At 55.2% G+C, this 259,981-nt stretch overlaps 5 protein-coding genes and 1 long non-coding RNA gene across 10 annotated transcripts; 3 read left to right on the top strand and 3 right to left on the bottom strand.

Moving 5' to 3' along the window:
* The first annotated feature begins 42,787 nt into the window (after nt 1-42,787).
* SCUBE1 (signal peptide, CUB domain and EGF like domain containing 1) lies at nt 42,788-171,549 on the top strand. 2 transcript variants are annotated; one of them, XM_067698325.1, is made up of 23 exons: nt 42,788-42,933; nt 46,568-46,699; nt 64,870-64,998; nt 90,082-90,216; nt 112,607-112,732; nt 117,308-117,424; nt 120,044-120,133; nt 131,412-131,528; nt 138,018-138,140; nt 140,604-140,720; nt 142,224-142,346; nt 152,070-152,189; nt 152,550-152,654; nt 153,643-153,759; nt 154,546-154,683; nt 155,401-155,604; nt 158,671-158,832; nt 160,139-160,306; nt 162,222-162,383; nt 163,962-164,159; nt 165,711-165,863; nt 166,248-166,327; nt 168,491-171,549. In XM_067698325.1, exons 1-23 carry the CDS (start codon nt 42,846-42,848, stop codon nt 168,641-168,643), a joined length of 3,057 nt encoding a protein of 1,018 aa, XP_067554426.1. In that variant the 5' UTR covers nt 42,788-42,845; the 3' UTR covers nt 168,644-171,549. The 2 variants fall into 2 exon arrangements, with proteins under 2 accessions (XP_067554426.1, XP_067554427.1); XM_067698326.1 differs by lacking the exon at nt 120,044-120,133.
* A 733-nt stretch (nt 171,550-172,282) lies between these two features.
* LOC137202573 (uncharacterized) lies at nt 172,283-175,516 on the bottom strand. The gene is made up of 3 exons (XR_010932692.1): nt 175,136-175,516; nt 174,681-174,853; nt 172,283-172,551 (listed from the first exon to the last, which is right to left on the bottom strand). It is a non-coding gene; the product is annotated as an uncharacterized lncRNA (long non-coding RNA).
* Nucleotides 175,517-185,839: 10,323 nt separating this feature from the next.
* Nucleotides 185,840-202,490, top strand: TTLL12 (tubulin tyrosine ligase like 12). 3 transcript variants are annotated; one of them, XM_067698323.1, is made up of 14 exons: nt 185,843-186,133; nt 190,011-190,183; nt 192,298-192,496; nt 193,340-193,499; nt 193,579-193,712; nt 194,705-194,781; nt 196,019-196,135; nt 196,221-196,415; nt 196,727-196,838; nt 197,561-197,712; nt 198,083-198,164; nt 199,757-199,825; nt 200,413-200,551; nt 201,032-202,490. In XM_067698323.1, the coding sequence occupies exons 1-14, from the start codon at nt 185,924-185,926 to the stop codon at nt 201,181-201,183; spliced, it is 1,971 nt and encodes a 656-aa protein (XP_067554424.1). In that variant the 5' UTR covers nt 185,843-185,923; the 3' UTR covers nt 201,184-202,490. The 3 variants fall into 3 exon arrangements, 2 of the variants coding, with proteins under 2 accessions (XP_067554424.1, XP_067554425.1); XM_067698324.1 differs by lacking the exon at nt 185,843-186,133 and adding an exon at nt 186,456-186,943; XR_010932691.1 differs by lacking the exons at nt 200,413-200,551; nt 201,032-202,490 and adding an exon at nt 199,143-199,287 and having other exon boundaries at nt 185,840-186,133; nt 199,757-199,823.
* A 3,539-nt stretch (nt 202,491-206,029) lies between these two features.
* TSPO (translocator protein) lies at nt 206,030-217,646 on the bottom strand. The gene is made up of 4 exons (XM_067698322.1): nt 217,506-217,646; nt 209,100-209,310; nt 206,940-207,078; nt 206,030-206,464 (listed from the first exon to the last, which is right to left on the bottom strand). The coding sequence occupies exons 2-4, from the start codon at nt 209,279-209,281 to the stop codon at nt 206,276-206,278; spliced, it is 510 nt and encodes a 169-aa protein (XP_067554423.1). The 5' UTR covers nt 209,282-209,310; nt 217,506-217,646; the 3' UTR covers nt 206,030-206,275.
* A 7,092-nt stretch (nt 217,647-224,738) lies between these two features.
* On the top strand, nt 224,739-233,569 carry MCAT (malonyl-CoA-acyl carrier protein transacylase). 2 transcript variants are annotated; one of them, XM_067698319.1, is made up of 4 exons: nt 224,739-225,200; nt 226,388-226,475; nt 229,041-229,258; nt 232,254-233,569. In XM_067698319.1, exons 1-4 carry the CDS (start codon nt 224,781-224,783, stop codon nt 232,671-232,673), a joined length of 1,146 nt encoding a protein of 381 aa, XP_067554420.1. In that variant the 5' UTR covers nt 224,739-224,780; the 3' UTR covers nt 232,674-233,569. The 2 variants fall into 2 exon arrangements, with proteins under 2 accessions (XP_067554420.1, XP_067554421.1); XM_067698320.1 differs by lacking the exon at nt 229,041-229,258 and having other exon boundaries at nt 232,254-232,455.
* Nucleotides 233,570-237,481: 3,912 nt separating this feature from the next.
* On the bottom strand, nt 237,482-253,506 carry BIK (BCL2 interacting killer). Its single transcript, XM_067698321.1, has 5 exons — nt 253,428-253,506; nt 240,758-240,907; nt 239,415-239,522; nt 238,583-238,682; nt 237,482-237,976 (listed from the first exon to the last, which is right to left on the bottom strand). The coding sequence occupies exons 2-5, from the start codon at nt 240,898-240,900 to the stop codon at nt 237,896-237,898; spliced, it is 432 nt and encodes a 143-aa protein (XP_067554422.1). The 5' UTR covers nt 240,901-240,907; nt 253,428-253,506; the 3' UTR covers nt 237,482-237,895.
* Between the last annotated feature and the right edge of the window lie 6,475 nt (nt 253,507-259,981).

Raw genomic sequence — 259,981 nt, 5'->3', positions numbered from 1 at the left:
TGTTAACTTAGTTTCTTGGCCAGGCTTCTATCCAGTGAGGTTAACCTGTTTCTAGCTTATTATTATTATTATTATTTTGCAGTACGCGGGCCTCTCACTGCTGTGACCTCTCCCGTTGCGGAGCACAGGCTCCGGACGCGCAGGCTCAGCGGCCATGGCTCACGGGCCCAGCCGCTCCGCGGCACGTGGGATCTTCCCGGACCGGGGCACGAACCCGCGTCCCCTGCATCGGCAGGCGGACTCCCAACCACTGCGCCACCAGGGAAGCCCCTAGTTTATTATTTTTACTTTCATTTTATGGAACTCGTTTTCATTGGGATCAATGTTTTCCCATGTGACGTTTGCACTGACAATTTCATCTTCCCAACAGCTTTTCAGCCGTGTCACACTTTGTCCCTCATAGCTTGTGCCACTGTGGGTTTTCCTTTGTGGTAATTTTTTTTCCACCAAGTTCAATGTTTCAGAGACGCATGTTGCACGTTCTGAAATTGGTTGAGGTTTGATTCTTCCATCAATCCCTAAATCAATAAGTTTTTCTGTGTCGGGGTTTGAGTTGGGGTTGTTTATTCTTCCAGTGAGATTTCTCCTGCACTGGGTAGAGGGCTTGGGGTTTGTGTTGACTCCTGGCAGCAAAAAGCTTTAGAGATGGGTGCACATGGTAGGGTTGACACACCCTGAGGGGCAAAGTGCCCTGTGCCTGAAGGTGGCCCTGGTCCTTGACAGCAGAATCGGGATGGGGAAAACTTCCATGGGAAACGACAGCCCGATTCAGACAGGACTACTAATCCAGACCCTTTAGAAATGAAGGTTCAGGTCACTCCACCGCCCGCAGGGCACCACAACCAGCTGACATGCTGGTCCTCTCTGCCTCAGGTCCCAGATTATCGCTGTGGCAGGCAGTTTCTCCAAAGGCCCCCACGATCCCCCTGAGTGCGGGTGGGACCTGGGACTTGATTCTAACCCATGGACTATGGCAAAGGTGATGGATGTCACTTCTACGATGAGGTTACACAAGCCCAAGATTATGAGTCTGGTCTTGCTAGCAGACCCCCACCCCTGCTGGTTCTGATGCCGTTGCTGTCATGTTGTGAGAAGCCCACGTGGCAAGGAACTGAGGGTGGCCTCCAGCAAGGAACTGTGTGGAACCAACTACCAAGTGTGCTTGGGAGTAAATCCTTCCCCGGCTGAACCTTCAGGTGCTGGACCGACAGCTTGATTGTAGCCTTGTAAGAGTCTCTGAAGCTGGGAGGACCCAGCTAAGCTCTACCCAGACTCCTGACCCACAGAAACAAAGAAATAATCAATATGTTTGCTTTAAGCCACGAAGTATTGTAAAGGTTTATTACAGACAATTAATATATCAGGCAAACATAATAATGATAAGAAGTAGTAATAATAGTAAGATATATTTATTTTACTGAGCACCTACTATGTGCCAGGCACCATTTTAAGTGTTTCCCATGCATTGTCTTATTTATTCCTCACATTCACCATAACCATTTTATAGTTACCATTCACAGATGAAAAAACAGAGAGGTTAACATGATAGAGCAAGGCCCAAATCCCAGAGCCTGGCTGTGTGCTAAGGTGAGTAGCCCAGGGGCAACCACCTGGGTCCCTTTTTCCTCCCAGATCCATCCCTTGTCCACACCCTTTTCCTCCTTGGATACAGACACCCTTTATCTTGTCACAAACATGATCATATGGACACAAATGCACCTATGATATCATTCTGCAGACATATTTCCCAGAAACATAATATCAATTTTACCTGAACTTTTAATAAGCATTTAATTCCTTCAACTGTCTGGTGGTCCATTTGCAGGGGAAACTGAGCTACCTGGCTTCCTGAAGATTCTTCAGGAGACTCTCACTTCACCGCCGTACAGGAAATAGATTCAATTAGAAAAATCTATTGCTAATTTGAAAGCTCTGATTCTATAATTTCCTACAGGGAAGACATGTAAATTGCGTGTTACTTAACACCCTTTCATGGCAGGTGAGTTCCATGGGGGGCAATTATAATCCGCTCTCCACTCCTCTTACAGATTCCTGACAAGGGGGGGGAAGAGGGAGGAGGGAAAAGGAGGAGGAGGGAGAACAGAAAATATTTTGAAGGCTGGTCTCTAACGGGCTTTAGGAACTGCTAAGCTGGAAGGGCCTGGGTGAGGCCAGCTGGTTTGGTGCCCACCTGATCACCCATCCCTGGGTCAGAGTCCCCAGGTCCTCTGGCCTTTCCTTAACTATCTGGACCTGGAAGATCACTGGGGTCGGGGTGGGAGCAGGGTGGGGGAGTGCAGCCAGGACACTCAGCTCTACACTCCAGTTTCTGTCACCAGCTGTGTGGCATGCAGCTGTCCCTTTACCCCCCGGCCCTGGTCTCCACCTGTGCAACGGGGAAAGTTAATACTCCCCAAGCTGAGCTGTCGGGAACCCCAAACCCAATATCGAGTGTGAAATTAAAAGGGGGGCTTTGCAAACTACAATGCACTGTCCTTCGTGAAGGGTGCTAATATTGGGAGTCAGACCTTGAAGCACCCACTCAGGGTCTGATTTCCATCCTCTTCCCCACCTCCACGAACCGCCAAGAAGGTCTTTCTATAGTTGGACCCAAATCTTTCTGGCTAAGGGGTTTTTCAAGATAAGCCTGTCTCTTTCCGTACAGTGTGTATCTGGCATCCCCCTTCCACCCACACACTCTCTCTCTCTCTCTCTCTCTCTCTCTCTCACACACACACACACACACACACACACACACACAAGTGTGGGTAGAGGTCTCTGGAAGAATCTTCAGGAAGCCAAGACCACAGAGGGCCTCTAGGCTGGAGAGCTGGGTGTGGAGTGCGGGATGGAAGGACCTAATTTTTACTCCCTCCCTCCCTCCCTTCCTCCCCCCCCCTTCCTCCCCTCCCCCCTCCCCTCCTTCCTTCAATTCTTTTTATATTCACCCATTACCTACTCAAACACGTGATTTTATACATTTAAACATTTATTCATTTTAAACAAACGAGACCTGGGGCCCAGGGCTCCTCCTTTCTCCCCTTCCCCCCCTCCCCGCCCCGCCCCGCCCCGCCCCGGCCGGAGCCCTCCTTTCTGACCCTCTGACCCGCCTCAATCCATCCTTCAGGTCACAACATTTGAGCACCTTCCCCAGACAGACGCCGGGCTGGGCGCCGAGGAAGGGTCGCTTCTACCTGGAGTCGCCCCCTGGGCTGGGCCTTGAAGAATGCACAAAAGTCCTCTGCTCCCCGCAAGGAGCTGTGAGCAGACCCACCCCGAAAACCAATACCCTGCCACGGGGCGCCCTAACAACCCGCCGCAAGCAGCCAGACTTCCACGGGCCTGCGGGCGGGGGCGGGCGCCACCTGCTGGGCACAGGTGAGAAGTGCGCCCGGTGCCCGCTTTTGGCCTTGGTCCCAGAATGAGGCGGTTGTCAGCGCCGGGCAGGTTTGTCCTGGGCTCCCCTTGCGGGGGAGGTGGGACGCTGCATCTTCCTCCCCACAAGTTTCTCCAAACAGCTGCTCCGTGTGGTTTTCGTAGATGGGAAGTTTTTTACACGTCAGAGGTGTGTCAGACACTATAAATCTTCATTAACTCCCCAAATGTGTACCAAGGGCCAGCCCCTGTGATCGGCACCGGTGACGTAGTGACCTGTGGGCTCTGAGGGCAGGAGGCCGAGATTAAACAATTCGTTACTCAGGAGCCATTTAATTACAAGCATAATCATGTTCAGTGGGGAAGGAGAGAGTGCAACATTGCTTCAGCTGCCCTCCAGGAGTTCTGCAACGTAGGAAGGATGTGACCAATATTTTACAAATGAGGCTCAGAGAGGTGGAGGGGCTCCCCCAACGTCACACAGCAGGAGGAGATGGAGCTCAGATAGGGAGCTAGGTCTGCCAGGCCCCAGGAGGTGGGAGGCTGCTGGGTCCCTGCAGATCCACTGCCGAGCTGCAGGAACAACCCCCAACTCCCTCCCTTACAAGGTCCCAGGGAGCAGCTATTTCTCCAAAGGCCAGTTTCGGCGGGCTTCCGCCATTGCTAGGAATCAGACCAGACCCCCTACAAGAGCCGCCCTTCTCCATCTAACGGGATCAGCAGACAGAACACCAAATCATCAAACGTCATCTGCCAGAGACCGTCTTCCCCACCCTTACCAAACCCCTTCTCCCTGAATGAGCCCACCATCCTTCAGGAGAGAAGAGGCCCTGCAGTAAGACGTGCCGGTCCCTGGGGCACCTGGGAATTACTGTCTCCTCCCGGCCTCAGTTTCCCTCCAGTCTAGGTTGATCTGAAGTATTAGAATCCTCTTCACCCACCTCCCTCATTAGCGCGTGCAGAGATGCACAGACCCTTCAGCGGTGCTGGGCGTCCTCAGTTTCCCCAAGGTGACCTGTCTTTGGGACACTAAAACCAAGATTGTTTGGAGACTGTGAAGGCAAGCAGGACTCCCTGGCCACGTGGCAGCTCAGGGATCTGCAGCCAGGACAGGCCCACTTCCCTTGGGGACACCAATGCAACACAATGGCAGCTGAGGGGCTCCGTGGACCGGACCCTGGGGGGGGGGTCCCCTCCGTCTCCAAGTTTTGGCCCCTCCCTGTATCTGCAGCGGCTCCTGGAGCCGGTATCCTAAGGCCCCTTGTGGGTAAATCGTGCACTTTTATAAACGTGGTGGAAGAGGGGCTGGAACCCAGCTCTCGTTCTGGCACCGCTGTTTTAGGAGTCACTGGGGCGGTTACCTACCCCATCCATGGTGTCCCATCTCATCATCGGTCAGTGAGGATGCTGACAGGCCCTGTCTCCTAGACGGTGGAAGGATCAGTGCAGATGACCCTCTACACAGAGGGCAGAGCACGGGGGCGCCATTGGCACACAAGAAGAGTTGACCTGATGGTGAGTGTTGCCTAGGCCTCCCTGAATGTGGAGTGAAGAACGCTGGCTGTGCACACACCAATCCCCTCACCAGTACTTGGCCCGCTTACACCCATTATGTCACTTTACCCTCAGAAAACCCCTGCCCCCAATGCCATTTTTCAACTGAGGAAACGGAGGCCCAAAGAGGGCTATTCCCAGCGTCACGCTGTGCTGGGGCCGCACTGCATACAGCACCAGGCAGGTCTGGAACCAAACCCTGGTCTCCGGGGAATGTCAGCCTTAACTCCTCAGGGGAGCAGCCTGGACCCTGGACCCTGGACCCTGGACCCTGGTCCTTGTAGAAAATCACAGACCCCTTTCTCCCCATCACAGCCGGCACCTCCCCATTTTAGCCACAGGGGGGCAGCAGCGACCCAGCCATCTCAGGGCTGCGCAGTGGGGCTGCTCTCCCATCCTTGCTGGCCCAGGACCCGTGGCCAGTGGGAAGGGGCCCCCAGGAATTGTGGCACGGCCAAGCACAGAGAGAGAAGTATACAGTTCTGTTCACTCTACAAAGTTTTTCAAACACTCATAATTAGTTGTCAGCATTTAGAAATCAGATTTCATACCCAAATCCAGAGTTTTAGGCTTTCTTGAAAACCAGAGAATCAGGCAGCCAGAACTGGTGCCCACAAGTTCCTGCTGGACTGGATGGCTTCATCCCCTTCAACACCACTGTCCCCTCCGCCATCACATTTTTGCGGCCCTTGGGCCTCAGAAGACATCTGCATTTGAGACCAGGAGGGCTCCCTGGCAGCCGTGCCCTGCGAGGCGGGGTTTCTCAACCGTCACACCATTGGCATTTCGCATCAGATAATTCTTCGTTGTCTCGGGGCTGCCCTGCACATGGAAGGATGTCAGCAGCACCCCCAGGTTACGACGACCAAAAACATCTCCAGACATCGCCAGATGTCCCCTATGCTACTGCTGTGAGCTATCATGAGTTGCCTACACACACATACAATCAATGAACACTCCCGGAGCCCCTCTGGGCAGGCCCCAGAGCTGCAGGGCTATCCCAGGCATTGAGCTGGACCAACACCTTTCCATCCTCCTAAAGCTGGGGCCTTGGGGGTGGGAGAGACATACACACAGAAATTGCAGCAGAGTGTGACTAATGGTGGCATAGAGGGGCACTCGGCTTGGGGTGGGGGGCACTGAGCAAACCCCTGACCTGAGCAGGAGGCCAGAGCACCATTGTTCCATGATCCAGGCAGAGGTACCAGCTTAGAGCACAGGAGAGAAGCAACAGGGACGTGCCCATAGTTCAGCATAGCTAGGGATGTGCATGGGCTAGAGTGACCCTGATAGTTCTGGGGGGCAGCCTCCCTGACCCAGAACCTTCTCCTGACACACACACACACACACACACACACACACACACACACACTCACACATACACACACTCACATACACACACACATACACACATACATACACACACATACACACATACACACACATACACACACACCATCACTGCAGGTGACCCCCTCAGCTCCAGCTCACTGACGGCCTAGCACCTTGCCCCAAACCCCTCATATGCCCTGAGCTCCAGGCCAGTCTGGGTCCTGTCCCCCCATAAGGGGACACCATAAATCTGATGGAGGAGCTGGCCTCCCATGGTTCTAGCCCTTCCCTTGTGTCCTAGCCCCCAGGGGAATGCTGCAGAGGTGCAGGGCTGGATCCTATAGCAACAGCTTCCAACAAGCTACCAAATCCCAGCCCCTGGGGCCTAAGACTGGCCTTTGGGAGCCCAGCTAGGGTCTTCCAGGCTACAGACTCCACATTCCCTAGTGAAAGAGGGAGAGGGGGCAAGGAGTTCTGGGAGGTCCCTTTGCTGGGCCCAGACTGGGGAAACTCAGTGGCCTGGCCATCACGTCCAAGGCCAAGCCGGGAGGTCAAGACCTGGACCCGATCATGGCTGAGGTGTCAGGTAAGGGGACGGACGGATGGATGGTCAGACCACATGCTCCCCCACGGCCCAGGGCTAGAAGGGGAGGTCCACTCGGCCCCAGAGAAATGAGACATAGGCTGTGGATGAGAGCACGGAAGCTCAGAGAAGCCAAGCAATGCAGACGAGGGCACACAGCAAAGAAAATGTTGGTCCCGAGCCAGAACTCCGGTGGGCCCGGCAATGCCAGCTCTAGCCTTCACCATGAGCCCATTTTTTTTATTGGGCCATTTACGTTTTCTTATTGGTTCTCAGGTATTCCGGATGTATTCTGCATAATAGCCCTTTGTTCGTTATATATGTTGCAAACATCTTCTACTACATTTCTTTTCAATCTATAGTCTTTTGATTTTTAAAAACTTTTCATTTTAATGTAGTCAAACATATAAACTTTACTTTTCGACTCAAAATCATAAAGACAACCTCTCTTATTTATTGTCTTCTTACGTAAGCTATCTATTATATGTTAGTGTTAACACGTCAGACCTGATGTGGTGTGAGACAGGGACCCAATTTCACTTCTGTCTCCTATGGATACCCAATTGCCCAGTGCCATTTCTCGATGTTCTGAAATACCAGCTTTGCCATAAATCAGGTTTCCACATATGCATGGCTTTGTTTCTGGCTACGTTAGTTACGTTGATCTGTTTGTCTATGTAACAGCACCTTACCTCTCAATTTTTATGTTATATTATGATATCTGATAGAGCCGGTCTTTCCCTTGTTCATCTTCAGGAAAGTCTTGGCTACCCCTAGACATTTTTGCTTCTACATTTTAAAAACAGCTTTTCAAAAAGGCAAAAATGTTCTTGGCGTTTTGACTGAAATTGCATTGAACGTGCATATGGTAATTTGGGGAGGATTGAGTCTAAAATATTGAGTCTTCTTATCCATGAACATGACATATCTCTGCATTTATTTAGATTTTCTTTAAAATCTTACCATATAGTTTATAATTTTCTCTGTAAGGTGTTATCACATCCTTTGCTAGATTAATTCCTAGGTAGTTTATTACTATTTTTTTTTTACTATTGCTAAATGGCATCTTTTTCTTTTTCAAAATTTTAAAAATTTTTATACAATTTTTAAAGGTTACTTTCCATTTACAGTTATTACAAAATATTGGTTATATTCCTTGAGCTTATTCTTACACCCAATAGTTTATACCTCCCACTATCCCACCCCTGTATTCCCCCCAATGGGTAAGCACTCGTTCGTTCTCTATATCTACAAGTCTGCTTCTTTTTTGTTATATTCACTAGTTTGGTTGGTTGGGTTTTTTTAGATTCCACATGTAAGTGATATACAGTATTTGTGTTTCTCTGACTTATTTCACTTAGCATAATGCCCTCCAAGTTCCATCCATGTTGCTGCAAATGGCAAAATTCATTCTTTTTTATGGCTGAGTAGTATTCCACCATATGTGGTATATATACCACATCTTCTTTATCCATTCATCTGTCGATGGACACTTACGTTGCTTCCATACCTTGGCTATTGTAAATACTGCTGCTATGAATGTTGTGGTGCATGTATCTTTTCAAGTTAGTGTTTTGGGGTTTTTTTCAGATATATACCCAGGAGTGGAATTGCTGGGTCATATGGTAGTTCTATTTTTATTTGGGATTGGGGAGGGTAAGACTCCATAGTGTTTTGCACAGTGGCTCACGAATTTACATTCCCACCAACAGTCCACAAGGGTTCCCTTTTCTCTGCATCCTCGAATGGCAACTTTTTTAGATTGCTTTTTCTAACTGATGGTTGATGGTGTATAAAAATACAGTTGGCTTTTTTGTGTTCTTATACACTGAACAAAATTTCTAGACACTTAATTCTAATAATTTATTGGTAGATTCTTTTGAATTTTCTGAGTAGATGATCATATTACCTATTTCTAGTATTAGTTTCATTTCTTCTTTTCAATCTTTATGCCTTTTATTTATTCTTCTTATATTACAACCCTGGCTACAAGCTAACTTCATGTTGAAAAGAATTAGCATCACTGATTTGTTTCTGGTCTTAAAGGTAATACTTCCATTATTTCATTATTATGTATCATGTCATTTACATCCATTTCCCTTTATCAAGTTAAGGACATTCCTTTCAATTCCTGGTTTGGAAAGAATTTTTATAATGAATGAATGTTAAGTCTTACTGAATAATTTTTTTATCTAATGAAATAATCATATATTTTTCCTTTAAACTGTTAATGTGATGAATTATGTTCATTACTTTCCTAACAATAAGCCAACCTTACCTTCATAAGATAAACACAACTTAAACATGATGTCCTATATTTTTCAATTATTATTGCTGAATTCACTATGCTAACATTTTAAAAGAATTTTTGGATCTATGTTCATGAGTGAAATGAACTTGAGAAGTTTTTTAGTGTACTGCCTTTATCTGATTATCAATCTTAGCTAAACCGATACAGTAAGTTGAAGAGTGTGGACTGTGTTTCTCCACTCCAGAGGAGAAATTTGGGTAAAGCTTGAAGTGGTCTGTTCTTTGACTGCTCAACAGAATTCACCTATAAAGCCACCAGGAGCTGGTGTTTTCTGTATAGGAAGGTTTTAAACTACTAATTTAATTTATTTAATAATTATGGAAACATTCAGGTTTTCTATTACTTCTTGAGTCAATTTTGATAAGTTGTATTTTTCTAGGAATTTGTCAATATCATTTGCAACTTCAAATAAATAAGGTCATTTATAATATTTTTATAGTATCCATTTAGTCTGTGCTTTGTCTATAATCACTCCTTTTCTTTCATTCTTAATACTGACTATGTGTGCTTTTTCTTTTAATTAATCTTGTAAGAGATTTGTGTAACATTTTTATTCTTTTCAAAGAATCATCTTTTGTCCTCAGTCATCTTCCTCTCTGTTTGTTTTCTATTTCATTAATTTCTGTGCTTATAATCATTTGATTTCTTCTACTACCTTTGGGTTTATTCTACTGTTCTTATTCTAACTCTTTAAGTTAGATACTTAGCTTATTAGTTTTGACCATTTCTTATTTGCCAATACAAGCACATAAGGTTATAAACTCTTCTGCAAATACCGCTTTGGTGGCATCTCACAAGTCTTGATGCAAATATTGTTATTGGTCAGTACTAAGTATTTTCTAATTTTGGTTATGACTTCTTTCTTGGCCTGTGAGTCATTTAGGTATCTGTTTTCAAGTTTCCAAAAGTATGAGCTTTTTTTCGTTATCTTTTTGGTTATCAACATCTAACTTATTTGGATTATGATCAGAGAATAGAGTCTGTGTACACATTGTGCCAGATGCGGTGATTACCGCTCAGGACCCCTGCAGGAATGAAGAACTTACTCCGCCAGCTGCTAAGGGAGCTACCCAGACGTTGGCCCTCAGCTGTCAGCCTTTGGAGAGCGGTTGCATGGGCTAAAGAAATCGCCCTGCCCAACTGAGGTCATGCCTCCTTCAGGGGGCAGCCTGCATCTAATCAATGTGGGCGAATAAAGGCCTGGGCCCTTCCCCCAACCCAAGAACTCAGAAGGACCATCCGAGCTCCAGAGCTCTCCAGGGAGTTGGTTAAGGCTTCCGTTGATACTGCACTGTGGCTAAACGCCTCCTCCTGTACAAGTCTGCTTCTTCCCCTCCTTCCCACGGATGCCGATCCCAAGAGTGCTCCCCAATAAATTTCCTGCACCCTAATCTCCTTCTCAGAGTCAAGTTCCCAGGAGATTCAAACTGCCTCCCTAATCTTTGAAATTTGTTGAGGTTAGCTTTACAGTCTAGCATCTTCTCTAAACTTCCTGTGCATCCTTGAAAACAATGCGACTGGGGTACCATAGTCTACATATGTCGATTATATTGAACTTGTAACTGTGCTCCTCAAATGTCCTGTATCTTCACTGAGATGACCTAAAAAATACCCCATCATGAGGTGGATATGTCTCTACTCCTGTCCTTCCCATGTTCGTTTATATTTTTGCAGCTATGATATCAGTTATGTATAAATTGAGAACTGTTGAACTTCCCGGCAAATTGAACTTTCCATCATTTACTGACCACCTTATCTCTAAAAATGCTTTTCTCCACAAAACTCTATTTCTATCTTATGAATACAGCCACAGCAGCTTTCTTTGTGTTAGTATTTGCCTAGTATATTTTTGCTACACTTGGACTTTCAACAATTCTGGGTCCTTATGTTTGAGGTTTATCTCCTGTTAGAGAACATAATCTGGATGTTTTTAGAATCCAGTCTGAAAATCTTCTTTTAACTGAAGAGTTTGGTCCTTTTACATGTATTACTGATAGTTTATATTCTAGATGAAAGTCTATAGTCTTCCAATGTATTTTCTATTCATTCCAGATTTTCCTGCCCCCAACCTCTTCTTTACCTTCCTTTCAATCATTTGAGACTTTTATCATCTTTTTCTTATCTGAATTTTTCCAATTGTTTGGAAATTGTACATGCTATTACTATTTATTCGTACTCACCCTAGCCCTTCTAACACTGGGCACATAACTAATAACGTCTAAACTTAATCAATATATTTGCCCTCTTCTCAAGTACTTGAAGGAATTTGAAAACTTTAATTTTGACCATCCCCTGCAAAATTATATGGTGTTGTTCAGTATCTTAGTAGCAGCCTGTATTTCTCCTACCATAAATGAGACATTATTGTTGTGGAGTCATACAGTTCTTTTTGTTTGTTTGTTTGTTTCCAAATATTTGCCCATATCTTTGCCCATTTTTCCTCCTTATGTATCTGGCCTTTCCTCTGGAATAATTTTTATTCTGCCTGAAGTACATTACATTTAGAATTTTCTTTAGTGAGGCCTTTCAGTAGTAGGATCACACTGCTTTTACTTGTCTGCATATGTCTTAATTTCTCCCTTACTCTTTTTTTTTTTTTTTTTTTTTTTTGTGGTACGCGGGCCTCTCACTGTTGTGGCCTCTCCCATTGCAGAGCACAGGCTCCGGACTCGCAAGCTCAGCGGCCGTGGCTCACAGGCCCAGCTGCTCCGCAGCATGTGGGATCTTCCGGACTGGGGCACAAACCCGTGTCCCCTGCATCAGCAGGAGGACTCTCAACCACTGGGCCACCAGGGAAGCCCTCTCCCTTACTCTTAAAGGATAGTATAGAGCTCTAAGCTGACGGGGTTTTTCTCAGCACATAGAAGATATAATCCCACCATCTCCTGGCTTCCATTGAAGACAGTGAGAAGTCAGCTGTCACTCCAACAACAGACCCTTTGGTGATCATCTTTTTTTCTCTGGTGCTCTTAGTCTCTTCTCTCTGATGTTCCACAGTCTTACTATCATGTGTCTAGACAGGAATTTCTTTTTATTTACCTTACTTGGGATTCACTAGGCTTCCTGAATCTGAAGTTTTGTATCTATAACAATTTTACCAAATTACCAGGCATATGTCCTCATATATTGCCTGTCCCTCCATCCTATCATCTCCTTCTAGAACTCTGAATAGATGTACCCTAGGCCTTGTCACTCTATTCTTCTGGATAATTCCTGTGACTGATGGGTTTACTAATCCTGTCTTTGGCTGTAGCTAATCTGTCGTTCAACCTGTCTGTTGAGTTTCAAATTATAAGTCTTATATTTCTCATTCCCGTCAGTTTTCTTGGGTTCATTTTTGAATCTGGTTGCTCATGACAGTCTCTTATTCTCTGCTCATGCTGTCAAATTTCTCTTTTATTTCTTTAGAAACACAAAAATAGCTGTTTAAACTTGTTTTAGTCTGCATAGGATAATTTCAAATCTCAAGTCTTAAAGGATCTGTTTCTACTACTTCTTGTTCCTGCTGGTTGTCTTTTTCTCCTTGTGAAGTTTATTATTTTTCACTGTGAGCTGCTCCCTTTCTCTGGAACTGTATTTGTGGACATTCTAGAAGGCTGACACTTATTAGTTGAATTCTTCAAAGGAGGTGTAGAGTTTGCTTCTGCCAGTTGACTGGGGACACAACCAAGCAGGGGCCATTTTAAATTCTCCAGTTGAGTTTGTTTGAACCACACAAGCAGTGTGAATTCAAACTGAAAAGCATGTGAGGACCAGCTTGTGGTTGCAAATTCTCAAGTGAGATTTTTTTTTTCCTCTCAACCCAATGTCAAGGTCAGAACAGGCAGGTTTCCTTTCTGTTCTCTTCTGCAGGATGAGATTTACTTTTCATTCTTTCCTTACCCTCTGGACATAGCCCTTTGGACTCTAACTTTGAAGGGAGTCTCCCATGAAATCCTCCCCTTGAGTGGTGTCCCGTGTTTATCTCCTGTTCCTTGCATCCATCTCACACAACTACAGAAACAGAAGGTCAAAGGCTCCCACCTCCACTTCATTTCAGACATCCATCATTTCCCTACTTTCCTGCCAACTCAGCAATGTGTCAGAAATAAGTTAAAAAAATATTTTATCCAGCCTGTTAATTATAACCAGGGGAGCTGTTAAAGGGATCTAATCTGGCTGAGTGCCAGGAACAGAAGTTCTCTCTGAGAACTTTCCAGAACTTGCTTTGGCCTTAAGCCTGTTTGCCACTGTTAACACACACTACCTCATCCCGTGATTACCCGTAGGCTTGTTTTTGTGGTTGTGGTTTTGGTTGTGTTGTTTTCCCCTCGAGACCATGGGCTCCTCAAGGACCAGGAGGAAGGGGAGTCCAGTGTTCTCACTGGATGAAATAACAAAGGCACCAGAGAAACGTGTGCTGGAAGTTGAATGAATGAATGAACAAACCAGTCCTCATTACGACGCCCACCCTGCTTCATCTGCACCATCTATTAATTTCAAGTCCAACCAGCGCCTTGACTTACACTTTCTCTTAGGTGTCGGGAGAAAGGATGGTAATTGTGCAAGACATTTGCACGTCACTCACTGTTCATCACAGCTGCACCCTGGTGCTTAGAACCGCACTTCAACCAGGATATGGTCACAGAAAGCTTCAAAACTAACCAATTAAAAAAAAAAAAGGTTTCGTGCCACAAAATGAAAATACTTCTTGCCAGCTGGAATCAAACCAACCAAATGTGGGACCTGTGGGTTTCAGTAACCCTAACCAGAAGGCCCAACCCATGGGCATCAGAGCCTGGCAGGGAATAAGCTGGCCTGTCTGACAGCATGGATGTCTCAGCCCTCGTCTTTCTTAAAATGGAACTAATCCTGATACCTAAATATACATGGGTCTTTCAAAACCTTGCTGCTTCTCCCACCTACCTTCACACTTCTGACTCAAGGGGGAAAAATAACCCACCAGCAATTCATCTTCTTCAAAGGCTGCCACAAGCTTATATTTTTTCTCTTTTCACAGCTGAGTTATTTCTGATCTCGGTCCTGGCAAAAAGCAACATAGAGCAACCGTGGCTGGGAGACTTCTGGAAGCTGTGCCAAGCCAAACAGTGTCTCAGAGTACACATCGGACCCGCCAGCCTCGCCAAAGTGTATTTTAACTTGACGGAAAAACACCTTGAAATGCTCGCGATGTAAAACCGGTGAAAATGAGGGTCAGAAAGGAGACGCTCCCAAGTTGTAATGTGAGGCGGTCTCTCGGCCCCTGAACACGTGGCCTCGGGGCTTGCGAAGAATCATGAAAACACGAGCGCTAGGGAGGCCCCAGAGGCTCCAGGGACAGCAAAGTTCAGAGGTAAAAGGCAGGCTTGTGAGTCGGACAAAACCAGGTTTGCGGGCTTCCCGACCTCTCCTCAGCTTCGTGACCCTGAGCTAGTCACTTCCCCAGTCTCCATTTTCTGAACCTAAGAGAGAGGTGATGCTAATATACCTACCTCATAAGGTTGTCGTGACAGTCAAATAAAAGTATATACGTAATTATATATAATCACAGTGGTTATCGAGTTCAGAGCAGACTGAGTGTTCGTCGTACGACAGATGCTGCATTTTTACTGTGTATCGACACTTGTGAGATGGTGATCATGATGGTGGGGGACAAGAAATTGAACTGAGAGGGAAACAGACACGTTCAAAGTTATTTTTAGAAGCAGGGGCAGGGACTTCCCTGGTGGCACAGTAGATAAGACTCTGCCCTTCCTAATTTCTTTTTTTTTTTTTTTTTTTTTTTTGCCGTATGCGGGCCTCTCACTGTTGTGGGCTCTCCCGTTGCGGAGCATAGACTCCGGACACGCAGGCTCAGCAGCCATGGCTCACGGGCCCAGCCGCTCCGCGGCATGTGGGATCTTCCCAGACCTGGGCACGAACCCGTGTCCCCTGCATCGGCAGGCGGACTCTCAACCACTGCGCCACCAGGGAAGCCCCAAGACTCTGCCCTTCCATTGCAGGGGGCAAGGGTTTGATCCCTGGTTGGGGAAATAAGATCCCCACATGCCATGAGGCCAAAAAATTAATTAATTTAAAAAAAACTGTATGGGCAGAAGCAGAATGACAGCCCAGGAGAGCTAAGGAACTCTCATACCTCCATTTACACCTTTGTTCTTTTGCTCTACTTTCTAGAATATTTCTTCAAACTTATAAGATTGGAAGGGTTCAAATTTATAAAATTTACAGATTTCCAATCCTGCATTTTTTTCACATTGCCCATTTCTAATATTGTGGTCATACTTTTCCTAATACTTACTATTAGGTAAATATCTAACCTGGTCTCATGCTCACTAAGTGCCCTCATATATACCTTCTGGTTTCTGTTTTAGATCGACTTTGTGAGGTAATGTAGGTATACCCATTGCGCAGATGAAGAAACTGAGGCACAGAGAAACAAAATGACTTGTCCAATGCCAGGAAGTCCGTAGGGATTTGAAGTCAAACCTCCCGGCTTGAGATCTGCCTCCCTTGTGGGAAAGCAACCCCGCTTTTCTCTTCTAAATAATCAAGTTCACATTTGCTGAGGTCTGCTCCTGTGCTCACTCAGGGGACTCAGCAAGGAATTGGACACACTCCTTTTCTTGAGGAAGCTCACAGGCTAATGGGCCAGAGAGACACTAAGGAAATAAACAGGGGGCTTCCAATAGAGATGACAGATTCAACAGCTGCATCAAATTTTTCCCTCTTCATACCTTATTAAAAATATAGCAAAGGGATTTTCAAAAGCCAGAAACCAAAGAGAATGGAAAGGATGGGGGAGGAGACAGCAACAACTACATTCAGGTGAGGAAGCTGAATGCTAAGCTGGTCGTGAGGCACGTTAAGACCAACTGGACTTCATGATGAATCCCCAGAGGGCTTGGGGCCCGGGCAGTGCCAGGAAGTGAGTGGGGCTCAGCTAAAATGAGGAAGAGGACGCTTCGGTCATCTGTTCAAGGAATAGTTAATAAAACAGAGTCTTCTCCTCAATTCCAGGCCACCAAGGACAAGCCTCCACAACCACTCCTTGGCAGAAGCCTGGGCTTTACACGCTTGTTATGGGGGTGGGGCTGGGGGGGGCGTAGGACAGAGGCCCTCTGGACAGGTATATACAGGATTTGGAGAATCCTCTCAATTTCCCACCCATGTCCTAGAGCACTAGCAGCCTGGCCCTCACTCTCCAAGCAAGAGATTGGGAGAGACTTCTCTGGGGAATTTGACCAGACCAAGAGGAAACGTCTTTAGATACAGGTACTAACATTTCCCAAACTGAATATCCCAGACACATGACTCAGAGAAGCTCACATCACCAGATCCCACCCACACACTCAGGAAGACCAGCCAGCTCCTAGTCCCACAGGCAGACAACCAAAGACAATCAGACGCGGAAGGAGAGCAAGGCACATGAGCAGTGAAGACAGACAACAAACAGAGAAAAGCAACTTGGAAGAAATAGAGACTATTTGAGGGGAGAAAAACTTGGATAAAAAAGCTACCAGTGACATTCTTTGAGAAAGAAGAGAAGAACATATGGTATCCATGAAACAAGAACAGGACACTACCAAAAAAGGAACATTCAGAGAATTTAAAAAGAGCTCTTGGACAGTGTCTTCAGCAACTGGTGGTGGGAAAGCTGCAGAGCCACATGTGAATCACTGCAGTTAGAACACACCCTCACACCACACACAGAAGTAAACTCAAAATGGCTTAAAGACTTAAATATAAGACGTGACACCATAAAACTCCTAGAAGAGAACATACGCAAAACATTCTCTGACATAAATCATACCAATGGTTTCTTAGGTCAGTCTCCCAAGGCAATAGAAATAAAAGCAAGAATAAACAAATGGGCCCTAATCAAACTTACAAGCTTTTGCACAGCAAAGGAAACCATAAACAAAATGAAAAGACAACTGGAATTGGAGAGAAAATATTTGCATACAATGTGGCTGACAAGGGATTAATTTCCAAAATATTCAAACAGCTCATTCAACTCAATATCAAAAAAACAAACAACCCAATCAAAAAATGGATGGGCAGAAGACCTAAATAGACATTTCTCCAAAGAATACATACAGATGGCCAATAGGCACATAAAAAGATGTTCAACACTGCTAATTATTAGAAAAATGCAAATCAGACCCACAACGAGGTATCACCTCACACTGGCCAGAATGGCCATCATTAAAAAGTCTACAAATAAAAATGCTGGAGGCAGGCTTCCCTGGTGGCGCAGTGGTTGAGAGGCCGCCTGCCGATGCCGGGGACACGGGTTCTTGCCCCGGTCCAGGAGGATCCCACATGCCGCGGAGCGGCTGGGCCTGTGAGCCATGGTTGCTGAGCGTGCGCGTCTGGAACCTGTGCTCCGCAACGGGAGAGGCCACCACAGTGAGAGGCCCGCATACCGCAAAAAAAAAAAAAAAAATGCTGGAGAGGGTGTGGAGAAAAGGGAACCCTCCTACACTGTTGGTGGGAATGTAAATTGGTGCAGCCACTATGGAAAACAGCATGGAGGGTCCTCAAAAAACTAAAACTAGAGTTGCCATGTGATCCAGCAATCCCACTCCTGGGCATATATCTGGAGAAAACTGTAATTCGAAAAGATACATGCACCCAATATTCATAGCAGCACTATTTACAATAACCAAGACATGGAAGCAACCTAACTGTCCATCGACAGGTGAATGGATAAAGAAGATGTGGTGTATGTATACAATGAAATACTACTCAGCCATAAAAAAGAACGGAATAATGCCATTTGCAGCAACATGGATGGACCTAGAGATTATCATACTAAGTGAAGTAAGTCAGAAAGAGAAAGACAAATACCATATGATATCACTTATATGTGGAATCTAAAATATGACACAAATGAACTTGTTGATGAAACAGAAACAGACTCACGTACATAGAAAACAAACTTATGGTTACCAAAGGGGAGAGGGAGTGGGGGGCGGATAAATTAGGAGTTTGGGATTAGCAGATCTAAACTACTGTACATAAAATAGATAAACAACAAGGTCCTATTGTATGGCACAGGGAACTACATTCAATATCCTGTAATAAACCATAAAGGAAAAGAATATGGAAAAGAATATGTATTCTACATATATGTATAACTGAATCACTTTGCTGTACACTGGAAACTAATACAACATTGTAAATCAACGATACTTCAATTTAAAAAAAGAACTCTTGAAAATTAAAATATAGCAGAGATTTAAACACTCAAGGAGAAGAGGTGGATTATAAATTTGAAGGAATATTCTAGAAAGTAGAGCAAAAGAACAAATATGCAGCCAGTATAGGAGGTGTGATGGTTCATTTCATGTGTCAACTTGAGTGGATCACAGGGTGCCCAATATTTGGCTAAACATTATTTCTGTGTCTGTGAGGGTGTTTCCAAGAAGAGATTAGTATTTGAATCTGTAGACTGAGTAAAGCACGTTGCTCTTCCCAATGGGGGTGGGTCTCATCTAATCCTCTGAGGGCCTGAATAGAACAAAAAGGTGGAGGAAGGGAGAATTTGCTCTCTCTGCCTAACTGCTGGAGCTGAGTTATCAATCTTCTCCCATCCTTGGACTGGAACTTACACTGTCAGCCTCTGGCGCTACATCACTGGCTTTCCTGGGTCTCCAACTTGCAGACAGTAGATTGTGCAACTTAGCCTCTATAATTTCATGAGTATAAATAGATAGATGGATAGATAGACAGACAGATATAGAACCAACAAGATGTACAGATATAGATATAGATGTAGAACCAATAGGATATAGAGAAAGAGATAAAATAAAGATAGATCCCCTTGGTTCTCTTTCTCTGGAGAACCCTGACTAACACAGGAGGAAAAACAGTGCAGGAGTCCAAGAAGAATGACATCCAATTAACAGAAGTTCCAGAAACAGACCAGAGAAAATGGTGGGAAGGAACTCATCAACATTTCGGAGAATTTTTTTAAACAAAAGGGTCTAGATGTATAGATTACAAGGACCCACTAAGTAACCCCCTGGGCAAAGCATGAAAAGAGACTCATACCAGGGCACATCGTCATGAAACTTGAGATGCCTGGACAAACAGAAGATCCCACAAGCATACAAGGTAAGGAAGAGGGTCACACATGAGGGTCCAAGATAGCTTTAGACTTCTCGACAACACCAGCAGCTAGCAGGCACAGGAGCAATGCCTGTGAGATGCAGAAGGAGAAGTATTCCTGGTGGTCCAGTGGTAAAGAATCCGCCTTCCAATGCAAGGGACGCAGGTTCGATCCCTTGTCGTGGAACTAAGATCCCACATGCCACAGGGCAACTAAGCCTGCGCTCCACAACTGCTGAGCTCGTGCGCCTCAATGGGAGAGCCGGCATGCCACAAACTACAGGGCCCATGCGCTCTGGAGCCCGCGCGCCACAACTAGGTAGAAAAAACCCACATGAGACAACTAGAGAGAAGCCTGCACAGTGCAGTGAAGAGCCCGCATGCCTCAACAAAGATCTCACGTGCCGCAACTAAGACCCACGCAGCCAAAAAAGAAAACGAAAAAGAAAGAAGCATTCCCAAGCTAGATTTCTTTACCCAGACAAGCTATCAATCCAACGTGAGGATAAAGTGAAACTATTTGTAGACATGCAAAGTCTTGAAACATTTACAGTCCATCCTCATTTTTCACGGACCCCTTGTTTGCAAATTCAGCTACTCACTAAAATGTATCTGCAACCTCAGCATCGATACTTGTGGTGCATTTATGGTCATTCACAGACATGCACAGAGTAGCAAAAAAATTGGGGCTCTGACTCAGCACTCACACTGTAAACGTGTCCTTTTTGCAATCTATTTAGCGCCACATTTCTCACTTTTTGTGCTTTCTGCTGGTGGTTTCGCTGTTTAAAGTGGTTCCAAGCAGAGTGCGTAAGGGTTGTCTAGTGTTCCGAAGTGCAAGAAAACTGGGAGGTGCCCTGATGGAGAAAATCCGTGTGTCAGATGAGCTTCGTTCAGGCATGCGTCACAGGGCTGCTGGCCGTGAGTTCAACGTTAGTGAATGAGCAACACATTAAATATGGTGTCTTTAAACAGAAAATACAGATAAAGCACCCAGAAAGCAAGGTTAGGGGTTGATCAGTTGATGAAAATGCTGTGGGAGTTCCCTGGTGGTCTAGTGGTTAGGATTCCAGGCTTTCACTGCCACGGCCTGAGTTCAATCGCTGGTCGAGGAGCTGAGATCCCGCAAATTGCGTGGGATGCTGGGACCACAGACTCGCAGGAACCTAACCTCGTATTTCCCCTGGGAGCAATAGCTCAGTATTGTCTAGTTCAGTGTTTGCAGTGACTTCATAGAATGTAACTCCCTCGAATAATGAGAACGGACTGTACTTTCCTTATACTCTTTCCCAGGACATTACTTGTCAAGATACTTCACCAGAATATGGGGGTAAATCAAGAAAGAGGAAAGGGACTTCCCTGGTGGTCCAGTGGTTAAGACTCCATGCTGCCACTGCAGGGGGCACAGGTTCGATCCCTGGTTGGAGAACTAAGATCCCATATGCCATGCAGTGAGGCCAAATAGATAAATTGTTTAAAAAAAAAAAGAGGAAAATATAGGATACAGGAAACTGGAAGAGGCAAGGTGAATCCCCAGGACCGCAGCCTGGCCCCAGCCTGGGGAGCTACAGCTCACCAAGCCCAGGCTCCAGGAGTGGAGAAGGCCTGGTGCATCCAACAGTCCTGTGAGGCAAGTTCCGGACTGAATTAGCAACAGCTGCATAGAAAACTAAGCAAAGGAGGGCTTCCCTGGTGACGCAGTGGTTGAGACTCTGCCTGCCAATGCAGGGGACACGGGTTCGAGCCCTGGTCTGGGAAGATCGCACGTGCCGTGGAGCAACTGGGCCCGTGAGCCACAACTACTGAGCCTGCGCGTCTGGAGCCTGTGCTCCGCAACAAGAGAGGCCGCGATAGTGAGAGGCCCGCGCACCGCGATGAAGAGTGGCCCCCGCTTGCCGCAACTAGAGAAAGCCCTCGCACAGAAACGAGGACCCCACACAGCTAAAAATTAATTAATTTTTTAAAACAACTAAGCGAAGGAGAAACAACACAATTATTAGCTGGGATGGGGTAGCACTGAGCCTCAAAGGTTGTCACAGGTATGGCCTTTGCTTCGTCTTAACACTTGTGAGCATGGGCTCTGTTGAGCCCTGTTTGAAGCAAGCATTTTACATGAATGAACTCAGTTTTTTAATTTTTTTTTTATTTTTATACAAGTTTTAAAGGTTACACTCCATTTACAGTTATTACAAAATATTTGCTATATTCCTTATGTTGTACAGTACATTCCTGTAACCTCTCTTACACCCAATAGTTTGTACCTCCCACTCTCCACCCCATGTTGCCCCTCCCCCCCACACTGGTAACCACTAGCTTGTTCTCTATATCTGTGAGTCTGCTTCTTTGTTTTTTCGGTTTTTTTGCGGTACGCAGGCCTCTCACTGTTGTGGCCTCTCCCGTTGCGGAGCACAGACTCCGGACGCACAGGCTCAGCGGCCACGGCTCACAGGCCCAGCCGCTCCACGGCATGTGGGATCCTCCCGGACCGGGGCATGAACCCACGTCCCCTGCATCGGCAGGCGGACTCTCAACCACTGCGCCACCAGGGAAGCCTTGCTTCTTTGTCATACTCATCAGTTTGCTGTATTTTTTAGATTCCACATATAAGTGATATACAGTATTTGTTTTTCCCTGCCTGACTTATTTCACTTAGCATAATACCCTCCAAGTCCTTCCATGTTGCTGCAAAACGCAAAATTGTGTTCTTTTTCATGGCTGCATAATATTTCACTGTGTGTGTGTGAGTGTGTGTGTGTGTACACACACCACATCTTCTTTATCCACTCACCTGTTGATGGACACTTAGGGTGCTTCCATATCTTGGCAATTGTAAATGATGCTGCTGTGAACACTGGGGTGCGTGTATCTTCTCAAATTCGTGTTTTTGGTATTTTCGGATATATACCCTGCAGTGCAATTGCTGGGTCGTATGGTAGTTCTATTTTTAGTTTTTTGAGAAACCTCCGTATTGTTTTCCACAGTGGCTGCACCAATTTACATTCCCACCAACACTGTACGAAGTTTCCCTTTTCTCCACCGCCTCGCCAACATGTGTTATTTGTGTTCTATTTGATGATGGCTGTTCTGACAGGTGTGAGGTGACATCTCACTGTGGTTTTGATTTGCTTTTCCCTAATAATTAGTGATGTTGAGCCTCTTTTCATGTGCCTGTTGGCCACCTGCATCTCCTCTTTGGAAAATTGTCTATTCCGTTCTTCTGCCCACTTTTTAATTGGGTGAACTAACTCATTTAAAGCTGCAGCCCAGCAAGGCCTGGTGGATGGCTATCAACCAGGAGGCTGGGTAACTTGTCTAGGATCACACAGCTAGTAAGTGGTGGAAGGAAGATTGGAACCCGGGCGGGCGGCTCCAGAGGCCATGCCCTTAATTACTGAAAACAAAGGTGGCCAGCGTTCTAAGACTATACGCAGAGGTCTGAGGACATGGGAAGGTGTGTGTAGCGGGGGTGAGGTGGGGAACGGCGAACTCCTCGCCTTCCAGAATAAGTCAGCCGATAAAGCTGAAACTACAGAAATCAAGATGCAGTTCCAAAGGCAGGGCGGTAAAAACCAAAATCATTAGTTAAAGGAGGTGAAAGAGTTGCCTCTGGGAAGGGTCTATGGGAAAGAGTGGGGGACAGCGGCAGGAAACTGCTGTTTTTCTTAACAAACCTTGTAGAACTGTTTGCCCGTATAAGTCTGATAAAAATAAAAGCTAAAAATAAAGGAAAGAAATAAACAACATCCCCCTGATCCTAGACAGAGCCTGCCAGCCAGTGCTGCCAGGGCAGGGCCTGGGCAGGGAGTCTTGTTTCCCCTGTGACTCTGCCTTTGACCTGGTAGACACCCCCCGACCCTCTACAATCACCACGGCCATTTCCACCGGGTGAGTTATGGCCCCGGATTGGTTGAAGGTTCCTGCTGAGACCCCATCTGCATCAGCCCTCCAGCTCATTCAGGGGCTGCTGGTATTGACATCTCATCTCAGAACCACGCTTCCTGAAAGAAGCCGGGCTGCCAAGGGCTGTCACCACACACACTAATGACACAGACACAGGCTGACACACGGGCTCTCCAGAGACACTCCCAGCACCTGAGGTCACAGGGACAAAGTAGAATCCATCCGGGAGGTTGCCTCAGGCACGCGGAAAACCTCTATTGCATCTCATGCCCCCAGCCCAGCCCAGATGGGGCTCCCTGCCCCTTTCTCCTGATGCTCCAACACTGACTCATAGCTGTGGGTGGCAGCTTTACTGAAGATTCCCAGCTGGCAGCCCCCTGATCAATGAGGGTGAGTATTAGACGCCTGCTGCATACACATCCCCACCTCTTCTTCTAAGTGTCAAACTCAACAGCCAAAGGTGCTGCTGGCCACACAATTCCCTTCCTCCAGGGAATTCCAGACCCTAAAGGAACACTTTTGTTCCCTCGGGGCTGTGACAACCATGTTTCTGCTAATCTGTCCCTTAGCCCCAAGGGGACACTCAGTTAATGGAATTAATGCTTCTAGCCTCTTTCACAGGGCTCTTATGAGGGCCAAATGAATCACGCAGGCTGGGGTATTTGGGGAAACAGAAGGGTGAGAAATCCAAAAAATATTTTGAGAAACATAAGCAATCAGCCCTCTAGGATGTTAAAATAGATGATTACGCCCTGGATTAAATAGCAGAGCAGGCACGGATGAAACGGAATGGCGGGAGAGAAGCTTTCTCATGTAAGAGAATTTAAGATATGATAAAGTTGTCTTGAGCAGACAAAGAACAATGGAAGCGGTAGCACCTAAAAAAATCAGTTTCGATGTATTCTTCCCATCTTTCACGGATGCTGGCAACAAAAATGGCTTATAAAGCAAAGCAAATCTTAGGAAGACTGGCCAAAAATATAAATGAATATTGACCAGATCTCTGGAGGAATGGGATGTTTCCAAGCTTTTAAAATTTGGGGGTATTTTTTTACAAGGAGAGGGGAAAGGATTGGACTATATAAAGACAAAAAAATCTTCTGTATCACAGAAAAAGTTAGCAGGGAGAAAAATGAACCAACAACGGGTTAATAACAGTAATCTGTTGAGGGGGAAAGAACTATACCCACTGGTAAGGAAGGCCTTAAACCAACGGGGTTTTTATTTTCTTTTATTTTTTGGGAACTTGACAGAATGATACCAAATTTCATCTGGAAAAATAAACACGTGAGACCAGCCAGGGAAATTCTAAGGAAAAACAAAACTAATGAAGGAGAGCTGGCTTTACCAGATGTTAAAACGTATTATGAAAGTACAATAATTTTTTAAGTTTAGTACTAGAAAAGAAGTCGACACTCAATCCAACCCAGAGTACAGAAATCTGTGGGAATTCAGCACATGGAAAAAAAGGAGGCATTTCATATCAGAGGGAAGAGACCTATTAATCAAAGCAGGGCATTGAGATAACTGGGTAGTCACCCATCTGGAAAAAATAAAATTGAATCCCTACCTCACCCCTTATACCAAAATAAATTCCAGATGGATCCAAGATTTAAACAAAAAATATTGAACCATAAAAATTCTAAAAGAAAACATAAGTGAAGTTATTTATAATCTTGGAAAGGAAAGCTCTTTCTAAGCAGGATACCCAGAAGCCATAAGAAAATTCATTTGAGGAAATAAATGAGTGAGAAATCCAAAGAGATGAGGAATAATCCCTCTTTGATATTAGAATCCATGATTAATGGAGAGCAGAGAAACACTCTTTCCTATATAAAATAACTCAAACCATAATGGCAGTGTCTTCTCCAACGAATGAATGTTGAATAAATGTGAGACCACGTGAGGAAAAATACAAGCTTAAATCCATTTCCATATACTGAAGAATAAATTATTTATAAAGCAAATCAAATCCTAGAAGGACTGGCCAAAAATATAAGTAATATTGACCAAGTCTCTGGAGGGATGAGAACCTTCCAGACTTTAAAATGATTGAGGAAATCAAAAAAGAAAGGAGAACTGATTCAACTGTTTTAAAAAATATATGTTCTGTACCCCCCAAAAATCAAAGTTTAAAAAATATGACTTACATACAATTTTTAAATGTCTAGGTGAAAAAACAGTATAAGCAAAGTCATGACAGAAACCAAACAGGCTCATACAAGTGAGAAAAAGACTTAAAACTATCAGAAAAACAGGCAAAAGCTGTATATGAAAAAGAAATTCACAGAAAAAAGAATTTAAAATGAACAATAACTGTATGAAAAATTTCAACCTCGCTCATAATTTAAGGAATGTAAGTAAAAGCAATAAAATACCCTTTTTTTACCTATCAAATCGGCCAAAATTTTAAAGTTTGAAAATACCTAAGTTTATAGAGAAATAGTCATTCTCAAACACTGTTAGTGGGAGTATAAAATGATCTACCCCATTCCTTTTCGTGGCTGTATAATACTGTGTGTGGATGTCGAAAAGTTTAGTTAACAAGTCACCATTTACAGACATTTAGAGTTGCTGGTTCTTTTTTCTTACGGTTTTAGGTATAAAAATCAGTACCGTGGTGAACATCTTTGTACATACACCTTTGCATACATATGTGAATATATTTGTAGGAGTAATTCTAGGCAATGAGATTGCTCATTGAATGGACCTTTGCATTAAAAGTTTTGAGAGATATGGCCAAACTCTTGGCCTTCCCACGAGGTTACAGCAATTTACACTCTGATCAATTTGTGTGTGTCCCTGTACCTTTTCCAGCAGCAAAATTATAACAGCAATATTGTTTTGTTAAGTATGTTTTTTAAAAAAAAAAAAAAAAAAGAAAGTGAGGAACAGGGCAGGAATGGACAGGAAATAACAAATTGTGGTACAAAAGTTTAAAATGTTTCTTAGTTCTGCCTTTGCCATTTACCTGACATATCCCTTCCCCACTCTGAGCTTCAGTTTCCCCATCTGCAAAATAAGAGGAATAAAATGGATTGAACCTGGGGCTTCCCTGGTGGCACAGTGGTTATGAATCCGCCTGCCAGTGCAGGGGACACGGGTTCAAGCCCTGGTCCGGGAAGATCCCACATGCCGCGGAGCAACTAAGCCCGTGCGCCACAACTACTGAGCCTGCGCTCTACAGCCCACGAGCCACAACTACTGAGCCCTTGTGCCACAACTACTGAAGCCCGCGGGCCTAGAGCCCGTGCTCCGCAACAAGAGAAGCCACCGCAATGAGAAGCCTGCGCACCACAAAAAAGAGTAGCCCCTGCTTGCCGCAGCTAGAGAAAGCCCGCACGCAGCAACAAAGACCCAACGCAGCCAAAAATAAATTAGTTAATAAATAAATATATTTTTTAAAAAATGAATTGACCCTTCTTCAACCTACTCACCTAATAACAAAGAGTGAATGGGTCTTACCTGTGAGTGTCGGGGTGGCAGCAGCAGGTGAGAGGCCATCCCTGCCCACCCTTCCCTCCCACACACCAGAGACACAGATATATCAGGGGCTCCAGCATGGCCCAGCCCAGGCAGACAAGACTGGGTCTCATTCCCCGACCGTGGCTGGGGAAGGTTGGGAAGCCAGCTTCTACTCTGTTGGAGCAGTCATTGTTTTTCTGTCAGGATGCAGAAAGCTGGACCTCAGGGCTGCCTCTCCTGGTGTCTTAGGTGTGGGCCATTGACTTGGTCACAGCCCTTGCTCAAAGACCAGCAGTTAGCTCCCCACTGCCTGCAGGAGTAAAGCTAAGCCTCTTACTGCGTCTGGCCTTGAGGCTTCAGATTCTGGCTCCACCTCCCTCTATGGTCTGGCCAGACACATGGTCTCCGATTCCCAAACTGAGCCCTGAATATACACCTTATGTGGGGACTTTCCCTCCTCCTGTGCTTTGTTCACCTGCAAAGTTCTCCCATGCATCTCTAACGACTTCCTTTGCACAATTGTTTTGCTCATAATCAGCAGTGTGTAATCCAAGGGCATCGGGTCCACAGGGAAATTCCACAAGCCTTTATCACAGCTTTCTGGCTTGATGAATCTCAGGAAAAAAAGCATGCATATTCCAAACAGTGCATAGTATAATTAAGATCAAGACTGGGGATGTTTAGATATACGGAAAAAAGACTGGGAGGAAACTACACCACAATGCTCTCATCTCCAGTACCTTCATCAGGGTAACACGGATGATGAAGGTGATGATGACAGCTTACACAGACTGGGTGCTCGCGCCACGCCAAGCAGCACCCTAAACCTTTAACAGGTCCTTCTTTATTCATTTTTATATTTTTCAAGGTCTCCACCATTGACATGTATGACTTTTATAGTCAGAAAAACAACTGCTGTTTCTTAGCTCATTAGAGTTAAGTCATAATAGATACAGAATTATTTTCATACAGTTGAATTATTCTCATCCATTCAGGACTCAGATGGATGAGGTCAGAACACCACCATCCCCTTCCCCATGGCCCCCTCCTCTGCTGCTCACTCCCCCCACCCCTGCAGTCTCCCAGGAAACTGGGCCCTCTAAGTGCCCATGGCCAGAGGCACCAAGCTAGAACCCGTTCCCAGGAGTCCCCTCCCCTGGCCTGTTCAAGTTTCCATGGCTACCTGGCGGCAGGTGGTGGTTAAGAGTCTAGACCCTGGAAATCAGACCAGCCCTGACCCTGCTCTATGCACCCCCCGCGTGAACTTGGCCGACTTGACTCCTTCCTCCGTGCCTGTGTCCCGGTTGTAAAGTGGCCATCACAGTAGTGCCACCTCCTTTGTGGACGAGAATGAAATGGGATGAGGGCAGAAGAGTGCCTAACCCAAGGTCTGGCGCACAGTAGGCGCTCACTACATAGGTGCTCTGGTCGTACTAATTATTACTATTTGTCACTAATTTGCTGGGGCTGCCCGAAGGCAGCAGACAGGCAGTCCCCTCAAATAAGTACTTATTTAGGAGCTCTCTGAACAGAGGCCTAGAAAACCATAATCTTGACGATAAATAGTCTCCACGAGCTGGGCAAAGTCTGACACCGCTGTGTGTGGCGTCGTGGCGGGGAGGATCCGGCGCAGAGAAGGGTTTAAGCCTCGGACAATGGGCGCCGTCTGAACTAACCAGGGCCGCTTCTTTGAGTCGTGAGAAGAGCTATTTTCTTGTTTAAAGCCTTAAAGAGCTATTAGGTTGGGCAAATCACTGGTAGAACAGCTGGAAACTTAAGTAGCAATTTAAACAGCCCATTGCCCTTCCAGCCGGGGGTGGAATGCGAGCCGCCGGCCGGCCAGTCTCCGGCCCTACATTGTCTGAACTAAGAGGATTGAGCCGGGACCTCTCCGCAGGCTCTGAATGCGGCCCTGAGCTTTATTTAGCAAATCCACAATTTCTACCCCACCCCCTCCTCTTCTTTTTTTTTTTTTTTTTTTTTTTAAGTGAGCAGACCGAACTCTAATTTTCCCTTTTCTCTCCCAAGCCCGTTGAATCGGCCCATTCTTTCATTATCTGGAACTAATGAAGGCCTTGCAGAGTCCCCGCCCGGGAATAGGCCTGTATGTAAAACATGTTTCATTGATCAACTTCAAAAAGTCTTCGGCGGGGTAGGGGGTGACGGGGGAGGGTCTCCCGGCCGCTTGGCAGGGGAGGGGGCGGCGCGGAAGCTGAGTGACAGCGCGGGAGGAGGGGCCGCGCAGAAAGTGTTTCTGTCCCCGTGATCCGTGTGTTTGTTTTGTGGCCGGCGATTCTGCCGGCGCCGGGGCGCCCGAAGCCCCACCGTTCACCCGCAGTGGACTTGGAAAGGAGGGCTGGGTTGCTTTAAATGTTTTATTTTATTTTTCTTAATCTCCCCACAAATAAAAATTGGGGCCAACCAAGCAGAGGTCTGGCCCTAGAGCAGTGCCCCCAGGGAAGTGTGGCCACTGGCTTTAAGCTTCCCTTAACATCCGTTCCAGCAACATCCCAAGGCCCTGAGAGCCGGTGGCGGGGTTGGGGGGACGGGACGTGGTGGGGGCTTAGCACCCAGACAGGATCAGGCGTGTCGGGCCCACCCGGGTGGGAGCGGACAGTCTGAGCAGGAAGGCACCACAGCCCAAGGACAGTTGAAGCCCTTCCTTCAACAGATATTTAGTGAGCACCTACTACGTGCCAGGCGCCTCTACTGATTGATTTTATTTTTAAGGGGTTTTTTTTTTTAATTGCAAAAGCAGTGAATGCCAATTGCAAAACAACTCCATGACACGTGACGGATACACAGGAAGAAGTAAAGGTTCCCAGTGGCACCTCCCAATCCCACTCCCTGGAGGAAACTGCTGTTCACATTTGGATGTCACTTTTTGAGACTTTAAAGGTACACACACAAACAGAAAGGGGTTTTTAGTTGCTGTGCTTTCGCAAACGCAGGATCACAGATCTTGTTTTCAAACTTGCTTTTGTCACAATGTAGCTGGAACGTTTTTTTCCGAGATGCTCTTGAATGGCTGCATATCACTATTCTGTTGTGTTTGTTCCATAATTTACTCCACCCTTCCCCTACTGAAAGGCATTTGGGTTGTTTTCAAGTTTTCCTTGTTACTAATGATTGTATCCTGAGCATCCTTGAATAGCTATCTCCATCCATGAGCAAATATTTCTGCAGAGCTTCCTGGATGGGCAATTGTTGATCAAAGGTAGTTTTGCATTTTAGTTTGTTTTTCCTTTTTATACAATACATGGAGTGATGTGCGTAATATGCACTAATCTTTATTCAGCTCAGTACATTTGACACAGGTATATATCTCTGTAGTCCCACCCAGACCAAAATATAGAACATTTCAGCACCCCCAGCATGCTCCCGTGTGTGCCCTCCCACTCAATCCCCCACCCTAGAGGTAAGGAAAGAGCATTCGAAATTTTGACGGCGAAGCCTTCCGTAAGCTCTGCTCCAACTTACCTCCCACCATAGTGTCCAAGGCTATCTCCCGACAGCCTCTCCAGCACGGGTGTTACTGATCTTTGTCTGTTTTTGCCAATCCCATTGACCTAGTTGGCCCCTTTGATAGGAGTGAAGCTACACTTTTTTTTTTTTTTTTTCCTGGAAATACTGTGTCCTTTAGGAGTTCCTCCTCTGTCAATTGCCTATTCACATCCTTTGCCCATTTACTCTAGTCCATTAAGAATTCATTCTCTTGGCCACAAGGAGCTTGGGATTGGTCTGAGCCCCTTCCCCTCCCTACACCCCGCTTCTGAACTCCTCACTTCACCTCTCCAAGCCTCGGTTTTGCCATCTGTAAAATGAGGATAGTCACGCCTTCCTGGCAAGGGTGTTTTGTGAATGAAGCAAGGTTGTGAACAGCTGGCTGGTTTTAAGAACTTAGTGAATGGTACCCACAGAAAGCGTGACCAACCCTAGTCCTCATTGCATTCTCCCAGCTCTTTCTCCGGTTTCAAAGGGGAGCCCCTGGAATTGGATTTCTGTTACCTAAGGCAAGGGAGGAGCAGGTATTAGAGGCTCTGGGGTCCACAGTGGTGAGGCCCCCAAGGTTTACTTGAAACCAGTTTTTCAAATCCTTGGAATCAGGAAGGGTCTAGGCTGTTTCTCAAAGAGTGTTGCAAAGAATCTTAACAGTTGCTGCATGACTAATATAAAGGAGGTGAGGGAATGTGATCAAATCAATGTGGGGCACACCGGGCCAAGCAAAGACATGGGACGGCTCTGCTGCAGGATCTCCCAGAGACTTCAATGTGCTAAGAGCTGGGACAACTCTCCAAGAGGATGGGGTGTATGTACAGTGAGGTAGTTCCCAAGTGGATTTGACCCTGGGCTCCCAGAGTAGCAGGCTTTTGCTCTCAGAGAAAGCCACCTGCAGGGAAGACTCTGGGTGGGGTGAAACAAATGCCGTAACCCTATTCACAGCGTCCCACCCAGGCCAGAGGGATCTTTCTAGAACACAAATCTGCCATGTCATTCCCTTGCCTTGAACCCTCCCGTGGTGCCCCACCGCCTCCAGGATAAACTCATAGCCTGGGCAACCTGACTGGCCTCCCTCTGCTCCACACCTTTGCCTCCAGGCCTACCAAACTTGTTGCAGTTTCCTCTGCTTCCCAGGATGTTTTGCCCCTGTTCCTCTATTTGGAAAGCTCTTTGTGTGCCAGCCACCTGTTGGACTCCTATTCATCCTACAAAAACCTACTTACCTCTTCTGTGAAATTTTACCCTCACACATGCCCTTGCCTCACCCAACCAGACCTGCTGAGTTGATGTCTACCCCCCTCTTATCTTAAAATAGCACCTTGTACAGATCTCAGATGTCTCTCTGAGAAGTAACTATCTACTCACTTCTATCCCCGACCGGACTCTAAGCTCCTGCTAGGTAGAAGCTGTGCCCAGAATAGCACTCTGCATATAGTGGGTGCCTTGTGAACGTTTGTTGGATGCCTGAGAGCATGTCGCTCTAACACAATGTCGCCCAAACAAAAGCAGTGGTTTGATGGTAATTACAGGACTTTCTTCTCACTGAGTTCTGTGGGATTGATTATTCAGGACCAGAATCCCAAAGAGGAAGTTAACGCCCAGTCATTGGTTTGGCAGGGAAAGCACTGCCCAAAATGCCACTGTCTCTTAAGCTCAGGTGAGGTGGCATCCTTCAGCAAGTCCTTCCTGGGTACACCATGATGGCAGAGAACAGCATCGCTTCCCCTAACCCCCATGCCCTTGGAGGGTGGCATTCTTCTTGCTCTTCTAGGCCTAGTGTCAATGTCACCTCCTCCAAGAAGCCCTCCTGGAGACACACAGGAGGTTCTCAGCATAGTTTTCCTTTATTCTTCCTTCTCTCCTAGAGCAGACATCTGCTGTGCCTGCAATCTGGCTAGGGCATCTCCTTTGGAAACTCCCCAACCTCTTGTAGCCTACAGTCTAGTGGGCTCATCAGAGCAGGCATCCAAACCACCCCAGCCAAGGTGGGCACACTACCCTAGCTTGACCCACTGGACTCACTCCTGGGAACTTGAACCTTGACTCAGGGACAGAGACTCATTGAAGCTGATTCATCCTGGACTTGGAGAGCATAGCCCCAGCTCCTGCTACCTGAATCCCGAAGCTGCCTTGGTCCTGTTTCTTCTGAGGCTACGTTTTAGGTTGTCCTTTCTTTTTTTCAGTAAGGTAGCCACCTCTTTCCAATAGAGCTTGTGTGGTTTAAGTTATCCAGAGCCCCCTTCTGTCCCAACCAACAAACTCTGAGCCATGCTCCTCATTCTGCCAAGCTAGCGCTCCCTACACTTTGCTCTATATATGTCTCTTGACTGTTACTTTACCCTAAAGTTTATATCAGGTTTTTTTTGTTTGTTTTTTGTTTTTGTGGTACGCGAGTCTCTCACTGCTGTGGCCTCTCCCGTTGTGGAGCACAGGCTCCGGACGCGCAGGCTCAGTGGCCATGGCTCACGGGCCCAGCCGCTCCGCGGCATGTGGGATCCTCCCGGACCAGGGCACAAACCCGTGTCCCCTGCATCGGCAGGCGGACTCTCAACCACTGCGTCACCAGGGAAGCCCAAGAGCTTCTTATTCTCATTTTACATACGGGGAAGCTGAAACTCAGAGAGACTGAGGAACTTCCCTGAGGACACACAGCTGGTTACATAGTTGTGTCCACTCAGGTCTAAAAGCAGTTTGTGTGGTCGGTTGCAGGAGACTTGCAGTACAGCAAAGAGGAACAAGGGTGGATATGAGAGGCAGGGCCCTCTGGCTGGAATCTTGGCTGCTTCCTGCGGAATTCATGTGCCAGGGTCTCCCTCTCCAGCCTGAGCTTGTCATGAGCAGGGGCCAGGTCTCTTCCTGTGTCCCTAGTGTCCAGCACCAGGAGTCATTGCTTAGTAAATTTTTTTCTTTCTTTCATTTTGTTTGTGTTTTTTTGTTGTTGTTTTGTTTGTGTGTTTGTTTGTTTTGGCCATGCCACGTGACTTGCGGGATCTTAGTTCCCTCACCAGGGATCGAACCCAGGCCCTCAACAGTGAAAGCGTGGAGTCCTAACCACTGGACCACCAGGGAATCCCCAGTAAATTTCTTTCTAAAGGAAATAACTCCTCCTTTGTCTCTTTTGGGCAATAGCACAGCAACTAAATAACTCTTTTCCTTTCTCTAACAATTTAGGTGGGACCAAGGCAAGTCTACAGCAGGGGGTACTTTCTTTTCTTGGACTCAGGTTCTCCACCTACAAAACAGAGGTTATGAGACATGTGACCTCAGCCTCTGAGGGTCAAACAAAATGATGGGTGTGAATGAGTCTGGGAAAGTCCTGCACAAATGCCCATTGTCAATACCGCCCTGCTTTGCCCAGGGATGCTAGCTATCAAAGAGCATTGCTGACCTTGGGGCAGAGCCAGAGAGCCCAAACTCCCTGGTCAAGCTCTTTCTCTCTTGGGCCAGTGTCCCTCACTCCCCCAACAGTCCTAGAAGATAAGGGTGTCAGGCAAGAAAACCACAATGGCTCATTGTGCGTGGGAGCTGCGTCCGTCTGCAGCCTGGTGTGGGTGGCTGTGAGGAGACCTTTATCATGGTGACACAAGCCCTTCCTCCTTTGTGTTGGGGACATTCTTGGAGTTGAACTAGACTAGGTCTAGGTCCAGAGAAGGGCTGGCATGTTCCACTGAAATGGCAAACTGGGTCAAGTCCCCAGAGGATGGGAAAGCCCTGGGTCTCTGGGCCAAGAGCCCTTGACTTCTTTCGGGATCCTGGGAGACCCTCTCTGGGATGTCGCTGACCAGCATCATCGCCTCCTGACTGTCTGTTATCTCTGCCACCAATTAGCCCATGAGAAAATGTGTGAGGGGATTCCAGGCAAATGTCTCCACTGCCATGCCTATTTTCAGTGCCTTCCCTGCCAGACCACTTGCTGGGCACTGAGAACAGAAGGGAGGGAAGAGAACAAGTGACCCCCTAACTCATTCACGGAGCCCCCGCTCTGTACCTAGTATTAAGGCTCCCGCCCTGTCTGCAGCCGTGAATCCCTTGTCTGGTTTCCTGATGGTTCTGCCTCCTTGGAGGACTGTGTTGGGCTTAGGTTTTAGAGATGCTTGCAGCTCAGGCAGGTGGCCTCCGTGGGCAGTGTCACTGGGAAGAATGCCAGGTAGTGACCCTAAAGGGCTGAGGAGATTGAGGAGGTGGAGAGGGGTCCACAGGTTCAAGAGATACTTAAGAGGTGAAGTTGATAGTACACGGTAACACCTTTCTGAGAAGCAATTTGGCAATGGGTATAAGAAGACAAAAACTGTTGGTTCCCTTCTACCCCGTTACTCCACCTCTGTGGATTTTTTGCAAAGCAATGATCAGAGAAGCAAGCAAAGGTTTAGGTACAAGGATGTTCCACTCAGTGCCGTTTATAACAGCAAAAAATTAGAATCAGCTTAGACTGGTTAAATAAATTATGTTGAAACTCTGCAATGGAATACTACATAGCTTATTAAAAAGTCAATCCTAAAAGAAGATGTAATTCTTATTAATTTGAATGAGATGAGAGAAGGCAGGTTGCAGAGCTGAATGTGTTGAATAAAACTTGAAAAGTATGCTGAACAAAATAAGTCAGACAAAAGAGTACGTCATTAGGCGTGATTCCATTCATATAAAGTTTTAGAATAGGAAAAATTAATCCATAGGCAGAGACATCAGATCAGTGATTGCCTGAGCTGGAGGGGGGTTTGGGGCAATTGATAAGAATGGCAAGTGGAAATTTGGGGAGTGCTGTAAATGTTCTCTACCTTGATTTGTGGTGGAAGTTACACAGTTGTGTGCATCTGTCAAAACTCATTCAATGGTGCAGCAACTGTGGAAAACAGTACGGCAGTTTCTCAAAAAATTAAACATAGAATTACAATATGATTCAGCAATTCCACTTATAGGTATACAGTCCAAAGAGCTGAAGTTAGGGACTCGAACCCATAATTCTATACTGATGTCACAGCAGCATTATTCACAATAGTCAAAAGTGGAAACCCAAATGTCCATCCACAGATGAATAGATAAACAAAATGTGATCTGTACATGGAATAGAATAGCATTCAGCCTTATATAGGAATAAAATTGTGATACATATTACAACAGGGGGTGAACTTTGAAAAAATTGTGCTAAGTGAAATAAGCTAGACACAAAAGGACCGATATTGTATAATCCCACTTATATGAGGTACCAAATCCATAGAGACAGAAAGTATGAATGGTGGTTCCCAGGGGCTGGGGAGAGGGGAGAATTGGGAGTTAAGAGTTCAATGGGTACAGAGTTACAGTTGGGGATGATGAAAGCATTCTGGAGATGGATGGTGGTGATAGATGTACAACAATGTGAATGGACTTAATGAATGTCACTGAACTGCACACTTGAAAATGGCTAAAATGGTAAATTTTATGTTATGTGTATTTTACCACTAACAAAACTTTTTTAAAAACTCAATGAACCATGCGCTTAAAATGGTGCATTTTGTTGTATGTAAAGTATGCCTCTATAAAAATAATTAAAGGAAAATTTAAAAACCAACATAGAGGTCAGAAAAATGTGCTGTACGTGTAACGTGATCTTAATTTTATAAATAAAATCTAAATCTTAAATTAAAATTAAAAAGATAAAATTCTGTGTGTATGCTCATAGAAAAAAGGCTGGAAGGAAATACAGCAGAAAGTTAATTGTCACCCTTTCAGGACTTGTTTTCTGTATTGAGCAGATATGACTTTTCAAATTGGAAAAGATGTTAATTTTTGTCTAAGGCGTTCTTGCACAAATCAGCCTTCGCAGGGCATGTGGTGAGGGCACACTCGGGCCTGCATTTGGGGCACACGCCCCGCATTCCTACCCGCCCCCCCACCTCCACGTGCCCATGATGCTTGTTAAGTCATCCTGGTGCAGGGGACTTGGAATAAGCTCCACTGTAGCTTAAAAAAAAAAAAGATTCTAAGAGCTTTTGGAGATCAGGTCCACTCCATGACTCTCTAAGACAGACTTCCAACCACTCTCCCACACCCCCGCTCCCATCTTGGCACCTTTGATATTCAGGTCCTGATACAGGTACCAGCTCTGGGAGATCCTGGCTGATCGCCCCCATCTGCACGGCCCCCGCACCTCTCCATCAGCTGATCCTACCGCCCTCTTCAGTTCTCTGCACTGCCTTTTTCACCACCTTAGGCTTTTCTTTCTTGTTTCTTATTGTCTGCGCCCTTGAATGGGCTGTGAGCTCCCCGAAGGCAGAGAATGTCTGGCCTACTCACTGCTGTATCCCCAACACCTAGAACAGAGTCTGGCATGAAGAAGTTGCTCAGTAAACATCCTCTGAATGAATGAACTGCCTGGCTGCTATGGGTGGCAATGCCCACTCTGTGCCCAGCACTATACACGTGTGATCTTATGAGATTCACATGCCTACTCTGTGAGGTAGGCATGCTTAGCTCAACTTTAAGGGTGAAGATACTGAGTCACAGAGAGGTGCAGTGTCTTGCCCAAGGCCACAGAGCAGGTAAGTAGCAGAGCATGGATTTACGTCCCGATTTGCCAAGCCTCTGTTCTGTCCCTCTACCCCATCGCTGAGCACCTAAAACTACAGGACAGAGGGAGGATCAGGGAAGCCTGGACAGGGAATCAAGAGCACACAGCTGCTCTCATCCTGATTCTGATTGGCTGGGTGACCAAGGGTAATACTTTCCATTCATTCATTCATTCATTCATTCATTCATTCCTGGCTCTGCTGTATGACCTTGGGCGAGTCACTTAACCGCTCTGTGTTACGTTCCACACCTGTAAATGAGGATAATAACACCTACCTCATGGGGTGGTTGTAAGATTTCATGAATTAATATATGTAGTGTTTAGAACAAGGCCTGGCACACCTATTTGTAAATGGTGTCATATCATGGAGACACCCCCCAACCCTGTGCTTTGATTCAGCAGGACGATTTTGTTTGGAAGAGACAGAAGCCAGCACAACTGTCTTAAGAGCAGAAGGGATCACGCAGCCAGCCTTGAACACTGTCAGGTGTCTCCTTTCCCTCCCCTCCTTTTCTCTTCCCTCTCTCTCTTCTCTTTCCTTCCCTATATCTTCCCTCTGCTTCTCTCTGACTGATCCATTCTCTCAGGCCAGCTGTCCACGCCATGATAGAACCACAGCGACAGGCAATTCTGACATCCGTCCTTACTGCCCCATGCCCACATAGGAAAGTAGACACACTCTACCAGCCCCACTTAGAGAATCCCAGGGAAGACATCTGATTGGCTAGGCTTAGTCACATGCCCTTGCCTGGACCAATTGGCCAGGGGCCATGAAATACAATGAATGGCCAAGCCAGCGCCACCTGTTCACCACTGAAGCCTTGGGTTGAGGTCTGGAAGGGAGACTCGGTGACCAGGAAGTCTAACTAACCTTCACACCGCAACATCTGACCTAAGTGAAAGACAGATCTACTAACCAAAAGATCTGCTAAGTTCCAGATTTCAAAGCTGAACCGGTGCCCCTGGTGGGGGGGATCACGCAGGATCAAGGGCCCCAGGTCACCCATTCTGGGCACCTGAGGATGGCAGTCCTGCTGGCTGGCCCAGCTTCCCCTCGGGGCAGAGGATGGAGGTGTCCAGGAGAAAGTGGGCAGCTGGATTCACTCCCCAAGGCCCTGAGCAAGAGGTGGGCTGTGAGGACAGAGCTCCTGAGCCTTGAGTGTGGTCTGCCAGGCACAGGGATGGGGAAGGGCATTGTGAGAGAAGGGAACGGAGTGAGCTGTGACTCAGAGGTGTGAGGCAGCATGGAGCAGAGGGGAAGCGTGGGGCTTTACCAGGCAGAGGGTGGACCCATCTCTCACAGTCCCGAGTGGACTTTGTCCTGTAGGCAGCAAGGACGGGAGAGGTCAGGTCTGTCTTTGAGCACCGACTCCAGCTACCCTGGTGGGTATGGGTTTGAGCCTCTGTGGAGTCATGTGGGTGAGAGCTGGTGTCATCTCAACCAAGTCAGCGGCCCAGGGAATGGAGAGGAGAGCTTATGTGGCATTGACACGGCTTGGTGGGTGGGGAGGGGAGGGGGCGAGATGCCAGCCCCAAGGCAGGGGGCCCTCAGAGGAGCAGGCTTGGGCAGAAGGAGCTGAGGGCCCAGCTGGTGAGTTTGAGGTGCCTGAGGGGCTCCGGTGGACGCGTCCATGGGGCAGCAGACCTGCGGGGCTGTGCTGAGGCTTCCGCCTCTGTGAAGCCGGGATGTCTCCAGGATTCACTTGCAGCTTTTGCTGTGGATGTGTCTATGGCCTTGCTGCTTGAGTCAGTTCCACACATACACCCCTGAGGGGATGGGTAGGGGTACGTGTGTGTGTCACGTCCTTCCCGCTTCCCACTTCTACACAGCCCCTCCCAGTATCCCAGAGTGAAGTATTGCCATGCTAGATGGGTTGGGGGGGGTGGACCTCTTAGAAAGATGGGGAGCATAAAACTGGGTAGTACCTCAAATCAACCATATGAATTGCGAACGGTTACAATTTGGCCACTATGTGAAGACCACTCTTCTCAATATCAAAACCAAAAAAGTAACACTTTGTGATTACAGGTAGGAGCACCCTAACTCCCTTCAAGTGGGTTTTATTAGCTGTAATGGCTTGGAGCATGTCTTTGGGAGTCGCACAGACCTGGGTTCGGATCCCACGTCTGCCACTGGCTGGCTCTGTGGTCCCAGCAAGTGGCTTGTGGGTCTCCGTTTTTTCAGGTGTAAGGTGGGGGCGGTAGCAGTTTCTACCTCTCAGGATAAATGATGTAACGCACAGGACGTCTGAGCACAGTGTCGGGTACACAGGGACACTCCATACGTGGTCCCTGTTGTTATAATTGGGGAAAGAGGCAGGCGGTAGGTCAGAATCCCTTGAGTGCTGAATCTCAGGAGGGTTGTTTCAGAGGAGTCTGGAACGTGAGCTGGAGATGTCTAGGGCTCCTGGGGACTGAGACCCTCATTTGACAAGTAGGGGCTTGAACCAAGGAACCTGACCTGTGGGGCCCATGGTCACCCAGCGATCACAAAAAAACAAACTAGCCTTGGAGGTCTTTGTGAGCAAACACGAAGCAGTATTATTACGAAGGTTCATTTTCAATAAGAGGATGACAGAAGCACCTAAAATCACCAAGATCAAGCCTTCACATCCCTGTAATGACATTTCATGCCTGCAGAGAACTTTATTTTCTCAAAGAAATTTCTGTTTTTAAAGAACAACTGTCTTTAATCAAGAGAATTCGTCCTGAAGAAATAAAAAAAAAGTAAGTTCTTCTTATGCTGAAGACTGGAAGACTGGATTCGGGGTGGCAGTGGCTGTGTGCCTGGAAGGAACAGAAGCGCTCCTTTCCTCCTCTCCCCTCTGCTGCTCCTCAGACCTCTGTGAGGTGTCAGCAGGGGGACCCAAAGGGCCCCAGAGGACAGTGGTCCTGCTGGCCAACTCAGAGGCACAGAGGATGGAGGTGCCCAGGAGAGAGTGGGCAGCTGGATTCATTCCCCAAGGTCGCATCAAATAGCCAAAGAATCTTTACCGCTCCCTGGAATAATACGAATTCTCAGTTAAGTGATGTCTGTCTTGCTTCTTTGTCCGTTCATTCATTTATTCAACAATCATTTCTTAGGCCCCAGCTGGGAGCTGTGACTCCAGACGTGGATCAGCTGTGAGCCCCACTTTCGGGAACCCCCAGTCTGGGAAGAAACGATGTGAAACCCAGGGTGAGCTGGACTCTGATGGGGAAGCCCCAGGGTCTGTCGGAGCCCGGGGGAGACCCTACACCCTGCCTGGAGGCAGGGGTGGGCAGAAGAGGAGGGGTGAGCCTCGTGAAGGAGGGAAGTAAGGGCGATCCTGGCAGAGGGAGGCACGTGGGCAAAGGCTTGGAGGTGTGAAAGCAAGGTGTCTGTGAGGCCATCTTTGCCAGTGGTTTGTCAAGGAGAGGACTGCCGGGGAGGGCAAAGGGTGTCCCACAAAATGTTCACAGGTTGTTTGGAAAGTGATGGGGAGCCATGGAATGTTCCCTCCCAAAGTGACTGTCTGATTCATGCCTGGGCCTCCACTCGCTTAGCTCAGTTTCCAGAGGCTGCGAGACATCCCTGGCTGGAGTCCAGACAAACGGGATCTCACCCCACCAGCCCATCCTGGCTGCACAGACACCACAGTCTCAGTGAGCAGCTGTCCTCCATGCCACCGTCACCCACGTGCAGCACTTAACAGTTTGCGAGGTGCTTGGAGGATATCCACTCCTAGGCCCCCACCTTCTCTCCCTCACACCTTGCACGTGGTTTTGTCCATTTCGGAAATCTCCTACTCATACTTGGTGCCCAATTCTAGGGTCATGTGCCCTGGGAGGCCTTCCTGACCACCCCTGGGGCAGAAGTGACCACCTCTTTCTCTGCCACTTCCTTCAGTGCATACCTGGGGGGCTTCTGAGTGTGTGTCTCCAGCCCCCTCCTCCTCTGCTCCCTGACTCCTAAGCCCAGACCATGATCTCCTCCTGGAAGGAACCACTTTTTCTCTGCACACCCTGAAGGGGCAGGCTAGGGACTGGACTTGGTGTGAGTGAGTGAGTACTGCCTCCGGGATCTGGGGGGTCACAGTCTAACAGGCCACCACCCTGCTTCCATTTCCTCCTTGATCTGGGGGGACAGAGCCTGGAAGAAGAATCCCCTGCTACTGTCAAGCTTGGGAGGCACCTGGCCAGGGGTGAGGGGCCCCCTGACGAACAAGCACATTAAAGGGCATTGTTTCTAGTTGGTTAGAGCCCCTGAAAGGACCTGCCCTCCTGCCCCAACTCACCTTTCTTGTCCTGTTACCTAACGCACAAGAACTTTCTCCCCCAGAAACCCGAAGCCACGCCACTGGGAGGAGGGCAAAATAAAGCAGGGTCTCCCACATTGAGCCACCAGCTGGAGCAACCACATGGAAGGAAGTGTCTGGCGTGATGGGGGGTAAGGCTGGCCTTCTCTGCACGTGGGGGACCCCTTGCCTCAGCCAGCAGGCCAGTGCCAAGCTGTTTGTGATATGAAGTCAGATTGGGAGCAAGGAGGCTGGACAGATTCAACTTTCCAGGGCTGCGGAGACTGCCTACAGAAGGTTGTGTGAGTGTGTGTGTGGTCACGTGTCTGTGTGTGAGAGGCTGCGTGCTTGAAGTGTGTGTGACGGTATGTGCCTGTGAGGATGTATATGAGTGTGTGTATGAGTGAGAGCATGTATGCCTGAGGGTGTGTGTTGGAGGGTGTATGTGAGTGTGTGTGTGTGTGTGTGTGTGTGTGTGTGTGTGTGTGTGTTGGGGGCAGGATGGGAGCTGGTGGGGAGAGGAAAGTTGGGTGTGGACTGGTGCAAGCAGAGTGGACAAAAAGAGGAAAGTCTTGTCTTTCAGGCAGGCCTGGAGAGCAGGAGAAGAAAAAAGGAGCTCTTATTGGTGGTTGTCAAGGAGATGGGCCTTGGGGTTTGCTGAACTTTCTTCCCTTAAAGCGTCATGCCTGGGGCTGAGAAGGGCCATTTATTTCCAGCCTCACCTCCCAGGCGGGGGTCTCAGGTCTGAGTCCCAAAGGAGTCAGGTGTAGACTCCAGGCCAGGCCAGAGCAATTCTTGGGTGGAAAGACCTGAGGCTTGCTCTGCCTGCCCCCAGCCCACCATCCCGTGGGCTCTGGCACTCGGAGGCCCTAGGCCTTGCATTCTGGGGCTGGGGCGTGGCGGGGGGGGGGGGCGGTGGTGGTGGGCATCAAACTTTGCTGGGTAAGAGGTCAGCCCCGAGATGGGCTGCGCTGGCCAGGACTGACCGCAAAGCAGACACGGAGTTTTCCTGGCGTCCCTCCAGACGTGGATCCTGCGGCACTCCTACGACAAGCACGTTTACAGGCCATTGTCCTTTGGGGAGCGGTAAATAGTTCATTTGTGGGTTTTTTGTTTGTTTTTTTAACATCTTTATTGGAATATAATTGCTTTACAATGTTTTGAACGTAAATTTTTAAACCGATCGTCAGGATTTTTTCCTGTCTGGCTTCTTCGCCGCTGCATTGCCAGAGACTGGCACACAGTAGGTGCTCAATAAACATTACCGAATGGACAAACGGGCAATTCTAATGTGAGCGATTTGCGTTTCTTTCACTACAAATGGATGCCGCTGGGCCTTTCTCGACCTCCGAGGGAGGGTTGGCAGGCCCCCTCCTCGTGTGTGTGTGTGTGTGTGTGTGTGTGTGTGTGTGTGTGTGTGTTAGCGCGCGCGCGCGCTGGTGGGTTGATGGGTACTGCCCCCAAAGGAGCGGCCACCCTCGACGACAGGGGCTGGGGGGCGCGGGTGGGGGGGCGGTGATCCAGGGACAGAGGGAGGGAGAAGCCTCAGAGGCAGCTCCAGCCTGGCCTAGACCGCGTACCCCACGGTCGAGCGATCCGGCCCCTACCCCCCACCTGCCGCCCGCCCCGAGGGGAGGGGGCGCCCCCAGATGCCCGGTCCGACCCCCCCCCGCCCCGCCCCGCCCCTCCCTTCCCCTCCCCCCGCTGGCTGGGGGCCTGCCCCCATTGGCCGGCGTCTCACGGAGCCCTGCCCCCGGCAGCAGCGGGCCAATGAGCGCGCGGCTGTCAGCTCGTCAGCCGCGCCGGCTCGGAGACTGTGAGCCCGAGCGTTGGCCGCGGAACCAGCAGCTACGAGCGCTCGCCGAGCGGCCGGTCGGCGGGGTCCTCGCGCCCCGCACGCCCGCACGCACGGCCCGGCCCGCAGTGAGCATGGGCGCGGCGGCCGTGCGCTGGCACTTGTGTGTGCTGCTCGTCCTGGGCGCGCGCGGGCGGCTGGCGGGGGGCAGCGGGCTCCCAGGTAAGCCCTGAGCCGGTGGGCGGCGGGCGCTCGGCGGCGGCGGCAGGGTCCCGGCCGGGCCCCCAGCCCCGCGCCGTCGGGAGGGCCACAGCCCGCGCGGCCCCGCGCCCCGCCCTGCCTTTTTGCAAAGTAACTTCTGCGGCCGGCGCGGGGCGCCCCTCCCCGCAGCCCGGGCGGAGCGAGGCTCCCGGAGCCCGGCGGGGCCGCAGCATGGGGCGGGGTGGGCTGAAGCCCCGTGGGTGGGGGGAGTGTGAGGGCGGGAGGAAGAAAGAAAGCACGACGGCCCGCCGAGGGCCCCCCTTCGTCCCCCGCTCCCCGCCTGAAGGCGGGAGGGAGTGGGGACCCCGGAGCCAGACGGGCTCTCCCCCAGGGGAGACGGGAGCGCGGGCGGCAGGAGGCCCAGAGGGGAGACCCGGAGGAGGTGAGCAAGGGGAAAAGGACGGACGCAGAGAGAAAGAGAAGGGGGAGGTGTTAGATGGAGAGACAGACGGACAGAAAAGGAGGCACACAAAAGGACACAGGAAAAAAAACCCAGAGAAAGACAGACTGGAAGAGTGGAGACCAGAAAGACCAAAGAGGGAAAGGAGGGAACCGAAGGAAGTAAGGAGGCAAATGAGTAGCAGGAAGGAAAAGGCTCAGAAGAGGGAGGTGTGAGGGCAGGACTAAGGGATGGGAAGGAAGAGAGAGGAGGAGAGGTGCAAGCGGAGAGGCACCGGAGAAAGAGGGGGGAGGACTGGGGGAGGGAGGAGGCAGCGAGACAGAGGGAAAGAGAGGAGGATGGAGATGGCTGGAAAGCCATGGACAGATGGACAGACAGGAGGGGGAGGGCTGAGGGAAGACACAGACGAAAGGAGATGCATGGGAACCAGAGGGAGGGGAGCCCAGACATCGGACACGGTGAGGGGGTCCAGGAGAGAGAGGCAGGAGACACAGGAGAAGGGAACCAGCATCGAGCATCAGGCATGGGACATGGTTAGGGCAGGCAGCAGAGGCGAGGTGGGAGCTCCCCACGGATTTCGCAGGGACCCCGGCACTCCACCCCTTCCCCTCCTGCTCCCTCGGGTGTCTGGAGGGGGCTGTCCCGCAGAGCTGAAGACACATCCTCTCCTCCCACATCTGCCCCTGTCCCATAGAGGAGCTTCCTTCCTTTCCCTCCTTGAAGGGAGGGGAGAGACCCTGCTGCGCTCTCCCTGGCTTCTCTGAGCTCCCCTGGCTGCTGCGTGGGGCTCCCTGAGGTCTGCGTTTGGTGGCAGGAGGTCTATTCCTGGGAGTTACACCCTGAGTGAGGATGCCGGGCCATTTAAACTATTCCACAATTGGAGCCGAGCTGTCTTTCCTGTGGCCCCAAGGGAAACTGGGCCCTACTGCCACACCCCCACGTGTCTGTGGGTGTCTCTCCTGGGCTTTGAGGTCCCTCAGCCCTGTTTGATTGTTCCTGTATGCGCCTGTCTCCCTCTGTCTTGGTCTCTCTGCTGTGTCTGTCTGCACTCCCCAGCCCCAGCCCCACCCCATGGAAGCCTTGTGCTATGAAACCACTAATGTCAAACAAGCACCTGTGATGGGAGGACTGGGCTGGGCTGTCCAGGCCAGGACTGTGGCCAGGGAACCTGCAAGAACCCATGGCCTGTGTTTCCTCTCCCTCTGTCCTCGAACTCGCGTGCCCTCTCCCCAGCACTCACTGAAAGACATGTTTAAAAGGTGTGTTGGAAGGTTGCCCCCACTGCCTCTTGGCTAACATCCATCCATGTCCATCCCACGAAGACACGTACCTACGTGTGAGACTGGGGGCACAAGGGGCTCCAGAGCCCCAGGCAGTTTACCTCCCTCATCACCGTGCACTGACCCTTGGGAAGTGGGAAGAGCTGTATCTGTGATCCATTGCCCCTGCTGGTCCTGTCTCAGAAGCGGCCCCAGTCCTCTCCCCCTAGAAGGGTGCCCATTGACCCCCTCTGGTCTCTGGCTTCCTGCCCTTGAGGCTGTGCCACCCCTCTCGGGGGTCCCTCTGGGGTCGCTTCTCCAGAGGGGGATGTTCTGCTGGCCCGATGTTCCTGCTGGCCCCTGGCCATGTGATGGCTGGCTCTGGTCTCCTACACAGACTGCCTCCTGGCCCCCGTTCCACCTTCCTCTGGGCAGCTGTAGAGGATGGGCTGCTCACCTGAGCAGATACGACCACCCTGAGAAGGGATGCCACATTGTGCGTGTGTGTGTGTGTGTGTGTGTGTGTGCGTGCGCGAGCATGCAGGGAGGTGATTCTGTTGTGTTTCTTTTTGATGCCTCTCTTCCTTTAGGGGCAGACTGGGGCCTTGGGGACTAGGGCACGGGGAAGAGTCCTGGGCGGGGGGCAGTGGTTCTCTCACAGAGGCCCCCATGCAGATTTAGAGCCCAGAGGCTATTCAGGGGAATAATTCAGAGTGGACAGTCTTGAGGGCCAGACAGGCTAGGGAGTGGCCAGAGGGGTGAAGAGAGGAGGACATTCCAGGACTTCCCCAGGCTTGCCCCTGGGGGACTGCCCTCAGGGTGGCTACTGAGAGTTCCTTGTGCTCCCCTCTGGGTCCTTCTGTCTGTCTGTCATCCATCTGTATTCTGTTCTTGACTGGCTGGAAGCAACACGGCATGTAGCAAAGCTCTGGACCTGCTTCCCTGAGGCGGAGTCCAGGCTCTGCTCCTAATGAGCTACCGACCTGCAACAGGCTTCTCTGGGCCTCAGTTTCCTCATTTATAACCCAAGGAATGAACCTAGGTTACAGCTACGGTTTTCTGGCTGTGTTGTTCCGTGCTCTGAGGGTCCTCTCCCTGTCTGAGCTGCGGGGCGGGGGGAGGTGTATACACAGATACACAGGATCTATTCTATGTTATTTGCCCAACAGCTGTTCCAACTGAAGGTGTATACGGGTTGTTGCGGGCAGGAGGTGGGGAGTGCCAGGAACCCTCACAACCTAACTTTAACTTGGGTTTGGAAGTTGGAATAAGAGAACCAGGACTGAACCTAGATTTCCAGGGTGGGGAGGCTGGGGAGACCGGAACCGTTCCTTGAGGCCCGTTAGCCCCGTCGAGGGTATGGGTCTGTGGAGGCAGGGTGAAGAATCCTTTATTTCCACAGCCTAGGGGCTGGGTGGGGCCCCCGTTCAGATCTCCTTCGCGGGCCTGCTGGCCTCTGCTTCGTGGCCTCTGCTCCGTGCGCCGTGCTAGCCTCCATTTCCCCATCTGTAACCCAAAGGGGATGGATTTAAATTCCTCCGAGGACGCTTCTGGCTCTAAATTCTAGAATAAGGAGAGTGGAGGAGGGATGGAGAGATGCTTTGTGAGGAGAGCAAGACATACAGAGGGGCTTCTCCTCGTTCTGTTCCTAAGCCTCCGTTTGCTCATCTTTTTAGTGGGAAGAATAGCTCTACTTCCTGGAATTGCTGTGACACTAAGTAAGAGCCGGCACTTTGGTGACGTTGTGCCTGGCACAGGGTAGCCACCCCAAGGTGCTACCCGTCACTGCCTGTCACACCAGGTGGCCACATGAAGGCTGTTACTGTTAATTACCCCGGTGATCAATGGAAGGGCGAGGGACAGAAGGAACTCCCTGCCCCGCGCTAGCTGCCCACTTCTTCAGGCCACACCTCACTCGTGGTTCCCCCTCCAACAGGGGCCGTCGACGTGGACGAATGCTCAGAGGGCACAGACGACTGCCACATCGATGCCATCTGCCAGAACACGCCCAAGTCCTACAAATGCCTCTGCAAGCCAGGCTACAAGGGGGAAGGCAGGCAGTGTGAAGGTGAGCCCAGCCCTCCAGCCAGACCCGTGGGCGCCACCGTCATTGCAGGCAGCCTCTGTCAGCCTTGGGAGGGAGGCTGCGGGCTTCCCCAGGAACCTGTGCTGCTTCCTTGGAGGAGATACTTGGAGTCGTGGGGTGCTTAACTCTCCCTGGGTTTGAAACTTTGGTTTTTGTTTTTTTTTTTTAAAGAAATTGAAATGGAGCACTGAGTGATATATTTGTCCATCTGTCCCTGACTGGATGTGTGTGGGGTAAAGGCCTGGGGTGACCCCACCAAGGTCCCTAGTTTCAAATCTGAAGCTACCCGTGTACCCTGTGTAGCTTCCCCAAGGGAGCTGCGCCGTAGCAGCCACAGCGTCTGTGGGGCTGGCTCAGGTCTTCTGTCTTGAGGATGAGAGCTTGGGCAGAGACTGGTGGCTGTGTGATGTCCGTCTGTCTGTCCAGCCTTCCTTCCCTGTACCTGGGGTGCTGGTTTGACCGTGTGGCCTTCGAAACCTCCTCCCTAGCAGGCTGAAGGTTGGAGGGAAGAGCAGCCTCAGCTGTCTTTGGAGCCAGGACTTTCCAAGCCGGACAGAACCTTTGGGAACATTTGTCCAGGAGGGTCTGTGCGGTCATTCTGCCTCCGAGGGTCCGGGGCAGGGCCCAGCATCAGGGGGCTGGAGACAGCTCTCTACATGACTGCTGTGCACCCCTGGGTGAGAATCAGGATTCAAATCTTCCCTGTCTGCCCCCACTTCACAGATGAGGAAAACTGAGGCTCAGATTGGAGAAGCCTCTCCCGCAGGGTGCCCATGTTTCACAGTGGCATGGCCAGTACTCGAACCCAGGTCTCTTAATTCCCACCCAAGGCTCTCTCGCATCTCCTTATCTTCTCTCTGAGCCCTGCCAGCTTCCTTTTTCAAAGTGTGAGATTCGTGTTAGGAAGGTGGCACCTGAGAACAAGGTGGGTGCCTCTTCCTTCTGCATATAGCTTTACAGGAGCTGGGTTTCGTAGGAGACGCGGCTCTGCCTCCTTGGGATGCTGACGTTGTTTATCCATCTCATTTGTTGGGCATCTGCTTAAGGCTGAGTGCTGGACAGATGACACTGTCCTGGATCGCGCCTGGTTTGGCCACATCCCTGGCCTTGCTTAGGGCCCAGAAGCCGGAGTGGGGAGCTGGCGCCTACCCACGGACCTCTGGAAAGAGGCCAGGCTGGAGGCAGGCAGATAGAGCAGGCTGGCTGCTGGCAGGACCCGGACGTTAGCTTGATGGTTCCAACTGACACATGTGAGGCTCTGTGCAACTGTTTTCTGACCTTCTGCTCTGCCCTCTGGCCAGGGAGGGCCCAGGGTGACCCCCATCTCTTCCGGTTTAAGCCCCTGACCCAGCCTGTTCCTTCTCCAGCCCAGCTCCTTAGGTCGCCTCCTGCTGTCCCCTGCCCAGGACGCCCATGCTTTGTGTCCTACCTGTTGCCCGGAAGTCCTGCAGAGTCCAGTTCCAGCTTTCCAGTCTGCTTGAGCCCAGGTTGGGGGTCACACTCACTGGCTCCGGGGGCCTGATGTCCTCAGTGTGAGGACAGAAGAGAGCGCGGCTTGTGACTGTGCTTCAGGAACTGCCAGGAGCCCTGTCTCTCCAGCCTGGCTCTGGCCGCTGCCTCACTTCCTGAAGCGCAGAAGGCCCTGTGCCCTGGCCACACGTATATGTACCAGGCCAGTCCGTGTTTCTGAGACCCAGCTCAGGTTTTCCCCCTTCTGGGAGCTCCTTTCCCTCCCTTTATGTCCTGGCTAATTCCTAATGAATCTTCAGGGCATCCTGAAGATTGAATGACACACTGTGTAGCATCCCAGGGCCCTGGCAGCCTCAGTGCCTGGCTCACAGTAGGTACTCAGTATACAGCACGTGCTCAGCATACAGGGGAAGGTACCATTACCTGCACTGTCATCATCGTCATCATCTCTTCTCACCGCCTCTCACAGCGGTTTTAGGCTCAGATGACATCACGTATGGTGAAGACCTTTGAAAATCGCCCACTGCTGTATACCTCAGAGGTGATAGCTATGGTGCAACCTGGTCCCTCCCCTAAAGGACCTTCAAGCCTAGTTGGGGTGCGTGAACTGAAATTATGTACCAGTGGAAATTCTTAAAGAACCGGTGAGGATTGCACGGGCGGTAATTCAGCAGCTGTTGGGCTGCCGTGTGGACAGCCCGGAGAGCAACCGTCAGGCGCCGAAGGAGGGGCCGCTTGGCCACTTGCTCCCGAAGCGCTCTGTGAATGAGCGCTGCTGTGCGTTCCGGGGACCTGAGTGGACACTGTCCCACTTGCACTGAGGTTTTCTCATCCTGGGGGACCCACCTACAGTCGTCGGTCAGAACCGGTGGAGCCTCTGGAGGGCTCACCCGTGGGCCATCAGACCCCCACTGGCTTCCCCAGGAGGACCTTGCAGAGATTTCTGGAGGCCGTGGAATCTGGAGGGACTTGCAGGCCCTGGGCAGTAGTTGCCTAAAGGGCCTTGGGGGTCATCCAGGTGTTCACTTCCTGGCTCACAGGTGGAGAAATGGAGGCCTGAGAAGGCAGGGGTCTTGTCTGAGTTGGGACTAGAGCCCAAGTTTGGTGGGCCCGTTTCTCCATGCTGCCATTTCTGCACACAGTTATTGCTATCTGGGGCTCTCTGTTCCGAGAAGAGGGAATGAACGGTCAGTATTCAGTTGAACATAGTGGTTAAAGCGTGGCCTTTGGAGCCAGACTGCTTGGGTTTAAATCCCGCCTGTGTAGCCTGGACAAGTTACTAGACCTTCTTTTGTTTACTTGTGAAATAGAGATAATAATAGTCCTACCTCATAAAGATGGTGTGAGGATTAAGTGAATTAATGTGTATAAAGCATGTGAACAGAGCCTGACACAGAGGACACGCCGCATAAGCATCATCACCTGTTACCGTGGTGATGATGGCGGTGATGGTGGTACTAACGGTGATGTTAACAGTGATGACGCTGATGATAGTGATATTGATGATGAAGATGAAGTTGTTGATGATATCGATGATCATAATGTTGTCCAGTATATGAAAGGGGTGAAGCCTTGTCTTTCCAACAACTCCCAGCTGGGAAATGGGGTGTTCTGGTTCATTGACTATTCGGATAAACCGTATGCATATATCCATATCCCCACAGAGACACACAGACGTGTGTGCCATTCACAGATGACCATTTACCAAGAATGTGCAGTAAAAGATACGAGTGACAGAAGGCTTTCCTTTGTTCTACTAACCCTACCCCAGGACTGGCAAATACTGTGCTGCCACCTTCTCCCCTAGCAGACATCAATAATCAATCACCAGACACTCCAGACAGCCATTTCTACTTTAGATGAAACCTACTTTCCCTCCCTGGGCCCCTTTATCTGCAGGTCCTGAGCTGGTGTGGGTTTTGCAGAGCGTGGGGTTGGAGTCTGGGGGGAAATGAGCTGCCTTGTCCTAGAGATCTGATAAAATTTGCTGTTTACCGTGGTACACACAGAGGACAGATTCTCAGCAAAGCAGGTCCAGAGAATGTGGCTGCCACAGCCTCCCTAGCTCTCCCCAGGATGAAATCAGCCTATGGCTCCACCATGTGGGACCGAGTGAGCCTTTCGTACCCTTCACTGTGTTGCCTTGAAACTCCCACTGCTTGAGGAAAACCCTTTAGGAAACCTGGCACCTGAAGCAGCCGGAACCCCCTTCCGGGGATGGTTTCTCACACGCCTTCAAGGCCATCTTGCCATGTGGCCAGTTCACGTGTGATGGTGATGATGGGGCTTCCACGTGTGCAGCCACTGTGTGTCCAGGGAGCAGCCTGGGGCCACATAGGGTCAGCTTAACGCTGGCAGGGGGCTTGCTGTAGCCAGAACGAGGTGCCTCAGACATTGCGAAAGACGCTGAGCAAAGCTGAGGATAAATCAGTGTTTTCTTGATGATCTGCATTTTGACAGGATCTGAAGTTGCTTGAGGTAAACTCATGGATGTGCAGAGCTGGAGTGAACTCTACCGGGCCTCCAGGGCAGCCCCCGGGTTTTACAGATGACCGCCCCATTTGTTGCCCTCCCCAGGCCCATACAGCCCTCGTTTAGCCCACGTCACACTACGTTGATGTTTCCCATGTGTGGGCTTCTCCAAGGCAGGGTCTGTCAGCTCTGACCCCTAGAACCCAGCACCAGGCCTGGCACAGGGCTTAGAAGGCCTCTGTTGGGTGAAAGGGTGGATGGATGAGTCCCAGCAGTCACCTCCTCCAGGAAGCCTTCCCTGATGCCCCAGACAGGTCAGCTGTCACCTGTGAGCATCCTTCCTTCAGAGCTCCTGTCACACTGGGTTGTGATGACCCATGTGACTTCACTCAGGGTTGGTGGGCAGTGAATGACCCTTATCAATCTCTGGGTTATCAGGAAAGGCCTCCCAGAGCCTCCCAAGCTTTGTGGGGCTTTTTGTTTTGTTTTTAATTAATTAATTAATTTTATTTTTGGCGGTGTTGTGTCTTCGTTGCTGCGCGCGGGCTTTCTCTAGTTGCAGCGACCCCGGGCTACTCTTTGTTGTGATACAGGGGCTTCTCACTGTGGTGGCTTCTCTTGTTGCGGAGCACGGGCTCTAGGCGCGCGGGCTTCAGTAGTTGTGGCACGAGGGCTCTGTAGTTGTGGCTTGTGGGCTCTAGAGCACAGGCTTAGTAGTTGTGGCGCACAGGCTTAGTTGCTCCATGGTATGTGGGATCTTCCCGGACCAGGGCTCAAACCCGTGTCCCCTTCATTGGCAGGCAGATTCTTAACCGCTGCGCCACCAGGGAAGTCCAAGCCTCCCAAACTTTGAAGGTTTTGTAGATGAGGAAGCTGAGGCCTGAGAGGGGAAAGGGTTAGTCCAAGGATATCTGGCGGGGACCAGTGGCAGAATTAGGTTGAGGAAATTGGGCCCAGGGAGGTCAGTCTCTAACCACGTCACCCAGCTGAGAGACGGCAGGGCCTGGATTCCAACCCAGGTCAGCGGTCTAGGCCCCCATAAGCCTGTTTGAATGCAGTGGAAGGAGTTCCCAGCAGTGTCCCAGCAGTGGTCTAGGCCCCCATAAGCCTGTTTGAATGCAGTGGAAGGAGTTCCTTAGCTATGGAGTGTTAGAGGGGGCTGGGGAGACCCTTTCACACCTCCCCTCACTGCCATCAGCTCATCTAAGCCAGGCCCTATGAGCCCTGATAGCTGGGAGATACCCCCTCAGCTAACCACTTCGAACTGCTGTCATTCTCTATCCTTTCCTCTCTAACCACACCCCAGCATCACTGTCTTTATTTAGCTCCTCAAACTTGCCAGCTCCTTCCTACCCCAGGCCCTTTGCACATTCTGTTTCCCCATCCCTCTTCATTTAGCTCAGCTGCTATATCCCCCCTCACCAGGCGCCTTGTGCATGGGCCTTTAGGGGGCCGCCAGGGCCAGCTCTGTGCTGGCCTCCTGGTCTGAATTAGTTGGTCCTGTGTGTACTCTTTCGGCCGAGGGGGCAGACCGGGGACAAGGAAGGGGCATTTCATCCCCTTTAAATGCTTCAACTCATTTAACCTTAATTGCTTTGTTTTCATAGACATTCGCTAAGGAAAAGGACCAAATTATAGCCTGAATTGGGTCTTACTAATCTTAATTAAAAGCTCTCATTTATAATCAGGACCAGACCCCAAACGTGGAGAAAACCATCCTCATATGGCTTGTTTAAATAACTGAGGCCCTCTTGATAATCACTGTTTAGTCTGAACCAGCAGTGCACATCACCCCTTCTATATCCACTTAATTTTTTAGACCATTTATTCAAGTGGTTTATTCCACTTGCATGTTCCAACTCGGGCCTTTTCCAAAATGTTATAATGAAAACTCTGGAGGGAAATAACTTTTTGTTTTGGCCACAGTATATCAAATATATTACTGTTTTCCCTTTTTTGTGAAAAGGAAAAAAATGACAACCTTATGGGCATCAGAGATCACAAAATTAGCATGTATGTAATGAATGTAAGTAGTCACTTCCTGAATTTTATGTCCCCAGGGTCTGCTTGTCAGTCACTGAAGTTAGGTAGATTACAGGGCATGCTATTAAGTGTTTTAACAAAACTCCTAATAACGCATACCGTGATCCATTTAGTTTAACATCAGAAAAAAAATCTTAAGACCAATTGGCCTTCTGAGGGAATAATGTCTATGACCTTATTCAGTCATTTTCATCATCATTATTACACACTTTATTGAGGCTCCAGATAAAATTCTGCTTTCTGGGAGTCCAGGAAAGGGCAGTAGGAGGTGGGCTGGGAGCGGAGAGGAGGGGAAATTCTTCTTCAAGTCTTAAAACGTGCAATTATGCATGCTAATGTGTGCCCTGCTGAAGATGAAAGCGCTCCAGTCCAGCAGACCAGCGGGCAGGAAGAAATTGGATGTGACTTAAAATTCCAAGTTGCTGTCAGCTAGCAATTAGGCAGCGCTGCTTACAACTGGTCCCAGATCTGCTGCAGAGTTTAGGCTTCTCGGAGTCCACGTCCATTTCTGGAAGGAAAAATTGAAAGCTCGAATCGTTGGCGTTTAAGCATTGGAGGTGATTGGCTCCCTCAGCCTCAGTTTGCCCGTGTGTAAAATGTGTCCACTGGACTAGATACAGTTTAGTGTCAAGAATGTTCACTGAGTACCTACTCTGTGCCAAGCCTGGTGCTGGGGCCAAGACGTTTTCCTGACCTCCCCGGTTAGGGGAGAGACAGATTGGGAAAGATGTGATCATAACAGCGTGTGGAGAGTACAGCAATGGAGATACAGACCAGACTCAGTGGGGGTGCGGACGAGAGAGGGCGCATATCTCTGCCTGGGGAGGGGGGAGTTTGAGAGGGCTCCCTGGAGAGGTGTCGTCTGGGCTAAGTTAGGAAAGCAGAGCGGGTCTCTGACGTTCCTCCCAGCTCTGCTGCTCCACGGGAGTGTCTGTAGCAAGGATGCAGAGGCCTGTTTTTGTCCTTGCCGACTCAGTGAGTCCAGCAAGTGACCTGACCTTCCTGAGACCTGGTTCCTTACCCATCAAACGGGAGCAACGGCACCTGCCTCCCAGAATGTGCGCTGCAGTGGGCTTGGGGGAGGGAAAGCCACCTCGCCATATGTGAGAGTGCGCTGAAGACAGCACCAGGGCCTGCACGTCGGGCTTTCTTTCTTCTCTAAATCCCCATTTCTCCTAGGGTTAGCGGACCTCTGCCCCCACCCCTCCCCTCGTCTCCAGGCTCCCCAGGCAGCAGGCCTCTTCGGCCCCTTCCTCCAGGCCCTCCAGCTTCCTCTTGGCCGCTCCTTGTTACAGTGGCTGGATTTGTTTTTCCATTGGAGGAATGCTAACCAGAGAAAACCATTATTTCTAAGAAAATAAACTACGGGCCTGTTGGCCTTTGAATGCTACTGAAGTGGATGGCAGCCTTCCCCAAAGGCCTTGAGACAAAGAGTGCCAGAGGGCTTGTGTGTGCCGGCAAGGTCAGGGGGTCTCGGAGGGTACTTGGAGGGGGTCCTTCAGATGCGCCAGGGCTGCAGCCCCTGGGAGGAGAGAGTGGAAAATCCCATCCGGCCAGCTTGGACTTCTGGCTGCTGCCGTGGCTCAGCCCCGCTCCCGCCGTGGGCTCCAAGATGCACCCTCTGTCCCGGAGCCACCCTGCCTCTGTCTGGGCCTCCTGCCCCTTGAGTCGAGGGGAGTAGAGCTGGGTGTAGGTCCGTGGAGGCCTGGGTGCCAACCTGTGTGACCTTGGGCAGGTCTGTGGACCTCTTGGGCCTTAGTGTGCTGACTGCAGAGTTCAGGGCTGGGGCCAGGATACCCCAGGCCCCTTTGGACCCCTGCAGCGGGCAGCTCTGTCTCCAGTGTGCTCCTTGCCATGGTGGCGCACAGTGCGGCCTAAGTCTGTAGGGGTTCCAGGTGGGCTCCAGCTGGACTGTGAACCGCCTGTCCCTTCCCACTGACAGCCCCAAAGGCAGGCCTGGCCCAGCCGGAGCGCTGGCGGCAAGGCTGTCCCCACGTGAGATGTTCGTCTGTCTCTGGGTCACCCTCCCCCTCTAGGCTGGCAGCTCCTCGTGGCCAGGGTCTGGGCTGAGGGCCAGGGGCCAGGACGGGGAAGGTGCTGGTATAGGAGGGAAGAAGTTGGGGAGGTGGCTTCATCCTCCACGAGGACCGTGGGCCCTGGCTCCCTGTTCACGGAGACGTGGGGAATTCTTCAGGTGATTGTGTCAAGGTTAGGACGGTGGAGTCTGGAACCAGCCTGCCTGGCTTCTTCCAGTTTTGGCTTTGCCACTTACTAGCTGGGCGGTCTTGCGCGAGTCACTTCAGCTCTATGAGCCTCAGTTTCTCTTTCTGTGATGAGAGAAGTTAAGCCCTTCCTACCTGGCCTATAGTAAGGGTTTAGCCACCTGCCATTAGAAGGTGGGGGTGGGGAGTTGTTCCCGATCTTATTGTCATTAGAGAGAAACTCCACTGGGGATTTGGAGAGAAAGAGAATGAAATCAAACTGCACCAGGGCAGCTCCGGCCCTTGCTGCTGGAGCACAGAGGGCGGCCTGTGAGGTTAGGGGAAGACGCCTGGGCTGGGAGTCTTGGTTCAAGTTGCTGTCGGCCTCGACCTGCTGATAGGTTAGCTCCGCAGCTTCCCTCTCTGGGCTCGGTTACCCCTTTATCAAATCCAGGGGCGCATCGGTGGAGCTCTAGGACCCCAGCTTCCCCATTCCAAGCGGCGGCTCAGGCTTTCAGGCAACTTCCAATGATCCTCTTGTTGAGTTCCAAGGGGGTTGGGCCCGTGGAACAGCCCCCCTGAGCCTGCAGTTTGCTCAGCGGGTGGGAGAATGACCATGCCTCTGACTGGTGGGAGAGTAGTGGGAGCCTCAGCTCTGGGCTAGCAGCCTCCTAGGGCCCCTCCTTACTTCCATCCTGAACACTTGGATAGGTGAGCTCTCTGCCAGCCAGGGTGCTTCGGCGCCCACCAGGCCCGATGTCGGAGCCCCCAGTGAAGGGTCCAGGGTGCTTTGGAGGGAGAGAAGGAGTAATTAACTGGTCCTTTGGGTTTGCTAGGCCAGTCCTGCCTGTTACTTGGGAACCACAAAGCCCACCTTGAGCCCGTGCTGGACAGGTGGCATTCGAGGTCAGTCCAAGGTGAGCATCTGCACCCCAGCAGATGCACCCCAGAGACTCGCCAGCACGGTGGATGCGAGTGCCGAGAGCATTAACTTAGAAAAACATACCATACAATGCACCCGCTTAAAGTATACGATTCAGGGCTTCCCTGGTGGCGCAGTGGTTAAAAATCTGCCTGCCAATGCAGGGGACACGGGTTTGAGCCCTGGTCCGGGAAGATCCCACATGCCGTGGAGCAACTAGGCCCGTGAGCCACAACTACTGAGCCTGCGCGTCTGGAGCCTGTGCTCCGCAACAAGAGAGGCCGCGATAGTGAGAGGCCCGCGCACCGCGATGAAGAGTGGCCCCCGCTTGCCACAACTAGAGAAAGCCCTCGCACAGAAACGAAGACCCAACACAGCCATAAATAAATAAATTAATTAATTAAAAATAAATAAATAAATAAAGTATACGATTCAGTATTTACAGAGCTGTGTATCCATCACCGAAATCAACTTTAGACCCTTTTCATTACAACAGAAAGAAGCCCTGTACCCCTTAGCCATCACTCCCCAGCCCCCCAGTCCCCGGAAACCACTAATCTGCTTTCTGTCTCAATAGTTGTGGCCTTTCTGGAGACTTCATGTAAATGGAATCCTACAAAACGTGGCCCTTTGTGACTGAGACGGCGTCCTCCGAAGTCAGGTAGCCTGGCTCACTTCCTGGCTCCACGTGTATTAGCTGTGTGACCTTGGGCAGGGCAGGTAACACCTACGAGCCTTGGTTTCCCTTGCTGTCAGAAAAAGATGTTGGTACCCACTTCTCAGGGTGCTCGTAGCAAAGGGCCTGCATACGGCCTCACACGTCCACGGAGGCTCCAGTCAAGAGGGCTACTCACTCGTTCAATGCCGAGCAGACCTTTGAGGAGACACCATGCTACTGCTGAACCTGCAGCTGAACAGGACACAGTTCCTTTCCCATGGAACTCACAGCCTCGAAGGACACATACATCGCAAGTGAGAGTAGCGATAGTGTCCATTCAAGGAGCTGTGGCGTCCAGAGGGTGGGGAAGAGCCCCGTCTGCCAGGGGATCTGCAAGAGCTTCAGGGAGGAGCTGATGCTGGGGCTCAGTCTGCAGAAGGGCGTAGGTGTCTGTGAAGAGGAAGGAGCTCCGGGCAGCACAAGCAGAAGCGTGGAGGAGGCCCGAAGCCGTCCGGGCCACTGGGAGAGGTCAGCCAGCAGCTCAGACCCCATGGTTACCTTGGATCATGGGTTGGCTGGGGGGAGGACCTTCCCACCCTCTGGCTGAGCCATGGTCATTGTGTGCAGTTAGGAATGAAAAAGTATATAGATTTGTGTTGGTTTTGCATGACCTTTGACCTTTCCCATAATTAACTGCTGGGCCCACTTCTGGCATTGTCTCAGCAGAAGGGAAACCTGATCGATGGATGCCAGGGGTCCACCGAGAGCGGGTCTCATTACTCAGTCATTACAAACCCAGAGCTTAACCCTGTGGCACCGGCAACGGGGGGGAGGCTTAATCCTTCCTGCTAGGCGGCTCTGCGAAACTACCTTCCCGCGAATGTAATTAGCCAACAAACTGGATTAAGATTTATTCACCAATGAGGACTCAACTTCCTAAGCCATACATCTCTCCCAGAATGGTTGCCTGATCTAAGGAGTGCGCGGTTTTTCCTAAAGCCCCCAGACAAAGGAGAAGACATGCAAACGCCCAGCCAGGGAAGAGTTCTTTGTTAGAGCGTTCGGTCTCCACTGTCTGCAAGGAATTTTGAGAAAAATGCCAATTTCAAGGGGAAACGCGAAGGTATTTTCGGTAGTGATCTCTGAGAGTGGAGAGTGAGATGCTTTCAAAAGCCTCATTTTGAGACCCTTCCCGGTCAGTCTGATTTTTAGGACTAAAATGCCCTAAGTAGTATTAAAATGAGAAGCATCTCCGACTCGTTGTGGTAGAATCTCTTATGGGCACTACAGAGTAGGTGTATATTTTATGGGGCAGCGAGAATCAGTTTTGAGTTAGATGAAGGAAACCGTACTCATCCCACTCGAGTCCTTACCAGCGTTGCTGGTACATAACCACAGCTGTGGGATCGTGTGTGCCTGCTGCCGTTTTACTGTAGGAAAAGTGGAACTGCGGGACCTTTTAGAATCCCATGAGCAGCACCCCGTGCTGTTTTTCTCTGCTCTATTGGATGTTGGAAGCTGTTTTCTGTTGGGAATTGAGTTCTCATTAAAAAAAAAAAAATCCAGGCTGGAGAAGGAGCAGGGATGTTTAAGGCGAGCCGTTGAGACTTCTCATCCTTAGCATTCAGGTCAGCTTTTTTGTCCTGCCCACTTTCTCTGGGATGAACCATCTCTGTCACTGCCCCTCAACCTCAAGAGCAGGTACAGACCTCGGAAATAAAAGCAATGATGCACGTGACACCTCCTCCCCACCTTTCTCCTTGATAACTTTTTGGAGCATGAAGCACTTTTTATAAGTATTCATCTCATGCAGCCCGAGGACGCGGCTCCAGCGGGAGTAGAGCCTGCGTCTGAACGCAGCCCCTGGCTGGAGGCCTGCAGACAAGGTCCTCAGCCATGCTGGGCCTCGTTTCTCGGCATCAGTAAAATGGAATCAGCAGTCACACCTGCTTTCCACACAGCTTCATCACTCCGATCTCTGCTGCTGTGGTCCTGTGGCCGTCTTCCCTCTGTATGTCTGTGTTTTCACATGGTTTTCTCCTTCCTGTCCTAACATCCTCTCTGTGCGTCTATATCCAAATTCCCTTCTTATAAGAACACCAGTCACTGGTTTAGGCCCACCCTACTCCACTGCAGCCTTACCTAAAATTTGCAAAGATCCTATTTCCAAATCAAGTCCCATTCACAAGTCCTGAGGGTTAGGACATCAACACTTCTTTTCGGGGGACACAGTCCAACTCACAACAGTCCTTTAAGAGTAAATATCTAGATCAGTCTCCCAAGGCAAAAGAAATAAAAGCAAAACTAAACAAATGAGACCTAATCCAACTTAAAAGCTCTTACACAGCAAAGGAAACCATAAACAAAACGAAAAGACAATGTATGGAATGGGAGAAAATATTTGCAAATGATGTGACCAACAAGGGCTTAATTTCCAAACTATACAAACAGCTCATACAACTCAGTATCAAAAAAACAAAACAAAACAAAAAACCAAAAAACCCAATCAAAAAATGGGCAGAAGATCTAAATAGACATTTCCCCAAAGAAGACATACAGATGGCCAACAGGCACAAGAAAAGATGCTCAACATCACTAATTATCAGAAATGCAAATCAAAACCACAATGAGGTAGCACCTCACACCAGTCAGAATGGCCATCATCAAAAAGTCTACAAGTAATAAACGCTGGAGAGGGTGTGGAGAAAGGGGACGCTCCTACACTGTTGGTAGGAATGTAAGTTGGTGCAGCCACTATGGAAAACAGTATGGAGGTTCCTTAAAAAACTAAAAATAGAGCTATTATATGATCTAGCAATCCCACTCCTGGGCATATATCCAGAAAAGATGAAAACTCTAATTCAAAAAGATACATGCACCCTAATGTTCATAGCAGCACTATGTACAATAGCCACGACATGGAGACAACTCAAGTACCCGCCAACAGACAGTTGGTTTAGAAGATGTGAGATACACACACACACACACACACACACACACACAATGGAATATTACTCAGCCATAAAAAGAATGAAATAATGCCATTTGCAGCAACATGGATGGACCTAGAGAATATCCTACTAAGTGAAGTGAGTCAGACAGAGAAAGACAAATATTATATGATATCACTTACATGTGGAATCTAAAAAATAATACAAATGGTTCTATACGCAGAGCAGAAGCAGACTCACATACATAGAAAACAAATTTATAGTTATCAAAGGGGAAAAGGAGTGTGGGAGGAATAAATTAGGAGTTTGGGATTAACAGACACAAACTACTAAGCATAGACTAGACAAGCAACAGGGATTTACCATATAGCACAGGGGGCTACATTCAATATCTTGTAATAACCTATAATGGAAAAGAATCTGAAAATATGTAACTGAGTCACTTGGCGGTACAGCAGAAACTAACACAATATTGTAAATCAACTATACTTCAAAGTTTAAGAAAAGAGTAAAGATCTAGAGAGCTTGGCTCTGCCCCCCTCCATTCCTTTACCCTCTCCGCTCTCCAACCGCCTGTTCCTCATTCTCTGACCTTAACAGTCCTTAAAACGTGGTCCAACATAGAGAACAGACTGGTGGCTGCCAGAGGGAGGGGTTTGGGGGAGGGATGGCGCGGGAGATAGGGGTTAGCAGATGTAAACTAGTGTATATGGGATGGATAAACAACAAGATCCTACTGTATAGCTCAGAGAACTATATTCAGTATCCTATCATAAACCATAATGGAAAAGACTATTTTAAAAAAGAATATATATATATAACTGAATCACTTTGTTGTACAGAAGACGTTAATACAACATTGTAAATCAACTATACTTCAATAAAAAAATTTTTTTTGAGGTGGTCTGAGACTGATGGGCATCTTGGAGGCCTGCAGGACCTCCTCTGGGGCTGATGGCTCTTTGATGAGTTTTTTACAATAATAAATCTACTAGCTTTGGCAGGGATTTATTTTTTGGTTGATTTGTTTATGTGTTTATCTCTTATTATTAAAGGAGGAGGCTCACACGATTTTAAAGAACAAAAATTCAAGGCACATACACAGAACATCAGGGAAGGTTTGGTTTGTGAGCAGACGTTCTCCATTCGGGACGGATGCTGTGTGGGTGGGTAAAGCAGGTTGGCCTCGGAAGCCTGTGAGAGCACTTCAGGCCTGGGGATTGGAGAGGAACCGATAATTCTAAGGGGTGCTCAGATCTGGGGGAATTCTCTGGGACTGGATTAAGGGAAGAAATGTGAGCAGCAAACGTTCCTGCACTCTTCAGCCCAGCAGCGCCCACCGTGGCCTACGTTATGGGGAGTCAGAGGAAGGAAAAGGCTAGAGTTGTTTTGTGGACTCTCCAGCAATCTCTTTATAACGTCTTTTGTGCATGGTGATCGAGTAGTTTATCATTTTGATAGTGAAAATGTTGCTGTTAAAAATTATACCCAGACAACAGCATAAACTGGAACTATGCCAGGCTAATATGGGTGTATGATTATCCTAATTGGGGAAAGACGATTTTCTCAGACCTTATCACCCTCAAAGCAGCTTGTTCAATGGAATTTTATGGATGTGGTGACTCTATAACTGATCGTGTTTCCTTCCTTGCCTTGGTTTCTAGGAAACTCAAAGTCCTATTTGAGGCCTTCCTTTTGTCATCGTGCTGGAATTACCAAGTGTATTTCTGCATACACTGCCCAGCTTTCCCTTATTCCGCAACCCTCATTTCTCTTTCTTCATCCTAACATCTGTTCTTTTTGAAAACCTTTTTGTGTGTATTTTGTAGGCTGTTTAGATGCAGGATGTTTGAAGTCACTGATGGATGGATGAATAGGTGTTTGGTTGGATGGATGGGTGAATGTTGAGCTGGATAGATGGATGAACAAGTAGGGGTGCGTGTGTGTGTGTGTGTGTGTGTGTGTGTGTGTGTGTGTTTGGATAGATGGGTGGGTGTTTGGATCAATGAATAGATGGATAGATGGTTAGACATTTAGATGGATAAGTATTTAGATAAATAGATGCTTAGGTGAATGGAAGGATGGGTGTCTGGCTGAATATTTAGACGGACGGATGCACGTTTGTACGGGTGGATGTTTGACTGGATAAGTAGATGGGGAATAGGTGATTGGATAAATGGAAGGGTGGTCAGCTGACTGGATGTTTAGATGGATAGATTTTAGCATGCATAGGCAGATGGAAGGATGGTTGGGGTGGGTGTCTGAATGAATAGCTTATTGGAGGGACTAGATGGATGGATAGTGGGGGGGTGGATGGATGTTTGGATGAGTGGATGCGTGACTGACTGGCTGGCTATTTGGGTCGATGGGTAGGTGCACACACGAGTGTGTGTGTGTATGGATGTGGCGCAGGTGGAAGGATGAGGTGTGAATGGATGTTTTGATGATTAGATTACACTTTCTTGGTACATAGGGTAAATGTGCCAAGAGTGAAATAACATATATAAAGTGCTTTGCCTGTCAGTGCCTGGCATGTCATGGGCATTCTAACTTACCAGAAAGGACATGGGCTTTGTAAACCGAAAGACACGTGTTTTGATCCTTGCCCTACCACTTACTATGTGACCTTGAGCAATTACCTCTCTGCCCTTTATTTTGCTTAACCATAAAATGGAGTTAAAATACCTACTCCAGAGGGTTGCTGTGAAAATTAAATAAGCTGGTATATGTTTCAGGAGTAGATACCTGCATCCTGAGGTACAGCATGAGAGAGAGAGAATTCTTCTGCCCAAGCATGGAATAAAAGTCCTTCCCCTCGGTCTGACTGATCCAGCCTGAGTCATGTGCCCACCCTGGGACCCATAGCAGTTGCTATGCCATCTACTCTCTGAGTTAGACTGATCAGGCTCCACCCCCACAGGTGGAATCAGGCCCTCTTCTTTTTTTTTATTTTTATTTTTGGCTGTGTTGGGTCTTCGTTGCTGTGCGCGGGCTTTCTCTAGTTGTGGTGAGCAGGGGCTACTCTTTGTTGCGGTGCGCAGGCTTCTCATTGCAGTGGCTTCTCTTGTTGGGAGCATGGGCTCTAGGCGCGCAGGCTTCAGTAGTTGTGGCACGTGGGCTCAGTAGTTGTGGCTTGCGGGCTCTAGAGCTCAGGCTCAGTAGTTGTGGTGCACGGGCTTAGTTGCTCCGCGGCATGTGGGATCTTCCCGGGCCAGGGCTCGAACCCCTGTCCCTTGCATTGGTAGGCAGATTCTTAACCACTGCGCCACCAGGGAAGCCGTCTTCTTTTGAGTCACCTGCTTGAATGAAGGAAAGGCGGGAGACAGCAGTTCGCGAGCTGCTGATTCGGATCAGATGAGAGATGACGCTCACGCGTACAGGCGGTGGAAACGGGCGACCAGTCAGCAGACTGTACCCACGTTAAGAGTGTAGAAAATTCACGTGTTGGTAGCTGATAGGTGTCAGCGGAGAGGTGGAAGGATAACAGGATTCACTGGGATGGGGAACCCCAGGGAAGTGCAGATGGATGAGTTAAAGTTGGGCCGTGTTGCCTTTGGCGTGAGTGTGGATGATCTAGGGGGAGAGGTGGTTGGATCGGTGTATCTGGGGCTCTAGCAAAAGGTCGGAGCTGCAGAGATTGGGAAGTAATCAATATCTGTCTTTATAAATCCATGTGCCCTTTCAAACACAGAATCTTACATCCTGCTTTAATGTTATTTAAAACGTCTAAGTGCATTAAGTATAATGGTTAAAAACAATTCAAATGACTTACAGAATTGAGCCAGCTTCCCAGCTGACACTGATGGCCTCTGCAGCAGGAAACCCCCTGTCTCTTGCACCTTTGGGGATCCAGGCAACCTTATTCTTCCCTCATCGTGGCAGGGTGGGTGGGCACCAGGAGGAGGCTGCGCAGCTCAGACCCTGTATTCTAGCATTTTCAGTGCTGCAGTTTCCAATGAAGTTATTCCCTCTGCTGGCAGTGTCCCAGACAGTGCTTGATCACCTCCAGAGTCAGGGAGCTCACTACCTCCTGAGACAGGCCCTGTCCTCCAGATGGACATACCTGCCCGTGAACATCAGTTGGCCCCCTTGGCTTTCCCCGGCTGTGAGTAGCTCTGCCCTCTGGACCGCTTGGAGAGAGCATGGAGCTGGATGTCTCCCTGTGGCAGCTCCTCAGGCATTTGCAGGAACGGCCAGGGTTGCTTTCAGTTCCCTCTCTTCAGGCTGGCCCCTTCCTGGCTTTCACAGCTGGAGCCGGGCCTCGAAAATCCCTCTTCGACCAGGTAGAGGAGAGACTGCTTCTTCCCACGTGGTAGCCTCTTGCAAAGCACTTCTAGTACTGCTGAGACGGGGCAGTACTGCTTCTGGTTTGGCTGTGGGAACACTTCCGGTTCCACTGGGGAACTTCTGGTTCCACTGTGGGACACTTCTGGCTGCCGCCTTTCCTGCTTCTCTGCAGAGCCTGTGGAGGTCTGGGTGGGTAGATTGAACACCCGCTCCCCTCTGCTGCCTTGGGGGGTTGCACTGGTCGAATCCCACTTACAGCCCTTCTAGGTGTGTGACCGTGGCAAGGGTGTGGCCTTCTTGTGCCTCGGCTTCTCCGATGCGCTTGTAAAATTGGAATAACAACGATGGTGCCTATGTTTCAGAGTTAGCATGGGGACTGGGTCCGTGATGGCGCGTGGTGTCGCCCCCCCGGGACTCGGGCATAGAAGCAGCTCATTGAATGTTAACTAGACTCGCTTCTGTTGCTCTCCAGGGTCTCTCCGATCTCTCTGGAACTTCAGAACTGATAGCTCTTTGACCCCTGATGGGAAATGTTGAGAAAGACTTAAAACAGGAAAAAGGGTGACCTTTACAAAGGCTATTGGCCACTGTTTATGAGGCAGAAGGCTTTGTTGTGACAAGGAAACTGGAGCAGTAGAAATTCAGACTTCAGACGCTGATCTGGAAGGAAACTCTGGGGGGAGTATGTGGACTTTTCTCTCATTCCAGAAGCTACATTTTTTGGTGGTGTGCAAAGCTCATTTATCCCATACCCCCTACCTCACAAGTAATGAGGTCTCCACCTCTGGGAAGCTTTCAGATATCCTGAAAAGAGGCAGTTTGGGGGGATTTTAGACAGGATCCCTGCGTGCTGTTAGTGTTGAGAGGGCTTCAAAGGGGGAAGATAGGGGTGGGAATCTCGCCTGCTTCTCTGTAGGGGGGATCTGAAAATCACCCCAAACATGCCTGGCACGTGGCCCTGCTCCCCAAGGCGGTGGCCAACCTCGTGGCATCTCTGTAACCTTTGGGCCCCCCGCCCCCAGCAAGGACTTTAGTGAACACCTGTTGAGTCATCCCCTAACCACTCAAGTCCCGGTGACTTCAGCAGTGGGGGGAGAGGGGACCCCCAGGCTCTTCCTCTGATACCTGTCGTGCACCTCATTTTGCAGACATCGACGAGTGTGAGAACGACTACTACAACGGGGGCTGTGTCCACGAGTGCATCAACATCCCGGGGAACTACAGGTGCACCTGCTTTGACGGCTTCATGCTGGCACACGACGGACACAACTGCCTGGGTGAGTGAAGCAGCTGTGCCCTGCCCGCGGGGCACACCCTGCCTGTTTCTCAGCTCCAGCTGGCAGTGCGGGGGGTCGTGGGAAGGACTGCCCTCTTTTGGTTCCTTGTCTTAGTCTGCTACGGCTGCCGTAACAAAAGAGCACAGCTTGAGGGGCTTCAACAACAAGAATTTATTTTCTCACAGTCCTGGAGGCTAGAAGTCCGAGGTCACGGTGTTGATGTGTCTCTTTCTATTCTGAGGCTTCTCTCCCTGGCTTGCAGCTGGCCCCCTTCTCGCTGGGTGTTCACATGGTCTTCTCTCTGCGTGCAGGTACCTGATGCCTGTCTCTCTCTCTCTGTCCTAATCTCCTCTTCCTATAAGGACAGCAGTCATATCGGAGTAGAAGCTATCCTCACGACTCATTTTCAACGTAATTACCTCTTTAAAGGTCCCGTCTTAAATACAGTCACATTCTGAGGTACTGGGGCTTAGACCTTCAACATACGAATTTGGGGGAAACCACAGTTCAGCCCATAACAAGGATTCTTACACACCTCCAGATTCTCCTGGTTCAAATACATATATTTTTAAAACAGTTGTGTAAAACTTATGAGTAACGCAAACTTTCTGGGTCAAATTGGGGAAACGTAGGAGCACAAGATAAAACTGGAAAGTATCTTGGTTACTCTGGTGTGTTTGCCTTCAGGCGTCTCTCTGCAGCCAGGTGTGGTTACACTGTAGTTGTGATCAGGTGCCTGGCCCCTGTTATCACCCTTTTCCTAGTTGCCTCATAGTTTGATAAGTGACTAACAACCCGGGGCTGCTGTAACAAAGTAACAGCTGAGTGGCTTAAGCTACAGAAATGTATCCTGTCACAGTTCTAGAGGCTAAAATCTGAAGTTGTGGCGTCAACAGCGTTGGTTCCTTCTGGGGGCTTTGAGGGAGGACCTGTTTCATGCCTCTCTCCTAGCTTCTGGTAGCCTCAGGCTTTCCTTTGCTCGTAGATCACATTCTCCCTCTGTTTTCACATTGTCTTTGCTCTCTGCATGCCTGTCTCTGGCCAAATGTCCCCTCTTTCTAAGGACACGGTCATATTGGATTAGGGTGTACCCTACTGACCTCGTCTTAACTTGGTCATCTGCCAGTCACCTGTCTCCGGAAGGGGTTACTTTCATCGGCACTGGGAGTCAGGACTTCGCCATCTTTGGAGGGATGTAATTCAACCCATAATAGAGGTGGTTTGCAGCCTGTGGCAGGAGGAACGTCTCCTGGTAGAAACCACGTGGTCCCAAAGCAGATGCCCCGGTCCCCCAAGCCCTCTTCTGCTACCGGCTGCTGAGTGACCTGGGGAACGGTGGCTGGAGCTTAGAGGGTAAGACCGTGGACTTGGCCGGAGTGTGGTGTGGCTGTGAACCCATTCTTAACATCTCTGAGCCTCAGTCACTTGTTGGTAAAGGGAGGGTGTGAAGAGCAGCTGTGTCACACGCTGCTGTGAGCAGAAATTGCGATCGTGCCCAGACGGCTGAGAAGTGTGCCTGTCCCAGGGCTCTCAGTCCTCAGAGTGGTTCCTGTCACCATGACTGCAACAGGGGTAACACGCTGTCTGCCTCACTAGGTTGTGTGTGAGGATAAAATGGTGCAGTGAAGTGGCTGGCACTTGGCGAGTATAAATTGTCAACAAACGAGCATTAGTATTACCGTAGGTGACTCAGCCACCCTTTTGTGGTTGGACGTTGAAATTCCTTGCTTGTTTTGTTTGTTTTTACCATCAGAATCCAGAGGTGATTCTGGGCATAAAACTTTTTTTCTTGTTTCCCCAACTGTTTCCTTAGCAAGTCTTCCTGGAACTACTGGGTCAAAAGGATTATTTGGACTTTTTTTTATGGCTTTCGATGCCGTGCTTCCTGGAAGGGCTCAGTAAACCTTCCATTGTGGCAGCTGGTTTTTTGGTGTATGGCATAGAAGCTGGACATCCCAAGTGCTCCGAAACTTCCAGAGTTAGTGGTGTATTCGTCTTCAGTTCCTCTGCCTGTTTCTGTTGAATGCATATTGGATCTCAGATGAGCTTGTTATGGGAAACAGATCCATAAACATGTAATTACACCCCCAAATAAGTGCCAAAACGGAGGTCTGGACTGTTAAAGCCCAGAGGGGTCTGCGAAGAGCTATCCCTGCATGGGGTTGGGGGGTGGCGGGGCCTGACTCCTCAGGGGGACTGCATCCAACAGGATCTCCAAAGGTAGGCGAGCAGTTTACTGGGTCAAGGGCAGAGCCTGCGTGGAGAGCTGTGGGTGGCCCCTTGAGGCTGGGCTGGGGGGGGGCGGGGTGGGCGGGGTGCTGGGAGGAAGAGCGGGAGGTGGGGCTGCCACGGCAGGCAGAGCCTTTGGTGAGATCGCGGAGAACCGAGGCTGCACAGCGTTCATTGTGCCGGACGCCAAGTTCAGTGCTGTTCAAGATTTCTCTCCTTTAATCCTCCCAAGAGCATAAGCATTTAACTTTCCTAGTTGCTCGCCCCTTTTTTCAGATGATAGAGCACATTTCAGAAACTGATTAGTCCGTGAAAGCAGAGCTGACGGTCTCTGTGGAGCAGCAGGCAGTATCCCCAGTGGTCAGGAAGACGGACCTTGGGAACTGCCAGTTCTGGGCTCAGATCCTGGTTCTGCCAGTTATCAGCTGCGTGACCTTTGGCCTGGAGGTGATACTCGCCTCCAGGCCTAGTTTCATCACCTGTAAGACAGAATTCGCAGTCCTCTGTCTGGCACGGCTCTTGCGAGGACTGAGTGGGATCGTGGATGTCAAGCATCTTGAAGGTGCCTGGCACCGAGCACACAGACGTGATGGGCACCAGGCTGGTCATCAGCTTGCGGACCAGATGTATTGCGGTGGGCTGGTCTGACGCCCCCGAGGCCTTGTGGGGGCCCGGCCTGCCGTCTGCAGCCCCCGGGCAGTCACCTGTTTGTAAACACCCTTGTTCTTTTTTTTTTTTTTTTTTTTTTCCGGTACGCGGGCCTCTCACTGTTGTGGCCTCTCCCGTTGCGGAGCACAGGCTCCGGACGCGCAGGCTCAGCGGCCATGGCTCACGGGCCCAGCCGCTCCGCGGCATGTGGGATCTTCCCGGACCGGGGCACAAACCCGCGTCCCCTGCATCGGCAGGCGGACGCTCAACCACTGCGCCACCAGGGAAGCCCATCACCCTTGTTCTTGGCTACGGCAGGTGTACCCAACGCCTCCAAACTAATGGAGTCTGTGCAGGTCTTTGTTTCAACAGGATTTTCACGGTGGATTCTTTTTACACTCATCAATTTAAGGAACTGGGTAAGACTCCACCCACCCCCGCCTCCGAGCACAGATTGCAACTTCCTACAGCTCTAACTCACACATACGGCAGCCGACAAAAGGCTCTCTCTGTTGCTCCTCTGCTTTTAGCTGGGGCAGACGCTTCCCGACAGACCTCCTTATGTTTGGGCTTTTTCCTTCTCAAGACAAAACTCCGGCTCTAGAGAAGACAGGCCTTGGCTCCCACTGGCTCCAGCCCCGCCTGACCGCGTAAGCTCTCAGAGCCGCAACTCCCTCACCCATAAAACGCTGAAAAAGTACCCAGCACAGTGTCAGGATCGTGGAGGCTTATAGACACTGGCTGAAACAAGTAACACTGTACGAGGAAGCTGGACTTGCAGTTGGAAGATGTGACCCACATTCTGTCACCACCACTCATGCGTTCTATGTTGGAGACCAGTTACTGACTCTCCTTGTGTCAGTGCCCCTAACTGCAGAGCGGGTCAGAAATGCCTGTCTTGGTGTCACTGTGACAATTAAATATGAAAGTAGACCTGGAGAGCTGAACGTACTGATGTGAAATTCTCCGCGGGTGCTGGGTGTTGCAGAGGTTTCAAGCCGGCAGCCCACAGCCCTCCTCCAGCCTGTAAACATGTTTGGTCTCTCCCCACCATGTTGATGATGTGACCGTGACGATGGTGGTGGTGATTGAATTATTTGTCAACATTTATAAATCAAGGGGGTGTCACATAAAAATCAATATTTCCAGCACCGTTCCTGCTTGGCCATAGTCACCCAGCCCGACTTTGTGGGACTTGGGCAGGGGTGCATATCCCATGTGGTCCAACGTGGAAGTCATCACGAAGCTTCAAACTAGAATATGTTCAATCTTTTCTACCTTGACAAGTGTTCCTAATGACTTGGAAGGCTAGACTGGAATTGAGAAATCTAGGACTCCTTGGAGTTTTGTGCCAGAAAGTGGTAGCATGGGCAGTGCCTGCTCTCCGCCCCTTCTTCTCACCCCTGGCTCCGTCCTAACCTGAATGTGTAAGCTCTGACCATTTGCCCCCAGACCACCTTCCCTTTGGCTTGGTCCTGTTATTTGTCCCTCTGAGAAGAGACAGACTTGGGCCATGTGGACAAGGAATTTTGGGGTCTCAAATAGGTGTTTGTGTTCCAGGTGCCATGACCCCCTGTGGACTCCTTACTGTATTGGAAGGGCTGCAGCCACAGGAGGGGCAGCACAGGGACCCTCAAGGCATTGAGCCAAGAGCAGGGGCACCTCTTGCCCACGTCTCAGTGTGGTACCAGCCGCAGCCGGCAGGAGCCGCACCATGGCTGCCCCCTTTGGAGGGTGTGTGTACGTTCCCGATTGCTGCACTCCCCGCCATTCCCTGTTGCTCACAACCTGTAGGTCATTTAACTGCCTGCTCTGTCTCAGTAGGACTTGTGTTCACGCTGCCTGATGAAGCTTCCAGCACAGGGCCTGCCCTCAGTGGGTGTTCGGTAGGGGTGAGAAGCGGACTGAGTGGTGGCAAGTTTCTGTGTTCTGCATTCTCGCTGCCTTGCGCGGTCCTGACCGTCTCTGGCCAGTCACTCTGAGCCCCACTCCACAACCCATCACCCGTCAGGGACAGTTAGGCCTGTTTGCGTCTCCCGTTGTTTTGTCTCCAAGTCTGGGTCAAAAGTCTCGTCCGGTTGTAACATTCCGCTCTCAACCACCACTGAATTCCTTCGGGATGGTGGCTGGAACCGAGCCTGGTCAGCACAGTCTGAAAAGCATTCTGAGCTAACTAGGAGAAATGAGGCTGATGGCTGAAGGGTTATTTTCTTGCCTGGGTTTTCACAGTCGAACCTTTTCTCTTTTTTTGAGCAAATGAGGTTATTTTCTTGTGGAGATGGCTTGCCTGGGACTGTGTCCTGGAGGATGGCCAAATCTGTCCTCTGGGGAGTAAAACCCTGTTTCTATTTGACATCTTTATTGAGGAATTTCTCAAATATAACAGAAAATGACACCAGAGGGAATTGAAACCATGATGAGATCCTTGCTCAACCCCAGATGACTGCTTTTAGCATTGTAATGACTTGAAATAGCAGTAGTTCTGTTTGAAAAATATTATTCCAAACTCCACGCAATTGGACATAAGAGCAATGTTTAGGCTAATAGAATAAAATTTTTTTCATCTTAAATTAAAACCAGCAGTGGGTAATTTTTTCCCGACTCCACAAAGCAAGGCTCCTTTCTCCCTAAAGCCATTAGTTCACTTAGCCAGATGTTTTCTGCGACCCCAGTCTTTATCTTGACTTACTGAAAAATACGGTTCTCAAGTTGCCCACAGTCTGAATTTCGGACTTGCTTCTCAGCACTTTTTCCCCTGATGAAGAGGAGTCATCTGGAGCCAGGTTCAACAGAACAGTTGTTTTGTTAACCGGATCGCTACGTTCCCGTTAACACTTAGGGAGCACCTACCGTACGCCCGGCCTTGTGCTAGGTAGTCAGCTTCTCTTAGGTGAGATGAGGAACTTCGGCCGCACCTCTGCCGTGCACCTGGAGTCGCCCAGGATGTCGTGCTCACGTGCCGTCGTTCAGTTCTCACAGCATCCACAGGCAGAAGCCATTAGTATCCCCTCTTTACAAATGAGGAAACTGAGGCTCAGAGAGGGAAAGTGACCTGTGTAGGGTCACACAGCCAGGAAGTGGTAGGGCTGGGACCAGAGCCCAGGTCTGTGCGTTTGCCAGTTCAAGCCTGTAAGCCGCTGCCCGCCCCTTGCCTCATGGCACCCGGAACAGAACCAGCTCCGGGAGGCTGGTCCGGATCAGGGAGGGGCTTCCTTCACTGGGGGTTAGATGTGCCCTGCTCTGAGTTTGAGAGTCGCTGAGAAACCCTGGCGTCTGCCAAGCCAGGCTGGTGGGCGGCGTGCTGGAGGGCGTGAGGGCGGCCCCTGCTCCAGAGGCTTCCCCCAGGTCTGCCCTGCCTCCCGGGCCGAGGCAGGATCCGCTCACCCCTGAGCTGCTTTGGGGCACTGTCTCACCCCGTGTGAACGCGCGGAGCCCTGTTGTTACTGAGCCCGCTCGTGTGGCTCCCATCACTTTCACGGGAGCACCCAGTTCTTCTGCCCGCCGGCTCACGAAGCCCTCAGGCCAGGGTGCTTGCTGCCAGCCTCCTCTCCTCACCTCTCATCCTTGCCCACCTGCACCCTCTGGCCCGGCCTTCCTTAAATCCACACGGTCCTCCTACCCTTCCCTGCTGTTCAGGGCTGCTCCCTGAGACCCCTCCCCCAGCATGACCTGCTGAGGTCCTACTTGTCATTCGAGACCCAACCTCCACCTCCCTTTGCTCCAGAGTCTTCTGTGACCACGTGGTACACACCTGCACTGTGGCTCTGCGCTGGGGTCCTCCCTTCTTCTCCTGCAGGCAGAAGCTGTCTTGTTTATCTCGTCTTCCTCCTCTGAACCTAGTGTGGTGTCTGGCATATCACAAGCACATAATAAACATTTGTAGAATGAATGAATGAATGAGTTTGAAGAGGGCCCTCAAGCTCAGCACACTTCTGTGCTGGGCACATAGCAGAGATCCAAGTGAATTAGATGGAGCATGTGTCACAGGACTCCCAGGTTCACGAGAAACACAGAAATGTTCACGCTTCTAATGACAGGTAGAAAGGGCTATATTCGCAGTGACACAAGCCTCCAACCTAGTATTCATCCATTTGTTTATTCAGAAACATTGTTCTGAGCACCTGCCGTGTGCCAGACCTGGTTTTAAGTGCTGAAGACACAGTGAGTGGCGACCAAAAGCACCCAAGCACCCGCCCTAGGGAGGGGGGAAGACAGTGCACAGGTAAACCCATAACTCAGTAGAGTAAGCTCAGTCAGGTCAACTCCAGTGAAAAACAATAAAATAAGGTGATAGAAAGTGATGGAGGCAGGATGACAGTGTTGGAGAGGGTGGCGTTCCTGTTACTGTTGCTGCATAAAAACCACCCCACACTTAGTGGCATAAAACACCCTTTGACTCTGCTTGCAGGTTCCGTGGGTCAGGAATTCAGACAGGACGCAGCAGGGACGGCTCTCTGAGCTGCACGGTGTCTGGGGCCTCAGCTGGGAAGACGTGAGGCCAGAGCTGACTTGATGGGGGCTGGACTCATCTGGGGCTTCTCTGCTGGCGTCTAACGGTCGATGTTGGTTGCCAGGCAGAACACTTACGGGCAGCCTCTTGCGGTCTTTCCACATGGGCTGGTGTGGGCTTCCTCACAGCATGGCCGCTGGGTCCCAAGAGAATAAGACACAAGTGCATGGAAGCTTTCCAGTCTAGTCTCAGAAGTCACTTTCACCCAGCTCTACCTGTCAAGGCAGTTACAAAGGTCCATCCACGTTCTTGGGGGGTGGGCACTTGGGGAAGGGGGCCTCAGAGAGGAGGAGGAAGCTGCCCTGTGACGATCTTGGGAAGACCTTCCCTCCAGGCAGAAGGGGAGGACAGAGGCGGCGGCCCGAGGTGGGGACAAGCTGCGTGAGTTTGGGCACAGGTCACTGTGCCTGGAGGATCTGGAGGGAGGGAGAGGGTCTGGAGACGAGGTCGGGAGCGGGCAGGGCCAGGTCATGTGCAGCCTTGTGGGCCCTAGAAGGGAGTTGGGATTTTATTCTAAATTAGTTGGGAAACCACGGGACATTTTAACCAGGGACTGACATTTTAATTAAGAGATTTGCTTTCTGACTGCTCAGTAGAGAATGTGTTACCTGGAGTAAGAGGCAGAGACCCCTGTGGCGATTTGGGTCAGAGATGTTGGTTGGCCAGGTGACAGTGGTGGCAGTAATGAGAAGTGGTTGAATTCATGTATGTTTTGAAAACAGGGCCAAAATGAATTGATGATGGACTAGATGTAAGAAGTGAGGGGAAAAGAGGAATCGAGACGGACTACTAGGTTTTGTTTGTTTGTTTTGTTTTATTTTGTTTTGTTTTTGTGGTACGCGGGCCTCTCACTGTTGTGGCCTCTCCCGTTGCGGAGCACAGGCTCCAGACGCGCAAGCTCAGTGGCCACGGCTCACGGGCCCAGCCGCTCCGCAGCATGTGGGATCTTCCTGGACCGGGACACGAACCCGTGTCCCCTGCATCGGCAGGCGGACTCCCAACCACTGCGCCACCAGGGAAGCCCTGGACTACTAGTTTTTTGCTCGGAGTTACTGTGTAGCTGTGCTGCTGCGGCTGAGACGGGGAAGACTGGGGGGTAGGACGGATTTTGGGATGGGGAGCGGGGTGGGCTAAGAGTCTGTTTGGCCAAGTTCAATTTGAGATAATCAGTAGTCATCTGAATGGACATGGTACACAAGTTCAGAGGTCTGTGGGGTAGTCAGGTCTGGGGTTCGGGGAGAACGTGAGAGCCTAGAGCTTCTAAACGGCGTCAAAATCCAGAGCTCTTAACGTTCATTCGTTTCATAAGATTCCACGAGCACCTGCCCGGTGCCACGTCCTGGGCTGGGAGCTCGCAGTTGGGAGATGGATGACGTAGTCCCGGCCCTCAGGAAGCATCGGGACTCGGCCTCCCCAGCTTTGAGTCCTGGATCTGTCACTTAACTGTGTGACCATGAGCAGGTAACGTCACGTCTCTGGGCCTCTGTATCCTCGTCTGTATGGCGTGGCTAACAGCAGCGCTTATTCGACGGGGGTGACGCAGAGACCAAATGAGATAAGCTTTGCAAGGTACATGCCTGGCACATGACGAGGGCTCAGCAGATGTGAATTACCTAAGTATCACTCATTCCTGGTGTGCAAAGTCAGAATACTTTTTAAAGAAAGTGGATGTCCTTTCTGAGCTGGTGAAGAGGCGGGGGGACGAGCCTCGTCCCCGAGCTGGGGGTGAAGCTCAGGGGACCGTTGGGGACTGTTCCTTGTGTTCCACACGGTGCTCACCACCCTCCCGGCTCAGAACCCTCTCCTTCCTCCTGCACTGGTTCCTGTGCACTCATCCATCGGCATGGGTCACGTGGCATCAGGGCTTCTGATCCCAGCTCTGCCACATACTCATTTTGTGACCTTGGACCCTTGCCCCCTCTTTCTCAGTCTCAGTTTTGTTTTCTACAAAATGAACATGATCCCTGCCTGGTAGGATCAGATGTGCAGGTGACACCACAGGGCACCAGGCAGAGGGAGAAGAGGAGGAGAGGATCCTGGGAGGCGGCAGCCGGGCCCAGGGGCCGGGCTGCACACGTGGGAGGGAAGCACCGCAGAGGCCCAGATGCTCCGCGTCGGCGCAGCGGTCACAGCTCTCCCTGCGCCGGGCTGGTCCCTGGCAGGATGAAAGGGCCGCGCTCCAGGCCTTTTGAAGGCGCCCTCTCTCATCCTGGAGGGCAGCTGGAGACAATGTGTTGCTGCCTTGAACCCCTAACGCAGGCTCGAGTTGCCTCTGTTTATTTGTCTTCATACTTCAACAGCTCAAATGCATTTCTTGCTGGGAAAAAAAAAATGCGGAACATTTTAATGTAAAACTAAACAGCTTCGGACAGTCCTATACTTACTCCATAAACGCCAGTATTTTTCAAGGTAAACTGGAGAGGTTTCTTCCTGTTCTATTTACGCCCTCCCCTCCCTGCTTTTCCCTAGTCTGGCCCACATTCAGGTGGTCTAAACACGCTTGGTTGGAGGGATTTGCTGTCCGAGGACAAGTTGGATTCAGACTTGCTTCTCCTCCCAGCTTTTTACAACTGTTGATCTGATGGAAATTCTTTGGCTTGAAGAAAAGAAACACACGGGACAACAGTGTGCATCTTGGTAAATGGGCTTCCTTCCTTCCCCAAATCACCACAGAACCAGGGAGATCCCGGAGCAGGGAGGGAGGTGGATGGATTGAGACCCAGGTTTTGTTTTGGGGGGTGGAGTGGCCTCCTCCAGCCTCATGCCTGCAGCCAGCTCGGGACCGGGGGCCGGGGGAAGGGGTGGGGCAGAGCAGCTTCTGTAAGAAGCAGGCGAGTGCTGGGGGGAAAGGGCAGTGGGCCAGGAATCAGGCTCTGCGGGCCATGGACTTGCTGGGGGACCTTGGGAAACTCCCTACCTCTCTGTGCCTCAGTTTCCCCATCATCTGTGAAATAGGGATGGGATTTGACCAATGGTTTTGAGATTTCATGGGGTTTTGTTTCCAGCAGCAGAACCATTTGTTTCAAGCAGAATCATACGGTGGTCACACTACTCTGCTGAAATGGGAGGCAGGACTGGCAGGGATGAGAGCCCTGCGCTCCATGGAGCCCCTCCCTACTTCTGCAAGGTCCCTGGGGCCAGGAGCACTGTTTGGAACCCCTGTTTGGCCTGGCTGCTGTGTCAGAGCCCTCCTCCCTCCAACATCTTGTGATTCGATGACTTGGTGGCCTGGAGTGTCCTCAGGGACAATGGCCAAGCTCCTCGCCCCTACCAGCTGCAGTCCCTGTCTACTTCTTTCTCAGAACTGTAATCTCCAGCATGGCAGACAGCTTGCGTTTCCCTAAATGGTACCCCGCTTTCCTGCTCTGGCGTATCCTTACACCTGCTCTTCCTTCTGCCCGAATCACCCCTCTCCGTGCTCTTCATTAGTGCTTTTTCTTTGGCTGACGCCTACTTGTCACAACTCAGCTCGGGCATCAGCCCCTCCAGAAAGCTTTCCCTGAGTTGCATACCCTTCCCCTGGGGGCCTACAGCCCCCTCAGGCTGCCTTCTGCCTCAGCACTGAGCTCCTAGCTTGTCCCTGGACACCAGGGGCGGGTCTCTGCTGCCCCGGGAGGTCCCGGAGAGCCCTGCTTCAGAGTGACTTAGCCCTGCGCTCCTGGGCCCAGTGCAGGCTGCTTGGTGTGATGGCAGGATGGGTGGTTGGCCGGTGAAGCGGGCAGAAGGTTGGCTTCTGACTCTCCAGGAGAGCGCGGTCTGACAGTGGGGCGTGCACAAGCCTGGCACGGGGGCAGAGCTTCAGTGCTCTCAGAACTTCTGAGCTCTGCGTGGCGGTAGCAGGGGCGGGCAGTGGGGGGCTCTTAGCAGCCCGCGTGACTGCAGCCCCCCGTGGCTGGCTGAGCTTAGGACTCCCCTGTCCCTGTCCTCACGTCCAGGCCCAGCTCCTTCTAGCCTCTGCTGTAGATGAGGGGAGAGCAGGGACTTGGAAGCAGACGCATCAGCCTTGGCTCCCAGCTCCCTTCCTAGCCGTGCTTCGGGGCCAGCACTTCACTGTTCTTACCCCAAAAAGAGGAGTGATGATGTTCCTGGGAGGGAGCTGTAGACATCAAGCAAGGTGGTCCGTGTGGCTGCGGGGAGGCACCCAGCGGGCGTCAGGAGCCTCCCCTTCCTGCTCTCCCTTTGGTTGCATGTTCAGGTCAGAGACCACATCACAATACGAGGCGGCCCTTCCCACTGGTAGGACTGTGTTGAAATGTGCCGTCAGTCGCCCTGTGGCAGCCTCACCTTTGAATAGATCTCAGTTTGGTGACCTGGGGAAGAAGTCCTGCTCTGTCCCAGGGCAGAGAATGCCAAGTCCATAAACAGCAAAGAAAAACACCCAGTTGCAGAGCACAGGCCAGGCGAGCAGACACGTTCCTTCATCTTTGTTTGCAGTTCATATGCCAAGGGCTGGGTCAGAACTCAGAGAAATAAACAGAAAATAAGTGTCTTGTGAAGGCTCTTTAAAAATACTTCACCACCAAAACATATGCCCCAAAGCAGCACTGAACCGTGTGCCTGAAAAGGGGCATTGTCGACGCATACGTGTGCCCCAGCGTGTGCAGTGCGGTCCTTCCTCTGCCAGTAACCTTGCTGACTTTGGAGCAGTCTGTGCCCTGGCTGGTGGTGGGGTCACCCCGGACGTTGGCCGGGCCTGGCTGCCTCTGCACAGATGCTGCAGCGACCGTCCTTCCCCACCGCCGACAGGCTGTTTATAGTGGCCATTCGCCACCCCCACGCCTCGCCTGCTCCAGCCCCCTCCCTGGATCTGCCTCATCCCAACCACATGCAGCTGGAAATAGACGGGCGGGCAGTGAGGGCTTGCACCCGGCTGGCACTCCTTGTTTGTTGGAAGTAGGTGGCCATGGTGGCAGCCTCCCAGCTGCTTGGTATGGGGTCTTTTTTTTGGTTTGGTTTGGTTTGGGGTTTTTTGTGTTTTTTTTTTTTTTGCAGTACGCAGGCCTCTCACTGTTGTGGCCTCTCCCGTTGTGGAGCACAGGCTCCGGACGCGCAGGCTCAGCGGCCATGGCTCACGGGCCCAGCCGCTCCGCGGCATGTGGGATCTTCCCGGACCGGGGCACGAACCCGTGTCCCCTGCATCAGCAGGCAGACTCCCAACCACTGCGCCACCAGGGAAGCCCGGTCTGGGGTCTTTAGTAACCCCTCAGGTGTTACCTTAATGGTGGGAGAGGATCCCACAGGCCGACTTGCCCTGCCCTGGCTTACGTGCTGGCCGCCAAGGGGTCAGATGCCAGTGAAGTCGTCTGGATGAGCCTTGGTGGAGGCCTCTCTGAGTGGGATCCTCCTGGGGCCCCTCTTGCCCTTGGAGGAGTCTGGGGTCCTCAGCCTGGCAGCTGGCTTCTCGGGCTCTGGGCTCCGCCTGCCACTCCAGCCTTGCCTTCTCTCCCTGTGAATACGAAGCCTGTCCCCCTGCGCTCTTGCTTCCTCCCACCTGGAGAACGTCTTCCCTTGCCTGTCCCGAGTGCTCTAGTCCATCCTTCTGCACCTCTTCCCCGGCCTTCCCGGCAGCCTGACTGGGTCCCACCCCCGCCCTTGGACCGACCAGAGTCACGGTGCTCGTCACGCAGAGTTGAAAAGGTCTGTTTGCTTATCCATCTTCCACAAGTGTAATAATCACACAGAAACACTCAGAGAAATCGATAGAAAAGACAGAAAATAATCCCCCCATTAGCTCGCCACCGCAACAGGTCAACAGCCTTCGTGTCCTCATGTTCTTGCCCGATACCATCTGTGTGTAGAGCTGACTATATGGTTATGATTGTGCATTGGTGTTTGTACGCCGCTTCCCCCCGCCCCAGAAGACTTTTTCCCTCTTGGTGTGTAATCACGTGGCTGGGGTGTGGGACTGGAGTCAAGAGTCCAGGATGTGGAGGGCCTGGCGGCCTGTAGGCGCTGAGTGAGCGCTGCTGGTGCTGTGGCCGTCCGGATGGGGGAAGGATCTGTAACCTCGGGGTCAGCAGCTGACCCCCTGAGTGCCCGTATCTGCCAGGTCAGGGGGTCCAGAGACGACTTAGCTGTGCCTGGCACTCTCAGGGAGGTCTAGGCTCTGTGCAGAAGTACTCCCAGAGCGGCATCCTTGTTGTGATGAACACTGCACCGAGTCCTGGGGGGAGGGGGGAGGGAGGGGGGCCATCTCACCCTGCCAGCAGTAAATGAAAGGTCACCAGGTGGGGGTGGAGGTGGGGTGAGGGCAGCAGGGAACAGCCGCCGCAAAGCCTAGAGGTGAAAATCCTCGGTCAGGTGGGAGAGTGGGCTCAGGCGTGGACAGTGGTGTGGGCGATGGAAAAGCCTCGGTCGGGTGGGAGAGTGGGCTCGGGCGTGGACAGTGGTGTGGGAGGTGGTGGCCTGTCAGCAGAGCCACGCGTGCCCATTGCTCTCTGAGCCTGAGATCTGGAGATTGAAACCTGCAGATGTAGGAGCGGCAGGGAATCACCTCTGGCTGCATCTTAGGCACGTCAGGTGCGAGCCTGGTTCCTAGCCCCTCCTTCGACAGCCACCAGGGCCCTACGTGCTACTCCAGCTTCACCAAACCCGTGCAGGCGCACACACACACACACACACACACACACACACACGGCAGGCATCCCACGCCCAGACACACCTCTCCCCGCGCTGGTCCTCGTGCAGTTTAGGGAGAGGCTCCCCTGCCTCTCAGCTTGGTTCCTGATCCCTGGTCTTACCTGGTCTTACCACTTCTCTCCCCCTGGTCGGGCGGCTCCCTGAGGGCAGGCCTTGGCCTCATGCCCACTGCCTATCCCCTGCCTTGTTGAGTGAGTGAATGAATGGATAGGCACACGTGGCTAATCCCAGTTCTCTCGGGGAAGACGTGGGCATTAGAGAGATGACTTCAGATGAGACGGCTGCTCGTGCAGATACACTCTAGGGCGGGGAAGTCAGCAAACCGTGTGCAGAGTCACAGGGGACTGACGGGGAACGATGAGAAGTAAAAAAGCTTGTGGCCTTTGCCCCGGAATACCACTTCTGGGAATCCATCTGGAGGAAAAATCCCGAAAATAAAAAGGGCTACGGCTACCCAGACATGTCCCTCGCAGGGGAGTTTACTAATGGGGTGGAAGAGAGACAGCACACCGAGGTGGGAGGGGGGTCCCTTACGGCCTGGACAGCGGCAGGTGAGAAGGGCGGCCAGGACTGAGCCCCAGCATGACAAGGGCACTAACTCAGCTTTCAGTGAAGAAGGGTGGGACGGTCACGTACAGAGTGATCTGTTAGCACTAGCAGAAACTCAGGACGTGAAAAAAGGCCGAAGTACAATATGTTCATGATTGGGGTTGTAGCTAGAGTGTAAATTTGTTGATCTTTTGTTTTCCGCTGTTTTTCAAAATTCCTTGTGAACTCAAATTTTGGAATAATAAAAGTCTTATTGGACAAGTGATAGGGACCCACGCTAAGTTCTCGAGGGCAGGAATGCTATGGAAAGGTCATGTCACAACCTGGGCTGGAAAGGGGCGGGGTAGGGTGGGGCCAGCCATGGGGAGGCACACGGTCCTTCCGGGGCTTCAGCCAGCCCGGTGCTGCCTTTTCCACGCAGCTCCCTGGTGCCCACGTCAGCCTCCACCTCTGCCCTCTTCCAGCCCCTCTGCCTGCTACTTTCTTGAACGTGTCAACTCTATTGGCATAAAATCATTTCGCAGTCTTGCTGTGGCTGCCTGACCTACCCAGTGCCTGACAATGAGGGACTGCTGAGCGTGGGAAGAGCAGGCCGCCTCGCAGACAGCCAGGTGAAGGAGCCATGGCAGGCTGGGGCGGGAGCCCTGCCACTCACGGAGAGCTCCCAGAGCCACCAGTGGAGGCCACTGGCGGGAAGGAGGACGGGAACGGGCCTCCAGGAAGCACCCACAGTAGCCCGGTAAGTGGAAAGGCCCGGATTTTATACTCAGCAGCTTTGGAAGGTGGAAGGAAATGCTGAGTTTCATTGGGAAGATGTGATGCTTGAAGGTATTCAGAATTCCAGGCAGAACCAGTGGTGAGAAATTTGTGCTGGTAGCAAGGCATTCGACCTGGCCAGAGTCAGGCGTGATGGACCAGCCAGAGGACCTGTGTCCATCGGGGCGGCACGGGGAGCTCCTGGGCCCATCTTGAGTCTGTGGCGTTTTTCCCAAGGCAATGGGAAAGACGTACCCTCTGCCTGCCCCATCCGCAGGCCCGCGGAGGTCATCACAGCCAGCTGGGCCTGTTTCATTTCTGAGGATGTTCTCTAAGAATCCTGGCAGAGCATTTCCCCTTCTTTTCTTAGAGCGTCTTGCTTTGGTTCCAGGGTTTGGTGGGTTGGTTGGCTTTTGTCCCCTTCCCTCTTTCCAGTCCTGCATTCTTATCCCCATCAAAAGAAATTTTTAAAAACTCCAGTGCCTCCCATAGGTGTCCAACCAGGATCGTGTTTACAGCTGTGCTGTCAGAGGCCCGAGGGCGGGCAGACAAAAGCGTCCTGTTCCCGTGCTGGCTCCGTCACCCACACGCTGGTGACAGACGGCAGGCCGCTCACTGCTTGGCGCTCCTGGTTATAACGCTGCTGCTACTGCCCCGGGCTGAGGCCGAATGGGACACTGTAATGAGAGTGCCTGCACAGCAGGGGCTCCAGGAACGGGGGTTCCCTTCCATCTGCTGCAGCCTCCTCTCCTGCCCATGCTAGAGAGATTAAAGGAGGAGCTGGTCTTGCCATAGACAAAGGGCAATGAAGAGGCATTCAGCAGGGCATTCCACTGCCTTCAAACCCCCGCCCCCTCCACCCGCCCCTGAAGCACTACCCGGTCAGAATGGCTTTTCTTCAGCTGAAGACTTTGGTCCTCATACTGGTGAAAGCGCCCACAAAGCAGGAAGACACTTTGGGCTGTGCTGACTTACCAGGAGCCCCACGTGGCTCCGTTCGTTCACTGAGCCCCAAAGCTCACGGGCTGGCAGTGTTTGAGGGCATCTGTTCCCGCTCCACCCTGATCCTGCCACGAGCTGCCCACAGGCGGGGCTGTGCCCACCGCCACGATGGGGCTCACTGCTGGGCGAGGCTGAGGCAGGCAGGCCCACGAGCACAGCTCTTCTCCTGCCAGCTCTCACTCTACGCCCCAAGGACCCACCAGCCGGCACTCAGTGCCATCAGTCATCTAGAGCTGCCTCACTGGGCAGCCCCTCCGGGGCCACACAGCCCATCCCTGTGGGACAGGCCTGCAGTCAGGGCCTCGGGGCCAGAGCTGCCTCTCCCAGCCAGTTCTCGGTCAGTCACTCGGTCCGCAAACACGGATCATGTGCCCCGTGCACTGTTTAAAACCCTGAGGTACAGCCACACTCAAGATGTACCTGTTCTCAAAGACTCTGTATTCCCCGGGGAGACAGAGAAACAATCACAAGGCAGACGCCGTACATGGACGTACCCGGTGACTAGCAGGTGTTCTGGCTGAAGCCGCTGTGGGTTGCGCTGCCATTTGCCGAGATGCAGAAGGCTGAGGGTGGGACCGGGCTGTGCTTTGTTCTGCTCTGTTTTCTGTTGTGGGAAGTGGAGTTAGGAGTTCGCCGTGGGCCGTGTTCGGTGTGTCCTGCCTGTTGGACAACCAAGTACAGGCGCTGATCTCTGAGTCTGGAGGATGGTGGAGCAGGCAGGCCTAGAGGTTTGGGCAGTGTTGGCACGTTAAGTGGCTGGAAAAGCCATGGGACAGGGTGACATCTTCCAGGAACGGAGCCCAAGAGGAGCCCAGGCCTTGTGGATGTGGCCCCCATAGGTGCACTGACCTCCTGGGGCCTGGGGCCACCCAAGGCTCCTTTAAAGGAGGGATTGTCCATGAAGTCGGAAAAAGCGATCCCACAAGGGTCTAGTATCGAGAATTATATATCTTATATAGAACTCTTACAACTCAACAGTGAAAAGGCAAACAACCCCGTTTAAAAGTGGGCAGAAGATTTGAATAGGCATCTCTCCACTGTTAAGCAGCTGGTAGGCGTGTTCCCCCAAGAAGGGCGACTCAGGCGGTGAGCAGGCCAGAACCTACGTCAGGAGGGAGAAACTCCAGGAGCTGAGGCTGCTCTGCTGGGAGGCCGGAAGGCCGAGGCAAGACTGACCTGCCGTCTAAATAAATCAATTCAAAAAAAAAAAAAAGACTGAGTGCTCCCTTCGGATGCGCTTTGTTGTCGGTTTTCCAACTTGGGGGGGACTTTGCCATCCCCCAGAGGGTATTCCCGCCTGTGACCCCTGGAGCACTCGTGCTGGCTTTGCTCAACAGTTGTTAACGTGTCGGTGGCCTGCGTGCGCCAGACACTGTGCTAAGTGCTTCACCTCCGTTATCTTCTTAATTCCCAAAACAACTCCAGTTACTGTTATCCCTGTTTTATAGGGAAGGAAACCAGGGCCCAGAATGGTTAAGCACCGTGCCGAAGGCCACACAGCAAGTTACTTACTGAATCTTGTACCCCAGCTGGTGTGACCTGGGGGCCAAGAGCCAGGACCCGCAGGTAGTGGTTGCACGGGGACACCATGTAGGTTATTATAAGGTGGAGCGGCCGTCAGCTGGAGTTAGGCAGCAAACTCCTGGTCCTTCGATGTTCGTTGCTGCTCAGCCGTCACTGGGAGACCACAGGCAGCAGCTGGGATTGAAGGTGAGGCCCAGATGAGGGATGCAGTGACCAGACCCCACAGGCCAGCACAGCAGTCTCAACAGAGCTCTGGCCCGCCCTGGGCTGGCTCCTTGCGTCTGGGTGTGAGCAATGGGCATGCTGGTCTGGAAAGCTGACCCCACCAGTCATGTGCCTCATCTCCCAGCGCTGAGCCGGGACAGGCCCAGCCCAAGGGGCTCGGCATCAGAGCAGGGCTACGGCAGGAGACCCTGTGTCTCCCACACACAGCCGACCTGCTGGGGGGCCAGGAGCCCCAGAGAAGGCCCCAGCGGATGCCCGGACCAGGAGGTAGGCGGGTCCCAGGAGACTCAAGTCACACCTCCTGCCTGCCGTGCCAGCACCTCTGACAGCTCGGGGAGCGCCCTGGATCTGGGAGAACCCAGGCCCCAAAGCTCTAAGACCCATGTGTATTTCACCCGAAATCTAATCCATCTGGTTCTCATTTATTTACACTTAACCCATCAAATGCAATTTTGCAAGAGCCGCTCGATGGCCAAGGGGACTTTCCGCCTAAGCCTCCCTTCTGAAAGGAGCCTCAGGAGGGGGAGGGCTGGGGCCTCAGCCCCCGGGGGCCAGGAGGGCGTTCTCAGGGTTGGAGGTTGAGTTCGGTTTCTGAGATGGGCCAGTGCCTCTGCCTCTGTTCCCGGACCCGTGCTGGGAGCTGGGGTGCTGGGGCCGGGCACAGGGCCTGACACACAGTAGGCTCTTGGCAGCCAGGAGAACATGGGTGGGGTTCAGGCAGAACACAGAGTCTCTGTTTCAAATTGTGAGGCGTTCGTGGGAAGCACAAAGCAACCAAAGCTGTATCCAGATGTAATTTTTAGTTGTTACAAATAGCTGCAAACCTGGATTCTGGGCCCAAAATAGGACAGACAGTCAGCTATTAATAAAAACAAACACCGGCACCTTGGGCCAAGAAGCAGACCTCCTGGGCAAACCACAGGCCTGCCTGCAGAGGCCTTTCAGAAGCAGGCCGACCCGCGGCCCGTCGGTGCCGGCTCTGGGATGCCTTCTTGCTGGAAAACAGCCTCGTCCGTCCCACACACGGGCCCATCCCAGATAGGACCCTTCAGCAGCTGGCGGGAGTGGAGGCGGCCTTCTCCCTGTGAGTGGTGGGCACTGAACAGAAGTGGGCAGAAACCACAGCTGAGGTCCGTCTCTCCCGACCCCGGTGCCCGGACCTATGCTCGTGCAGGGCAGAGTGAGGCAGGGGGCACCTGACCCCGGACCCCTTGTTTGGACTTGATCTTTGGTGCCGGGGTGCTGTGTCTTGTTCCGACTAGAGTCGTCACAGTGGGCCCTGGGATTGCGAGGGAGAGACGAGAGGCCGGGCGATCCAGGAGCGTGTGGACGCCTGTAGGGAGAGGCTGAGGCCCAAGGCAAGGCTGTGCCCTGGGAGTAGAGGCAGGACAGACGGGCAAGGCGGAGAGGGAGAGTCACCAGGCTTGGTGACTGCTTGGGTGTGGGGCAAGCCCCCGGAGGGAGGGGGCTTCTTGGGCCAGGGTGGCTGGGAGGGGGGCGGGCAGAGCCAGAACGAGGCCCCTCTTTGGCCCTCCTGGGCGCCCTTGTCCCCCTCCCTCCCTCCCTCCCACCTTCCGTGTCCTCACTGTGCACCCGGCGTGGGGCCTCGGGCTGGGGAGCAGCCTCCCAGGAGCCCAGGCCATATGTCTTCACCCCAGACCACATGGGACGATCTGTTGCAGAGGGTGTCCCCAGCGCCACCAGCTGGGGCCCCCAAGGCAGCGACTGGCTGCCGTTCAGCTTCCTCCCCCTGCCAGCACCCTGGCCTGCCACCAGCAGCCCGACCCAGAAGGGCGGGGGCTCCAGCAGTCCCGGACGCAGCTGAAGACAGGTCTGTGGGAGACGTGGAAGGGAGAACGTTCTCCTGGGGAGGCTGCAGGCCGGGACCTTCCCAGAGGGTGACCTGGCTGGACCAGGCAGCCCACGATGAGCTCTGTGCCAGACCCTCACAGCGCTGGAGCCTTTGGGGTCCTTTCTCCACACTCCGTCCATCTCTTCTGCTGCCCGTTCAAAGGGTTTCCCGAGAGGAGCCTCCTAGAGTCTGCCCCAGAACCCCCGGGGCCTCCTCTCTGCTTTGTAGCCAGGTCCCTGTGCCGAGGAGCTCCCTGCCTTTTGGGAACGTTCAGCTGTGGTCATAAATAATGACGAAGGACCACGAGCTGCCAGCAAGATTCAGAGGTGGAGCGCTCCCCCGTCCCGTCCCACCCAGAGCTCGCTCAGGGAGCGTGGATCGCGGATCAGAAACAGGCTCAGCCTCCACCCGAGGCCTTGGTGGTTGGTGACACTCTGTCTTCCCCAGGGACTGTCCCCTCTGCCAGCAGGACTGGTGGGAGGGGGCCAGGAGGACCCAGACAGGGCTGGCTTTGTGAGAGCCCTGGGGGAATCTTCTTGAGGAGGGATGTGCAGGCCACAAAGCTTCCAGAACTCCTCTCCTGCCCAAGTAGCTGCAGCCCTTCCCCACCTGTGCCCCGCTCTGCACCTTCCACGAGACTTTGCTTCCGCATCTCTCACTTCTTGTTCTCCAGCCTCGGCTCCCATCACTTCCTCCACAAAGCCTCCGCCTCCACGCTTGGGTCCCACACGCCGCCGGCGGCTCGCCGAGCAGGGGCTTAACCAGTGGTATCACTTCGGGGAGTGGAGCACGTAGCGGGTACTCAGTGTCTGCGGAGGGAATGAGCAAAAGTGCTTCCAGTGGATTTCAAAGGCGAGAAGAACTTCTGCCTGGACCAGGAGGGAGAGGGCGTCCCAGGGAGAGGTGCACATGTGCGCGTGAAGGCATGTGTGATTGACGGGGGGGTTTCAGAGAACAGCGGGTGTCGGTGGGGCGGGCGGAGAGGTGGGCAGGCTGTGGAGAGCCGTGAATGAGCCCCTCGGCCTGCCCAGAAGGAACCGCAACGGCGCCCTGCTCCAGGGGACTGGCCTTGTATGGTAGAGCTCCCTGTCACTGGTGTGTGCAGCACATGTGTGCCCTTCAGTCTATCCCGCTCACTCCTGAGCACCCACTCAGCCCGACCCTCTGCTGGGTGCAGGGATGTGCAGGAGACTCTGGGCTGACAACAGCCCAGAGCAGAGACAGCATGGCCAAGCCCAAGGTCCGGGGCAGAGGAGGAAGGTTGTGAACAAAGGTCTGCTTGGTCTGGGAGCCAGCGGTCAGCAAATTCTGCCCGGCACCAGGAAGACTTTGGAGAGGAGGGAGCTCTTGCCCTGGGTTTTAGAGACGTGAGCACGTGGGCCGGGGGACGATTGTAAGAACAGATGCCCAGGGAGCTTACACTCGCCTCAAAGCATCCTCACTCAGAGAAGCACGTCATGGAAGAGTAGAGTAAGGGCTTTGGGTCCAGTCTCGCTGGGCTTCCCATCCCCCTCCACCGGTTCTAGAGCACTGGGCAAGTCTCTTCCCCTCTCAGCTTCTCATGTGAGAATTGGCTTGATAAGAATAATGCCCCCTGTGTGGAGCTGTTGTGCAGACGTATTAAGACAGTGCCTGAGCTCCCCAGCCGGGCCCTGGCCAGCAGTGAGAGCTATTATTTATGATGACGAGGCTGCCAGCCCCACCAGTCAACGTGAATACTCATGTAGGAGGTGGGGGGCTCCCACATAGGGGCCCAGCAGAGCATGGAGCAGTCAGTTCCCCAGGAGAGAAGGAAGAGGACCGCGTGCATCTCAAGCACTCCAGGAGGGCTTCCTGGAGGACACAGTCTGGGTCCTTCCTGTGGACGAGACCTGGGCACCCTCCACGGGCCAAGAGGCCGGGGGCGGAACTCAGGTTGCCCGACTCCCAGATGTAGGCTGTCTCCTTGCCACGGGGCACCTCGTATACCAGAATGTGCCAAGTCCGTGGGGACCAAGGAGCAGTGTGCGCCGGGCTTGCCCCAGTCAGGAGGGCCAAGGAGCTAATTGTTTCCCACAGTGCCTGCCGGGCCTGCTCCGGGCCTCCAGGGGAACCCAGTCTGTCCTAGGCCGGCGGGCAGGCATCTCAAGGACCCAACTGCTTCCGTTGGTACCGTTCAGACCTCACCGTGGGTCCCATGTGGAGGGCTGGGGATGCAGGGGTGTGAGGGGTATGAGGCCAGTCCTCAGCCAGTCTCTAGAGAAGGTGGTGATGACTGCAGGCTACCCAAAGGAATTCTGAGACTGATTTCCTGCCCAGCTTGGGGGAGGCCTGTGTTTGGGCCACAGTGGAAAAAGGGTGCAGAGCGGGCGGCCCCCTCTTCCCTCCTGCTTAATCTTAGGGCTTTATCATTTGGGAGCGAGGGTGCGGGGTTGGGGGGGGGAGAATGTTTACATGGCTTCGCATTTGTTTCAAATTATTCGTCAGCGTTGGAGTCATTGTTCCCCGCTAGTGTAAACAGTGGCAAGGCCCAGCCACCCTGCCAGCTCGCTGAGGCTTTGTAGGTGTGTGACGTCAGTGCCCTTTGGTTCCTAGCTTCCAGTGAGGTGACGGGGTGGGCCAGGCCAGATGGGGGGAACCAGGGAGTTCACTGATGATGGGGTGGAAGTAGTGTTTCCACACTGTGAATTCAGTGTTTGAGGGCCTGTATCTGTGGCTTGTTTTACCAATTGAACCTTTGCGAGGGCTGGGGAAGCCGAGGTACAGAGCAAAGGATCTGAGAGCCATGGGAAGAACCTCAAAGAGCGTGACTCAGTCTGCACGTGTCCCAGGAGCGGCTCCCCGTGTTCAAATCTTATCCTTATGTGTGTGCCGGCACGTGGGCCTCGGAGCCCCTGGCGGGTGTTATTGGGACAGAAACGGGGCTGAGCCGGTGTGCTGGGACTCTCCTGAGTTACTCATGCAGGCTGGCCCCAGCTTCGTGTTTGCAGATACTTTCAAGGTGACACCCAGCTTGAGTTCGTTTCAAGAGCAGCCGGTTCTTCATCACCTTAGTCTGAACGCACTTGCTGGTGTGGCCAGCCTAGCAGGGGCTCCAAAGGCACGTGCTCAGGAGCTGGACAGCAGGTCTGAGTCCTGCCTCTGCTCCAGGCAGCTCTGTGGCTTTGCCCAGGTTACTTCAACTCTCAGATGTCTTCATCTGTAAAATGGAGTCGGTAACACGGCCTATCACTCAGTGTTGCCGCAAGGATTGGGCGTGTGGGTGGAGTGAGGCCCTGTGCCTGACACACGACGAGCACTCCAGGAAGGTTAGCTTTATGTTATTAATAGGATGAACAGGACACAGTGCCTGGCTCAGAGCTGTTCATGGTCTGGTGCAGGCGGGGGCAGACCCCCAGAGGCAGACGCTGCTGGGGTGTGGAGGGGAGATGCCCCCAGCAAAGGTGACCCTGGCACTGGGCCTTTAGGGAACCATCAGTAAGACTCGTTGAGTGTAGAAAGGTCTTCCGAAAAATCCCTCTCTATCCTTCCCAGCTTCCCCCGGAACCCCCTGTCAGTCTCCTCTCAGCAAGAGCCACCTTTACCGTTTTAGCTCTAATTGTTGGTGGCTTTTATAGTTCAGAGCTCTGCCTCCGTCCTGGCTGCCACAGGGCTGACATTTGAGCTTGCAGGAGAATAATGACCTGCCTCGCTGTCAGCCTCAAAGGCAGCAGTGTGGTCTCATGGGTGGGGAAGTGGTCTGTTGTCCCTGAGCCGAAGTAGGACCCAGCTGACATAGCGCCAGCACTGAGTCCTCCCCGGGTTCAGTGCAGGTCAGTCTGCCTGAGTCTACCTTTTCACATCCTTTTGGTGCCAGTACTTAAAGGTGGTTGTGTTAAAAAGAACTGTTTAGGGGGCTTCCCCGGTGGCGCAGTGGTTGAGAGTCCGCCTGCCGATGCAGGGGACACGGGTTCGTGCCCCGGTCCGGGAGGATCCCATGTGCCGCGGAGCGGCTGGGCCCGTGAGCCATGGCCGCTGAGCCTGCGCGTCCGGAGCCTGTGCTCCACAGCGGGAGAGGCCACAACGGTGAGAGGCCCGCGTACCGCCAAAAAAAAAAAAAAAAAGAACTGTTTAAAAAGTTCAGTGCCAAAGCTAGTGAGTGTGTGTGTGTGCACGCCCGTGTGTTGGGGGTCGTGGGATTGGCTCAAAGCAGCCAGTAGCTCACGTTGCCTTTGTGGTTTCATATATTTGCCTATTAAAATGACAATACAGACACGGCACATTAAGGTTTAAGAAGCCGTTCTTTCATTAAACAAGCTGACAGTGTAGGGGGTTATGACTTGAGTAATTGAAACATGCTGTTCTGTTCAAGACCAGAACTTCATAAAGACTCCTTTCAGCCAATAGCACCCTTTGTGCCAGCAGCCTCTGGTCAAAAATGAGTGTCGGCCCCGAGGTCTGTCTGTCCCGGAGAGTGGGAAAGACCGCTCAGCAGCTCTCCGTAGCAGTCTCGGCAGCCAGAGGTCAGGGCCTTTTAAAAACCTCCCCTTCTCGGGGCTTTTGAAATCAGTTTTCGAGGCAGAAAGCAGGCTGCCCTGGCCTCCAGCCTCTCCCTTGCTGCAAGGTCTGTCCTGCTGGTTGCAGATCTGAGGTGTGACTGAAGAAAGGGGACGGTGGGATTGGGTTCGTGAGGCTCTTCGAGCCGGGGGTAGATGGTGTTAGTTGCAGGTCTTCCTGGAGAGGGAGGGTTAGGTGACATCAGTGAGAGCCCAGGTTTGGGAGGCGGACCACCAGGCTTGATTCCTGCCTCCGTGGGACCTTGGATAAGTAACTTGGCCTCTCTGTACCTCAGTTTACTCATCTGTAAAATAGACCCAGACCTAGATCTGATGTATAGGGTTTCTGTGAAAATTAAAGGTGTTAATGCAGGTAAGACGCTTAGAGTAGCGCTGGCCACACAGGAAAGCCAGGGCCAGCTAGCATTGCAGCCTTTGTAAGTGTCTACCTCTGTGGAGTAACTCCATGAAGTACTGTTGGAGGGTACCACCGTGGCGTACCACCGAGCAGTACCTCTGTGGTATCGCTCTGCAGCCAGGAGAGCTGATGGCATCCGTGTCCTTCCAGGTGACCACGCCTCACTTGTAGCTCCAGGTGTGATCTCTCTTGTCCCCTTCTCTTCCTTTTCTCACAGATGTGGACGAGTGTCAGGACAACAACGGCGGCTGCCAGCAGATCTGTGTCAATGCCATGGGCAGCTACGAGTGTCAGTGCCACAGCGGCTTTTTCCTCAGCGACAACCAGCACACCTGTATCCACCGCTCCAATGGTGAGTACTGGCTCGCGCTGCCCCGTCACGCCCCCTCCCCTGTGGAAACAGGTGGCCTCTGGGAACCCCCTCTCCGCATCTTGATCCTGGGGGCCTCAGGGTCAAGGCAGGGAACTCTGGTGCGGGCCTGCATGGCTGTTGTGTGCTTCTGGTGTCGGTTCTGCAGGGACACCTCCCAGCTCCCGCCCTCTGCCCCTACAGCAGGGCTGTCGGTGTTTCTGGTGTTCTTATGTGGGGACGAGATGGGGCCGCAGATGGGCAGATGTGTCTGGAGAAGCTATTTTCCGTTCTGGGCTGGGGGCTGGATGTGGCTAGGAAGAGTGGGGCCCCATTCCCGACGGTCCCCTTTCCCTGAGGGGGGCTCGAGGTCTGACCGGGCCGAGGGCTCGTTTCTCAGTCTCTTGCGTGTTCACTGGGTCACCAGCCAGCAGAGGGCCTTTGGGGTCAGGAGCCGGCTGCTCTCTGTAGGCCGGGTGGGATGGCAGGCCAGCTCGGGGCAGTGCAGAGGGTCAGAGGAGGAAGACTCCAGCCAACTGGAGTGCCTGGGGAGCCTGGGGACAGCCCCAGGCTGGGACAGAGCCTGGCCTCCAGCTGAGCCCAGCAAATGAAGGCCCTTGGTGTCAGGGCAGTGGTGGTCAGTTTGGGCCCAAAGCAGCAGGGCTGTGAAATGGGACAGCTGGCCAGAAGCCAGGACCCACGTGGCTTCCAGGCAGAGGAAGCAGCATTCTGGAAGGCGTGGAGGCGCATCCTGGCTAAGATAATGGCAAGGCCCAGAATCTCCAGGCGGGCTGTGTGCTGCAGCAGAGCGGCTGCGCTCTCCTGTGGCCTGCTGTGCTGTACCTTCAAGAGAGTAGATGCGGAAGGAGGACCAGGCAGCCCCACGGTTCCAGCCTCAGCCCCTCGCCGTTCGCTGACCCTAGACAAGGAGGAGGTGCTGGAGGAGCCCTGTAGGGCCTCATCTCTGGTCTGTGGCACGGTTCACACTGAGAGGCAGGGAATAAAAAGGGCGGGCGCTGGGCTCCAGGTCCGACAGGGTGTGAATCCAGCTCCGCCACTCCCTAGCTGGGAGCCCTTCCTCAGGCGGCTCTGCAGCTCCGAACCTCAACTTCCTCATCTGCAAAATGGGGCCGTGGTGTTGACCCGGCAGGGTGTTTGGAGGCTAGGACCAGATCCTGGGAGTAAAGTGCTGGCGTGCGCTAAAGCTAACAGAGGCTGTGAGGTGACACTTGGGGGCCCTGGGCATGATCTTTATTTGAAAACAGTTCCTGAGATAGAAAAGCAAAAAAAACATTTAAGAAGTACAAATCCCAGGGTAATTAAGCAGAACTACCCTACTGGACTCCTTAGAATTCTTAGTGTTTGTTTAGGCAGTTTCCTCAAAGACAAGATGGCCCGATAATCCCCATCCCTGCCGGGTCCCCAGAAGGACGGAAAGGCCGAGCCCCGAGGTCCCTGGGCACCTGCTCCGGGCGCGTGGTCCAGACGTCCGCGGCACTGTAGAAGGCCCCCCAGCTGTGGGGCTGTGGGGTCGAGCTGCCCAACGCAAGGACCCTGGCTCCACACTGGGTTTTATAAAAAGCAGATTTATGAGGAAGAGTGTGAGTGTTGGGGGTGGGACAGGAGTCCTGCTCTCATCGGGGAGAGGGGTTTACCGGGCGGCGGCTGCTCTGAGCGAGCTGTAACGTCCCCGACGCCGGGACGGCCGGAGCCCCTGTCAGCCGGGCTGTGTGTGCCCTGCTCCCTTGAAGAGCAGCTTTCCCGTGGAGCTGTGCCCCCCCCCCCCCTTGAAAAGAGGGTGAACGGGAAGGGGGAAAGAGCGTGATGCAAGACAGTGGCCGGTGTGGAACCAGGTCCTGGTTTGGCCTGTGAGCATGGGTTGTTCTAAGGACGTTACAAAGCAAACCTCAGCATCAGCTGGCGGTGGGGGGCGCGATGATGTGGGGGACAGCGACAGTGGCTGCTGTGAGGTCACACGCTTACTCTGAGCCGGGCCCTCACAGCAGCCTGGCGAGGCCGGGGTGTTATGACCCTGCGACAGGTGAGGTCCCTGCCCTCACCTGTCAAGTTAGGGGACCTGCCGGAGGTCATACCTTAGGGACACGGCAGTCAGGATTCCAGCCCAGGTCGCTAGCTGTGACATGATGAGGCTGGTAAGGAGAGAAACCAGGGGGAGGAATAGTCAGAAATAGGCAGGCGCTGAAGGCCTCTTTGAGGAAGCCACGCGTGAGCTGAAATGGAACGAGGAGGGAGAGCAACTGTGAGGCCAGGTGGGGTGTGTGTAAAGGCCCCGAGGCGGGAATGGACCAGACTCCCGGGAAACGCAGAATGAAGGGCGGGATGGTGGGCACAGTGATCCCGGGATGAGGGGAGCTTGGCAGGGGCCAGACCATGAGGCTGGTGGAATGTGGGCGGGAGTTTGGATTTCATGCAGGGAGCAGCCATGGGAAGCTGGGTAAGCAGAGGCGGGGAAATGATGCTGGAGGGGAAGGGCGGGGGACGTCTAGGGAAACCAGATGCTTCAGGGGCTGGGCCTCAAACTAATCGTGCAGTGGAGCCTGGAGTCTACGTGCCTCACCCCACCCAAAGGCCTGGGTGGCCAGATCTGGATTTATAGGTGAAGCCAGGAATCTAGATGTAACCAGAATACAGGTTTGGGGGACTAACCCCAATCTACATTAACTGACATATTGGTTAAAGAAGAGTCCCTTTTCTCATTAGGACTTTTGTGTCAGTGTCCTAATTTTTAAATCTGGGTAATGCATCAATCTAAAAAACAGGAGACAACTTCTTGGATACCCGCTGAAGGACCAGCGGCAGCATTTCCAGGGCTCCCGAAGGCTCTGTGGAAGGTCCCAAGAGGACAGGACAAGTGCGCAGGACGTTGGCCAGCCGCGCGGTCGTGCCTGTGGGTGGGGACGGGCCTGGGTGACCGGCCACGCTGCTCCCTCCTGAGCCTCTGTTGGTTGTCGGGACAGTTGCTCATCGTGATTGTGTGCTACCTTCAGTGACGATTGTCAGAGCTCAGAAGAGCATGTTCACGGTGCTGAGACCCAGCTTGGTTTGTACCTAAGTGGCCTCTGTTCCCCAGATCAGATTCCTCATGTCACCTGACTCTTCCTAATGCCTGTCAGCCCCTTGGAGCCTCCCCTGAGCTGGGTTTGATTAGAGGGGACCAGACACGTGAGCAGGGTCTGCTCCAGGCTCCCGGCCGAGAAACAAGGCCATGGGGCTCAGACCTTCTGAGCGGCCCCACCTCCCAGGCGATGACACAAACCCTGGCCGGAGGCGTGTGGATCTGGCCAGGCTGGGGTTGCGGGTTTTAGGTTCTCAGCCATTCTCACCTCCACTGGTCACATGGCCTCTGCAGTTACTCCTGCCTCTCTGGGTCTCCTTGTCTATAAATTGGGACCAGCAATCCCTCCCAGGCAAGTGAGGGCTCCGTTAGGGGAAATGCTTTGAAGGGGTCAAGTGCAGTGCCTGCCCTAGGAGTGGCAACTCACATAGACAGCTTCTTTAGGCCTTTAGAACTCATGCTTGATTTGGGGACACAGGCTGTTCCTCTCTCCCAGCTCTGGGTGGGAGGGGACCCACAGCTGTTGAGAGCTGTGGCCTGTCTGTCTCTGCTCAGCACTTCTTTGAGCTGGTTCTGGCTCCATCACAGCCCACACTCACTTCCCACTCAGCCTCTGGTCCAGCAAGCCGTTAAGTCCCTCTTCCACCCCACAGCCTGGGGGAAGCCGGGCCAGGCCGCGCCCAGCCTCCGCCTCTCCATTGTAGTCATGCTCCCGGGGGACCTCCCGGGTCCCAGAGTAGGCGGGCCACCAAGCAGCTAGCGCGTTCGAGCTCCCTCCCTCTCCCGTACCTCCTCTTTTTTTAAAAAGACTTATGTCATATGTGTGCTCCAAGAAGGTGTTGACTCCTGGATGAACTTTCCCGTTCCTTCCAGTGATGAGTCCTTTCTTTCAGTCTGAGCAAAACTGATTTAGGGAGACAAAGGAGCCCCAAAAGCTCTGGCGAGCTGCGCGATGGCAGGTCACTCCTCCATTCATTCGCGTGCCAGGCGCTGGCTGGTCCCCAGGATCCCCGTGTGGGCAAAAGCAGGCATGATCCCTGTGAAGCTTTGCATCCCGGACGGGGATGAAATGCTAAATAAGGACCCTAGGAGTTACCTCATGATAGTGAGCTGAGAAAACCACTCGGAGGGAGGGACCTAGGGGCTCCAGTGTGGTCGTCTGAACAGCAGAGACAGTAATGAGAATGGTCTCCTGGCCGGCCTGGTGGAGGATTGCTCTCTCCCTGGCACCGATCCTGGGCCACCACTGTTGCCGATGGTAGTGGGTTTGAGACATGTGTGCCCTCTCCCCGACGCAGGAAGCTGTCCTGCACGGCCGGGCTCTGAAGCCTCACCAGGTGCCTGCAGTGGTCCAGTCTGTGGTGGTGGTGGAAGGCCCCAGAGTGAGAGGACGTGTCACATCGTCCCCACAGCTGTAGGCAGCAGGACAGGCTGGCAGGGGCGCTTAAGGGGCTGTACCTGTCAAAGTTCATCCCCGAGGGCCCTTTGGCACAGAGGAGACCTGTCATCTCTGTGTTATGCCATGACTAGGAGCACAGGTTCCAGGGCCCCACAGCCTAGGCTGGAATCCCAGCTCCAGCACCTGTCATCTGTGTGACCTTGAGCAAGTCACTTAACCTCTCTGTGCCTGGTCTGTACAATGGGGATAGTCAAAGTCCCTACTTCATAGAGTTAAAAAGATACTGAAAAGAAAGTCTCAATAAAGGTGGGCTCTTATTATCGTTATTTATCACAGATGAGGAAACAGGCCCCGAGAGGGCAGGGCCTCACCCTCTCTGGGCCAGTTTCCCGAGCCAGCAGCAGAGTCGGGGCCCGGGTGCACGCTGAGCAAGGCTCTGCTGCGTGCTGGCTGCTGGCTGAAGCCTGAGCGTCAGCCGAGGGTGAAGAGGCGATCAGGAGTCAGGCCTCCTCCTCAAGGAACTCCCTTCCGAGGGGTGAGCCGGTGGCCCTCGCACCTGGCTTTGTCTGTGCTCAGGGCAGGACACGCCCATCAAGACAGCCGTGCATCCAGCACTAGCTCGCTTGCTGCTTGACCCGCCCAGGGCTGCAGAGGTCAGACCAGCCCCTGCCCTCCAGGAGCGTCCAGCCCCGTCCTCCCTGTGGAGGTCTGAGCAGCGCGCCAGGCCCCTGCTAGGCACGCGCAGTCGGGAACCCAGACGTAAAGAGGACATTGGGCCTCTGTCTGCCCCTGCTGCTCCCCGGGCCACCCTGTCTACTGACTGGTGCCCCACTCAGCCCTGGTGAGAGCGCCCAGTCACTGCACAGCCTGTCCTGAGCCGGCCCAGGAATCACTGTCAGGCTCTGCCTCGTCTGTGCTCAGAGGACTGCCTGTCTCCCACCCCCCACCGTTGCTGGCCACCGAAGGCAGTTTTCTACCTGCCGCCTGCGTCCCTGCAGCCTGGGAGCTCCCTGTGGGCGGGGACCGTGTTCCCCACCCCTCTGTGCCCTGTGCTGCCTGGGGCCCATGGCAAAGGCCTGAGGGAGGGAGGAGAGTGACGCTCAGTTCTGGGCGGCTCCCTGGGCCCGGACGCTCCACATCCTCAGGTTGTGCACGTAGGTTCCTGGTCAGCACGTGCTAGTGGACGCTGTGGTCCGCGCAGGCTCTGGACCAAGTGGTAGGGGCCCAGAGGCTCTGAGAGGCCGTTGCACAGTTGACTGCACGCCGGAGCCCTGCCGTGCTGCCTCCTTTCCCACGGTGGAGGCACTGGAACTGGCCACGGGGCAGCTGAGCATCCGTGTCCCTGAAGGCTGAGGCCCGTGCAGAGCGGACGCCAGGCTGGCATTCTCTCAGCAGGGGCATCACGGGTTTACCTGAGTGCGTTTCATGTTCTGTTTAATATCCTTCTGAGCCTGTTTAAATGCACATATAAACATGGGTAGGAAATGGCACTGCCCGCCCACCACCGGCATTCCTGGTGACACTCAGGGCCGCGTTTTCACAAAGCTTAAGATTTGGCATCAGGGGTAATCGTGGCTCCAGCCAAAATCAGAGGTGGGAGCCAGGAATAGGGAGTCTTGGCTTCTTCTGCATTCGGCGATGATGGTGACGGTGAGAGCCGCACGTCCTGGGGGCTTCCTGCATGCCAGTCACTGTGACGAGCACTTGTCACGCACTAGCGTGTTGCATCCTTACAGACTAGGAACCGAGGCACGGAGAGGATAGGAAACTCACCCAAGGATGCAGCCAGGGGCACGGCAGGACCCCGTGCTCTGGCGGGCTGGCCTCTGAGCCTGGGCAGCCTGTGTGGAGGGTTCCGATGAGGCTTGCGGCCGGCCCAGGCAGGGTGAGGCCTGCGAGAAGCAGAGACGTTTCTCAAGCGTGAGCATCCCAGGTACCAAGTGTGCCTCTTCAAGCACCAGGAGTTCAAAAACATTGCGTAGTGGAGACCTCCTGAGATGGCCCACCCAATCCCTTCTCTCTTCAGAGGAACAGCCTAAGTTGGCCCGGCCTCTTTTCCCTACAATTCACAATTTTTGTTACAAACTCAGTGACTGAGACAGCCACTCCTCTGAAGGCCAGAGAATGCTTGTTAATGTCTGTCGCCGTGCTGAGTGGCCCAGCTTCTGGGCTGGAGGTAGCTCTTCTGATACTGCCGTTCCGCACCCCTGTCTGTAGGGGGTCTTGATGTGAAGCCAGCAGCCCTGGGTCCACACACAGAGGCGGAGACTGTGTGAGCCTGAGGGCTCCTGGCTTCTCGGGAAGGGCCTTGGGCTCTGCCGCAGCTGTTAGCTCACAGGAGCCGTTTTCACCTGTTTCCGAGTTTGCAGGTATACTCTGGGAGCTCTCTGAGAGTTCATCCTTTTGTGTATGAGACGCCTGCGTGAAGTATTTTTAGGATCTGTTCATTTTGTCTGTAAGTTTGTACTCAACTGTAGCTAGACACCAAACAATAGGGTTGGAAGTTTGAAACTTTTTATTTTGAAGTAATTGTAGAGTCATAAGGAAATGCAAAAATAGTAAGGCAAGATCCCACATACCCTTCACTCAGTTCCCCCCGACGGTCACATCTTACATCACTAGAGAACAGTATCGAGTCCAGGAAGCTGGCGTTAGAACGGTGTGCGAGTCTGCTTCTCGGCCACTTTATTGCACGTGGCTCTGTGTAACCGCCTCGGCAACCAGGAATTAGCATTTTAATGATAATTGAGTAGCTGATACTCGTCCAGGCACGTTATGAGCACTTTGCCTGTCTTAACCAGGGGGCTATATAAGTTAACGTTCAAACCGGTACACTTTTGAGAGTGAAAGGAGGCGCTATTAATTGTGACAGGGCGGCAGGTACACACTGGGACTGTCCCACGCAGACCAAGGCATATTGTCACGCTAAAATTACCTCATTCATAACCCCTGGAGCCCTACGGGGTAGGTACTATTACTTCCCACGTGCAGATGGCAAATAACAAGGCAGGTATTGTGCCTGGGGTCACGTGGATCCTAGGAGTAGTACCAGGACTGGCACCTAGGCAGTGTGGGTTCAAATCATGACCACCTTCTGTGGCTGCCTCCCAGTGTTTAAAGAGACTACAGCTATCCCGTGGTTCACCCCTTCTTTGGTCAGGCATGGAAATTGGGTTCTAAGGAGAAGAGGGACTTCCTCACCCAGTGTGCCGGTCAACCTGGATTGGGGCTGTGGTGCTCAAGTCTGCGCCCAGGGCGTGGCGTGGCGTGGCCTGGCGTGGCATCACGTACTGGGTGGTCAGTTCGGGCCCTGGGCCACAGTGCTGAGGGGCTCGGCCAGCAGCCTGTTAGGGTCACAGGGAACTTAGTTCTGCCTGAGGGCTGGGAGCCTGGGGGAGGTGGAGAGGGATCGAAGAAGCCCCTGCGGGTGGATGGCCTCTGAAGGAGCTGAAGAGTGGAGAGTGGGCGGCACTTTTGGGGGGCTTTTGGGGGGATTCGCGGCAGTGATGGGAAGGAGAGGGCGAGAAGCTGGCGGGGCCCCCTGGGTCCAGACCTGGGTTGAGAGTAATGGAAGCAGCTGACATTGGAAAGCAACTTGGAGCAGGGCTCTGAAGATGGAGAGGCAGAGACCCTAGACAGACGTGCAGTCACAGCCCGCGCTGGGCCTGAGTTCTGGGATGGCGTCTGAGCAGGGAGGGCCCTCAGACACTGGTCACCCTCCAGCACTGTCTGGCTGAGGACGTGATTCTGTGGTAGAGCCTGGTGGGCTGGGTGCCAGCGCTGGTCCTGACCTCAGGTCATTTCTATAAGCCACGCAGCCTCAATGGAGAGGAAGGGGGACTCGGATATGAGCCCCTTCCCTGTACCTGATACTTTTCTCACGGGGTCACGTGTAGATTCCGGGTCCTGCCGCTCCCGCCCCCGGCGCCCTTCCTGTTTTTCCACCCTGTGGTCGTCCAGCTGGGCCCTTCGTTCAGGCCGGCCTGGCCTCTCGCCTCTGGCCGGGGGTTCTCTGCCGTCTAAGGTTCCAGCTTTATTCTGGAAGAGTCAGTGCGCCTGCAGCCTTCCTTGCCCATCGGAGAGAGTGGGTCCTAGAGCCTGAAACCAGACCTGGCTGCCAGAAGTGAGAGGGGCAGGAAACCGTGTGTGGCAGGGGTTTGAACTTTGCTGTGACAGTGACGGGGCCCCTGTCAGCCCCAGGGGTGGGCGTATGATCCACATTTGGGGAAGATCGCTACCCACTGTGGGCTGGGAAGGGAGATGAAGCGATTTTCTGGGAGGTGGCCCTGGTGGCCGTCAGGGTCAGGACCTCACTGGGGGCAGTGTGGGTGGACGGGACAGTAGCTGAGCAGAAGGCGAGCGGCAGGGCAGGCAGACCCTTCCGCAGAGAGGCGCGGCCCCACTCCGTAGGTGCGGAGTACTTCAGTGGCGGTTTGAAGGAGGGTCCGGTGGCTCTGGTCCGCGTGGGGCCTTGTTCTTGCTGGAGTCCGGAACCCTGGAGGGGAGCCTGGGGCCCACAGCGGGACCGGCCAGTCTCTGCTTCTCATGAGGCTGAATGAAGCCCGGGTCCCGCTCAGCCTCTGGCTCGGCGTCCTAACCGCAGGTGCCCGGGGCAGCTCATGCACGGTGCGGGCGCCCACACTGTCTCCTCGCCCACGGCCTGGGACCCGAGCAGGTGGCCGGGATGGTGGGTGTGAGCTCAGGAACCGGGCTTGGTTGGGGAGGCAGGGGCTCGGGAGTTTTCTGAGCTCCCCGCAGGGGCCATGGGGACAGCCGTGCTCTGCATTCTGGGCTGCACTTCACCGCCCTGGGGCCAGGCCGGGAAGGGGGCTGGGCTCCCCTGTGGCACTTGCAGGAGAGCCCTCCTTCCAGCCGCACTCAGACCCTGAAGTGGAGCCCAGGCCCCGCAGCCTCAGCCGCTCCGGGTCAGCCGCCGCCGGGAGCCTCGCCCTGAGCCCGCCGCCCAAAGCCCACACCGCCACAGGACCGGCTGGGGACCCCTCGGCAGAGGTCCCCGGGCAGTTTTCGGGCACGGGTCCCTGGGGACGGGTCAGGGCAGAGGGCCGGGGCCGGTGGTTCTCAGGGGAGATGGCCGCCCTTGCCGCCCCGTCCCGGCGCTCAATCCGGGCCCTCCCCTCAGGCTCCTCCAGGCTGGTCCTTGACCCTCCTCTGGACTTTGCCTCCTGTCGGGCCGCTCCCGCCTCTCCTCCTGTCCCAGCCAGCAGGGGTCCTCGCCCGGCCGGGCCCCACCCTCCGCAGCTCACGGTGCAAGAGCACCGTGACCGCTGTGATGCTCGCAGCTACCCCGGGAAGAACTTCGGGTGAGCACTGGCACCCCAGCGCGGGAGGGAACCCCAGCTGGGCCACAGCACAAGGCGGCCCTCAGGATGGGAGGCCAGCTTTCTGACGCCCAAGGTAGTTTTTCTTCTCCTGTTCCACCCCCATCTCCGGACTCAAATGCCCGCGGACAAAGGCTCGCGGTCCCTCCCGAGCCACCCCAGCCGAACGCCAGCTTAGGGTCCTATCAGTGTGCCTGGCTGGCCGGCTCCCATTGCTTCCCGGGGCGTGACTCCCACGTGATGGGGTGTGGGCCAGGCCTTGACCTAAGAGGCCCCAGCGTGCTTCCTGTAGGACCAGGGACATCCCCTGCCCTGTGCCAGGGCTTTCTGTCATCAGCTGTGGGTTCTAGGTTCCCCGTGGGTGTGTGTGTGGCTGGGAATTTTCTGTTTTAAAAGAGGGGAAACGGTGGCCATGCCGGAGAACACCCCACCCCAGCCTCAGGGCTGCCCCTCTGGCTGCTCGTCGGGGCAGAGCGTGGGGCAGGTTCTTCCCCCCGCCCCGGCCTACAGACCAGGTGGGCGGGAGAACAAACAGCTCTCGCACTTAGTGGGCAGATTTATGGTGCTGCCGGAGGAGGCCTGTCCCGGCCCTTTGCAGCCCAGAACGGCCCTTGAGGCGGGGACGATAAATCCAGCCCGTTACTTTTTACGCGCCTCCCATCCCATAAACAACCCGTTTGGCTGGTGTGCCCAGCCTCACGCCCTGGCCTCCTGGCCTGGCCTCCGGCCAGCCCCCGCCAGGCAGCCCTGCAGAGACCCCAGTACTTAGTGGCGTTGGCGGTGGGCTTTCCTCCACGCGGCAGGACCTCGGCCTCCTCGTGTGGACGGCGCAGGGGTAGCTGGCCCTGGCCCTGGCTCCCTTCTCGGCTGCACGTCCTGGGGCCTCAGTTTCTCATCTGTGAAATGGGACAAACATTAGTGTTCATTATAGAAATTTTTATGAGGACCAAAATGAGAGAATAGGTGTATACTCTGTCCCCTGGCGGAGTGCCTGGACCTGAAATTGGTAAAACTGTCGCCTGTCACTGGGCATCACTGTGTGCCAAGCACTGTGCCCAGACTGTGACGGGAGTGACCAGATGTGCCGTGTAGCTGTGTTGCCCCATTCTGCTGGTGAGAAAGCCAAGAGATTTGTCCACAGTAAGTAGCACAGGCAAGATTTGAACCCACATCTTACCAACTCCTGAGACCAACGATACTGAATGAACAAATGGATAGAGGGGAGGGAGCAGGACTTGCCCACTGCCCGGAGCCCCATGCAGCCCCGGGGCCCTGCCTCTCCACCCTCCTCCCGGGGCCAGGCTTCACCCTTCCGCTCAGTTAACTGTTTCCCCGGCCCCCCGTCCCATCCGCCTTCTGACAGCAGTGGGAGCCACTGTTCCGCGTGACCCTCTGGGCATGTCATTCCCCACCGAGGACCTTCTTGTGCCTCCTTTCCCTGCTGTGCATGTCATGAAGCTGCCACAACGAACCCTTGTCTCTCCTGCACCAGGAGCTCGGCCTTCACCGCCTTCCAAGGCCTTCCAGAGCGCGGCCCCTCGCCCATCCCCCACCTGCCTTCTGTTCTCCCCGTGACCGGGGGGCTCTTTACCAGTCGTGGGCCTTGCTGTGTGCTATTTTCTCTGCCTCAAGTGCCATTCCCCATCCCCCTCACTTCCTGGAGAACTCTTCGTCATCCTTCAAAGCCTATCTCGCTTCACCTCCTCTTGTGAAGCCGTCTGTGACTTCGAGGCAAGCGTGGCAGCCTCTCTGCACGAGCTGATTCCTCTCCTGGAGCACTGATCCTCCCTACTGCCCCAGACTCGACCCCTTGTCCCCCAGGCCCACACGGTGGCTGACCCAGTGCATGCCCAGGTATCTGTTTACCGAGTGAAGTGACCATTCGGCAGTCTGTTCAAGTTAGAATAAATGGTGGGAATCGGCGTAAGTTGCCAAAGTTCATGCCCTTGATACGATCCCTGGGGAAAGGGAAAAGTGCTCAACATTTATTGAGTTCCTACTGTGTACCAAGTCCTTGGTGCCCTTTAATCCTCAAAGGACCCTGGGAAGTAACAGCTGCCACCCTGTTGTGCAGGGGAGGGAACGGAGATGCAGGCAGGGACAGCGGGCACAGCTGGTTTGGGACGAGCCAGCCCAGAGCCCAGGTGTTCGCGACTCCAAAGCCCAGCACGTGGCGGGCAGTGGAGGTGAGGCACCGGCTGAGGCGCCTGGGAGCTGCTCGTGTCCTTAGGGAGTCTCCTGCTGCCACACCCCCAGCGTTCTTGTAGCTTCTCTTCCAGGGCTCCCCAGAGCTGCTGGGGGATCACTCGCTCAGCCGCCACGTTGGCCTTTCCTGCACCTGGGCTACGTTCGTCTGGTCACCTGTCAGGAGAGAGAAACAGACCTGCTCCCTGGTCACAGCCAGGCCATGGCCTGGGGCCTGTGTGAGCTGACTGACCCCCCATGGCTCCCTTTAGGGTCCCTGTGGAGGGAGGGATAAGGTTGCCAGATAAAATACAGGACACCCATTTAAATTTGGATTTCACGTAAATAATGAATGCTTTTTTTGGTGTAAATATGACCCATGCAATACTTGGGATATGCTTCTACTCAGGAAATACTTGTTTATCTGAGATCTGGACTTAACCAGGCATCCTGTGTTTTTATTTGCTGTGTCTGGCAACCCTGGGGAAGGAAGGGGGCACCCCTAGCCTCAGGAGCCCAAGCAGAGTGAAAACCCAGGAGGCAAGTCTCACAGGCCTGTGGTCCCAGCCACCTGGGCCTCAGAGAGGCTTGGATGTGCTCGTGGTGACGCCTAGCGATCAGCCAGGGAACTTCAGGGGACGGTTAGCCCCGGGAGGGGATGGAGGGGGCAGGGGTCCAGGGTGAGGGGCGGCTCAGAGGGGACAGGCACTGCAGAGCTGGCCACACGGGGCCGGGGTAGGGGGTGGGCAGGGACCCTGAGCTGGGGCCATCACCTCTTTAGGGCCCTTTAATGACCTCCCTTCTCCACTTCACAGAGGAGGAAACCGAGCGAGTTCCAGGCCACATACCTTAGAAAGGGCTGGAATAGGCATGGGAAGTAGATCTGGTAAAAAGCAGGCCCGCCCCACCTCAGCGATGCCGACCTTCTGTGGCAGCTGCAGCTCTGCAAACGTTTGTCCACGTGTGTCTGCACGCACTGCTGCGTGGTCCTCACGGCCACCAGGCAGGCTCCCTCCCATCTCACAGACGAGGCTTTCCAGGGGCTCCCAGGGCCAGGACTGGTCAAGGCACCAGAGGTGAGGGGCTGAAGAGAGGCTGGGGTCCGTCCCTGCTCTCCGAGAAGGCCAGCCCTGCCCCTCTGCTCTCATCTGGCTCTCCAGGAGCCAGCCACAGTCTCAGCTGGCCATCCGTCCATCTGTCCACCTGTCCATGTACACAGAATCTGCCCACTCAGTGAGCAGCTGCGGCAGAGGACTTGGGCTTAGCTGAAAACGCCCCTGTGACGTGTGTGCATCCTGGCTGGCTCTGCCGGCGGCCTCAGCACACGGCCTGCACGCGGGCGGTGCTCAGCAAAGGCGTACAATGAGGGAGGGAGGGAGAGGGTGAGCCCAAAGGCTGGCCGACAGCCCTGAGCCAGCAGTGCCTCGTGAGCCACCTCCTGCTGTGATGGAAGGAACACTGAACTCGGACTTCCCTGGCGGTCCAGTGGCTAAGACTCTGCGCTCCCAATGCAGGGGGCCTGGGTTCGATCCCTGGTCAGGGAACTAGATCCCACATGCTGCACCTAAGGGTTTGCCTGCCGCAACTAAAGATCCCGCGTCCCGCAACTAAGACCCAGTGCAGCCAAACAAATTAAAATAAAATAAATTTTTAAAAAAGGAAAACTGAACTTGAGTGTCAAGGCATGGGGAGTCAGGGGAGCCACCGGGAGTCAGGAGGTTCCACGTGGACGCTGTGCTAACTGCTGCATGGCTCGGGGCAAGTCCTGTCCGGTGGGCTGCAGCCTCCTCAGTGGGAAAGGAGAGGCTTCCTCTGGGTGCTCCAGAAAACCAGTCCATTCTGCCTGTTTGCGTGTTTGTAAACTCAAAGCAGGATGGCTTGGTTTCAGAGACGGGCCTCTGTCTGTACGTGAGCAGGCGCTTCGGGGCCAGCCACGCTGTGGGTGTCGGTGGCACACCTACAACGGGCTCAGCTGTGGTCCAGCCACTGGGAGAGCAGAGCAGGATGAGAGGCACAGACAAGAAGCGGGCTGGTCCTGCAGAAGGAAGGGCCTGGTGTCCGGGAGACCCTACCTAAATATTTGTGGAAGGAAAGCACGTAGGCAGGTGAGCAGATAAACATGGAGGGCGTCGGGGGTCAAATCACACAAGGGCTGGACTGCCGAGGCTGCACCAGCTGGGCAGCAGGTGCTGCGGGGGAGGCAGGGTGCACAGACAAGGGCCAGTCCCCCCGGGGCCCTGGCAGGGGGCCTCCAGCCTGAAGGCAGGGGTGGAGGTGGTGGGACGGCCCAAGGGTCTGTGTGCGGGGAGTGGGCAGTGGGGAGCAGCGAGGAAAGGATCGGGCTGATGAAAACAACGAGGCGCTGGAGGAAGAGCAGAGCAGCGTCCCCTCGAGGGCCAGCGAGGCAGCCAAGTGAGCACAGGGCTGCTGGGGTGTGAAGTGAGCGCTTGGCCGGGGGTCGCGTCCCTGCGCCACCGCACAAGGTGGGGGAGCCCTCTCCAAGCCTCACATCGTCACCTGTCTGGTGAGCCTGCTGACGGTACCTGGCACTCAGCATCGTGGAGATAGTCCATTAGGGAAGCTTGCAAAGAGCCTGGCATGGGGTCTGGCATTGAGGCGCTCTGGGCAAGTGGAAGCCCACAGACTTACTCCTGGTTCCCAGGTGGGGCCACCCCTAGGGATGCAGCCTGGGGTGGGCTGGGCTCGTGGTCAGCTGCGGGTCTAGTCTGGGGCAGCCGGCTGCTGGCGCCCCGGCCGGGCCTGGAATTGGCCGGGAGGATGTAATTTCAGGGGCACAGGGTGGGAGACAGAGCCCTGCATTCTGCTAAGCCCAGGCCCCGTAATGAGGGGCTCTCCCAGCACCATCCAGGCACAGATGCTGTTGGAGTGTAATTAGGGGATCGAGGTGGAGCCGGACCGGCGGGCGGGCGGGCAGGCGGCACAGGCTTGGGGCCAGCACTGCACTGCAGGCAGCAGCCGGGCCTGGGCCTGCAGACAGACACGTCCTGTTGCCGGGGTACTGGCCGCTGTTCTGATGCAGAGTCCAAAGCCAAGAGTGGCTGAGCCCAGGCCCCTCGCCAGTGTAGCCAGGTTTAGCGAACATCTCTCAGGCCTGAAATGGGCACTGTGCGGTGGCCGGGGGGTGGGGGGAGGGCAAAGGGATGACTCAGGCTTGGGCCCTGCCTCTCAAGGACCCCCCCCAGTCTGGTGGGGGGAGCCCAGCAAACCCAGAAGTTACAGTTCGTGTGGCGGGTGTTACGAGAGAGGGGAGTCCAGAGGGCTGTGGAAGCCCAGGCCTCTAATCCATCCGAGGGACTTGAGGGGAGGGTGGAAGCAAGGAGGGCTTCCTAGGGGAGGTGACACCCAAGCAGGACCTCAAATTGCTGGCCGACAGCCACGTGCCCCTGTTCCCTAGAGCCGTGGCAGGCAGAGCATGGGGAGGACCTAGAGTGCCGCACTGAGAACTTTCAGCCTAACCCTGGGCCCCGGCTGGGGTGGGAGCATCGACGGATTTTTAGCGACAGGAAGATACAGTCAGGTTTATGCTCTGTAAGGTTCCTTCTGTAGCTGGAGAAGGGCAGGTCTTCAAGCCAGACAGGACAGGGTTCAAGTTTCAGCTCTACCACATCCTACCCAAGTGACCAAGGGCAAATTGCTCAGTCTCTCTGAATGGTTCTGTACAATGATGCCAGAACTACTCACCTTGCAGAGCGAGATGGTAGGGGCCCGTGTTCTCACGTCTGCCTCTGTGCGGCGTGAAAAATCAGGCATCCTGGAGAAGTTGGCATTTGATACGGGCTTGGAGAGACAGAATGTGGAAAAGTGGACGTAGCCAGGGAGGGCGGGGCTGGGTCGTTTCCGTGCTCACACCCTGGGGAAAGGTAAGGAAGAGAAGGGGACAGCTCGGGTTTCCCTGCCCCTCCCCTGGCCGTGAATGCTCCATTGCCTCCTAGAAGGCCACGGGGAACGCAGGTTTTGAAGTGAAACACGGTATGCCTGTCTCGTCCGTGTCCCTTGGGCAAGTTACCAAGCCTTTCTTGGGTCCTACTCTCCTCACTGGCACAGTGGGGATAATAGCATCTACTCTGAAAAATGGTCCTGAGACTTAAAGGTGGTTATTCACGTAAAGTGCTTAGGGCACAGAAGGCGCGCCACAGTGGTAGCTGCGGTGGGTCGTCATCCGTCTGCAGCGAGTTTCAGTCTCCTGTTTTGCAGCCCAGAGCTGCCCCCATTCTGTCTTGCTTCAGGGCTGCCCCTAGATCCAGCCCCCTCACCTCAGTTATTAAGCTGTCGGTGCTTCAGTGTTCCCATCCGTTAAGTGGGCCAGTACGGGACAGAAGCGCCCTGCTGAGGTGGTGGGGAGAATTCGTGAGATAACATATGTAAAGCATGTGGCTCAGCCTGGCACACAGGCGGCTCTGGGCGGACGGGCACAGCTGTTGTCCTCGTCACCTCTCCCACGGTCCCATCCTTGCTGCCGCCCCTGCCTTTCCCCCGGCGGCAGGACCTTGCTAGCGTTCCCTTCGGCGCCCCCATTCAAAGCATGTGGGGGCCCACATTTGTTTCTCCCTGCCTGGCTCGGCCAACTTGCCGAGTCTGGGCTGGGGAAGGCAGCAGCCTCTTCCTGTCACCCCCCCACCCCCAAGGCTCCAGCTTCTTCCTGGGCTCCGTAATTTTCTACTGATGAGGTGGAAGGGGAGGAAAATCCCTTCCTCCCGAGTTGGGGGAGGACGTAACAAGGTGATTGTTCTCTTCTCCCCGCTCTGCCGTTCCCAGCTTGCCTTCCCTTCCTGCGTGTTTAAGGGACAGGGATGCGGAAAGTGATGTTATTGATGAAGTCGCCATAGCAACGACCCCTGAGAGGCACACATTCCAGCTTTGTTATTCTGGGCCGGGGGCTACGAGAAAGGCTGCCCCTAAGTACAAACAGATCGGCCCCCAGCCCCACTGCCCTCTGCTTTAGACGCATCCGTGAACTTTGCTCCACAGAAGGCGCGATGTACGCACTGGTTTGGGGCAGGCAGAGTCCGCCGTCGTTTACCTCTGTGCACACTCCTGTAGAGCCTCAAAAAATGATAGGAGGCCTTTGGGAAAATAGGCCCTGGTGGGAAAGGGCTGCGGGGGCCTGTCACCGGGCCTAGAGAGTGCAGGAACCTGGGGAGGGGCCCGTCAGAAGGAAGCTCGGGGCGCTTGGGAGAGGAAGGTGCAGCCCGGAGTTCTTGTGCACGGTGTGGCCCTGGCACGTCTTTCCCCAACCCTGATCCAGCCTCACGGTCATACCCACTTCTCAGGCTTACGGTGAGGGTTACATTAAATGAAAGTACAGTCAGAGCCCGAGTCCCTACATCACGTCTTCTGGAAAACTGAGAGAAAGGGGCTCTGACATGTGTCCCAGATCCAGCCTTTGTCCCTGTCCGCACACACGCTGCCGCCCCTCCAGGCTGCTCCGTCCCTTTCAGGGTGATAACAGTAGCCTCCCACCTGCTTCTGGCCCGCACTCCTGCCCCAGCAGGTTGCCTCCATACAGCATCCAGAGATCTTTCTAACACAAAGTGCATCGCTGCCCAGTTGACAACCTTTCAGTGGCTCCCCCTGCCCAGGATGAAGTCCCTCGGGTCCTTACCTGCACCCTTAGCCAGCCTCACTGGCCCAGAGGGCCCTGCACCTTGAGTGAGTGCCTGGGAGGCAGGTCCGACAACTATTCACTTTTCACAGATGAAAACTAAGGCTCAGAGAGGTGCAGGGATTGCCCAAGGTCATGCAGCGAGCGCCAGAGTCTGAATGTGGACCTGGCGACGTGTCAGCAAAGCTTCTGTGTCCTCATTGCTCCCCGCCCCACCCTGGGCACCGAGGAGACACTCGGTCCGAGTTTGCAGAACGTAATTGGATTTGGATGGATTGGATCAAATTAGATTCGACCTGGCGGGCAGCCTGGCCTGACTGGCACCAGGCCCCTGAAGACCAGGATTTCTGGGAACAACTCTGAAATTATATCTCACTTCCCCTCGAGGAGGGGAGGTGAACAGGGCTTTCTGCTGAACTCAGCACTGCATGGTATCACGATGGGGAGTGAGGCCGAGGGAGTGGCTGCGCCTGGCCCCGAGGCAGCTGTCTTGTGGTCCAGCTCCCAAGAGTAGACACGGTACAAAGCAGGGGCCCACAGGAGGACAGAGGGAGACAGGGCCTTTCGGTCCCGCAGGCTCGCAGAAGCCTGCTCTGTGCCCAGTTCTGGGCTCCGCCCTTGTTCTGGAGAAGCCCGTGGAGACGGTGTGCCAGCCAGAGCTGGCGGGAACGGGCCGGGCTGCCTCAGAGGAGCTGGGATGGGGCTGCAGCAGGGTGGGGGACCTGCAGTCCCTTCCAGTGTGGAGCCCAGGGCCATTCTCCTGCAGCAGAAGTGCTTGGCAACACGCACCTTGCATGCCCCCGCCCCGGGGTTCACCTTTCACATCCAAACTTCCACTTGGCCCCATGGCCCTCAGCAGTAGCCCTCCCAGTACTACCCCTGTTAGCTCGCAGTGCTCAGGACCGCCTTCCAGGGCGGACAAGAAGGGAGAGCCGTCCGCTCTACCCCTGAGGCTCTGAGGCACAGAGGAAGCCACGCCAGTCTCCACGTGTTCCCTGCCCCGCCCTGCGCCTCCACAGTGCCTCTGCCACCGTGGCTTCATCTGTAAGGTGAGGGGCTGAAGTGGGCCACCCTGGGGTCTCTAAGCCTGTAACCCAGAGCCTCCCAGAGGGGCTGGGGCAGAGCTCCCCAGGATACTGTGTTAAGTGAGGGGGAGGGGGCTATCCACGAGTGCCTGCAGGACTTCTCAGAGCCTTTAACGTGCGTTGTGAATTCCCTACCTCAGGCGACCTGGGATGCTGTGTTTCACAGAACACACAGCAGCGAATGCCACAATAGTGCTTTCCAAATGCTCTATGCCTCTCGCCTTGTCCCCTAAATAATAGGCAATGGGTTTAATCTGCTCTGAGGTAAGAAAGGCTTCATTTCTCTCTCCTCTCCCTCCCTCCCTCTCTCTTCTTCCTCCCTTCTCTCTCTTTCTCGCCCCCATTCTTCTTTGCTTTCTTTCAGTTACTGTTTGCTGACCCCTAGCTCGGGGCAGGCCCCGTGCTGGGTACTTGGGATACAGAAAAGAGTAAAGGTCAGGCCTCCCCTCAAATTACCCACGGTCGGCAGGAGAGCGCAGCTGAGCAGCTACACGCATGTTACACGAGGCAGGATGAAGCAGCAGCAGTGTAGAAAAGCTCTAGGAACAGCCCTCCTTCCTTGGGAACCCGCTCCGTGCCACACACGTTGCACGGTCTTCTCATTTGAGCCTCACGGCAACCCTCGGAGGTACACGGTCTGACAACCCATTTGTCAGCTGAGAAAAGGGAAGAAGGTATCTGACCAGAGGCTCAGGTACGAGCAGGGGAGCCCTGGCCCCGGCCCCTCCTGCACGAGGCTCAGCCTTCCTCGGAGTATTTTGATGGTGTGAGCACGTGGCCAGGCTGGCCTGCCGGCCTGGGGGCTGGACTCTCCCTCTGGCGCCTTTGCATCCGCTCCCCAGTAAGATCTCCTGAGCATCTGCCGTGTGCAGCCAGGGTTCTGGGCGCGGGACACAGCAGGGACAAGACACGGCCTCTCGGAGCTCACTGGCTGGTGGGCAGGGCGGCCGCAGGTAGACAGGCACGGGAGAAGCGCAGAGCCGGCCCTTAGCGTTGCGCCAGCTGGAAGGAAGAGACAAAGCCAGGACCCGCGGTGTGCGGGACAGAGCTTGAGCCGCGCCCAGAGAGTGAAGGAAGGCATCGGTTAGCCGCCAAGGGGAGCCACTCAGCTGCCCTGAGGCGTGGGTCTCACAGGCCAGCCTTTTAGCGCTCCCCTTGCTTAGGACACCGCCAGAGTGACCTTGCTCGTAAGAGCCCGTCACCTTTCACGGAGCAGCTGCAGAGGGCGTGGGCCAGGCCTGCCCGAGGCCGCTCTGCTATACGTCCAGCCCAGTGGGAAGGCCGGTGGTGGCTGCAGAGGGAGAGCAGGGACTCAGAGGACAAGCAGGTGAGAGGTCGGGACCCCAGCTGCCGTAAAGCACGGCCGCTCGAGGAACGCCACGCTGTGTGGAAAGGCTAGAGAGGTGACACCAGCAGGAGAGACGAGGCTTCGTGATGGTTCTGCAGGTGAGCTGAGGCTCCGCCCTCGTGCTCAGCGGCAGCCGGGTGAAGGTCAGAGAGGAGCGAGGGGTTCTGCGCTTCGTTGAGGGGCTGCCGGGAGAGCTTCACAGTCTGAATTTGCCTTGAATTTTCATAGGCTCTTAATTCTGAGGGCAACAAATAGCAACAGGTACCATTTGTTAGCCCAGCTCTGTGCCGGGTTCCTAGTTCTGTTCACCCCCCAGCAAATGCATGCTGCCTGTCCGTCATCTGAGTCCCACAAGGGTCGCTCAGTGACCCCCAGACCAGGAGAGCCACGGCTGGGAGCCCAGCGGCCTGGGTTCCAGGGCTGCCGTATGATCTGGGACAGCCACCCCTGCCTCGAGGCCCCGTTTTCCCCATTTGGAAGATGGATGGCAAGGAGCCGTCCAGCCCTGACCATCTGTGGTCCTGCCAGCCATGAAGCCGAGCTGCTCGTGGCCCGCGGAAGCCAGTGCCGCCCCAGAGTGGAGGGGAAGGTCACGCAGTTCCCGCGTCCACGGCTGGGCAAGGGGCTGAGTCACCCGCACAGAGGAAGCCGTACCCCCGGCCCCTAGCTAGGCCGTTGTGGCCTTCTTTGGGGTGGTTGCTAGGGTCATTTTAAATATGATGGCAGTGCTCTCACGACCACCACGTCAGGAGCGTCCAGAAGCGCTCGAGCTGAGCAGGGTGTTTGTGTTTTCAAACATCTGTCAGTTCTCAGTTGCCCCCTGCCCATGCTTCAAGTGGCCGAGGTCAAGATTGAGCTAGTTAGTCCTCACCTCGAACAGGAGGCCAGTGAGTCACCTGGGGGAGGAGGTCTCAGGGCCGTGTGGGCGGACAGCAGCCCTTCCTTTCATCTGCACTTAGCCTCTTGATGGACTTGTGACCTCTAACCTCTCACTTGACCCCTGACCTCATAAATTCTGGAAACTCCTCACAAATCACCAGGAAGATAAACATCAACCGGGGTCAACTGAAGGGGGTTCCGAGCCGCTGCAGGCAGACAGGGAGGGGGATCAAGTCTTCTGGGGTGGAGGGGATTTCCCCAAAACTGTGGGCGACTCAGGAGAGGGGCCAAACGGCCCACCCCAGGGAACCCTTCTTCTCCGTGATCACACCAGGGCCCTCAGAGTGCGTTTTGGCGAGATGCTTGGCGGGCGCTGACTGGGTGGTGTGTAGACGCCAGGCCTCCGGAGGTGGATGGGCCATAGTTCCTGCCCTCGAAGCCCGTGGGCAGCCCAGCTCTGCACTCAGCGAGGCCTCTGGGAGGGGAGAGGACAGGGAACCTGGCTGGCCTTGGGAGGGACAGGGCTTCCGCGTCGGCCAGAGGACGAGCTGCAAGGGCCTGCCGGGCAGGGCCAACGTGGACAGGCTCCAGATAAAAAAGCCCTCTGCAGCTAGGGCGTGGGGGTGCCGGGGCAGGCAGTGGCGTGGCCCAGCCTGAGTCGCTGCCACAGCCTCCCATTTCTGAAGTTTCCCAGCCAGCAGGGGAGTCCATTGCGAACTGCCCTTTTAAGTTGAGGCCTCGAAGGAAAAGGTGCCTGAGGTTTGCACACATATTTGCTTTAAAGAGGAACATCTGCCGACCAGCAGGACTCTCAGGCTGCCATTAGGAGCACAGTGCCGTGTGTGGCCTGGACCCGGAATAAGCACGGAGGGCGGAGGGACGCCTGCTCGGGGCTCCGGGCCTGCAGGGCTCTGCACTGAGGCTGGGGGTTCCATGGGTCCGGGGAGCACTGCAGCTGGAGGCCGGCCGGGGCGTGTCGGCACCCTGACCCGTCAGCACTCCTCCGTGTGCCCAGCCTGACATGCAAGTCTCCACCTGCCCCACGGGGGCTTGTGGCATCCCCGTACAAACTGAAAAGTGCTGCGCACCGCCATCGTTTTAAATGCCACCCACGTCTGCTTTCGTGGGGAAACCATCTAAACCCCTGACCTGGGAAGCATCCTGCAGCCCATGCCCTGTAATCTGACCCAGGCCAGGAGCGTTTCCTCCGTGGGTCCTGCAAGCTCATTTCCGGCCTCTGAGCAAGGCCTGGCTCTAGACCTGGGCACCGTGTCCTCAGTTTACCCCAGGGGATCGCCATCTGGATGACTAGGTGCACCCTCCGTGTGCATGCCATGCACGTGCCAACGGCAGCCCAAGAACACTACGTTTGTTTGTGACATTTCGCCGGTTATCTCTTCTAAGCCTGAAATTTTCTCTCTCCCTGGTCCCCAACCCCTCTCTTGTCTGTCTCTTCCCAGAGGGTATGAACTGCATGAACAAAGACCATGGCTGTGCCCACATCTGCCGGGAGACGCCCAAAGGTGGGGTGGCTTGTGACTGCAGGCCTGGCTTTGACCTTGCCCACAACCAGAAGGACTGCACACGTAGGTAGATGGAGGCGAAGGGGTCAGACATTCCCACGCGTCTCCTGCCGCTGCTTTGTGGGGGGTCTGTCCAGTCTGCTGGACGTTGCCTGAGAAGGGCACTCAGTCCCCTGGGGGGAGAGAAGGGCAGGGCCCCCCCCCGAAGGGGCCTGGGAGGCATGAGACAAGGGCCGTAAGCCCCAGGCTCGGGGTTTCCCTGGCATAGTACCACTGACACAGCCCCAGACCTGGGCTGGATCTTATGCAGGGCCCTGCGTGACAACCCTGCCAGTGCTCATCGTAACCTCCTCCTTCCCCCCCGCCCCCGACCCGAGAGACCCATTGGCCCTGTGCTCGAGCTCTCCAGCAGGAACGGAGGGACTGTGGGTTCGCAGTGGGCCAGGGCAGCCCTTGGTAACAGAATGGTATAAAGAAGGCAAGGAGGGGACTTCCCTGGTGGCGCAGTGGTTGAGAATCCGCCTGCCAATGCAGGGGACACGGGTTCGAGCCCTGGTCGGGGAAGATCCCACATGCCACAGAGCAGCTAAGCCCGCACACCACAACTACTGAGCCTGTGCTCTAGAGCCCGTGCTCTGCAACAGGAGAGGCCACTGCAATGAGAAGCCCACGCACCGCAACGAAGAGTAGACCCCGCTCACCGCAACTAGAAGAAGCCCGCGCTCAGCAACGAAAACCCAATGCAGCCAAAATATAAATAAATAAATTTACTTTTTTAAAAAAAAGAAGGCAAGGAGCTTGGTTCTGGGGGGGGGGGGGTCCCAGCGCAGACTGCACTGAGCTTGTTTCCAGGATCAAAGACCAGAGCTCATAGCCTAGCCCTGAAAGGCCCACTATAGACGATGATACCCTGGGGAATCTGGATTGAATGAGGCCTCTGGTCAAAGGTGCCGTTTCAGGACCAGCTTGGAGGTCAGCCTGCAGGACGCAGGCGTAATCCAGCCTCTTAATGTGGTCACTCGGCACTTCCCAGTAGGAATGGGAGCCAGCAAACGAAGTGAGACGGTGGCTGAACACACTGAGTCCTCAAAGCTTCGAACGCAGTGCATCCTCCCGGCACTGCGTGGGGAGTGGCAGGACGTGGCCTCTGCTCGCCGGGCAGCCAGGACGCCCAGATTGATGTGATGTTTGCTGTGTGTCTGAAAAGAGTGGAGGGTGGCTGGTGTGACTGCTGCCCGTCTCTGGCCAGAGACAAGCACTTCATACCAGGCCCACCTTGTGCTGCAGAAAAATGGTATGAAGGAGTCTGAGTCCAACTCCCAGGCTGGCCACTGAACCAGGACACAGACGCTGACCAGCTCTCCTAAAGAAAATGGGCTTTCTTTCCATTCTTCATTCTGTGGAGAAGACAGCTGGCCTTTGCCAGCCCGTCGTCCTTAGTCATCGTGACTCTTCCAGTTCTCCTCCACTCTCCTCAGTCATCGAGATCTCGGGGACCCACACGCCTCAGACGTAGTCCCTGTCACCAAGGGAGCTCGTGCTCCAGCCCCCACGCCTGATTCGTCCGTTTCCCAAGGTGAAGACACTTCCTCCTGCCCAGGTTGGTCCCCGATGTGGACCAGCCTCCCTCTTCTAGTCATTCCTGCGGGATCGCAGTGATCAATAGGTACACTGTCACCAAGGGGAGGACCAGTCAGGGGCGCTGTTGACGGGGAAGTGCCCGGCTCTGACCCAGGCCCTCCTGTCCTCTGCGGCAGATGGATCCCTTTAGCTGCAGAGAAACCTCCTGCCACCTGGCAACCTTCAGAACAGAGAAGGAATAACTCCAGCTTCCCAGTCCTCCCCGTGGGGTAATCTGAGCTTCCTCAGGACACAGGCCAGGGACCAGCATATGTGGCGTGGGCAGGCTTGTTGACAGGCTCGGCCAGGAGGAAAGCGCATTCCTTCAGTCCGCAAGCCTGGCTGACGCCTGCCCTGGCCAAGCCCTGAGCTAGGTGCCCGAGAGAGAGCCGTGGGTCCCAGGAAGTGGCTGGGACTGACTCACAGGCTGCCTAATCCTATGATTCCGTGTGGGGCGAGTGCTACAAGTGCTACAAGGGGACGGTTTGCTCAGAGAGCATCTCCTGAGGGACCAGCCTGGTCTGAGAGGTCAGGGATAAGGAGAGCTCTGTGCACGGCCAAGACTCCCCCGCCCCACCCGGACAGAGAAGATCTAAGCCCGTGCCCCGAACTTTTGGTCAAGCAGATAGAGTCCCACCCTCTCTGCTCAGCGGCTGGGTGTTGCCAAGGTGTGTGGAGAGTCCAGTACCCATCCTGGGGCCCAGGAGTGGGTGACTGCCCTGCGGCCCTCCTGCCGAGGGACGGCACCCCTGGCTGTCCACCCCGTCAGCTTTGGTTTCTTCTGTGTGGTTAATGTGGATTAGCGTAAAGTTAGCTCTGAGACTTCCCTCTAGCCCTTGAGCTCACTTGAGGCCCAGGAAATTCTAGATCTGGAGTTGGGTCGGGGGCTGAGGCCTGGCCTAGGCAGCCGCTGTGAACGAGTGGGACCACAGGGGACTCTGCCCAAACTTTCCTCCCTCCAGAGCCCAGGACTCACTCCAGGGCCAGAGGAGGTTTTCTCCATCCTTCTCTGGGTCTTTCCGGAGCTCAGGCCTCCAGTATTTACTTCCGTGTACGTGCTATAGGCTCTCTACGTGCTCACAGCTCGGCCCGTGTGGTCTGGGAGATGCACGCGGGCCTGCAGAGAGGGAGCGAGAAAGTGGCCCTCGCTCCGGTTGCCTCAGACAGGCCCGTGTCCTCCGTAGAGCCACTTGCAGGGTGCCGTCCGTCTCCTGGAGCCCAGAGCCTGGAAAGAACTGTCCCCTCACTGTCCACCCCTGCCCACCCTGAATGGGGCTTTTCTCAGTCCAGAAAGGCACGTGATGTTCAGCCCAAGGTGGGGCTCTCCCCTCACCTGAGATCCGTGCTCAGCGGCAGCCCCCTGGGACCTTGGCTTCCCTGAGGCTCCTCCTGTGCAGAGAGATGAGAGACCCTGACTCGAGGCTGCCGGGCACCCAGAAATGCTGGGAGAAGAGACACTCCCACACAGAGGGGCCAGAGGGCTTGGTGGCAAAGCCCCAGCTGTTTCCTGAAGCAGTTCTGCATGTCCTTGAAATGTCGCCCCGGAAGCTGGGTCCCTCCTTCGGATGGTCATGAGCTCCCTGTGGAAGAGGCAGCCCGCCAGCCGCTGGTCGCTGAGGACAGCGTCTGGGACAGTGAGTAGGACCCATTCTCCTCGCGCCCTCCTCACCTGGCAGGGAGACTGCGTGTGGCCAGGTCGGCAGGGCCAGCGTCGCTCAGGCTGGAAACCCCAGAGCCTCCGTGCTGTTCTCTGGGTGGAAGGAGGAGTACCCGGGAAACGCAGCTGCAGAACTCAGCTCTGAAACACCTGGAATCCTTCACCGGGGAGTTGCCACCACGTGACCTCCCTCTGGCCCCAGCCCTGCTCACGGGTCACCTGTTACAACATCATTCAGGCTGTGCCAGTTGGGAGTTTTCTGCCCCTCTGACTGTGGTTGGTCTGAGACTCACTTCTGCATACCTGATCATCATTAGGGTTTTCAGATAAATTCAGAGTGTAGATAGAATTCTGGACAAATGGGTAAGGTCTCCAGGAAGACACCCTGTCCTCAAGGCCCCGGTGTACCGTTTGCACACAGATGACGGGCGCCCTGTCATCTTAGAGCGGAGTAAAGCAGGGGCAGCCGGAAGCCCTGCCGTGGAGACCTTGGATCTCCTTTCGCGACATCCCTCACCCTGGGAAGAGAGAACAATGTGTATTCTTTCCAATCAACTTGAATTTCTCCTTTTCCCTGCTTCACACGGGCTCCTGCTTGTTCAGCCCCCTTTTCAGCGCCTGGGTTGCTGATGCTGTGAAACATTTTAAGATCCTGGTCTGAAGGGCAGCAGCTCCTCCAGGCCGTAGGCCCTGCGCACTGTGTAACACGTTTAAATAAAAGGTCATTTTCAAACCTGCATCTGAGATGACGTTAATTTGCATATGTTCTGTCTGTTTGGACATTTCCTTGGGAGGATTAGGGCTTAGAGTGGATAGAGATTGAGGTGGCTGCTGGGACTTGGAGGGAATAGGCATCCATGGGGACATCCTTACACGTGCCCCAGGACATAAGCAAAAGAAAGAAAGGTCTACGAGAGCGAAGGAAATGAGCGCCACCCCTCCCATGGGCCTGCCCCCTCCCACCGCCTTGAAGAGTATGTCTGGTATTCACAGACATTTGCCCCATCGGGACAGGCTATTGTAAAGTGTCTTTTGCAACCTAGGAAGGATAAAATCGTCTAGCTTATCCCTTTCTTCAACTAACACCATCTGAGCGCGTCAGCTGTGTGCCAGCTCTGTTCGAAGCCCAGACGACCCAAAGTCCATTCTCTGTCCCACCCCAGTTCGCCTCTAGGGAGGGAGCGATTCCACCCAAGACCCCAGAGGGGCTGATGTCCAGGGAAATGTGTGCCTCTGCGCTGACTGTCTCATGTCCCCACTTTCCTCCCCCATCCCTTAAAGAAACAACCAACGGCGATAAACTAATCGTTTTTGTTGTCATTCTGTTCACATACACGTGTGTACACTTTGGGCCTAACTAGTAACCTGTAACTATGGAAACGGAGGCTGCCAGCACAGCTGTGAGGACACGGACACAGGCCCTGTGTGCGGCTGCCACCAGAAGTACGCCCTGCACTCAGACGGCCGGACATGCATCGGTGAGTAAGCGCTTCGGCCAAGCAGCAGCGCTCTGCGCCACCCTGCCCCCCGAAAGTGGCCACACCCCACTGCATCCTGGTTTCCAAGAAGGAAGCTTAGGGGGAAAAATAAAGGGAGCGCCCACGATACTGATGGGGCTGGCGGGCGACCCCAAGGGGAGCTTTCTGTGCACACTTCCCAGGGTCGCCCATCCACCCAGACCAAGCGCCTCTGCTTTGTGTCACTGCGGGTTTTCTGAGGGGCCTCGTCCTCCGCGTGCAGGTGGTTCCAGGCAGGTGATCTGTGGGGAGGAGGGTGGTGTGTGCGCCTCTGGAGGGCAGCTTCTGTTCCTGAAGCACAGGGGTTTCCTCCCCTAACGTGGAGACACACCGGAGACTCGGCCAGCCTGCATCACCACCTCCTTGGCGGTGTGAGCTGCCCACAGCATCTGGAAAACCAAGAGCTTTTCTCAGAAAACTGCTTTCAGTCTTGGTTGTCTAGAACAGCAGGGGAGAGGGCCGGTGTGAATCCCGGGTCAGTTCTGGGTGTCTTTAACTGCTCTCCACTCCCGAGCTACGGGGCCTCTCGCCGGACCTCCTCTCCCACCTAGAGCCCCTTCTTCTCGGGTGCCCCCTCCTGACACCCCTCGGGTGTCACCTCACCTTGCAAGAGTGTCAGTTTCAGTCTCTGTCACCTCCGTCCTCCTGGTCCTTAGTTGCAAGGGGAAGCTGGAGTATTTGTGATTATCTCAACTTATAATCACTAGTAAGTTCTTTCCCCACTCAAAACTAACAGCCTACTTTTTAACTGAGAAAAAGAGGAATTTCAAAGTTGGTGCCCAGAGTTCACCCTCCTCTTTCTCTACAACACTGGCAAAATTCAGCACCCCCTTGCAAGTCAGTTATCATATTCATTTTTTGTAAAAATGCCCTGTTTTTTTATTATCGACTCAGAAGATATTTCTTGAGGGACTTCCAAGTAACAGAAAAGGGTTGGCAAGCAAGCAAAGCCATGAAGCCCGGAGTCCGCTGTCACCTTCTGTCCCCCGTGGCTCTGCTCCCTTGTGCCCCGGGGGAGTCGGGCAGAGGGGCCGGGCCGGGCAGCAGCGGTCGCGTCCCAGTCCCGGGCTGTCGCCCCAGGTGCCGCCTGCGTGGTTCTCCCTTCCTCTGTGTGGTCTCTCCTCTCAGACAGCCATTTTGGGTTTCATTTTATCTCATTCCTCCTGCTTTTCTGGTGATGGTCCCTGATTGCCTGTCTTGTCTGATAACTGACGTTCGTTAATGATTTTCAGAGCCAAAAGCCAAACCAAACCAAAGAACCAAAAAAAAAAAAAAAAAATCAAAGCAGAACCCGGTCTCAGACCAGACCAGTGTCTCTATTGCAGCCTGATCCCATCTAGAACTCCCTCTCCCACCTCTCTCCCTGTCTCCACTGGCCCCGGGGGCTCTCCCGGCCCGCCGGCCTCCTTCCTGTCTCGTCTGCTGGGGTCTCCCACAGCGTTTGCGTCTGCAGTGGAGCTGCCTCCTCCAGCCCCTGGAGCAGCGCAGACAGCTGCCGGCCAGACACACGCCCAGCCTCGTCTAACACTCCTTGTCTTTGTGCACCTGGCTCATCCTCTCTTATTTTTTTATCCTTTAGTGTCTGCTGCACGTGAAGGTCCCTGCTTGGATCTGCTGTCTAACATAGCTTCCCTCACCCTGCCCCTTCCCCTCCCCTCTCCTTAGAAATCCTTTCCCAGACCCAGCTCCTGGGCGCTGGGCCGTTACTCCCTGCTGGCCCAGAGAACCTTTCATCTGCCTTTGCTCACTGCTCCCAGGGCTCCCCCGGGAGCAAATGTCCCCACACATCTCCCACTGAGCAAAGAAACGCGAGCCAGCTAAGCTCACGTGCTCCTCTACGGGGACCACGCCGGCAGCTCCCGGCCGCCCGGCCGCTGTCTCTCTGTGCACGCTCCTAAAACGGCCGCCCCTCTTTGCAGCCTCTCGTTGAGCACTTGAGTGTCTCGCTCCAGTCCTCCATAGACAAGCAGGCAACCAGCGCTGCCCAAATCGACCCCCTGGCTTCTCTGTGTCTGTTCGGTTGGATCCCCTGTTGAGTGTACGCGTGTTTGTCCCTCTGTATGTTTTGTTCTTAATTCTGCATGAGTGCTGGACGCATTTTCACGCCCTTGAGACAGGGCGTCTGCTGTCCAGGCGTATCCATCACCGGACCTCGCGGGTCCTGTCCCCCCTTGTCCTGGGCCTTGTCCTGTGCCTGCGTCTTCAGCCTGAGCTGGGGTGTCTGTAGCTGCCTGGGTCTTCGCGAGCTCCGCGGGGGTGCTGTCCACCTCCCCAGCCCTCCGCACGCGGGTCCTGTCTGTTCTGACCTCAGCCTCCTCCTGTGTTTGTTTGCAGATGGGCCCTGTGTCCCCCCCACCGTGTCCTCTTGTGGTCATATCCCTCTTCTGCCCCCCTCCCCCGCTCTGCCGCCTCTTCGCTCTGCCCTGAACACGCCATCTGGAGGTTCCTGGGATTAGCCCCTTGGCGAGGACGCCGCGCTGGCCCGGCATGCGCCACGCCAAGAGGCTGACTGTCTTGGGCCGCGGGAAGTGGGCTCTCATTAACCACCGGCTCCGTGTTTGTCCCTTACTTGTGTTTTAGAAAAGGATGAGGCTGCAATTGAGCGCTCTCAGTGCAATGCCACGTCAGTAGCTGATGTGGACAAGCGGGGGAAACGGCGGCTACTCATGGGTAACACTTTTCTTCCACTTCCTTTGTTGTACTTGCACCTTTGTTCGTGTGTGTGTGTGTGTGTGTGTGTGTGTGTGTGGTGTGTGCTGGCGTGTGGGGTGTCTGTATGCGTACTTGTATGTCAGGCTGTGAGAGCTGTGCTGGCGTGTGGGGTGAGCGTGTGTGGGGACTGTTTATCTGTGTGGTGTGCCCACGTGTGTGTGATCGTGCGTGCCGTGGGTGAGTGTGAGGGGCTCTGCTCCAGATGTGAACTCACTTTTTCCTTTTTAAGGTTTTTACCCTTCATCGAATACATGTATTTCTCTGTGTGTTTGTAGCAAAGAATCCAGAGGCAGTGTCTCGTGGCTTCTGCGTGTAAGGACATGTGCTCTGTAAACCCCCTCTACTCGCAGTAATGCCCACATGTGCAGTTAGGGTTCCAGGGTCAGCAAAGCAACGCTGAGACGCAGAAGCAAAGCGGGTGTTAGTGTAGAACAGGGGTTCAGGCAGCACGTCCTTATCTGTCTCCTCGCCAGAGAGGAGCCACATGCAGGGGGAAAAAAACTACATCTAAATGCGGGGCAGCAGGGTCTCGGGGTGTCCAGTCCACCCTGCTTGCTTTATAGTTGGGAAATCTGCTACCCAGAGAGGGGAGGACCGATCAGGGTCACCTGGCAGCCCCTTCTGGCCCCAAAGCTCCCCAGTCCATGAATGACCCCAGCCCAAGCCCACTTTTCCCCAGCCCGCCCCCCTCGGGCCCCCGCCCCCCTCGGGGGTCCATGTGATGTCAGCTGCGCTCTGAGCCCTGCCCTGGGCTGGATGCAGACTCTAGGGAAGCTTGCCCAGAAACACCTGGGGCCGCTCCGGGCGGCTGGAGGCCTGCTGGTGTAGCTGATCCCGGGCAGGGTGAGGAAAACGGAGAAAAGAACTGCTCTGCACCTGAGCTCGGTCTGCAGAACAGAAGAGCCATCTGTCTCCACATTCACTCGTTCCTCTGCCCCTCAGCCAGTGCCAGTTCTGGGGTCGCTGGCCCCTGGGTGGCACTAGCCGTCAGGCCTCTGGAGCACAGCTATCGGGTCACCTGGGATTGTCACGACCTTCTTTGTGGCACTCCTGTTAGGTCACACCAGCCTTGGGAGCTGTGAGGTCAGGTGGTGCATTTCTCACATCTCGGAGGAGGAAACTGAGGCTCACTGGGGTGCCCTGGCTTGCCCAAGGTCACACGTAAGTTACCCTGCACAGCTGAGCTTAACCCAGAGGTCATGGCCACGTGGGCCATCTTAAGTGTCGGCGTCACAGGACCGTGGAGGTCAGAGCCTAAAGGTCCCAGAGAGGTCAGTCAGTGTTGTGGTCCTCGTAGGGACCTCAAAGGAGCCGAGGCATCTGGGGAGGAGTCTGAGTGGGGCTGAGGGAGGGATGTGGCCTTGAGTGCCAGGGAGTAGGCTTGAGGTCTCCCCCAGTGAGGAAGCCGTGGGCTGGCCGACAGCTCTGTGAACCCCCGGTCCGTGCTGGGCAGGACAGATGTAGCCCTGTTCTCAGACGAGAGCGCTACAGGCCAGAGAGGCCAGAGGACTCACTCTGGTTACACAGGGACAGGCTCAGGCTAGAAGCCCGCTCTCTGCAAGTTCTCTGTACGAGGCTGTCTCGTTGACTTGGGCCATCGGGCTTGGCCTGGAAACCACGAAGGGGTGGGCTTAGAGGCTCCAGCAATCAGGTGTGTCCACTGCCCTGCACAAAAGGCTGAGTCAGTACTAAGGACTTTCTGAAGAGGTGGCTGGCAGCGGGTGATGGGAACCTACGAGCTTCTGGTGCTCTGATGGGCCCTGGGGACACAGTGCAGGCAGGGCCTTGCGCAGAGCAGGACCTCAGGAAAAGCTGGTTGCCTCGGAGCAGGAACGAAGGCTTCCTGGAGGAGGTGCCCAGGGATGCGTAGGGCCTCACTGCTCACTCTTCACGCAGGCAGGTGTCTGGCGAGGAGAGAAAGGGCGGGGCCTGGAGCCTGGATGAGCCTGGCAATGGGAAGGGTAGATCTGAGGCAAGGTGGGTGACGACACGGGGCAGTTCTCCAGGTCAGGCTCAGCAGGAAGGCCAGCTGGAGGGAGAGGGCGGGTGAACCTTGCGGCCCGGGGAAGGCCCCTTCCCCTCCAGCCACAGCCTCCCTGCCAACAGGGCTGAGCCCAGGCACGGAGCTCGTGTTCAGCAAGAACCGGGGTGGTCAGACTTCACCCCGTCACTGAACGGGTCCCACGTGCGGCTGGTCTCTGGTCAGCTGGGGTCCCTGGCTGAGGCTCTGAGCTCCTGTCCTCAGTCTAGTCACACACACGTCCTCAGTCTCTCTCTCTCACACACGCACCATGGGCTGGTGGAAGGAGGTGGGACCTGGTGACTTAGCTGTGTCGGGGGGTCGAACTTGGGGGAGAGGGAGGGTGCCAGGCGGGGCTTGTCAGAGAAGAGTAGGGGAGGCAGGGCACTGGCTGGCCCCGGGTGGGCGGACCGAGGCTCGGAGAGGATGGGACTCACCCACAGCCCCCCTGTGAGTTGGGCAGAACCAGGCATCCTGGCACCTGGGCCCTGGCACTCTGGGGACCAAGTGTGGCTAGAGGGAGCAGTCCAGCCCCTGTCCTGAGAAGGCGCAGAGCAGCCAGCCGGAAGTCCTTGGCTTCCTGTCGAGCCTGAGGCCTTAGAGCTTTCGCCTCCATCTGGGCCTCAGACGAAATTTGATTCTGATTCTAGCCAGTCTGTAGGCTCATCTCATCAAGTGTGAAAGCCGTGGGAGGCTTCACCTCCACAGGCAGCTGACACACAGCATGCTTCTGACTGCCACTTTCCCAGCCCCCAGAAATGAGAGTGGGGCGAGGGCAGGGTCCCGGGAGTGGTGGGTGTGAGCACGCCCTCCCCGAGACCCTGAGGGCGGCTTCTGTGAGGTGGGACTGCAGGTGGAAGGGGTCCCTGCAGCTGTGTGGGCAGTGGGCTCAGAGCGCACCTACCGGGAAGCCTGGGCTGGGACACACCTGAGCCCTCCGCACTCCTTCCGGGCCTGACTCACCTACGAGACCGTGTTCCCCAGCCGCCCCACCCCGTCCGCCGGCCCCCTCTCCTCTGTCCTGCTTTAACTCTTTCATTGAGGATTCGGTCCACGTGGGTCCCCAGTCCCTTCAGGGATATACCTCAGTGTCCCTGGCTGCCTGGTCGCCCCTCCCCATGCCCACTTCCTGATGTTTTTGCTGGTCAGCGTGGCTCCCCTGCCCAGCCACACTCAGGGGGGCCCTGGAGTGGTAATACTGATTGTCCACCAGAGCCACGAATGGAAGGCACCCCAAAGAGGCCAAGGCACCTCTTTTTTTCTCCGTACAGTTTTCAGAGGAGCCCCAGAGTATAGAAACAGATGACAATGACCAAGCGCCTCGGTACCCCTGCCCACTGGTTCCCGTCCCACCCACCTGGGTAGGGCCTGCCCCTCAAGCCCACGCTTGCCTCCATGTGGGCGTCTCTAGCTGGCTCCAGCCAAGGGCAGGCCAGGTGGCGGCCGCTGACTATTGACCGACGCGTCGCCGGAGCTCAGGGCTTTCCATGGCGGGATTTCCTGGTCTGTCCCAAGGAAGTTGGGGCGCTTTGGGGTTGCTCAGCCGGGCTGTATCTTTCTTTGAAGAGCTGTGTGTTTGTCCTCAGAGCAGGGACACTTGATGGGAGTGGCGCCAACCGTGACTCCTCTTTCTGGTTTGTGCTCCTGGCCCAGGCTCTGGAGCCAGATCTGGGCTCTGCGCCCCCATCGCCGCACTCACGTCTCTCAGCCTCGGCTTTCTCTTTTGCAGAAAGAGGGCTGTGGTCCCTCCTCTGAAGCAGGCTGGCGAGAGCCTTGGCATGCGGCACCTGGCCGTGTGTGTGGCAGGCGCCAGGTGCTCGGTCACATCCCATTTTTCCCCTGGCCGTTAGCATTTTACTGCCAGCAAGGAATACAGCCTCGAGATGGCGAGGCCCAGGCAGTGAGGCGGGAAGCCCAGGGCCTGCCTGACCTTGGTCAGGTCGTAGGTGGGCTGACGCAGTCAGAAGGGGGACCTGGAGAACGAGAAGGGTGAATAAGCACCTCTCAGAGGCCAGCCAGGTGCCCAGAATCTGGACCCTTCCAGGAGGCCCGCCCAGCTCACAGACTGGAACTGTGAAAAGAAAGGGCAGATGCAGACCCCGAGGGCCAGCTTCGCTCTGCCCTGCCCCCGGCCCTGGCCCCAAGAAGTCACGGGGCGGGGGGGGGCGTGGGGGGCATACACCAGGGCTGAAGGCCGCACCCGGAAGCAGGGAGGTTTGTGCACGGGGGCTGGGCCCTGTCTTCCTCAGCCCCAGGCTGTCATCTCGCCTGTCCTTCCCCCTGTCCCGTGTCCCCGGGGCAGCCCTCAGGAACCTGGAACGAGGCTTCCCGTCTGTTGAGCAGGCTTGGGGCTAAGTGCTTGTGTGCCTAGACATATTCAGTGTTCCCAGGACCTGCAAGGATGCCATTCAGCATTTCGGATGAGGAAACTGAGGCCCAGGGAGGTGAGTGGCTGGCCCAGCCCCACACCATCCTGCCCTACCCCCACAGCGCAGCGCACTCCCTCCAGGGCAGGGGGGCTGGTGACGGGCCTGTCTCCCCGCACTTTGCCCAGGGCTGGCGCTAAGAGCTCGGAGAGTGCTGGCAGCTGTTGGTGGGTGTTCCGGGGAGGAGGGTCTAACACCCAAACCTCCCCGCTCACACACCGCTGGAGGGGCGGCGTAGCACCAAGGAAAGGTCACCGGCCAGGTGACCTTTCTCAGGCTGCTTCTGCCCACCAAGCCTCCTGCACCTCCTGTGGAACGGGTTTGTGATGCTGTGCCCGCGCTCCTGAGGATGGCCTCGCGGGAGAGGCTGCCCTCAGCGCACGTCCACTTAACTGTCAGAAAAGGCGAGAGGCAGAGGCCAGGGGAGAGGCTGAGGATGGCCTCACGGGAGAGGCTGCCCGCAGCCCCCGTCCACTTACCTGTCAGAAAAGGCGAGAGGCAGAGGCCAGGGGTGAGGTTTGCTGCCGGGGCCCTGCTCTGCCGCCTGCTCCAGTGTAAAACCTCTGTGTCCTCTGGGCCATTCGAGATCCCCCCAGAGCGTACAAAGAAACCTCCCCCCGGGGTCAGCTCACCTCTCCCCTGCGGCTCTCGCCGCAGACCACAGGGCACCGTCCTCAGGTCCGGGAGGTTCTGCTCTCCGAGCACTAGTGTGAAAACAGCCCTCACCGGGCAGGCCTGTGACAAGGCCTTGCCCTGAAATCCCAAGCCCCCTGGTGTCTGCAGGAGACAGTTCTCCGGACAGAAACCGACCCCACAGCGAGCGGCCCTGCACAGGACCGAGTTCCCCGGCAGGTGGAGCCCCGAGGGCTGGCGTGGACCCACTGGCCTATTACCTCCTCGCGGCCGGGCTGCAGTCAGCACAGGGCCGAGGGGAACTCACAGTCACCGGGCCGCGTGCTCCAAGGCCAGGCCAGCCCCTCGAGGACTGAGAAGTGGCCTCAGGCGGAGGGCGGGGCTGGGGGCCAGGTGGGGCCTGGCGAGGCCTCCTTTCCTACTTGCCCTCACGCTCAGGCTTGGGAGGCCTCTGCTCGTCGGGCTGCAGTCCTGGCCTCCACGACCGCCTGCCCCCAGCCACCTCCTCCGCCCAGGACCTCCACACGCACTGTCACCATCCCAGCGGCCACCAGCCTGCACCCCAGGGCCCAGCTCCACTCAGAGGCCCAGACGCTCTGGGGTGGCTTTGTCCAGCACCATGGGTTAGAGCGCCCCCTGCAGGTGTTGCTCAGAAGCGGACGCGACCTAGGTGGAGCAGGGGCTTCTGGGCAGACGTGGAGAGGCGGGGACCCAGAGGCAGAGTGGATGGGAGCAGGGTGCGGGCACGCGGCAGGCTGGCCGGGTGGCCGGGGAAGCCACTTCTGTCGGCCTGACTCTCCACTTTCCAGAGGGACCCCATGAGGAAGATGGACCTCACTGTGGGGCTCGGTGAGGGACTCAAGCCTGTGGACACTGCTCATGACGGGCTGCAGGGTGATCCAGAGGTCGGGGGGCCAGCATGTAGAGACTGGGCAGCCGGGGAGACCGGGACCACTGTGTAAGGGCCTTGCCGGGGAGCGTGGCCTTTATCCCAAAGTGATGGGAATCCTAGAAGGCTCAGGAGTCAACTGAGGGGAAAGGGTCAGAGGTCAGGGTGTCCGCGGCTGGGCCAGGAGAGCTGGTAGCCGACCCCTCTTCGCAGCGGGCTGCAGGTGGTCTTGGCGGCAGAAAGGCCGGTGGACCAGCCCCGACTGAGGCCTGACAGATCTCGGCAGGGGACTCGGGCTACTCCCGCCACCAGGGTGGTGCCACGTCAAGGGGCAGGGCAGACCCTGGGCTCGCGGGGTCTCTGCAGGTCGCTGCGCCCACACCTGGGCCACCGCTCAGAGCCTCTGGGGGCGGGGCCAGAAACCTGCGCGGTCGACGAGCTGCAGGTGGAAGACCCTCTGCCCAAAGCCCCACAGCTTGTCAGGAGCTGAGTGTGGCCCTCGGGCCTCTGGACCCGCGTCTCACCACAGGCGGCTCACCTTGGCGCCCTGTGGTCAGCGTGTCGTGCTGTTTGCAGACGGTCTCCGAGGCCTGAGCTCCCTCCCACCCTCTCGCCCTTCAGTCCAGCCCACTTCCACCTCAGCGTCACCTTCCAGTGCCCGTGACTGTGGCTGCTGCCGGTAGACTCATGGTCCCCTGTGCTGTCGGGTTCATCTCCGACACTGTCCCCCACCAGGCCCGGCAGGGGACAGGGGCTCGGTCACCTCGCATCCTCTCATTCTTCATGGGGCCTCCAGAGTCCTGTTCTTTCATCTGCTGGTTCAGCAGAAATCAGGCCCCTCGCCGTGCCGCTCCTGCACTGGGTGCTGGGCACTGGGGTCACCCGGAGAGCGAGTAGTCACTGGGGGAGACCACCGCCCAGATGCAAGCCCAGGGCCTGGGGGAGCTGGGGGTGCAGGCGCCAGGAGAGCTCGGGAGGGGCCTCCTGAGTCGTGACAAAGGCGCGAGGCTGAGCCATGGCAGCCACCCTGCTCGGGGCAGGTGGGCTGAGCGCTGGGGGTGAGCCGAGGGATAAACCACTAACCCCTGAGGCCTGGGTCGGTGCCGGGTTCATCTCCAGCTCCTCTCTCACGGCCACCCAGCACCAAAGGAGTCGATCCCAGACTGTTGGTTGCACAGAGGAGGGAACCGTCCGCTGCCCCGCTAGGCTGAGACCTCCAGAGGCCAGGGACTGGGCGTGAGGCACGTCTGCCCAGCGCAGAGCAGGGGTCAGGTGAATCAGCGGCTGACTTGGGTACTGAGGCTCCACAGGCGGAGGTCCTAAGGGTGGCACCAGGAGTGCGCGTGCGGTCACCACTGTGACAGCTCACCGAGCACCGTCACGCGCGCACCTTGTCTGGGCCTCGCGACCGAGCACCGGCACGCGCGCACCTTGTCTGGGCCTTGCGAGGACCAGGTGGCAGGTGTTCCATCTCCACGACACGCGGCCAGAAGCTCAGGCTCTGAGACGTGAAGGGACTTGCCCGACCCTGCGGGGCAGCATTCCGAGCAGTGTTTTCTGCCCCTGTGGCTCCTGCGTCAGCCACTACACTGTGACTGAGACTGTCCTTCAGGCCGGACCTCGCCCCAGACCTAGGGTGGTGCAAGCACCCAGTGCCAACTCAAGGGGCGTCCTGCTGCCGTCCGAGCCCCGGCCGGGCTGCACGGCACGTCCTGCTGAGTGGCTGCCCGTGCCACCGCTCCCCTCCCCCCCAACCCCGCCCGGCGTGGCCCAAAGCAGAATTCCCCCAGGGAAACACTAAAGATTGGCCTTTTAACACATCTGGGGTTTTCCCATCAGCTGAAAAGGGGCTCACTCCCAAGCCCCTCCCCACTTTAGTCCCCCGATGCCGTGCCCCGCCTTCCCCCCTTCGCCAGCCCAGCCTTGTGGGTGAGAGTTCTCCCCTCTCGCTGGGTGAGGAGGCCCGTGGGCGCACCTCGCTGCCCCCTCAGGCCACTGGCTCTGCTGCCCCACTGCAGGCCGCCCCCGAGGATCCCCCCCGGAAGCCTGGCTCACTCAACAGCTTGGAGTCTCACAGTCTTGGGTTCCAGTACTGGCTTCTCCCAGTGGCTGTGTGACCTGTGCGCTCACCCGGGGCCCTGCCCTTAGAAGGGCCCACAGTTGGCTGAGTGCTCGGCTATCTGTTGGAAAATTCTTAACAATTTTTGAACAAGGGCCCTTCACTTTTATTTCACACTGGGTCCCACAAATCGTGTAGCTAATCCTGCCTAGAAAAGGTCCTTTACTCCTCTGAGCCTCGGTTTCTCCACCTGCAAAGGGCCCATGGTGGGGGAAGGCACATCCTGGGAAGCGTCCTTGGGGCAGATGGAGTAGCATTCGTGCAGACGGGGCGCACTGGGCGGGAGCTAGAGAGCCAGGTACGCGCTTGGCCGTGCGGGCCCCAGCTGGGGCTGGCTGGGGCTGGCTTGGATGGAGATCTGAGCCTGCTGGTGGGTTAGAGTGCACCCACCGGGTCCCACCAGCCCTGCCCCTTACCAGCCACGCTGCTCTGCGCCGATTCCCAGTGTTCGGCACCAGTTCTGCACCTGGGAGGCGAGGGGCCGTCCACAGAGCTGCTGTAGCGTGGGGGAGCCTAGTGCAGCGATGCCTGTGGGATGGGCTGGCCAGCACCCAGGGGAGCCCAAAGAGCTCTTGTACCAAACATTGTCTAGGGTAACACAGGAGACTGAAAGGGTGCTCGCTACAGGGGAGAGACCTGCCCTGAGGGCGCAGAGAGCGGGTGACCATCCAGGCTTGACCCCGGCCCCAGCTCGGCCTCCTTCTCCTACCCAGAGGGCAGGTGCGGCCAGCAGGTCTCCAGGGCCCCGGTCGCTCGGGAGGCCCAAGATTCCGAGTCCCATCAGGGCCTCCAGAGACAGGAAGGGCCTGCAAGCCCCCTGGAGCCTGGTTGGCCGGGTCCATTTTTCAGGGACACAGTCCCTGGTGCCCACGCCACGTCCCACCTCCACCACCATGGAGAGACCCAGTGGTCATCCCGCTGTCGCCAAGTAAGGCCACCCAGCTGTGCCCCAGCCCAAGCTCTCGACACCTTCTGCTGCCCGCCCCCTGCTCTCGGGCCTTCCCCCTGCCTCTCCAAGGCCTGAGCCTTAACTACCTGCACCTGGAAAACAGGCAGGTTCTCTGCCCCCTCTCCAGAGAGGGGCTCTCCCACGTAAAAGGCTGGAAAGGCACATGGGGGTACCTTGGCTCTGGAGTTGAGGGCCGGAGGCGGGATTTCCCGCTCTGGTTGTAACCTCAGGGTAGGAAGCTAACATTGTTGAGCAGCTACTCCAGGCTGGGCCCTGGGCCAGACGCTGTTGAGTGTGGGGTGTCTTTGATCCTCCCCTCAGCCCTGGGAGGGAAGGCTTGCCGTCCTCACCTGCCAGGTGTAGGTGCTGAGGTCGAGCCCCGAGGGGCGGACTCGCTGGGTCACTCAGTGAGCGACAGAGCCAGAGTCACACCCTGGCCTCCCCACCTCCACTGCCCCAGTAGACGGGCGGCGGGGGAGACAAGAGGGCCTGCGCAGGCGTGTGCGGGTCAGAGCTTGGCCCACGCGCACGTGGAGGCCAGCCCGCACGCGCACACGGAGGGCGGAGGCCTCCTTTCTGCGTCTGGAGGCTGCTCGTGGAGGTCTCTGCGCTGACCTTGACCCATGAGCAGGCAGGAGGCCTCCCAGCCACTGGGCAACATGCCCCACAGCAGGCAGACAGAAGCTGGAGGGCTAGAGTATGGGGAGACACGCTGAAAGCCTGGGAAGAGGCAGGGGCGAGGAGACTGGCCTTGTGGTAGCGGTTACAGCTTGTCCTACCGCGGTGAAGGCTTCAACCTCGAGAAAACGGGCAGCGGCCCCGGGCAGCAGGCAGCCCCCGAGTTCAGGGTGTTAAGGACAACCGCCATCGTGGTCACCCCACAGAATCACACACACACACACACACACACACACACACGCACACACACACACAGAGGGAAAGCCCAGTTTCCTCCTCTCCCTGCTCCGTCCACCCCCTACAAGTTGAAGTTCAAAGGAAAGACATTAGCAGCAGAGACTCCTGGCAACTGGGGTATGTATTCATTTAGTCATCACTCCTGCGTTCATCCCCAAACTCCCGGAGAAAACAGAATGCACCTTGCAGGAATGCAGACACCACAGAAGGACAGACAGAATAAATGGGGTAGGGGGAAAGTTCTGGGGAGAGACCCGCTGGGGCCAGGCAGCCAGGGGCAGCCACGGTAGACAGGCAGGGGATTTCAGGTTATAAGAGGTGGGGGCCCTTGGCGCTTCCCTTCCTAGCAGCAAAGGGGAGAGGGAAGTTCCCACAACACCAAAGCACGCCAGATGCTCAGGAAGAAACCCAGGTTGAAAGGCTCAGAGGCCCGGGAACTAGGCTCCTCCACGTGCCCCGGTGACCCAGGTGTGCCAGCCCCTCTCCGGGCCTGGGGAGGATCATTCTCACCGCACGACGAGCTCAGTGACCTTAGTTATGCCCCAGCCACTCCAGCCCTTTGAATTTGCAAGAGGAAAAAAAAAAGCACTAGACTAGCTTCAAGTGGACAAAAAACAGACGCCTTTGGCTTATCATTCAGCGAGAACAGATGTTGGGCTGAGAGCCTCATCAAGGTGATGGATGGTGCGCGGGCTCTGGGAACCTCCCCTTGCAACTCCACGGCCAGGGCCACAAGCCATTCCGCGCTGAGACGAGTTTGGGAGCCCCAGTAACTGCCTGTCTGGGTTTGGAGTCCAAGCCCAGGCAAGGCAAGGGTTTAGGAATCTGTCCCTGGGTGGTTAAATACCAGCCCAGCACTGGCCCTGGTGGTGGTGTCGACCCTGTTGGCACCGCTCCCTGTGGTTTGCAAACAGTTTTCCCATCCATCATCATCAGAGGGGAAACAGTGTCATTCTCCCATTTTACAGATGGGGAGCCTGAGGTTCAGAGAGGCCCCACAGCTAGAGTGTATCAGAGTCAGAATTTGCATTGGAAACATTCATTTATTTATTTATTTTTGGCCACACCACGCGGTACGTGGGATCTTAGTTCACCAGCCAGGGATCGAATCCGCATCCCTTGCATTGGAAGCACGGAGTCTTAACCACTGGACCGCCAGGGAAGTCCCCAGAGCCAGAATTTGAACTCAGGTCTCCTGTCTCAGGAGATTCCCCCCACAGGTGGGGAAAGGTGGTGGCTTCTGTCCAAGGAGACTGAGAGTGTCTTTTTCTCTTTCCCTCCTCAGAGACGTGTGCAGTAAATAACGGAGGCTGTGACCGGACGTGCAAGGACACGGCCACCGGCGTGCGATGCAGCTGCCCGGTTGGATTCACACTGCAGCCGGATGGGAAGACGTGCAAAGGTCAGTGCGCACCACCTCCCTCGCCGGGCCCCGGGTGGTGCAGGCAGGGCAGGAGCAGGGCGGCACACTTGGGCTGGGTGTGCGACCACACATGGCTTCAGGGGCGAGGGTGGTCAGCTGCCACGTGCATTTCTGTTGGAGAAGCTAAGAAGAGGGAGAGTCAGCACCAGCGCTCCCCAGCAAGGCTCAAGGGAGCCCCAGTTCCACTGTTTATTGACAGGTTCAAGCGGGGCTCTGATATCGAAGAATGTGGCTTCACCCTGGGTTGAACAAACGGGGTACCTTTTCTTTGGGCTTCCTAGGCCGGCAGAGGTTCCTTGTGGCCTCCCAGGGGGCAGGGCCAGGCTGGTTCCTGTGCTCACTCACCTTGGCGGGGGTGCGTTCTGCAGAGCTGGGGGCAGCAGGGCACAGGGCTCAGACCAGGCCAGGATGGTCTTCTTGTCGGCGTTAGCAAACTGAGGACACTGTGTGTCCTCGTCACTGGAAGAGGGAAGGTGTGCAGGGGGATCTCAACCGGAGGACTAAAGATGCAAAATTAGAAATAGGGATTGGGAAGGTCAGGAATGGGCCGGTCTGCCGGCTGCTGGAAGCCAGAGAAGGGTGAGCTTTCTCTGCCCACTGTCCCCGGCTCACTCCGAGGTTCCTGAGGGCCCGCGGGGGCTCAGCCGTGTTGGGGACCCCTCAGGAAACAGGAAGCAGAGGGGCTGGGAAGCCAGAGCTGTCTGAGCCCTAGGACTGAAGGGGCCAGCCCTACAGCACGGGGGCACCAGCCCTACAGCACAGGGGCACCAGCCCAGGCAAAGACCTGCGGGCCTTGGGCCGGGAGGCAGCCCTTGCGAGGAGTGAGGTGCAGCCCCTCAGCACTCCCAGACCAGCGCTCAGATCCCTGCCCAGGCTGGCTGCCCTCCTCCCATCACTCTGCCTGGAAGCGGGCAGGCCCGGAGGCCAGCATGGAAGGGCAAAGGAGCCAGAACTTCCAAAGCCCAGTGGGTGAGAAGATTGACAGCGGAGGCTCAGGTGATTTTGAATAGTCTGAGATGGGCTTCTGAAGCCTGTAAAAATAGAGAGCATGTGACTTCTCCTCCGCAGCCGCTCTGCTGGGAAGAACCTAGTGATTATTGACAGAAATAACCATTCTCCCACCTGTTTATTTGAAAATAAAGTCCTTCTGTAGCCTCCGCTCAGCCCACTTAGAGCGAGGGGTGTTCCGGGTGGGCGGGGGCTCTCTGAGGCCTTGCCACGTGGGCTTAATGCCAGGAGGGCTGGCTAGGGTCCACCGCAGACCCAGCCGTCCTCATAGCCCAGCAATGTCACAGCAGGTCCAGCCAGTTGCCCTTGGAGCCAGGACAGAAGAAGGTAGAATCGGGCCACCCACACCCCGTCCAAGGCACAGCGCTGACGCAGGACCGGAGGGGTAGGGCAGGGCTTAATTCCGGACTCGAGGCCAGGAGCTCGCCGCTGGGAGCCGACCTGTCTGGGCTGGAAAGGGGCCTCAGCAGTCACATGGCCCACAAGGAGCACCTAAGGGGACGCTGACTGCTGCCCCCTGCCCATCCTTGCTGGCGAGAGGGGCATCCATCCTCACCCCACCTTGAGTCTGGGGTAGGGGGAGATGTTGAAGGGAGCTGTCCACACAGCCCCAGGCCCGCCAGTCTGAGCCTCCGACCATGTTTCCTGTGTTGAAACAACTGGACCCTTTACCCAGAGCTGCTCATCTGCCTTTAGCCAACCCTCCTCACTCCCACTGCCCTGGAGTCAGGAAGTCCTTTCGTTCACGCATGCACCAGGTGGGTTTTCTGGGCTCCTCCTGTGTGCAAGTGCAGGGGAGACCAGGGAATGAAACAGAAATTCCTTGTGCCCAGAGATCTTCTATTGAGTAAAGAAGACAGACTTTAAAAATTAAAGTCTGGGCAGGGGGTAGGAGAGCGGGGAGGATGGAGGAAGAGGCTCTAATCCAGGCAACATGACTGCTGTGCAGAGGCCTGGGGTTCCAGGACCCAAAGCAGCCAGGGTGCCCAGATCTGGGGAAGGTTCAGGGGAGGTTCAGGAGAAGGGGTTGGCCCTTCATCCTGTGAGCCTCGGCCAGGCCCCAGACACTCTTGGGCAAGGAGGCACAGGCCAGATTTTCGTTTGGAGACAGTCCCTGCCACTGTTGGGACGGGTTTCTAGGCAGGGTCGGGAAGAACAGGTTCGAGGTGACAATGGTTTGGGCCCGGGGTGGCAGCAGAGGTGGAGAAGAGCTGTCTGAATGTTGTTATACGTAGAATTTGAGGATCGTGGGACTGGTCCAGAACTATATAGTAGGAACATCAGAGCGTCTCCAAATCAGGGAACCCTGGAAACCAAATGTTGACCTCGAGACCCCCGGGTTTGGAGTCTTAGAGCCTTGGGCTTACAGTCTGAGTTTCCCGGGGCCTGGCTGGAGGGGCACAGGGCAGGGTGCGGGGGCTCGGGGTGGGGGGCAAGCCAGCTGGGGATCCCCGACAAACCGAGGCCCTGGCCCTGGGGTGCTGGCTCCTCGGTCAGCATGCACGCCCTGGTCTTGGCAGGGCCCAGAGGAGGATATTGAAGGTTCAGTGTTTTCTGGAAGCCAGAAGGTCATTGCTAAGCAAGACCAGTGGCTGGAGGTCTGGGAAAATCCAGAGCTGAAAACCCAGGATGGCCGGGGATCACGTGGGCAGGTGGAGGCCTGCCCCAAAACATCAGGGCCGTGGGGGGCTCTGCAGGATCTGCCCCGTGCCCTTGCTTTGTCTCAAGAGTGTGGACAGCCCAGTCGCAGGGCTCCCTGGTTGGCGCTGTCCTGCTCGATACTGGGAAGCGGGCACCTTGCTAATTGGCCCTTCTGAGAGGAGGGAGGTCTGGGGCCTCAACTTCCTGAGCCAGAGCCTGGATTTCCTCAGGGACACCAGCCCCTCCTCCCAGCACCAGTCTGGGAGGACCGCCCCCAGCCCTGCCTGTTGGCCCTCTTCCCTCACCTGCCCTGTGCCCGGCCAGCCCAGCCCAGCAGCCTGCCCTCCCCCTAGGCTGCTCCAGAGTGATGCCAGCCCACTCCCACAGGCCCAAAACCCGCATCCACGTGGCCTCTGCGTTGCCAGGCTGCGCCCCCTCAGTGGGGTGGGCAGAGGGGGACAGGAGCAACCAACCTACTGCGTGCTCCCATAGCTCACCCCACACCTTTCCCCCCAACACGCACTGATGTTCAAACATTGGGTGACGCATCGAATGTTCCACTAACCTCTCAGCCCCCCGACTCGCTTATTCACTCATTCATTCATCCATTCGTTCAGTGCCCCATCCTTCTGTGCAGGCCTCATGCTGGGCCCTGGGGCTCCAGGTGGGAGCCAGGTGCCCCGTCTGTCATCCCGCTGAAGGCAGGTCCCATGACAAGGGAGCAGCTAACTCTGGAGAGAACGTCAGGGAAGGCTTTCCAGGGGGTGCTTGTTCCCCAGGCAGGGTGGGGTGAGGGCTGCCGAGACAGGATCCAAGCGTGCAGAGAAGAGGAGGGCGGGGCCGCCGGGCTGGGCCAGGGTGTGGAGGGGAGACCGTGAGCCTCTGTAACCAGGTAGGGGACTGCTGGCCGCTGGTGGGGCCCGGTGGGAGCACAGTAGAGAAGGAGGGGGGTCTTGGAAGGGTGGGAGGTGGAAAGGCGGCAGAGGCTCATCAGAATGAAAGCCGAGGGGCCGTGCGAGCCCACTGCCCCCTCACTACAGCTGAGGCTAGAGCCTGGGACGGGGCCTCCCCGACTCTGACCCCCAGGCAGCCCGCTACACCAGCTTGGGCCTCAAGCGAACAGCGCCTCGCACCTCCTGTCTAGCTGCCATGACAGCCCCTGAGCCGACAGGCCCAGATGGGGTAGGGGATGGGATTAGGGGGTTCCAGAAGGCCTGAGGCACTCCCAAGGAGGCGAGCCCCGAGCCGACAGGCCCAGATGGGGTAGGGGATGGGATTGGGGGTTCCAGGAGGCCTGAGGCATTCCCAAGGAGGCGAGCCCTGAGCCGACAGGCCCAGATGGGGTAGGGGATGGGATTAGGGGTTTCCAGAAGGCCTGAGGCATTCCCGAGGAGGCGAGCCCCGTCTGCATGTTCAGTCGTAGTGAAGGATGCTGGACAGGTGCCTGCTATTAGCCCAGTTTGCAGGTGGGGAGCCTGAGGCTCAGAGAGGGGCCTTGCCCTGCCCAGGGTCACGGAGCTGAGCGGGCCCTCCGTTCTTCTGTCAGAGGCTTTTAGCCAGAATCTCCCCTGTCTTCCTGTAACCCCCGGGGGAGGGGGCGACGGAGAGCCCCAGCCTCTGTCCTGGACAGGCCCTCGCTGCACTCGAGGTCTACTTCCTCTGAAGGCCGCAGGGCCAGCGTGCCGCACTGACGGGGCCGTCTCTGGAGACACCTGGGGCTGGGCTCAAGTCGGCCTCCTGCGTGGAACTGTGACCTCCCCCGGAAAGTGGGAGATCTGGCCTCGGGTTGTTTTGACTGTCACACGAGACCTTGCCAGAAAGTGCTTGGCCTGGTCGCCAGCACGAGGTGATGCCCGCCCAGCAGGTACCGTGACCCCCAGAGGGTCCTGCTACTTCCTCTGGGGCATGGGCTCATCCTGAGGCCGCTTTGTTCCTGAAACACAGGCTTCGGGGCGCAGGCAGAGTTCGCAGTGCTGAGCGGTCTGTGTTTTTAGCCATCATTTTGGTGCACACGTAGAGCACCTCCTGTGTGCAGAGAGGTGAAGGCCCAGCCCGTGAGAGGCGGAGCCAGGGTCACACACGCCCTAGCGGCCTCCCTTAGTAGGGCCACCTCGGATTCCCCGCCCTTCCCATCTTCCTGGCACCAAAATCGTCAGCATACGCAAACAGAATGGGTCCTTGGGGCAGAGGGACCTCGGGGAGGCTGGCCGAGGGCAAGGAGGTGGCGGGCACACCCCCTGAGTGTCCTGTGTTCCCCAGAGCCCAGCCCCACCCGGGCCTCCGCAGGAAAGCAGCTCTGGGTCTGCCCCTGCCCGACTCACTGTGCCTGTTCCCCTCGCAAAGGCTCCGAGCATTGCCCACCCAGGGGTCTCAGCCCTGCTCTCCTTAACGCCCCCGCCGTTCTCCTTACGTTTGGGGGTTTGTTGGGGTGAAGAGCATTCTGTGGGGCTGCTGCCAGAGGACTTTTCAGCAGGTGTCAAGTCCAGCCTGTTCGATCTGAGGAAAAGAGCTGGGAGCAGCGTGGTGAGAGGCTGCGCCTGAGACCGGAGTCTTTGGAATAGGACCAAGTCTCCTCCGCGGGGCTCGGGGAAATGGAGACAGATTGACCTTGACAACTGGCCGTGCCAGTTACACGGGACAGGGGTGTCCGGGCCTCACACACAGGCCAGGCTCAGCGGGTGCTGGAGTCTGAGTCAGCAGCTCTGTTAAGAAGTGGCCAGTGACCAGCACAGAAAGTCCTCTCTCTGCCGGGGGCGGGGGGATGCCTCTTTCACCGCTTCCTTTTGTGCCCTCCTCCAATCAGGGTGGGGACACCTTCCTGGACATCATCTCCTACTTCTGTTCCCAATTGCTGGGCTAGGTCTGGGGGGCCGGCGGGGGGTGACCAGCGTGGGGGGCCCGGGAGCCGGAGCCCAAGAGGAACTTCAGAGTGAGAAGAGGTACCTCAGGGACAGGGTCTCTGACAGCTCAGTCTGCCAGATGGACCGGGAGCCCGGGGAACAAGCCCAGGGAAGCAGGGCAAGGAGGGTGGGAGGGAGCTCATGGGGGTGGGGGGAGCTCGTGAGGGAAGGAGCTCCCATCACTAGAGGTGTGCAAGCCGAGGCCCACCGGTGGGGTGCTTGGGGGCGTCACGCTGGGGGGCCTTCAGGGTGCAGCCGCAACTCGTGACATGCCCAGTGAAGAAACAGCTCAAATTCACCTGCAGGCATGGGGAAGGGGGAGCGGCAGGAACCAGGCTGGGGAGGGAGGCGGCCCAGGAGCGCCCGTTCCCGCCACCAGCCGCGGCACCTGGAGCCAGTTACCCTCCCGGCCTCAGTCTCCCCGTCAGTAAAGCAGGAGCAATAAACCTACTTTGTAAAGAGTTGTTTGGGCCCTGGCTGAGCACCGTCGCCTTAGGGATGTTATTTCATTTCATCCTCGTGACGTCCTTCCACGTAGGGGCGCCTCTGATCCTTATTTTAACAGACAGGGAGCCGAGGCCCCAGGGGTCCAGTAGCTCGCCCAGCCCAGAGTCACAGCCTCCGGGAAGCAGCCCCCTGCTCCCGGCCTCCCCGCCTCCCTGGCACCTCCCCGGGGATGAAAGGGCGTGGGAGCGTCCTGGTCCCTGTTGTTTGGCCGGCACCGCAGACACCAGTTCCCTCCCTTCGGTGCACAAACGCCAGGCTCGCCAGGTCCTGGGGGCAGCAGTGTCTCCCGTCCTCCCACCCCCACGGCTGTGAGCCAGCCCCCCTTCCTGGGCTCAGCCGGGGGACCCGAGGCGGCCCGGGCAGTGCAGCCCAGCCCACTCTCTTCGCCTCGTCCTGCCGCCCGGCTCCACAGACATCAACGAGTGCCTGGTCAACAACGGAGGCTGCGACCACTTCTGCCGCAACACCGTGGGCAGCTTCGAGTGCGGCTGCCGGAAGGGGTACAAGCTGCTGACGGACGAGCGGACGTGCCAAGGTGAGCCGCCCTGGTCCTCGTGGGGTCCCGCCCCTCTCAGGCCACACAGGCTCCCAGGAGGGTAGGCGAGCCTGGGGTGGGCGTGTCCGCCGGCCGGGCCGGGCCTGAGGGGCCGGGGGTAGTTTTTGTGTCCCTAGCCTGTGCGCTTGCCCTCCTGTCTTCCCGTCCTTTATGATTCTAGGGGCCCTGAGAAGCCATCCAGCCCCACCTCTCCCTGATATAGAGGGGACCTGAGGCCCAGGGAGGGGTCGGCCCGTGTCCCAGGTGGCGCCGGCTCCTCCCTCCAGAGGGGGCCTCCCAGGCCACCTTCAGTGGCTTCAGAGGCCAGGTGGATGCTGCCACCTGGTGGAAGCTGTAGCACGTGGCAGGCGTGCTCCAGCAGCCCTTCCTCAGGGTCCCTGGGCACCTGCCAGGACCAGGGGTAATGGGAAGAGAGACCTGGGCAGAAGCCAAGCATCATAGCCCGGGACAAGTCCCGCAGACATCCTGGATGCAGTGAGAGCCCAGAGGATGGGCAGTGGAGAGACGGGTCAGGGAAGGCTTTGGGGGAGGGGACGCTGGGGAAGTGCTTGAAGGATGAATAGGCATCTTCCAGGAGGAGCCAGGGAGGCAAACCCGACCAGGAAGTGGCGCTGTTGGGCTGAGGGGGTGTGAGGAACCAGAAGGAGCCCCGTGGAGCTAGATGAGGCCATTGAGAAGGAGCCGGCTTCGGGGATACGCGCAGAGGGTGGGGCCGGGGGGTGGGGGGCCGGCTCAGCTCCATCGCTGTTACCCTGTTGCCGTCCGTCGTTTCATCTCCACGAGGTCCCAGGAACCACAGGCTGCACCGGGCCGCATCTGGCTTGCGGTTGCAGCATCTGCCTCGTAGCGGTGCTCAGAGGCCGGCCTGGGGCAGCGCGAGGCCCCGAGGGCCCCGAGGAAGGCGAGAGCAGAGGCTGGTAAGGGAGGGTCCAGGGCCAGCCCGTCCTGGGGCTCAGCACGTGACCTGAGCCCGTCGCTTCCCCTCCCTGGGCTCGGCCTCCACCTCGCTGCTCGGGCGACCTGGCCCTGTCTTCCTCTCGGGGCACAGGGGCCCGCTGGGAGCACGGCACCCGTCTGGGCTCCGATCGAGGCTCCTCTGCACTTTGGCTTTGTCTCTCCGTCTGCCTTGCCGCGTTCTGTGGACGGCTGAGGGAGGGCCGTTGGCTTTGCATCCCCAGCTGCCCTGGGAGAGGGGCGGGCAGCTGCGGCCGCGGAGGAGGCGATGGCTGGACTGCTCCGGGCTCTGGCTGAGTCTCCTCCCCCCTCTTCCTGACTCAGCTCTGCAAGGCCCTGGGGCTCCGGCCCACCCCTGCTCCAGCACAGCCCCTGGGTCCCCAGCTCCAGCAGGCATGCAGGGCCCTTGGGATGGGGACCCCAGACACCTCCCCAGCCCCCCTGAGCTCCACACAATCCCTGAGGATCCAGTGCTGTCACCTCCCAGCCTTTGCCCGGAGTGCCCTTCCCCCACTCTCACTCCTGCATTCCGGGCTAGCCCCATCCTTCAGGGTCTAGCCCAGGTGCCACAGCAGCAGGAGATCTTCCCAGATCCACCCCCGGGAGGAATCACATCTTCCTTTGAGCATTCGCAGTGATTCCTTCCTCGTGCTCGTGTTATTACAAACACATATGCTATGAGTGCGTCTGTAGGCACGTGAGCAAATGTATTCAAAGAACAGATTCCAGCCGCAGTGCCCAAGGAGAGGCAGGTCAGTGTCTGCCTTGCCCTCGGGACCCCCATCAGCTGTCCCATGGGGGCCACCCTGCTCAGAACTTACGGCCAGGATAGATTGGTCTCCTGCAAACACGTAGTTCATTTCCTCCTTTCCAGCAGCAGGCAGTCTGTGGCCCGCCCTCGTTCCCTTTTTACCCTGGCTGCCAGGGTGGTCAGAATCAAGTGTCACATACTGTCAAGGCTACTTTGTTATTCCCCATGGGTGGCACCATCCCTACCCCCACCCCCCTTTCTGTCTGTGCTGTTTTCCCCATTTTCTCCAGAGACATCTTGGGGTGATGGGGGAACACACTTTGGTCGGCAGTCAAGTGGTCTGTTTTCACGTCCCAGTTCAGCCCCTTCCCCAGGCAAGCCCGTTGGTTTCCTGCAGGTGTGGATTAAATACCTACCCTAATCCCACTGGAATGGGAGATATCAAAATGGCAGGGATTCGTAATAATCCCTTCTACTCAAAATATTTCTACCCTGCCCACCTCCAGAAAAGATGTGAGGCAGCTTCTCACCCAGACACATGAGGCTAATGGAGACAGAATGGAAAATTGGGCAGCGACACGAAGTCTGACGTTTGCTGTGCGTCGGCTGTGCGCTGAGCCTGGGGCCCCAGGACTGTCGGGCACAGAGGTCTGTTGAGTGACTGAGCGAGGGGCAGGCCGTGCCATCCACCACACCCTGAACCTCCTCCCACATTTTGTCTCCCTGTGGCCACACAGACGTCGACGAGTGCTCCTTCGAGCGGACCTGTGACCACATCTGCATCAACTCCCCGGGCAGCTTCCAGTGCCTGTGCCGCCGCGGCTACACACTCTATGGGACAACCCACTGCGGAGGTCTGCAGCTCGCCCGCCAGGGCCACCTCCCCCCAGAGGCACGCGCCCGGCCGCACGGCCACCTGCACTGCACCCCACACCCCGACCTTGACCTTGACTCTGACGGGCCTGGGAGGGACTGGTGGGCAGAGGGGTCAGCCAAGGGTAAGGCGGGAGGGTGGGGGGAGGGGCAGCAAGCACCCACTGGGTGCCAGGCCTCAGCCAGGCTGTGGACACGGGCCTGGAAACAGCAGTTTCTGGGAAACCCCAGTCCGGAAGGGAGGATGGCTGCACAGAGGATCCCACAAACAGTTCATTCCAGTGGAGGGGTTAACAACAGAGAAGGGCAGAGGGTGGGGACAATGGGGGGCTCCTAAAGGAGGAGTGTTAGGGTCATGGTGGGGGAAGCGTGCCAGAGGGGTCAGCGTGTGCAAAAGCACTGAGGCAGAGGAGCACCGAGGGACCGAGAGGCAGCCAGTGGGGCTAGAGTCCCATGAGGGAAGGGGCACACGGCGGGAGGTGCAGACAGAGGGGACACAGGGCTTCGTGAGCCCCAGGGGACTTGTGGCTTTATTCCCAGTGCGATGAGAAGCCATTGGAGGGTTTATGCAGGGATGTGACGGGCTCAAGTTCATGTAACGAGATCCCTCCAGCTGCCACGTGTTTAGGAGAGTGGGACCCAGGGCACCAGTGGGGACACGGCTCCAGGCATGGGAGTGAGAGCTACTGGAGCCTGGGCAGGGTGGGGAGGGATGTGGAGAGAGGGAAGGCTCTAGATGCCTTTAGGTGCCACGGATGATGGGACATGGGGATGTACAGGCTTGGGGGGTGAAGCTGGCGGGGGTGTCAAGAATGGCCCTGAGGTCCCTGGTGTCTCTCCCTTTCCTTTGACCTGGTGGTAGCCACACTTCCCCTGCTGGGCAGCTGTGAAGTTTAGGTGGGCTCAGGCACAGCTGGTGCTAGGGGCGTGGCTCGTGGGGTGAGCTGCAGATTCTTCTGCAGGGACTCCCAAAAACCTGGGCACCAGCTTCTGCACACAGGTCTTTGGCCCAAAAGAAGGCGGGGCCTCAGGGGAGACTTCCTGTGCCCAGGTGCCTGTTGTGCAGGAGGGAAACTGGCTGGGAAGGGCACGTCCGAAGTCCCACAGTGAGATACGGCCTCAGGACCCCGGGGCCATTGCTGATCATTCCGGCCCCACAAGACCTGACTGCAGCTTTATTTTGTGCCATTTCTCTGCCCTCCCCCAAGTCTGGGCTCAGCTGCCCAAGTTCAGCAAACCACTGCGGTTCCTGGAGGGGGGGATGGGTGTTGGTGTCTGCGGGAACCCTGTGTGTGTGCAAGCTTGTGTGTGTGTCGTGTGCAACCACATGTCTGCATCCAGTGACAGTATCAGGCTGGCGTCAGGGTCAGGGGATTCTCGGCCCTCCTGTCCTGGGTGGGTCCTGCCCTGCCAGGCCCAAGGGTGTGGCCTCGGCTGGACCGTCCAGCCCCCCCTCCTGCCCTTACGCCTACCTGTGCTTCCAGATGTGGACGAGTGCAGCATGAACAACGGGAGCTGCGACCAGGGCTGTGTCAACACCAAGGGCAGCTACGAATGCGTCTGCCCCCCGGGGAGGCGTCTCCACTGGAACCGGAAGGACTGCGTGGGTGAGTGCCCTGGGGCGAGCCATCGCGAGGACCCCTGAGAAGGGCCTGGGTGCCAGCACCTCCCCTGGTGCCTGGATGGCTGCGGCTCCCGGGCAGGTGCTCTCTGCTGCTGGGATACGGCTGATGGGAATGAGGGCTGACAGAAGAAGAGGGGATGCAGCGGGGAGAGCACGCTTGGAGGCGCAGAAACGGCTTGGGGCGGGGGCACGGGGAGCACGGAGGTGGAGACCTGGGGGTCAGCGTGTGCAGCCAGAGCTGTGGACTCAGGAGGAGCTGACACTCAGAAGCAGCAGGGCGCGGAGGCCTCAGTAGCCCCAGCTCCCCTTGTCCTGCCAAGGAAGCTGGTGGGAGGGGAGGGGTGGTTACACGGGGTGCAGCAGCAGCAGAGCCTGGACCGGGGAGCGCCTGGGTCTTTGTACACCCGCCGCTGGCCTGGCAAGGGGCGGGCCTCCTAGAGAGCTCAGGGCTCCTGCACCCTCTGCTGCTGGGCTCTGGGGCCTTGGGGCACCTCTCAGCTGAGTGCTGGACGGTCCACGTTCACTGGTTCCATAAACACATACTGACTACCTGCTGTGTGCCGGGCCTGTACTGGGTCCCAGGAACGGCTCTCAGGTCCTTGCCCCGCCGTGCTCCAGCATCCCCAGGGCCTCAAGAGTAAGCCTTCTAGATCTAAGAGTTCATCTCTCTCGGCTCAGAGCCCTCCAGGGAGTCCTCGTCGTGCAGAAGCAAAGTCTGGGTTCCTGGAATGGCCCAAAGGCTGCTACAGCCCGGCCTGCTTGCCCTCCACCCTCACCCCCACCCACCGCGTGCCAGCCTCCCTGACCTCACAGGTGCAGCCCCCCGACCTCAACATAGCCACGCTCAGGCTCTTCTCTTAGCCTAGAGGACTCGTCACTCTCTGCAGGGGTCTGCTTGGGGTGGGGGGCTTCCTGACCACACACCTGGAGCAGCAGCCGGCCCCCCTCTGCGCGCCCTCCGCCTCTTGGCTGTCCCACGCTCGTCTCCTCCCATCGCAGCCACTGGCTGCCGCGGGGTGTTGTCGGTCTGTCCTCGCTGAACATACACTCTGCACACCCGAGCAGGTATTCCTTGCTTGTCTTGTTCACTGCTGTATCCCCAGCCCCTAGAACAGGCCCAGCAGCCATAGACACTCAGTGAAGGATTTGTTGAATGAATGAATGAAAGTATCAGAGAATGGATACCATCACTTAGTCACCCGAGGTCAGACAGCTGAGTTTATTGCTTACTTGAGCAAGAATTGCTATGCTGCCCCGGCAGTCTGGTTGAGCAAAGCAAACCGCTGGTTTTGCCTAGAGTTTGGGGGAAGAGCTCGTGTGGAGTTGTGCTGGTTAAAGGCAGGTGATGTCAGTCTCAGCAGCATGTCTTTGCGGGGCGCTGAGGGAGACGGGGCTCACACCAGCCTCAGAAGCCTGATCGCTGAGTGAACGGGCCCAGAGCTGGCTGACTTGCCACGCCCACGCCCTTCGATGGGCTTTCCGAGGTGTGTCCACTGATCATTAGGGTCCTGTGAGGTCTGGTATTTACTGCTGACCAGAGCTATCGGGTACAGGCTTTCTCTAGGGATATGAGGACATGTTTCTTTGTTTGTTTGTTAATTCTCAGTCCCCTTTTCGGTCGTCCCTCCTCAGTCAGAGCTGCAGGAGAGGCCACCAGGGCTTGTCCAGATCTTCACCACTGCCACCAAACCAGCCTCCAGGAAGGGTCATCGGTGGAGGTCTGACCGTCAGGTCACAGTCAGTCGGGGAGGTTTTATCCCGTTTTTGTCTCTGAGCCATTTGCTGGGACTATACGCGAAAACAGTTGATATTCTAGACAGTAGATGTGGAAGGATGAGACAGACAAGTGTGACTGCAGGTATTACTAGAAGGTGCTGGAAGGAAGGCCCTCTAGAAGCATGATTTAAGGGTTCCCAGGGCTGACCAGGAAAACCGGCCCCACCTGCTCCCTAAGTCCACAGTATGCAGGTTGCTCTCTCATGTAGCCTTGAAGTAGACAGTTCCACCTCACCTGTACTGTGAATCCAGGTTCCAAATGAAGTATCGGCAGGGCCACAAACTGCCCTGGTTGCCCATGAGATCCAAGGTCATACTATTATCTATAACTACCTGCACTAGGCAGGCAGAGCGCTTTGTCCTGCCCCCCACGCCATGCCCTAGGCTGTATTATTCACTCTATCACCCTAAGTGAGGGACACATGTTTGATGACCACTAAAGCTGTCCAGTCCCTCTGGTTGGGGCCAAGAGCCTCCACCGTCTGCTTCACCAGGTATTATTATGTCCCTCAGAAAGTGTTCTACCGTTAGACGCTTTGAAAAGGGCATCATTCACTGAGGGTACTGGGGACTCGTTCACTTGTTACAGTCTCAGAGACCCACAGGGCAGTTAGCTGAGGTCCTGGGGTAGCACCCGTGAATCAGATGTCCATGTGAGACACGGGGTCAACCTCAGTGGAGCTGTAGGTATATTGTCTGTGGGCGGTGTTGTGACGAACAGTCAGATACATTGCAAGACAGCTGAACCGGTCTCTCCTGATGGGAGGGCATTTTCCTTCTTTATGTATCGCCCACAAAGACGATCATAATTACGTCCGTGTAACATACTTTATAACATTTCTAAATGTTGGCTTCCCTAGCGACAGCTTGGGAGAACTGATTTAAAGAATCAGGATGGTAGGGGCTTCCCTGGTGGCGCAGTGGTTAAGAATCCACCTGCCAATGCAGGGGACATGGGTTCGAGCCCTGGTCCGGGAAGATCCCACATGCCGGGGCAACTAAACCTGTGCACCACAGCTACTGAACCTGCGCTCTAGAGCCCGCGAGCCACAACTACTGAGCCTGCGTGCCACAACTACTGAAGCCCGAGTGCCACAAGTATTGAAGCCCATGTGCCTAGAGCCCGTGCTCTGCAGCAAGAGAAGCCACCGCAATGAGAAGCCCGCGCACTGCAACAAAGAGTAGCCCCCACTCGCCGCAACTAGAGAAAGCCTGCGTGCAGCAACAAAGACCCAACGCAGCCAAAAAGTAAATAAATAAATTTATTTAAAAAAAAAAAAAGAATCAGGATGGTGGCTATCACTAGTAAGGCCTAGATCTAGGTGAGTTATTTGTAAGGGAAACATGATAGGGTAAAGCAGAAGTGTACAACCTTAAATGCATAAGGTGGGAAAATGTGATCCGAAGAATGAAGAGCAAAGGTTTGCAAAAGAGCGTGTGGAAATCAGTGGTTACAGACATCTAGGAGAATTTATTCCAGTGGTCTTAGGCACAAGCTCTCTATTCCGTGTAGCCGTCAGCCGGTTCTGAGAATCTCGGGTAACAGTCAATTTCTGTGAACTGTCTGCTTTTGGGGGTTCTCTGAAAAACCTCAGTTTGAGACCTCTAGGGCTTCCCTGGTGGCTCAGTGATTAAGAATCCGCCTGCCCATGCAGGGGACACGGGTTCGAGCCCTGGTCCGGGAAGATCCCACATGCCATGGAGTAACTAAGCCCGTGAGCCACAACTACTGAAGCCCGCGTGCCTAGAGCCCATGCTCCGCAACAAGAGAAGCCACTGCAATGAGAAGCCCGCGCACCGCAACAAACAGTAGCCCCCCCCCCCCCGCGCCACAACTAGAGAAAGCCCGTGCACAGCAATGAGGACCCAACACAGCCTAAAATAAATAAATTTATAAAATAAAAAATCTAAGTGGTGACTTTACAGTAAGTTCTGAAAAATTCATTTTTGTTTCTTAAGAAAAATTAGGGGTAATAAAGACTGTGATATTTCTGAGTAATTCATGAATAACTCTCCCAGTAAAATGTGTCTGTATGTTACTAAGTAAATAAGTTGAAATATCCCAAATAAGGAGCACGAAATCTAATAATATTTTAGCTCCTATGAGTGCTGTTATTTTTTTCAACAAGAGACTGCTTCAGTTCATCCAGAAAGTAAACATACTATTACTAGAGCGTAATTATAACCCATGAAATCCATCTGGACGCGCTCAAAGTGTCCCTTAGGGCTTGGTTCCAGTGCATGTCCCATCTTTACCCTTTACCCAGGATTCTGAAGGTCACAGCCACACCACGAACTGGCCATTTCCTCTGCCACCCTGGAAAAGCTTCTCACCAACGTTGTCTAATGTCACCACCAGTTTGTCCCCGCAAGGATGGGTTGTCTTAGGAAAGATGTTAGCAAACGTCTGAGTGAGGTGGTCTGGTGGTCCCAGGAGGCCGCTCTGGCTTCACCAGGCATCGTCCTCATGCCTCTTACAACTAGCTCCCCCCGCTTCTTTACAGAGTAGGAAGCCAAACAGTGTGTGTGTGTGATGGAACCCTTGGGCCCCTCTGTCCTTGCCCCAGGACTTGGGCCAGAGCAGCCTGTTTCACATGATGATCCGGAAACATTGCCACCGACTTGCACCTCTTCTGCTGTGGGCCTCTGTGCTCCCGTTATGCGCAGGAAACCTCTCTGTTTTCAAAGCGTTCTAAGGTTGACTGCTTCCGCTCATGTGCACGTTTACCTTTTATGTTTAGCAATTTAACATGCTAGAGAGAGCCACGGGTGCGGCCCTGGAGCCAACTGGAGCCCCTCCGGGCTTGATTCCGGCCTGGAGGATTCTTGCCTGTCCAGCCTGGTACTATCGCTCTTCCTTTTTTTTTTTTTTTTTAAAGTACTATTTTTTTTTTTTTTGGCTGCGTTGGGTCTTCGTTGCTGTGTGTGGTTTCTCTCTAGTTGCGGCGAGCGGGGGCTACTCTTTGTTGCAGTGCGGAGCACGGGCTCTAGGCACACCGGCTTCAGTAGTTGTAGCTCGCAGGCTCTAGAGCACAGGCTCAGTAGTTGTGGCTCACGGGCTCTAGAGCGCAGGCTCAGTAGTTGCGGCGCACGGGCTTAGTTGCCCCGCGGCATGTGGGATCTTCCCGGACCAGGGCTCGAACCCGTGTCCCCTGCGTTGGCAGGAGGATTCTAAACCCCTGCGCCACCAGGGAAGCCTCCTGTCTGTCTTCTTTTTGTTTTTTGCTCTTACTAACAGCTTTTTTGAGATATAATCACGTGCCACAAAATTCACCATGTAGTGTACAATTCAGTGTGTTTTAGTATAATTTTAGTGTAATCACAGAGTTGTGCAGCCACAATCCACTCTAGAGCATTTTCATTACTCCCCAAAGAAACCCCGTGCAGTCACTCCCCATTTTCCCTCAAGCCCCCCAGTCCTAGGCAACCATAATCGACTTTTGTCTTTTATGAATTCGCCTACTCCGGACATTTCATGTAAGTGGAATGCGACGTGTGGCCTTCTGTGACTGACCTTTCACTTAGCGTGATGTTTTCAAGGTTCACCCACGTTGTAGCATGTGTCAGTGCTTCATCCCTCTTTATTGCTGAGTTACATTCCACTGTACGGTTATACTGCATTTTGTTTATCCACTCATCAGTCGATGGACATTTGGGTAGTGGCCAGTTTTTGGCTATTATGAATAATGCTGTTATGAATATTCATGGGCAAATTTCTGTATGAACGTATGTTTACAATTTCCTTGGGTATATACCTAGGGGTGGAATCGCTGGGTCATATGGTAACCCTGTGTTTAAATTTCGAGGAACTGCCAGTCTGTTTTCCAAAGTGGCTGCAGGGTTTTCCACTCCCTCCAGCAGTGTGTGAGGGCTCCAGCTTCTCCACGTCATCACCAGCACTTGTTATTAGCTGACTTTCTGATTATAGTCACCTCACTGGGTGTAAAATGGTATCTCATTGTGGTCTGTATTTGTAATTCCCTGATGGCTAATAACGTTGAGTATCTTTTCATGTATTTATTGGCCATTTGTGTGTCTTCTCTGGAGAAATGTCTATTCAGATCCTTTGCCCATTGTTTGATTGGGTTCTTTGTCTTTATTATTCAGGTGTAAGAATTCTTTATATGTTTTCGATACAAGTCCCTTATTAGACATAAGATTTGCAAAGATTGTTTTCTCATCCTGTGAGCTGTCTTTTCACTTTCTTGATGGTGTCTTTTGAATGACAAAAGTTTTTAATTTTCGTAAAGTTCAGTTTATCTCTTTTTTCCTTTGGTTGCCTGTGTTTTTTATGTCACTTCTAAGAAACTGTTCATTGCCTAATCTAAGTTCCCAAAGACAACACCTGTTTTCTTCTAAAAGCTTTATATTTTTAGCTCTTACATTTAGGTCTTTGATCCATTTTGAATTAATTTTATATGTGTGAGACAGGGGTCCACCTTCATTCTTTTGCATGTGGTTCTTCGAGTGTCACAGCATCATTTGTTGAAGAAAATCCATTCTTTTTCCCCATAGAATTATCTTCACGTCCTCTTGAAATCAGTTGGCCGTAAATGTATGGATTTGTCTCCGGACTCTCAGTTCTGTCCCGTTGATCTATTTGTTTGTCCTCATACCTATACACCACTGTAGCTTTATAGTGTTTTTAAATCATAAAATGTGAGTCCTCCTACTTTGTTTTTCATATTTCAAGATTGATCTAGCTGTTCTCGAACTTCCCTTGAATTTCCATATGGATTTTAGGATCTCTTCATTTTTTAAGATAAGTCCCATCAACAAAACAATATTAAGTTGGGATTTGGTGTAGAGCATCCAAAAGATCTGTTCTGGATATGAACACTTCTGAAGTACAGACACACAGAGACGAGTCCCTCCTTCAGGAAGGGGTAGGAGAGGGGATTCCGCGGCGGTCCAATGGTTAGGACTCGGCACTTTCGTGACTGTGGCCCGGGTTCAATCGCTGGTCCGCGAACTAAGACCCCAAAAGCCACGTGGTGCAGCCAAAAAAAAAAAAAAAGGAAGGGGTAGGAGAGTTGCTCGACGGTAGTATGAGAAAGAGAAAGGAGCCAGACACCATGATTAGTTCACTGACAAGCAGAAAAAGTCCTGGGTGTTTTCAGGTCACAGGAGGGATCGTACTGCATGTGGTACCCTCAGATTGAAACGTGCTTCTGGTACAAGATCTGAAGACGTTTCAATGACTTTATCCAGGGCTGTGCTTGCTCTGAGGCAGGAAGGACAAGCCTTGGTCACGGATGCTCCCCGAGTTGTTGAGTTTGCCCCCTGAGAGCCTGGCCTAACCTTTGCATGTTGATACCAAAAAAAAAAAATGATTTCTGGCAATCAGGGAGGATTCAGTCTGGACTCTTCCTGGGCTCTCCTCCAATCGTTCTGCTGATGTCGTGGAAACTTTGCCCCAGGGATTCAGTTTTTTGATCGTACATAATAGAGGTATATTAAGGTTCCCATCGGCTGTCATCTGAATCATGTGTAGGAGAATTTTCTGAGACTTCTAACAATAACGCCGTAGGTGTATTTTAGCTGGTACTTCCATTTGCAGAGGAGCTCCCTCCCCACAATACGTGCAGGGCCTTTGACCTAGAGAAGGGAGGCTTGTTTTCTGATAATGATCCCAAAGGAGCCGTTACAGGCTGGAACTCGGGAAAGAACTGAGGGTTGTTAGAAAGTCCCAGTACCTGAGTGGGGTTTTTTCCTTTCTTTTTTTTGAACATCTTTACTGGAGTATAATTAGTTTACAATGGTGTGTTAGTTTCTGCTTTGTAACAAAGTGAATCAGCTATACATATACATGTATCCCCATATCTCTTCCCTCTTGCGTCTCCCTCCCTCCCACCCTCCCTATCCCACCCCTCTAGGTGGTCACAAAGCACCGAGCTGATCTCCCTGTGCTATGCGGCTGCTTCCCACTAGCTATCTATTTTACATTTGGTAGTGTATGTATGTCCATGCCACTCTCTCATTTGGTCCCAGCTTACCCTTCCCCCTCCCCGTGTCCTCAAGTCCATTCTCTAGTAAGTCTGCGTCTTTATTCCCGTCCTGCCCCTAGGTTCATCATGACGATTTTTTTTTTTTTTAGATTCCATATATATGTGTTAGCATATGGTATTTGTTTTTCTCTTTCTGACTTACTTCACTCTGGATGACAGACTCTAGGTCCATCCACCTCACTACAAATAACTCAATTTCGTTTCCTTTTATGGCTGAGTAACATTCCATTGTATATATGTGCCACATCTTCTTTATCCATTCATCTGTCGATGGGCGCTTAGGTTGCTTCCGTGTCCTGGCTGTTGTAAATAGAGCTGCAGTGAACATTGTGGTACATGACTCCTTTTGAATTATGGTTTTTACTTGAGTGGTTTTAATAAACCAAAGCAAATCAAGTTCATGTCCCCTCAAGCCTTTTACAAATCCCTGACCCTTTTCAAATTTGCTTCTTCTCATCTTCTTGCATATTCTCTCACAACCAGATATGCTTACAATAAGGCAAATGTACTTTTTTCCCCTTTTTTTCCTTACTGCCAGTCGATTGGCCTTCCCTCTTGCTTTTTAGGCGACTTTACACTTTTCTCTGAGGGCTTCGATGTCCTAAGGTGGTAAGATGGCTGGTTTACACAGCGGAGAGTCAGATCTCCTCTGCATGTGAGCTGAGTAAGCTAGCTTGCCCCTGTTCCGTGGGCGCCGGCAGGACTCGTGGGACCCCCGGGTCAGAGTCCAAGAGCCTCGTAACTCACAGCACAGCCAGCAGCCCCCCAGGTCCCGTCCACCCAGGAGGACGCGCAGACAGGAAATTTGCATCCCGGCTGAAGGACGCCCAGCTTGGGAAACTCACCCCTCGCTTTTGTAGTGAACGGAAGCCAGGCTGCTCTTGTCTGGAGGGAGATGTTACCTCATCCCTAGAAGGTGCTCGCTGTCAACAAAGCCCTGAGAAATGGCTCCGGGAAAGACGCATCAGTGCTCTGCATACCCCACGTCCCCACAAGGACGTGCGGGCACGTGCAGGGCCGGGCGCGCACAAGAAAGCTGTGCTGTCCATCTGTAGTTGCGGACAATCCCCTCTAGGAAGTCAGAGGAAGTACGGGGAACTGCTGGGGGCTCACGTCTCCCTTGGAAGGTTGTGGATGGCTGTCCTTCTGTTTCTTAACCAGTGAGAACACGGGCTCTTCAGCGGCCCTTTTGGTTTGTATGATCTGCAGGTGTTTTTGTTCATAGTTTCTTGATCCTTTGGGAACAAAGGCCTTTTGGTCTTGAGTTTGTTTGGGGGCCAGATGTTTCATCTGGAGGGCCATGAGTTTGTTTTCATTTCTAGATTGTGTCCTTTTAAGACGCTTCCTTGAAAGTGTTCAGCCACATGTTTAAGATCATCCAGGCTGGCAGTTCCCCTACTGCAATTGCTTATTCCAGCTGTAAGTCCCCTGTTTCAGCCTGTTCCCTGGGGCGACTCCACATGAGAAACTCTGAAGAGCTCAGTTCTGGACATCGTCAAACACCGAATGGATGTGTCTGGGGGCTGCCCCAGAGAGGGCTTCCCGGTGACCCTCCCGTGCTTGGTCACTGCCTAGAAGCCCATGGCCATTTGCAGCCATTCCTTTCCCCAGATGGGCAGGGACACCTGCTCTGGAGGATCCAGCCCTGCCCTGGGATCGGGGCACAGGGAGTGGACCTTCTCACAGAGAGCCTGGACTGGTGTTGGAGGGAGAAGGGAGCAAACCGCTCCCTGGGCCCAGCGTCCCCCTACGTCCAAACGGATGTGGACCCTACCATCTCCCAGCCCCCTCCCACCAAGACGGTCTGGCCAGGGGATGGACGTGTGGTGGGAGTTCCTATTGGTCCATGCTCAGGGGCCCTGCCGGCTCCAGAAAGCCACCCCTGGCCCCTCAAGCCCCTCTCGTGTCTTCCTTCTCCTCAGAGACGGGCAAGTGCCTTTCTCGGGCCAAGGCCTCACCCCAGGCCCAGCTGTCCTGCGGCACGATGGGCGGTGTGGAAACCTGCTCCCTGTCCTGCCTGGCCCGCACGCTCTTCACGCCAGGTAACCCAGGGCTGTCCCCGGGATGGCGTGGGGGCGGGGCTCCCTTCCCTGGGGTCCAGCCTCTGCTCCCTGCTGTTCTCCAGGAGAGGAGCCCAACCTAGGAATGAGGACCCCCAGCCCTGGTCACTGAGTGACCCTGGGCAGCTGTCCGGCTCTGTGGGGGCCGCAGTGTCCTTCTCAAAAGTGCAGCGGACGCATTCCTGCCCAGCCACTTAGCCTGTAGTCGTGTAGCAGAAACGGACTGACGTGAGGGTCAGTCCTGACCTTCATTGCATTCAGTGACCCCTCCGAGGCCCCCAGGATGTACGGGTGCTGGAAGGGGGGGCACCCAGGCCCACCTCAGCCCTGGCCTCTCTACAGACTCAGACGACAGCTACAGCCTGAGCTGCGGTGTCCCGGGCCTCCAGGGCAAGATGCTACAGAAACGCAACAGCACCGGCTCCAGCACCGGGCCCAGCTGCTCAGGTAGTCCCTGGCCTGTCCACGCCGCACGCACCTGCGGAACCCCTTGACTTTCCGTCCAGCACCAGGCCAGGGGGAGACAGAGGGGCATGGCCCAGGGAAGGCCTCCTGGCCTGGGGCCTGCCCAGTATGGCTCAGGGTGCCAGGGAGCTAAGAGCAGGGCCAGGACCCAGAAGCAAGCAGGCTGTAAGCTGAGTCCCAGCCCAAGGGCAGTGGACCACGGAAGGGCCCTTCCGGCTCAGGGCCACGGTTCCAGAGTGGTTTAGTGACCCTGAAGTGCTCCCTAAAGTGGTCTATGGATCTCAGATTCCATTTCAGTGAAGGGAGTCACATCTGCTGCGGCCACAAGGTTCTAAAAACTCCCAGAGTCAGAGCTCCCCTGGGAGACCACCCACCCACCCCACCGCCCCCCAGGAACACTGGAGGCACGCACACTCGCACGCACTTTGGGACACAGCCAGCTCCCCTGCCCGCAGGAGGTTGTGCTTCCGCAGCTTCTCCTATTCAAGAGGCTGGATTCAGTGATGTGCCTAATACGTACATGATGTAATCCTAAGCTTCTGTGACTATAGGATTCTTTGGTCCAAGGGTCTGCTCTGCTCTTGGAAGGACCCAGCGGCTCTGGCATCTGTATCATTGCAAATCCCCTTCCCTTCCTTGCTTCCCTCTCTCGTCCGTGCTGCCCCTTTTCCTGAAAGCGCCAGCCGCATAGAGTAGCTCTGGTGATGGGGGAGAGGGCAGGAGGCTTGCCCTTCCTCCTCCACCGACCGCTGGCTGGATGGCCCCTGGGGCGAGCAGGACCCCACCGTCCACCCTTGCACCTTTTTCAGGGAGAGAAACAAGGCGGCAGAGGTCCCCACCCACGGCTCCCAGTGGGTTTGTCCCCCTGGCAGCCCCCTCACGCTCAGGCACTCCCTCCGCAGCCCCCGGCCCCACCACCTCCCTGCCCAAGGGAGAGGCCGCCACCTGGGGGGATTTGGACTTTCCCCAGGTGCCCCTGCCACCCTCATCAGGCAGAAGGCCCGGTTCAAGATTCGAGATGCCAAGTGCCACCTCCGGCCCCGAAGCCGGGAGCCGGCAAAGGAGGCCCTGAGGCAGCTGCTGCTGGGTGAGTGGGCCGCCCTGGCACCGCCCACACGGGGGGCGGGGGGAGGTCCCCAGGCCTAGGGGCTGGGAGCCCAGGGTCCAGCGGGACTGGGTTTCCAGGGGTAGGGGCCTCTCTTCGTCCTCACCACCGTGGTCCCTTAGCCCCAGGAGCCACACCTGGTGGACCATAGACAGTGGTGGTGTCCCTGGGGAAGAAAGCCAGCGTTCGAGTGGAAAAGCATCCCTGGGGTCCATCGGCCCGCCTCACTCAGGGTTAAATGGGCTCCCCCAGAGCCAGGGCTTCCCGCGCAGCGTGGTCGTGTCCAAACGGGAGGAACCCCGGGCTCACGCAGCGGCTCCCTCTAGAATGAGGGTGGCCCAGAAGGGTGTTGCAGCCTGGGGGAGAGCCTGGGGGAACGGACCAGGAGCAACGCATGCCCGCTCTGTTTCCGTGAAGATTCCCGAACACCTTAGGGTTCCTCCTCAAACCTGACAAAGCTCGGCACCCAGCAGGCCTAACCTGGGCCGAGCGGCCCCGAGCTGGAGCCGCACGGCTTTGCTAAGGAAGATACGCAAAGTGCCTCACGTGCGGCGGTGCGATGGCCTCGGGAGGGCTGGGTGCAGGGCCTGGCTCAGCCTGCCCGGCCCCTCCTGAGACCTGGCCTTCTCCAGCCTCAGTTTCCCCGTCTGCACATGAACTCTTCGGCAGGGCGGGACCCTGGCCACCAGCAGTCTGTGTGCAGGGTGAGGTAGGACCGTGCTCCCCGCCCCGTGCCACCTTTGCCACAGTGGCCCCTTCCTTGTCCAGAAAACTGCCACGTGACCTTTGTGACCCTCAAGTGTGACTCCTCCAAGAAGAGACACCGCGGCCGAAAGTCCCCATCCAAGGAGGTGACCCACATCACTGCAGAGTTCGAGGTTGAGACAAAGATGGAAGAGGCCTCAGGTGGGTGAGGAGTCCCCGCAGGAGGTGCTGAGGGCCTCAGCGAGGACAGAGGACTGGGAGGTCTGCTGGGCATGAAGCCAGGCTCCCACCCAAGCCACGGCTACCGGAGATGGAGGCCAGCCAGGCAGGCGGGGCACCTGGCAGGGCTCAGGGCCGGGCCCTCAGAGCAGCTACCCAGCCCAGGGTGGAAGAGGAGGCCCGGGGCCGCGAGAGGAGCGGGGCTGGGGCCCGCAGTGACAGCCACACGCCTCTCTCCACTGCTCCACGCCCTCACCAGGGCCTGGAAGGGCGCATGCCTGCAGCCTCCCCAGGCTTGGACCGTTGGGCCAAGGACCTGTCTTTGCCAGGTTCCAGCAGGGGCCTTGTGGGATGCTGGCTCGTGTTTCACACCAGCAGTTCCCTCTGGGCTGTAAATGAGAGCTGAGGTGAGCTGTGCCCTGGGCAGGGGACGTGTTGCAGTGGCAGAGGCCGGGCTTCTACTCAGACCTGCTGCGGGGCCCTTGAGCGGCTCATGCCTCTCGCAGCCTCGGTCTCCTGGAGCCTCAGTCTCCTGCTGGCAGACATTCGCAGCAAGGGCGCCTCGGCCCGGGGCCGCTGCGGGAAGGCTCTGAGCAGAGGCGCAGCCCAGCGCAGCGCCTAGCAGGGCAGCCTGGCAGAGAGACGGCTCGCAGCGGCGGGGCGGGGGGTCGTGAGCTCGGGTCTCGCCCGCCCCTGCAGACACCTGCGAGGCCGAGTGCGTGCGGAGGCGAGTGGAGCAGAGCCTGCAGGCCGCCGTCAAGACTCTGCGCAAGTCCGTCAGCCGGCAGCACTTCTCCGTCCAGGTCGCAGGCACTGAGTACGAGGTGGCCCAGCGGCCGGCCAAGGCCCTGGAGGGCCAGGGGACGTGTGGCACAGGCCAGGTGCTGCAGGACGGCAAATGCGGTGAGTCCCTGCCCTCAGCCACTCCAGTGTCTCCCTGCAGACTTTCTCTGTCCTTCCTTCCGTGTGGGCCCAGGTAAAGAGCCCACAGGAGACAGACACGTCAGGCCAGGACAGGGGGAGACAAGGAGGCCTGCCGGGGAGAAGCGCCGCGGCACTTAGACGTGACGGCTGGCATTAAAGAGCGTTCCCCTGGCGCCGGGACCGAGTGTACGTGTGACCCTGCCCGCGGTCCTGAGGAGGGGCGGGACAGCAAGGCCCCAGCCGAGGGGTGTGAGGGGCATGGGACCAGTCCGTGTGGCTCGAGAAGCCTTCCCAGCGGAGGCGTGTGGGAGCTGAGGGCAGAGGGGGAGCAGAGTGAAGATGCCCGGGAGGCTGAGGGCCCCCCGGCGGGGTGGGGGTGGTGCTGCCAGGCGCAGGGAAGGCCAGGCCACTGCAGGGGCCGTGGGCAGGGCGGCCAGGTCCAGTGAACGAGGCTGGGGACCTGACCGGCCCCCATCCAGAGGGGACGGGTTTAGAGACAGCCCCCGGTGGCTCAGAGGTGAACTTGACAGAGTCCTGGTTCTAGTGGGGTTGACGGTTACGTGGGAGAGAAGGCAGGCAGCCACCGGGTGAGCGTATCCACAGGCCAGATGAGGGCTTGCTGGCCCCTGGGCGCGCTGGGAAGTACTGGCCCGCGCTGGGCTGGCAGCAGCCTCATTCGCCCTCTGCCGTGGGAAGGCCAAGTGGGGGCGGCAGCAGAGCGGAGACCTAGCCAGAGATGGTAGAGCCTGGAACCAGGGGCAGCAGGAGAGGCGGACAAGGAAGAGAGAAATTGAGAGCACGCTTTGGAGAGGGAGGTGAGGGAGGAGGCTTCAAGGACAACTCCAAGGGTTCCGGCCACTTGGGCAGAGATGGCATTGTTTTCAGATCTGGGAGAAACTTGGAGGGGGCTGGCGGAGGCGGGGGTCCCAGCTGTCCTTGTTAGTCTGAGACGCTCGTTGAGTCGTCCTGGTGAAGGCGCTGACTAGGTTGGAGCCACAGATCTGGAGCACAGAGTGTAGCCTGGGCCGGAGACACAAGCTGGGAGCCGCTGGAGAGGAGGTGGGATTTAGGAGTGGGGGGAGGGGCAGTGGAGTGGGCACAGCGCCGTTTCCCCGCAAGGGGGGAGGGGGAGGGACTCGGGGATGTCATTCTTTTATTTTTAATCACTTATTTTTAATCTGAAAGTTTCAAACTTTCAGAAACACTGCCAGACAGAACAAAGAACTTGCGTATTTTCTTCACGCAGATCCCCCCACTGCGGTGTCTGACAGCATTCGCGCCGTCACGCTTTCCCGTGCGTGTGGCACGCTTGTGTCCCTTTACGTCACCTGCTAAATTCCACCAACTCTTCCGACAGCATCCCTTTCCTCTCCGCGTTGTGTTTAGTGGTCATGTCTCCAGAATCCTTCATCTGGAGCAGTTCCTGGCTCTTCCCCTGCCTCTCCTGTCCTGCCCCCGGCTGGCCCTAAGTTCTGTAAGGTGACCCTCAGCTGCGTCCGGTGTTTCCTGGTGACCAGACTCAGGGCCTGCGTTCTTGGCAGGAAAACCACGCTCCACGTCTGCTCTTCAGCGCCCCCGTCAGGAGGCACAGGGTATTGCCCTGGTCCACCACTGGTTCCTCCACCTTAATTCACCATTTTCCCTCTGCAATCGATTAGGATTTCGTGGGGATGTATTGGAGTGTGCATGACACCCCGCTCCCCATCAAACTACCATCCACTCGCTGACAGCCGCCAAATTAGCCACCTCTACACTTGCTGCCAAGCCGTGTTCTCTACTTCTATCATCCCTCCTACATTTATTAGCATTCTAGTGCAAGAGAGAGCTTTCCCTTCTCCCACGTGTTGGCATGTATCTATATACCTATGCATTTATGTCAGTGTGGACTCACAGATTCCTCACTGGCTTGTAATCCACTCCTAACGTGGCTTAGTTCGGTGCTCAGATGGCCCCCGCTTCAGCCAGTGGGCGCCCCATCAGCTCGGCCCCTGTGTCCTTTGACACGGCTCCGTCACTCACTGAGTGTCCGGCACTAAAGATGTTTCAGACTCAGCTTGTGCTTCCCCTGCCTTGGAATCAGCCAAAACTCCAAGGACCCCTGTTCCTTTTAGAGGAGGAGAGTGTGTAGAAAGCGAGAGCTGAGGTACTCATTGCTACTGGAGTGTCACTGCCCTCTCATTGGACAGAACTAGAAAGTATAGGTAGGCATATATTACCTGGAGACCTATGTACCTATGCTATTCCTGTAGCTCTGTGTGTGTGTGTGTGTGTGTGTGTGTGTGTGTGTGTGTGTGTGTGTGTGTGTTTTATAAAACCATGAGTTCATACCAGTACCTCCAATTCAGTACCTCAGTATTCGTTCTAACTTGTTTTTCATGTTATTTTTCCATGTTTCTAAATATCTTGTCCCATGAGGCATTCAGCTCCCTTTCTCCTTAACTTATTTTCTCCGTCAGTTCCCTTACTTACTCATCAGTTTTGCTTACGTGGCCAATGCAGCCAACCACACTGGCTCTCCTCAGCCCAGCATCTCTGTATCCTCAGCCCCCAGGCCCCTGTCGCTCCCCCAGCCCCTCTGCACCTGAGCCCCACGTCCTCAGGTGCCAACTCCGCCTCACGGGGAAGGAAGGGGGAGCCGGCAGGGGAGCGTGGTTTGGATGAAGTTGACTGTGGGGCATCTAGGAGGCCGTTGGTACACAGGCCGAGGGCCCAGGGCTGGAGGGCAGCATGTGGAGCAGAGAGGGGACGAAAGTCCCTGCAGAGACACTTACGAGAGGGCTGAGGCGAGGGATCTGCAGGGGACCCTGAGTGGCAGCAGGCAGGAGGGCGCATGAGACCAGGACAGGGTCCTCACAGATGACCACCGCCTGGCTCCTCTGGGATGGGTCTGGGCCCCTCTGTGCCCCTGGAGCCACAAGGGCGAGAGCTGGGCCCCATGTGGAAGGGCAGAGCCTGGGCTTGAGGCACCAGCAGACAGACGGCCAGACCGCCTGGCTGCATCTCCCCACCTCTGCCCCCAGCAGTCTCTCCACGTTGCCTCCGCAGTGACCTGCGGGCCTGGCACCTACTTCAGCGGAGAGCCAGGCCAGTGTGTGCCGTGCACGCCGGGGACCTACCAGGACGGGAACGGCCAGCTCAGCTGCACGCCGTGCCCCAGCAGCGACGGGCTCGGCCTGGCCGGTGCCCGCAACGTATCCGAGTGTGGAGGCGAGTAGGGGCCCTCCCTGCAAAGAGCAGCCGGGGGTGGGGGAACAGGGCACCTCCTGTCTCCACCTAGGTTCCCAAGGCAAAGGCCCGGGTGCCTTGTGGTCTCTTGTAAAGCTCTTTGCCGTTTCCAGAGCCTGTCAGGACTTCCACGCAGCTGCACTTACAAAGTGCGTCATGTGTCAGAGTGCACGGCGGTGAGCCGGCGCTGGGCTGCACTTGGTGCCCTTTAAAACTGCACCATGCAGGTTGGAAAGGACTTCACAGTTTACCACTTGCTCATTTACAGGTCAGCTTATAGCGGAGGTACGTAGTGCTTTATAGTTGACCAAACACGTGACACGTCACGGGGCACCCATCATTGTCGGAAGCTTTGTGGAGTGCAGCCAGATACTTGGGGAGAATGGGCTCTACACAGAGACCTTTACAGCTGGCCTGTGGGTGGTTTGCAGAGCCCTTTTTCAACTTACCGAGCACAATTTGCTTTGCAAAGAGCTTTTCCATTTACTTACCCCACTTAACCTCATCTGTGAAATGGGCTTGTAGCCTTCCCCCCATCAGCCTCCCTTCCCGGGCCATTGTGGGGCTCACCCAAGAGAATGGATGGGGAAAGGTGTGCTGGGGAGTGGGACCCTTAGGGTGGCGGAGACCTCCAGCCTTCTCTGGGGGACACAAGAGATCAGAGCCCAGCCCTGAGTCCCTGCAGGCTGGCCCCTGTCCCCTCCAGGAGAGTGTGGTCTGTGCCCCAGGGGAGGTAGTACCTGTCAGAGAGCACAGAGAGGCCACTGGGGGAGCAGAGAATTCCAGGGCACTAAACCCATGCCTTGCTCAGTGCCGGAATACCCTCTACATCCTGACATCTTGCTGGAACGTGTTGTCTCCTCCCTTTGTCCCAGCTGTGCCCTAGGGACCTCACAGAACCCCCTCCCTCCGCTCAGGCCCAGCCAGGCAGATAGGCAAGGCAGCATCAGCCTGGAGCTTAAGAGCCCCAGGTCCTCATGTGAAGACAGTGTGGCCCGCCCCCTGGGCAAAGCCCCCTAAATAAATGGCCTCCATGACCTCCCACCTCCACATGTGGTGTCCACACTTCTCAGCTCTGGAGCAAGGCCACTTCTCAGCCCACGGCCCTTCTAGCTGGTGGGAGGAGAAAAGCCAGGCCTGACCGAGACCACACAGGGCACTCCTCCCCCACGACCCGCCACCCCGGTGCCTTGGTGCCTTTCCCAGGACAGGCGAGGGCTGAGCTGAGCGCCGCGCCTGCACCGAGGCGCCCCGCCCCAGAGCCTGAGCCGTGACCTCTGACTTGCAGGCCAGTGCTCTCCAGGCTTCTTCTCCACCGACGGCTTCCGGCCCTGCCAGGCCTGCCCCGTGGGCACGTACCAGCCTGAGCCTGGGCGCACAGGCTGCTTCCCCTGCGGAGGGGGACTGCTCACCAAGCACGAGGGCACAGCCGCCTTCCAAGACTGTGAGGCCAAAGGTGAGGACTCCCCACCCACCCCTCCGCTCGGGGTCAGTTTCCCTGGATGCCCCTCATTTCCTGCCCTGGCAAACCTCCACGGTCAGAGGAGGAGCCTGGAGCCTCAAGCAGTGGACGCTGGTGACGAGCTCTGTGCTGCACACGAGGACAGGGACGGCGGGGGTCCAGCACAGGCCTGCCTGAGGGCTCGGATGAGAGAGCCAGGCAGGCGCTGAGGCTCCAGCCCGGAGCTCTGAGCCCCCAGCCGCCAGCTCCTCAAGACACTGGGGAGGCTTTGAGCTGCACTGGGAGGAAGGTTGGGAGGGGAGGAAGGTGAGGAGGGGCAGTGGGGTGAGGTCAGAGGTCAGAGGTCGTCAGGGCTGCCGGGGCCCTGCAGTGCGGCCCCTCCTCCCCTCCACACCACCGAAGCTGCACCGCCGCCCCAGGCTCGACTCTCTACAGAGGGACAGTCCTCCCCACCCGCTGATGGCCCGACATGCAGACTCTGAACCTTCCCCAGCTCTCCAGCCCACCTCCCCCTGGCTCCTGCCGGGTTTTCCCCCCTTTACCGTTAGCCTCGCAGAAGGAGTGTCTGGACTCCACTTCCTCTCCTCTCATTCTCTCCGAATCCCCGCCAGCCAGTCCGACTGTCACCGCACTACGCCCGCCCAGCATTTGCTCCCATCAAGGCGGCCCACAGGGTCCCTGAGTTGCTGGAGCCCAAGTCAGTTCTGTCCGCGTCTCCCGAGACTGGGACGTGGCCCCCTTGGGGTGCTCTTCCTGCCGCTTCTCCGCCTGGGCCCCAGGCCCCACTCGGCCTCCCGCAGCCCCGCCCCCAAGTGCTGGGCCGTCCCAGGCCCCTTGCACGCGCTGCTCTCGAGTCTGGATAAACTCATCTGCTCGCTTTAGGTAGCATCTCTGCACGGGTGCCGCCAGCTTGTTCCCCGTCCAGCCTCTCCCCTGAACTGGACTCTGCCCTCCCGCCAGGTCACAGCTCCACATCGTATCTAACAAGCATCTCAGATTCCACAGGTCCAGGCTCCCCTCTGGTGCACGGCGGCTCTTCCTGCCAGGTGCTCACGGGAGCCTTGGCGTCACTCTAAGTGCTCTCTCCCCCTCACCTCACACCCAGTCTGTCCGCAGCCCCTGCAGCTCTAGCTTCTAAACAGCCCGACTGCGCCTTCCCTGGCGGTCCGGTGGTTAAGACTCCGCACTCCCACTGCCAGGGACATGGGTTCGATCCCTGGTCGGGGAACTAAGATCCTGCATGCCATGCAGCGCAGCCAAAAATAAAATAAAATAATAAACAGACGCAGAGTGACCCTGACCCAGGCCACCGCCACCCCTCCCCGATGGCCCTGGCCTGGCCTGCCTGGGCCTCCGCTCCCCCCTCCCCCAGAGCCCACTCCCAGTGCGGCAGCCGGGGACACGGGGCAGCTCCAGGTGGCCTTCCTCTCTCAGAGGAAAGCCCAGCGCTCACCGTGGCCCCTGACCTCTGCTCCGGCCACAGCTGGCACAGACACGGCCCACCTCCGGGCCAGCTCCACACTCCTCGGGTCTCCACGTCGGTCCCCTCGATGCCGCCTTCCCTCGCCTCCCTCCACAGCCGGCCCTACGGCATCTCACTTTCCGTTTATTATCCCCAGTGGAGGGACAGACGGGCATCCCACGCAGCCGGAGTACGATGTTGGCCCCAGGGCAGGGCTCTGTCTGCCTGGCTCGCTGCTCAGAACCCGTGGTCCACGGCACACCCTGCACTGTTGCGGGCAGGGGCAGGGAGCAGATGGGTCGGCCACTCAGGGACTGGGCGCGGGTGGTGGAAGGTTACCGGGCAATGGGGAGGGGCCTTGAACTCTGTGCTGAGTCAGCCCTCAAGGGCAGGGAGTCCCGGGGAGAATGCCGCCTGCCCTTTCCCACCGGTCCCCCCCCACCACAGTGCACTGCTCCCCCGGCCACCACTACAATACCACCACCCACCGGTGCATCCGCTGCCCTGTCGGCACCTACCAGCCCGAGTTTGGCCAGAACCACTGCATCACCTGTCCTGGCAACACCAGCACAGACTTCGACGGCTCCACCAACGTCACACACTGCAAAAGTAGGTGCTGCTTTTCCCACGGCCGAGGAGCTGCGGGTGCCGGGAGGGGGCTGGGGGCAGGCTGTGAGGGCAGGGTGAGTCCTGACCTCAGGTCGTGTCCGCGGTGACACAGACCGGGAGGCCGGTGACTCCTCCCTGGCCCGTCACATCCGCACATGCACTCGGTGGGACACCCTGTGGTGTGGAAGGTGCGGCCGGCTTGGCCAGCCCCCTGCGCTCCACGGAGCGACCTGATCGCGCCGTCGTTCATCGGTTCCCGTGTCTCACCTGCGCCTCAGTGCCGGGCCAGGCCCCACTCCAGGCTCTGGGTCTGTGGAGGGAAGAGTCAGGGCCCCTGCCAAGGAGGCTTGTGGGGCAGCTGCCCGCGCCAGACCCTGCAGCTCTGAAGGCGCAGGATGGTCAGGGTGTACCAAGGGTGCAGGAGGAAGAGGGAGACCAGACGGCCGCCCTGTGTCTGTAGGAAGCCCCGTTTTAGCCAAAAGAAACGTGGCAGCGTAAGACAATCTGGGAAATAGATCTCCGAGCCCCTCACCAGCAAGTCATCTGGGCCTAACCCAGAGGGTGCTGTCTTTAGGGATTTCTCATTCACTTTTCAGAGCCCTTTAGGGCATACGTTCTGGTATTTTACCCTTTCCCTAATCACTTTCCAGCCAGTGACTCCTTTCCTGGGCTGCTGGTCATGTTTGGAACAGCCTAATGGCCCGTGAAGGAGATTTAATCCTCGACGTGGACGCCGTCCCCTCTGCCTGGGCTGCCCCCGCTGGGCTCACGGCCTCCTGCGGCAGCTCGGCGCAGCAGGGTTTTAAGTGTTTAAACGTCCTAATGAGGAAAAGTGGGGGAAAAGTGGGAGGGAAGCTTCTGCAATGATAAGGTGAAAATGAAATGTTTCCCAGAAATTTTGACGTGAGGAGATCTTTAAATGAAAACGTGCGAGAAAATTACGTGTATTTAGCATTTACACTCAGTTTTCTTTGCATAACTTCCTTTATGCAGTTAAGCTAGGAACCGTTTAGCTCATAAAAAAGTCACGTTTGTCCTCTTTGAGGATGCACGGCTTAGCTAGACTTGCAAAGGTGGGGAAGCGTGTCTCTTGCTGGTCCCTGAGCCTGCTGCTCCCTGGGGAGGGCCACACCTGGCACCTGGGGGGCACGCAGGGGATGTGGAACAAAGGGTTGCACAGACGAGTGAGTGGAGAGAAAGGGGGCGTTGGGGCACACTTGGCCTCGGCTGAGACACGGAGGAGAGCACGGGCTGGCGGGGAGCTGGCAGCGGCGGGGACATGGACGCGCCTGCCGGGGGGGCGAGCAGCTCCAGGCAGGAGGCCAGGACGAGGCCCGGCCGCGGAGGTCCAGGTGAGGCAGCCCAGGAAGGAGGCACCCGGGGCTGGGCCTCCGAGAACCAACACGGAACGGGGACCCGCCCCCCGCTGAGAGGTCCCCGAGGGAAGACCGGCCTGGAGCCTGGCCTGCTGGCAGGGAGGACGGGGTAGAGGGGGGCCAAAGAGGGGGCGGAGCACCTACCAGCCCTGCCCTGAGGGCCAGCCGGGCCTGACCAGGGCACGGGCCGTGGTGCCCACAGACCAGCACTGCGGCGGCGAGCTTGGCGACTACACGGGCTACATCGAGTCCCCCAACTACCCTGGCGACTACCCGGCCAACGCCGAGTGCGTGTGGCACATCTCGCCGCCCCCCAAGCGCAGGATCCTCATCGTGGTCCCCGAGATCTTCCTGCCCATCGAGGACGGGTGTGGCGACGTCCTGGTCATGAGGAAGAGCGGTACGTGCCGTCCAGGGGGGAGGCCTCAACCACACGCCCACCCTTCCCCCGTGGCACAGCTCCGCGGGGCACTCACCTCCGACCCCAGGGGCTGGGCTTTCCAGAGCTGTGTGGAAAGGTCCGGAGAGCTTAGGGTGTGTCCTAAGTGTGGGAATCCGGACCTGGTCAGGTGTGGTCTCGATGCCGACCACAAACCTGTCTCTCATCCCATTTCTCCCGCATCCCGCCACACCGCCCAGGGTGAGCCCCCAGGAGCACCCCCTGCCCCGCAGGGCCTCTTCCCCCCTCTGTGCTTGGAGGGGTGGCGAAGGGCCAGCCTGTGCACTCACACAGGGCGCCACTCCCCCGCTCTGTGAGCTGCAGCCTCCCCGCTCCCCACCCCCATGGGGCCTCCGGGTGAGACTTTGAGCGATGGGCCAGCCCCTCAGCAGTGGGTGGGCACGAGCGCCTGCCCAAATGGCCACGGCAGCGAGAAAGGTGGGGATCCCTGAGACTCCCCAGGGACTGGGTAGAACCCCTTATGGCCTGTGCCTCGGCTGGGGACCTCGCTGCTGTGGTAAGGCCACAGTGCCCCCAGGGAGCAAGCCCCAGGTCAGAATGTTAGGGAAGAAGGAGGGGAACGAGACAGACACAAAAATGTGTCCACCCACCGGGGCCTGGGATGTGTCTGATACACAGAGACCAGCCAGAGGAGCAGGAGCGTGGGGGGGACGGGGGAGGGGGTAGGGCCTTGTCCACTGTGTGCTGCATTGTTACCAGGTGCCTGCACCGCCCACTCAGTGCAGCTGATGAGCAGGAAATGGCCCCCAGTGTGTGAATGGGCGGCCTGGGAGGCCAAGAAGGGCAAGGTACCCGGCCAGGGTCCTACAGCCAGTCAGAGCCCAGCCCAGGACCATCCCCCACCCATTCCCATCACCAGCCTCCCTAGTCCACATCTTCCCCTCCACTGTCTGTCCACAGAGCTGAGCTCTAGGGAGGCCAGCCTCTCCCACCTCGAGGACACCTCAGGAAAGCTCCCTCAGGGAGCAGTGAGGAAGTGGGGCACCCTTTGGACAGCCCCAGGCACCCCAGGGGTCAGCAGGCTCACCCTTGTTCATCTGCTCACCGGGAGAGGAGACTGACCCCCCACCCAAGCCCTGGCTCTGTGCTGGGTGCAGGCGTGAGCCCTGTCCTTGAGGAGCAGTTGGCAGGGAGACAGTGACAACCCTATAGAGAAGGGCTGTAGTACAGTGTTCACAGAGCAGAGAGGAGACAGAGTAGGGTGGGGGTGGAGCAGTCAGGGAGGCTTCCTGGAGGAGGAGGCACAGAAACTTGTCTCAGAGGGACAAGTAGGAACTGCGGCTGAGGGTCGGGAAGGGCGTTTGGGGCCGAGGGAACAAGTGCGGGGACTGGAGAGCTGGAGTGTTTGGGGGACTGGGTGCTGTGGGTGCTGGATGGCTGACTGAGTGGGGAGGCCAGAGGCCTGTGGCAGGAGGTCAGGGACCGGGTAAGGAGCTGTGGATCTGGGGCAGCTCAACCATGACGTGCCTCCACCCCCTGCCCCACCTCCAGCCTCACCCACCTCTATCACCACCTATGAGACCTGCCAGACCTACGAGAGGCCCATCGCCTTCACCTCCCGCTCCAGGAAGCTCTGGATCCAGTTCAAATCCAATGAAGGCAACAGCGGCAAAGGGTTCCAAGTACCTTATGTCACCTACGACGGTGAGTGTGGCCCCACTGCGCACCCAGGCTGGCCCTGGGGACACGAAACAAATCACACCTCCCCGGCCTCAGGGAGCTCCAGCCATGGGGGACTGTGGGGTCCAGACAGGCCCATAAGGGGGACAGGGTGGTGCAGATGAGGGAGCTATTAGTGGTGTCTGTGGGCCTCAGAGGGAGGTGCTACCCAAGCAGGGTTTTGAGGGTTGTATAGGGGTTTTCTAGCTAATCAAACCTGGAGGAGACCAGTGTGGGTGGAGGAGACAAAGGCACGCAGTCTGAAGCCCTGGGGGAGGGCCGAGGCTAACGGGAGCAGGAGGCAGGAGGGACTTTCGCCTTCAGCCTCTACCCTCACCTTCCTCCCTTCCCCACCGTCGGCCTTCGCAGAGGACTACCAGAAGTTAATAGAAGATATCGTCCGCGATGGACGGCTCTACGCCTCGGAGAATCACCAGGAAATTTTGAAAGTGAGTGAGCGTCCCTGTGGGAAGGGATCATATAATCCTGCGATGGTGGCCTGTGATGATCCAGGGCCATCCCTGCCCCCAGCCCCAACCCCAGCCCTGCACAGAAGTGAGGAGAGGAGAGTGATAACAGGAGAAGAGAAGGTGATGGGAGCAGGCGGCCAGGGGCAGGGCTGGTCCAGTGCATGTGTCCTTCTAGCCCAGGACCTGCTGACGTGCCCGTGGGCAGGTTCCTTATGAGCTCTTGGCCTCACTTTCCTCATCTGTGAAATGGGGAGAGCTCGACAGCGTGGTCTCTTAAAATCAGGAGAATCCTCCCCTGCCTCTGGGACTCACTCCCTCCTCATCCCGCCCACGTCCTGAGAAGCAGAGCCACCTAGTCATCTGGGGGCTGTGGCCGTCACACGGCGGGCACAGGCCGGGTCAGGGCCCAGGTTGTCACCATGAGGAGCCAGACTCAGGGATCGGCTTGGGCTCTGGCCCCGGCCCAGCCCGGGAGCCGAGGGTGGCGTGGAGGGTAAGAGCGGGGCCGGCCAGTCCCTCGCTAACTTCTGCTCCAGCTGCCACCTCCCAGCTGGGTGTCTGAGGCAAGCTGTCTGAGCCCCGCCTCACGTCTGAGAAACTGGGATGGCTCACAGAGTCTCCGAGCCCAGGCCTGGAGCACTCCTGCACACAGTAGGCAGTTTGTAAGCCAAGAGGTTTGCCGCCTGCTGCCCTACCCGGATGAGACCTGGGGGTCTCGGGGCACGAAGCCCCTCGTCGCCCTCCTCAGGCACCTGTCTGTTTAGTGGGAACCAGAGGGTCGTCCTGGCCTCTCCGACTCTGTCCTGCCCCGGCCCTCTCTCGTCCTCGCCCCGGCCCTCTGTCCTCAGCTCCACCCTGCAGCTGGGAGCATCTTTTCAGAGCTAGAAGTGTTCCCATCTCTCAGGACCAAGCCTTGGCCAGCGAGGCCCAGCCTGGCACAGCTACCACCTGCCTCCACGGCGGCTCTCAGGCCTCCGCTCCCCACCTCACTGGCCACGGCCTCCCAGGAACGCTCGCCCCATCCTCTCCTCAGTGGACGTCCTCCCGTCCCTGCTGCTCTCAGCCCAGGCGTCCTATCCTCTGGACCTCCCGAGCCAGGTTGCGCTCTGAGGGCCCCAGGTGGCCCCCCTTCTTGGCCGTCAGGCCTGCAGTTTAGGTCTGTCCTGTGATTATTTGGGCCCCGTCCCCCCCACATGGGGAAGGAACCACAGGGCTGCCCCCTCAACACTCTCCCCGGCACCTGGCACTGCACCCAGCACATGGGAGGAACTCCACCAGTGTCTCCAAGGGCGTGGGTGCATGTGTACACAGGGGAGAGGGAGTGTGTGTGTGTGTGTGTGTGTGTGTGTGTCTGCGCGTGTGCACGTGTGCGTGCGTGTGCCCGCTCACACATGCCGGGACGAGTCACACCCCAAGACGGCCGCTTGAGATGATGAGCTCGTGGGGCAGGAAGCACGCGGTGCGGTGGCTGCCGGTCACTGGAGGTTCTCCTCCAGGTGGCATCGCCCCACTTTACAGATGATGACGCTGGGCTCTGAGAGGGTGCCCAGCTGGTGAGTGACGGCGCCTGAGCGTGGGCCGCCTGGACCCTCGCGGCACACCTGTGCCGAGCACCCCTGGGCCAGGCCCTTGGCTCTCAAGACTCCATTTCCTCTTCCGCCCAGCCCTAAGAGGAGGGGTCATCACCCCGTCATTCAGATGAATAATTCAAGTTCAGAGCAGCAGGGCCGTTTTCCCAGGGCTAAGGCACTAGGGAGGAGATGGTGCAGCTGCGGTTTCCAGTCCGGCCTATCGGCCTCCAAAGCCTTGCTGTCTACTCCGTGTGCTCTGGTTTTCAACCTGGGGGGTTTGGCTGTTGTGTTTTTGCAGCGCACCGTTTTAAGATAAAATGTGACTGGAACTCCAAGAGTTAAAACGAATAGACTATTAAAAAACCAATTAGGCTATTAAAACCGAAAAGCTATTCGTGGCAAAGAGTCTGTAGGGTCCTGAAACACACCAGCCAGCCCAGCCTCTTCCCCCTTCCGCCATCCCTGCAGACACCCTCAGGCCCCTCCAGGGCGCCGGGCATCGCAGAGGCGAGCGGCCAGGGCCCTCCAGCCTGGCCCCAGGCCCCTCACCCTGGCCTCACGTGTCTTGCAGGACAAGAAGCTGATCAAGGCCCTCTTCGACGTGTTGGCGCATCCCCAGAACTACTTCAAGTACACAGCCCAGGAGTCCAAGGAGATGCTCCCACGGTCCTTCATCAAACTGCTGCGCTCCAAGGTGTCCCGGTTCCTGCGACCCTACAAATAACACTGGTGCAGCTGCCCTGCTTGGGGTGCCGGCTACCCGGGGAGGAGAGAGCTCCTCCCCTCCACAGTCGAAGCTAAAGGCGGCTCCGTGGGCCTCCACGCTGCCTTGGGAATCGCCGTGGCGTCTGCCCTTCAGGAATCGCTGGCCAGCCCGTGGCGGGCGAGACCACATATGCAGGCAGAGACCCCAGCCCGGCTGCACTCCTCTGATGCCGCCCCCGTGGGAAAACGTCGCTTAAGGCAGCCTTTCTTGCTCCTTCCAGGACACCAATAGCGCCCTCTCCTGAGCTGGCACCAGCGGACGCCACCCGGACCCAGGACGCTCGGCCACCACCCAGGCGGGTGCCGGGCAGAGCTGACCTCTGGAGGTTGCACGTGCCCTTTGCCTGGTGCTTCAGGGGAGAGAGGGGCATGGCTGCCATGTCTCAGGGGGGCTCTCAGAGGCAGAATCCAAGACAGGAGGCCAGGCCGTGGAAGCAGGGGTGGTGAAGGCTCATCTGGGGGCTATGATAAGCCAGTGTCGATGCTGGCAGGGCGTCCACACCCGCCAGCTCCTCTGGCCGTGGGCCCAGGACACGGACGAGTGCGGTTGGGCTCTCAGGATTCTGTGATGGGACAGAAAAGAGGTGCTGGGAGAGGAAACCGTAGATTGCTGCTTTCCCGTGATAGAGCATCTAATTAAGTACTATGTGTACATGAATCTAAAGATAAAGATATACGTACTTCTATTTGTGGGTACTTTAGGAGAATTCTCTTTAGCAGCTGTAAATATTAATCGCCCCGTCTTCTCCCAGCTGTCGCTGGCTTCCCTGACCGATTAAACTGCTCCTCCAAGCACTTGCCACGTCTGTTTACAAAGGCCAGGAGCCTCCAAGACCGGGGGTGAGGCAGGTCGGCCCTGGACACGTGGTGGAGTACAAACGCTTGGGGGACTGGGCTCCACGCTCCGCCAGCATGTTGCCCTCCAGTGGAATGCAGTGGAAAGCAGTGTCCCTTGGGACCCCTTCCTGGGGTCACGGGGCCCAGTGGTAAACTTTAGAAGGGGCCTGTGTCTGACCCGAGGCCGTGACCGTGGAGTTCGAGCTGAGGAGCCTTGCCACCGGAAGGCAAGGCTTTGCCCCGTGAGCACAGGCTGTGCTGAGCACCGGGGCCCAGGGAGGAAAACGGGCCCCGGGACGGGGGGGGGCCGCCCCCGGCAGAGGCAGCCCGGCTGTCGGAGGCCCGGCTTCCGGTGCCGTCTTCTTTCTGCTGCACCCTGTGGCCTCCCTCACAGAGTCTCTCTGTAAAGAAGCAAAGTCTGGAGTGTGACCGGGCTGCGCCGTGTCCCGCTCAGCCAGGAGCCAGGGCCTGGGGTGGAGCTAGCGAGGACCTCCGACAGGCCGCGGCCTCGCCCACTGCCACGCTGCTGCTGCCACCAGCCGCGGGACACGCAGGTGCTCTGTGGCTTTAGGGTTAACAGACATTTAGAATCCCAAGAACACGGGCGAATCCTCACACGAACTCCCGTCACCCATCCTGGTCGCCTCTAGGTGGTTTCCTCCTCGCCCCAGACCCACGCGTGCCGCTAGGGATGAGCACGCCCTTGAGAATGGCTGTGGCGCTGAGGGCGTGAGGCCTGGAGGTCCCGGGCTGGGTGGTGAACAGGTCAGGGCGGATCTTACAGTCCACAGCGGGGCTCGGCGCTCTGGAGTTCCTCACCGCCGTTACCTGTGTCCTCAGCGGCGGGTCCCCAGCTTGACTAATGCTGCCGTCAGCACCTTCTCTTCCAAAATCCAACTCAAGTGGGGAGGGCGCTGCACTTGGTCGGTAGCGCAGTGTCAGCTGGGGAGCCCCGTCCAGGCCACACTGCCCCTCCCCTGGTCACAGTCCTTGAAGGCCAGTCACAGTTTCCAGAAAGAGGCCTGTCCTCCACGTCAAGCCCCTGGTCCTCCCCAGAAATTAGGTGTGTCCTCCGGAATCGGCCCCCAGCAATAGCTACCCAGGGGAGGGCACTGGGAAGGGTTTTTGGTTTTGGGGGTGGTTTTTAATGCTCTCAAAAAGGATGTTTTTGATCCAGAGGGGACCAGAAAGAGCTCTCATCTCTCTTGAACACTTCCTGCTGCTCCTTTGGGTGGTTTCCGGCAGTTGCCACCCACATACCCACTAACCTACCCACCCTTTCGGTGGCTCCACCCCGATCCACGGCTCTCACCACCACTGTGGTCAGACCGTGCCCCGTGTCTCCCGGGCAGAGCAGGACGGGGCAGTGCAGACGTGGGCCCCGCACCGTCTCGAGTGCCAGGGAGCCCGCAATCCAAATTCGCCAGCCACCCGCTGTCACCATCCAGCCCTCCCTCCCCAGTAAAACCACCTGCCGCGCCATCAGGGGACTCAGAGTCCAGGGGTGGGGTCTTTCCTGAACCTCGTCAGCCCTCAGCCCCATGCTGGGAACCCTGGGGGTCCCACTTACTAAACGCAGAGCTGTCGCCACACTTTGGGGCCTGGTGGTCCCAGGAGATCTGCCCGGGCAACAAAGCTTGTTTCTTCGTGTTTCCGTGTCGTGGACGCAGGTGGTAGATTGGCTGACACAAGGTGGCTATTCCACCTGGCTCCAGGTGGAGGTGGAGAGAAAAGGGAAGGCGGGCAAGGACTGGCCCAGGTAGGGCCGTTATGCGGTGAGTCCTGAGGAAGGACAGAAGCCGAGACAGGAGTGCAGAAGGCCTGAGCTGCCAGGGGCTGAGCCAGAAGGAGCACAGCCCCCTCCGGGATGGGACGTTGGCCTTGAGCAGCCGCAGACCCATCCCAGCCAGGGCCTGCCTGGCACGGACCCTCAGGGGCCAGGCCGTTGAGAAACGCCAAGGGAAGGAGCTGAGCAACACATTGCTGGAAGCAAAAGCCTGCCCGCTGGCCAGGGCGGAAAGCAGGGGCCCAGGCGACATGGGCGTGGCCACACACCCCCTCCTAGCAGCCTGCACGGATGGCCCCCCAGAGCAGGACCCTTTGTTTCCCTGAGGCCTCCCAGCCCCTGGATGGAGTCTCTGAAATTGTCTGTCCCCCCAAGTCTCAACAGGAAGCAATGAAGGGCCAGAGTCGCCTCCCTCCCCCCCCCGCCCCCCGCCAAACCCCCGGGGCTCAGCCCCATAACATGTGCACGTGCTCAGTGCTCTTCAGGCTGGGAGGCCCGGCGACAGGCCCAAGGCGAATTGTTAGGAACTCATGGAATCGGGAATCAAACCCAAGCCCGTCTAATCCCAAAGTAGGAAATGTCCCCCTGTGAAATGCTGATCACTGAATGTTACAGATGGGGAAACTCAGCAGGGCAGCCTGGCAGTGGAGGGCCCGGGCTGGGGGGACATGAAGGAGAGGGCAAGAGGGAGGAGGGGGTGTGGACCTAGTGACCTCCCCGCTCTGGAACAAGTGCTAAAAGCTCATTCAGAGAAAGACGGCCTTCTGCCTTCTCCGCGGGTGGACAGGTCACTTCCATTCAAACTGAGCCTGCCCGGTACGCCGGGCCATGGCTCGGCGCTCACCCTGGGGGGCTCTGGGTGCCTTGAGCCGGGGCCGGCGCACAGCCCTGCAAGATGCCAAGTGCCCCTCCCCTACCTGCCCTTCTGCCAGCTCGTCAGCGGACAGGCGCGGGGAAAAGCAGGGAAAGGGAAAGCTGGCTGCTGGTAGGTATTTTGTATTTCAGTCCAGAGGCCACGTAGATCTGCAGGGAAACTTCTTATTCCACTGAGCTCAAAACCTTAAACAGTCTGAGTGAGCAGACCCAGCCCATGCGGCTCCTGAAACAGGCTGTCTGAACACCACTGGGGGCGGTGCGGGGCTGGGTGGGGGACCGCAGAGCTGACCCTCGTCCTCGCAGCCTTCAGTTTGGGCTTCTGCGAAGGCGCTGGCGGTACTGTACAGGCGCTTTGGCGATCTCTCTGCCTGCAAGGGTGACAAATATCAATGTAACCACATTTCTATTTTAGTTGCCTCAAATATTCCAAGTTTTGTTTTCTCCATCATGTTCATACATATGCATGTAATTAAACATTTGTGAAAAATCACTTTAATAATAAACAGGAAGTGAACTTAAATACTGCCCCTTCCTCTCGTTCATCAGTGGTTAGGACAGAGGCGGTAGGGGGCGCGGAGGCCGGTGGAAAAGGTAACTGGAATCAGACCGTTTTTTCAGAAATTCCCTGGCTGTATTGAAGACTGAAAGTAAAGGAGCTACAGAAAGCTTCCGGCACACAAAGCAGCAGTTGGAGACGTGCGTGTGGAGGACACCCAAAGTTAGGAAACGTGCTCCTAAATGAGCCCCCAGAAAGTGAAACTTGCGCGTTTCAAATCCCATTTCTCCTCATGACCGTCATCATGAAAGGAGAGATGTTCCTTTACACAGGGGTCACGGTCAGTGAGCACCAGGGCATCTGGGACCCCTGAAATTAGATGCATAATCAGTGTTCTGTGTGTGTGTGCGTGCACGTGCCTGTGAGCACACATGCATGCGTTTCTCTGGGAATGTGGCCCATGGCTTTCATCAGATTCTCAAAGAAATCTAGAACCACAAAAAGGCTAATAGCCACTGTTCTCAGTAATGTGGAGACCCTCTGGTACCATGCACTCGACAGGAGAAAGAACAATTTTATAAATGACATTAATATACCAAATTACACAATAAACACCAGATTTCTTTCTTGGTTTAATGAAGTGATTTAAAAGCCTAAGGAAACTTCTGGGAACGTACCCAAAAGAACTGAAAGCAGTCTCGAAGAGATATTTGTACACCCGTGTTCATAGGGGCATTATTCCCGATAGTCAAAAAGTAGAAACGGGGCTTCCCTGGTGGTGCAGTGGTTGAGAGTCCGCCTGCTGATGCAGGGGACATGGGTTCGTGCCCCGGTCCGGGAAGATCCCACATGCCGCGGAGCGGCTGGGCCCGTGAGCCATGGCCGCTGAGCCTGCGCGTTCGGAACCTGTGCTCCGCAACGGGAGAGGCCACAACAGCGAGAGGCCCGCGTACCGCAAAAAAAGAAAAAAAGTAGAAACGACCCAAGTGTCCATCGATGGATGAAGAGATAAATAAAACAGCGTCTATCCATACGATGGAATATGATTCAGCCTTCAAAAGGAGTGAAGTTCTGACACGTGCTACAACATGGATGAACTTTAAAGACATTACGCTGAGGGAAATACGCCAATCACAAAAGGACAAACACCGTATGATTCCACTTATATGAGTCCCTGGAGGAGTCAAATCCACAGAGGCAGAAAGTAGAATGGGGGTCGCCAGGGGCTGGGGAGGAAGGAGAAACAGGGAGTTGGCGTCTAATGGGTACAGCGTTTCAGTCTGGGAAGATGAAATGGCTGGAGGTGATGGTTACACGAGAATGTGAATGTAGTTAATGCCACTTAACTATATATATATATATATATATATATATATATATATATACTTTTTTTTTTTTTTTTTTTTTTTTGCGGTACACAGGCCTCTCACTGTTGTGGCCTCTCCCGTTGCGGAGCACAGGCTCCGGACGCGCAGGCTCAGCGGCCATGGCTCACGGGCCCAGCCGCTCCGCGGCATGTGGGATCTTCCCGGACTGGGGCACGAACCCGTGTCCCCTGCTTCGGCAGGCGGACTCTCAACCACTGCGCCACCAGGGAAGCCCAACTATATTTTTTTTAATTAACTTTTATTGGAGTATAATTTCTTTACAGTGTTGTGTCAGTTTCTGCTGTACAGCAAAGCGAATCAGCCACACGCACACACACATCCCCTCTTTTTTGGATTTCCTTCCCATTTAGGTCACCACAGAGCACTGAGTAGAGTTCCCAGCGCTATACAGTAGGTTCTCATTAGTTGTCTATTTTATACATAGTAGTGTATATATGTCAATCCCCATCTCCCAGTTCATCCCACCCACCTCTTCCCCTCTTGGTGTCCATATGTTTGTTCTCTACGTCTATGTCTATATTTCTGCTTTGCAAATAAGTTCATCTGTATCATTTTTCTAGATTCCACACATAAGCGATATTATATGATATTTGTTTTTCTCTTTCTGACTTACTTCACTCTGTATGACAGTCTCCAGGTCCATCCACATCTCCGCAAATAGCACAATTTCGTTCCTTTTTATGGCTGAGTAATATTCCATTGCATATATGTGCCACATCTTCTTTATCCATTCTTCTGTTGATGGACATTTAGGTTGCTTCCATGTCCTGGCTATTGTAAATAGTGCTGCAATGAATATTGGGGTGCATGTATCTTTTGATTAACTGTATTTTTTTAAAGGGCTTAAATAGTAAATGTTATATTATGTATCTTTTACCACAGTTTTTTTTTTTTAATTTTAAGGAAAAAACAATGATAACATCCTCTGAGCACACAACACACGATATTTCTACCAAAACTCCCATGAAGACACGATCAAAAGATACGGGCTCTTTGGACTGGAAAATGAGCTGAGAAGCAGGGCAGCCCACAAATGCAAGAGAAATGGGGTGGTGAGCGTGGACTTACTTATTCTCCAGATTCCAAAATCCAAGGTGAATTCCAGATTCTAAGAGAGCAGAAGGCCCACAGTCCAGCTTGTTCCGGCCTTGCTCTGTGAGCTGTGGTGACTGGGGAGGAGATTCCAGCTCTGCCTCAGTCTGGAACTGGCCTGGTCCACAGTACGCTGCTCCCAGACTCTCTCCAAACTCTAAGAGAGCATCTTGGCATATAAAGTGTAGATGCCATCTGTTCCTTTTCCTTTCCATTTTAGGATTAAGAGATTAAATACATAATATATTTGCACAAATGAAATTCACATTTTAAAGCAGTTCTGGGAGGGTCAGTATATATAATATTTTGCCAATAGATTGAAAATTTAGATACCAAAGGAAATTCCCTGGTGGTCCAGGGGTTAGGACACTGCGCTTTCACTGCTGAGGACGCAGGTTCGATCCCTGGTTGGGGAACTAAGATGCCGCATGCCACACAGTGAGGCCAAAAAAATTTTTTAATTAAAAAATGTTTAAAAAAAGAAAATTTAGATACCATGGATAAATTCCTAGAAAAACCCTAACTTAACCAAATGACACAGAAGAAATAGAAAATTAGAATCATCTTACCACTAATGACTGAATCTGTAATTTAAAACTTTCCCAAAAGTGTGTATGGAAAAGCAAATGGCTAAAAATGGCCAAGACCCTTCTGCAGAAGAAGGATAATTTGAAAGAACTAACCCAAGCCAAAATCAAGTGCTACTAAAATCTAGAGAAATGAAAATTGGATGAATTTCATATAGAGATGAGCACACGGACCAACTGACGATCACTGAGCCTGAAAGAAACCTGCACACATTTGGGATGACAGCGGTACATGACGTGTCACTGGGGAAGAGTTGACTTTTCAGTAAACAATGATGGGAAAATTGCTTATCCATATGTTAAAAAAAAAAGAAATTGGGTCCCTATCCCATACCTCACCCCAAAAAATCAATTTCAGATGCATTAAGACTTAAATACGAAAGGAAAACTTGACAACTTGTAGATCTGGAAAATATATATTTCTGAACTTAAGAGGGAAAGATTTCTTAAACAAGACATTAAAAGTACCAACAATTAAACAAAAGATAGGGACTTCCCTGGTGGCGCGGTGGTTAAGAATCCGCCTGCCAATGCAGGGGACATGGGTTCTATCCCTGGTCTGGGAAGATCCCACGTGCCGCGGAGCAACTAAGCCCGTGCGCCACAACTACTGAGCCTGCGTGCCACAACTACTGAAGCCTGTGCACCTAGAGCCCGTGCTCCGCAGCAAGAGAAGCCACCGCATTGAGAAGCCCGCGCACCGCAACAAAGAGTAGCCCCCACTCGCCACAACTAGAGACAGCCCGCGCACAGCAACGAAAACCCAACACAGCCAAAAAAAATTAATAAAGTAAATAAATGTATTAAAAATAATAATAATAAAGAAGATGAACAAGTTTTACTACATTACAATTAGAAAGTTCTGGGACTTCCCTGGTGGTCCAGTAGGTAAGACTCAGTGCTCCCAATGCAGGGGGCCTGGGTTCAATCCCTGGTCAGGGAACTAGATCCCACATTCATGCCACAACTAAGAAACCCATATGCTGCAACTAAAAAGATCCTGCATGCCGCCATGAAGATCCCACATCCCGCAACTAAGACTGGGAGCAGCCTAAATAAATAAATATTTTAAAATGTTTTTTGAAAGTTCTCTCCTTTTTTAAAAATGTTTATTTATTTATTTTTGGCTGTGTCGGGCCTTAGCTGCAGCACACGAGGTCTTTCGTTGCAGTGTGCGGGCTTCTCCCTAGTTGCAGCATGCAGGCTCAGTAGTTGCGGCGCACAGGCTTAGTTGCCCCAAGGTGTGGGAGATCTTAGTTCCCCAACCAGGGATCGAACCAGCGACCCCACATTGTAAGGCGGATTCTTAACCACTGGACTTCCAGGAAAGTCCTGAAAGTTCTCTTCTTGAAAAGATACCATACAGAAGAGGCCAGACAGGAGAAGGCATTTGCAACGTGTTTAGCTTACAAAGGATTAGTATCCAGATTATGTAAAGAAACGCTACAAGCAATAAGAAGAAAAGGCCAGCACCTCAACTTTAAAAAAGAGAGAGCGCGAAAGAAGAAACGGGAGGGCCAATTAGCAGTTGAAAAGATACTCAACCTCATTAATAAAAATAGAAATACAGGGCTTCCCTGGTGGCGCAGTGGTTGAGAGTCCGCCTGCCAATGCAGGGGACACGGGTTCGTGCTTCAGTCCAGGAAGATCCCACATGCCGCGGAGCGGCTGGGCCCATGAGCCATGGCCGCTGAGCCTGCACGTCCTCAGCCTGTGCTCCGCAGCGGGAGAGTCCACAACAGTGAGAGGCCCGCGTACCGCAAAAAAAAAAAAAAAAGAAAAAGAAATATAAATGAAGACAACAAGGTCATACCACTGTGACACGAGGCTGGCAAAAATTCAGTCTGATAAGAGTAGTAAGAGTCAGAGAGGATATGGATCAACTCTGCTAGGTATAAATGGAGGAGCTCTTACACATGTGTTCCAGGAAACATACAAGAATATTCATATCCTCGTGTTTACAAGAGCAAAAAGCTGCAGGTAACCTAAACGTCAATCAGTGGAAGATTGCAGTAGTCACATAATTAAATATTATATAACAGTGAAATTAATTATTACCTCATGCAACAATAGGGATATATGTTTAAAACATAATGTTCAGGTACAAGACCAGGATGTCTGCTCCCAGCATTGCAGTGGAGGTTCTAGCCGGGACAGTTAGGCAAGAAAAAGAAATCAAAGGCACCCAGGTTGGAAAGGAAGTAAAACTATCTCTATTTGCAGATGGCCTGAGGTTGTATATAGAAAATCCTAAGGAATCCACAAAAAAGCTGTTAGAACTAATAAATAAAATCAGCAAGATTACAGAGTATAAGATGAATATGCAAAAATCAGTTCTATTTCTACACATCAACAATGAATAATCTGAAAATGAAATTAAGAAAAATTCCATTTACAATAGTATTAAAAAGAATAAAATAATTAGCAATAAATTTAACCAAAGAAGTGCAAAACTGGGGAGTCCCCTGGTGGTCTAGTGGTTAGGATTCAGCACTTTCCCTGCTGTGGCCTGGGTTCCATCCCTGGTTGGGGAACTGAGATCCTGCAAGCCGCTCGGTGCAGGCAAAAAAAAAAAAAGTACAAAACTTGTACAAAAACAGGCCGGTGTTTCCTCAGATAGTTAAACTGAAAACACATATTCACACAAAAATTTATACATGAATGTTCATAGCAGCATTATTCATAATAGCCAAAAAGTAGAAACAGCCCAAATGCCCATCAATTTATCAATGGACAAACCAAATGTGGTACACCCCTACAATGGAATACTGTTCAGCCATATAAATGAAGTACATGCTAAAATACGAATGAACCTTGAAAACATTATGCTGAGTGAAAGAAGCCAGTCACAAAAGCCACGTGTTGTATGGTTCCATTTTTGTGAATGTCCAAAATAGACAAATCCAGAGACAGAAAGTAGATTCGTGGTTTCCAAGGGCTGAGGGGGAGGGGGATGGAGGATGGGGGATGGGAGATGAGGAGTGACTGCTGACGCCCATGTGTGATGGAAATGTTCTGGAATCAGACCACGGTGATGTTTGCACACCATGCAAGCTTGTGACTACACTAAAACCCACTGAATTGTATACTTTAAAAGTGTGGACTGTCAAGGTTGGTGCGATTCAATAAGAAATACGTATTTGGTCTTTGAGCTCCATTTGGAGTCTCCAGAGTGCTGTATCTCTCGTATGCTAATGAGATGTCTGGGGGCTCGGGGCCCCTAGATGGCTTCAGGAGAGGGGCTGGTCACCAGAAAGACCACAGTGTAATTAGAGTGTTGGAACTTGCAGCTCCACCACCTGACTTATGGCCAACGATTTATTCAATCACGCCTACGTCATGAAACCTCCATAAAAACCCCCAAACAATGAGGTTCAGAGAGCTTCCTAGTTGGTGAACGTGAGGAGGTGCCGGGAGGGTGGTACACGCAGGAGGGCTCGGAAGCTCCTCTCCTACACCTGGCCCTATGCATCTTGTCCATCTGCCTGTTCCTGAGTTATATCCTTTATAACAAACCAGTAACAGTAAGCAAAGCTCTTTCCTGAATTCTGTGAACCATCCTAGCAAATTATCGAACCCAAGAAGGGGGTCATGGGATCCCCCCTGTATTTATAGCAGGTTGGTTAGAAGCACAGGTGACAACCTGGGACACGTGACTTGCATCTGTAGCAGGGGAGTCTTGTGGGACTGAGCCCTTAACCTGTCTAACTCCAGGAAGATAGTGTCAGAACTGAATTGAATTATAAATTATAAAGAGTTGGAGAAATGTTTGGTGTGGCGGAAAAAGCACACACATTTGGTGTCAGAAATGTTGTGAGTGGGAATTCCCTGGCGGTCCGGTGGTTAGGACTCCACACTTTCACTGCCGAGGACACAGGTTTGATCCCTGGTCAGGGAACTAAGATCCCTCAAGCTGCACAGCATGTCCAAAAATAAATAAATAAATACAAATTTAAAATGTTGTGAGTGAAAACTGTCTGAACAAAATAAAACACCATAACACTGAATGGAAAAGAATATCCCATGGACTTCCCTGGTGGCACAGTGGTTAAGAATCCGCCTGCCAATGCAGGGGACACGGGTTCGATCCCTCGTCTGGGAAGATCCCACATGCTGCAGAGCAACTAAGCCCGTGCACCACAATTACTGAGCCTGCGCTCTAGAGCCCGCGAGTCACAACTACCGAAGCCCGCGTGCCTAGAGCCCATGCTCCGCAACAAGAGAAGCCACCGCAATGAGAAGCCCGCGCACCGCAACAAAGAGTAACCCCCGCTCGACACAACTAGAGAAAGCCCGCGCGCAGCAATGAAGACGCAACACAGCCAAAAATACATAAAGCTATTAAATCTGGTCAAAAGTATGGACCATTTAAAAAAAAAAAGAATATCACATAAATCATAACTCCATATCTTTAATCTCAAAAACCAACAAAACTAAGCAGTGTACTGTTTAATTAAACACACAATCATATGTAATGAAAGAATTTTTAAAGCATGGAAATAATAAACCTCTAATCCAGTACAATGACTCCCCTTGCCAGGGGATAGAAGGTAAATTAGTGGAGGAAAGCAGAGCAGGGTTGTTGGTTAATAACCTACATAGGGTTTCAACTATAATCTTGTACGCATTAACTATTTAAAAGGATAACAAAGGGAGAGGCATGGTTTTAACACATTTTCTTAGGAAGATGCCATTGGGAGACAAGCCCACGGTCTCTTGGTCAGCGGTCAGCGCAACCAGCCAACTCGTTCCCCTAGCGTGGAAGCAGATCACTGCCTCTTTGGTTGAGAACAGGCTCCATGGTGCAAGAAAAACACATTTTCTACAAGCACCCTCAGCACAGCTCCTAGCAGGAGAAGCTTTCAGGACCAAAGGTCACCTTGTGCCTTGGTCATTCTTTCTCCCCCAAACGCTCTCTTTTCCTCTCTTCTTATCCCTGGGTGGGGGGGTGGGGGGAGTGGTGAGTGAAGCAGAGACGTGACTCTATGTTGCTTAGATTGCATATTCATATGATATTTGTCTTTCTCTGTCTGACTTACTTCAGTATGAGAATCTCTAGGTCCATCCATGTTGCTGCAAATGGCATTATTTTGTTCTTTTTTATGGCCGAGTAATATTCCATTGTATATATGTACCACATCTTCTTTATGCATTCATCTGTTGATGGACATTTAGGTTGCTTCCATGTCTTGGCTATTGTAAACAGTGCTGCAGTGAACATTGGGGTGCATGTACCTTTTTGTATTATAGTTTTCTCTAGATATATGCCCAGGATCGCTTATATGTGGAATCTAAAAAAATGAAACAAATGAACTTATTTACAAAACAGGAATAGAGTCACAGATGTAGAAAATATACTTACGGTTACCAGGGGGGAAAGTCAGGGGGAGGAATAAATTGGGAGATTGGGATTGACATATACACACTACTCTATATAAAATAAGTAACTAATAAGGACCTATTGTATAGCACAGGGAACTCTACTCAATATTCTGTAATGACCTATATAGGGAAAGAATCTAAAAAACAGTGGATATATGTATATGTATAACTGATTCACTTTGCTGCACACCTGAAACTAACACAACACTGTAAATCAACTATACTCCAATAAAAAAAATTTTGTTGTTGTTTCAGGAACTTCCCTGGTGGTCCAGCGGTTAAGACTCCCAATGCAGGGGGCCTGGGTTCAATCCCTGGTCAGGAAACTAGATCCTGTACGCCACAACTAAAGATCCCTCATGCTGCAACTAAAATCCCGCAAGTGGCAACAAAGATCCCTCATGCCACAAGACCCAGCACAGCCAAATAAATAAATAAATAAATTTTAAAACTGCATATTCAGAGGCCCCCTGTGGAGGTAACATTTCAGCTGAGACCTGCAGAATGAGTTGGAATTAACAAGGTTGGAAGAGGGCAAGGGCTCCCAGGCCGAAGGAACAGCACGTGAAAACCCTGGAGGCAATGGTGAGGCATTGCAGTCCTAAAGCTGAATAAGGCCAGCAAGGTGGGGCTCAAAACTGAGGAGAAGAGTGTGTGCTGAAAGGAGGCGAAAGAGGTCAGCAGAGCTGGACCATGCAGGACTTTTGAGGTCACATGAAGGGCTGAGTTTTTATTCCTGGGCACTGGGTAATCACAAAAGATTTCAAGTAGGGATCTGATTCGATTGGGTTTGCATCTGGGGAGGAGAATGAGAAACAGGCCTGCCCTGTCAAAGGGATGGGTCAGAGACATTCACAGGACCTGACCAGTGTGAGAGAAAATCTGTGAGACTCAGGCTCCCTTTCCCAGTGGGACTGGATCCCTGGCAGGATGTAGCCTGGAGCTATCGCAGCTACTTCATCACACAAGAGGGTAGCCTATCAGAGAGGGAAGCCAATGCATAGAAGAGCAGAGCTGAGACAAGGACAGAAAACGTAGATCCTGGTGATGTTTGTGCTCCTTGATCAAGTTGAACCTGAAGTCCACTGAACTCCTTTGCTATGTGTTATGTGATAGTTCTGGCTGCCATAACAAAATACCACAGACGGGGCAGCTTAAACAACAGAAATGTATCTTCTGGAGACTAGGAAGTCCAAGATCAAGGTGCAGGTTAGGGTTCTCTTCCTGGCTTGCAGATAGCCACCTTCTCACTCTGTCCTCACTAGGTGAAGAGAGAGAATGCTCTGGTATCTATTCCTCTCCTTTGAAGGTCACCAGACTTATTGGTTTAGGACCCCACCCTTATGGCCTCCTTTAACTTTTATCACCTCCTCACAGGCCCTATTTACAAATTCAGTCACATTGGGGGTTAGGGCATCAACATATGAATTTCGGAAGAACACAATCATCCAGTCCATAACTCTGTGGAAGCCAATAAATACCCTTTTTCCTTAAGCCAGTTTGAGTTGGATTTACTGTCCCATGGAGTGGGTAAACTACAGACTGATACGGAGGGCGAGGAAGATGCAGACGCTAAGACAACAGATAGGTTTTCAGCCAGTGCAACATATATTTGCTCATAACAAAATAATTATTGTAAGTGTGATATATATCTGTATAGGCACAGACTATAAGGCAAGATAAACGATATAACATAGTTGCTATTAGTGATCAGGCCTGTGAAGTACACAGTCATTCTTACCTAGTTATAATATAATATTATGTACTAACTATTCACCGTGAGGTCCTGCTGCCCCTGCCTACCTACCACCTGAGTTGTGCCTGTTCTGTGGCCTCCAAGATGCATGAAGCCTCCGGGAAATTACGGAGTTTGTGTGCATGAGTCCCATGTAGGAGTCAGAGGCTGAGTGGTCCTGCTGCAGATTGAATAGAGAAGTCTGGACACTTTTGCTGTTCAGAGGGTTTTGTGCCCTCTTGCACGGTATAAATCCACAGCTTTTTATTTATATTTTGTTTCCTAGTATTTTTTGTCTTATTGTGCAATAAACCTTTTCAGGAGCAGTAAACGTTTTTTAAAGTCCACATTTAATTTAAAATTAAATTTTGTATTTCCATTTTTCAGAGTCGATTATGAAACTGAAACTTCAACAGAATGTCTGTGGACATTTACATCTCACCCCGGGCGCCAAAGAGACATTAACTGAAAACCAAACCAGATGACACAATTCTCATTCAGAAGTATCACATTGACTTCGAAAGTTAGTAATTATTTTAAGAAGGCTGTGCCCCAAAATGAATTAACATGTGAAGCTGCAGAAGCGGGTTGACATTTCATTCTGTAAATCATGACTCTTCATTTAGATCAAATGACTTTTTATACATTAGCTTCACTCGTTTTTCTAATTCCAAGTTTTCTTGTGCTCATTCCACTGTTAATGTGTTGGCTCCACTGGCTGAGGAATTATTCCACTGTGGATGCCATATTGTTATCAGAGTCATTAGATGCTGCCATTTCTTGCCTCCGATTCATGGAATCAAAATTAAGCTTTTGGAAGTTCATTCTCTCCAAAGTGCAAAACTAACATCATTGTGAATGCTACTCAGCTAATATAAGTTGAACACCAAAGACATTTTTTCCTTGCGGTGATAACACTAACATAACGTTCAACAGGCACAGCATAGGGGGACTAACATTCTTACTAAATTAAGAACCCCTCAGGAATTCCCTGGCGGTCCAGTGGTTAGGACTCTGTGCTTTCACTGCTGAGGGCCTGGGTTCAATCCCTGGTCGGGGAACTAAGATCCCGAGTGCCGAGCTGCACGGCCATTAAAAAAAAAAAAGAACCCCATGAAGCAGAAATACACCTGGAATTGGATGTAGTGAAGAATTACATCCAAACAAGCTGTAAAACTGAATTAGAAATCATAGTTGTCAAAAATTTACAAATATTTTTTCACAGAGTAACTGAACGGCAAAATTTTCGTGACAAAGCTGACATTAAATGGAAAAAAAGCACTTCAGCATGGTAGTAACATGTTTTTCCCTGTAACATGTTTCTTCACCATGTCAATGAAAAAAATTAATCAGTCGATCTAAGAAAGAAATGGAAAATTTTATTTGAGCCAAATTGAGGATTATTACCTGGGAAGTCTTTCAGAGAGCTCTAAGGACTGTCCTGCCTGTTAGAGGTCAAAGCACAGGGATATAAGTTTTTGAGACAGAGGGCTATATGTTAAATGACAGTTTACACAATCCAGATCTACGTGTACAAAACAAGTAGTAGGTCATGGGTCACGGCTGCTTCTTCTAAGATTAAAAAGGAAGGTCATCTCCTAAAGAGTAATGATCCTTGATGAGATTAAGAAAGAAGGTTATCTCCCAAGGAGGTCGGGTAAATGTGGATGCACAATATACACTAAAGGGCAGGGAGAGGGACTTCCCTGACCGGTCCAGTGGTTAAGACCCCGTGCTTCCAATCCAGCAGGTGGGGGATCAGTCCCTGGTCAGGGAACTAAGACCCCACATGCCATGCGGCGTGGGCAAAAAAAAAGTAAAACAATTTAAAAATAAATTAAAAAGCGGGGGAGGGGAGCAGGGAGGAGAACCAAACAAGCAGATAAGTTTTATGTTTTTCTTATCTCGCCATAAAATATGAATTTTATTTCATCATCATCAACTGGAGTTTGGAAGTTTGAGCTTTTGCATAACAACTTAAGTGTCCTAGTCACACTGAACGAGTCCTCTACATTGGTGCATTTTGTTCAAATTCAGCTTAAAAGGTTTAATCAAGGACTTCCCTGGTGGCGCAGTGGTTAAGAATCCACCTGCCAATTCAGGGTGACACGGGTTTGAGCCCTGGTCCGGGAAGCTCCCACATGCCATGGAGCAACTAAGCCCATGCGCCACAACTACTGAGCCTGTGCTCTAGAGCCCGCGAGCCACAACTACGGAGCCTGTGTGCCACAACTACTGATGCCCACGTGCCTAGAGCCTGTGCACCACAACGAAGAGTAACCCCAGCTCACCACAACTAGAGAAAGCCCTTGTGCAGCAACGAAGACCCAATGCAGCCATAAATAAATAAATAAATAAGTTTTAATCAAAATATTCAGTAACTGAAGCACAAAAAAAACCCTTTAGTCTTTGAGCTTTCCAGCAAATTACAATTACTGAGAAGTTGCAAATGGGAAAATAACGAAACGCACCCCTATGGAAGCAACAGAACTTGGAACAACTAGGACGATCAAAGAATGATTTTTGAAATTCTGTAACTTCACTCTGCGCTTGGGAAGATGTCGGTGTGGTCGGTGCGGGACACCGATGGTCGGTGCGGGACACCAGTGTCTCTGGGCCTCGGTTTCCCCTTCTGGGCACTCCCTGGAATCCCTTCCGGTTCCGACCGCGTGGAGTCTAGAAGGCCTCACTCCCGGCATCCCCCGGGGTAGCCACGGGCTGAAAGAGAAAACACCGCCCCGACCAGGCGCGCGTGCGCACACGCCGGCCGCCCCAGGCCACAAACGCACCACCCCCGCGCGCTCACGCACGCGCAGTGGCGCGCGCATACCCTTCGGAAGGCCCGGCCTTTGGGTTCCCCGGGTCCGGCGCCTCAGCTTTGCGCCCCGGCTGCCTTCGGCGAGCCTGGAGGCCAGGAGTGTGGGCGGGCTTGCGGGCGGTGGTGGGCGGGGAGCCCAGAGGAGGGCGGGGCGGGCTGGCGGGCGGGCGGGCGGAGTCGAGAGGGCCGGGCCTGCGGGCTGCGGCGGCGCTGGACTTGGCGCTGGCGCTGGTGGAGGCGACATGCAGGCCGACGCGAGGCTGGAGCGTGGCAGCCGGGTCCTGACGCCGCAGTCGGCGCCGAGCTTGGAGCCGGACCCGGAGCTGGGCCCGGACCCGGAGGAGGACGCGCGGGCCCGGGCCAAGTTCGCGGCGCTGCACGGCCCGGCGCTCCGCGCGTCGGGGGTCCCCGAGCGGTACTGGGGCCGCCTCCTGCACAAGCTGGAGCACGAGGTGCGGGCTGGGGTGACGCGAGGAGGGCGACGCGCCGGCCGGGGAGAACCGGGGTGCAGGGCGCGCCCGGAGCGCCCCGGGATCCCTTTGAGAGGTGCCAGTGAAGCTGGGATGCGGGTCCTCGAGGCGCGCATCCTCCAATCCTGGTCAGCGCGAGCCCGGGGAGCGCCGGGGGTGGGTCGCTCTGGACCCTTCTACCAGGAAGGGTGTGGTCTGCGGGCCGGCTCTTGGCCGAGAGCTGCTGGGGTGGGGCGGCCGAGGGCCTCCTGGAGGACGCGTGCGGAGGAGGTTGGGAGGGCGCCTGGGGGAGTTGGTGGCTGGGAGAAGGAGAGCGAGCGCGTTCCGGGGCGGGGCGGGCTTCGGTGAGACGCGCAGCGGAGAGTTGGGGGGCGGCGTTAACGGACGATGCAGGGAAAACGGCCGGTGGTTTGAGGATGAAGAGCCACGAATGCCTTAACGACCGACTTAGACTTTAACTCCATGGCGGTTTGTGGCCTAGGAGTGGCGGCCAGAGCCTGTACCTGTGTCCCTGGTCCTGCCAGCATCTGGGGCTGGGCCAGGGCCGCGGCGAGAACTGGAACTGAAATGAACTTTGGCTCCCGTTGTGTGCCAGGCCCTGTGCTGCGTCCTCCACACATCCGAGCCCAGAGCAGTGCTGGGGCGGGGGGTGGTAAGATTCATCACCCACACTTTATACAGTGCAGAAAACTGAGGCTCAGGAAGAGGAAGTGACACTCCCAAGGTCTGCCAGACTTCAGAACTAGAAGCTTGCTTTCAGCCACTGCCTGCCTCAGGGAAAACAGACGTCCAGTGAGTTTGTGTGGCTTTAACTGTTTAGGTCACAGAGTTCTTTCGTGTTTCTTCATTTGATTTGAGCCCCGGGTCACCTTTATTTTGCATATCAACGAAGACAGGCTGTGGGAGGTGGAGACAGAATCTAAACAAAAGTGAAAAGAGGGCTTCCCTGGTGGCGCAGTGGTTGAGAGTCCGCCTGCCGATACAGGGGACACGGGTTCGTGCCCCGGTCCGGGAAGATCCCACATGCCGCAGAGCGGCTGGGCCCGTGAGCCATAGGCCCGCGTACCGCAAAAAAAAAAAAAAAAAAAAGTGAAAAGAGCTCCCATGCTTCAAGGGTCTCCCTTTTTGTGGGGTCGGCTCTTTTCTGCTGGCCTGTGCTCTAGCCTGTGTCTCCAAAGGGCCTCCGCAGGGTCCTGGCTGAGGGGTGGGCCTTGGGTTTTGGTGGTTTGCCCACGTGTTGAAGCCAGAGCACGTTCACGCTCTGTTGGGGCCTTCTGAGCTGGAACCAGATTCCTGCAGGGGCTGCCTCCTGGGCCGAGACAGACTGAGCAGTGCAGGTGGCGAGGTGGGACCCTGGAGCCAGGAAAAGGCTGCTGGACAAACTGCACCCTTTCAGCCAGTCTCTCTGCCTCTAAAATCAGGGTTGGACCAGGTACCTTCCTGCCCAAAACACAAGTAGTTGCTATAAAAAAAGGTGCAGTGTTATTGGTACCTACCTTTTGTAACAGTGAATTCCCTTCCCCCTCATGACTTGCCCTCAATTCGCCAGCATTTCCTGAGCACTTACCCTAGTCCCAGGCCTGTGCTGGGCAGGAGGGGACCCCAGCGGTTTGTTAGGATAAAAAGGTCCTCGTGTACTGGGTGAAAGGAGCACGAGGTGGAAACACCCTGGCTCCGGCCCTGCCAGCCTCTGCGGGCAGTGAACTCACCTGGGCAAGTCACTTGCCCGTCTGAGTCCATGTCTCCCCCTGGAAAGTGAAGACCAGGAAACATGGCTCCGACTTCCACAGTCTTGGTGGGGGACTGGGTGGAGAGGCATGCCCAGCTCATAGCCACCAGAGTGTAATGTCCCCTCCATCCTGGCTGCAAGATCTGCAGGCCCCCTGGCCACCGTCGCTCTGCGGAGGGACAGCCAGTACTTTTCCGTGACCCTCCCTTGCCCTTATGGGTTATGGGCAGAGCTGTGAGTCACCACGGCCAGACCCAGACCTGCAGCCATTGTTCTGCCGAGCCTGCTGTGCGCCCAGGTGTGGGGGAGGGCCACAGGCACCTGCTGACCCAGGAATGGGGACCCCCAGCCCCCCGCGAGCCGGGGACCCCGGTGCCTTGGAAAGGATGTGGAGTGTTTTACAGTAAATTTCAGCTCTTTTCTGTCTGCAGGAACTTCCCAGCTGCAAAACCATTCCCCTTCCTTACCTCGTTAGGGCCTCCTCCAGTCCCTCTGTGAGGCGGGAGTGGTCATCCCCATTTCACAGCTGGGCGAAGGCACGCCCTGTACTGTCCCCTCCCTCCTGTCAGGTTTGGGGGTAGAGGGCTGGGATACGGGGTTCTGGGTGGAAGCCCAAGGTGTGAGTCCCAGCCTCTGAGCTGCTCTCTTCTCATCTCCAAACTGGAGGGAGGGTAGTGGCTTCACCCTGGGATTGGGGGCTGGTGGGGGGGTTAAAGGCGCCGTCCCAAAAAGTGCCCGAGCTCCCCTGCGGATGGACTTGGTCGGCTCCACAGCCCTTCCCGCCCCAGCTTCTCTGCCTGGAGTCCTTGCACCACCACGGCATGGCCACACGTTTAAATCTTCCCCTTCCTTCACCGCTCACCTCAGGTGACGGCTTCCCCGTAAAGTCTTATCCGGCCCTCCAGGCCCCCGCACCGCTTACCTGGTCCTCTCAGATGGCCCCTCTGCCACTCAGGGCAAGGTCATGAGCGATTCATCCTCACACCCCCAAGTGCCTGTCCTGCGCAGCACATCCAAGCTGCTGGTGCCTGAACAGATGGCTGATTTCCAACTACTGGGATGAGTTTCTCTTCTGTTTTTAATAGAGTCGTGAGAAAGGTTTTAGGGGCAGCTGGCCTTCGCTGAGTCCCTGCTCTATGCCACGGACTCTCTGTGTACTGTTTGGTTGACGTATCGCTCTCAGCTCTGCTGGAAGGTGGCTGATGCCCCCTTCCCAGGTGAGAGACTAGTCTCAAAAGTGTCGTGATGGTAGCAAGTGCTTACAGAGGGTTTGCCAAGCTTAGCTTCTTCTGAGCTCTTCACGTGTGTTAATCATTTAATCCTCCCAACAAGCCCCTCAGGTAGGTTCTCGTATTCCCATTGTATGGATGGGGAAACTGAGGCACGGAGTAGTTCAGTGTCTTGTTCAAGGTCACATAGCCTGGCTGCAGAATCTGCCCTAAGGCCCCTTGCCGACTTGTGGCAGGTACCAGGTACATGAGTGGCTGTATGGGGACCGACTGGCTTGTCACCTTCACCAGCTGCATGTGGTTGGTGTTGCCCTTTGCCAGGGAAACTCAAGGAGCAAGGCCCTTACCTTCTGTCCCATCCTGGCCCAGGACCTCAGGACACTAGACCCAGGCCATGGTTTGTGCAGACCTGGGCTGGCGTGGTGGCGTCAGGAGGCTCTTGGGCCCCTGTTTCCTTCTGGGTCACCTCCGCTGCCCTGGTGTTGGGTTGGTGGTGCTGGTGAGAACAAAGTTGGGGTGCAGTCCCTAGCCACCAGGATCCTCACTCTTCCAGTCATTTCCAGCGTGACCGGAGCCACCCGCTCTGCCCTTTGAGCCGCATTTTCCCTATAATGCAAGAGGCCAGACTAGATATCATGGGACACATGCATGCAGTCCCACCTCCAGGCTTGGGTCCCACGGGCTGAGGGGCCTTGGACGATAGTGCCAGCGATAGTGGGGGAGGTTAGGGCCTCATTCTCACTGATTAGGAACCCATCTCCCCACCTATAAAATGGGTAGCTGGGCAGTAAAGAGGTCCTGCTTCTCCTAGGGGCTCAGTTTGTCCTCGAGGCCGGGGTGTGCCGGAAGGAACGGGTCAGGAATGGGGTCTCCTGCCAACACCCCCTCCTGTGGCCCCCAGGTTTTCGACGCTGGGGAGATGTTCGGGATAATGCAAGTGCAGGAAGTGGAGGAGGATGAGAGTGAGGACGAGGCGGCCCGGGAAGCACGGAAGAAGCCCAACCCAGGCGGCCAGCTCTGCTACAAGGTCATCGTGACCAATGAGAATGGGCTCCAGGCGGCGGACCCCAACAGGTAGGAGCCGTAGGCCGACGCCTTTCACCCGCACCGTGGCCGTCAGGGCCGGGCTCCCTTTTACAAAGGTGTCACCGAGGCCGTGGCCGCTAGGGAGAAGCTGTCATCGCGAGCACACGTGCTCCTGGGTGCCAGGCGCTGGCCCCTTAGCCCTGAGACAAGGTTCTGTCAGCCCCGACACTGGCGACGCTCCTGCGTTAGTTGTGTTTCATGCTGTCCTGAGAGCAGCGTCCCTCCCACACGCCTCTTAACTGTCCCAGCGGTCCCTCCATGGAGGTGTGACAAGTTCCCGTTTTGCCGATGAGGAAACAATGGGGAAGGACTTGCCTAGGGTCACACAGCTAGTTAAGATCGTGGGTGTCGACCCCAGGGCAGCCTGGACTCGTGAGCCCGGGCTTTTCCAGGGCGCCCGGGCCTCGCCCCGGTCCTGCTGAACCTCAGTCTCTGGGTGGAGCCCTGCGCTTTGCACCCCGGCTTGTGAGGAGTGTGGCCTGACTGGTTCCTCGCGTGAGGGCGCCGAGGCTGGGAGTGGGCCTGGGCCTGGCACGAGGCCACAGGGTAGAAAGGCCAGAGCCGATCCTGGCCCCCAGGCTTCCTGCCTCCCAGGGGCCAAGAGGGGCTGCCCTCCGCCAGGAGAGGCCCACAGGCCCCTCGGCCCGACGTCGCCGGAACCCTGAGGGAGAAACTCGCTGGCCTCTGGGGGTTTCCGGGCCCCTGTGACCGTAGCTTCTCCAGGAAGTCTGGCTCCTTCACCAGCCCCTGGTGGGGTGGGAGGGCCCCCAGGGTCATGACAGCAGCCAAGCTCCTCCACCCCCGTGCCCTCCGACTCAGAAACTTGCAGGCTCCCCTTTCTCGTTAAGTTCAGTACAGCGGACCCGCGCGGGCGCCTGCTCTGCTGCTGCCTGTGCCAGCCGTGGGGCTCGGGCCCAGCGGCCACCTCGAGCAGCTCCCGGCCTCTGCCCCCTCCACGCACACCACCAGGCAGGTTTGGGGAGGGATGGGGCCGGCGTCTGGGCTGGAGCCCGGCTCCGCCGTCCTTCCTGCTCCTGGGCCTTTCTTCCCTCCAGACCTCTGTGAGTCCGCCCCACCCCACCCCAACGGCCAGGCCCCAGGCTCCATCCTCCCCCGCCCCCGCCATGTCCAGCAGCCATTGTGTGCGTCTGCCCAGGTCACCCCCAGACGCTCCACTTTGAAGGCCTGGCCGTGTCTCACACGGTCATAAACTCTACGCACGAGGACGGGAATAAATCATTTGTTTCAGAATATGCGAACAAAAAATAACGTAAGTGCAGTAATAACTACTGCTGAGCTTGACCCCTAACCTAAGAACCAGAGCGGTGGCTGTGCCTCCCTGTTAGCAGGGCGCCGGGCCAGGGCTGCTTCCCCAGCAGGCAGAACCCCGTGCGCTCAGAGCCTCCGAGTCCAGCAGGGCTTGGATGGTGTCCGGGCAGCCTGGCCTGTGGGCTGGGGGCAGTCATGTCCTTGGGCCTGCAGTGGGGACACCCTACGCTCCACCACGCTGGTGTGAGAGCCGTGCAGCTGGCCCACCGGGCCCCTGCAGAGAGACCAGACTGTGTGGACTGCAGGTGTCCGCACACGGGGGGACTTGAAGCCTCTCCCGCAGAAGTCCCTGGCGCTTCCCAAGAATTGCCCGGAAGTCCCGGGCAAGCGCGAGTGAGCTCTGAGTGCGGCTCCTTTGCGTGTCTGCCTGCAGGTAGCAAGGCTGGGGGCCGTGGGCCTGCCCTCCAGCAGTTCAAAATCCAGTTGAGGACAGTTAACTGTCGCGGTGATCGCCGTAGTGATCACTGAATCCGTGAGGATTCAGTGTATGGTCAGCATGCAGTTTTGTCTCATTTGATGCTCACGTCAGCCCGGTGATAGCGGGTAGGGACCGTATTGCCCTGTTTTAGAAACTGGAAAAGGGAGAGGAACTGTCCCAGGCCCGCATAGCGGGTGGTCGGCAGAGCCAGGACCCCCACCCAGGCCTGGTGCGGCGTCCAGGCCTCAGCCCGGCCTCTTCCTCAGGCGGATCCCGCCTGCTGGCCCTCTTTCCACCCTCCCTCTTGCCCTGCCTGCGTGGTAGCCTCGCGCTCACCTGTGACCTGTGCCCGCAGCATCTTCCTTATCGACCACGCCTGGACGTGCCGCGTTGCGCACGCCCGCCAGCAGCTGCAGCAGGTGCCCGGGCTGCTGCACCGTATGGCCAACCTGATGGGCATCGAGTTCCACGGCGAGCTGCCCAGCACCGAGGCCGTGGACCTGGTGCTGGAGGAGATGTGGAAGTTCAACCAGACCTACCAGCTGGCCCACGGGGTGAGCGGGCAGCCGGGCCCCAGGGGAGGCAAACAGGCCTTCGCTGCCCTGTGCCGTCAGGGCTAGCGGGAGGCGTCCTCTTACCCCGCGAGCGAGTAGACCCATCTTCTGTGGCCAGTGGAAACTACCCTGGTTCCCCGTGGCTCTGTCACGCGCCTGTTACTCTTTGCCTCGGGCCAGCCGGTGCCGGGGACCCAGGTGTCCATGCGACCTTTGGGCTCACGGTACACAAGCCTCTCCCGGACCCCAGTGACCTGGCTGCCTCTCTCCTGGCCTCTTCTGGTTCCGTCACCCTCCTAAAAGCCCTTAGTGATACCCTGCTGCTTTCGGGAGTAGAGCTGAGTCCCTTCAGCATATCCTTGGGCTTACATCACCACCCCCGCTCCCCGGCCTCCCCAGGCCCACCCTTACGTTCCAGCCCCTCACCACCTTCAGTCCGGGAAAAGGCAAAAGTTGCTTCTCCTGATCTCAGCTTAGCTGTTGCCTCCTCCAGGAAGCCTTCCCTGAACTCAGAAGTCTCCCCCCTCCTCCGCCTGCACACAGAACCAGACCATCCATGTAGCTACTAGGCTAAGTGCCCTCTTTCCGTACACCTTTGCCACACACGTGATCACACCGCAGCCCGCTGGCCTGTTGTCCTTGTCTGCCAGGGCAGGGCTGCCGGCCCGGAGGCCACAGGTTCAAGGGACTGGAGGCGTGTGTGGTAGGTGCTCCAGGCTCTGAGAGGTGGGCATAGACGGGCCAGTGGTAGGTGTTTGGGGCGGGGATGCGTGGAAAGGCGTGCGGACGGGAGGGGCGGGGAGGCGGAGCAGTGGGCGAGGGTGGCGTGTGCTCTGCCCGCAGACGGCCGAGGAGAAGGTGCCGGTGTGGTACATCATGGACGAGTTCGGCTCGCGCATCCAGCACGCGGACGTGCCCAGCTTCGCCACCGCGCCCTTCTTCTACATGCCCCAGCGGGTGGCCTACACGCTGCTGTGGCCCCTGAGGGACCTGGACACGGGCGGTAAGTCAAAGCCCGCCCACCCCAAGGAAGGGCCGGTGCTTTTCTGCCACTCCCTGACTGCCCGCGTGTCCTGGTGCAGAGGAGGTGACCCGGGACTTTGCCTACGGAGAGGCCGACCCTCTGATCCGGAGGTGCGTGCTGCTGCCCTGGGCGCCCGCCGACCTGCTGGACCTCAGCTCCTCCACGCCCGAGCCAGCCGACGAGCACTACCAGGTGTGGCCTCCAGCCCGACCCCGGGCCCGTTTGCCTGGTGGCTCCTGGACCTTTCTTCACCCGGTCACCACATGTTGCTGAGCACCAGCTGCCGTGGGGGGGAGAGGAGAGTCTGGGGGTGTCTGAGAGACAAGGGGCTCAGAGCCCAGGGAGCAGACGTGAGCTGCCTGGGGCCCAGACCCCGGGGTCCCGATGCTGGGAACCGTCCTTCCCGAGGGTTGAGTAGAGCTGGGGGACTGGAGGTCAGGGCTGCTGTTCCCTGTTTTCGGGGGCTGGGGCTGGGGGACTGTTGTTCCACTTCTTTCTATTTGTTATGAACAACTCATTCAGCCCAGCCCACGCTCAAGGGGAGACGAATGAACTCTGCCTTTCAAAAGGAATGTAGAGGAGTTTATGGACACGTTTTATTTTATTTTATTTGGCTGCGCCGGGCGTTAGTTGCAGCACATGGGATCTTTGTTGCCACTTGTGGGATCTTTAGTTGCAGCATGCGGGCTCTTGTTTGCAGCATGTGGGATCTAGTTCCCTGACCAGGGATCGAACCCAGGCCCCCTGCACTAGGAGCGTGGAGTCTTCACCGGGGGACCACCTGGGAAGTCCCTATGGGCATGGTTTAAACCATCACACCGCTTAAGCTCAGAGCAGCGTTTGGGGGCTCCCCGAGGACCAGGTAGCCCCCTCCCAGGACAGGCGGGGCACCTTCTGGGCTGCTTGTGACTTGGAGGAAGCATTTAGAGCAATGAGCAGATGTAGAGCAATGTGTACGTTGTTCTTTTGACACAGAACAGGCTGTCCGGCACCCGAGGGGCCTTGAGCCCCGGAGTCCTGGGATGGGGGTGGTCAGAGGGCTCTGGGCGCTGCGGTGCCTGCGAAGGGCTCTACCTGAGGTCCAGGTGTGCCCCCTGGGATCCCAAAACCCTGATGTACAGGATGGGGAGGCGTGTGCTCCTTTCTTTGAAGGTCTGTTTCTACCTCCAGTGTTTTCCTTCTAGGCCATTTTGGAGGAAAACAAGGAGAAGCTGCCACTGGCCATCAAGCCGGCGGTGTATCCCTGCGACCACGTCTTCAAGTGCGTAGCCCACCCTGCCCCCAGCCTGTGCTGAGCCTTTGCCTCGGTCCCTTTCCTCATACTCGCCTCACAGTCCCCACAACTCCTGGAACAGTGCTCGGTACAGGGCGGCCTCAGTAAGTCCTCTGCCCCCTGGCAGCACAGCAGTGACGGAAACGCCACGGGCGGGGTCTCAGGCTCACAGAGAGAGCGCCCGAGAAGTGAGGGTGAGCTGGGGTGCGCGCGGCCTCTGGAAGCAGGGAGCCGGTGCCGACAGTGACGGTGCTGGGCACCCAGGAGAGCCACCCAGATTGCCAGGGGGGCCGCGCCCAGGTGTCTGCAGGTGTGGGCTGGCAGCTTAACGTAAGGCCGGGCAGGCCAGCAAGCCCAGGCTGGAAGCAGATGCTCCCTTTTTACGGGTGAGGAAGTGGAGGTCCTGGGTGACGCCCACCAGGCGTCCAGCTGGCTCGGCGACGGGTCCTGGGTCAGCCAGGGGCAGGTTGGCCTCTGTTTCCAGGGGGAGGCCCTCCCTCTGGCTGCCCACACCTGCTCCAGCTGGAACGGACACCATGCTCCACTGACCCCTTCCCCCAGGTTCTGGGGTCTCCTCCCACTGGCCCGCAGCCTGGCCCTCCTCCCCTTACCTGAGTTCACCGCCTAGCATCCCTCCACCCCCTCAGGTCGGAGGCTTCACGGAGGCCCCCTTAGCCTCGCCCCCTCCCCACAGCTGTGCTCCACGCCCCAACCACGGACTAAGCGCCCCGTGCCGGCCCCACCCGAGCAGCCAGCCCCTCGCCTCTCTTCCTCCCTGGATCGCCGTCCAGGGCCAGGCCTCCCTCCCGCCTTGAAACTCCACAGTGTGGCCGCATCCACCACCCCCGGCAGACAGGCTCCAGGCCCTGTCCTCTCCTCCCCCCGGGGCCAGTGTGGAATGAGGCCTTATCGGAGGCGGAGGCGCGTGTCTCGGCCACACGCTCACCTGCAGGCCCCCGGGGCGCCGGCTCCCTTCTCTGAGGGCAGAGGTCCCAGCGTGTGGACCCGTCCCGTCTCCACATGGGAGGAGGGAGCCCCTGCCTGACGAAACGCTCGGGTTCTCCTGGTTCGTCCTTGGGAGGAGCGTGAGGTGGCTCTGTGCTGCCATCTCACAGGTGGGGGTCCCGGGGTCGCCAGGGTCCCAGTGGCCCCGTCGCTGGGCAGACAGGCGAAGGCCGTGGGGCGGAGCCCGGCCGCCGACCTCCGCCCGCCCCGCCCCCCCCAGGGTCTACACGGACGTCCAGCAGGTGCTCGGCCACCTCAGCCACCCGCGCTTCACCTTCACCGAGAGCGAGGCGGACGCCCACATCCTCTACCACTTCTCGCACTTAAAGGACTACAGGTGAGGCGCCTCCCAGCCCGGTCCCCGCCGCCGCCCCCGGGGCCCCCGCCCCCGCTGACCGGTGGCACCTGCTTGGGCCCCACAGAAGGCTGAGCCGGGAGAGGCCCAGCGTGCTGCTGAACCAGTTCCCCTGCGAGAACCTGCTGACGGTGAAGGACTGCCTGGCCTCCGTCGCGCGCCGGGCCGGCGGTCCCGAGGGCCCGGCCTGGCTGCCCCGCACCTTCAACCTGCGCACCGAGCTGCCCCAGTTCGTCAGCTACTTCCAGCAGCGGGAGAGGCGGTGAGGACCCCCGCCCGCCCCCCCGGAGCCGCGGCAGCCGAGACCCTACGCCCATCAGGCTCCCGTGGTCCCCGCCCCCTGGCTGAGCGCCTGCCGTGCGGCGGCCACGGTTCCGGGAGCTGCAGGCTCTGGGTGCACTGCTGCTCGGCGGCCCTTCCTCCCGGAGGGCGGCTCCTCACTCCCGAGGCCCGGCCCCTAAGGTCTCCTCTGGGACCCCTCCCTCAGCCCCTGCTCTGCTGCCACAGTACTGGGGACACAGTGCCCAGGAGGGTGGGCCCAGGGCACAGCCTGGTCATCCCCTCTGCTCCCAGGGGCGAGGACAACCACTGGATCTGCAAGCCCTGGAACCTGGCCCGCAGCCTGGACACCCACATCACCAAGAACCTGCACAGCATCATCCGGCACCGCGAGAGCTCCCCCAAGGTGGGCCCCTGGGGCGCCGGGAGGGGGGGCTCTGCGAGGACCTCTGTGGGTAGGTCCCGGCGTCAGCGTTCTTCAGCTCACAGGAGTCTCACCACCCCCACTCCTTCCCCTGCCCTTGCCAGTTGGGGGAAGGGGCTGTGTGACAGTCGGGTGAGAGGAAGGAGCCTCCCTGGGTGTGTCTGAACTGCATTCCCGCGCGCACCGCGCCTCACAGGACCACGCGGCAGGAGGGAGGTGGCCAGGCCAGGGAGCCCCACGGGGCCCTGGACGAAAGCGCTGTAGTGGCATGGGGCCCATCAGTGGGGGAATTGAAGGGCACAAGGTTCTGCACCTGGACAGAGGCCCGAGAGAAAATGCCACTGCGATGACCCTTGTGAAGTTTTCCAATGGTGGGATGGGGAGTCAGTGGATTTATGGCTGAGAATCTGAATCCAGTTTTCAAAGCTAAAAACTGGTGGCATCTTTTTCTTCAATTAAAGATGAAGATAAAGAACTCGTTGCAGCTAAGACACAGGTTTGAAAAGACAGGAAGACGCGGAGTGCAGGGAGCAGGTCCCTTCGTGGCACCGGGGCGGGAGGTGGGCTCAGGAGTGAGTGTTCCTCCAGATGCGGTGACAGCACTTGGAGGTCCCACGAGTGGGAGCCACAGCTGGGGAGGTCGGGGTGCTCTGTCCTGGCCCAGGTGTAACAGGCCACCTGTGAGCCTGCATCTGTGTCCTCAGGTTGTCTCCAAATACATTGAAAGTCCCGTCTTGTTCCTCCGAGAAGATGTGGGGAGGGTCAAGTTCGACATTCGCTACATCGTGCTCCTGCGGTCGGTGAAGCCCCTGACGTTGTTCGTCTATGACGTGTTCTGGCTGCGGTTCTCCAACCGGTAACTGGGGAGACTGGGCTGGGGCTGGGGGCTGGGCGATAGGGCCCCTCTTTACTCGGGATGAGAACGCCTGCACAGGGGCTCCTTTACCACCAAGCACCCAGCAGGGACCCCGCTGAGCCCGTTTCTGTTAAATGGCAGTAATTCTCACCCTGCGTGTGTCACCACCACCTTGTGGAACAGGCACCTGCTCCCTCAGACCACGACGATGTTTACCGGCCTAGTGGGGATCTTCGTGGTTAACCCCTGGCCGGGGGGGCGGGGGCAGTGTAGGGCCGCCCCACTCTTGGGGGAACCGGCGCCCGGCCAGGGGGCTCTGAGCATCTGCACGCCCGGGACCCACTCGAGCGTCCGTCCGCTTGTCCTGCAGGCCCTTCGCACTCAACGACCTGGACGACTACGAGAAGCATTTCACTGTCATGAACTACGACCCGGAATTGGTGCTGAAGCAGGTAGGGGCCTGGCGCCGCCTGGGGAGGGGTTCCCGTAGAAGCTGGCCCGGACAGGACCCGACACCCGTCAGCTTGTCTTCCGGCAGCTTGCGTAACAGTCAGGGGAGCTGCCTTCTTGTACCTGCGTCCCCTCCCACAGCTGCCCCCGCAGCTCTGAGGGGCACTTGCTTGGCTCGAGGGGGCCCTTGAGGCTTCCCGGTCCCCTGGCAAGTCTGAGCAGAGCAGGGTCTCAGCCGGGAGGCGCAGGCCGCCTTCTGTTCAGCACCTGCTGAGCATGAGGACGCTGGTAGGGGTGGGGAGGCGCACAGGTTTGCGTCCCACGGCCCCCAGGGCGGGTGGCTCTGCTGGCCTGTGACCCTGTCTGGACCCTGGGCCCTCTGTCTTCCCCGTGCTCTCTGGGCACCGCAAGCAAAGGGCGTCAGCACAGCTCCTTTCGAGGTGAGGGCGTGATCCCGCAGTTGGCCAGTGGTGCACCTGGGACAGGTGGGGGAGGCACAGCCTGGGTAGAGGCAGAGGCCGGCTCTGGGTGGAGGCAGAAGGGAAGGAGAAACAGGCCCCCCGACGTGTGGTCCACGAGGTCCTCTTGGACCAGCAGGTTGGTTATGGCTGTTCTGGGCAGACCGGAAGTAGGGCACAGGCACTCTCCCGCCCCGCTCCACACAAGGCCTGCAGGTGGCCTCTGGCCCCGCCTCCCTCGAAGCAGCCGCTCCTGAATGTGGGGTTGTGTTTCCGCGGTGATTTGTTAGTAAATGTCCTGCCCCCAGCTCTCACTGTGCCACGTCTGAGACGTCCTCTAGGGGGCGCTGCGCCGTCCGAGTGGCCAGGCCACGTGCACGGCCGGCAGGGCTGCTGCTGGTCCTTCCTCCTCTTGTCCTGGGCTGTGTTGACAGCTGGTCCCTAGGAGCCCGAGCCCTTGCCGGGGTCCCGGGATGTTGCTGAGGTTGTCTCTGAGGACCTGAGTGCCTTTCCTCTACATAGCAGGTGTCGTCCCGAGGGTCACGTTTCCTCTGAAGCCCCCGCGTGTGGGGATGCGTGTCCAGCAGGGCGAGAACGTTGGGCTTCCATAGGGAGCCCGTCCTGGTCCTCTCTGGGAGAAACCTGAGCTGCCAGCCAGCTTGCTCAGGTGTGTTTTGGGTGACGTCTTGGCCTGAGAAGCCCCTGCTGTCCTCAGGCACTTAGAGCCGGGCCGGGCAGTGAGCTCAGGCCTGGGCCCTGCAGACTTGGGTCCGAGCTCTGTGTCCAGTGACCATCGTGAGATGGACGTGGTGACACGTTGGCCCGGGCCTCCCAACGTTCAGTGCCTCACTGGAGCCTCACGGCAGCCGTGCCAAGTGGGTTTGCTGGGCGGGAAGCGTCCCGTTTTACAGATGGAGACACTGAGACTCCGAGAAGTGAATGTGTCCAGAGCTCAGACCCCGTGTCCTGCCTCCCATTTGTGCCTTGCGGGGGTGGAGCTGGAGAGGCTGCTGGCGCCAACCTGGGGCCCCGGCGAGTATCAGGGCTCCACGTGAAAGCGGGGCAGGCCAGGCCTCCCCCGCCCCTGCCCAGAGGAGGCCCCGGGCAGAGCTCGACGGGCCCTGTGTCTGTTGCAGATGCACTACGACGAGTTCGTCCCGGAGTTTGAGAAGCAATACCCAGAATTCCCCTGGAAGAGCGTCCAGGTGAGTCCTGGCAGAGCTGGAGGGGCGGGGCTTGCCTTGTGGACCAGCGTGGTGGGGGGGCACCTTTGCCTTCTCTGGTTGGTCCTGCTCTTCCCACCAGGGCTGGTGAGGGAGACGGTGTGGGCTGAGACCCCTCCTCCCCTCTGGCCTGAGTGGGGTGTTGTGAGGGTTCTGGCGGGGTATTCAGGACACCCTTGGGACAGCCAGACAGCAAAGGGCTCTGTGTGTGCCAGGAATTGCACACCTGAGGGCACACGGGGACGTGCTTCGAGACACAAGCTGGCCGCCACTTGCTGGAGGGAGCGTTTCGGGATCTGCGCTGCCTGGCTCGGTGCAGAAGGGGCCGTGGGCTTCAGGGCGGGGGACCCAGGCAGCTCTGCAGGAGGTGGATGCCAGGAGTGAGGGAGCAGGGCACAGGTGGCTGTGGCCAGGTCTGGAGTCACAAAGGATGTCGGAGGAGGTGACTTGGCCGTTTGGGGACCAGGGCTCAGGAAGGGGCTGTGAACCCCATGTGGAGAGGCTGCCCTGAAGGGCTGGACCCAGTGTCAGCCGTGTGGGCCCCTGACCCTGCCTCCCCCGGCCCCCAGGCTGAAATCTTCCAGGCCTTCACGGAGCTGTTCCAGGTGGCGTGTGCCAGGCCGCCCCCGCTGGGCCTCTGCGACTACCCCTCATCCCGAGCCATGTATGCCATTGACCTCATGCTGAAGTGGGACAGCCGTCCAGATGGTGAGGGGGCTCCCCTGCCCCGTAATCCAAAGTGCCCTCCCCACTTACCCAAAGGTGGTCATTCAACCCTCCCCACCCAGCCCACACGGGGACAGAGGGAGGGCGTCGCTGCTCCCTCGCCACGGTCAGCACTTGCCTCGTTCAGAGTTTCAGAGGTTCAGAGTTCAGAGGTTCAGAGATCTGGGTCAGAGGAGGCCTACCTTTCGGCGCCACGGCCTGCAGGGCAGAGCACGAGCGGGGAAGGCAAGTGGGCGGCAGTGGTGTCGGGAGAGAGCTCACAAGGGGAGGGGCCCCACGTGAAGGGCAGGGGGAGCAGCAGCCCTGGCCGCGCACCTTCCTTGCAGAGTCCCCGGGATGTGGTGGCTCGCGTCGCTCCTGGGGCTGCAGGTGGCTCCAGGCTTCCCCCTGGGCAAGCAGGCCTCGGGCCGGGCCCCCCAGCCCACCTCCCGGGAGTGAGGTGCCCGTGCTTTTGCGCATCAGGGAAGCAAGTGATGCAGCCGCAGCTCCTAGAGGTGAACTTCAACCCAGACTGTGAGCGGGCCTGCAGGTGCCACCCGACCTTCTTCAACGACGTCTTCAGCACCTTGTACCTGGATGAGCCTGACAGCTGCCCCGTCACCCGCCTCGTCTAGGCGCCCGCGGGCCCTGCTGTGGGTGCTCGTGGGCAGATCGCAGCCTCTGTTCCCGGAGCTGCTTCTGCACCGTGCCCCCGCCCCCCGCCCCCACTCCTCCTGCCCCCACCCTGTGAGCCGCAGTGGCCCCAGCCTCACACCCTGGCGGCTCGGGACCCCTCCCCCGTCGGTCAGGAGCAGGCCCAGCCGTGCTGCCCCCGGGGCTGAGCGCTAGGCCCCTGCTCACACCCCCCTTACTGCCGTCTGTGTCTGTTTGGTGATTGGTCTCAGCTCAGCCACGGGCTTTATTCCGGAGAGTTCGCTTCCTGGGGTGCTGTGCTTCCAGAGGGCGTTAGTGAAAGGGGTCTGGGGAACACGACATGGTGTTGTCAGAAACAAGCTTCCCTAGGAGCACCCATGGGAGCCCAGCGGTCAACAGGCCCAGCCTGGCTGCTTCCCACGCTCTACCCCAGGCCCTGTGACAGGCGTCCCCAGGTCCGCCCTAGGAGCCTGCTTCTCAGACCCAACCTTCTCCCCCTTCACCAGCAACCTCCCTTGAAGCTCCGGGGCAGGACAGCCACTGCCTTTGGTTGCTGTTGCCTTTCCATTTGGCCCCGTGGAAAGGGCCAGATGTGGCACCAGCACCTCCCTGCCCGCTGGGCACTGCAGTGTTTCCAGCCTCGCCTGAGTTTGGCTGGGACGCTCCAGTGAGGGGACTCGGGGACAGGTGTGGGCAGCAGAGCACCAGGCAGTGGGCGGCTGAGAAGGATGCTTCCAGGGAGAATGCCGTCTCCCACCAGCTAGAGTCAGAATGTGGGGGTTTTGTAACTTTTTCATTTATGGGAAGAAAATACAAAATTTTTGTTCTTTCCTTAATTTTGTTTCTGAAATCTTGAGTCAGTTTCCAGGGTAGTTTGTGTTGCCACAGTGTACCCAGCCCAGCTAACCAGACGGTGGGTGTGACTTTCACGGAGGAGCTGCCTGCAGAGCTTTCATGTGTGTGTACGTGTGTGCGTGCGTGTCGTGTGTGTGTGCGCGTGCATGCATGCGTGTGTTGGGAGGTGCTTGTTTCATTCTGAAGCCAAGGGTGATCCTTGTGGCAAAACTGGACTCGACTGCGCCTCCCGCTTCGTGTCTTTTGGGGTGTGTCCGTCCACTGTCTCTGCTAACCAGAAGTTCAGCCTGTGTTCTGGAAAACACCCTTTCCTCCAGCCAAGGAGAGGTTCAGAGGGCAGGACACCTCATCTCTGGTTTTCTCCGTGGGAGAGCTGCTGCGTCCTGTCCCCTCCTGGATGTGATTTGTACCGCAATAAAGTACGCCTTCTCTACTCTTGCCTCCCTTCCTCTCTGGGGGCCCTGGAACCACAGCCCTGTGTGGTGTATCAGTTGTTTTCCTTGTTCATTGTCAAAGAAAACCAAAATATCAAGACGTATGCTTTGAGAAACAGAAGAAATGGGATAGTATTTAGGCCTCCAAGTCCCTGTCTTTGTTTGGGCTGCTCTTAACAAAATATCATAAACTGGGTGATTTAAATAACGGAGGTCTCTTTCTCACTGTTCTAGAGGCTGGGATGTCCTAAAGTCGCAGGGGTGGCAGATTTGCTGCCTGAGGTGGGACGCTCTCCCTGGTTCATAATCAGCTGTATTCTCACTGTGTCCTCGTGAGGTGGGAGGAGCGAGGGAGCTTTCTGGGGCCTCTTTTAAAGGCATTAATCCCATATGTGGGGGCCCCACCCTCATGACCTAATCACTCACTTCCCAAAAGCCCCACCAGCTAACCATCACACTGGGGGTTAGGATTTCAGCATGAATTTGAGGGTATAAATAGGCAATAGTTCCTGACCCAAAGCTTGGTTTCCTAGCACTGGATCCATTTCAGAATGGGTTGCGGTAGGGACAGATGTGGAGCTGAGGCCCATCTCCGCATCATGACCAACACCCAGGAGCCTCGGTCCCCCTGTGAGCCCTGAATCCGGGCTCCGTGCTTACACCTGGGGGCCTCGGGGATGGAGTTCCCTCCTGCCTGATTCCTCATCCTGGGGGTGGGGATGACAGGAGACTCTGCCCACAGGGCAGCGGGGGATGGTCCATGGGCCCTGTCAGCCGGCACAGTGGCTCCCCCTGGTGGTTTTGAAGGTTAAAACGAAAGCAGAGGGCCCCTGACAACCAGGCCAGGGTCCTTCCCGTGCCCCTCAGAACAGGTGCTCACACCAGGCTGTTCATCAGATGCCTCCCATGATGCTCCTGCTGGTTCCCAGTGAACTTGGGACCTGGTTGCCCAGTGCAATCCCAGTGGAATCAGCATAGTCACGGATCCGAGGGCCACGTGATCCAGGTTTTCCATAATTATAAATGTGCTTTTCCCCGATTCCAGAGGTCCTTACACCTCTGATCAGTGAAAATCAGACAACCCCCAGGAAGACCATCAAGCTGGGCTTCCAGGGTCCCAGAAGACTCGTTGCTGTGGAGACGGTTCGTATCCCTCTAGATTCTTTCTGGTACCCATCTTCACCTGAGTCAGTTTCTCTGGGTTAAGAATTCATCAGAAGCCAGACTCTGACGTTTGGGCTTGACAGGAGAGTCCCACTAGCAGTGATGATTGTACCAAAGTTCTACAGGGCGACACAGAAGAAATCCAAAAGGTGAAGCTTGAGATGCTGATGGTGACATTTAGAAAACGTCCCCAGTGATGACCTATGGCCAATAAACACGGCAGCTCTTTCATGGACACAGAATAGGACCTCTTGCTACAGGAGAGGCAGGCTTTCATCTTGCAGAGTCCAGAGCAGGAACCATAACATCAAAACGCCCGGCAAACAGAGTTGCTGTCGCTTCCCTGCTGACCACCGGCCAGCCGAGCCCTCTTGGGCTGTGTGAACTCTTGCTCGCATCCTTTATGGCTAGTCGGACCGAGAAGGGTTCAGACACACGGATTTAAGGAGATCTCAATTGAATGAAGCAGCTCCAGGAGAGACGCAGACCAGAAGGACCTGACAGATCTGCGTGCTGTGGATTTTCCCATTAAACCAACACAGAGGGAGGGTGGGAGGGAGGGAGACGCGGGAGGGAAGAGATATGGGAACATATGTATATGTGTAACTGATTCACTTTGTTATAAAGCAGAAACTAACACACCATTGTAAAGCAATTATACCCCAATAAGGATGTTAAAAAAAAAAAAAAAACCAACACAGAGACTGTCAGAACCCTGAAGTCCCTCGTGGGTGGCGACAGCTCAGAAATGCATCTAATCATGAAGCACGGGGAAAGCATCGTGAGAAAGTAGCAAACAAAACAGCAAAACGCACCCTCCTCTCGCCCGTTTTCCCGGGTGTTTCTATGGCCGTGTGTGTTTTTGTGGCCAGGAGAAGGGATGTGGGATGTTGCTAGAGATGAACAAACCCACGAATGTACAGAATGGAAAAAAGGGCTCTGCGTGAGCACCACTGAGAAGATTCCAGAAGCCTCAGGTACACTCAATGTGCTAAGTCTGGCAGGCACACGGTGCCCACGATGCTCCACGGAGCACCCCCGACCGTCTCGGAGAACTTCAGAAATAAACTAGTGAAAAGGATGTGCAGTCCCCCATCTGACGCTTCTGCTCTGATGAGCATCAGAAGAACTGGGGAGGGGATTCCCGGGTGGGGCAGTGGGTAAGACTCTGCACTCCCAATGCAGGGGGCCCGGGTTCGATCCCTGGTTGGGGAGCTAGATCCCGAATGCTGCAGTGAAGATCCCGCATGCCACAACTAAGACCCAGCATAGCCAAAAATAAATGTTTTTTTTTTTTAAAAGAAGAAGAACTGGGGAGCTGGCCGAGGGCTCAGCTACGTGCTCGTGGCTACCAAGCTGCTGGATTCCTGAGCACAGTCTGTGGGGCGTGAAATTCCACCAGGGTTGAGTGTGGGCGAAGTGACAGCCACTGAAAGAGCTGCCCCCTTCTCTCAGAAGAATGCAGTCAGCTGTCCCGGAGCGTTCCGTACTGTGTGGTCACGTCCGGATGTGAGGACGGAAGAGGCAAGGTGAGAGGGAGGAGCGGCAAAAGCCACCGGCTGCCAAAATGAGTGTGAGCTCTAGATACGGAAATTGTATTTTTACTTAATTTGAATTAACTTATTCAATGACCGAAACCAAACAGACAAGCAACAAAAAGGCCAGCAGCTTGGACCAGCCCTGGTCCTAGGAGTCTGCTGCCGGGCGCAGCACAGGTTGTAGGAACTCAGAGGGCGAGGAGTCGGCGCTCCAGCAGCAGCCTGGGTAAGAGGCTCTGCCCGGCCCCACTCCCAACAGCTGCCCGCACAGGTCATGGGTCCCCCAATTCGAAGCCGGGAGTGACACCTCCAAATCTGGGTGGACCTGGGCCAGGGAGGAGCTGTCTGCTAGGTTGGGGCATGGCCAATACTGCCTCTGACCTCCCCTCCCAGATGGAGTGTTTGCGAGGCTGTCCCTGACGGGGTGAGGCTGGCATGAGTCCCAGCACCCCAGGGACAGGTTGGTCGGTGTCCCCTGCTCTGGGCCCAACCCCATCCTGGCTGAGGCCAGCAGAGGACCACTCTTGGCGCCCGAGCAGAGTCAGGCATTGGACCAGGCAGGCTGTGGGCCTGTGCCCTTCAAGTGGCTGGGTTGGGCTTCCTGGACGTGAAGGAGGTGGGCAGGGCCTCCTTCCTCAGCTGCAGCTATGCCAGTGTCTGCTGCTCCACCCTGGACGGGCCACCTCCGCTCCTGGAAGGGTCCCGAGAATTGTGGCGAAGCCCCGGCCGGGCCCAGCGTCATCTGGATGGTACAACCCGGACACATCCAGCAAGAGGACGAGCCCCTCGCCCTCCCCACGGCCAAGGGTCCCCCCCAAGTAAAAAGGCCACTGCCAGGAGGTTGAAAAACTTTATTTGGCTTATAAAATTCCACATTCTGACAGCGAGCTTCGAGCAGTGCAGAAAGCACAGAATTCTGTTTCTGGGGTGGGGGCTCGGCCTGGAGCACCTCTGAAACTGCTGGTGACCCCTGGGCTGAGACCGGACACACAGGCAGCCTGGCGGCCAGGAGAGCCCGGGGGCCACCACCACCAGCAACGCCTGACCCGCAGTGGCTGCAGTCCTCGGAGGACGGGGCGCCTTCATTCCGAGAGCCGACGGCCACGGCTGTGGTCCTGGTTGTCCCGCCAGACGCAGTAGTTGAGCGTGGCCGCAAAGGCCAGCCAGGCCAGGTACGGGTAGAGCAGGCAGGCGGCCGGTGGGCTCACGTGGTGCCAGACCACGGCCGTGGCTGCCGCCACTCCACCCATCAGCAGGAGGTCCACCAGGGCCTGCACAGACACAGAGGGACGACAGGGAGGCCTGAGGCTCCACGTACCCATGGGGCTGTGTGTCCCAGCTGCCCACCACCACAATGCCTGAGGGAACTCTCCATCTGCCTCTCAGTGACCTGGCCAAGCCCCTCCCCCTTTTCTGCCTCGGTTTCCTCATCTGTAAAATGGGAACAATTGCCTTCCCTGACTATGTCATGTGTGGGGTGCACAGCACCAGGTGTAATGTGGGTTCTCCTATACCAACGGCCCCTAAACCCATCAGAGCCCCACAAGGCTTCCTGCATTGGAAGAAGAACAGCTGAGGGGCCCTGGTCCCCTAAGAGCTTCTGAGGAGACGTGAACCAGCAGCCAAGTGCCTCCCCTGCCCCCGCCCTTAGACTCTGACCCTGGGAGTCTGGGATGTGATGCCCCATGTCCCCCAAGGGAGGGGCCGTCTCCAGGGACCAGGGAGACAAGCCAAGGTCACACTTACCCAACCCATTTGTCGGGCACCGAAGAAGAGGGGAGGCCATGCCCAGTTCAGAGCCAGCTGCCCAGCGTAGAGGCCCAGGGGAACCACAGCCTCCTTCGAGAAGCCCCCCAGCTCTTTCCAGATCATGTAGGAGCCATACCTGAAAGAGAGGCTGCCGGTCAGGGCACCAACAGGGAAGAGGCCATGAGCCTCCCTGCAGGGCTAGAAGCCAAGCTCACTTCTGGGACCACACACTGATGGCTCAGGCATGCCCTGCCACTGACTGCTGTGTGGCCTCAGGGAAGTTGCTTAACCTCTCTGGGCCTTTGTTTCTCACGGGGTTGCTGTGGAGATTCTACTTAATACACTGGCAGTGCGTAGGGCAGTACCTGGCACATGGGACACTCAATAAATATTTGACATTATTATCTTCATCAGTTCTATAAAGGGGGAAGCACGTAAGGCATGCAAGTAAACAGGATGGGACTTTTGGGCTGGGCCTTAGAGGATGAGTATGAGTTTGCCAGGGGGAGGCAACGAGGATATGCAAAGGCTTAGAGGCATGCACGAGACCCCTGAGTGAGCCTATGTTACTGGTGAAGTCTGGGGGGCACTGGGGAGGTGAAGCAGAAGAAGGCCTGGTCATGGGGCTCTTAGGGCCACAAGGACAACAATAACACCACCAATAATAATAGCTAATGCCCTCCAGCATTTACACACGCAGGCACCGCTCCTTCCGAGCATTAGCTCATTCATTCTCATGGTAACGTCATGAGATGGGCAGTACTACCACTCCCATGTTACAGGTGCAGAAACTGTGGCACAGACAGTCAAAGCGCTAAGGGCTCGTGGCAGGCAATCAGTAGGTGAGTCAGCATTTGAACCCGGGTGGTCTGAGGCCAGAGCCTGGGCTTTTTATTCTGTGAGGGGTTGGACCTTATCTGGGCCACAAGGAGTTTCCACGGGGTTCCACAAGAGAGGTGCCAGATTTATGCTCCATCAGGATGTTGATGGCGGTGGGAGGCCTGGAGGCTGGAGCAAGTTAAGGCAGAAACAGTGGTGCCTGGGCCGGGACTGGGAGGAGAAAGCAGGATGCAGGAGGGCCTGGGGCTGGCAGAGGGTGTGGCCCAGGTGACACCCAGGTTTCCAGGACTATCTTACTCCCATCAGAACCCTGGGGTGGACTTCCCTGGTGGCCCAGTGGTTAAAAGTCTGCCTGCCAATGCAGGGGACACGGGTTCAATCCCTGGTCCGGGAAGCTCCCACATGCCACAGAGCAACTGAGCTTGTGAGCCACAACTACTGAAGCCCGCGCGCCTAGAGCCCGTGCTCCACAACAAGAGAAGCCACCGCAATGAGAAGCCCGCGCCCCGTAAAGGAGAGTAGGCCCCGCTTGACGTAACTAGAGAAAGCCTGCGTGCAGCAACGCAGCCAAAAATAAATAAATAATTTTTTAAATTAAAAAAAAAAAGAACCCTGGGGCATCAGCCTGGTCTCTGCTACCTGCCCTCTGCAGCCCCACCCTGCACTGGGCTGGCACAGAACCAGTATGCAGGGAACCTTCCAGAGAAGGGTAGGAAGCCGACCAGTCTCCTGGGTGCGGTTCCCACTGGAGCCACCGGGGGGTGGCGTGGGGGGGCACTCCCCCATCCAGTCCTGCTTTGCCTGGTGGCAGTTCCTGGGTCTAGTCCAGGAAATCCTGTAGGGTTTCGACTCCAAAGCCCTGTGTCTGTGGGAGGTCCCTTGTCGAATGGGGGGGTCGTGAAAATTAACCGAGACGAAGCCTGTCACCGGGCAGGTGCTCGACAGATGGCTACTATTACTGCTGTTCTTACTGCTACCGACCTTGGAAGCATCCACATGCCCACGTCTGAACTTTGCACACTGAGCCGGCCTCAGCCTGCTGTTGTGAAAACAGCCAGAATGCCAGTACGGGGTTGCCCGCCCCTCCCAAAAGGCCCCAGAGGAAAAAGTTCAGTTGTGCAACCAACAGGCCCCATCGTTTTCTCCACCCTCACTTGCCAAACGAGGCCAGGAAGTGGTACCCACTGCCCCGGGAACACCTGCACAGCTCCCGCTCTGGAGGAGAAGCTCTGCCCTCAGGCCTGGGCCTCGCCCTGCCCTGCCTGCCCCGGCAGGTGGACAGGCCCAGCTGCCAGGCCAGCACCCATGCCCACCTACCCCATGGCCGAGTACAGCGTGCCCCAGATGGGAGCCAGCGTCCAGCGGGGCGGGTGCCACGAGGGCTTCTGCAGGCCGGCGTACCAGCGGAGACTCTCCCCGCGGACATAGTGGGAGCCCAGGAAGCCCCCCAGACTGGGCACCAGCGTGAAGCCCACGGCGGGCACCCAGGGCGGGGCCATTGCTGCTGCAGCTGCTGTTCCGGAAAGTTCTGAAAGAGAAGACAGGGCTGGGGTGAGAGGCGGCGATGCTCCAGAGCTGGGGCGGGGCCTCCCCTGGCGTCTCCTGAGGACCTACTGTGCACAAACCCGGGGTGGGTCTGTTACCAGCCCCTCATCACTCATGGATCAACCAGTCAACTGATGGAACAGCAGGAGGTGCAGAAAAGATGTGTGAGGTTGGGGGGCCGGTGCTGAGTCCGCCCTGCAGCCCCACCCAGCCCAAGGGCCCCAGGGAGTGCGCTTCCACCCCCACCCCCACCCACGAGGCTGCCCTGTCGGCTGCACGTCCACCCCTGCCAGGCTCCTGTGCGCTCTCACCCTCACCCTTGACCTTGGGTCTCCTGGCAAGTGCCCCCTCCTCTCTGCTGCCTCAATCACGGCCAGTTTGGGTCCCCTCCACCAAGAAGGCTGCCCAGCCCCCCTCCCCAGGCGGTATGCGATGCCGCCTCGGTCCACACCCTGCGCCTGACGCTCCAATACTTCTCATTCGGTCATTCGTCATTCATGCAACAACAGGTAGCAGACAGAGCTTGGCTCGAATACCCGCTCCCCACCAACATACCGTGGCCTCCGGCAAATGAACAGGACATCAACGTGGCCGACCTGGGTCCAGCCCAGTGTAGGGGGGTCTCTTTGTACATCATCCCACGGGCCCACCCTGAAATCACCTCCCCTTCCCTGTGTTCCAGGGAGGGAAAACAGCCTCCCTGGGGTCACACAGCACTCTGGGGTCAGGCTCTGCCCAGGTCGAAAAGCTGCTGGGCCCTGACGCCCAGGGCCATGGACGTGGTGGGTGGAAAGGGACAGAGTTTAAGGCTGGTGAGGGCCCCTCAGCAGCCCTGAGAGGCTGACGGGGCTCAGGGCAAGGAAGGCCTGGATGCTGTCACCACCACCTCCAGGGCTGGAGGCCCCCAGGCAGGGACAGAGGGGACCCAATCTTCAGGTCTCTCCGTTCTGCTCGTCAAACACTCCCCCTTGCCCAGCAGCCCCCAGGTCTGCGCTGAGGACCTACTAGGCGCCCCGCAGTGCTCAAGGCTCCCGGGGAGCTGAGCTCATTGGGGCTGAGAGTCCAGCCAGACAGCAAGCGGGGCCCTGGGCTGGGGTCGGGGGCCAGCTCTGCCTAACCTGCTGTGGGACCCCAAGCCTATCAGCACCCCCAACTGGGCCTCGGTTTCCCCACCACAAAATGAAGGGGCTGAGCTCCTGCTAACACGCCCTGACTCTAGTTGGAGAAGCCGGAGTGTCTGTAGGAGATAAGAAGCCACACAGATGGATTACGTTCAGCAAACTTGCAGGACGGCCTGCTGGGGTGGGGGCTGGGCACCCACGGCGGATGGAGCGGAAGAGGCCCAGACCTCAGACAGGGCACCCCGACCCGGGATCAGAGAGAAGATGGTGCTGGAAGGGCACGGAGCACTTTCTCCCAGGACACGGGAGGGGACTGCGGCGGGGGAGGAGAGAGGCACGAGGCAGACAGGGCAGCAGGTACCCGGAAGAGGCCGTGCGTATCCGGAGGCAGTGGGGAGCCATCGGGGCTTCCGGGTGGAGGGCGAAGGCTGCCCAGGGCAGAAGGGGCAGCGGTTAGCCTGGGGCGGCACAAAGCTCCGTGAGATGCAGAAGCAACCTCAGTGCCCAACACCGGGGACTGTTAAGGATGGGTCAACCCCCAAGTCCAGCTTGGAGGACTCTTTAATGATGTGAAAACTGTCCTCAACATAACATTAAGTGCAGAAAGCAGAATATAAAATTGATACAGAATTATCCCAATTTTAGCAAAAAATGGATATGCATTTTAAAAACGGTAACAAGTGCGTGAAGACGTTAGCAGCCATCACCCTCATAAAACAAACACCTCCTGGGGAACGGCTGTGAGCCTGGCCCAGGCCCAGGCCCGACCCAAACACTGTCTTTCTGTCCTCACCCTTTGAGGGTCCCACACCATCTTATCCCACCTGCCGACGGACCCATGGTGCAGAGCGGCGGGGGCGTTTGCCCAGGGCCCCTCCACAAGCGGGTAGCTTGGGAGTCTAAGGCCCACACTCAGCAGAGGGATTTACGACGCTTTGTTATTGCTTTCCGAAATGCCTATAATGAGCATAATTTTAAAAGGAACAGTCGGAGAGTGTCAGGCATCCAGCAGAATCCGGCTCTGCCATCTAGTGACTCTGATTCCTCCCCCCCGGGCCTCAGTTTTCTCGCCTGTCGAGTGGGGACAGCGAGCTCATTCCCCACGATCACTGCACAGATGAACCGTGAGGACGAACACTGCCCAGGGCTGGCTGGTGACAAGTAAAGGTTCCTGAGCTTCTCCCCCCGCCCCTCTCACCCCACCCCCGGCCCTCTGGTTTCCAGGGTGCACACAAGTGTTCCTGGGGTGGGGGCGAGGGTCTGATCTCACCACAGTACGAAGGCCCACCTCTCCCGGGGCCAGGAGAGCACTGGCCCCGTGCTGCTGCCAGGTGGATGTGGAGCCCTGGGACCCAGCCACCACTGTGTCGTCTCGGGGGAGCCCAGGCCGCCTCGGCCGGCTTTCTCACCTACGCCATGGGGCACAGCCCCGCTCAGCCTGCTTGATAAACGTGTTGGACCCGCAGCCAAGTGACAGCCCTTCGGCAGCGCTAACAAGCTGTGTTCAGTGCCTGAGGGCTCCCCTGGACCGTGACCTGAGCTGGGCAGGGGGGAGGGCTTCACCTCGCACTGACTCTCACACACAGGTAGGGACACGGAGGCCCAGGGGGTCGGGGGCTGAACTGTGCCTTTTCCCAGGAAGGTCCCAATTTATGCCCACTTTGTCCCAAAAGAATGGCCCCCCTCCCTCTCAGCAGTGCTCCTTTTACAGGTGACCAAGGTTAATGCCACCAGTGTAAGACACATGACACGGTTCACAGAGGTGGACACACTCGCTCTGGTATTCGTGCCCCAAACACAAACCCCAGTCCAATCATGAGAAAACGTCACAATCCCAGACGGAGGAACATTCGACCAAATACCTGGCCTGCGCTCTAGCACTCTTGGAAAGGGTCAAGGTCACGAAAGGCAAGGAAAGACGGAGGGAAATGTCACCGACTAAGGACAAATAACAGCTAAACGCAATGTGGGATCCCAGACAGATGGGGTCCTGGGCCAGCTGAGCACGTTAGCAGGGTTACCGGCACGGTGTGAATTTCCTGGTTCCACTAGGGGAAGCTGGGTGAAGGGTACGCAGCAACTCTCTGCACTACCACTGTAACTTTACTGCAAGTCTAAAATTAGTTCAAAATGAAACATTAAAAAGAAAAGAAGGGGCTTCCCTGGTGGAGCAGTGGTTGAGAGTCCGCCTGCCGATGCAGGGGACGTGGGTTCGTGCCCCGGTCCGGGAAGATCCCACATGCCGCGGAGCAGCTGGGCCCGTGAGCCATGGCCGCTGAGCCTGCGCGTCCGGAGCCTGTGCTCCGCAACGGGAGAGGCCACAGCAGTGAGAGGCCCGCGTACCGCAAAAAAAAAAAAAAAAAAAAAAAAAGAAAAGAAGGACCCTGGTTTGGACACTAACACGCACAGTCTCTGCTTCGGTCCCTAAGCCCCACCCCTGACCCACCTGCCATCAAGACCCCTCAGAGTTTGCTGATCATTTATTTGTTTTCTATTTCTTATTGCTTTTGGTTAATGGAAATGAGAGTCATATAACATAAAATGAACCATTTTAAAGTGCACAGGTCAGTGGCATTTGGTACATTTCCCAATGTCGTGCAACCATCTCTACCAAGTTCCACCCCAAAAGACGCCCACCCATCAGCTCACTCCCCGTTCCTCCCTCCCCCGGCCCCTGGCAACCACCATCTGCCTTCCGTCCCTGTGGATTTTCCTTTTCCACACGTTTCACACAAATGGGATCACACCTTATGTGGACTTTGGGGTCCGGCTTCTCTCACTGAGCGTGTGTTCGAGGCTCACCCACGTTGTAGCCTGGGTCCCTACTTCTCCCCACGGCGTTGTGGGCAGGGGCACTCGTGTCACCCTGCCACGGCACCCAGCCGGTGCCCGGGAAATCCCCAGCGTGCCAGCCGACGGGGCTGGAGAGCCCACCACCCTGGTCCCTTGCTGTGCAGAACAAACACACCCAGGAAGAGGTGGTGGCTCTCCCCTCTGCGGTGACAGAGTAAGGCCTGAGCCCACGCTTCTGCTCAGCCTTCCAGGCTGCTGTGTTTATGCACCACTGGGCCAAGGGGATTAAAGGGTCTGCCCAGCCTGAGGGTCAGAAAACAGGTAGGTCAAATGCCCCACAAGGAGAGAGCCCAGGCAAAGAGCTTCCTGGGGCCTCACGGGGACTGCCAGGCTCTTGAATCACCCGATTAGGGGACCCACCAAGCTGAGTCATGCTGGGTGGGGCAGGGCGGGGCAGCTGGCCCAAGCAGGCCTGAGGGAGATCCATCCCGTGATGGGGTTAGGGTTAGGGTTAGGGTTTGGGTTAGAGCCACTCCAGTGGCCAGGAGGGGGCGCAGGGCTCAGGCAGAGACGCAAAGCCACCCACCCGCCCTTCATCTGTTTCCGTCAGAAGGTGACTAAGCGCCCACCTCGGCCCTGCCTGCAGTTCTCTTGGTGAAGCCGAGCCAAAGCTCCTCTCTGGGCCTCGGTTTCCCCTTACATCAGGTGGGTGTAACCTGCACTGTGTGCCTCGTGGGGCTGTGGGCAGGCTCAAGGGAGGTCCGGATAAGCCAGGGGATGTGGGGGTCAGTGCTGGGGACCACTCATGCCTCCAGGAGAAGAAGCCACATGGCGCAGACCCAAGGCTGAGAAAATGTCAGCCGGTTGGTCACCCAACGCTCAGTGGGTGAAAATGCTTCCAAAAGGCCCCGCCCTCAAGGCCTGGGGCCACTGAAACTACGGCCAAGAAGGGCAAAGCAGAGAGCGGAGGCCCTGGGGTCAGGAGACTGTGCAAGGCCTTCGGGAGGGGTGGGGGGCGGAGCCTGGTGCAGGGCCCGGCTGTATTCATCCTGGGTCATCGCGGCTTCACAACAGCCGCAGGGGTGAGGCCAGCTGCTTCTCTTCTCAGGCCCCGAGTTCCACATCTCTCGGCCTCCATAGTGGGCTCCACTTTCCAGATGAGGAAACCGAGGCACAGGGAGTCACAGAACTTTCCAGGTCTGGGTGACTCTGAGACTTCCTGAAACACCCCTCCAGCTCCTGATCTGGAAGTCTGCTGGCCTCAGCTCTGGGCCACACAGCCAGTCACAACGATGGGCTGTGTCACCTCCCCTCTTCAGCTTCCTCCTCCATCGTGACAAGGCCCTTAAGCCCTGCCCCAGAAACCTGCGGGGGGCCCAGGGCTCATCTCAGGCCACTCCCACCCCACCTCAGCCATTCCACCCCCTGCCTGGGTGCCAGAGGATCCTCTCAGGACCAACAGCCTCACTCTCCCTCCCCAGCACCAGGGCCAGGGTCCCAGCCCCGCCAAGGCCTCAGGTCCCAGCTGGGCCCGTGGACAGCAGTTTCAGGATCGGAATCCTCCCTGCCCCTGGGGTGAGACTAGGATCTCTCTCCTAGCGATGCTTCACTCCTGGGCCTCTGCGGCCCCGTCTGTGAAGGGGAGGTGGCGGCAGTGGGCCTCGGGAGGAGCTTTCTGTTCTCTGAGGCCTCCCTATAGAAGGTGACAGGAACTGCTGCTCAGAAACAGAACAGAGTTTTGCCGTTTCTCTGGTCCCCACCTCCTGGGCTGTACCCAGCCCCTCCTGGGTCCTATGTCTCCTTCAAGCCACCACCGATGGTCTCAGGGACCTGTTTTAAGGCTCCTTTTTTTTTTTTTTAAATGACTCACAGCTAATCGTCTTCATTATAACCTCTGTTAATCTTTTTCATTATGAAAGTATCCAATGTAACAGACAGCAGGTCTGGAAGCCCAGCTGGTCTGGGATGGGGTAGGGCTGGGGGTGACAAAGGGGAATCTGCTTTCCGGAGAATGACTATTGAGACAGAGAGCACGCTCAGGCATTGCTTGCACAATCAAAGATAAGTAAAAGAAAATATAAATAAGAGACAGATTCAGAAATGAAGTAATGAAAAGTCAAAAGTGTATACGGCACAAAGTACGCTCGCCCCCTGTCAGCACCTCCCCTACCCCCGCTCAGCGATCCACTGTCAGCGGTTTCTGGTTTCTGGCTGAACCAGCTGGACACCATTCAGTCATGGCCAGGCAGACACACACACACACACACACACACACACACACACACACACACACAAACACACACACATTCCAGGCACACACTCCTCTGGGCATGCACTGTGGAGGAAGCAGGGCTTTGAAATCAGACCACGAGCATTTGAACCCCAGCTGCATTGCTCTGTGCCCCTGGGCAGTTTCTTGGGTGAGCGTCAGTTTCCCCCCAGTTCAGAGGCTCCCTTGGAGGCCCAGGGCTCTGTCTGAGGCTCCCAATGCGGAAGCTGAGCAGCCTGTCTCCTTGCTCCCCGAAGAGCCTTTCTCCTCAGCCCCTTTCCCGACCAGTGGACAAGAGATACTGCTTCCTGGGAGCGGCCCCTGGCCTCCCGCTGCCCTGTGTCGGGCTCCCCACGCCACTCCCCAGAGAGACACTGGGGCCTTCGGCCCACATCCAAGCAGCCTGGCCTTTGGGCCGTGGGCCTGCTGTGCACCAGGCACTCTGGGCCGTGCTCCTCGTACACAGCCTCATCCTTGGCCGTGACCCTTTGGGACACCCTCAGTTACACATCCTTAGGGGAGGCTCGAGTCCTGCCCCTGCCCCTGCCGTCCACCCTGCAGCATGTGGCTGGTACCAGGTACCATCGTGCCCTAGCAGGCCAGCCCGAGAGGCTCCCAATCCGGGCCAGGCCACAGGCCTCGGCAAGGCTGGCTCTGGCACTCAGCCATGTGTTCACAGCTGGAAGCCCCCCTGTAAGCAGATAGGGTCGACTGCCCCCCAAGGAAGAGAACCGTGCATGGCTTTCTTGACACAAGAGAAGCCATTTTAGGCCTAAGCCGTTTTGTGATCGAAGCCTGGCCACAGGGCTTGCCCTTGAACAGGCCTCTAATAATCTTAAGGGAATGAAAGAACAGACAACTGTTATCAGGCAAGAGAAATAACAATAGCAAAGATAATAAGTCAGTTGTAAAGACTCCCAGTTCTGTCTCAGTGGTAAAGGTTACCCCGAAACACGTTTTTGAGCTGTTTTGCAGAATTTAAACACATCTCCCTACCCCCACCCCAAGTGCTCAGCTACCAGATCAGCTGGAATCTAAGGGACAAAAAGCTGACCTTTGCTGACCCGTCGTAACTTCAATCAACTAAAGCTTGGACTCTATAGACCTCTGCCCCAATTCTATGTTGAATTCTCCTCTGCTCAAGCCCCTTCATGAATAGGCAGCTTAAAACTTCCCCAGTTTGGCTGTTTGGGGAGACACTTTTTTGGGAAAGCTCCGAGGCGCTCTCCTTACTTGTTGGAAGGAATAAATCCTGCTTGCTTGTGCCTTTTGGACCCAGTTTTCCAGGAACAACACGACCCCTCCCACCTGGGCTCCCAGCTCCTTTGCAGGAGGGGCAGGGGACAGGCAAGTCCCAGCGGATGCCCAGCCCACACCGGGACGTGTAGGTTACAGTGCATCTGAGCACTTGACGGGGATCTAGGGACCCGGTCCTAAGGCTCCGCGGGGCCTTCACTGGCTTTGGACAAATAACTTCCCCTTCTCTGGCCTGGGTTTCCTCCCTAGAAATGGGGTGTCTCAAGTGGATCAGGAGCCCGAGGTCTCCCAGGCACTTTGTGATCCTCAAGGTATCCCGCTCCTCCACTCCCGCCCTCTGCCGGCCGCGGCTGCTCAACTACCGGATTGGGCGGGAAGCGGGGGTGCCTGGTCCCTCCCGCGGCTCCGCTTCCCGCGGGACCCGAGGGCCCAGCGGGGTGCGGCGGGGCGGGGGTGCCCAAGTTCCCCCTTCCGCGCCCCCAATCCCGCCGGAACCCGGCCGCGCAGGAGCGCCGACCGCTGAGGCCAGGGCCGGGGGGAGGGGTGTCACCGCCCCCCTCCCGCCGGCCGACCCAATGGCCGGGTCCCTAGTGCTGCTCCCCGGCCGCCCCCTGGGTCCCCGCCACCTCCCGCCGCAGTTTCCCCTCGGGCCCCGCGCCGGCGGGCGGGCGCTGTCGTGGGTCGCTGCCGCACGGGTACCCCTTCCCGCCGCCCCTTCGAAGCCCCGAACCCACTCACCGGCGACGATGACTCGCTAGGGGAACGGCACTGCGCGGCGGGAGGTGGGGGCCGGGCCCGGACCCGGACCCGCCCGCGAGGCCCCGCCCACCCCGGCCCCGCCCGGCTTGGCTGGAAACCCGGGCGGCGGCCGCCGACAACCTCGCGGCTTGGGGCGCTCCCTCCTCTGGCCGCCCTGCCAGAAAGACGCGCCTCCCGGCCGCTTCTCCTTCCCACCGTGACCGCCCCGCCGCGCAGACACTGCCGGCTCTGCGGGCAGGTCGCATCTCTTCCTGTGCCTCATTTCTCCTATCTGTAAAGTGGGCCGATAGAGATCACCGATCTCAGAGAGGGCAATTACGTCGCCTGGCGGCAGAGCCCTGAACATCCTTCTACACAGCAACCCTGGCCACCATCTCCGGAGGAGAGCCCCAGTTCCTTTAGCTGTTGCCCCAGGACAGGAGGCAGCCCTGGCCCAGCCTCTCTGCGGCTGGCTCCCTCCGCCTCCATCTCCTCATCGGTAAAATGGGCACAGCATGGTGGGACTAAGGAGGATGCCACATGGTAACGCAGGAGACCACAGGCGCTTGGCATTCAGTGACCATCACAGCCCAGAGGTGGCCTCCAGTTGGCCAGGGTCACCCTGATGGGACAGCGTGTCCAGGCCCAGGCCTTGAGCACTTCACCGCCTCATCTGCATGCATTGCTTTATTACTGCAGCCCAGGGCCTGTCACTGCCCCCTTGACTAACTTGGCCTGGCGGGGCCCGCAGACTGCCAGAACCACAATTGCCCGAACTGGACACTTGGGGTGGGGGTCGGGAGGCCCAGGTGAACCCTGCCTGCTGCTCCTGGGCTGAAGTCTGACTTCCCGAGGCCCTGCCTTTTTTGCCTTCATGGACCTCTTCTACCTTTGACTGCGTTTGTATAAAGGCAGGTATAATCCAGGCTGGGTTCTTTTCACGTTTTTCTTCTGATTTTAAAAGAAATGAAAATATTTTCCTGGATCCCTCAAGGTACCACGGGCCCACACGTTGTGGCTACTGTTCCTCATGAAGTTGGTCTGGCCACGCCTCCCAGCAAGCGGCCAGCCCTCACCCGCTTCCTGTAAGGAGGTGCCCAGTGGCTCGGCTGAACGGCAAACCCGCCTGCCCCGGAAGACCCGGGGCGGGGAGGCAATGCAGCTTCCCTCCCGCCTCTCCCCTCCCGCTTGCAGGGCTCAAGGCCCACGGGGCATCCTGGGAGGCAGCGATTTCTGGTCCCAAATACTTGCTGGGCCCGGTGCAGGGGGCGGGCAGAGAACAAACACACTAGGCCTGCCCTTTTCACAGGTGAGCCCCTGCAGTTCAGAGGGCCAGTGGCTGCCATAGGGATTAACACTGCAGGTCTAGATGAGATGTGGATGCCCCTCCTGGGGTGCTGGGAAGCCTCCCGTTACTTGTGCCCCCCTCTGCCCAACCCCACACACCCCACCTAAGCCTGGGGCAGCGGCCATCATCCTCCCTAGCTGGCCCCCAGGGAGCCCCTTCCATGCCCCTCCTCTGCTCGGGACCCTCTGTGGCTCTCTTAGGATACAGTCCAAGCCTTTTACCCGGCACTCAAGGCCCTGACTGCCTGACCCTATCCCACCTCCGTGCCTTTGCATGCACTGTTCCCCCTGCACAGAGGATCCTTCACTCCCACCCTGGGCCACTCCATGTGTCCAAGTCTGACTGCTCCCCAGTGTCACCCCAGGAAGCTCTTCCAGAACCCTGACTCTGTACCACCCCCACTCTAATCGGGCAGTGACCTCTGAACTTCACAGCACTGAGCATAGGAGCCTCTCCTGGGCATTTGGCACGTGCCAAGCTCAAGGGATGTATATATTGAGCACCACAGGTTGCCCAGCTCTGGACTCAACCCTGGAGGGTACAACACAAGCAAACCCAGCCCCCGGCCTCAGTCGATCGAGGAAGGAGACATGGAAAACACCCTCCCAATCCCCAGAGAATACTCAGAGAGGTGACAAGGTCACACAGCTTGTCAGTGATGCAGTCAGGATTTATACCCCTGCAGTCCAGGGCCTGAGCTCTTAACTATTGTGTCATTCATTAGGCTTCTCAATTCTAAGTGTGATTTGAGTACAGTATTTTCTTATATTTTGTGTGTTTACTTTCTTACATGAATAATTCATATTTATTGTAAGGAAATTGGAAAATACAGGCAAAAAGAAAAAAGTCACCCTCTCTCCCATTACCCAAGCACAGTCAACACTGAGTTTTTCTATGCCTTTTTCTAAGCATGTGCACATGTTTCTTTACAAGAATGCCTTCATGAAATAATTGGTTTTGTAATTTGTTTTCTTCCCCTTACAATAAATCAGAAACCTCTTTCTACATTATCAAAAATTTGTCTACATTTAACACATGTGCGCTTTAGAATAATAACAAGATGCCGTCTGTCCACCCCCAGGTTAATAAGAAGAAGATTCCTAGTGCCCTAGGAACCTCCTGGCGCTCTCTCTGGGGATTGCTTCTGCCACTCCAGAGGTCACCTCTGTCTTGACTTTTGGGTTAAACACGCCCTTACTTTCCTTTAGAGTTTTATTAAGACCCTTAGGTATGTCTCCCTGAGCCCTATATTGATTCGCTTCAAACAGCTGAGGGGCAGCATGCAGCTGGCTGGAGAGAGTGGACACGATGGCCGGGGCAGAGGAAGACCCCTACGAAGGTGAAACTGAACTGAACCGCTGGGGCACAGACTGGCCTCAGCCTCCCTGAGCATTGACAGGAGTCCCTCTGGGGCAGCTGGTGGGTAAGGCTGGGTGTGCAGCTCCCCTGTCGGCCCATCCCGCCAGGCTGTGGTGTGGACATTCAATATGAAATAGAGGCATGGGCTGTGTGTCTTCTTGCTTCTGAGCTCACTGCACCTGTGTCCAGACCTCAGGAGCGGGGGTGGACACTTCCGTGAGACGGAACAGTGTCCTTCACTGAGCCAGGCAGCAGAACGTGGAAGGGAGAACAGGGTCTCATCAGCCTGTGATCAAGACAGCCAAGTGTGGACGGGAATCTAGGCCAGGCTCACCAGACATTTCAGTTCCTAAACAGGCAGGACAGTGACAGGTGGCAACTTGGTGATGACAGCCCTCTGTGCATCTCTGATGTACCGGCTGCTCGAAGGCCTGGTGCACAGGTCATCCTGGGATCTCTCTTCACCACCAGCCTGGGGGTGGCCTTGACCCCTCTGTGGTAGCTGGCTTCTCATTTCCTGGACAGCACATCTCGCCCTTCCTGGTCCCCCTGTGTTGGCGATGAGCCCATCCTCCAAGAATGCAGTCTTTTTTTTTTTTTTTAATGTATTTTTTTTGACTGCGTTGGGTCTTCGTTGCTGCGCGTGAGCTTTCTCTAGTTGCGGTGAGCGGGGTCTACTTTTCATTGCAGTGCAGGCTTCTCTTGCTGCGCAGCACGGGCTCGAGGCGCGTGGACTTCAGTAGTTGTGACGTGTGGGCTTAGTTGCTCCGCAGCATGTGGGATCTTCCCGGACCAGGGCTTGAACCCATGTCCCCTGCACTGGCAGGCGGATTCCTAACCACTGCGCCACCAGGGAAGTCCCCAAGGATGCAGTCTTAAGAAAGGCTACGTAGGAGGTATCTTTTTTGAGATCTTGCACTCTGTCCTGTGGTTGACTGATGTTTGACTGAGTAAAAATTCAAAGTCGGAAATCATTGTCCTTCAGCATCGTGGAGACACGCCGTTTTCCAGCTGCCATGGTGCGATGAGCAGACTGAAGCCATTCTGTGTTCTGAGCCTTTGTGTGCAACCCCCTTTGTTCTTCCTGGAAGATTTTAAGCTTTTCGTCCCCAGAGTCCTGGAATTCCATGCTGATATTCCTCGATGTGGGTCTAATTTCATCCAATGTTCCAGCTCTCAGGAAACTCATATCTTGTATTTTTCAGAAACTGGATTTTTAGAGGGGATGATTTCCTTCCCTCCATGTTCTCGCTTCTCTTTCTGGAATCCCTATTACTCAGAACCCTGGACTTCCTGGACTTGTCTTCTAACTTCCCTTCCTCTCCTGCTTCTCATGGTTTGCTTTCTTCTTTTTCTGTAAACTTCTGTGATGTTTCCTCAACTTTCTCTTCTTGGCCCTCTATTGATTTTTTAAAATTCAGCTATCTTATTTTTTTATTTCCAAGGGATTTTTGTTGTTGTTGTTTTCTCAAGGTTCTTTTTTTTAAAAAAAATAACTTCCTGGACTTCCCTGGTGGTCCAGTGGTTAAGACTCCACGCTCCCACTGCAGGGGACACAGGTTCAGTCCCTGGTTGGGGAAGATCTGGAATGCTGCACAGCGTGGCCAAAAAAAACTATAAAAAAAAATTAAAACTTCCTGTACATTTTTCACTGATGCAATGTCTTCTCTTACCTCTCAACTCTCAAGGATAATTTTCTTAAAACAATTATTTTCTTCTCTCATCATAGTCTCTGATTCCTATGCATTGTAGTTATTTTATTTTATTTTTTTCTGTATGTAAGAGGCTTTCCTCAGATGCTTGGGCATCCTTGCCTGGCTGCTCATGATAAGAAGAAAAAAGGAAAATAAGTCTTTGGATGGTATTTGTTGAATTAGCTTCACTGTAAGTTGAACTTGTTGGTCATTTGGTAACTTCCTGGACTGTCAATATCTTCAGCATTTTCCTCTTGTACTGGTCAGATTCCCCAAGGCCCTCCAGTTCTTGCCTGGAGGGTAGGGGTCTGGTGGCACATTTCTGGGAGCATGGGAGGAGATCTCTGCATTCAGCAGTCAGTATCCACCTGTTTCAGCAGAGAACCCCCATTCACCATGATCCTTGGCCTGCCCAGCCCTTTCCAGAGCTAAGCATTTGCCAGAATGAGGGAGGGGTATCACCCAGGGGCTAAAGAGAAGGAAGACATCTAAAGAGCTAACTGTTCTTCAAAGACACCTTCAAATAGTTCTCTTAATTTCAGCCTTTTTTTTTTTTTTTTTTTTTTTTTTGCGGTACGCACGCCTCTCACTGTTGTGGCCTCTCCCGTTGCGGAGCACAGGCTCCGGATGCGCAGGCTCAGCGGCCATGGCTCACGGGCCCAGCCGCTCCACGGCATGTGGGATCTTCCCGCACCGGGGCACGAACCCGTTTCCCATGCATCTGGCAGGCGGACTCTCAACCACTGCGCCACCAGGGAAGCCCAGTTTCAGCCTTTTTTAAGGCCCTTAGATCTAGAAGTGCCTAGGGCTACCAGTTCCTAAGCATTTAAGGATTCTGTTGTATGAATAAGGGTTGGTTCTCAGCTTCGGCCTGGAGTCTGCTGAATCAGATAATACTGTTCATCCTGGTTTCCAGCTTGAAGAGATTCTGTTTCTGTTCCTGTTCTCCCTGTCCTTGTGTTTTATGTCTTTAAAAGATTCCTTTCCTCTGGGTTTATGTGCTTCTGGAGGCAGCGTGTGCTCTGTTCATGTCTTAACCTGAAAACCTCCTCCATATCTTTTATCACCACAGCATTGTATAGATTTGCCATCATTTATTTAACTAATCTCCTCTTGCTGGATATGCACCTCACTTCCTCCTTTTCCGTGTCAAAAGCAAGGCTGCTGCGGATGACCTGAGAGCTCATCTGATTCTTTTCTCAGGACAAGCTCACTGTAGTAGACTTGATGATGTAAGTCTGATCTCAGAGAGACAGCAGTGAGCAGTTCTGAAGAGACTGTAGTTCCCTGCCCAGGAGTCGAACCTGGATAGCCTAGATGAAAACCAGGAATCGTAGCTGCTAGACCACGAGGGGCTAGAGACTAGAAGCAAAGGGGCCCTAGCTCTTTCCCCCATTTTAAAGCAAGAGTGTTTCAAGGAGGCAAAAACTGTAAAATCAGGTACAAAGTTTATTATTAGAGACACAGCATAACATGTGGGAGAGCACACAGACAAACAGTTTGTTTAAGACAGAAGCAGGGCAGAAATACACACCTGGAGGGAAAGGCTACCAGCCTCCTCTCTAATGAGGGGGGCCAGTAAGTCAGAAGCTAGCCAGAAATATACCCACAGAGAGGAGTGTGGGAGTCCTGAATGAGGAGCTCAGTAAAGAGGTGATTTAAATCACGTATATAGGACAGTTCTTCGGGTCTTGGTTTACATTTGGCCAATTATCTCGTTTCTTTTTTCACAGCTGATGGGTCCCAGGACCCTCCCCAACATGCATGTGCAACATTTTGCTAAGATGGATCCCACTGCAGAGGCCTTCTAGCTGGGTGTATGTCCACACATACTGTGGGGTGGCGGCTGCTCCCTTTCTGACCCCCAAGGAGCCTTCCTGCGCATGTGCAGACAGGGAAGTTTTTATTGACCTCAGGAGTGGGCGCCTTATCTCTTTACCTTAGCAGAGTTCAGCTTCTGCCACTAGCTTTGTCCTTGGAGTGCCTGGGTGAGAACAAAGCTTCAATTTTACTCCACTTGACAAACCCCAGTTGTGCAGCCCAGCGGCCCATCTATCTCCTACCTCAGGTCTACCTAGATCTTCCTCATTCTGAGGTGTGGAGTGAGGTTGTGTGTGTGTGTGTGTGTGTGTGTGTGTGTGTGTGTGTGTGTGTGTGTGTGTGTGTCCTGCGCTCCTTAGAAGAGGCTGGCAGGGAATGAAAGAGGAGCAGGGGGCGTAAAGGGATGTAGTTAGAGATGAGGTCAGAATTAGACTCTCTCTGACCCAGCCTTGCACCCCCAATTTCCAGTCCTCCTTTTGTCACTAACCACCTGTCTTTGAGCCCTTGTCTACTCATGTGTAAACTAAGGATAATAATAGCACCTATTCGTCACAGCGTTGCTGTGAGGAATTAAACAGACTAATGTCTGAAAAATATCCAGGGCTTTGTTCAACGGGACAAGTATTAATTGGACGATTATTTTGTGCCTGGCACCGTGTCTGGTTTGTAGGAAACATCAAAGAGGACAGTGCTGGGAAAATCAGATGCAAGAAAGAATGTGGAAGCGTTTCAAGTACTTTTCCCATGCTAGGTTGAATATAACATTGCATTGAGTTGTTTACTTAATAAATATGTTTGAGGGCTCATTGTGGTGCGGTGTCGTGTTTTATTTTTTCCTGCAGAGGTTTAGGTAAGCGTGTGGTCACCCGACGCACAGCCGACAGTTTCAGAGCAGGGACGGAAGCGGTAACAGCGGAACCTTTCTTCCCGCCCAGCGGTGCCTCTGCCCGCCGGCAGGAAATGCGTCAAGGACCGCGCCGCGCTGCGCTGCGCCGCGCCGCCGCAGTCGGGCCTCGGTCGCCCTGGTAACGCGCGTGGGGCCGGTTCCTCAGCATGAACGTACGGGTCGCGCGGGCTGCGTGGGCCTGGGGCCGGGGCGTGCGCTGCCGCCGCGGCGCCTCGAGCTTCCTGCTGCCTCCCCCGGGCGCGGTGGACGTGGAGGAGCTGCTGCGAGATGCGACAGCGGCGGTGGAAGGGCCCCGGGAGGCCTCGGTGCGGCGGTTGCCGGGCCAGTACTCGGTGCTGCTCTTCCCCGGCCAGGGCAGCCAGGTGGTGGGCATGGGCCGCGGTCTGCTCCGCTACCCGCGCGTCCGCGAGCTCTACGCCGCCGCCCACCGCGTGCTGGGCTACGACTTGCTGGAGCTGAGCCTGCATGGGCCGCAGGAGGCCCTGGACCGCACCGTGCACTGCCAGCCCGCCGTTTTCGTGGCTTCGCTGGCCGCCGTCGAGAAACTGCATCACCTGCAGCCCGCGGTGAGGCCCGAGGCCCGGTGGCAGGCCGGGGAGAATGGGCTCTGCCTGAGCTCTCACAGCTAGGTCGCGGTCCAGCCGAGGCTCCAGCCTGCCAGGCCGGCGTGCTCCAACGTCTGATCTGTTCGGCAGATCCTTACTGAGTTCCCACCGTGCCGGGCACTGTTGTAGGCCCAGGGGATACAGCCTACAACAAACAAAACAAGGATCCCTGCGCCTGGGGCGCTTGCATGTTAGGGCAAGGAGATAGATAATAGAGAATAAATATGCTATGTAAATTACGTAGTGTGTTAAAGGTAAGTGTTTCAGAAAGAAGAATAGAGCAGGGAAAGGGGCCAGGGAGTGGAGGGCCGGGTTGCGATTTTAAATGATCCTTAATCATTTAATTAATTACTAAATGATTTTAGAAGGATTAAGCTTCACCCTTACAGGAAGGGTCATTGAGAAGGTGATACCTGAAAGTATCAGTTCACTTGAAGTTGTGAAATGATTGCTATTAATATTTATTATCACAACAGTAAATGTTAAGCTCGTACTTTACCCCCATTTCATCCTCACAACAGCCTTGTGAGGTAAGTACTGTTACTTTGTGGGTAAGGAAAGAAGACTCAGAGATATTAAAGGAATTAGTTTAAGTGGTCATGTCGAGTCATGATAATAACATTCATCCAGTGCCTGTCCTGGGCCAGGTCTGTGCTGAGCGATTTAGGGGTGTTATCTCCATGTAATTCTCTCAGCAGCCCTGTGAGGTCGGTCCTGCTGCTCTCCCCATTTCACAGATGAGATAACTGAGGCGCAGACGTTAGGGAACTCTCCCAGGCTAAAAATCAAATCCAGAGGTGACTCTGAAGGTCATGCTCTTAACTTCTGTACTTAGCGTCCTCTGTCTCCATCTGCCTGAGGGGCAGCACCAGGGCAGAAGCAAGAGAATCCAGAGCCCTGGGTTGGCATCACAGCTCAACCAAGGAGTCCGCGAGTAGGCTTTAACTTGCCTTGCCAGTTAAAGTTCCTCATCAGTAAAGGGCTGGATCAGTGATAGTCAAGGCCACTTCTGTGTGTTGTCTTCTAGCTGGAGCCAGCAGAACCTGGCTCACTGAACTGCTGAACCCCTGTCAGCTTGAAAGTGCAGAGCCCCGGACTGAACTCGCCTGAGAACTTGGCCTCATGTTCTTCTGCATGTGTCACTGCAGGTTATTGAGAACTGTGTTGCTGCTGCTGGATTCAGTGTGGGAGAATTTGCAGCCCTAGTGTTTGCTGGAGCCATGGAATTTTGTGAAGGTACATAGGAAGAGGTTTGGTTTTTTTTTTTTTTTAATATTTATTTATTTGGCTACATCGAGTCTTAGTTGTGGCATGGGGGATCTTTTGTTGCGGAGCGTGGGCTCCAGAGTGCATGGGCTTAGTTGCCCTGTGGCATGTGGGATCTTAGTTCTGTGACCAGGGATCGAACGCACATCCCTGCATTGGAAGGCGGATTCTTAACCATTAGAATACCAGGGAAGTCCCAAGGTTCGGTTTTATGCATGGGGTATTGTCTTGCTGGGCTTACTGAGGACAAGGGGCACTACCAAAAATAATTCTGGACCTACCCAGGGGTAATAGAGAAGGGAGCCATGGGTGGGGGTGACAATGGGACCTGAGGACCAGACTTCACCTTGATTCCCTTTTAAGCTTGGAGGGTTCATCAGGGAACTTCTTTCTTCTTGTAGTCTTGTGAAATCTTCTTGCTTTAGTGTCTCCCACTACTTATGTGCATTCTTAGTCCACTCGTGTACCTCCAGTGCCTGTTGTGTGGTAGATCATCAATAGATTCTCATTAAGTGAAAAAAGAATAAATCAGTGTTTGATCTTGAGCCATATCAGTTCCACTTCTTAAGATTTTTGTGTATAAACATGTAAACATTTTTGCTTATAGCTAAATACAAAGGACTTGAATAGACATTTCTCCAAAGAAGATATACGAAGGACCAATAAGCACATGAAAAGATGTGCAACATCACCAATCATTAGGGAAATGCAAATCAAAACCGCAGTGGGGTACCACTTCATACCCACTGGGGTGGCTTTAATTTAAAAACCAAAAGAGGAAAATAGTAAGTGTTGACAAGGATGTAGGAACCTCACACATTGTTGGTGAAATGTAAAGTGGTGCAGCCATTGTGGAAAACAAGTTAAGCATAGAATTACCATGTGACCCAGTAGTTCTACTCACAGGTCTATACCTAAGAAATGAAAACATATGTCCACACAGAAAAACTTGTACACAGATGTTTATAACAGCATTAGTCATAATAGCCAAAAGGTGGGAATGATCCAAATGTCCATAACCAGATGAATGGATAAACAAATTGTAGTCGATCCATCCAGTGGAATATTATTCAGCCATAAAAAGAAATGAAATACTGATGTTACAGTGTGGATGAACATCAAAAACATGCTACGTGAAAGGAGCCAGACACAAAAATCACATATTTTTATATGAAATGTCCAGAATACATAAATCCAGAGAGACAACAGATTAGAGGTTACCGGGGATGGAGGGAAGGAGAAATGAGGTGTTTTATGGGCTGATGGAAAGTTTTGAAACTAGAGCTGGTGGTTGTACAACATGAACAAAACAAATACCACTGAATTATACACTTGAAACTGGTTATATTTTATGTGAAATTCACCTCATTGTTTTTTAAAAAAGCATTATAGGAAGGAAGCATTATCAAGGAAGTGGAAAAAAATTTTCATATTTCCACATCCTAATAAAACTGTTTTATACAAATGCAGTTTTATGTGTATGTAATTTGCAGGATTATTGACATTCTGTGTTTTTTCACTTGACAATTTGCATAGTTATTTAATGCCTGCCTGGGAGGGTTTCCACGTTCCTGTGGGTTCTCTCCTGCCTGTTAACACAGGCTTTTAATGTATTTGCTCTACAGTTCTGCTTGTGTAAGGGCTAAAAGTCCAGTACAGACATAATACGGTGCCGGGTGAACGAAGGTGTGTTAGAGAGAAAGGGTGCAGGGTTTGTTCTTCAGACTTCGTTGTCCCATCAAACCCTGGATTGGTCCCTTAACCGCTCCTTGGTCTGGCCCAGGACCAGGATGATAGCTGTCCAGTAATTGCAGTCCATTCTTTTTTGTTTTGTTTTTAAATTTTATTGAAGTATAGTTGATTTACAATGTTGTGCTAATTTCTGCTGTACAGAAAAGTGATTCAGTTATACATATATGCTTTTTCATATTCTTTTCCATTATGGTTTATCACAGGATATTGGATGTATATCCCTGTGCTCTACAGTAGGACCTTGTTGTTTATCCTGTATATAATAGTTTGCATGTGCTAATCCCCAACTCCCAATCCTTCCCCCCCCCACGTTCCCTCCCCCTTGGCAGCCACGAGTCTGTTCTCTATATCTCAGTCTGTTTCTGTTTCGTAGATATGTTCGTTTGTGTCGTATTTTATTTTCCACATATAAGTGATACATGGTGTTTGTCTCTCTAACTTCACTTAGTATGATAATCTCTAGGTCCAGCCATGTTGCTGCAAGTGGCATTATTCCATTCTTTTTTAGACTAATATTCCATCATATATATGTACCACGTCTTCTTTATCCATCTGTCAGTGGACACTGAGGTTGTGCCAGGGACAGCACCCTGCCTTTTGATGATGGTGGTACCATATATGTATGGTTTCAGATACGTAGAACTGCGGCTTGTAGACTGGTGATGGATACCAATATCAGGGTCTCCAGCACACAGTGTGGAATTTGTGCTTTGCTTTTTGGGTCTGGGCTTCTCTTCTCCATTACGTGCCTTGATTTTTCCAAATGCACTTCTCTCTGGGTAGGTTTGTATGCAGTGAAAATCCGAGCTGAGGCCATGCAGGAAGCCTCGGAAGCTGTCCCCAGTGGGATGTTGTCTGTCGTCGGCCAGCCTCAGTCCAAGTTCACCTTTGCCTGTCTGGAGGCCCAGGAGCACTGCAGGACTTTGGGCATAGAGAACCCCGTGTGCGAGGTGTCCAGCTACCTCTTTCCCGACTGCAGGGTGATCTCAGGACACCTGGAGGTGGGTGTTCACGGGAGCAACCTTCCTAGACCCCCGTCCAGTCCAGAAGGTTGGAATTATTCCACACCTGGGAGCGCACAGAGCGTAACAGGTGCTCTGCCCAGCCCTGGTCCTTGGGAGGCATCTGGGGGCCAGGGGGGTGTGTGGTGGAGCGAGCACTGCAGGGAGAGGCAGGAGGCTGGGGTACTGTCTCCGCTCCACCACGTACAGACCTTGGGCAAATTTCCAGCCCACGTGGAAAGTAAAGGGGCTGGGCCAGATGATCTCCAGGGCCTTCCTGTGATACGTTCTGGGCTTCTCACAGCCTATGATCCAGTTGCTTCTTTGGAGAGAGAAGCTGTTTCCTGCTGGGTTACTCTGCCCTGCTCTACTTTTTCTTAGGTGTCTGTTTTTGCAGCCTTTCCTTCTGTCCATCCTTCCACTCACTGCTGCCCCAGACATCCTTTCTCGGGCAGCTCCTGTGTGGCAAGCACTGAGGACACACGGACGGATCAGCCGGGGTTCCTGCTGTCAAAGGAAGGCTGGCTGTGAATGGATGACTCCAGGTTTCAGGGCACAGTAAGGGTCAGGCTGACTACCAGGGTGCCAGGAGGCGGTGCCTGGAGGATGAGGTTGCCAAGAGCAGGGGCATCCCAGGCAGACAGGAGCGCCTGACGGAAGGGGCAGTTCTGTACCGTGTGCCTGGCTGGGGAGTGTTGAGTGCAGACCGGATGGGTGCTTCCCCATCTTGTCTCCTCCGGTCCTCCGTCTGGTCCTGTGCTCTGTGGACGGGAGCTCTACACCGGGAAGGTGAGGCAGAGGGCCAAGGGCTTAGTGGTGGTGGAGGCAGGGTGAGAGCTCCCGTCCACGTCCATCTGAAGTCCAAGTTTCCTCCACTTGACCATGCTGGTTCATCTCCCTGTTAAGGCCTTGCCAGTACGCCGGTGTCCTTACGTATCTCCTCTGAATCAGTGAGAGCCTCTGGGGCAGTTCTGAGATGACGGGAAGACCAGCTACGGTGGCCCCAAGCGAATCACGGAGCTGGTTGCTTATTCCCGTTAATAGCCTTGGAAGGAAGCCCATAAGTGGGCCAGGAGGGGCCCCCCAGTCAAGGCAGGAGTCTCCCAGGCTCCCAGACAGATGGGCATCCAGTGCAGGTGGCGATTCCTGGGATTCCCAGGTTTGGCTTTTGGTGCTGTTGGAAGTGCTACAGCAAAGAGCTTAGGTGCGGGCAGAGTCCCCTGAGCAGGTGAGTCCCTTTCCCAACAGTGGATGTGAAAAAACTCCTTGCCCTTTGCTAGACCCATGCCTGGCCTGAGAGCCAGCCACAGGAGCCTCTGGACCCCGAGGCTGTGTCCTTGACTCCTGTGGCCCTGACCTGGGACTTGAGTTGGATGAATCCAGAGGCTTCCCATGGAAAGCACTTAGAGACCGTGGCGGTGGTGCAGAAGTGCCCCCGAGCAGCTGTCTCCGTAGACGGTGATCAGAAGTGTCCAGGCTTGGTGGGAAAGGCTTGGGCTGTGAAGCCCAAGAGTCTCCTGTTCAGAGGGGCTCTGGGGGCGCATCCCTCAGTGAGGTGGGGATGGATGGAGCGTGGAATTGGATGTGAAGCACCAGGTCAGTCAGGTCAGGCTAGACTCTGCTGCAGTGACAGCCCAGACCCCTCCGTGCTTCCCAGACGCATGGTTCACACTCCATGACAGTTCGCTGTGCTGGGCTCTGCTCCACTTGGATTTCGCCCCAAGGCTCAGGCGGCTGAGCAGCCTCGGGGTGGAACAGATGGACTCACTCACGGCAGAGGGAAGTGACACGTGATGAGCCTCGGGCTGAACTGGCCCTGCCTGGGCAGCAGGCTAAGCTCCTGCAGGGCGGGGCCCACAGAGAGGGACGAAGGAGCACCATCCAACCAGAGATATTCATCCCTCCCCTTTCGGGGCACAAATAGCTTCCCCGCTGTATTTTTTTTTTTTTTTTTTTTTTTTTTGGCCGTGCCGCACAGCTTGCAGGATCTCAGTTCCTCAATCAGGGATTGAACCTGGGCCACAGTAGTGAAAGCCTGGAATCCTAACCACTAGGCCACCAGGGAACTCCAGACCCTGCTGTATTTTTTCCGGTGGACATGGATGGGCTTGGTAACAAGTTAATAATCACCGCCCCTCTATAGGGTTTGTATACTGAGCATAGTTCTTCATAGCCCTGTGACGTAACTGTTGTTATCGCCATTTTACAGGTGAGGAAACTAAGGCACTGACAGGTAAAGTGCCCAAGGTCACGCAGCTGCCACGACTTACCTTGAGTCGTCAGGAGCAGCTGGCCCAGCTTCTGAGCAGGCCGTGGATGGTGTCAGGTTGGAGGGACGTGGCAGATGGTTTAGTGCATGGGAAGGCCTTTGGTGGATCCCAGTGAAGGGCTGTCAGGGTGGTAGGCCTTGGGCTGTGTCCCGAGGGCACAGGGTCTCTATATACTGTTCTAAAGATGTTTGCAAGTGGTTCTAAGTTGGGGCCTGTTAGTCCCAGAGGCCCCTTTTAATCAAGCTCTTGTCTTCTCTAGAGGAGCCCAGATGAGGGGTTTCAGACCTTAGATTGTGAAGTGAGGCTGGAATCTTGTGAATTTTCATCTTGAAGGTTATGGAGTAACAAGAAAACAGGCTTAAAAAAATTATGAAGAGTAGCAGAATTCTAATTGAAAACTGACACTTACTAGATACTGCTTTTTCATTCATCAGATACCTCCTATTTGATCACTTCCCAGCAATCTTATGAAGTAGGTGAAATTGTGCTCATTTTATGGATGGATTAAAAGAAGTTCAAAGAGGCTGCCTGGGGCCACTGGGCTGGTGAGGGCTTCTGGGACACTGACTTGGCAGCCGTGCAGGATGGAATAACCGGTGCTGGTGTGTAGAGATAAGCAGATCCTATACGTAGGACTGTGACATCAGCCAGTGGTGACTGCCTCTCTGTTTCTTCCCCTAAGATTTGCTTGGCTTAAACGTCAACGTCCCTTCTTTTGCTTCCAGGCTCTGCAGTTTCTCCAGAAGAATTCCTCCAGGTATCACTTCAGACGCACCAAGATGTTGCCGGTTAGCGGTGGCTTCCACACCAGCCTCATGGAGCCAGCTTTGGAGCCCCTGGCACAAGTTTTAAAGGCAATTGATGTCAGGAAGCCTCTGGTGTCCGTCCACTCAAACGTTAACGGCAGTAGATACACGCATCCAGAACACATCCGGAAACTGCTGGTCCGGCAGGTGGTCTCCCCGGTGAAGTGGGAGCAGACGATGCACGCCGTATATGAGAGGAAGAAAGGCACCGAGTTCCCCAAAACTTTTGAAGTAGGACCTGGGAAGCAGCTGGGAACCATCCTGAAGAGCTGTAACCTGCAGGCCTGGAGGTCCTACAGTCACGTGGAGGTGCAGGAGGCTGACGAGGACCTGCACTAGAACCTGTAGGGGCCTCCCGCGGACCTTGGCCTGGAGGGCGCGTGGCTGAGGAGGCCGAAGGGGCTCCAGTGGGCCGAGCCCAGCCAGGCCGCCGCCTGCACGTGATCGGGAGGGATTGTTTGCAGAGTGCTTTGAGCGCCACATAGAAAGCACTGAAAACGAGTATTTCTTTACATGACACCGTCCATTTCTCCCCCCTTGAAACACGTTCGAGTGCCGGGGAGAGATGCAGCCGTGACGGTTCTGTGAAGACTGGTGAGTTCCTGCCCTGCCTCTTGAGCAGGCTCCTCCGCCTCTCGGGGGCTCAGGGGCTCCTCTGGACAAGGGGCGGGAACGACCTGGCTGGCAGGTGTGTTCTGAGGACTGGGAAGGCCTGGCCTGCTGCCGTGTGGGTGCCGTGGGCAGGTGGCATGGCCACAAGGCTGACCAGTGGCAGACGGGCTCCTCTGCTGCCCCAGCATCCTCGGGCCACACACGGCCAAAGCCTTAGCTCCTTCGTCACTGAGGTTGAAGGGCTTTAGGACCCAGTGGGCTTTGGCAGCCATCTGTCCACCCCTTCACTCAACAGTTGGGAGACCCAGGGCCCCATCTGTTTACTTACCGCACAGAAAGTATTGAGTGCCTGCTGTATGCCAGGGAGTGAGTGGCCTCTGCCTTGGTAGGGAAGAGGGTCCTTTAGCAAGGCGGGACTGGTGCGGGGAGGGCAGCTGAGGGCCCTGTTTCCTCCCCCACCCCCAGTCATCCCTTTAGACTGCAGTCGTGGAGTGCCTGCTGTGTGCCCGGGGCCTGGTTCGGCTCAGGCCCACCCGCAGAGCTTGTCCTCAGCTGCTCCACACCAGGAGCAGGGCGCAGACTCTCTGCTCCTAATATCAATATTAAATACGAGTCATTCTAAACTTCTTGGGGGATTTTTTTCATTATTCAGCAATAGTAGGAAAACCATATTGGGAATGAAACCCCTGAGCTTGTTTTTTAATTTATTTTTTATTTTTGGCTGCATTGGGTCTTCGTTGCCGCACGTGGGCTTTCTCTAGTTGCGGCGAGCAGGGGCTACTCTTCATTGCGGTGCGCGGGCTTCTCTCGTGGAATGCGGGCTCTAGGCATGCGGGCTTCAGTAGTTGCAGCTCACGGGCTCAGTAGTTGTGGCTTGTGGGCTCTAGAGCGCAGGCTCAGTAGCTGTGGCACACGGGCTTCGTTGCTCTGCGGCATGTGGGATCTTCCCGGACCAGCGCTTGAACCCATGTCCCCTGCATTGGCAGGCAGACTCTTAACCACTGCGCCTCCAGGGAAGCCCTTTTTTATGTTTTTTTGATGTGGACCATTTTTAAAGTCTTTATTGCTTCTGTTTTGCTTTGGTTTTTTGGCCTCGAGGCACGTGGGATCTTAGCTCCCGGACCAGGGATTGAACCTGCACCCCGTGCATTGGAAGGGGAACTCTTAACCACTGGACCACCAGGGAAGTCCCCTGAGCTTGTCTTTAAATGTTGCTGTTGTGTAGGCACATGTCAAACCCTGGGTAGGGTTTCTCTTTTTTAATTGCAGTCTAGTTGATTTACAGTGTTGTGTCAGTTTCTGGTGTACAGCAAAGTGATTCAAACTCAAACCCCAAACTCCTAAGGCTTTCTCATTTTTAGTTCTGTGTTTCTCACCTGGGGCCCTGTTGGCCTTTGAGCAGAACTGGTCTTCATTGTATGGGACTGTCCCGCGCTTGTGGGCAGCTGTCCTGGCCCCTAGCCATTACATGCCAGTAGCATTTCCGGGCATTGTGACCCCAAACATGCCCACACGTTCCCACAGCCCTTCCACGCTGAGAACCACTGCATATATTGCCACAGAACCCAATTTTCAGCAGGGCCTGGGTTTGCGTGCTCTTTGGAGCACAATGAAGAAAGAACTATTATATTTCTTCAAACTTAGTTTTAGAAAATTTCAAACCTTCACAGAGAACTTTGTTATTGTTTTTGAACAATGCTGAGGCTGTTGGAATCCCCTTTGCTGAGAGCTCTGAGAAAGCAAGCTCCCTGCACGGCCCAGGCTGTGGGTGTCTGGCTCGTCTGCGGGCAGCTCTGGGTACAGCCCCACGCAAGGGAGCCGGAGGAGCGGTGGAGGGCCGGTCTGCAGGCCTTACTGCTCCTCTGGACATAGCTCTTTGCCTCAAGGGCTGCCCAGTAGGAGGGAACTCAGGGACGCAGGTGGGCAGGGCTGCATCTCTACTTCAGGAGCCCTGGAGGGTTGGGTGGGCAGGCCCTTGCCCTGCCCCTGCTGACCCTGAATCTGGACAAGTGACAGAGGCGGGGGATTGTGAAGGGAGCTTTGGGAGGAGTCCTAGGGTGAGGGCCTGGGGGCCATGGTGGACCCTACAGCCTGTTCCTTGGCAGGACCTTGGACAGTTCCTGTGCCCTTGGGGAAGACACCAGTGCTGTCCTCGGTCCGCAGGAGCTGGGACTCGCACCTGCCACCACATCTCTGGTTCCATGTCCGTGGAGAACCTTGGCCTGCTTCTTTCCAGCCACTTGACTCCCCAGGTCTACCTGGAACTGGGCACCGCTCCCCTCCCGTGGTCTGTGTGTCCACTGCGTGCGGCAGTGCCCCGGGGCCTGCCACAGAACTGCTGCAGGAGGTCGGGGGGCATTGTATGGAAATTCTCTAGGAATCATGAGGCCAGTGGGTGGCCCCTGCCCTCTGCCTGAGAGGGACAGGCCTCTGGCTCTTCCTTTTAGGGACTGGAGAGTGCTTTCTGGTACTGCTGTTGACTCAGACTGAAGCCACTCTCAGCTCCTAAGGGCTGAGCGTCTTTCCGCTACTGTGGAAACTGCCATGTGGAGCAGCCGGAGCGGGTTTGACTGGATCCCAATCTGATTGGGGTGGGAGGACCCTGGTGTGACGGAAGCCTGGGTCCCCTTGGTCAAGTCCCCTACCTCTGGGCCTCAGTTTGCCCCTAGTCGGGTGGGCTTGTCTGGAGCAGATGAGAGTGAAGTGCTGGCCCAAACGGCCAGAACCGCATCTGCTCAGGAGGTCGAGCACCGCGTGGGAGCTAAAGTTGTAGCAAGCTAGCAAGGCCCCAGGGTTGTGTGAACTGGGAGACACAGTGGGTCAGACGCTGCCCCGAGCTGGCCAGTCTGCCTCCATGCCCAGGCCTGTCTCCCAGCCCAGGGCCTTTGTACTGCAGTCCGGATCCCCCAGCCCCTCCTCAGAGAGGACTTTCTCACCCACCACAGGCCCCGTCATTTTCTCTGTCCTTTGGGGCCCTCAGAACACATCCGACAATACTCTTGGCTGATTTATGTGCATTTTTTCCTTCCCTAAAATGAGTGTGAGATCTGAGGCAGGCACCCATGCTGTCTTCACATCCCCAGAACCTGCCCCAGAGCTGATGTAGAACAGTGGGGGCTCCTGATACCCATGGGTGGGAAGAATGTTGCAAACCCCAGGACAGGATGACCCTGGGGAATGTATCCCCAGGCTCCTGCAGGGAGAGGCCACTGCCCAGCCAGCATCAGCTGCCACCTGGGGGCCCCATGTAGTGTTTCCAGTCTGTCTCTTCCCTGAGGAGCCCCACACTCCTGGAGAAGCCACAGGCAACCCTGGCCGCAACCACGTGGGTACATGGTTGGGTGGGCAGTTTGTCCTGAGAGCTCAGGATGGAGCAAGCTGGGTGGTCAGGGAGGACTTCCTGGAAGAGGTGCCTCTGGCTTTAGCCTTGCCACATCCTTGGCCACTCTGATTCTACAGTGGGTGCCCGGGCCTTGGAGTTAGTACATCCACACAGGGTGAGGCCTGGGATCACTTCCAGGTCTATAAGCTTGGTGGGGATGGGGTACTTGTCTGGGATAGAAAGTGACCTTTCCAGATGAAACAGCCTGCCACAGATGGGGCATCTGAGCAATTGCCTGGGAATTGGGAGATTCTGGGCTCACCCTGTGAGGTTCTGAGGGCCTGACATAGTGACACCTTACACAGGAAAGGGAGTGAAGTTAGGCCTTAAAGCTGCGAAGGGCCAGACGTTGGGGAGCTGTGGCATAAGGCCTGGGAGCCGCGTGGTCCCTTCAGTCATGAGGATTGGAAGGTGCTGGGGGAGTGGGCAGGATGCATCTCCTGCGGGGTCTGGAGTGGGGCAGGGTCTGACCAGCCTGGCTGGAAGGTGGAGAGGCAGCTGCATCTGCTGGATCAGCTCCGGGGCTGAGTGGAGGGCAGGGAAGGCTCCCCAGCCCTGGGCTCAGGAGGGGGCAGGAAGACGAGGCTGCAGGAGGTGCTGGGTTGGGGGAGTGGAATGTGGGTGGGGGAGCTGGAAGAAGGTGGCTCACCCCAGCCCACGGTTGGCATGAGGTAGGGGACTGGGGGTGGGGAGAGGCAAAATGGCCTGGCAGGATCTAGAAACAGCACTGGGTCCAGGTCTGGGGTGGGCCGAGCCCGCAGGGTGGGAGGCCTGGCATCCTGCCCCTGGTGCCCCCTGCCCAGCCCCCTCTCCGCACCATACCGCTGCGAGAATCCCCACAGACTGCACTGCTCCAGAAGGAAGCGCTGGCTAAGCAGATGGGGGGAGAGCAGGCAGCCCAGTTACAGGAGGCACTGACAGCCTAAAGGAAATAATCCCTAATGGCAGACTTCAGGCACTAAGGCATGACAAGGAGGGATGAACCAGCTTGTGTTGGGCCAGACACGCCAGCATTTGCAGGTGCAGGAAGGAGCCAGGAGGCTGTGTGGTACACGTGGGTGCACAGGTGGCCAGGAGCACGCCCTGCCCTCCCCCAACCCACAGGCAAAATGCAGCCCACCCTGCAAACCCCCGGAGAGGACCAGAGGCTGTCTGGAAACCAACATTTTATTGAGCTCTCCTCACCCCACAGAAATCTATTCCAGCAGATTCTTTTTGCCACGGGCATCACGGATACGGGGGTGTGGCCAGCACTCCCCCCGCTGCGCACTATTTGACCGACCCCAGAGAGGCAGGCTCCTCCTCAGGACAGGCCCCCGCAGAGCAGGCTGGGGCCAGGAGAGCAGGTCATTAACCAGTAATGACCCCAGAGGTAAAATAAATTCATTTCTCTTACAAAAACAAGGGAAAAACTAGTATGAACCTCAGTGTCCCAGCACTCGGAGTTTAAATATAAAAAAGGGGCAACAGAAAACAGTTAAAAGCCAGCCAAACCGACAAGGCCACCTCCAGGGTGGTGGCGGAGCGGGCGGGGGGCCAGCCCCACCCCACGCGGGCCAGCAGCGGGTCAGTGGAGGCGGCGCCCCCAGCTGAGCGTCACCACCAGCAGCAGGGACAGCGCCAGCTCGGGCCACGGGCTGGGGGACACCTGCGGGATGAAGGTGGGGACGAGTGAGGACCTCCAGCCTGCAACAGGCCTGCTCGCTCCACACCCAGCAGGGACAAGGCAGGCGAGGGCGGGGCGGGGGAGCGCTCTGCTCAGAACTGGGGCGGGGCGGGGGGGGTCTGGGGCGAGGTGACCAGAAAGCCGAGGGGCACAGGAGGGGTAGGAGAGGCCAGTGGCCCTGAGGACACGGCAGGAGCGGAGGCCAGCCCACCAGGGGCTGCCTGTCTGCCGGGAACTGGTGTGGGGGCCGTTCTGCTGTGCTGGCGGGGAGGGAAGGGGAGCAGTCAGGGAAGCTGCTCAGGACAAGGAGCCGCTGTGAGCCACCAGTCTGCCGCATGGAGGCGATTCCTGGCAGAGGGAGAAGCACGGCTCAGGTGTGGAAGCAGGCAAGGATTCGTGCATCTGGTCCACAAGCCAGAGTCTCAAACCCAGAGGCCTTTGGGACCAGGCAGCAGTAGAAACGGGGCAAGCAGGCAGGACCGGGTAGTAGGGAGTGGTGCGGACTGTGGCATCCAGAGAGGGTATGCCCCGTGGAGCAGCGGCACCACTGGCAGGAATGTAAGTCAAGGTCATGGAATCAAGGCTTACCCTGTCCCTGAGGGTCAGGAAGCTCCAGAGGCTTCTGTTCTCCCTGAGGTTAGTGAAAGCCACCATAAAACTTCTAAGAACGTCCCTCAGTCCTATGTGGCTGTAGGGAAAAACAAGCTGTAAGACAAAGGGGGGCAGGGCCATTACGCAGGAACAGGGGCAGAGACGGCCTTGACTGGAGGTGACAACTGTCACCCTATCCCCCTTCCCTGGGCGCCTCCACCAATGAGAGGCCTCTCTCCATGGGCTGTTGGTGGTCCTGTAGTCATCCTGCTAGGGGTCTGGACTTGCGTCCCGGAGCCGGACCCAGGGCAACGCCCCGCTGCCCACCGGCCCAGAGGCAGGTCCAGGGGAGGAGGAGCCGTGTTCTGAGAGGCCCGGGCTCCTCAGAGGAAGGCTGCCTCCCCGGAGACCAAGGGACCGTGTCAGCTTGCATCCTGGTCTTTTGTGGTAGGGTCTCTCTGTCCCCACCTGGGCAATTCTGTGAGGTTCCAAGAACCTGCAAGGAAGCCGGCGATTCCCGGAAGCTGAGTCCTCACGCGAGAGCCCGTCCCATGCAGAAGGCTCCGCCCACACGGCTGGGCACAGAGCTCCGTCTTGGCTCACTCAGCAATTCCTGTCATTTTAAGTCAAGGCTCTGCTGGAAAGGGGCTACCTCGGCTCGATGAGGGGAGGACAGAAAGGCGCCGGGGTCTGTGGCCCAGGCCAGCTCCAGGAGCTGGGGACCCAGCGGGGGAAGGGGGAGCTGCGGGCTTCAGGGCTGCCCAGGAGCGGAGCCACCGGGGGCCAGCCCTGGTCTGTGGGGGTCCTGGGCCGGGCAGGGGCTCGTCACCTGTACACGGTCATCCGGATGGGCTCGACGAACTGGGGTAGCAGCAGCCTCAGTTCCATCTCGTCAGCAATGGAGGCCAGCTGCATGGCCAAGTAATGGGGGCCGTCACTGCAGGGAGGCCACAGGGAGCTAGCTGTTGCGCTGGTGACCCACAGCCCCAGACCGACAGGTTCGTCGCGAGGTTCGGGGGCAGGGAACCTTCACACACCCCTCCTCTGGCTCCCACTTTGCTTCAGAAGAAGCCCGTGGGGTCCCCTCCCCTGGAGTGCAAGTCCTAGACCCCGGGGAGAGGGCTGCCCAGGAGAAGCCTGTGCCCACCGCCCCCCCTTGTGGGAGTGCAGGGAGACACTGAGAGCCTGTGACAGCAGTCAGCTTCCCTTTCCCCTCCCAGGATGACTGGGTGCCCCAGAGAACCCTGGGAGGGACCCTGGCACATGTCCCCTGGACCCCAATCCTGAGATTACCTCTGATGGTACCACCCCTTCTCAGAAACGGGGGGCTACCTGGCCCCTGTCTAGGCCCCCCCATTCTCACTGAATGAGTCCCTGATGGAAGCGGGGCCGTGCACACGCCCACCGGGCACCTGGGCCAGCTTCAGCTCTGGTCTCAGCGGGCTGCCCACATTCCATCCCAGTGACTTGGCTGGGAATTCCCAGGACCCTGAGCCCCTCCCAGCCTAGCCTTGGCCATCTGCCCAGTCTGGGGTAGGGGTTTGCTAGGGAGGGCTGGCCGGCAATCAGGTAGTGGGTTGGGTTCAAGTCAGGACAACACTGCCCCGGGCTCCATCTACAGATGCAGCGTGGAAGGGCAGGTGGCAGATTTTCAGGTCCCTCCAGCCCTAAAGTCCCGACCAGTCCCAAACCCCAAGTCCAGGACCTCACGGCTAAGCAATTCCTGAGGCCTAAAGCAGGGGGAAGCATCCAGAACCCTGGTGCTGATGCTGGGACAATCTCTTCCTGGCTGCCCTGACAACTAGGTCAGGTCTGCATCTGAAGTGGCCTCCTTCTGACTTTCTAAAACTGAATCCATCTCTTAAGAGGCCTTGAGGTGACTGTGGTCCTGAGGGCCAGGAGGCACCCTGTCTTAAGGCCACAAGCTTGAGTCATTTTGATGGCCAGTGCCATCCTGGGACTATGAATATGTTGGGTGCTCTGAGGGGCCCCTCTGTGAGCTGCTGTCAGAGCACAGCTGCCTTGCCCAGGGCACCTGCCTGCGTGACCACGCCCAGGGAATTTCCACTCTGCAGCCCTGTCTGGAGAACCCAGAAGGCTCTGCTAACCACCCGGCCACGGTCACTGACCAGGAATGGGGATGGGCAGGGCCCAGAGGCAATTGGGACCTACCTGTAGGGGGAGACAGGGTGGAACTCCAAGATATTGGTCACGCCGGGTAGCCCCTCACGTTGGTCATCCAGGAAGCCAGGGCCATGGTTTTGCAGGAAGGTGTACAAAAAGAGGTTCCTAGAGAGGGGTCTTGCTTGATACATTTCTTCTCTGGAGAAAAAAGAAGTAGACTGGATGCTTTGGGGTGTCACTCACTAGTCACCTTACCTCTACCCTAGCTTCCCCGGCGTGAATCCTGCTGTGTATGCTTGCTGTGTGCCTCTGGGCAAGTCACCGTGCCTCTCTGTTCTGTCATACACCCCTCAGGGATTTGGAGAAGACTCATAAGCGCCCTTGCCTTTTTCTCTTTTTTTTTTTTGTGAAAAGAGAATCAGGGAATTCCCTGGCGGTCCAGTGGTTAGGACTTGGTCGGGGAACTAAGATCCGGAAAGCCGTGGGGCACGGCCAAAAAAAAAAAAGAGCAAATCAGACTACAAACGTATGTTTCTAATACGGGCCCCCAAGAGGCCTGTAGTCAAACTAAAAAACCCAAGTGTCTGGTGTCACAGTGGCCTAAGGCTGGGCTCCAGCAGGAGAGCCAATTCGTTGGGTTCTGCCAGCTTCCAATTGCTACGCCCCTCGAGCAGAAAAAGCAAATGCAAGCTACACGAGGAAAAGTCACCCACAATCCCAACTCCCAGAGGGATATTGCCAGTTACTAAACACATTCGCAGCACACATATTTTCAAAAATGGGATCACTCCTGGGGCAGGGAGCGGGGCAGAACGAATTGGGAGATTGGGATTGACATATATACACTACTGTGTATAAAGTAGATAACTAATGAGAACCTAAAAGAAAAAAAAAGGGATCACTCCTTACATAGTATTTTATAACCTCCTTTCTTCGCTTGATGTCTCACCTCTCCACTCCCCTGGCTCCTTGCTAATAGAACTAGTTTTGGGGGTGGCCCTGATCTGTGTTCATCTAAGGCTGACACTCCTGTTCTCACCTTCCCGGCATGCCTTGCAGCTAGTGGTGGGCATGTCACCCAGTTCTGGTCAATGAGGTCTCAGAAGTCTGACATGGGGGCCGAAAGGGAGCAGACACAGCCTGGGCAGCTGTGTTTACATGTTCACATCATCGCTTGTGATAGCCGGTGAGGCCTGTGACCGTGTTCACCAGAATCTACCCCACACTGTATCAAACAGCCTTCAGTCCGGAATATAGTGAATGAAGAACCAAAGGGCCTGAGTTCAAATCCCAGCTCTTCCACTCAGCAGCTGTGTGATGTCACAGTTTTCTCATCTGTAAGGTACCCCCACACACACTGGGCTGTTGGGGAATGAAGGAGTCTCCTTTAAGTACTTTGAGCAGAGCCTGGAACACGGGGGGAACAGGCACTGTTATGACCTCTGTACTTCAGTCCATTATTCTTATAATAATAATAAATTGTAGGGAATTCCCTGGCAGTCCAGTGGTTAGGACTCCCCGCTTCCACTGCAGGGGGCACGGGTTCGATCCCTGGTCGGGGAACTAAGATCCCACGTGCCGCGGGGCACGGCCAAAAAAAATTAATTGTATTAATAACTAATGGGCTTACACCCAAGTCTCCTGCTCCCCAGGCCAGAGTGGACCAGCGTTCATCCCTGAAGTGGACTGCAGGCAGGACGTGCACGGGCACAGAGACACGGAGCTAAACAAGCACGCGTGCGCTTACCACGTGCTTTCAGCATTAAAGGGTGACGGCTGGAAATGCAAAGAAAGACAGGGCAGGGGCTCGTGGGCACACAGGTTAAGGTTCCTGGGTCCTCCAGGTGTCTCGGGGCAAGTCTAGACAAGTTATTCTCCACAGTGCATCCAAACTGCATGCAGAGATGGACATGATGTCATCAAGGGCGCAGACAGGTATCTGGGGGGTCTGGGGCACTCTGGCCTTTGAGAAAGAAAACCACATAAGGACAGCATTGTTCCAGAGAGAATAAATGCCCAGAATCTGTATCAAAGAGAGATGGCTGTTTCAGTTTCCTGAGAGGGAAACAGTTTTACATCTGTTCAGATGCAAGCTCAGTGTGAAAGGCAGGTCCGCAGGAGCTGGGGCTGGAGAGACCAGACGTGTAAACACAGCCACAAAGGCCACAAAAGAGCCCCGGCCTGACATATGCCACCCGCACCTGTCAGGACAGCCCCTTCCCCTGTGGGCTGAAAGGAGCTGTCAGGTCAGATCTGGTGGGTGGAGGGAGGGTGGCCCCCGGCAGGGCTGAGGGAAGGGTGCTGCCACCTGCTGAGGGCACCTGCAGGCAAAGTATTAAGAGGGCCTGACCCAGCGACTCCCCCAAACCAGCAGGGAGGGTCACGGGGACTTTCCTAAGACCCCACACCCAGCAGAGGTACCACTCCGGGTGCCTAAATCGTCACACGTTTGTTCTAGAGACTGCTGGGTATCGGTGAAAAGCCATGAGGTGAATCTAGATCCACCGGCCATCCTTGAGGAAAAAGCAGACGACAAAACTAGTATGGTTTGAAGCCACTTCTGTAGCCAGGGGTGACTTTCATCCCTTCCCCTTTTGATTAGGGGAGGCTGAACCAAGGTCACAAATCCTACTCCCAGGCCCCGGACCCCCGCGGGGTTGGGGCGGTGCATGGACACCACTTTGGGGCGGGGTGGGCTCAACTAAGTTAGGTTTACCTTAAGAAAACTGTAAATGAGTCTTAACAAGCTAGATCAACATACAAAAAACAGCATTCCTACAAGGCAACTAGAAAATATTATAGACAATAAATACATCTACAGAAATATAAGGGTTTTGATCAGGAATGAATTTAAGAAAGGATGCTTAAAATCTTTATGGACAAAAATTTTAAATTCCATTAACGGACTTAAAAGACCCAGATAGGGCTTCCCTGGTGGCACAGTGGTTGAGAGTCCGCCTGCCGATGCAGGGGACACGGGTTCGTGCCCCGGTCTGGGAAGATCCCACATGCCGTGGAGCTTCTGGGCCCGTGAGCCATGGCCGCTGAGCCTGCGCTTCCGGAGCCTGTGCTCCGCAACGGGAGAGGCCACAACAGTGAGAGGCCCGCATACCGCAAAAAAAAAAAAAGACCCAGATAAATGGAGACAGGTTTTAACACTGCACAGGTTGTAAGCCCTGTGAACTTGACCTTGTGTTAGGCTGGCATTTCAGGAATTGGGACCAGGAGCTCTTGCTGCCTTCAGGCCCCAGGCCCCAGGCCCCAGGGTGTCTATGCAAATGGCTATTTTCCAGGGAAAGCTACCCCGTCAGGGAGATGACGTCATTTGCATCAGTCTCCCTGATCCCTCACCCCTCCCCCCTCCCCAGCCCCCTGAGCACGGGGCTCTTCTCTTCCCAGGGATGGCTTATGGTCCCGTGGACACCCTTTCCCAAGGGGTCACAAGGGGACTTCACTGGGCACATGGCCTGAACCTCACCTTGACCCACCTTCTCAATATCCCTCGTCCCCAGTAGACGCCTAGAATCCCGGGCACCTTGTGTACCAAATGGGATGAGGGGCCCTACCAGGCAGGTGCCTGACCAGGGACAGTGGCTACTGGCAGCTTGGCCAGGCTGGGGGTGAGGCCTGTGCTGTGTCTGACCAGCTCCACGGATGGCTGAGCAACGGAGTGGTGCCTCCCCAACCAGACTGAACTGTTTGGGGGCAGGACCCACGTCTGCACCTTCATGTGGGTCCCCAGACCCCTCCGGACCTCTCTTGGGCTGGCCTGGGAAGAGAACAAAGACACCAGACTCTCTTCTCCCCTTGCTCATCATCTGAGCCCTGCACGGATGCTCCAGGACAGGTGGGGGGATCTTGGGTTAACGTCCTAACCCACCCACTCGCCTGCAGTGAGATCTTGGGCCAGACCCTCAATTTCCTTATCTGTTAAATGGGGATAATGGTCCCAAGATAATAGGGTTCCTCTTCCAGGCAAGAACAAGCACTAATTGTCTTATAATTCTGGCTCATGTCTGGGTATCTACTATTGTCAGGCAGTGATTTAAGCCCTCCCTGTACATGGATTAACTCTAAAATGCTCCCCACTTAATCCCGTATCTAAGTCAGAGAAGTGAAGATTGAATCCAAGTCCTCTGCCCTCTTGCTTCTAGCCAATGCAAAGGTTCTGGCTGGTATCAATGGAGGAGAATCAGCAGTCAGGCCTAGGCTGTCCTTGGGCCTCTAGATCTGAGCGAGAGAACAGTGTGGCCAGAGGGCTGGGGGCAGGGTCCCTACGGCAGCCTGCCAGCTCTGGTCCCTCCCAGCTACCGCATCACCCCAGTGGAGGCCCAGGGCCGGTCCCTCCTGTCTGGCCCTGCTCCTGCTGGGGTCTCCAATCTGATCTCCACTCAGCAGCCTCAAATCTGACCCTGCCACCCCCTCTTAGCTCCCCAGTCCCCTCGGGAGACATGCTACACCATTACCAGGGCCCTCTTCTCCCCCTGGTCGCCTTAGCCCTGCCACCCCAATCCTGGACCTGGTTCCCACCACACTACAGAGCACGTACCCAGACGTGCCAAGCCTCTAGTCTTTGCCTGGGCAGTGCCACTGGCCATCCTCAGTCTCCTTTTGACATCCCTGTTGGTCCCTGCTGGGTGTCCTTGGGTAAGTCAACCTCTGTGCCAAGCTTACTCACTCCTCAATGAGGACACTAGCAATAGCCATTTCACGGGGGACAAACAGAAGCTGGGACTTCCCTGGAGGTCCAGTGGTTAGGACTCCCGAGCTTCCACTGCAGGGGGCCCGGGTTCGATCCCTGGTGGGGGAACTAAGATACCGCAAGCCACATGGTGTGGCCAAAAAAAAAAACACGTAAAAAGAAGCTGCCCTTACTGTTAATCTCCGCTTCCCGGCACACAACACAGAGCAGATAAATGCTTGTTGAATGACTAAACAAAGCCAAGTACTGAGGCCACTGCAGCTGCAGATCCAGGGGCCTGGACTGGTTTCAAGCATCTGTTTCTTTCCAGCATATTTGCAAATGAGCAGTTTAAAACCCTTCTTTGGTGAAAGGAAGGCACACCCACCCAGGCTGCAGCCCACACATACCCTCCTGCACACTCAGTGGAAACCCATCTTCCTCCAGAGCTCCAGATGCAAACTGCTGTCCCCACAGCCATGAGGACACCTGCAGGGCTTGGAAGGGAGGGCAGGCTCTGGACCAGCCAGCCTGCAGTGTCACTGGCTGTGTCTCTTCCACACACACACTGAGATGGGAACAGCTGCCCCCTCTTTGGAGGGGGGACCCTCAGTTGCCCGAAGCCCAGCCTTCCCCCTGTCCCTGCAGGCCTTGCAGCAAAGCAGGAACAGGTGATGACCCCTCTGGGACCACATCAGAGCCATCTGGTAAATGCAGTCCTGGGTGCCAGGCCAGTGGCTGCTGGGTGGATCCAGCTGGAAAGCCCTGGTCCCCAGTCTTTTCCTTTGGGGCTTCCCGCCCCCTCCATGAGCAGGGCAATGCCCTGGCTTACAGAGCACCCAATGCTCAAAGCATCAAGTGGAAAAGCCCTGACCTCAGCAAGACAGACCCAGCTTCCAGTCCCAGCTCTGCCACGGCTGTGTGACCAGAACCAGAGAGGGCTCTCCAGCACAGAAGCGGCACAGCCTCCAGGACTGTTCAGAGGAATAAAAGATACCACTGTTGCCCATTTTCTGCCACCTAGCAGGGGCTCCACAGCTGGTTAAGAAATCAACAGACCCAGAAGGGAACGGGAAACAGCTAGCCCCTGCTTCTCTGGGGGCCAGTTTGACAGTCTCTACCAGAGTCACAAATGCACACAACCCTTTAATTTCTGGAAATGTGTCCTCCAGTGAGGCCGGCCTGTACCTGGCAGGATCTTGCTGGGCCAAGATCCTGAAGGTGCATGCACACAGCAGGGGGCACGACTTAACTGTGCTGCCACAGGGGTAAGAAGAAAAGACAAACACCTCCACCTGCGTGAGTGCATCTCCTGAAGGAGAAAGGCGATTAGTAAAGAGGGGAAGGGGCCTCTCTGGGACAAAGGTAGGAAGGAGACTGAATTTTTACTATGTTTTCCTCTTCCTGAACATATGCTGGTATCACTGATTCAGAAAATAAAGCAAAAGCAACTGTTTCAAGTTCATAGCTTTAATTTGCGGTCTCAGATACTGATGTTTGTCTTAAAGGTCTGTTTCAGGAATCAGGCATCCAACCCCTCCCAGCCCCACTCCCCGCCCCTGCACCACCGCTCCCTCCCCACCTGGCAGGAGAGGTCCAGACTTATGAACCTGCAGATGTCCCAAGCAGCTGGTCTGATGTGGGTGGGGCTCACTTCCCTTAAGTGAAGGAGAAATACCTGGGGGACAAGGAGAGAGGAAAGAAAGGAGGGAGAGGAAAGTAAGGAGAGGGAAAGGTTATTTCAAGCAAAAGGTTGGAAATTCACCTGTGGGGTGGGCAGGAGTTAGAAAGCTGCAGCTTGGAAGGGACCCCCCTCAAGTCCTACTGCCGCAGCAGCACCGGAGCCCTCCTTCCACCTTGAACCCCAGCACAGGTGCTGGCCTGAGCCACCTGGGACCAGGCGCAAACACTGCCAGCCACCGAGCAAGAGGCTGGGGTGGCCTCAGGCAAAGGCTGCCCACTCTGGGCCCGGTGCTTCTCGCTCAGTAACCCCACACCCTCTTTATTTGCATCTAGAGTCCAGCCTCCGTCAGGACTCAGGGTTGGAACCGGGAAGGGCTTGTCACACACATACGTGGGAGGAGCTACATTAAATCTGGCCTCAACCCCAGGACACACCCTTGGCCGCAGTTTAAGGTCACAGTTTGGCTGGAGTTGCTCAGGGCTGACTGGGCTCCAGGTCCCCAGCACCTGACCCGATGAGCTCCGGAATGTCAGCGGGAAGAACAATGCAAGACCAGCGCCCTCTTCTCCTCCCCACCTGGGCAGGTTGGCCCCGCACAAATGGAAGGAGCTGGGGCCTCTGGGTAGCGTGGAAAGAAGTCACGATTAGCTGTGAGTGACAAGAGCAAGCTAAGGACCTGCTGTTTATGCAGATGTTGATTTCTCACTGCTTACACAGTATTTATGAATGGAAACGCTGTAGCAAAGGGGCCCTGGGCTGGGCGCACACCTGGGTTCTGCTCCAGCTTGGCTGTGCTACTCTGGACAAATTCCTTAGCCCCTCTGGACCCCTAATTCTTCACTTGTAAAACAAGCATTGGGGACAGATTCTTTTCTGTCCTTTCCTGCTCAAATATCCATTAAAAAAACAAACAAACTGTAGAGAAAGTGTAAAAGATTAATAATTCTCTTGACAACTAATTTTGAAGTGGTTTTCAACCAGTTTGCTGAGGTCTGAAGGTTTCTGTCCCGCCCCAAATTCCTCAGTTGAAAACCTAATGCCCAGTAATGGGAAAAGGAGGTGGGGCCGCTGGGAGGCAAACAGATCATGAGGGCTCTGCTAGTGGGTTTCGTCTCTTCTAAACGAGGCCCAGGAGAGCTCCCTTCCCCATCCTCCACTGAGGATACAGGAAGTCTGGGGCACCCTGACCTTGGACTTCCAGAATCCAGAACTGTGAGAAATAAATGTCTGTGGCTTATGAACCGTCCAGCTTGTGGTATTTTGTAAGAATACACACTTCAATGAATTGAACAGAAAAAAGGCAGGGGAAACATGGTGAGGAGACCCTGGCAGGCCAGGTCGGAGGGGATCCCAGTCAACCAAGTCCTGTTGACACCCCTGTGCTTCTCCATCACCATTAGAAAGGAAAGGTGCCAAGATACCGCCTGGGTCTGCAGTTTAAGGAGCGTGTATTTCAAACAGTAAATGCCGAAGAGGGTGTGGAGAAAAGGGAACCCTCCTACACTGTTTTCGGGAATGTAAACTGATGCAGTCACTATGGAAAACAGTGTGGAGTTTCCTTAAAAAACTAAAAATAGAGCTTCCATAGAATCCAGCAACCCCAATCCTAGGCATGTATCTACGAAAGGTGAAAACTCAAATTCAAAAAGATGCATGCACCCTCAATGTTCATAGCAGTGTTATTCACAATTGCCAAGACATGGAAACAACCCAAGTGCCCATCAACACATGATTGGTTTTAAGACGTGGTGTGTGTGTGTGTGCACAATGAAATATTACTCAGCCATAAAAAAGAACGAAGTATTGCCATTTGCAGCAATATGCAATATGTATGGACCTAGAGATTATCACACTCAAACAGAGAAAGACAAATACTACATGATATCAGTTATACGTGGAATCTAAAACAGCACAAATGAATTTATTTACAAAACAGACTCAGACACAGAAAACTTATGGTTACAAAAGGGGAAGGGGGGGATAAATTAGGAGTATCAGATTAACAGATCCACACTATCATATACTATTTTTCTTGGCCGCGCCAGGCGGCATGCGGGATATCTTAGTTCCCCGACCAGGGGTTGAACCCGCTACCCCGCGGAGTCTTCAACACTGGACCACCAGGGAAGTCCTCACACCATCATATATAAAATAAACAAGGATTTACTGTATAGCACAGGAAACTACATTCAGTGTCTTGTGATAATCTATAATGGAAAAAAATTTTTTTAAATATATATTGTTTCTGAATCACTTTGCTGTACACCTGGAACTAACACAATACTGTAAATCAACTATACTTCAATTAAAGTACCTAAGAAGAATTTAAGTGAAGGACTACGCCCTGCTTTCTTCAGGTCTGGGTCTCCCTCCAGCGCTGTGGCGTCTCAACCACTCACGAGATCCTGTCACGGAGCGCTCCAGTCAGCAGCCTTGGGGGCTCCCATTTCCTCCCTGGGACAGATCTCAGCTCCCCACTCCCATCTTTTCACACCCTCAACCCCACCTTTACACCCTCCTTCTGCCTTCCCCAGGTTGGCATCAGGGACCTGCTTCTTCCTCCAGGCCCAGCCCAGAACCCACCTCGTTCCAGGACAGAATTATCTGTTCCGTACCCAGCATCCTGCGTAAACAGACCTGGATTAGGCACTTAGCCCATGACGGGTCTCATTAAATGTTTACCTGTCTATCTGCCCTGGCTCAGAGCAGGAACCCTGTGAGCGGGGACAGCCCAGTGGGAACCAGACAGTACAATGTCCAATAGAATGAGGGAACTGGGCTCACAGGACAGTCGGCTCCTGGCTGGGGCACCCTGGACTGGACAGCCTCACCTTTTGAGAGGAGGCAGAGGCTGCACGCATGGTATACGGTCAGCACTCACTAATGGGAAGCTCTCGTCTGGTGAGTCTGGAGCTCAGGAGAGGCGCATGCCCACCCTGTGTCAGAGCTGGGATTTCCCGGATGCGTCATTGTTGGCACACGGGAAATCCGGCCCATCTCCCTGCCGGGACTCAGAGCCTCCTCTGAGGTCCAAGCCAGACACAAGTGACCCTCCCCAGATAGCCACGTGGGGCTGCCCGCTCCGGCCCAGAGCTTGCATCTCCTGTCAGACTCTGGGCGACCCCGTGTCTTCTCCCACCTCCAGAAAAACAGGTTTACCAAGCAGTGCCTGACAAGGCCCAGCGGGTGTTTTGTGTCGTCACATCCTAATGTTGACACTAGGATAATCAGCTGCCCTCCGCGAGCCGCCCCAGTGCCCTGACCACCAGGCCTGGCCTCTCCTGCCTGCCTCAGGGCCCACGAGGGACTTGGACCGGGGACTTATTTGCTTACATCCAGGGCCCGGCCCCAACCAACCCGCGGCAGGACAAAGCCACGACTGCACACGTCCACTCCAGACCCGCTGCAGGCTTCCTGGTGGCCGCCGACAACAAAATCCCGAGCGTGCCGGGAACTTCCTTGAAACCCCTTGGAATTGTTCTGAGCCAAGAAAAAAACAGCCGGACTCTCGTGGGATCCACTATGTCCACGGCAGGGGAAGCAAGAAGCCATTAATTGTCTACAAACTTAATGGGTTCACTAAAAACAGGATGCTTTCCAGGGAGAGGGGAAAACACCTCCGAGGTCAGGGTCAAGACCCACCGATGGATGGAGCCCTTCGCGGTGTGCCCCCTTCCATTTACTAGAGGACTGGACGTGAAAAAATGGACTATAACACTGCTCTCTGCTTTCTTTGCAGCTCAGTTTTTATACCTACTAACCACTTAAGAAAATTTACAATAAACATACATACAACCGTCTAACCAGCTTCTTCCCAGAGTGCCCAGGCTGTGACGGGCACTGGAGATGCTCTAATGAGTGTGACCTTTCTAAATTCCTCTTCTAATGGAACTACAGGCTAGTGTAAATCACACGAAGTGAGCACACATAATTCCCACACTGTCTTGAGTGTCCTGAAGACAGTATAGTCAAGTCTTAGGCCAGCCCACACTCTGGAGTGTTTCTCCCAAGACTGTTCCTTACTTTCTGAGACAGACCGCATGCTGTCTATGTAATGTGTATGTCTCTAAATAAATCCACTTCTTACCTATCCAAAAAAAAGGTACTAGGCCAGAGGGACCGCTGGGAAGAGTGGGAGGGCTGTGGCTTTAGATCTGGTAGTCAGGGAAGACTTCTCAGAGAAGGAAGCAACTGAGTTGAGATGATGAGTCTGACATGCACAAAGACCGTGCTGCTAAGTACATCACTCCATCCCTCCCATGCAAGGCCACACAGAATCCCTGATGCTTGGAGAAATATTCCTGCTGACATAGTTCCACCAAAAAAAGAAAAAGAAAGACCACCTGGCAGCCATCTTAGAAGGTAGATTAAATATGTTCCCCACCCTTGCAGTGGTTAAGAATCCGCCTGCCAATGCAGGGAACACGGGTTCCATCCCTGGTCTGGGAAGATTCCACATGCTGAGGAGCAACTAAGCCCGTGTGCCACAACTACTGAGCCTGCGTGCCACAACTACTAAAGCCCGCGCACCTAGAGCCCATGCTCCGCAACAAGAGAAGCCACTGCAATGAGAAGCCTGCGCACCGCAACGAAGAGTAGCCCCCGCTCGCCGCAACTAGAGAAAGCCCGCGCGCAGCAACACAACAAAGACCCAGCACAGCCAAAAAGAAATTAAAAAAAAAAGTTCCCCACGCTAAAGGACATTTTGAGGCACTCCCTGAAAGCTCACACTCTGGAAGCCACCCTCTCCAGACCCCTCAGGCATTTTAAACCAAACCCAAGCAAAAATAAACTTGTACAGTCTAATGTTGGTAAGGCTGAAGAAGCCACAGTGACCTTGAGGTTAAAACGGTGGGAAATCCCCAAATCCTGGAATGAGAAGGGAGGGGAGATGGTGGGGTACACAGACAAGCAGCACCAGCAGCCAGGTGCTAAGACTGGAATCCGGGCCATTTAGGGACCAGGTGCAAATCACCCAAAAAGTGCTGTTCCTAAGGACCCATTCCAAGGGCATGTCCAAAATAAGTAGAAATAAGATTAAAGTGTTAACTCCAGAGAAGTCAGTAACAGCCACCAACACTTGGGGGTGGTGTTCCTCCGTCCCTGTTGGGAAACCTCACGGACCCATTTTACAGAATGAGCAAACTGAGGCTCAGAGGTGGAGTAGCCCGTCTAAGACAACACAGCTGGAAAGTGGCTGCGTGGAGAGTTTGGCCTGGCTTCTAGGAAACGGCTCATAATGCCTCCTGAACTATGTCTCAGTTTCTCCATCTGTAAAATGAGGCCTACCATCCTTGGAGGCTGGCCAGCACAGAGCCCTCCCTAGCGTAGTAAGGATAAAACCGATAACCCTCCCTTCCTCCCTTCCTCCCTTCCTGGGCAGCTGGAGCAAAGCCTGCGCAGAAAACCAAGCCACATGGGTGCTTGAAAAATGTTACAACAGCAGCGGCAGCAAGAGCAACAGCAGCAACACCCGGCCCCCAGGGTGGCTCCTTCTGGCGAAAATTACAGTAACAATGAACGGTTTACAAAACGACTCACACCCAGGAGGTAACGAGCCCGGGGAACCCCACCCCCACCCCCAGGGCTGGTTGGGGCCGCGCGGGGCTTGCGGCTGGACCCCTCTTGGTCACCGGATAGAACGCGCCCGGCGGCCCCTCCAGCGCCGCGGCGCCCGGCGGTCCCCGGTTTACACAAGCGAGCCGGGCGCCTTCCCCGCGCGGCGCACCTGCACTGGGCGTGGGTAGGAGGAGGGCGCCGCGCCCGCTCGGCGCGCAGTTCCTGTTCCGGACTTCCCCGCGTCCCGAGTCCGGCCGGTTTCGGGCCCCTCGAAGGTGCGCGGCTCCGGGGCGCCCCGGGGTCAGCGGGGACCGGTGCTCGACGCCATCTTCCGTTTATTGGTGGCCGCGCGGCTGTACCGTCTCGGCCCTGGGCCTCGGCCCTGGGCTGGCAGCCCCGCTCTCTGGCCCGTCCCCCGAGGACGTGGGAGCCCGGCCCCGGAGGCCGCGCAGGAGGGAGGAGCGGGGCGATGCGGCGCCGGGTTCCCGGGGCGCGGCGCAGAGGGGCCGCCCCATTGCACAGATGCGGAGACTGAGGCCCGCAGAGGCCCCGGCTGCCACGGTCGCCAACCGGGAACTGGAGCCCCCGCCAGCGAGGAGGTGTTTCGGAGCCGGGGTCCCCAGACGTCGCCCGCGAGTAACACCCGGGACAGGGAAACCTGGGTACGGGTCCCCCACCTTCCAGCCGGCGCCCAGGGCAGCCCCCGGGCGCTTACCTGCCGGGCTCGGGCTGGGCAGAGGGGCGGACGCCAGCGGAGTTAGGGTCACAGCAGGGGGGGCAGGGCTCGGACTCACCTCGCGTCGGCGGTGGCAATGGCGGTGACGGTGGCGGCGGCCGCAGCGCTCGAGCCGGGAGGCGTATTGTCTACGGCTAGGGGCCCGCGCGCGCGACCATATAAAACGCCGGGCCCCGCCCCGGCCCGCCCTCAGGGCCGCCTCCCCGGCCAATAGCACGGACTCCAGGACCCAGTCGGGTCCGAATGGCAACAGAGCTGCTACAAGTGTGATCTGTTTACTTGTTTACTGTCTTTCTGCCTCCTGCGGTCTGCAGGTTTGTTTTGTCGCGTGCGCTGGTTTGCTCCGGGGAATATTTGTGGATGAATCCCCTGGCTGCGTTTGGGTGGGTATTCCAGGATCTTTATATCCTCAAAGAACTCCTACGGGATTGATGCTTTTTTCTTGCCCACGAGGCTCAAAGAGGACTTAATGACCTGCTAAATGACAGCATGAATTCAGCGTTCAAATATTGGCGCTCTTAGTGCTGGCAGCTTCAGGAGTTAGGTTTTGTTTTTTTTTCTTCAATTTTTTAAACTGTGGTAAAATGCACATAGCAAAATTTGCCATCTTTACTATTTTGAAGTGCACTGTTCACGGGTATTAAATACACTCATAATGGTGTGCATTCATCTCCATAACTCTCCATCTTTCAAAACAAACTGTAAAAATACACCAGTAAAAAATAACTCCCCATTCCTCCCTCCCCCGGGTCCTGGCAACCATCAGGCGTCAGGTGTTTTTAAGCCTATTTCACAAATGTGAAAACTAAGACTCAAACTTCTGTAGAAACAGCATCAGCAGCATTCAACCAAAGCCTGGCGTCTTCCTGCCCCACTCCTTCCCACCCCGCATCCTTCCAGCTGCACCATCCATCACACCTCCATTCCCATCGCCGTAGTGGGGGCAGCCCGCCCTGCCCTGGCGCTCCTGGGCCTAGGGGGAGATGAGTGGCAGAGAAGGGCCCCCAAAGCCTCGGGGGAGGGAGGAGAAATCAGAAAAGGTCCAGGCAGGGTGGTACCCAGCCCTGGGGTGGGCTAAGGAGGTGTAGGGTCTCGAGTCCCCAACCTGTTATTGCTGGGGTGTGTTGAGGTGGAGGAATGCAGAGCAGAGCACTGGGGTTACAAAGTAGCTGTTGTCCCAGGAACAAAACAGAGCTTGTTTACCTCAGTCCTGCTGCCTATTGGAACAGAGAAACAGCAGGGTCCGGGGAGCTCCCCTTGCCTTAGTTCTGCCATTTGCTACCTGTTGGAGATCCCCTCACCCCTTCTTCCCACCTCTGGAGTGATGACACTGATATGGATTTTTCCTTCATTGTTCTCATCTGTGAAATGGGATGACGGCATGCCCCCTCCCCCCACCACCACCCTATAGGGTTATAGGGAGGATCAGAGGAGATAATCATCAAATGTTTAGTAAACTCCCAGCAGAGTTTAAGCTTCAAGGCCCCTCCCACCCTCTCTTCTGGCCTCTTCTGATTTTGTAATCCTTTCTTTGAGGGCCTCCCAAATCACATTGACTCCAAGCCCTACAAAGCCTGGATTTCCCTGGGCTGCTAATAGCCACAGGGTGCTTTACAGGCGGAGGGAGGAGCCCTCCAAAATAGGGACCTCTCTCCAAAAGCAACTCTTCAGATGAGAAAACAGACTCAGAGGGGAAGCAATGGCATGGTCTCATCTATGTGTGTAAGAATGCTTCCAGAGGGGTCTCAAGGCTGAAGCCATGGTGCCAGGTACAGAGTAGGCATTCAGTAAACATTAGCGGAACAGCTGGAGGAAGGAGGACAGTTTAGGGACAGATGGGGGATAGAAGTGCCCAAGGAGGGGGTGGGTGAAAATATTTGCCTTGCAACGTCCCCAAATAATATGCAGATCAAACGGACAGGAGGAAGAAAAGCCTTTTGGATGGGAATTGAGCCTGTAGAAGGCCTTGCCTTCCTATCAGTCCAGAAGAGATTAGATGGCAAATGATAATAGCAGTAACAATAACAATAGGAGCTGCCAGGATCTCCTCAGATCCCTCAACCCCAGGGCTAAGCACTTTCTATTATCACCTGTAATTCTTACCACTGTCCCATGTTACAGACACCCGTATACCCACAAAGGGTCCATGTACAGGCAAGAGAGACCTTGTGGACCCATTTTACAGATCAGGAAACTGAGGCTCTGAAAAAGGAGGCCAGCCACTTGCCGGAGACCACCCAGCCCTTGAGCAGCAGAAGCAGATTGAAGCCTGGGTCTCCCTACTCCTGCTGCAGTGTCCTTTCCACCCTCCATGGCTGGCCTCCAAACCTCCTGGGCCTCACCTTCCCCTTCCCCATCGGGATTTGCTGGCCTGTCCCAAGGCCATCAGGCTGTGGATCCTGCGTCATAAAACACCACGATCCCGTGGGCAGTCCCTTCCTTCCCTGGGGGCCTCCTTCCTGAAGAGCTGCCTGCTCTGGAGCCTCCGGATTCTCCGAGCCCCAGGCAAGCCCCTGCTGCTGAGGCCATGACCATGTCTCTCCGCAGTTCAGGGATCCATGACCCAGCAGACCCTCTGCTCCAACTTAGGGTTGAGTTTTGTCCTTACTGTGACTTTCTTTGATCATCCATTTAACAAATATTGACACCTACCATATGCCAGGCAGGGGGGTAGGTGATGGGGATCTAGAGACGACATATTCATGGCATTAATACAGGGCCCACATCCAAGTGGAGGAGAAACCAGTGACAGGAGAATAGAGCTCTGGGCAGCTGGGCACACAGCGTGCACTCAAGGAGGGAGAGTAAAGCCAGGCAGTGTGTGAAGAGTGGGGGCGGGGTGGGTCTTTTAACCAGGGTGTCAAGGGAAGCCTCGGTGAGGACGCAACCTTCCTGCAAAGGCTTGAGAGAAGTGAGGACGCCTTGCAGAGAGATGAGAACATTCCTATGAGAACATTCCTCCAAGGCCCAGGAGGGGAGGAGAGGGCAGGTGGGAGCCCCAGGGAGAGGGCTGGCCAAGCACGTTTGCCGAGTGCTGGCCTTGGCATCCAGGACCCACCTGTGGAGCCAGACGCCAGAGCAGGTTTTAAATGGCTGTCTTTCCACGTGCCATCCCAGACTATTGTCCCAGCCTTGGGACACCTTATCTGGAAAATCCTCCAGCTTTGACAGGGACTTTGTAATATCAGGAGGGACCCATCAAAGGGCTTCGAGGTTCTCTCCTGAGCTGGGCCTGAGCTTCTTGCCAGGAGCTAGAGCAACCTCACGGTGACATTCCACCCACGCCCACCTGGTGGACACCTTGTGGGGATACCTTCCCAGGACAAGAGGCTGTGTGGCCTCCTGAAGGGTAGATCTCCTCACTTCACGGATGAAGAAACCGAGCCTCGGAGATGGGTCCTAAGAGGTCCGTGACCACACAGCCAAGAGATTGCAGGGCTAGGGCTTGAACCCAGGTCTCTCTGACCTGTCTGATTTGGGGGTCTGTGAACCCCCTGAAGTGAAACAAAATGGCAATTGGGGTAAAAGCATTTTCTGGGGAGGGAACCTGCAGCCTGGTGGGTGAGGGCTGGGACTTCGGGGCCACACAGCCCTGAGTTAGAATCCCGACTCTGCACCTAAAACTCGCGTGGCGTCAGGTAGGTGCTTGGGCCTCTCTGAGCCTCAGTCCCATCCTCTGTGAAATTTCCCACCTCCCAGGGCTGCTGTGAGGATGAACACACAGGAAGCCCTCAGCGTGATGCCTGGTACCCAGTAGGTGATGGGTAAACCCAGAGGCTCTTATTGCAGACAGGGATTAAAAACTGCTGAAGAGTTTGAGGGAATTCCCTGTCAGTCCAATGGTTAGGACTCCGTGCTTTCACTTCCGAGGGTGTGGGTTCAATCCCCGGTCAGGGAACTAAGACCCTGCAAGCCGTGCAGTGCAGTCAAATTAAAAAAAAAAAAAAGAAAGAAAGAACTGGTGAAGAGTTTGACATATTCACAAAAGAAACTGTATCTTGGAGATGCGTCATTTATTAAATGAAATACACTTTACAGATCAGTGTGTCCAGTACAATCCCACATTAAAAAAAAAATCCATATAGAAAAGTCTGGAAGGAAATACAGCCCTGCAAAATGGGAATAGTGATCATCTCTGGGCATAAGGTTGATAGGCGGTTTAATGTTTGGCCTTGTGTTCTTCTGTATCTTCCCGGTTTTCTATACAGAAGTACATTAACTTATGCTAGTATCAGAAATACATCACTTTTTATTCTAAGAAGAGGAAGAAAAGTATGTTTGGTCTCGTCCCAGGCCAGAGCTGAGCCAGAGACAGCAGCAAGCGCCTTTTGCTCCAAGTGAGACAGAACCAGGATAGAGTTCACAGTGGGCCTTAGGCAGGAAGTACAGGAGCTCAGGAGAGGGAAAACTAAGAGCTGGGATCCTAGAGAGGAGGCAAGCATATCAGGAAAGGCTTCCTGGAGGAGGAGGTATTTGAGGGCACCCTGGAAAGGGGCTGGATTCCAACTGGAACAGAAAAATGGGTTTGGCCTTATTGCCCTGTGGGTACCTGGGAGCCATGGAAGGCCTCTGAGCAGAAGAGGGAATAGACCTTTGGGAATTGGAATCTGGCAGCCATGTGGGGAGGTATTAGAGAGGAAATGATGCCTCGGAGTCTCTGAGAATGCCCAGGGCTCCTGAACAGAACGCCCCAGCCTCCATCCAACTGATAACAGTGCCCAGGTTGCCCCTCCCCCAAAGCTCCGCCTCCTTTATTTTGTGTTCCACACCCAGCCATACTCACTGTCCTCCAGTTAGTGAGGCCCTCTGTGGACAGAGCTGTTGTGAAGCCTCTGGGAACCTTATTACATCCCCATTTTACAGGTAAGAAGACTGAGGCTCAGAGAGGCCAGCTGAGCTGCAGGGTAGAGAGGTGTGGATGCTGAGGGATGAGAGACGGGACCTCCCCTTCCCTGGCCTAATGCATCAGAGCTCCACTTTCCCTCACTTTCTGGGGAACGGGGATGGTGACACCCAACTCATACATCACGACTGTTCCAGTCACCCAGTGGTCGGTGGGGCTACTGCTCCCCTTCTCCCCCCCCCCACCCCGCTTTATCTTCCTTCACAGCACCTTCTGCTCTTCGCATATGTATTTACCTGTTTACTTGTCTATTGCCTGGCTCCCTGCCCCCCAGTGAGACTAAGCCAGACTTGGCTTGTTCACAGCTCGTGTAGTAGGTGCTCCGTAAATACCTGCAGAGCAAGCGAATGCGTGAGGGTGAGCATTCTGGGGCCAACACGCTCGTCTATTTTTGGTCTGTTTCCTCCCTCTGTCCCTCCCTCGGTTTTCAGACGCGCAGACAGTTCTCCCCCTTGAACGACATTTTTTTTTTTTAACATCTTTATTGGGGTATAATTGCTTTACAGTGGTGTGTTAGTTTCTGCTTTCTGAACGACATTTTAAAATTGCTCACGGCCTCCTTCTCTTCCTTAGCAAGGCGTGTGAGGGGAGGGTGAGGCTTCTCCTTGTAGGACCCCAGGTAGGGGGTGAGGATGCATATTTACACGGTTGTCCCTGGAGCTGTGAGGGAAGGTGGGGGGATTCACAAGGAGCCCATGGGCGTTGGTCCCTCTCGGAGTCTGGTGATGGTGGTCCCGGGCGGGGGAGTTGAACCTTTGCCCGGCTCAGTTTCCCCTGGGCATTGGGTTCAGAGACCTGGATCAGGCCAGCCCTGCCTAGACTTGCTGCCAGGCAGGTGTAGACTGACTCTACACAGGGCCAGGCAAGGCTGTGTGACCGGTGTAGCCACGAGGACCCCAGGCTTCAGGGTCCGGAGTCCAGGCTGTGTGACAGCTGAGGGCACTCGGCCTCTCCGAGAACTCCCAGGGACTGCAGGGGTGACCGAGGTCAAGGCCAAGGACTGGCGCCTGGTGTGTGGTGGGTCTCCGGCCGAGGGCCAGTGGAGATGGAGAGGAAGTCATCGGAGTGGGGTGGGGTCCCTGGGTGCCACCTGGGGAGGCCCCTGGGGACAAGAATCGATGGCACTAAGATGATTTTTGAAAGTCAAGGCTGGTTCTTGGCAGCTTGAATAACATCTTGGAAACCCAGAGAAGAGAGTTACCCCAGCCACCTCTTTGGGGGGACTCAATTTCCCCGCCAAAGCTTTGGCAGGTGCCTCCTCACAGCCATGAATAGGCAGATGGATTCCTGCCCCTCTGGTCCCTTAAAATTTTCTGCTTGTTGCAAACCCCTTGTAATGAGCTGGCCCAAGGCCAGCAGCGCCGCCCAAGCTCCAGGCAGCTGAACTCCTGGGCCCCTTCTAGCCTCCAGCCAGCTCAGAGGGCCTCTGAACTCGAGGAGCTGGCGGGGGCGCCTAATGAAGGAGAGCCTCCGGCCTTGGAGGGAGGCCACAGCCGGCCAGGAGCAGAGTGCCACCAGGAGTGGGGACCAAGGGGCCTGGAAGCAGATGGCTAAGGCCCCCAGGAAAGCAGTGGAGAACAGAAGTGGACAACCAGTAGACTTCACAGAAGCTTCTCCATCTCCCTTCCTGATATGTAAGAGGCACTTCAGGCCAATGCAGCCAAATTAAACTCGTCTCCCCCAAACTTACCTCTCGCACAGTCTCCCCG

This window comes from Pseudorca crassidens, chromosome 11 (genome assembly GCF_039906515.1).
Source record: "Pseudorca crassidens isolate mPseCra1 chromosome 11, mPseCra1.hap1, whole genome shotgun sequence".
NCBI classification, from domain to species: domain Eukaryota; kingdom Metazoa; phylum Chordata; class Mammalia; order Artiodactyla; family Delphinidae; genus Pseudorca; species Pseudorca crassidens.
This window is presented reverse-complemented; position numbering and strand designations above follow the sequence as displayed.

Excerpts from the sequence above, each read along its gene's own strand:
- SCUBE1 (XM_067698325.1), top strand. The coding sequence starts at position 42,846 with ATGGGCGCGGCGGCCGTGCGCTGGCACTTGTGTGTGCTGCTCGTCCTG. Across the intron at positions 158,833-160,138 it reads CAACGTATCCGAGTGTGGAG|GCCAGTGCTCTCCAGGCTTC; the intron begins GCGAGTAGGGGC and ends TCTGACTTGCAG. Across the intron at positions 164,160-165,710 it reads CCTGGTCATGAGGAAGAGCG|CCTCACCCACCTCTATCACC; the intron begins GTACGTGCCGTC and ends CCCCACCTCCAG.
- TTLL12 (XM_067698323.1), top strand. The coding sequence starts at position 185,924 with ATGCAGGCCGACGCGAGGCTGGAGCGTGGCAGCCGGGTCCTGACGCCG. Across the intron at positions 186,134-190,010 it reads TGCACAAGCTGGAGCACGAG|GTTTTCGACGCTGGGGAGAT; the intron begins GTGCGGGCTGGG and ends TGTGGCCCCCAG. Across the intron at positions 193,713-194,704 it reads CAGCCGACGAGCACTACCAG|GCCATTTTGGAGGAAAACAA; the intron begins GTGTGGCCTCCA and ends TTTTCCTTCTAG.
- TSPO (XM_067698322.1), bottom strand. The coding sequence starts at position 209,281 with ATGGCCCCGCCCTGGGTGCCCGCCGTGGGCTTCACGCTGGTGCCCAGT. Across the intron at positions 207,079-209,099 it reads ACGCTGTACTCGGCCATGGG|GTATGGCTCCTACATGATCT; the intron begins GTAGGTGGGCAT and ends CCTCTCTTTCAG. Across the intron at positions 206,465-206,939 it reads GTGCCCGACAAATGGGTTGG|GCCCTGGTGGACCTCCTGCT; the intron begins GTAAGTGTGACC and ends GTGTCTGTGCAG.
- MCAT (XM_067698319.1), top strand. The coding sequence starts at position 224,781 with ATGAACGTACGGGTCGCGCGGGCTGCGTGGGCCTGGGGCCGGGGCGTG. Across the intron at positions 226,476-229,040 it reads AGCCATGGAATTTTGTGAAG|GTTTGTATGCAGTGAAAATC; the intron begins GTACATAGGAAG and ends CTCTCTGGGTAG. Across the intron at positions 229,259-232,253 it reads TGATCTCAGGACACCTGGAG|GCTCTGCAGTTTCTCCAGAA; the intron begins GTGGGTGTTCAC and ends TTTTGCTTCCAG.
- BIK (XM_067698321.1), bottom strand. The coding sequence starts at position 240,900 with ATGTATCAAGCAAGACCCCTCTCTAGGAACCTCTTTTTGTACACCTTC. Across the intron at positions 239,523-240,757 it reads CACCCTGTCTCCCCCTACAG|TGACGGCCCCCATTACTTGG; the intron begins GTAGGTCCCAAT and ends GCCTCCCTGCAG. Across the intron at positions 238,683-239,414 it reads ATCCGGATGACCGTGTACAG|CCACATAGGACTGAGGGACG; the intron begins GTGACGAGCCCC and ends TTTTCCCTACAG.